Below are 288,358 nucleotides of genomic sequence, written 5' to 3' on the forward strand. Positions count from 1 at the left end.
AACAGCAGGAAAACAACAATAATAAAAACAAAGAAAAAAATAAGATTACACACAGGCAGCGGCGGTGCCAGGATTAATCATCTATGGGTGCTGAGGAGGTGCGGAAAGAAATTTAGGGGGTGCGATACTGAAAGTAAAACATGAAACACACATGCAACTTTTCAAAACTGGGGGAGATGGGGGGGGGGGCAAGGACAGTTTACTTTCCCTTGGTAGATAAGGTTTAGCATAGTGCGGGGCAAAAATAGCAAAAAGCGGGGGGCAACTGCACCCTAATCGCCGCCACTGATTAACATAAATTACTGACTGAAATGAAATTGTATGTGTGAAATGTAATTACTAGGGAACGGAACTTTAGGTAAATAAATGTTTTTTCTGCGATAAGATAGAGACCCTCATTTTTGCAAAAAATTGTGATCATAGGCTTATATGTCAAGACAGCAAATTTTATTTTACTTAAAAACACATATTTTTCAGTTTTCCGTATGCAAATACATATGTTGCGAATTTTCATTTTAAATACATAAAATCGCTCATTGACTTTAGCTACCTCAAAATCCTCGAAGGAAAAATGTTTATTCTCCGCACCTCTTTCATATCGAGAGTGCTAGGTTTGTTTTGTCTTTGAACACGCTCGCTGGCAGACTTCTGGCGCCTCGCCTATGAACCTAATGGGGGAAAATATTACCCCAACTGGATCTAACTCTCAAGTGCTAATGTGTAAATGTACAGAAATTGTTTGGGAAAACCCACGGTTTTCAAACTGTGTGACAAATTCCACGTGTTTTGCAAGGTGAAGTAGAGGAAGAGGAAGCTTTGGAAAACTTCAGCGTTGGTGGCATTTCGTGCTTTAAATCTGCAAGAATTGTTTTTGTGACGTGGATCGATCTTTCTCACAATATAAGATGTTTCTTTAGAGATAATCGTCACAGATTTACAATAGAGAATGTGGAAAAACTATGGTGATCCACTGCAACTCTTCCAAGAAATAGCTCACTAAGAGGTAAGCATTTAGAAACTGATTTCAGGTGTTTAAAATGCATGTAATATTTTCTTCTTGTTACCAAATGGCTTTTATTTTTGTCACATATTTTCCTGTTTTTGTCACATATTTTCAACATTTATGACACATAAAGAAATAAATATTTCTGAGTTTTTTAGCACATAAAGTTCCGTTCCCTAGTAATAACTTTAGATTGACATTCATTTTCCAGGGAGGCTGTGCCCCCTTGCCCTTAAGTCTCATACTCCAAGAAAGTGGCCATACAGTGTAAACATTCAGATATACGTTGCAGTCACATTGAACTATGTAGTGAAATACAAAATGAAATTATCCTTGTCTAAAAACACAATTTTTTAACCTTTTCAATGTAACCCATGGAGATACAAAATATATAGACACTTCAGGACAAAACTCAAAGTGCACAGTGATTTCGTCTTCGTTAATATCCCTTCTACCGCACAATCCCCAACAACGAACTGTAAAGTTTCTTCGTGAACATTGGGCCTCTTCCTAACGGGTTTTGAAAAACCCTGAAATGGTACGTTTACTAGACATGTTACGTGGAACAAATACACAGAACGTATTAACAAGAAAACTACCCTTCATGTTACAACTCAGAATAAATAATTTCCCGAGCACGACTTGGTGATACCTTGAAAGCAGCTAAAATTTGTGCTCCAGTGTGAGGAAGAACAAGTAGGCGGAAAATAAACACCGTTTATCAACAATGCAAAAAAGAAAAAGGAAAAACTAACATTAAGCTGTAGGTTGTTGCATACAATAATAACGTCTTACTTCAGTACTTTCAATTCGGCGCTCAATATGACATGACATAATATGACACTCTAAGGGTTAGTGTTTTCAGTTGAACGTAGGGGGGTGCGGAAAAAATTAAGGGGCGGTCAAGCACCCCTCGCGCCGCCCCTGCACATAGGGTTACATTGTTAACAATTTTCTGAAACTGTGCTCTGACAAGAATATGTCAACATTTGGAGGCAGATTATTATATGAGCGAGTAAGCCTGTAGAAAAGAGACCGCTGTAGAAGGGAGAGCCTTGTAGTGGGATTGTGAAAGAGTTTTACATTCCCTGCCACCACACAAAAAAAAAATATCCACAGCAAAAGAAAATTATTTTTATCCCTGCCAGGGATGTTTATCCACTCAAACAAAATGGATTTGAAAGCATATATTATTTCTTAACTATGTAACAAACATCCATTAATAGTCCAGTCATCAAAGATATCTCTGTGAAAAAGTATGCAGCTTTGTGGACTGAAAAAGGACACCATTCTGCAACTGAGCCAGTGCTCGAATTGGGAGGATGGATGCTAGCCAAATCTTCGCCAAATGTATTCCCCCAGCTGTCTCATTGTCACCATGTAAAACCACCTAAAGGCGCGATCAAACATTCCCCCATCAAATATTTTCCACTTTAGGCGCTAAACTGAACAACTCATCGAGGCGAGACAACAGTAGGCTGTTTTTCACTTAAGTTTGGGTTTTCCGAGAATGTAAACACATACTGTTTCCAAATTACGTTTGAATGTCATAAGTAGGTTAGAACCAATGTTCTAAGAACCGCCACGCAATAATTTAATCCCCGCGACAGGGTAAGTTTGCAGCAACTTTTTGCATATATAATATGAACAGCTCGGTGGTTGAGGCAAGACTGGCGCGGGAGATGCAGAGTGTCGTTCTCACGCGGATTAATACATAAAACCTGCTGCAAACTTAACCTGTCGCGGGGCTTAGTTTAATGGTTGGTAACATACACAAAATTTGCATACCCCCCCAAAAAAAAAAACGAATTGAAATCACAAATACACCCCTAAGCGGGCCCCCAAAGCAGAAAACTTGATTCGCACAGTGGGGCTGACTACTGAAAAGATGTACCCCCTCCCCTTTACGAAAATCCTGGACACATCACTGAACCCAAACCCCTTCATATTTAGTGGCTAGACCTCCTCGATATATTCGTAGTTTGTTGAATGCAATTTTCCTTTCAGGGGAGGAATTAATTCCAGAATTCTGGAAAGAAAATCCGCCAGGGGTTTATCTAGAATTTTCCATCATCTAGAGTAAGTTCGTATGTAGGATGGTGTAGGAGGGAATTTAGCCTTTGTGGAAAATTATGAGCGGTGGCAGGGGATGTGTGGATAAGTGACTGAACTCCTCCACAAATAATGACTGTACCGCTGTATTTATAGGGAAAAAATGCCTTAAAATAAAAAATTACCTTCACCCAACTCTGCGAATGTATGGAATGAGCATCTAGCTACAAGGTTTTCAAATATTTTCAATATTTCGTCTAGGGAACGTAATTTAAGGTGCAAAATTATGGTCGGGAAAGCGAAAAAGAGGTTCTGAAAATGTTTTCAATGTGCTGATAAAATACCTTTATTCAGGTCTAAACCAGTTACATTACCATTCTTTATTCAACACTGTAGCAAATAACATAATTAGTAAACAGCTACATATAATTTATATTATACCATTTTATAGTTCTTTTTCTGCTATACAAAATGAGACTATAGGATTTTATGTAGCTGATCAAGAAGAGTAAAAATCATTTATTTTTCTAACCAACATTTTAACAAAACATGAAAGAAGAGGAAGAGGAAAGAAACAGGTGCTGAAGCATCAAAGAGGGGTGAAAATGGGGATAAATGTGCTAATCTCACAAAAAGGTGCAACAAAGTGTGTTCATTTTACTTGATTTCATGTCCTAAAATACATATCTCAAACGATCGGTATAAAAAAACAACTATATTTATCCGTTCCCTAATAATAAACTACTCTAAGACCTACAAAATGAATGTTTTTCCAGCTCTCTCTATCTAATTTAGAAGATATCGAACAAGTTAATAAAATGCTGTATTTGGAATGACAAGCTGGTGATCGAAGTAAAAATTTCTAGGTGTGTGAGGGGGTGCTTGTAAGATTCAGCATAGTGACAATGAAGCATGTGGAGGATAGTGTCCCTCGCCCACTTGGACCACTGTTGAAAGCAATTACGAGTTAAAAATTAAAGAACAGAAAGAAAACACACAGCATGTTGTTTTGTGGGAGGGGGTGATTTTTTACCATTGCACATTTTTAATACAATTGTTCATTACAGGCTATCTTGACATCAATAGATGACAGATTGAGGGGCCTTGATGCTCTATATTCAGTTCGACTGGCACCACGATGGGAAATGAGCCTAGATCAACTGGGTCGCAGACTGGAATCCACAGAAACAAAACTTGGACGAATAGAAGCATTGCTTGAGTTACGCCTGGACAAACTTGCCGAAGTAGGTACAAATAAATTTCTGCATCACTATTTCTGCATCTATATAGATGCAGAAACCTCAAAAGTGAATACAGCAGTACATAATTGGAATACATAGAAAATAATTATGGGGCATTCCACGAAAAGTGATCATACACCATGTAACAAAATGATTTAATCAGAACATTATTAGTGTTTTTAATTGCATTAAAGTTTAAATGTTTGTGAATGCATATAATTAGCATATTTCACCAATGAAAATTATTAGCTTCTGTAGCCAATATGCTTCACAGACAAAGGAAGTCAAATTTTCCTATATTTTTAAAGCGTCACACACGTAACACATTATCATTAATGCTTTTCATGCATTCAGGCTAGGTTATCATACTCAAGTTCAATTCATTTGTTAGCAGGCACCACAAAATACTTCACAATTCTATGAAATCAGTTCACTTGAATATTTTAATCCAATCACACGTCTATAATCTTACATTTTGTGTGTAAAATGTCACACGCATAAGGCTGGAATGCCCCTTATTGGAAAATATTGTGAAGATCAAGTTGAACAAATACGACATTAATGGTAAAAATGGCTTTCTTATTCCTCCTGTCAGAACAAGAGCAAAAAAAAAAAATCAAGGTTTGTCTTTAAAATGGTCTAATCACTCTGTTAGGTCAACTTACTCAAACGAGTCAAGCATTTCTATTAGTAGAATTTCCAGATTGCAAAGCTAATGAGAAACGTTAATTTTCAAAATTGTGGTTGCATCTTTAGAACTCTGGATGCACGTTGCATTTTTAGAATTTCTGGGGAGAAATTTAAAAAAAAAAGTTACAATAAAATTAAAATAAATGATAAGGAAAATGTACTAATTCATACCGAAAGAGAGATATCTCAAAATCAAGTAGTTAGATTCTGTGCACATAACAGAAAACCGTTACTTTTGGCAGTAAATCGTTACTTTTGGAAGAATAGTAACAGAAAACCATTACTTTTGGCAGTAAACCATTACTTTTGGAAGCATAGTAACAGAAAACCATTACATTTGGCAGTAAGCAGTTACTTTTGGAAGCATAATAACAGAAAACTGTTACTTTTGGCATATACACTCAAAAGCAATATGAGTATTTTTTTTAAACCATTCTATTTTAGCTACTAAGATATAAAGGCAGAAACAATCACTTTAATACTTTCTTTTTCAGTAATAAACTGAATGCACCTTACCTTTATCTATCATTAATTTTTCTGGTTTTGAAGTAAAAGTTTGATAAAGAAACCACACAGGATCTACAAAAACAGTTTTCTCACATTGTAGAAATCACAGCTCAATAAGTACATATTATAATGCCATGCATACATGCAAGAAGAGCACTTTTTTTTTTTTTGTTACCAATGAACACAAGAAATGAAGAGCTAGTGGGTTAATAAATTAGTTCCTATGGGATTTTATGTGTTTTTCTTGTGCTGCTACATGTGTATATAAGAGAATATGTCTGCAGGAAATTTAGATAAATCTTAGCCTTTAACAGATAAGGCATGCTCTTTCATGAGCTAGAAAGACAAGAAAGAAGGGCAACAACTTCATGATATAAGATTTTCTGTCCCGATCATATAATTAATATAATCATCCAGTTTTGCACCCTCCTTATGGGCAAAAGAAATTCAATTTCAAAATGTAATTTAATCGCAGTTATATTCTGTACTGAATTGCTTTTCTAGGCGATCAATGGGAGGCAAATGAAAGAAGATTTTTCAAAAGACCAGTTAAATCACAAAATAGAGTCCCTGTATGAACGTATGAATTACAGAATGAGCTACATGGAAACGAGGATGGAACTTGGATCTGCAAAAATGAACACAAAGATTGAAACTTCCACTTCAGAAATACAGGTAAAGTATGCTCGAACAGGCAAAATGAGCGGTATATGGCCGAAGCTCAGTAGTACATGTAGAACTGTAATTTGTCTGTGGTAGTACACCCTCAAATATGGATTGTGAGGTGAAAGACACAGTGACGTTAAAACTTAAGTGAACATTGTCACAGTCTCCATGTAAAAATGTAGTTTAGTCTCTCTTACCAACATGTGAAAATCAAATAGATGATTATGCGCTGAAACTTCCAGGATGGATATTTTATATACAGTTTGTAAAGAAAAATTGCGACACTTGCACGAACACGGTTTACAAATGATATATTAACCAGAATGAAGGCTGACACGAATTTTTGATCACAGTACAATGCATATTGTCAATGGCCATTACAATCTCCTCATTTACACCACAATTTGAAACAAATAAACATGTGATATTGAATTTGTATGCATTGTATATGTAGTTACGCATGTAGTCAACAATAATACAATGATATGGTGTAATTTAAAAATTGCAAATAAACATTAAAACATCAACTGAAAATCATCAGGAGTGATTTGCTTGTAATACACACGGTAAACCAACATTTGGTTTACCAACAGATACAAAACAGTTCACTAGTATTTGGTAGCCCTCCTCCCTCCCTCCTGGCTCCCTTCAACGCAGCCAATGTCGAGGCATGCTTGCAACAAGATTACGGCAAACTTCAACCTCGATTTCATGAAACCAAACCCTGACGATCTGTGCTATGAGTTTCACCCTACTCGAAAATGTCTTGTTGCACAGTTTTCTACTCATAATGGCCCACAGATTTTTAATGGGAATCACATCAGGGGAATTAGGTGGCCAACGAAGTCTCGGAATATCCATGTCCTTGAACCACTGATTAACCATTCGTGAATGATGACATGATGGAGTGTCATCCTGGTAGATAAAGTAGTCCATATTTGACCCAGAAAAGTGATCTCTGGCTTTACCAGTACCTTGTGCTGTAGAATATGTAGATATTTTCGAGAATCAACTGATCCTTCACATATCTCAATCCTTCCGACACCTTTAGCTGTAAAGCAAGCCCATACCATTACTCCCCCAGAGAATTTCTGTCTCAGAAATACAATCATTTTGAAGTTCCTCGCCCTTTCTTAACCACAACTTCACACCTGCATCGTTTCCTAGAATTCTAAATTTCTTTTCATCTGAGAAAATCACGTCTTTCCAGTCATCCTCAGCCCAGCTTGCATATCGGCTCACAAACTCATGTCTTGCTGTCCTGTGGGCCTGTGTCAGCTGCGGCTTCTTACGCGGTTTTATTTGGTAATACTCATTTCTCGCAATTGAGACACTACACTGGTATGACTGAGATCAATTCTAAGGTCCGTTCGCAGAACAGACGCAATTTGGCAGGAACTCAGTCCTCGATTCTTCAATGCTGTTGTTTTCTTTTGCGATCTGCCATAGGTGATGTTTTCTTTCTTCTGCCGCAAAGTTGTCGGAGAGACGATTTGTGATATTCATTCTCTGCCTGCTGGTGAATGATGAATTTTAGTATTCCACCAATCTGTCTCAGGGATTTGCTTACGAGGAGAAATGTCACATTTTTTTACCCATTTTGGCTCATTCACAGTGTCCAGACAGCAATAATACTATCACGCAACACTGTTGAAACAATACGCAGTCACTGCACAAACAATAAAAAGTCACCACACGGTCAGTTAAAGCCGATAAGAAAGGCTCATCACACAGACTTCTTACGCTTTCACAGCACCTGCTTTCTAAGAAACTGAATGGTTGTACGATTTCAGCACCATCTGGAGGGTGTATTAACAATACAGAAACAAGTGACTAGCAGCGCTCATGGGCAAAGACGTTCCATAAAACCCAATAGTATTCTGCCTTCATCTGCTTTTTATATACTGGTGTTACATACTGATATTCATGAAAACTGCTGTGCGGATGATGTGTAGCTATTATTTTTTTTACAAACTGTATATGTATCTACGATTATTGTCACATTAAAATGATATTCCATTGTAAACACATGCTCTAGTATGGGAGATTCGAATGAGTGCAAGTGAGCGGAAATTATTCCATGTAGTACTCTAATGTATAAGATCAATCCACAACATAATATGAAAGTCTGCCTTCACTAAAATATCTTCCTACAGCATGTACTGTAAAGAACCTGTCTTAGTTGACCAGGAACCATGTCTGATGTTTTGCCAGTTTTGCATAGACATCTTCAGGAGACTGAGGAATTACACATGGATGTCGAAAGGACACACAACATGACATCCTGATGATGTCCCCATAAATTTTGTACTTCCCCAATACTCTACGACAACTATAAATCATCCCTTCTTTAAAACTCTTACTTACTCCCTACAAATCTCTATCCTGAGTAACAGCTTCTGAATATAATTATTACTAACTATCCTCCCCTTTGTGTATTGGAGAGAGAAACCAGAGCAATCTGATCCCTGAAGAAAATTCACTGTACGGTGCTGCTTCCAAACATCAAACAGACTAACTATGTTGAAAGCTGGGGGAAAAGTTCGTTCTTCGCATATGCAATTAATTCAAGCAGTTTACATTATTACATATAGCTGTTCACATTGCTGACTAATTCTAATGTTATGAAAGAGCATGGGTTACATACTACACTCCGCCGCAAAAAAGAATCACCCCCTAGTGATAAAATCTAATATTTTGTTTCAAGCAGTATGTTTTATTTTTTTGTATTATTTTGACCACTGTACATACTGTACATAATTTTAATATTTTCTGATATTTTAATGAAGAAATCAACAAAGAAAGCAGTTAGTTGATTAAATTGTTAAGCTTTATGGACTTTATTGCCTTCCACAATTGATTAGTTATTTCTTGAAAAATGTTATATACTCTAAATTTGCAATAAAAAATATAACAAAGAATTAACGTAATTTGGATCACAATAGTAATAATAATAATGTGTAAAAATGTACGAAAATGTAAGAACTCCCTCCTTCATCTGCATAGTATGTACTTTAAAATATCACACACTAACTGTTGTAAATATTACATTGTTGAAGTAAATCCACACATGAAGAAATAATGCTCGAAAGAAATTTTTTTACACTTTATTACTAGGGGCGATTCTTTTTTTTCCGCGGAGTGTACTATGTTAATTTTTCTATTACATGGTATTGTTTGAAGTATGCATCTCTATCATATTATAATTATTATTGTTTGAACTATTAATATAAATAATTTGCCATGACTTCCATGGTTCATCTTGCTTTATAGTTTCATTTGTCACTTGTATTAGTTATAATTATTATAGTTCCACAAAATCTGGTAATTAACTTAGAGATAGTAAAAAAATTCATATTTGTTAAATTTAAACAATGTTTAAATCGAGATTTTGATATGGCAGATCAAGATATGGTTGAAAACCATGTTTGTAAAACAGACCTCAAAGATTGAGCAATGATCACAAGTCTTAAACCTTGTAATCTACTAATGTACTCATGAATTTCAAATTATCCAAAACACTCTCCAAGTATGTAGAAAATGTTTTGGTTTTCTTTATTTCTTTCAAAAGTCATTATTTCTCTTGTAGTTTACAGCATTTACAAGCACATAAACACAATTTATGTTGTAATGTTTCAGAACACATGCTCCCTTTATCAGTCATTATTTTTAGTTTGATTAATGATAAAGTTATATACAACAAAAATTATGTTTATATGCTTGAAACAGCCATAAACTACAAGGGAAATAATTCAAGCACTACGTACATAAAAGAAAAAATAAAATTATTATATGATTTGAAATATATTTGCTATTTATAGTTTGACGGCAATCATTTTCCCCTTGTGCCTGGTAACAAGTGATTCTTTTAAACTAGATTCCACGATGCAACAGCCCTTCATGGACTAAGATCTGCCAAGCAACTTTAGCATCACCAAAAGTGAGAGGCTAAGAGGGAACTTTCTGACTGTGTGGTGAATGGGGGAAAAGCAACATATCAACAACCAAACACAATATTTGGATAGAATATTAGAAACAAACTTATTTATCAGTCATCATCATCGTTCGCCGTTTCCTGACTCAACAGTAATGTTTACATTGTGTAATAAGTTACAGATATTTTTTCTTCGAACTGCAATAAGTGAGATTTCAGCAGTCATCTTGTGGATTCATTTAATTTTTAAAAGAATTGACACTGGGCACGATATTTACCGTATTTGCCGGCATATAAGAAATTTTTGAGGAAAATGCTTTATCACTGAATAATATAATAAATTTACAGTATTTCAAATATAAAGTAATATACAGGTCTACTTTCAACAAATAACTTATGTATTGAAACTAGGAAAGAATGCATTTGGTAAATATGGTAATTTCTTCTCTTGTTTCAAACTGATGACTATGAATACATCATCAGTAAAGAGTTAGGTTATTTTTATGCCTCATACAACAGTAACTTGACAACCATTTTCATTTTAGTCCAGCATAGAATCTTTGTCGAAAGCAGTAGGAAGAATAACTGACAAACAGACAGCAATGGGGAGCAACTTGGATCACATGGAAGAGGCCATGAACGAGCACACATCCACTTCAAGTGAAAAGATTACAGAGTTATCTGAAAGGATACAAGAACTGGAAAGTGAAGTACTTGAAGTGGCTACAGGAGTTGATGAAATTAAATCGCAAATGAAAGATGTTGAAGAAAAGAGTGACCAAATTATAGCACAAACTAATACCAGCCTTGAATCTATGCAACACGTGTTAACACAATATCAGCATCAACTTGAAAATATAACTCGAATTGGAAAAATCAACGACTTCACCAATGTTCAAATGAAACTTCAGAAAATAGAGGTATGACATGTTTTCTATTAACTTTTTCATCGTTTATTTACTTAACATGCTTGGTCACTGAGCCAGCTATTGTTATTATCAGGGAATGGATTTATATGTAAATGCATATTTATGTCTGAAGTTGAAATCAGCTATTTTTTGTATTATCCTTGCGCATTATGGCATGTAGACTCGAAAAATTCAGCTTTTTTAAAGAGATTGTTTGCATATATTAGGTTTTGGTTCATATTTTACATATTTTAGTTATTTTTACATATTATTTCAATATTTAAGGACATTTCTCAACATATGCTCCATATTCGCACAATAACTACAAGTTCCCGTGTGACCGAAAGAGATGGGTGAATTTCTTGCGAATAACTGACAAAGTCCAAAGTGACGTTAAACAAACATAAGGTTACCTTTTTATATACCCTCCAATTGTGTTAATTCCAAGTTTTCTGTCATCTGAATATATATATACAATTTTACACCTCCCAACTGTTTGCTTTTGCTTTTGTAAAACACTTGAAATTCTTCTTTATTTACAATTGTCAACAATAGAGAATGAGGCACAAGCATCGGCTCCTGGTTGTTACAAACGTAATTTTGCCAATGTTGGAAGAGTCACAAGTCGAGCAGCCCATTGCTAACCTCACCCTCACTACTAGTTGCAACGATTTTCTGGCACACGTAAGGCATTCACTTCTCATCTGTTTTCACTTCAAGACAATCATGGTACGGAAATAGTTGTATTTTATGTAACTCGTGTAGTGGCTTACATTATTAAAAGGTAAATTTTTACAATTTTAACTCCATATTTTGGTGAAAATAACTTAGCACATTTTTACTACAAATAAATCCATTCCATGGTCATTATATCAATATACCGTATTTACGTGTGTATAATGTGCGTGCGTGTATAGAACATGCCCTCGTTTTTTAAGTTAATGTACATCTATTCACGCTTGTTTGTATTAATTATAAAAACGATTGTTTGTATTAATTATAAAAACGATTGTTTGTATTAATTATAAAAACAATTGTTTGTATTAATTATAAAAAATTACAGCATCACTACATAAGATTTTCACGAAGCATCTGCAGAATTTTGTCCACGGGTTTACTCTTCACATAACATGTATGTTATAGCATGGTAGCGCAAGTTGCCTGTGCACCATGAGGCTCCCAAGGTAGAGAGATGTGAGAGTTAAATACGCTTCATGAGGCCCTAGGTTAAATACAACTCATGTGGGAGTTAACATGTTTAACTATATATTTGCATGGGATGAAATTTACACATTTACTAATACTCATATTTGTGCATTTGCTATCTTTATTCATGTTCATGGGGATGAAGAATAACTTATCACTTTTTATAATTTATCATTTTTTTTCACTTTCTCATTGTTTTTATTTTTCCAGGAAATTTTGGGGCAGGATTTTGATACTGAAGCTTCTTCAATGGAAGTTCAAACTCAGCTGCAGCAACTGTCTGATGGAATGCAACAGCTTCAAGAGACAGTAGAAAACCTAAATTCAAGTTTTGCACTTGACTGTACACGCTGCTCCAAAAACCCTCAAAATGATGGAATTTCAAGGAATAGTAACACATGTCTTAAACATGACTTCAACGATCATGTTAAAAATCTCACTAATGTCATAAGTGACTCAATGAAAAATAATCAAGAAAAGCTAATGGCAGGATTCAATAGTGAATCTAGAAACTTTGGGAATAAGGCAAGTTAATTCTATACATATATTTAATAGGAATTACGCTATGACCAATTCTGCTCATACCAGTACCAATACAGAGATATTTTAGCAATTTAATATAACAATCAATTAATATAACAAATTAGCGATGGAGCAATATGAAATTTTGGCCAATACCAATAAAGTACCAATATAAAATTTACTGATACTGAAAACCGATATTCTACCAATCTGATATAAAATTCCAAATCGTTCTTGAAGAACTTTAATGATTCATTGACCTCCTTAATAAATGTATGTTACAAATGAACCAAGCCTTTGCAATGCAAAAGAAGCTGCATATTTTTTAAAAGTACGGAATGGAGACTATTATGTTTATATCAATAAAAATAATAACAAAGTGGCACAATATTGCACTAAATTGTAAGATGGTTGTTGATTAGATTGGTAAAATTATAGGTACAGTAAAACCTCGTTAATCCGGTCCCCAATAAGCTGGACTTCGCTTAATCCAGACAGGCAGGGAAAAAAAAGCAGAATGCAAAGTTTTAAATGTGGCTAGAAGTCAAGAAGAGAACTTCCCAAAGAAAAGGCAGTCAACCACTGATGAAATTCTGTTTCCCGCAGACTTTGTACTGTACTGTACAGTGTATTTAGGTCTATGCCCTTTAAATACACCATAATAAACATTTTTTGTTGCTATAAATGGAGTTTTTATGCACTTTCTACTGTTCTTTTAGGTTATTTCAGTTAATCCAGACTTTCGTTAAACCGGTCAACTTATCCCCACCATTAGTCCGGATTAACGAGGTTTTACTGTAATTTTACCGATAAACTGATATGCCTATATCAGCCAATACCGATACGGTACAGATTAATCTGTCCCACCCCTCAAGCAAATATAATATTGGAACATAATCCTGTCACTCTATCTTGAACTCAGCTACAAATATTCATTTACGTGTGATTACAATAACAAAATAACCCGTGGTGCAACAGCCCATGAGGGCCAGGGCCTACATACTAGCTGCCGGCCTCACTCCCACCTGCTGAGGTGGGAGATCATACAACGAGTTACAGGGTGACGTGTGGTCAGCACAACAAACCCCTAGTCATTGCTGTAGGTTTCCATGACCAGGTTATGCTACTCACTCGTAACTCCCCAATTTCCTCACTATGGTGGGTGGCAACCGGTCTCATACGCAAGCTGAAATCCCAGGAGAAAGTTGTTACATCCCCCCCCCCCCCTCAGAAGACTCGAACCTGCACATGTCCCGTAACCGAAGCCCAAAGCATAATGCCTTGGACTGCACGGCCATGGTGTAGGACTACATGTGTTCAATGTTCAGGCAATTATCATAATTAAACAGACACCAATACCAAGAAATGATATCTGTCTTATCTTTATATTTGAGCTATTTTATGTTACTTATCTACCATATGAGTTAATTAGCGTTCCAACGTGTTCTCTCTGTTCAGGGAACACAACTAGAATGATGGCGTTTCAAGCATGCAAGTGTTCATGGGAGCACTCACGTGACCAGAGCGCTGCCAGCCATTGGCTGCGGTCCCCGAATCAGATGGAGGCAACTGGCCGCATCTGCTCTATTTAAATCTGTCTGAGTGTACATTACATCAAATTTACAATGTTTGTATACAACATGTGATGAGGATAAATAATGAGATGAGTGATGAAACAAATTTGAACAAATTGAATGAATCAATACACCCAGGGTTTGAACCTCGGGTTATCGGTCTTTGTAGAGGTTTCTCTAGCATAAAAATAAATATCAACTGATGCACTCTGGTGCTGATTTTGCAATTTATCTTAGTTTACTCTTATTTTAAACATTGTTATCATCATATATCTACAAAATATTCTGTTGAAAGAAATTAATGAAAAAAATTATTATGACATTATTGGTGCATTGAACAATGTTGAAATGACTGCATTAAATGAGGAATTCACTGCTTGTAACAAAAATGTAGGTGATGTTTTCTAATTTGATTTAATATGTAAATGAATTTGCTCCATGCTCAAGTGACATCTTTAGTTATGATTGGTTAATCTTTCCCTTGGGTCACTGAACAAAAAAGCCTGAACAAAAAAGCAGTCATCCATCTGATACATCTCAAGCCTTGTATTTTGCATTTTCATCAGATATGAAGCAAGACTATAACTTTGGTGCTTCATCCAACTTTCAATTTCATGGTTATATTTATTAGTTGTATTTATTAGTTATATTATTCATTCTAGGTCACCAACATGTACAATGATCTATGGAAAAGATCTCAAAACTTGGAAGTTCTTGTAAAGGAAATACTAATCATTTCAAACTCTACAAGATACGAAATACAAGAAAGTATACACTCTCTAATGCAGACTGAGCACAATTTTGGGCCCCCAACTGATGGTAAGTACTACTTTGCTACTAGGAAGGTAGGTAACATATTTACGTGTTGTGCAAGTTACTCACTGTATAATATAATCTATACAAAATTTGTACAAAATAGTCTTACTTACGTGAGTGAGTATAGAATTTCGAAACTACGTTTCGGGGTTCAATTGCCCCCTTCTTCAGGTTCTTTTTCTTCTAGGCACAAATCATTTTATGCTGCGTCAAGAGTGTTAAAAGGATTCTAACACTCTTGACGCAGTCGAACCCTGAAATGTAGTTTTGAAATTCTATAGTCACTCACGTAAGTAAGACTATTTTGTACAAATTTTGTATAGATTATAAGGAAGGTAGGTAGACGCAAATATATAAGATTCCTTATAACAGTTTGGTTTCTAGTGTTTATTATGCTGCCTGTCAATTATGTTGTACTTGAGTACTTTGTGCACATTTTTTTTACTAAAAATGTGATAGAAATGTAGTGTGTATTTCTTAAATGAATATAGAAAAAGCTTATATGCTCCGTAGATATGCAACGCATGATCCTCAATCACTGCCCTGATAGAGGGTGAGAGGGCCTGTCATGCATGTTGTTGAAAAGAAAATAAAACATAAAAAAAAATGTTATCTACATTATAATTCGCATATGAAATTAAATGCCATATTTACTCATGTATAATGTGACTTTTTCCAAAATTTTTGTCCCCAAAAACTGTGGTGCATATTAATATTATGCACGGAATAATTTGGACAGCCAACATGAAACCACACATGTTTTCAATATGTCACTGCATATAACACGTATATATATCAACAGGTGCAAATACAAATTACCAGGTTGGATTTTCAGTAATAATAATTTTTTAAAAAAACACTATAAACGTTAAATGGCCATTTCCCATAATTTTTCACTTCAGAACAGAACGTTTTGCACATCAAGAAAACTGCGCCATTCTGGCAGAATTGGAGCATGCACTTCCTGTCACATGGGATGTATATCAGCGGTATTTGTCAGGCAAGAAATAATAGAAAATAACTTCCCGAGCACTGCAAATACATTACATAATTTTGATCTTGCTTTCTTCTACTACAGAATAAACAAGGTGGTTACAGAAGTGAAAGCTTTGAGATGCTATACACGACGGAGGGAGAGGGGGTTGGTGACTCATTGTATACACAAGACTATATTCTCCTCTTGGTCCACATAGCAACAACTTTAAGAGCTACAATTAAGAAAGCCATTTCTTGTACTGCATATTTATACGAGATATAATTATTAGTCGCTTCTCCCCATCAAAAACTAGGGTCCGCATTATACACACATAGATATGGTAATCATCCTTAAAAAGTGTTCTGGTTTACAAATGTCATGGAAGTGATAGCCATGCTAGGGATTGGAAAGAGGAAAGGGCTGCTCCTTAACGTGTGATGCAATCGAGAGAACTTTTCAAGAACAGTTTTTGGAACAAGGAAAGTGCATTTTTATATATGCAAGAATCTTGGACTGAACACATGAAATGTGCCAACTGATGGTACTGGAAGATAAATTTGTGGAAGAAACATTCTCATTTTCTATCTCAAATCAGAGAAACTGACCAATGTCCCTTTTATGTTGAAAAGTCATCTGACACTAGTTTAAAAAAAACTGTGAATGATATGTTATTGTATGAATTGGTTGTTATGAAACACAGTGAAAAAGCTCCTTCTGCGAAAGCCACTAGCTGGTGGTAGATAGCATCGACTAAAAAAATTGGTTTCCCAATTTTCTTCCTTCAAAATCCAAGTGTCTCTATTATTGATAAAGTACTGAATTGTTTATATTTTTCGACCTAATTTACATTTATGAGAATTTATGAAACTGGCATTTCTTTATGTACAAATTTGTATATTTATTTAGTTCTACTACTGTTGTACACTTCATAGATTATAATGATCACTGACAGTCCTTAAGACTGGAAATTCTTAGGTGGTGGAGTGTTTTAGTTTGGGTGTTGGGACAGACATGGGGATGCTTCCATGGCTCAAAACAGTGAACAATGCACAGATTCTTGCCAGCATGTACCTACCATTTCAATCCCTAAATGCACACCCATGAAATTAGGTGGGTGGCAGAAGTTCACACTGTTGCCACGTCAGAGCAAAGCCCTGTGTGTTCAGAAGGTTAAGGGGATGAAAGATCACGTTGTAGAGTTGGTCTTTGTAATACATGTGATACAAACTGACAGTATTTGCTCGAAAGGTCAAAGGAAAAAAGTGCCCCAGAGAGAGGTCTGTCTGATGCTTGAACAAGGCAATGCAGCTCAGATAATGTTGCCACACAGTGCACGGGAACCAGCTTTTTTTGTCGCACTGCTGCTTAGCTATTTCCATGTGTGGCACCACACAATTCTGCCAAGCCGGCTATTTTCGCGGCCGTGCATTTAGTAACATGTCAGTAAGATGTTACTTCCATTTCTATTTCGATATCCTCAAATACTTTAAGCACTAATTTAGTACCATCCACATTATGATGATGGCACTACATAGTGTTGACAATATCTGAGGACATTAAAATGTGTGCTGTGTATATATATTTCTTCTTGTTATGATGATGCTCATTGTGGTGCGAATGTATTTGTTCATACAAGAGTAGATAATCTTCCTCCGCACAATTCCCAAACCATTTTCTTTAGATATAATGAGATATTACAGTGTAATGTTTTATGAACATTTATTTCAAAAGGTTAAAAGTTCAGCTATCACAAAGAACTTAAATTCAGTTTTGCTTCTAAGCAATTCTTATTGTCAACTTGGTAGCATAATGCAGAAGTTCAAGTCTTATGTATAAGGCTCGGAAGTTGATGAAAAATCATATTTTTTTCTGAGCCTCGAAAACAATGCTAAACCTGATACCAGTCAGTTTCCTTTAGGTTAAAACCAGAAAACATTGTTTTTATTTCGATTTTTTTTTTTTTTGTATTTTTTGGCCTTTTTTGCTTTTAGGTCACTTTTCAGTACATTTTACCAGTTTCGTTGCATTTTTCTTCATTTTTGGGATTTATTTGTCTCCTCCTCCATTTAGTGAATTTTATATGCATTTCCTAGCATAACCTACATATTTCAATTTCCTTACATGTTTTTTTTTATCAAGTTCGTCATTAATCGAAAATACGGCCAATGGAAGCACAATATTATTTTTAACTGAAATGTTTGGCAATGGATTAAATTGGATTAAATAATAATTTAGGTAAATTTATTCTTCCTCCAGGAAATTTAAAATACTTTGTACGAAGTCTACTTTGAGGTTCCTTTGACAATTAATCACAACATAAAATACAATTATAACCTGATGCATGCAAAACACAACAGTATTTTTAGATGCTGACTGACTACTGTAACGTGCAAGGCCCACTCTGAAAGGAAGTGAATGACTTATACAGAAGATCCTTGCAGTGTATTTAACGTAACCTTGAAGTAAAAGTTAAGAAAACTACATTAGCACTTAACTGCCCCTCCCTTTTTGCTTTAGTAGTTGAAAACCACCAAACATCGGGTTTTATCGAATTATTCAACTACTATTTTGTAATTTGTGAAAAAATCAAGCTTTCAATCTAGCAGCAAATATTATTTTTAAGTCAGTTTTTGCCATTTTAGGTCATTTTTAAATAATTTTAAGATCATTTATTGAGATTTTTGGTGATCAACTTCCGAGACCTACTTATCGATAATCTGAAGTTTTACGATTTAGGACATAAATGAAAGAAGAGTTAATATCTTTAACCAGAGTATTGCAGTTATGTAATGATGAATTAGGATTGCCTACTACCTGCTAAAAATTTCAAAATATATATATTTATTTTTCTCTTAATTTGCAGTTTCCATAGAACTCTCTTTAGATGCACTTGCAGGATTAATACAGAAGAAACTCACAGACCTGAGTCAACGTTTGGATTCCAGCTTTCAAATGATCACCCTCGCACAAAATCTCTTCCTTGAGAGTTGCCATCGCATTCAGTTAGGAGAACCTCAAATGGAAGCCAGGCTTTCCCTTGTCTTAGAAAAATTGCTCGACATCATAACCAACAGGTAAGGCAATGTTTGTTATGGTGATTATATGTTATTTTTTTATTAATTTCTTGCTGGACAAATGTTTGGAAAAAAAAAGGAAACGCATGCCTCTTGAATATGTCATCCCACATTTTTGGCATAAAAACCATAACAATACAAGTAATACATAAATAAGAACTAGCAAACACTGGTCTAAAAGACGCATTAAACAATGGCGATAAAAAATAATAAAATAGACAAATAAGTCTAAATTTGGATAAAGTCTCAAATAATATGGAACAATTAAATAATACTAGGGATCGGCCGATTTGAAATTTTGGCCGATACTGATAAAAGTACAGATATAAAAATTTACTTATACCAATAACCGATATTTACTGATCCGATATAAAATTTCAAATGGTCCATGAAGAACCTGAATGCTTCATTGGCCTCCTTAATAAATGTTTGTTTCCAGGTGACTGCAGTGCGAAAGAAGTTGCCTATTTAGAAAAGTAGGGCATGGAGATTATCCAAGGACCCTTTCGAAAATTCTGGGCACGCCTTTGTTAGTCATGGTTGCATGTGCGAAATCATCCACGACAAGCTTCAGATAATTTATCTCTGTTCTACCTTGGTGCACACTGCCAGCAGAGCTGCCATGTTTACTTTGTTACAAAAGAAAGAAAAATGGAGCAATTAAGATCAAACCTCGGCCACGTAACCACAAGAGTACCACCTTTCAGCGTGCGAGCGCTGAAGGTCTGTGACCAACCTAAAAAAATGTATGGTAAAAGTGTTGATAATTTTTTTACTTCCCCTCGTACGTACTAGCACCAAGATTTCTGAAATCTCAGAAAACATGCAAACTACATGCTTCCCCTTAATTTAAATTACCGGCACTGCACCCATACCAAGGTTTGAACTGTGGTGGTAGATCTATACACATATATAGGCTGCCTTAGGTCATCAACATTGAATACAGCCCAGCCTTTTGCACACACTTTTGAATTTTACTCTCAAACTGAAATAAACATTGAACCTACAACAATGAGTATTTTTATTAAATCGCGACATTGAGGATGAATGATAAAATGATGAATAGAAGAGTGAAAAAGCCTTACTCGGGATTTGAGCCCAGGAATCCTGACTTGTAGTACACTATACTTATAAATTGATAATATTTTTGTACACAGTGGGCAGAAAAACCTGATGTAAATATTCATGTGCTAGCATTGCAGCCATATGTATGCCATTATTATTGAAAACAATTATGATTTACATTAACATTAAGTGCTGAAAATAACATCTTGCAAATGGGTTTCAACAATGAAAGCATGGGGCATTGCATTCCACAGCTTCATGTTGACTGAAATGGCAGCTAGTGAGGAGTGGAATCGCCACCACCTACACTTCCATGACCCCACCTTGCGATGCAATAACAAAACAACAATCAGCAATTTTTTTCTTCCCCAGAAAAGAGAAGCTTCACTCCAGCACTGTGTGGACCAAAATGGGTGCCATTGGTAAGATGTTATTTTCCACACTGTAAATCACTTCATTTTTCAATAATAATGGCATACATATGGTTGTAAGGCTAGCACATGAATAAAGACAAACTCTTTTTATTCACTGTATTATATCATTTTGAAAATCATCAGTTTCCCTACCCCACCCTGTACTATAGCTTATAATTACTTACAACTTGTGTTTCATGTACATTTAAAATAACACAATTTAATCATAAAAAAATCAGTTTAATGAGAAATATTTTTCTCTTTGCAGAAGTACCACCACTGATAAGCATGTTGAAGTTTTTCAAGAAATATTAAAATCTCACAACGAGCACGTCATACAAAATATTAAGAATTTAAGTACTCTAGTTTCGAGAGATAATCAGCTAAATACAACAAGTCTTATGAATGACACAGCATATGCAACAAGTCTTCTGAATTTGCAAGAAAAAATTTTGGACCACTGGAGAGAAAAAGGTGAGGAGATATTGTCCACATTGGCTAAAGTAGAGAATAAGGTATCTTATTTATCAGAAAGAGGAGGTCAAGAATGCACTACAAGCAGAGAAATAGCAGATGAAGTTATGGCACGTCTACAACAAGAGTTCTTGTATCCATCTATGGAGCCTACTAATTCATCTATGGCAGGTGTACATCCAAACAATATTGCTGCTGTCATTCATAACATAGGAGATAACAGAACAAAGCCAACTTTGACCATAATATCATCCAAGATATCGGACGCTCCTTACACGTCACCTGACTTGGATCAAATAATGGATGTTCACGACAACTCAGATAAGTTTCCGTTTGATGAGGAAACTTTTATTATAAACTCCTCCACAGATGTCGATAGTCGAAATAACACTGTGGCTTTACCTGAACAACTTCAACATGCCCAACTGGAAAGTAACTTATCAGAAAAACACTTTGAACTGCACAGCAGGGTAAGTTTGCCGGCATCAAGTGCAGCACACACTAAACCGCAAGACATACACAAGCAATCAGAAGCACATTTATTAGGGCATGTGAGCACTAAAGAAGAATCGTCAAATGAGAGGAATACACAAATCATATTCCATGTTTCAAATGGGACACAAAATGCATATTTACAACCAATGAAATCTGGCACTTCTAACGATAACAATGCACAGAGTTCAACAACCAAAGACGAAACACGTGACATAGATACACGCATACTGCAATCCGAAGTAGAAACTACCAACCATAAAAATCCTACCAAAACTAGCAATAACATGGATACAGTAATTCCATTACCTAGACCTAATCCTGCCGATGTGGAAAGCGAATTAAAAACAGTACCCCCGGTACTGCACAATGAATTTCGTAATGCTGAGAAAGCAAATTTACCAAGTGTTTCTTTTGTAAATAACATTTCAGTATCACAAAGTGCCACCATAAACAACACCAGTCACATTTCATCCAAATCGTTTGAAAATACAACTGATATACGTAACAATACACTACTTATAAATAGATTACTAGAAAAAGAAACTGACAGAAAGGATCCCGAAGCACATCAAGCGAACATTGATGCAATCCTTGATTCTCTTTTAGAGGTTTTCCCAAATTCAAGCATAAACAACACATTCCAAACTTTGTGGAAGAGACTGCAAGTTATGAATAATAATAAGGACACACCGGCAACCAATCATGAGGAAGATACTTTAACAGATGATGACATTGAAACAGATACTTCCGAAAATGATTCACAGCATCTGCATAATACCAAAACCAGTGTTTCGCCACCAAATTTGGCAGAAGTTCCAGATAGCGAAGAAATTGAAAACACTAACATATCACCTAAACAGCTAAACAATGAAAGTGAACACATGCAACAATATATAAGTAAACTGGAAGCTCTTGCAGCAGAATTAGGTCATAACAGGAATTCAATGACACCGCAAGAGGATAATTTCGAAGATGTAAACGAAACGCTTGCTGCTATTTTCAATAAACAAACATGATTGAACATGAAGCAGTGTGTAAATCAAAATTGAAAAGCCAAAGAGTTACATTCATACTATTCATGTACATTTCCATCCAGTATTTGTAATAATGCCTTTCATAAGAAAATTAAATATATATATAAGATCATAGAATTCTCTTTTGTACATTTCCCAATATTTTCCTTGATTAAGTTGCCCTCTGTGACTAGTGGTTGGTATAAAGCCCTTCAAAGTCATGAATCTTGAGTGTGAATTCCAAGTAATGCATGGGTGTTTTTGTGTTAACCCTTTCACCTCTGCTGTCAGTTCATCTTTGTCATGCTTATCCTTAAGATAGATTCAAAAGTGATAGAAGTAACTGAAATACAAAATTCTTGGTTGCATCACAAAATATTCAAAATTTATATGAATCGAATATATTAAACATCAAGCAATGGTGCCCCAGGGCTTGGTTGCCAATAAAATGTATTGCAGGCACTGAACCCCTGAAAGGTTTCACATCTCAAGGGAAACAGTGACAGTTTTGCACCAGTAGAAGAGTGTATGAATTTCTCTTAGTGTTGCAAGTGGAAGCGGTTTGTTAAAAATCAACTTACGACTAATCAAATGGGAGTTTCGACTTTTCCAACTACCAAGAAATTGTTCAACGTATCCTTTCTCCATCAGGGTGGCTACAAACAAGCAAAAATGAAATTCCCTGACTTTTCCCGGTTTTCCAGGACAAAATTTACATTTTTCCCTGACAATTACAAACTAAACTAAAACGATGTTTTTGCAAATGGAAATAATAAACTCATACAGATCCAGGTATGGATTTGTCAAGTACCAATATTATCTTCTATGAAATTGACTTAATTTCTCTATTCTCTATGATTTGAATTCAAACTGCAAAATAGTGAATTTGGAAAATTATTACAATTCACAAGCTAGGGAAGGATTACAGAATTTTGTTGTACGCAGTAAGTTTAAAATAAAATACTTGATTATTTTTAAAGTTACGACTAAATGAGATAAGAGTGAAGAGTGAATGATTAAGAAATACAATTTGTAATTTATCAGTCTCCTTATCCATTCTCGGTATTATATGTTGATATTTCCACTGAAGTTTGTAAGCCTCTGCTTGCAAGAACCATGAGTGTGGACTTAATTTTCAATGCATAAAGCTACTTCTCTCTTCTCTGTAAAGCAAACAACTTAACTCTTTCATATAAGTGAAACAATTGAATCGAAAAAAATAAAGTGTCATATTTCCTTACATTATCAATGGTATTTCTGCTTCAGTACAGTATATCCAAGTGAAGTACTGTGAAATTGACAACATGCAGTTATACCATTAATGCTGACGAAAAGGGTATGTAGGTATTAGAAATTTAACGCAAGGAATTTATAGAATTGCATTGTATAGGTACCTGATTTAGCTAACCACACATTAAAACACTAATAATAAAAGCTTCTGAAAGTTCATATACGAGGGGCATCCTGAAAAAAGCTCCAATGGTGCCTATATGCAGCACTAGTGGTCGGAGAGGGACACACACACATGCAGGCAGGAAGAAGTGGCATTTAGCTGTAAATGGTAATAGTCGTAATGCAGCCGTTTTAGGAAAGTTCTAGGTTAAAGATTGCAGCTCTCATACAGTCTCCACAGACTGCGATGTAACCTACATTGCACGCTCGGAATTTGGCACAGAGCCACCAGCAATTGTGTGAGGTGTGCAGACCGGACGTCGTGAACGATAGTATGGTCAGACGATGTTGCAGACAATTCACGGAAGGCCAATCGAATGTGCACAACCCCATACAGCACAACACAGGCCCTTTGCATCACTTCAGGTGAGAGATCTTGGACCACTCCCTGTACAGCCTGCCCTTTAATGTACCAACTTTCATCTCATGGTTTAACTGAAGAGGTTTCTGGCAGGGCAAGAATTTGACAGCTACACTGCGGTAGAGATAGTTCCAGTCTTTGTTTGTCAGACACATATACCATGGGCATACAAAATTTAGTGACATGCTACGACAAATGCCAGAAGAACGGTGGTGATTATGCCGAAAATTAAGTTACGACTCACTGTTACTAATGCAATAAATTACTACTGATATTTTTGTTTTATTTATGCCTAATCGGTAGGGACCTTGATATTTTGTAGTTTTTTTCTAAATTGGTGTATTTTCTTATTTTTTAGTTTTTACTATACGGTGTTATTTTTCCCAAATTCACATTTTCATTTTAGCGCATTTTCTGGCAAATATCTGAAATTATACCTTGACGGTGTTTTTAAACTACTGTTTCACATGGCCTACACTTCTTCATGAGAGTTTGATATGTTGAAAGTTGTTTTGGGAAAGTTATTTTCTATACCACTTTTTTTTAATTTTAAGGTAAGGATTTTAGATAATGGAATTTCCCCCGTATATACTGAAGGGTGCATAATGACCATAAGTGGCGACGCACCAAAAAAAAATTAATCAATCAATCTCACGTGACAGGTACCGATATATTATAGCACCAAAAATTGGCATTATCTTTTTTTGACTTGTTAGTGTTATGTTTCCCAAAATTCACGTTTTTGTTTTAGAACATTTATCTGTTAAATATACCGAGAGAGAGAGAGAGAGAGAGAGAGAGAGAGAGAGAGAGAGAGAGAGAGAGAGAGAGAGAGAGAAACTTAATACTTCATTGTGCTTTTAAATTATTATTTTAAATTGTAGGTCACATGGTCTACGTATTTTCGTGACAGTTTGATATGTTGGAACTGGTTTTTGAGGAAGTAAAAGTAAAGTGCTCCCCTGCACTTTTCCATGAAGGTGTATAGGGGTGTGGAGTTAGGGTCCCACACTTTCTTGATCACGGCTGAAGGTGACTAGTGATGTGATCAGCACCACACTCCTGGCTACCTTTATCCCTCAAAGTTTCCTCAAGGTACCAGCTTCATATTATGCTGGCGCCGGAGCAGTTTGAATATGTGGAAAACATCCCGGTTCTCCCCTGCAGGGGATCGCATATTAGTCAGATGCCCTAACGACTGAGCTCCATTATTACTCGCTTGACAAATGCCGATGGTGCACACTTAGCTTGGTAATTCAAAACATATCTTCTGTGACAAATACGAAGATGTGGCTCCCATGTGACGGTAGATATGCACTCGATCTCCTGTTAGAACCCTGCCACTTTGCTCTGTGACGCAAATGGTTTTGATAGAAGTTGAAAAAATTGTGGGAAATACATGATTTAATGTGTCTATCAGAATTATTCCATGTATGTATAACTCTACAATTTACTCTTGAGTAAAATGTTGGAAAACTTGCATGTTCTATGTACATAAACATGGCCTAGAAAAGATAAGAATGTTGGATTTCATGGAATTTTTAATTTTTTTAGGACATTTCTTTTTAAAAAAATCGTTAAAAATGCCAACAATTCGCATTTTATGCCAAATTCGCATTATTTCGATATTTCGAAGGGGCGAAAAATGTGTCCTGACATCACTGCACATTCCTAAACATAACTTCGCAGCAATTACCATTTTTCACGGTTTTGGCGTTTGCGAAAAATCAACGTCCCTACTAATTGGAAATTACTTTCTGGCCACCCCTCATATAAATCAGTAGATGGAAAGTGAAAATTTAGCAGGGCTGGTAGAGAAAAGTCAATCCTTGAAGAAAGTGATTTGCTTTTATGACTGAATGAATCGAGTAAATATGATATTAAAATATTTACGTATTTATTATTAGTATTTTGTTTCATAATATTGGATATTACCCTTACCCTGTGGGAGATTAATGACCATCTCTCACGAGTTTAAACAGACAGGACAGAGAGTGGCGTTAATTTCAATGCAATACTAGTGTTACAGTAAATTTGAGGTTGGGAGCATGCTCTTGTCAATTTTTATAACGTTCACCAATGCAGTTTATGTTTCACTTTTTCGTGATAGTATACAATATATATCCCCTTTGGTTGAATTCTTCTTGATATCTAAGAATAGTGCAATGTCATTGTAAACGAATGTTAACTTGTGCAAAACCAGTAATACGTCAGGATGATGAAAGAAGACCTACATAAGCACTGCTACATTAAATAAGGTGAAGTGAGCCAGAAGAGTTATAAAATTCCAGCAGCATATTTGCAGTCCATGCAATTTCTGTCGCATGTTGTAGTGAGATACTTTGTCAGGTGGCGATATTCAACAAAAATCGTATGTATCAATGGAACCTATTTGTTTCCATGTTCCTTCAGTTTGCCAAACAAAATGCTTTACTACGTGACAAGTCCCCTTACTACTCCCATATGGACAAGAAAAAATGATAATTCAATGCATTTTGCACGTAATATTTAGAGGCTTAACCTTTACTCCCCCAATGATATCATATGTTATCATCAGAGTAAGGTCATACTGGCCTGATGATACCATATGGTATAATGGTGCTGATTACGAAATGAATGTGCTTTTTGGACGTTCATACTCTTATGTTTGGGTGGAAACTCTGACACAGGTCTGGAGCAAGCCTGGGAAATTCATATTGATGACCAACCTCCCCCCTCTCAGCAACATATCCATGCCACATTTCCGAACAGAGTTTCACATTTTGGCTCATTATTCAATTTGTATGACACCCAGGAACATGAAATATGTTTCAATCTCTTTGGAAACGACCATTCTTTGAAGAGAATACTAAGGTTTGCGCCTTTTCACTAAAATAGCGGGAGAAGAGGGGGCAAACCTAAGATTTTTATGTTTTTTTCATTGAAATTCGGTGGTCGTGCCCTCAAAACCCCCTTCCTCCGTTCGGCGATCTGAATTGTACACGGTTGCATGCTATGATGTTTTAGCCGAAAAACAAAACTTATCTGAAGTAGATTGCTCCCATAGTGCCAGAGTTATAACAATTTTCTGAGCAATATGCAAATTATCTATTTTAGTAAAAAAACAGTGTTTCACATTTTGGCTTATGGCACCCAAGAACATGAAACATGTTTCATTCTCTTTGGAAACGTCCATTCTTTGAAGAGAATACTAAGGTTTGCGCCTTATACCCAAAATAGCGGGAGATTTTTGTTTTTTCTATTGAAATTCGGGGGTCGCGACCCCCAAACCCCCTTCCTCGGTTCGGCGTTCTGAATTGTACACGGTTGCATGCTATGATGTTTTATCTGCAAAACAAAACTTATCCGAAGTAGATTGCTCCCATAGTACCCGAGTTATAACAATTTTCCTCCAAAAATGCAAATTACATATTTTTCATTTTAAAAAAATCACATTTTGGCTTATTATTCAACTTGTATGGCACCCACGAACATGAAACATGTTTCATTCTCTTGATAAATGTCCATTCTTTGAAAAGAATACTAAAGTTTGCGCCTTCTCCCCAAAATAGTGGGAGAAGAGGGGGGCAAACTTCAGATTTTTTTTTCTATTGAAATTCGGGGGTCGAGCCCCCCAAACCCCCTTCCTCGGTTCTGAATTGTACACGGTTGCATGCGCTTATGTTTTAGCTGCAAAACAAAACTTATCCGAAGTAGATTGCTCCCATAGTGCCCGAGTTATAACAATTTTCTGTTCCCGTGCAGAGTTCCATAACGATATCTTTAAATAAAAAAATATTAAAAAAGTCAATGAAGACAAAATTCCCTGACATTTCCCTGACTTTTTTTGACACCTCAAATTCCCTGACTTTTCCCGGTTTTCCAGGTTTTCCAGGTCTGTCGCCACCCTGTCCATGCATGTACTTCTCTAAGCCACTGCATGTTTGATATTCCCTTGAGAACAAATAAAAATAATGCTCTTGTAAGCATAATGTATGTCTCCACAACTTCTCTCTGCAGCAGTGTTGCCAAGCCTGATGCACATAAAAGAGCTAAATTTCACTACACATGGAGTTAAAACTGTCGTTCAAGGAGCTGGATTTTCGAAGGCTTGATAAAGTGCCTCCTAGGGTAATGTTAGGTGTCAAGTGGGGGCACTGTTATTACAATTATCTTTAACGTGATGACAATTTATTCTTAGTTTTCACCGTATAGATCTGGGAGCATCAAACATCTCAATAATACACCGATGGTCGTATGAAATTGAAATAATCTATTCCCGGATAACAATATTATGTCATCCACAAATCAACCACGCGCTATAAAAAAGTAGCTGGGGAGGTAAGAGGGGTGGGGGGTGGTGACACAGCCAATATAACAATATATGTATAATGTAAATTGTATAAATATGTGAGTCGGCGCCAGTGATGGCACCATAGTGGGGGCAGGGGGGAGGCAGGTGCCCCAGTTCACAGCCAAACGAGTACCTCGCTCCAAAGGAGGTAAGTTGTCAACAGTGCTCGCGGCCGCAGCAGAGGGGAGAGGCTCACAGAAACCCTCCCTCATACCTTAAAGTTCCAAAAATAGTGTCACCAGGACCTCATATTTATTTGACAGCTAATGTGGGGTTTCTATATTTCATAAGTGAAAATCCAGGACTCCACTGACCAGAAGGCTGTTGGGAAGGGGCGATGGGTTTGCTGGACCTGACAAAGTAGTATGTATGTACGCTGAAGTTATTACGGATGGTTTCCTTAACATATTATTCACACTTCTTATTAAATGGAAATTCACTTCGAAGTGTGTCACTAAACTGGTGCTTCCTTTTCGGTGCCATAATGAACTAAGCTGCTGTCTCACACTGTGGAAACTTTTATTTGAAAACTGTGTAGTGAACAGATAGGCCCCCAGACACTGACTGCTTACAGTAAGCAGCTTATTATACAATGAAAAATAATCTTTACTGAAATTCAATACTACAAACAGGGAACGGATTTATTTGTAAATACATATTTTCATATGATGCTAAAATCAATGTCGTTTTGTATTACCTTTGCGAATTGTGGTACGTATGCTCCAAAAATGCTATAATATTTTCCACATTTTTACGTATGATTTCCATATTATTCAAATATTTCCAAACATATATTCCATATTCATGCTATTATTACATTTATCCTTCTTGAGTTAAATACCAAAGGCTTATCATTAATCTGCATTCTTTTCATTTCGTACTCTCTGTTCATTTCATATCCTGACATTACGCAATGCATTTGTTATTGGGTCATTCCATATAAAATCACCTAAAGGAGGTTGTTCAAAAGTTCATTTTCACATTGTACCCATCCTGCACCATGGCCATGCAGTGTAAGGTGTCATGATTTGGGCTCCGGGTATAGGATGCACGTAGGTTCTAGTCTCCTTGGGAAAGCATAACAACTTTTCTCCTGAGATTTCGGCCTGTGTATGGGAGCGGCTGCCACCCACCATTAAGAGAAAATTAGGGAGCTATGAGAGAGTAGCGTAACTCAGTCAAAGGAACCTACATAAATAACTGGGGGTTTGCAGTGCTGACCACACGTCATCCCGTAGCTGGTTGGATATCTCCCAACTCGGCAGGTGAGAGAGGGGTCGGCAGTCAGTAGGTTAGGCCCTGACCCTCACAGGCTGTTTCGCCACAGGTTATTAATGTTATTTTTTTATGTTTTTGAATTGTGTGAGGTGCATTTTGCTACCATGTTTTGATGCGAAATAAACTGCAAAATGTGAAATAAACTCTTAAACACAAAATTTAGAAAATAGGAATTGTAGCTTTCATGACGAAGTGATTCGAACAAGTGTTATCAGATTACCAGCCAGGTTAAGTCGATGTTGGCTTCCAATGTTTCGAGTGACAACACCGACTATTTCTTGGCTGGTAAACCAAGAACACTTGTTGGAACAAAATTTAGGGTTCATTTACAGACATTTGAATTATCCTGTGAGCTATGCAAATCAAGGAAAATTGATTAATCCTGCTGAAAATATTTGAGAAACAAAAATGGACTCCTTTACACAGGAATAAACTTAGTACTCTGATAATTATATAAATGTGCTATTACAAGCGAAATATTAATTTTGTGCAATAAGTATAGATTTTACATCAAATTTAGGATTTTATCCACCATTGTAACAAGGAAATACCATTTTATACTGCTTTTGATCCCGAAATATGCCCAGTCTTGTACCGAAATCTTGATCTCTTATTTACCATAAATGTGTGGCTCTAGTAAGAACTATTTTCAGAAATCTGTAAATTGTTTCTTCTCAACATCTGAAGTATGCTTGTATGTTTCCCAGATAAAAAAATGTAGCTGCTTTCAAAAAAACTCGTACAAGATCCTTCACTGAACAGTAATATCAATCTCCGAGTTTATATTTACAACACTTGAAGATCTCCTTTGCAAAACGAGACAACTGTTTCAAAACTTCTAAACTATCTTGAAAGAGATAACACATCATAAGTAATGACATTTCACCATTAGGTTGTATAACCCACAGAATTCTGCTCGATCTCTAGATCCATAAGATTTGTCATTGCTTCGTGCATGCAAAAACTCTACAAGAACAGGAATGTCTGACACCACAATTGAAATTAATGACTTAAAATTAGGAATGGGACAGATTAATCGGTACTCTGTTGGTATTGGCCGATATAGACATATTGGTGTATCAGTAAATTACTGATTATTGTACCCATTCAATATATATCTATAAATATCTTATAACTTGTCTCGCACCGTGACTGTGCGGTCTAAGGCATCGTGCTTTGGACTCTGGATACGGGACGTGCACAGGTTCGAGTCCTGGGGGAAGCTAACAATTTTTATCCTGAGATTTCAGCCTGTGCATGGCACCGGTAGCCATCCACCATCATGAGGAGTATGAGAAGCTACGAATGAGTAGCGTAATCCAGTCTACAAGAGTAGAAAGTCTGACACCACAGTTGAAATGAGGCCATGATATAAAATACAAAGATTCTGGTTAAACTTCAAGAACAAACGCAACACAGAGCTCTATTTAAGCAGGACAACTAGTTCTTATTCAATCTGACTTTAAGAAACCTTGTATGAGCCCTGAATATTCGCTGCACCATCTGACGCAAATCCAATTAGTTACTTTTTTTTAATATTTCCTCCGAAATACCATCCATACAATAGTGATCTTATGAACCATAAAACTGAAAACATTTTCTTTTTCCAAAACCTCTGCACCCAACGACAATGTAAACAAGTAAACAATGGACTATTTACAAATAGAACTTTAGATGTGTAGTCAGATACATTTGTTTTTAAGGTTAATATACTGTTTTCCGAATGATTTTTCAACTGTGTTAGTTCCATACTTAAGAAATAGTATACTGTATGCTTTCAATTCCCTTTTCTTTGAGGGGGATGTAAGAACATCCCTGGCAGGGATAAAAATAATTGTCTTTTGCCAGGGATAATTTTTTTGTGGGGGGAAATTATAGGGTCAAAAGGCTATTCATGTGTGATTAGGACATGGACCACAATACATCCATGTATTTAGCGCTGTACAATAAAACAGTTATATGCAATAAATGTATCTCTTAATATTATATTTTACTCTCGGAATATAAAATAAAACTTGTTTACAACATATTCAAACTCTCTATTACTTCATTTTATTTCTGCATGATGTAGATTTTCCTTTTGTCAGTGTTGCAATGTATAAACTGAAATGTCCAGAATTTTGTAACACTACCCCTGCCCATGCCTTCTGAAAGTATTTGTGATTCAAATTATCTGATGTGTAATCTGGTGCGATTTGTGGAAACTAATGTATGTAGGACATTATGCCGTGTTGAAGTCATTCAAAACAGGAGGAAGATGCAAAAATGTACCATCTACTGTTCAGTTTTTGACTGTAAATAATTGTATGGGTCATAACAGATGACAAATTTTCATGTGTTTCCACCCCTCGGAATCAACAAAGTGAAATTTGTAAATAAATCAGAGGAAACGGGCTTGATTGACAGATAATACTGAAATGCAGCAAGAAAACCATGTTTACAAGAGTCCGCTCACTTCATTTTTTGAAAGAAGATTGTACTTCATAAATAAAAGTTTCTCTTTCTTTCGAAAAGTCATGAAGTGTAATGCAACCAGATAAATAATGTATTATGTATGAGATGTGGAACAAAGGCAAGTTGATTAAGTGCAAAGATCAAAATAGTTTGAGAATGAAATAATGTCTTAATTGTAACCAGAAAGAGGAAAGAGATATATTAATACTGCTGTTTCATTCAGAAAAATGTCCTTTTTCACTGCAGATAGCCTGCTCATGAAACTCTAATGTATTATTATTTATAATATGAAACGGCAATGATATATTTGCATATCTTTTTTCCAACTTTGAAAGTACGGGCAATTTTATTCTTTTCCTTCTTTTCCAAATCATCTCCAAGAGCCCCAGTTATTATAACATGAGGTGCAGATGATACAGCACTGCTTTGGTAGACCAGTGCATAAATATTATTTACATCTATGTTTCTTGTGTTCTTCTTTCTTTTTGCCAATCATAATTAAATACATTGCCATCAGCACAGCTTCACCTTTGTCATAGTTCATGGAATTCACATCGCATTTGCAATATTTACAAATATCACGTAATTCACCATGTCCACATGCAACTACTAACTGAGAGTAAACAGAGGATGTATCTTACAGGCATTGGCCATATTGGAAGTGGTAATATTAATCGCAAATCCTTTGGAACTGTAAAAAAAGTTACAAAAAAATAGCATGCATTCCTTACTGGAAGTCTTAGTTTAACCTTTAGTGGACCGAGGCTTGTGTGCCTGGAAAGTCTGCAGACCTTTTCAAGAGCGCTGCAAAGTTCAAAACAAACTGTAGCTCTAGAACTAATTGTCGTAAAGAGATGGAAACAGTTTTGTTTTCTTTCTTAAAAACAGTGGAGTGGAGTTAAAATATCTACATTATGCCTCCCAATAATTGGTGTTAAAGGAAAAAGAAAATTGCTTTTTTTTTTTTTTTAAATGGCATACACAATAAACCAAAGTTAACGAAAAATATAGTATATAGCAGTTGTGCATTCCTACAATTATGCAACGATTCATTGAAAACAGACTGATACTTCTTGACTAAAAAAATAATGTATAAGAGCAGCAGTGTTGCCAGCAGATGAAACAATATCTGGAATTTTGCTTACAGCATCGGACCTATGGATGCTGAATGAACCAAATTTAGAGGGAAGCACAAAAAAAAGACTGCTATTTGAGGATATGTGATGGTCCTGTTCCAATTTTTAAAAAATGGAAATTACGGCATTCAAAAATTTTGTGTAATTTCCAAAAATTTTTAAATTTGGGCCTTTACCCCCGGACCTTAATTGTGGCATGTTGCTTAAAGTATTCCTCTTTACTTTTTATTGCATGTACAATTTAAATTTTTCCAAACAATGCCAGAGCTGAGGAGTTATAGCCCTTTATTTTCAATTTGTTCCATAGTAATAAAATGGAATCAAAGGACTTTATCAAACAGCACTTGTTAATAATAGTAATAACGGCCATACTGTTTTGTAATTCGAATATGTAATACCTTGAGGGATATACTAATGCACAAAAAGACAGAAATGAAATACCGTGAATAGTTTTTTTAAGAAATGGCTTGTTAGTTATGCCACGTGATCATGGCAAATTTCGAAAATTGGGCCTTTGCTTCCATGTCCCCCCTAGACCCGTAATTGTCACACATTGCTTAAAGTGTTGTTTTGTTATTACATGTATTTTTTTTTCAAAGAAATGCAGTATAGCGATTTTTATAAATCTATCCCATAATATTGCAGGAGTAACAAAAGACTCTCAAGCTCTGCTTGATAATAATAGTAACAATGGATATATTATTTTGTAATTCAAATATGTCGTACCTTCATATGTATACTAATGAACGAAGAAGACAGAACTGAAATATTGTGTGTAGTTTTCAAGAAATGGTGCCTTAATTGCTGCCTCACGGTGCTGGTACACATTTGTACCAGCCGGCCGCTGAAGGTTACACTTCATACTGTTTGTTACAAATTGATTATACTTCAGCAATTTCTTCACATTATTTTTTCTGCTTTTAACATTACAAAGTATCCACGAAGTAAAAATGTAACTGTGCTGAATGGTGTCAAACTTCAATATGTGGCCTACTAATAAGAGATCCAGTGATGACAACTCGAAATATTATGCAATCATGTGGATAGATATAGTCAAATTGTCCTTCACTATGGTGGACAATCTGCAAATTTTGTGGGATCAGACACAGAATAAGAAATGTGATAAGACTTACCTCCACCTTTGCACTATTTTGGAAGATGGTTTGTGCTTTGTGAGTCAACTGGGCGAAGCATGAGCTAAGGGTTGCCATTTTCTGACGAGCAGTGTACAGAAGATCAGAATCCTCTGCATCCAAATCAGCTTTAAAAGGAATACACATGCATTATTCACCATTTCTTACAATGCCTCATTACATCATTATCAGGAAGATTAAGAAAAGTCATATCAAAATGTAACTACAGTACAAAGTCATTATTCATTAGAGATAATATAATGATCATCAAGGAACGGATTTATATGTAGTAAAAATGTGCTAAATACAGGGTGGGCACAAAGTCATATGTAAATACATATTTAGATATTTTCACCAAAATATGGAGTTATATGAGGCTCAGTCAATAAATAACGAGGCAGAGGATATTACACCAAAACTATGGTAGTTAGAAATGGGTCTGGACCCAAAATGGAGGTGCAGGTGTGACGAAACTGATTTGTGCACGTTTTCCCGCTAGATGGTGTTACGTGTCTGGCAAGGTAAGTGCAAAGGCTGCTAACCAAGCAGTGGCCGTGTCCAGTCAGATTCCCCTCCACCAAAAAAGTTCTAGACCCTGCACACTAGTGCTGGTCACCGGCAAGGTGATGCTTTCGTTCTTCTTCGATCACAAGAGACCGCTTCTTGTCGACTTCCTAGAGCATGGAACTACAGTCAATGAGCAGCGGTATTGTGAAACGTTAACGTAGCTCAGGAAGGCAATCAAATCGAATCGTCCTGGTCACTTTTCTCGTGATGTTGTCCTATTGCACAACAACGCTAAGGCAAAGGAATGTCTGAAAAAAATCAAGTGGGAAGTCCTGAGCCAACACCCCTTACCCTGTAATCCAAATCTGTTGCTGTGTGACTTCCACATCTTCGGTGAGCTCAAAAAAAGCACTGCGAGGACAACGGTTTCAATCGGACGATGGCATCAAGGAGTATGTGCGCAATTGGTTCCAACAGCAGCCAAAGAAGTTCTACGAGCATGCCATTTTGTGACTGGTGTCTCAATGGGATAAATGCCTAAACAGTGGCAGACAATACTTCTGAGGTTTGTTACATAAGTACTGTGAAATATCCTCTGCCTCGTTATTTATTGACTGAGCCTAATATATGGACTTAAACTTGTAAAAAATCAACTTTTTAATAATATAAGGCACTACATTCGTAACTCTTGAGTTGTTTAAAAACAATTGATTGTGCTTCTCTCGGCATTGTAACTATTACCATGACTGTCTTGAAGAGAAACAGAAGCGAATCCTGTAAATGTGCCACAAAATTGTTGCTTCTGTGCTGCTGTCGGGTGCACAACTACTAGCAAGGGTGGGGTTAGGAATGGGCTGCTCCACTTGGGACTCTCTTCCAACGTTGCCAAAATAACGTTTGTAATAACTAGGAGCTGATACATAAGACCTTGTTCTCTATCCTTGACAAAAATTGTAAAGATAAGGTACTGATCAAAATTTCATATCGGCCCATCCCTAATGTACAGGCATGGAAATTATTCACTTGCGTATGTATGTATGTATGTATGTATGATGTTTGTGTGTGTGTGTGTGTCACATGCTCTGTCAGAATGATGTGATCACATTCAGGATGTGATCAACTAGATAATAGACTTCATACTATGGGAATGAGAGATGCGCTAATAGATAATTCAGGTGCTCACATTTTTCGCGAAGCTGTTTTATGTAATTTTCTATTAACGAATTCCAACGAGAATGGTGGCAGTGGCTACCGAAATTAATAGAAAATTACTTAAAACAGCTTCGCGAAAAATGTGAGTACCTGAATTAGATAATAGACATTAAAAAAAAATCTGCACTGATGTATTAACTGTAGTTTAAGAAATATGCCCAATTTATCAGAATTTATTGTTGGGCACACATGGAGTCACACTGATATATTGACAACACATAGAGGATTTATCTGTCGATGCATCCAACATTAAACTTACATACTTTTCATTTTGCAGTTTGCTGATTTATTCTTTTCTAAGTACTCAAGTAAAAAGTGGGATGAACGAAGAGTAAGAAATTGTTACTGATTCCATGGAATGTGCACGATGTTGATATAAAAATATTATTTGCTAACTTACGCTGTACTTCAATTTGAACTTAGAATCTTCAAAATTTCGTACATAGAAATTAAAAAATACCAACAATACAGAAAAATATCAGTCGTCGGGCTGATTCTTCGAGCCCTGGCAATAACATCCAGTTTAGTTTCTGATGCCTAATACTGTCCTCTGCCACATGTTAGTGCAGTACGTGCTAGTTTCTGAAATATTCATACTTTGGAATAATCCAATAAAAATAGTCTTAATTCTGCTCTGATATGTGGCAGAGGACAGTTACTGAAAACTGCCAACTCATCATTTACAAATTGTTTTTTGTACTATGCAGCATTTGGTATTGCAGGAATGGAAATTGTTGCATTTCTTCCTCAGGTATCTGCAACTTCCACTTGCCTATCTGTACTATTTATGTACTTCTGTACCATTCTTGAATATTCAACTCACTGCAAACGGTAAGTTAATAAAAAAAAAATGTTTCTTTTGTGCTAAGCATGCACTCTGTCATCTCTGCCAATCATACAAAGCCACAATAATGTCTTACGAACACAGAAACTTATTGGTTTGCATCATCACCACAAAGGATGTGAACATTGTGAACAACCATAAACTGTCTGGTTTGAAAAATGGAACAACACAGCACCAATAATAGAAAACAATGTTCATTCTTCTACGAATACACTAGAAGTCACCTGCCGTCTACTATTTACTTTCTGAGCATCCAAATTCTTTTGTGTTGTTGATTTTTAGTAATTTTAAGTCACTTTTCTATGCTTGTATTAATACAATAATAAGGAATGATGATGACTAGATGCAATTGACTGAGCAGTAATCTTCTTGTATGGTTTCGAAATGTGAAAAATTTCACAAATTCCGTCTACACAATCTGTGCTCAAGATTACAAAAGGCTGACATTAAAACATTTACAAAACTGTATTTCCACACTTACTCCAATCCACATATCTGAGTTTATGTCACTGCTGCTCAATAATAAATATGTTCACTGGGGAAAGTGTTACCCAAGATGCATTTTTTATGTCAAAAGCTGCATTATTAGCATGAAATACAAAGGTTACTACAAAAGTTTCGGTAAAACCGTCAAAGCCGGGAATCGAATATCTTCAAATTTACAGGAGAAAGTACTTACGGAATTGAGTTTCTGTGTAATTATGGAAGGTCATAGAAGGTCGCATTTTTCAATGTATTTGGCTGCTAATTCATGTATTTTTCTATAATAATGTCAGTCCGATGCACGAAAGCTGTTGCTTGCATTTCCATCCATGTACTTGAACCGGATGTTGCAAGCATCTGATGAAGTAATCCCCGGTAAGTGTTTCCAAACACACAATTTTTTCACTATATTCCCCAACCTAATGCGATGTTTTAAAGATTGTGGGTGCCCCAGTTCCTATTGGTTCAACAGGAAGGCATCACTCAATATCAAAGGAAGATACTGATACAGTTGAACAAATTGTTAGTTCATTGAATTGCTAATTTCAGTTCTAAGCACAGTGCACAGAAATGGTATGCTTTGGAACCTGTAATATGTTTTGGAACTTGCACATATATTTTGGAAGTTTTAATTTGTTTTGAAAGCTGTGTCTGTTACTTGTCTTTATGAAGAATTAAAATGCCATGTCAAATAAGACTAGATTTTCATTTCATAAGACCAATATGTCAGAAAGTGGTGATGGAAACTGGTTTAATGCATGGCACAATTTTCAATTGTTTATAAAACCTGTTAAACTCAAAAGTGGAAGTTCTCCTTCTCAGAGAATATACTACTGTATGGTACTGATCAACAGTAAAAAAATCAAAATTTTTGGGATTGGCATTTTTGAAAAAAATATTATTTTCGATTTTTCAAAAAAAAAATCAGAAGGCAACAGCAAGAAAACTTGGACACATATTTCCAAACGGAGGTCATCATTTTAATTAGAAACTTATTCTCTTTCAAATACAAAAAACAGCAACAAAATATCTTGAACCGTTCCAGAGATAGAGCATTTTAATATTTTGCCAAAAATCGCATGTGAGAAATGACACCCGAGGTCAGTGACGTGCACTGAGGAGTAGCTAGTCTAGCAGAGATAGATCAATCAATCTCAAATCTCTAATTATTTTCAAATCACAATATTTATTGTTTTGTTCAAGCCACAGTTCATATGCAGCACCTTTTTTTTCACGCGCTTCTCGTCCCTCGGTGCGTTCAGCGGCCTAGCTCGCTCTTTCTCCGCCTCACATTTCCAGGTAGAAACGGGTTTTCGAAGGGAAAGGGAAGATTTCTGCCTGTACCTCTCTTGGCCCCTCGCCCCCCGCTTCCATGGTTGAAAGCCCGTGGTTTCAGGTCCTCCAGTCTATCTCCTATAGGACAGATAGGGGATTGGGTTCCCTTCGATTCCTTTGTAAATTCTCTAAAGAACTAAGGGGAAATTTTTCTGCAGTACTTATGATCTCTGTATTTACACTACTTTTTACACGTTGTACAATATGTATGTATAATATGGGATGTACTTTTATTATTTATGCAATTGGAATGTCTTATGTGCAGACAAAAATGTTATGCTTTTTTTTAATATGGAATATATAATAATTAAATAACAAATATTTGCTCACGCTCTCTCTTGCTCTCGTTTTAGTAGTGTTTTATTTAAATATACTAATCTCTTGGCCTCCAATAAAAAAAATAGATAAGCTAAACAATCATAAATACGGATGTATTTATTTGAGCAAGTGAACGCGCGTTCTAATTCTTGTTGTTGGTTTGGTTTATTTTACTTTTCTACCACATTTGGTTATCGCGTAAATGAGGATGAGTGATGATATGATGAACAGACCTCACAAAGAACAATTCAGGCCGGAATTCGTGACGAGCCAGCATTCTTGTTCTTATGTGTTGTACTCTGCCTGCAGTGAATAATGAAAAAATTAGAAATGAAAAATGTATCCCAGAACTCAAAAAGCCAAATGAATATCATTGAAGAAAGTAGAAAAAAAGGTTTGTTTAAGGGTGTGTTTTGTTACCCATCGCTTTTTCTAACTGTATAGATTTAATCGGAATAAGTAGCTAAGAGCTTGGAAAGTCGTGAGGGACAATCATAGACAGAGAATTCTAGGCTCCTGATTTCACAGTGCCCTGCAGATGCACTGGGAGGAAATTATTTGTATTTTCTTCTCTCTTCCATCGCTTTACCTAATTTCTGCTATGACCAGAGCTAGGAATTTTAGGTGCAAAAATTTGCCAATAAGGGTGCAAAAAAGGTGCCAATTTTTGTACAAAAAAGGTGCTAAAATAGGTGCTAATTTTCAGATGTAAAATTTAGTGTGAGCAGTGCATACATACGTATATGATTCAACTTGTCCGGATAAACACATAAGAGTATTCTCTGGTTTTAAATCGTTTAATATAACTAAGCAAAGAAAATTCTCTGATACATTAGAAAGCGACATAAAGGAAAACATGCTACTTTTTACTTGCTTAGAATTAGTCATCTCGAAATCTGTTAAAATAGATTACATTCAAAATTTCTATGTTCCTCTGAGTGAGGCTATATCTGCGGTCACTAAGCAGATACTTGTAAGTTGAAAAAGAACGTTCGAAGTCAACAGACACAAGTGATGCGTATTTTGTTTTCAACTGGTAATCCACATCCTTGTTGGTTGCGACTTCTTGAACATCAGGGTTTTTGGCTAAACTTTGTTCTAACTTCCTTTCCCGGCCCCTTGCAGCTCTCGTTGCACATCCATCAAAACAGCCCACTGTGCTTCCTTTTCAGGACACTGCTCCTCCAGTTTTGTGATTGCAGTAGTAAGGAAAGGAAAACCACAATATAGAGTTCATCTTGTAATTCCTGTTTAAGTGCAAGTTTTTTGGCTTTTTCTACAGCTGAGGAATCACTAGGCAAAGCATCTAAAAATTTCGATATTGTATGGAAATGATTGCAAATAAACACTGCAGCTTTTAACCATGTACCCCATCTAGCGAGGATGGGAGAGGGTGGTAGTGGAAGTTTCGTAATTTCTACGCAGGGTGGCTACAAACAAGCAGAAATAAAATTCCCTGACTTTTCCAGGACAAAATTTACATTTTTCCCTGACAATTACAAACTAAACTAAATCGATCTTTTTTGCAAATGGAAATAATAAACTCATGCTAAGTACCAATATTATCTTATATTAAATTGACTTAATTTCTCTATTCTCTATGATTTCAATTCATACTGCAAAATAGTGAAAATTATTACAATTCACAAGCTAAGGAAGGATTTTGGAATTTTGTCATACGCAGTAAGTTTAAAATAAAATACTTGATTATTTTTAAAGTTACTACTAAATGAGATAAGAGTGATTGATTAAGAAATACAATTTGTAATTTATCAGTCTCCTTATACATTCTCTGTATTATATGTTGATATTTCCACTGAGGTTTGGAACCCTCTGCTTGCAAAAACTATGAGTGCGGACTCATTTTTCAATACATAAAGCTACTTCTCTCTTCTCTGAAAGCAAACAACTTAACTCTTGCATATAAGTGAAACAACTGAATCGAACAAAAGAAAGTGTCATATTTCCTTACATTATCGATGGGACTTCTGCTTCAGTACAGTATATCCAAGTGAAGTGCTGTGAAACTGACAACATGCAGTTATACCATTAATGCTGACGAAAAGGGTATGTAAGTATTAGAAATTTAACGCAAGGAATTTATAGAATTGCATTGTATAGGTACCTGATTTAGCTAACCAACACATTAAAACAGGAACACTCTAATAATAAAAGCTTCTGAAAGTTCATATACGAGGGGCATCCTGAAAAAGCTCCAATGGTGCCTATACGCAACACTAGTGGTCGGAGAGCGACACCCACACATACAGGCAGGAAGAAGTGGCATGTAGCTGTAATCTGGTACAGTTGCAATATAGCCGGTTTAAGACGGTTCTAGGTTAAAGATTGCAGCTCTCATTAAGTCTTTCACCGACTGCGATGTAGCCTACATTGCACGCTCAGAATTTGGCACTGAGCAATCGTGTGAGTTGTGCAGACCGGACGTCGTGCGTGATAGTATGGTCAGACGATGGTGCAGACAATTCACGGAAGGCCAATCGAATGTGCACAACCCCATAGAGCTGAGTACACACGGGCCCTTTGCATCACTTCAGGTGAGAGATCTTAGACCACTCCCTGTACAGCCCTGGCCTTGAATGTACCTACTTTCAACTCTTTGTTTAACTGAAGAGGTTTCTGGCAAGGCAACGATTTGACAGCTACATTGCGGTAGAGAGAGTTCCAGTCTTTGCTGTCAGACACATATACCATGGGCATACAAAATTTAGTGCCATGCTGCGACACTTGCCAGAACAACGGTGGTGATTATGCCGAAAATTTTTCCCAAAATTTACATTTTCATTTTAGCGCATTTTCTGGCAAATATCTGAAATTATACCTTCATGGTGTTTTTAAACTACTGTTTCAAATTGTAAGTCACATGGCTTATGCCTCTTCGCGAGAGTTTGATATCTTGAAAGTTATTTTGGGAAAGTTATTTTCCATACACCTTTATTAATTTTAAGGTAAGGATTTTAGATAATGGAATTTTGGTGTGGAGTTAGAGCCCCACACTTTCTTGATCACGGCTGAAGGTGGGGTAATGTGATCAGCACCACACTCCTGGCTACCTTTATCCCTCAAAGTTTCCTCAAGGAACCAGCTTCATATGATGCTGGGTGGGCGCCGGATCAGTTTGAATAGGTGGAAAACATCCCGGTTCTCCCCCGCAGAGGATCGACCCCGGGTCTCTCACATAGTAGTCAGATGCCCTAACGACTGAGCTCCATTATTACTCACTCGACAAATGCCGATAGTGCGCACTTAGCTTGGTAATTCAAAACATATCTCGTGCGACAAATTCGAAGATGTGGCTCCCGTGTGACGGTAGATACACACTCGATCTCCTGTTGAACCCTGCCACTTTGCTCTGTGATGCAAATGGTTTAGATAGAAGTTGAAAAAATCGTGGGAAATAAATTATTTAATGTGGCTGTCGGAATTATTCCACGTACGTATAACTCTATAGTTTACTCTTGAGTAAAATGTTGGAAAACTTACATGTTCTATGTACACAAACATGGCCTAGAAAAGACAAGGGTGTTAGATTTCATGGAATTTTTCATTGTTTTAGGACATTTCTTTAAAAAAAATCGCTAAAAATTCCTATAATTCGCATTATTTCGATATTTCGAATGGGCGAAAAATGTGTCCAGACATTACTGCACATTCCTAAACATAATTTCGCAGCAATTACCATTTTTCACGGTTTTGGAGTTTGCAAAAAATCAATGTACCTACTAATTGGAAATTACTTTCTGGCCACCCCTCGTATAAATCAGTAGATGGAAAGTGAAAATTTAGCAGGGCTGGCAGAGAAAAGTCAATTCTTGAAGGAAGTGATGATTGAATAATTCGAGTAAATATGATATTAAAATATTTCCGTATTTATTATTAGTATTTTATTTCATAATATTGGACATTAACTTCACTCAGTGAGAGATTTAAGACCATCTCTCACGAGATTAAACAGACAACACAGAGAGTGGCGTTAATTTCATTGCAATACTAGTGTTGCAGTAAATTTGAGGTTGGGAGCATGCACTTGCCAATTTTTAAAACGTTCACCAATGCAGATTTATGTTTCACTTTTTCGTGATAGTATTTAATATATATCCCGTTTGGTTGGATTCTTCTTGATATCTAAGAATATTGCAATGTCATTGTAAACGTATGTTAACTTGTGCGAAACCAGTAATATGTCAGGATGATAAAAGAAAGCCTTCGCAAGCACTGCTACATTCAATAAGGTGAAGTGAGCCAGAAGAGTAATAAAATTCCAGCAGCATATTTTCAGTCTAAAGCTCTTCTTGTTTATGCATGCGATTTTTGTTGTATGTTTCAGTCCATTCAATTTCTGTTGCATGTTGTAGTGAGATACTTTGTCGGGTGGCGATATTCGACAAAAAATCGTATGTATCAATGGAACATATTTGTTTCCATGTTCCTTCAGTTTGCCCAACAAAATGCCTTACTACGATGTCCGACAACTATCGGACGGTGCCACACGCTCTTATCCCCTCCATCTGTCGACAGGCCCCCTTACTATTCCCATACGGACAAGAAAAAATGATAATTCAATGCATTTTCCACATAATATTTCGAGGCTTAACCTTTACTCCTCCGATGATACCAACCATATGGTATCATCAGAGTAAGGTCGTACTGGCCCGATGATACCATATGGTATCATGGTGCTGACTACGAAATGAATGTGCTTTTCGGACCTTTATACTCTTATGTTTGTGTGGAAACTCGGACACAGGTCTGGAGCAAGCCTGGGAAATTCATATCGATGACCAACCCCCCCCCCCCCCCTCTGCAACATATCCATGCCACATTTCCGAACAGAGTTTCTTTCACATTTTGGCTCATTATTCAACTTGTATGGCACCAAAGAACATGAAACATGTTTCATTCATTTGAGAAATATTCATTCTTTGAAAAGAATACTAAAGTTCACACCTTCTTCCCAAATAGCGGGAGAAGAGGGGGTAAACTCCAAATTTTTATGGTTTTTTTTTTCCTTGAAATTCGGTAGTCGCTCCCCCCAAACCCCCTTTCCTCGGTTCGGCGATCTGAATTGTACACGGTTGCATGCTATGATGTTTTATCTGCAAAACAAAAATCCGAAGTAGATTGCTCCCTTAGTGCCAGAGTTATAACAATTTTCCTCCAAAAATGCAATTACCTATTTTTTGTAAAATAAAAAAAAGGCTTCTTATTCAACTTGTATGGCACCCAAGAACATGAAACATGTTTCAATCTCTTTGGAAACGTTCATTCTTTGAAGAGAATACTAAGGTTTGAGCCTTCTTCCCAAAATAGTGGGAGAAGAGGATGTAAACTCCAGATTTATATGTTGTTTTTTCATTGAAATTCGGTGGTCGCGCCCCCAAACCCCCCCTTCTTCGGTTCGGTGTTCTGAATTGTAAACGGTTGCATGCTATGATGTTTTAGCTGAAAACCAAAACTTATCCGAAGTAGATTGCTCCCATAGTACCCGAGTTATAAAAGTTTTCCTCCAAACATGCAAATTACCTATTTTTCGTAAAAGAAGAAAAATCACATTTTGGCATATTATTCAACTTGTATGGCACCAATGAACATGAAACGTGTTTCATTCTCTTGAGAAATGTCCATTCTTTGAAAAGAATACTAAAGTTCGCACCTTCTTCCCAAATAGCGGGAGAAAAGGGGGTAAACTCCAGATTTTTATGTTTTTTTCATTGAAATTCGGTAGTCGCTCCCCCCAAACCCCCTTTCCTCGGTTCGGCGTTTTGAATTGTACACCGTTGCATGCTCTGATGTTTTAGCTGCAAAACAAAACTTATCCGAAGTAGATTGATCCCTTAGTGCCCGAGTTATAACAATTTTCCTCCAAAAATGCAAATAGTTATTTTTCGTAAAAAAAAAAAATCACATTTTGGCTTATTATTCAACTTGTATGTCACCCAAGAACATAAAACATGTTTCATTCTCTTGAGAAGTGTCCATTCTTTAAAAAGAATACTAAAGTTTGCGCCTTCTCCCCAAAATAGCGGGAGAAGAGGGGGCAAACTCCAGATTTTTTTTCCATTGAAATTCGGGGGACGTGCTCCCTAAGCCCCCTTCCTCGGTCCGGTGTTGTAAATTGTAGACCGTTGCATGCACTGATGTTTTAGCTGCAAAACAAAAGTTATCCTAAGTAGATTGCTCCCATAGTGCCAGAGTTATAACAATTTTCGTCAAAAGAGTGTTCGAAGTCAATGATGACAAAATTCCCTGAGATTTCCCTGACTTTTTTTGACACCTCAAATTCCCTGACTTTTCCCGGTTTTCCAGGTTTTCCAGGTCTGTCGCCACCCTGCTACGTACTTCTGTATTCTAAAAGGAGCCTTTTTCAGTATTTTCTTAATGCTAGAAACAAATTCGTTCACATATGTATATTCATCTTTAAGAGCTTCACAAACTCAATGCAAAGCATGAACAATGCAGGTCACATGTTTTAAGTTAGGATACATATTCTTCAGATTAGAAAATGCAGCTAACATGTAAGATACTTAGTCTGTAAGAACTAACCACACTCTATCATATTTTACTCCCTCCGGCCACAATACAAAACATGTATCATTGAAACTTTGCATTACACTTGCATTATCTATTTTGCCTAGAAAAGCATGGGTTTCACTTGATGTCCATTGAGAGGTAAAAAAAAAGGTAAAGTGTTCCCCTGTGCATAGCACCATGCCATGAAGGCGTATAGGGGGTGTGGGGGTAACGCCCCACACTTTCTTGATCCGGTCGTGAGTGGGGGTGATGTGATCAGCACCACGCCCCTGACCGCCTTTACCCCCCAGGGTTTCCCCCAGGTACCCATGTTATTTGACGCTGGGTGGACCCCGGGGCCGCTTCCACCGTTAGAAAAGTTCCCGGATTTGAACCGGCCGGGGATCAAACCCGGACCTTGAGCATGGCAGTCAGACGCGTTACCGACTGAGCCACCTCCATTGAGAGGTGCTACTAAAATGTTCAAAACGTACCTGTTTTGCCTATCTGTGGTTTCATCTAGTATGAAATAGACTGGATGGTCAGCTACTACTTGCCTGATCTGCGAGATTCTAGCTTCATAAAGAGGTTGAAGGTAAGATTTCCTTAAGGTGCTCTCATCTGGAACTGACTTCCCAGTATATTTTTGCAAATATGATTTCATGACTGGATTGTTAAGTTTAGAAAGAGGTATTCCACACGCTATAAATGTCGTTGCTGTCTCACTGAAAAATTCATTTGTATTTCTGGAACTCGAAGATGCAAGCGCCTCACCAATGAATTGCTGTCGCTTCCCACCTTTACCATCTCGTAGTTCTTTATTCCTGACGTGCTTCCCACTTTGTAGATTCTGCACAACCCGAGTGCGTTGGTGTTTATCATCAACAGCAATAGAAATATCACACACATCACACCTCAGAACAGATCCATCACTCTAAATGCCGTCACCACTAAACTGTTTAACAATGTCCTGTAGTTTCCCAACATTTACTTTATGTTTTGGCATGGTGAACAAGCAAACCCGATGCATCAATCAGTCGATCACAAACTGCAGTTACCTTGCTCGCTGAGACGGGAGAAGGAAACTAAAACAAAACAGCTTTCCTACAACAATTTGTAAACAATACAGCATAGGACAAAAAGAGCACAACTTCTAGCAATTGTAACGCGTCATTGTTGGCACTGTTTAAAGTCTGCGCGCTTACTACATTAACGTCCAAGAACTGAAGAAAGCCGATTCATTGTTGTGCGGTAAACAAGAATCGCGTGCCAAGAAGCCGTGCCTCGAATGTGGATGGGGTTAAACAGCGCGCGAGTTGTATTAAAAAAGATGATAAAGATGCAAAAAGGGCGAAAAGGTGCAAAAGGTTCTGAGATTGTGAAAAAGGTGGAAAAGGTTCTGAGATTGTGAAAAAGGTGCAAAAAGGTGCAACCGAAACACCATGAGTAGAGTTCAATACATGCTTATTTTGGTGATGAGTCACTTTTTTACCCATTTTCACACAAAAAAATTTAAGGTGCAGCACCTAAAATTCCTAGCTCTGGCTATGACGATGAACGTTGAATAAATTAAACGGGTGAAGAGTGGTTGCAAAGAAACACTCATGCAAAGGCCAGGGCTCGAGTCCGGAACCTTCAGTAATGAGATCGTGAGATAGGGAAATTAGGGAAATCAAGCAATGCAATTTTTTTGAAAAAACGTTAATCATATATAAAGATGATATTTCAAAAATTCAATTGAAAATTACTACTCAGGAAAAATGCAGTTTGCTTTACCGATACCCACGTATCCGAATGGTTAGCGCCTTCCTCACATGTTTGTTGTCGGCCGACCTCCGTGGGGAGTGCAAGTGGTCCCGGATCTGTACCCGATGGAGGTATATAGTGGTTCGGATCCCACGTTAAACTATAGGTCTAGTTCCGATTAGCTTTTCTGTGTATAAAATGGACTTAAAACGTCAAATCAACCATCAAATCAACAACCGTGGGGGTGTGGTTACCACAGCGTGCTACAAAGCCCGTTGGGCACGCCACTCATTGCTACCTCAAGTGTCGACGTCACCGCACGTCACTGCCCGAGGTGCTATCTTTGGCGACCTGTATCTCGGGCCAGGAATTTTTTTGGACAAAAAAAAAAATACGGGTTTCTTACTTTGTCCTGACTTTTAACATATGTTTCATTCAATAACATCTGAGACTATGAAGGTAATCCTCCTGCCTGAATTGATATGGACTATGCCTGAGGCTTTTATCAGTCACATAGTTACACATATTATTTTGCATCTTCTGATCCTATTGCAGTCCCAGAATGATTTTTTTTATATGTTTTAGAGTATGGCATGAGGGACCAAATATATTTTTTTCACGATTTTTGGTGATGACGTGTTTTGAGATATTCATGGTCAAAAGTCAAGGTCACATGACAAAGTTGTATTTTTATCCAAAGGTAAGCTTCTTATATGTCACTGGAAAGCTAGTTCAATTTCTTGTACAATAAGCTTTATTTGAGCTTCCTAGGCAAAATAGGGATGGAATTATAGTACATTTAGTACAGCTAAGCGGGCTCAAAAAGGGCAATTTGTGGTAACTTTGACCTTGAATAATTTAACAATGACAAGATGCACGAGACTCAAAATTTTCATAGTTACTAAGTTCCATACATAGTTTCAACCCCTGAATTTCATGAAAATCGGAGATGGTCAGGTTGTGAGCTGTGTGGATTTCATATGGAATTACTCAAAAGGAACTTGGGCTGTTTTGTTAAGTTTGCAGAGTTTTGAATTGGAAGAAATATGAGGACTGGCAGGCCACTGACTCAACATGTGCAAGATGATATAGCTCTTGGGGAAAAGATAATGATGGAGGAACTTCAAAAAGCCTATGGATACTCACAAGCCAACCCAGAGTCTGGATTGTCAGCAATATCAACTATTTTGTACACACTTCCAAGAATAACAATTTTTCAAGATGGGTGCTCTGTGGCTTGACAAATAATGTAGGCTACATACAAAACAGAGGCAAATACAATTTCCACATCGTACATAGAATGTACTGACATGCTGTATCTCCTTAAATTAACACAATTAAAAATAACCAGGGGTCGCCAAGGTGGGCCTTGAAAAAAAAACATTTTAAAACCCAGTGGTATTTTCATAAACTTTGGTATTTCAATGATTTCTGAAATGAAGGAATGTCATAGAGGTGTATACTAATGAAGACTGCATTTTAGATTCCTAGAATGCGATCACAACTGTCATTATAACTTGAGATTAATTTCGCTACTACCTAAAATGCGCAACACTTGTAATACAGCCATTCTTTTGTAACGGACGTGACACGTACACAACGTAAAAGTATTAAAAAATACACTAATTAAGATTTGTATCCATTTTAATTATTGAGAAAGGTTGTACTCACTGAAATGTACAGTCACAAAAATTGTCATGCCAAATACTTAACTGTATTTGATTTTATCTGATATGAAAGAGGTGTAACGGACGTGACGTGTAAAACACCCTGTAATGAACATAGGGTTGGGTTTTCCATAGTTTCTGTTAATTGGACAGACAAATTAACTGGTAAATATTTGTTATAGTAATGTTAATATATGCTCTTTTAAGACTATAAAGTATGACCTGTTAAAAGTTTTGATGTCTTATTGAAAAATGTTTAACTTTGTAACGGACGTGACAACGGATTTGTAACGGACGTGACAAAAAAGTGCATCATTTATAATGACAGTTTTTATTTGAAAAAAACACTAATATTATGTAATACAACCTTGTACATAATAATAATATAGTTATACATAGTTGCAAAAGTTTAATACTACAATTCTAGTGAATTAACATTAATTAACATAAAAGAAACAGGTCTGGGAAAGAGATTAGGCTACATTCTGCTAGTTATGGACTAATTCTGATTTAATAAGCAGGTTGAGTAACAAAAAAGACATTACACCTTTGTGGACACTAGGTCTATAGACTATTTATGTTTTTCTCAGCACAGGTCGTAAATTATCACTTTTCTAAAATCTTAATTCTGCTTGAAAATTGGTACATAATTCTGTCTCCAACTTTCTTTATTTGTGGTTCAGGCAGTATTTTGATTATATCCTTGAAAAGGATAATTTTGTCACCTTCATCACTGATTTTGAAAACTTTGCCTCGATTGTCATATGTTTTTAAGAAAGTTACATTAACATCACCATCTTTCACATTGCTTTGGCAAACAGCCACATAGCGACATTCATTTTTTTTTATGACTAGTGAGTTTGACCAGCACATAAACTCCTGGAAAGATTTTATCATGAGAAAAAGAATCACTGTATTGTAAAATAGTCAGATTAGTTTCATTGTCATACTCCATTTCATTGTCCAAGTCATTATTTCCAAAGCTTTCTTCACTGTCAGATTCGTCACTGTATACATCACTGTATCTTCAACGGTTTGGCAGTTTTTTACTACTTTTTTCACACTCATCAGGCTTCAAAATATACACTTTTGTCATCAGGTCACCACTAGTTTTACCAATGAGGATGTTTTTGTTGTCATATGCCTGGAAATGGTGCATTGAATTGATAACAGTTATTTCAACCTTCTTAGTAGGACTGTTAGGTAATGCATTTTTTATTCTCTTTACTGCTTTGCCATTTGTTCTTGGACTTTTGTATGAACCGAGCTCACTCTGACCACCATTTTGATTCACCTTCTTTCTTGCTCTATACAACCGCTGTCGTTCTTTATCTTTCTGCCTTTTTTCAGCTAACAGTTTTTTATCTTTGGTCAATTCATTTTTTCCTTCTCTCTTACTTTCCTCTTCCTCAATTTATCTTTCTCCAAATAAGCCTTCCATTGCTCTTGATTCTTTTTTCTCTCTTCTATACATTTAGCCATTCTTGTCTTGTTGGGAGTGGGAGCCATAATCTGAAACAAAACAATAAATTTAGAGCCAAATAACCTAAAAATAAATTTAGGGTCAAATAACCTAAAAGTAACATTTAACATAAACATTTGTTGCAATGTTGAACATTTATATTATTGTCATGCCTTTGCTAATAAGTTTCTGTTAGAATTGTGAATAAACATGTTGAAGTTGGTCAGCTCCAGCTGGTTTTGTTTCAAATAGATTTTAAACATAATAAAAGGTTGTTTTATTATCAAATCATGTTAAAAATAGGTACTATTGCTTTTCATTAACAGTTTAATACCATTTTGAAGTATGTGGAAAGTTTTATTTCTTTGTAGCATAATGAAATCTGAAGCTCTGCTATTAGTTGCACATGGTGTTTTTATCTGAGTGTTGTTAATTCAGCCTCATTAGTTCTTGTATCCTTATTTATTAAACAACTTATAGTTTTGAGTATATAATTTCATTTTAATTTATAGAAATATTTTTTTAGGTTAGGTAGGCCTACCTATTTTATGAGACATTTTAGTCCTATCTTCTATGGTCTGAAAACTGAATTAAATCTTATCTCCCAACAACAAATAAATTTTGAATTACATAAATAAAGAAAAAATAGTTCTACTGTTACAGAAATATGAAAATCAGGCCAGAAATATGGACCCTGCTCTAAAAGTAATTAAATGAGAGGAAAATAAATATGAAAAACAAGCAAGAAATATAGTATTTTTTCTTGTCACGTCCGTTACACTAAAGTTTGTCACGTCCGTTACAGGATTTTCACAGGTAATGCTATTTTATACAAAACAGAAAACACTAGAAATCAATAAACAATGCACATAACCCCACTTCTACCAAGAGTCACTTACATCACATTATTAGGGTTGGTGTGATATAAACTTATTCATGTTTTTTGTAACGGACGTGATATTTGTTCTTCCCCTTCTTAATAAACAAATAAACAGCTTAATACTTACATAAATCAATAACTCTTGAGTGTAAACAATACTCCAGACATCAATATTTCTTCATATAACTGAGAACAGCAGCTCACTGGATGATTTGATTATGTTCAGCTGTTTACAAAGCAGCTGATTTTAACTAACAACTGATCACATCTCAGTGTTCCAACTTCAATGTAAGGAAATGTGATGAAAAATAAAATTAAATAAGAAATAAATGCTTGAAATAGTTATTCTAGATTATTTGCTGCTTAGCTATGCAGTTTATATGATATTTTAAACAGTTTTCAATTTTCACTATGAGGTGTATGTTATAAAAGAATGGCTGAATATTGAAATGAAGTAGAACAAAATATCAGAGCTCAGTACACCAATACAAACGTTTAATCTTTATTAAGAAATGGTAAATGTTCGATCTAGCACAAACAAATTCCTTCATTTTTACAGGAGAAAGTACTTATCAAATTGAGTTTCTACAGATTGTTTAAAGATCGTGGATGTAATTTTTTCCATTCTGCAATCTATTTGACTGCAAATTCATGTTGTAGTATCTTTCAGATGCACAATTTCCGTTGATGTTATTAGCTTCCTTTACGTGAACCGAATGTTGCACCTGTCAGTGTTTCCAACCATGATGTTGTTTTGTAACAAGATGAAAAAAATTAAATACGACCCCAAATTGTAACTATGTTTTCCTAACCAACTGAACCTAACCTAAACTTCCGTGAATGGTTTGTGGGGCATTTTTAGGTTAAGACCCCAAATTTTTACTATGTTTGCCTAACGTAACCTAACCTAACCTTACTATGACTGGTTTCTGGGGCTATGTGTGAATGGTTTTTGGGGCTATCCGTGAATGGTTTGTGGGGCATTTTTCACTTAAGAAGGTTGGAAACACTGCATACCCACTCATGATCCACAACGCGTCAAGCTGTGCCCGCCATATTGTGTCTTACCGAAGCAAAAAAAGAAAGAACAATAAATACTCGTAATGTGAAAAATTGAAGTTATTTTCTTGACAAAAGCAAAATAACACCTTAAAGAATCTTTTGCAATGCATAATCGGTAAGTATGAATGTCAAAAATGACGAAATAAACAAGTCAAAGGTGTTTGTGCGAGATCGAACATTTAATGAATTACATAGGCCTGTATTAAGGTGTAGATTCTGCAGGTACTTTAGACAAATATCAATTCAAACATACAAACTTGCTATCCACAGAGGCAACCAAGAAATCGTAAGAGAATAAAGGATAAAAATTAAACATTATTATGGTGTAGCAGTTTGTTGTGGTCTGCTAGTTGGTGTGCCAGGTGGCGAAGTCCAGTGGGTAGGTTAGGCAGCAATTACAAATGTGAATTATATTACATGTATTCACATTTGATTTACAAAAGCTCGACAAAAAACAATTAAACCCACCTGGGCCCAGGTGGGTTGGGTTTTTCCAAACCCTGGAAATAACCCCAAATTTATTCCAATCAAACTAAATCTTCAAGCAATTTCACATCAACGTAGGATTTAGTACCAAATTTGAAATCTCATTCTCATTCATAGTTTTGAAGTAATTCTTATCAATAGCATGTAAATACTAAGGGACAAAATGTATAGGAGACAGAAATGCTCACATAGGGCCGAAAGCCTTGAATCTGACAGTAATGAAACACAATAATTCCCTGCTGAATGGGAATGTTCTTAGTCTTATGGAATAGTACAGGACACTGTAGACAAAAACAAATCAGAAATCGAACTTTGCTTTGAGTTCACTTTATGCTCAGATAAATTAATTGAAACTGGACCTACAGTTTCAAAGGGGTCCAAATTACTGTACAATGTGACCCATTAAGGATCGAAACCATAACTTTTTTATTGCAAGGCAACAAGATTACCAGCATATCAACAGAAAAGCCTGACCCTGCACTAAAAATTTGAGTAATGAGATGCCCCAGATAATCATGCTTAAAGCAGGAGGGAAATTAGTGCAGTCTTAGAAGCACTAATAATCAGAATATTTTCTGTCATAAAATTAACAGCAATACAATATCAGTGGAATGTCCTTCACCGTATACATTCAGCATTTTCTCCTACACAGAACATAATACATTCATATCACGTACATATTTCGTTAAATGTCTGTTATATCAGAGACACATTTCTTCATTTTTACACAAGAAACTACTTACGGAAATTAGTTTCTTTAACATTTTGAAAGTTCGTGGAGGTATTTTCTCACCGTAGAATTCTGCACAACAAGAAATAAGCACTTTTGATATAATAAACTTGCATTTTGTGCAAAGCGACAACATTATGGCGTTGTTTCCATTATGTACCTGCAGATGGCGCGAGCATCGAAAGTCATGCGGTTTCGCCAGTGTTTCCAAACGTGCCTTTTTTTAAGAGAATTTTGTTTTAACTATGCTTACCTAACTTTGCCAGAAATGGTCCATGGGGCTATTGTGAATGGTTTTTGGGGCTATCCGTCAATGGTTTGTGATGACATAATGAACACGAAAGTAGGTATTTTTCGGTTAAGAAGCTTGGAAACACTGCATACCCACTCCAAATCGACAAAACACAAGCATGACACGCGATGATCCACAGCTGTGCGTGCCATATTGTATGTTCCACAATGGAAGAAAGGAACCAAAAGAATTACTCGTAATGTGAAAAATCGAGTTATTTTCATGTAAAAAGCATAATGGCACCTTCATACAGCATAATGGCACCTTCAACTATGTTCCGCAATACACAATTGGTAAGTACGAACCATCCGAAACACAAAATATCCGATTTTAATGTGTCTCCGATATAACAGACATTTACCGAAATATCTCACCGACACACAATTGCCATTGGTTTCCTATGTGAACAGGATGCTCCATACGTTTGATGACGTAACCCCGTCATTGTTTCCAAACCCCCCTTTTTGTTTAACTATGCTTGCCTAACCTAACCTAACCTTATCGGAAATGGTTCGTGGTGCTACCCATGCATAATGTGCACACGTGACGAACACGATAGTAGGTATATTTCGGTGAATAAGATTGGAAACACTGCATACCGACAACGGTACTTAGTCAATGTGTGCCTGCCATATTGTGTGTTATGGAAGCGGAAAAAGGAATAACAAAAACGACTATGTGAATAATTGTGTTTGTGTAAAAAGCATAATGGCACCTTGAACTATGTTCTGCAATTGGTACGAACCATGCGAAACACAAAATATCCGATTTTAATGTGTCTCCAATATAACGAACTGTTACCATACCGATATTTCTCTTGCAAAATAAATGATTTCCCGGTCAAATAGATTCCACGATGAAAGAAAATACCTCTACGAACGTTAGAAACCTTAGAGAAACTCATTTCCGTAAGTAGTTTCTTGTGTAAAAATATAGAAATGTGTCTCCGATATAAGGAACTGTTACCCAAATGGGCGTCCCGAGAACATTTCCGGGATACCGGGACATTTCTTTAAGAAAGGGGACAATCCCCTATATACGGGACGTCTGGCAACCCTAAGTTTGCATAATATTTCGGGTAATTTCTATACCTATGGATAGTTATGATCAATAAATTATCCGATCATTTCCTGGTTCCTATCTAGTGTGCATTCCTATCTAGTAAAATGCATTTTCAATGCATATTATCATTTCGTGATTTGTATAGTTTCCCTGTAGCAATTAGTAGTACGAGGCACGAAATCTATTTACAAAATTAATAAACTTTCGTTTTCATGCACTCTTGTTGATAGTAAAAGTATTTTAGTAAAAGTGAGATATGCATCCTTCGCCTTACCTATAAAGCTCATATAATTATCATGAATCAACTGACAATTGCATTTGTCCTGAATCATTACACACAGATAAAACTATAAGCGCACGTTTCTATCTTAAACTGGATTTTTCCAAACTGTTCAATTCATAATTGAGACTCATTCATCTAGTTGTATTCACGCCGGTTGCAGTCTTCGATATATTTACCTTACGATATTAACAAACATACTAAGCACAAACTTACGAAATAGTAACCCTATTGCAAATAGTCATTAGATCTGATTATAAATGCATACCAAGTAGCATGTCCAAGTCCACAAAAGCTTTATCAAATTCTTTTTCTAAAATGTCTAACCAACGGAAACTCAGACCCGTAGCAGCCATGTTTACTGTCAACAGCTGACGTGTGAGCAGACATCCCAGAGACCTTTATTTGTGAACAAACGACAAGCGCGCTGCAAATGTAGATGCAAGTGTATAAAACATCAAAGGACATTGAATATACTATACTAGACTAAGAGAGGAGTTTCACTTCAAAAATTAAACAAGGTACATCTAACGTTATAATTGACCAGTCCTCGCCGTCGGAATTAAATAGGCAAAACGAAAAAAAAATATCCAAACTCGAAAAGGGTTATTATCATATTGGACTTAAATTTCTCAAAAATATAAATCATCATAATTATTGTGCCCCATTTTCCTACCAATATTGACATAGAGTCCAGCACAGTTAATTCTGCCGTGCGATGCGCGAAACAACTAAAGAAGCAGTGTTGCTAATGGAGCAGATAGAAAAATCGCTGCAGTGCTCCGATGCACAGCTGTTACGTACAACAATAAAATTAGAGAATTCAGGTCTATCTAACGTTGAGTTTTAAACGTCATGCATTATACCAGGACTAGGATTAATATGTACTAACAAGTGGCTTTGTATGTAGCTACATATATATGAACTAAAAATTCGCAAAATATGAACTAACACATAAGTAAAATTACCAAAAATGCTGCAAAGAAGACTTCTTCATACGATTCCTTATTTGAGTGATTTCAAACAAAATAAAAAAAATATATACGTATATATTATTTTTCATTGCATTAATGCACTGGTGGCGTTCTAACTTTTCACTCCCAAAACCCGTATACACTGGTATGGAACTGCAACGGCAGATAATAACATGCCAACGTGTTAAACCGCTACAATTGCACCATAACACTCCTCCTCAAACAGTATTATTATTTCCTCTCTGAGATCTGCGACAGTCGGTTGCCTTTGTTGTACATTTACAAAGGATGCCGGCTTCGACAACAATAACAAGTACATATACTGCTTCTTCTTCTTCTTCTTCTTCATGCCCCTCACCGCTGTACATATACTGCCACTAGACGATAAGCTGCGCGGCTTTTTCTTTTGTTATGAACCAGGGCCGGCGCTAGTCATTTTGCCTCCCTGGGAGGTGGCGGCAGATGCCGCTCTATTTCGACCCCCCCCCCCCCGGTCATTAAGCAGCAACGGAAAATTGAAAATCAATATATTCCTAACTAAAACATCAAAATATAAAATAAATAATAAGACTTCTTATGCTATTTCAATACTATTCAGCGCAAAAGAATATCTCGCTCGATCACAGTTTTCAATAGGCTTATTCTTTTCTTCTCTTCAAATTTTGCCGCTCGGTTCGCCCTCCCCTTCCGCCGGCCCTGCTATGAACTTGGTCACCCATCAAAGCATGGCAATTTTAACACAGAAAACAATATGTATCGCATTAAGCAGCAAAAATGACAGCCTCCTCTATGCAATTTCTACAAGAACACCTGCCGGAGCCAGAGTTGAATTGCTTAGAATTTCCCGAGCTTGGCTATGCAAGGTTTTTGATTTCAACTTCGACAGAACTGGAGGCATTATGGAATTTAACGTTCATTAGCAAACACACACTTTTACATACACACACGCACACAACGTCAAACCGGTCAAATACTTAGTATAAAATAAAAATATGGTGCTTCCAATCCAACAAAACTCACCGCCACGTTACCTGCCTTTCCCTTCCGTAACAGCGAGCTGGAGCGCTATTCAATTGTTTTCAATGATGTTTGCGCGAGTGTGTCCAGGAATGGAATGACAATATGGCAACAATAGCGAAGGTTTTCGAGCAGGGTAGAACACGTGATGCTAAGAGAGAGGGAGACGAAACGAAAATTCGTTTCTACGCAACGGCAAATTTACGTGTGTGGCACTTTTTTTTTTTCTACCCATGAACATGGGTTAACGGAAATAAAGAATTTATTATTATTATTATTATTATTATTATAAGAAATGTTTTTTGAGCAGCCATGCGCCTTTGATTGATTGATTTGCTTTAATTTATTTCGCTTTTTGTGCCACTTTTAGCTGATTTACAAAGATGGGGATGGGTGATGATATTGATGATTGGATACTCACAAACATGCATGCCTATGCCGGTCTTCGAACCCGGGACCCCTGGCGTCGTAGCGCGATGTGCTAAACACTCCGCCACGGGGCCGGCTTGCTTTTGACAAAAACTTCCTGGTTGGGTCCATGCACGCAAGCACACACACACACACAGACAAGCGAGGAATTTTAAGAAATTTTTCTTTGATAACAATAAGCAAGTGTAAGAAAGGTCTTCAGATCAAATTACGAGTACGGTATGAATGTTTTATAACTTCTCCTAATCAGTTACATGAGTTCGTTAGCCATCTTTATTGTCGCAAATAGTTTGAAAACCAGAAAAGTTATGTGAAATGGCAAAAATGTAATTTATTTGATTTGGTTCATTTTACTTCGCTTTTCTGCCACTTTTGGCTAATCACGAAGATGAGGATGAGTGATGATATGATGAAATTTATGAAGGGACACTCACAAAGAACACTCCTGCCCGGGCAGGGATTCGAACCCAGGATCCATGGCGTCGTAGCGCGCTGTGATAACCAGTCCGCCACGGAGGTCGGCAAAATAGTAAATTGAAACAGCGAGAAAATTGATAAGAGGTTTTGTCTAATTTGCCCCTTGTACAGTTTTTCAGTTGAACATTTTCAGTTGAACATTTTCAGTTGAGCAGTTCACTGTTTGGCTTGTTGGCGCATTTAGTTGGAAGTTACACAAGTGTCGTGATGGACGTGCATTCCGAGCAGAGAATTGACATTAAGTTTTGTGTTAAACTGGGAAACCCCTATTGAAACATGGAATATGATACAGCAAGCATTTGGTGACAAGGCATTATCGAGAAGCCGTATCTTTAAATGGCACAAAAGGTTTCGGAAGGGCAGAGATTCAGTTCAAGATGATCCAAAGACAATGTTGATCCCATTTTTTCATGCTAAAGGTTTGGTGCACCATGAATATCTGCCTGAAGGACAAACGATAAACAAAAACCTTTATATTGCCGTCCTGAAACATTTGCGTCAAGCAATTCTGCGGCGCCGTCCTGATTTGTGGGCATCTGGGCAGTGGTTCTTATTGCACGACAATGCAAGACCACATACTGCTTTATCAGTCCAGGAATATCTGGCCAAGCATCGTATCTCTGCTCTACCACATCCCCCATATTTACCCGACCAGTTACCGTGTGATTATTTTTTGTCTCCCCGTGTGCAAACACCGCTGAAAGGGAAGCGTCATGAAGATATTGGTAGCAATCCAAACGGTTTTGTGACAGATGTGCTGAGAAGCATCCTAGATGAAGCTTTCCCTGCTTGCTTCCATGACCTCCAGAAACGGTGGCAGCTGTGTATAGATAGCCGAGGGGACTATTTTGACAAAACCTAGGACCAATAGTTCCTAAGTTGAATAAATTATTTTTTACGAGCTCAGTCCTGGAACTTTTCTGACAAAGGTTGTATATATTCTCCTGCCCACCACCACGCATATACATATTTCAGACTATGTTGCTCATCCAAATGTATTGATCAACTCTCGTAATTGCGAGCAAAAGATTATTGTATTCATAGATAGTAGAACTAAAACGAAAAAGATATGTTTTCTTCTGTTTTTACATTATTATAATTACATTCCTTAATGGAGATAAAGAAACTGTTTCCAATGATTCGTCCACACACAAAATACTTACTTTTCATTTCTTACTTACTTTAAGTCATGTGAATTTGCATGCTATTATACATAAATAATGTGTAAATTTTATGTAAATCAGTGGCATATCCAGAAAATTTGACCTGGTTTACCCCAACAATGCCTATTTATTTTATGTAATTCATTATACACCCCTTTATCTAGATGAGTTAGATATAATAGCTTTTACAACATCAATGCAGATTTCGTCGTTGTAATCAAAGGGTCCCGGATTTATTCCCGGTGGAGACACACAGTGGTTCGATCCCACTTTAAACTGTAGGACCAGTCCTGATTAGCCTTACTGTGCATCAAGCGGACTTAAAACACCAAATCAATCAATCAATGCAGATTTGCAAGTAAAACAAAAACAAGAGTCCGACAACTTCAAAATTTCCTCAATATCTGTATTTTTTTATAACATTTCCATTTGCAGTGAAAATTTGACCTGGATTCCCCTTCATGTAGCAACACCGTCTATGCCAAGCGCGGCAAATAAACAGAAAGGAACAATTACACAACACACACACAAGCTGGAGGTTCAAGGACAGTTTACATTTTCTTGGAAGACAAGGCTTAGCATTAAGGGAGGGGGCAAAAAGTGGTTGGGAAGCAAATTACCGTACATTCTACGCCCCTCTAATCGCTACAACTGCGCATTAGACTATCTACGTATATAGCGTGCATATACATACCAGCAGGCTGGTATTTATAGGGGGAATGGGGGATTTTCCCCCCTCTGGGTACTTGTATCCCCCCTCTGCTTGATAAATTTTATCCATGGGGGGAAATTTATATGGGATAAAGTCATTATCTCATACTGAAAATTTCTTAAATACCACACTGCATACCAGTCACGTATCTAGAAATATATTTCGGGGGGCCAAACCAAATGTCTCAAATAATAATAATAATAATAATGTTTAAATTAAAATAATTATAATTAATTTAATTTAAAATACTTATACTTAATAATAGTATTCATTACAATATTCAAATTAATTAATACTATGTTTTTATTATGTCCTCCTCCGTAGTCGAGCGGGTTAAGGCGTTCACTCGTCTTGAGATCGTTCGCTGCGGGACGGCGTAGGTTCGAATCCGGCTCTGGTCGGAATTTATTCGGCCTACGTATAGGGCCGGTGGCAACCCACCATCGTGAGGAAATTGGGAAGCTCCGAGTGAGTGAGCGTAACCCGGTCGAGAAGACCTACAGTAAACCGCTGGGGGTTCGTCGGGCTGATCACCCGTCCCCCTTTACTGGTCTAAGAACTCCACGCTCCAACAAGGTGACGGCGGAACAGTGTGGGAGGGAGACCAGCAGTCGGTAGGTAAGCCAAGGCCCTTCAAGGTGCTGTAGAGCTGTGGGTTATTATTATTATATATGTTTTTATTATAAGTAGTAATTGATCTTGCATAAATCATCTTCTTTGGTACTGTCATTCAAAGTTGTACGATCCTAATATAATCCTTGCCTAGGGCCTCCCGATGGTGCAGTGGTAGCGTCATCGCCTTGTAATCAAGGGGCCCCGGGTTCGATACCCGGTGGAGGCACAAGTGGTTCGGATTCCACTTTAAACAGTAGGTCCAGTCCCGATTAGCCTTACTGTGCATAAAGTGGACTTAAAACAACAAATCAATCCAATCCAATAATCCTTGCCTTCCAAATTAGTTCGGTGGAAATAAATAACCCTCGATTAAAGAAGTACATTTTTAATTTTTTAATTTTAGTTATTTCATAATTTTCATTCTTTAATTTTACTACTTAGAAAGTCTTTTGGGGATTCCGTACCCCCTGGACCTCCTCATAAATACGTCATTGATACATACATATATATTTAGACACACGCACGCATACCAATACCCAAACACACAAAAAATCATACAATCACAAACAAGTTGAGTTAGCGAGGGTTAGGGGAGCATGAGCCCCATAAAACCGACTACTAAGTATTACGAAAAAGGAAAACTTATCTTTATATCCTAACGAATAGTTAGAGCATCATACAATAGAATCCAATCCTGGGGCTGTCCATTAATACAAATAAAAAGTTTATCATAAATAGACTAATCGGTATATTAGAAGTTGAAATGTGCACGTAAATTGAATCCGAGCAGTGGCGGCGATTAGGAGGGGCGAGGGGGGACAGTTGCCCCTCATTTTTCACCACTTTTGCCCCCGCACTATGCTAAACTTTATCTACAAAGGGAGATAAACTGTTTTTGCCCCCTCCAGTTTTGGCACCTTGCCCCCCTGGTTTTGGAACTATAATGTTAGTATACGAATAACATTACTGCATGCTAGTAAGTGCAGTAGTGGTGATTCCAGTTTTCAATTTTTGCTCTCTTCTCCCCTCCATCTCCCCACCCCGCTCTTGCAGCATTGATTACGGGGGTGTTATATAAATCTAGTTTCATAAAGTAAAATATTTTTGTACTTCGCTAAGACACGGATCCCTGAGTCTACCACGGACCCTTCTTGCTATGAAGGGAGACTCTGTAAGCTCTGTTTATCTTTTTGTTTTATTGTTCTATTATTATTATTGTTTACTTTCGGTTTTAAAATGGCTTGTGCCATTGTAGTTGAAATTACACGAAATAAATAGACTCTTGCACCACTACAGATATTGTACTAGTTAAGTAGATCACATTGCAAAATCTTTTGTGCCTTGTTATGATTGTATAATTAATTTATTGGTTAAATAACACCTATAACTCGACAAATATAAAAAAAACGCCCCTCCCCTCTCCCCCAATGCGTCTTGGCGACAGATTCTCCAACATCGCCTTGAAGTACCCGGTAGAGTCAAATGGCACAGTGGTTCGCATCCAAATTTAAACTGTAGGTCCAGTTCCAATTAGCTTCTCTATGCATAAAGTGGACTTTAAACAACTATTCAAACAAACGAACAGAGTTCCCAACAGAGAAATAAACTTGTAAAATTTTATTGTATGCCTATTTAATCTTCTTGTCAGAGGCGGGGCAAGTAACAGGATAAATGTACCAATAATAATAATAATAATAATAAAGCTAATAATAATAGTGTTATTATTATAACATTATTATTATTCTGGTTATTGTTATTATTGATTTGCTTTATTTTACTTCGCTTCTTGTGCCACTTTTGACTAATTTGCGAAGATTGGGATGAGTGATGATATGGTGAAATTGATGAATAAACACTCGCAAACATCCATGCCCAAGCTGGGATTCGAACCCGGCACCAACATTATTATTATTATTATTATTAGTAGTAGTAGTAGTAGTAGTAGTAGTAGTAGTAGTAGTAGTAGTAGTAGTAGTAGTAGAAGTAGTAGTAGTAGTATCAAAGACGTTATTACCCTCGTAAATTGTGCAAAAAGGGGTAAAATTGGTGCTAGAGCATTTGTGTTCGAACAACGATTTGAATTACTTTTCAACACGTTCAATTTCACATTAATAATGGAAAACAAGCACACAAACTACTTTTGAAAGAAAAGAAATGCTTGATAAATGCATTCCAAATATAATTCTTTCTTACATTAACATTTATAACTTTCATGCACGATATGTTTCACACATATGCAATATGGAGCGACGTGGACACTAATTAAATTGTGTACGTATTGAAAGTTTCTTAAATAATATTGTATACAACATATATTACATATTACAAAACCAATTCTTCCATCTCACAATACCAACAGCAAAAATTACATAAATTTTCAACCGGCCCCCGTGGCGGAGTGGTTAGATTCTCGTGCTACGACGTCACGGGTCCCGGGTTCGAATGCTGGCCTGGGTATGGATGTTTGTGAGTGTCCATTCATCAATTTCATCACATCATCACTCATCCCCATCTTCGGAAATTGGCCAAAAGTGGCACAAAACGCGGAGTAAAATAAAGCAAATCAATCAATCAATACATAAATTGTCTCAAATGAGCACGCTCCCCTTTACTCAAAACAATTGTTCATGCACTTAAAACCAAATCAATTAAGACAAGTCTTATTTCTCTGTCTAGTAAATCACAATGCATTATAGAGAACAATGGCAAAATGCGAGCGAAGCGAGCAAGAAATTTTTGGGGTCGAAGTATTTTCCAGGTTTAAATATATTGATTTAATAAGGCGCAAATAATTTCAAGGGACGCCAATGCATTCTCTCTTTTACAAGTTTTGTGCCTCCCCGATGGTGTAGTGGTAACATCGTCGCCTTGTGATCAAGGGGTGATGGTTTCGATACGCGGTGGAGGCACAGTTGTTCGGATCCCAAATTAAACTGTAGGTTCAGTCCCGATTAGCCTTCTCTGTTCGCAAAGTGAACTTACAACTACAAATCAATGAATATTACAACTTATTTTCATTTAGAGCATTTGGCACCCAGGCCGACTCCCGCCGCCCCCTAGCTACAATTCTGAACTTGATAAGACTAAGAAAAGCAGGGATTGCGAGCGAAGCGAACACGAAAATTTTTTGAAAAGTATTTTTATTTGCATAAAATTTGAAGTTCTGGGCGGTAATTGCCCCCTGCAGGTACATTTGGCCGTCACTGTTTGCCCCCCTTAGAACTCATTTCGGTCCAAGGGTGGGGGGGCAATGCCCCCTGCCCCCTATGGTTGCGCCACTGTGACATATTTACCTCCAAGTCTGGTCAAATAAGGACAAACTACATTAGAAGTGACAAAAATAGATGTTAAAACAAACAAAAATAAACGTTACATGAACCAACTAAACTCCATAGGCTAACCCATTTTTTTTGTAACGAAAGAAAGAACATAGAATTGATTAAATGTAATAGCAATAATAAAAATAACAGCAACATAACATACTTTCAGTATTTCTTAGGTTCTTTGACTAGTTTTCACTTATGGACGAAACTTGGGGTTTAACTTTGGGGGTGCAGAATCGAAAAGTTCTTCATCCCATAAAAATAGAGTCCTGGACTATTTTGCAAACTGTTTCATTTGCGAACTCCAAAAATTATTCTGTATTTCTCTTCTCCTGAGCAGAGGTGGTCATTTTCGTTCAACCTCCCTCACCCTCACCCTCACGGCTCGGCTTCGCCCTCACCCTCACACGCCCTCACCCTCACGATTTGCCTATCGCCCTCACCCTCACACGCCCTCACCCTCACGGCTCGGCTTCGCCCTCACCCTCACACGCCCTCACCCTCACAATTTGCGTTTCGCCCTCACCCTCACACACCCTCACCCTCACGACTCACCAGTCGCCCTCACCCTCACACGCCCTCACCCTCACGGCTCGGCTTCGCCCTCACCCTCACACGCCCTCACCCTCACGATTTGCCTATCGCCCTCACCCTCACACGCCCTCACCCTCACAGCTCGGCTTCGCCCTCACCCTCACATGCCCTCACCCTCACGATTTGCCTTTCGCCCTCACCCTCACACGCCCTCACCCTCACGACTAGCCTTTCGCCCTCACCCTCACACGCCCTCACCCTCACGACTTGCCTCTCGTCCTCACCCTCACACGCCCTCACCCTCACGGCTCACAAGTCGCCCTCACCCTCACACGCCCTCACCCTCACCATTTGCCTTTCGCCCTCGCCCTCACACGCCCTCACCCTCACAACTCTCCTTTCGCCCTCACCCTCACACGCCCTCACCCTCACGGATCGATCTCGCCCTCACCCTCACACACCCTCACCCTCACAAGTCTTCGGAGGGTGAGGGTGAGGGTGAGGTCTGCCCTCATGAGGGTTGCCCTCCGTAGAGAGTTAGCGATATTTGAAGAAATGACTGGTTCCTTTACCACGTGCATTTCATACATTGAAATGACACGAAATTGTTAACTCATTCATGTGAAGAAAGTTAATAATAATAATAATAATAATAATAGATTTTCTTTATTAAGCAATAAGGTTTAACAATGAGTATCATTTTGGACTAAGATTATTTGAGTTATATATTGCATAATTAATTTACATCAAGTATAATTATTATTTTTAATATATTTATTATTTTAACTATACGCTGTCACAAAAATCGTGTCATATACAGTATTGTGGGTGGGCCACTGACAGTAGCGTTCACTTTATAAACACCTTATCAATGGAAGATGCTACTGCTCCGTCTTTATTTATTGTTGTTTATCACACTATAACAATGATAATATACAAGCATCTGAGTTGTATCAATTCATTCTCTGCCCAGAGATGTTGTACTCGATCTCACTACGTCACAATTACCGGAATTCCATAGATGAGAAAGACTTGCCCCGCAGGCGTTCAAAGCCCCTACCCCCACCCTCTTGTCTGCAAGGACAGTTTGGATTTGGAAAACAACATTCCATTCACTGATCTTCTTGGAAACCGTGATGGAAATCTGCACCGCGAACAGGAGTATTTAGAGTAGCTTGAAGTCAGCTTGGAAATGGAAATATGTTCACTAAATAGAACGTAGAAGCTTTTAAAAGGGGGAAATATATTGACGAGGCATAAATTTCGTGGTTATGAAGACAGAACAATCAAAGTACAATAGTACTGTGCTACAATTTTGAATATGTCAGTCAATTTCAAAAATTATTTTTCATTGATTCGTGAATCGCTGATTGTATCGTGTCGTGGTTAAATAAACTTTCCTTTGTCAAACAGACTAGTGCCCACGCTGTCGTTTTGACAGTGGCGCAACTACAGGGGAGCAGGGAGGCATTGCCCCCCAAACCTTCGACGGAAGTCAATTCTAAGGGAGCAAACGTTGACGGCCAAGGGCATTTCCAGGGGGCACATAGGAGCAATTGCCCCCCCATTGATTTCAAATATTGTGCAAATAAAAATACATTTCGTAAAATTTTCTTGCACGCTTCGCTCGCACTGTCTGGTTTTCTCAATCTCGTCAAGTTCAGAGCCGTAGTTAGGGGGCGGCGGGAGTCGGCCATGGACGCTGAGCGATCTAAATTTTTAAAAAAAGCTATAAAAGAGAGAATGCCATTGCGCCCCGTGAAATTATTTGCGTCATATTAAATCAATATTCTTTTCAGTTTGGAAAAATTGGATCTAAAAATTTTCATATACGCTTTTCTCGCAATACAATTGTTTTCTGTAATGTAATATATTTAGGCAATATACATCTGTTGTACATATATGTATTGAATAAATTTTGAATTTGTACACAATTTAGTGGCAGCATGTTGCATATGTATTTTCTTATTTTATGTCGCTCCATGTTGCATATGTGTTCAACATATGATGTACATGAAAGTTATACATGTCATGTGTACGAAAAGAATTATAATCAGAATGCATTTATCGTGCATTTTCTGCCATTCAAAAATACAGTTTGTGTGATTGTTTTCCATTATTAGCTAATGTGAAATTGAACGTGTTGAAAAGATATTTCAAATAGTTTGACCAAGCAAATACTTTAGCACCGACTTCTACCCCCTTTTTGCGTAATTTAAGAGGATGATAACGTTTTGATGCTGCTGCTACTACTACTGCTACTACTACTACTACTACTACTACTACTACTACTACTAATAATAATAATAATAATAATAATAGAGTAGAGGCGGCGAATGTGGAATGGTCGGCAAAAGTGGAATACCGTGATATTTACAACTACATACGTCTACCATCTATCGGGGTAGTTTAGAACCATCAGACAGTATGTGCAGATGGCAGCACTGAAGCAACCCCCGCCATCCACTGTGAATGTTTGCTGACAGAGCACAAAAAGCGGTTTTGGAGGGAGCGGACTTTTTTTCGTTACCGTCGTTTTGTACACACAAAGCAAACACAAGGTAAGATTTCTGCAAGTGTTCTATGTGACATTGTTCACCAATGTCGTAGCTAAATAAGCATTGTCAATTAGGTGTCCTGGAAGTTTCCGTTATTATCTAACTTAAGATTAAAAAAGAAAAGTAGTTAGCAGGTAATGTGGAATACGTGAGGGTGGTTAATGTGGAATACTATTCCACATTACCCTACCTTTTTCAGGCCTTGATACAATTTGTTAAAATCACATTTTTATAGTTTTATGACTTCCTGCATGCAGTTATAAGGTACAGCTAAATGGCAGAGAATGTTTATCATGTTGTGGGGGGTTCAAGACACCCTCAAAATTTCTGCAACTTGTTAATGAGAACATTTTTGGCAAATATTCCCTCGACATTGATCTTATTATGCGGCAGCCATTCCTTCTTCAGCCCTTATTACTGTTCTTATTACGAAATTAGATTTTCCTAAACCCTTGCAGAAAGAAAATTGAAATTGTACCCATGTTAAGATAGAATAATTACCGTAAATGTATTATGACAAAAAATCCTATATTTCATCTGCATATTTAATGCTCAAAATGGTCTCTTTATATTTTGCAGATTCACAGATCCTCCCAGAATGCCGAAAGGAGGAGTACAGCAGAAGAAGTGGGACCCAGAGAAAATGACGCAGGCAGTGACAGCAGTCAGGCAAAAAGAAATGGGATTTCTGCGTGCCAGCAAAACATATGATGTTCCACGGACCACATTATTTCGATTAGTTAGAGAACATTCTGACAAAACTGCAGATGACGCTGCAAGAATACGTGTAGGTCGAAAGCCAATCTTCTCTCCAGCCATGGAAAATGATCTTGTCAGTTATGTCTTAGAAATGGAATCTCGTTACTATGGACTCACAAAACGTGACATTTGTTCAGTTGCTTATCAATTAGCTGTTCGAAATAATGTGAAGCATCCATTCTCTGTGGTAAGAGAATGTGCTGGTAAAGACTGGTTTAGATTGTTTATGCAAAGACATAAAGATGTAGTGACTCTTCGAAATCCCACTGGAACCTCATTTGCGAGAGTAAATGGCTTCAGTCGCGAAAACGTGGCTAAATTTTTCAACAACTTGGAAGATGCCTACAAGAAGTTCAATTTCCCCCCTGACCGTGTGTATAACGTAGATGAGCGTGTACTTACTGTGGTGCAAACCAAACAGGACAAAATCATTGCATTAAAGAGGAAAAGACAGGTGGGTACTCTGACATCCGCTGAGCGAGGATCACTAATAACTGTAGTAACATGTATGAGTGCGGGTGGTTCATTTGGCCCTCCCATGTTAATTTTTCCAAGGAAAAATGAAAATGTTCAACTGATGAAATATGCACCTTTAGGTTCCATCGCAGCGTACCATCCCTCAGGCTGGATTCAACTCTCAATATTCACTAACTGGTTTCGTCACTTCATCAGTAAAGTGAAGCCAAGCAAAGATGACCCAGTACTCCTCATACTTGATGGCCACTACAGCCACACCAGGAATATTGAGGTTATTGACCTAGCTCGGGAAGAATCCGTTGTTATAATTTCTTTGCCACCACACTCGACACATAAGCTACAACCTCTTGATAGAACATTCTTGGGCCCTCTGAAGAGATATTACAACGAGGAGTTGAGATTGTTTCTCCGTAACCATGGGAGAAGAGCAACTCATTTTGACGTAGGAGAACTCTTTTCCAGAGCTTACCTGCGTGCTCAGTTGGGCGAGATTGCTGTTAATGGATTCAAATGCACAGGGATTTATCCCCTGAATCCAAACGTTTTTAGGGACAGTGATTTCATTGGAGCTACCAACACAGCCAGTAATGACGTCTCTCTACCTCCTGATAGTGTTAATCCACAACCATCCACATCTTCGCCAACTGAAAATCCCACACCGCCTGTACAGGAAACAACTTCACCAAGTGAAAAGTCTACAAATGCTGTCTACACTCGCCGATCAACTCAACCCAACCATGCAGTAACACCATGGGATATATCTCCGGTTCCAACTACAAGTAATGCACAATCCAAGAGGGGAAGCAGAACCACTTCGTCAACTGTACTCACAGGAACACCTTATAAACATTCTCTACAACACTCTCTTCATGAATCAGAAAAGAAGAAGTCAAAGAAAAGCAACTCGTGCAAGAGAGGTATCTTCAAAGAATCAGATCAGTGTGAAGGGAAAGGAAAAGATGAAATGGCAAAATCCAGAACGAAGCGTGGCAAGAAGCAGGAAGACATTGCACGTACAACAAGTGAATCGACCATTGAAAGTGATGGAATCACCTCTGATCATTGTAGTGTGATTGGTGAAAGTGTAGGTCCGAGGAACCCAGACACTGAGTGCTTGTTCTGTGGAGAGAATTGGTCGACTGATGTTCCAGGCAGTAAGTGGATCCAGTGTATATTGTGTGAATTCTGGGCCCATGAGCTCTGTAGTGCATCAGAGGGAGATGTGTTTATTTGCGATTTTTGCAAGTAAATTTGTAGTTTTTCATTTAACTGCATAACGAATGTCGAATTAACATAAATGAACAGAACAATAAGGCTAAGTGTCAAAGTTGTGTAATCTCTAATTATGAGGGTAATGTGGAATACTGTATTCCACATTACCCCCACTTTCATTTTGTTGACATTTCGCACTTTATTCACTAATGTTTTTTTCTTCAAAAGCACATTAATTATTTCAAATATTCTGAGTGTTTTTATGAAAAAGGAATGTGTATTGTATTTTTCTGTTGAAGTTTCATATCAAAATGTGCATAAATAAAGTAATTATAGTTCAAAACAAAAACGGTATTCCACATTTGCCGCCTCTACTCTAATAATGTCATTTTTTACTACTACTACAACTATTGGTACTTTTACCCTGGTACTTGCCCCCCCCCCCCCCCCCACCGACAAAATTCGTTGTTGCACCTCTGCGTTTTGGAATCCAAGGATTCCACTTTTAGTTGGTGGACAATTTAGTACTTCTCCCATTGTAATTGTAGGTGCAGTAGATATTAGCTTATTTGAGCATATAGTTTACGTCTAACAAACTACATCCCTTGATAAAGAATATAAAATATTACTACCTTGTTGATGGGCAATGTACATTGCTTCTTTTTCTTCTTATTTTGAACCGCCCCCTGATGCGGAGTGGTTAGCACATCGCGTTACGACGCAAGGGGTCCCGGGTTCGACTGTCGGCTTGTGCATGGATGTTTGTGAGTCACCATTCATTAATTTCATCATATCATCTCATCACGCATCCCATCTTCGCAATTAGCCAAAATTGGCACAAAAGCGGAGTACAATAAAGCAAATCAATCAATCAATCAATTCGTATTTTGGTTTCTTCACGTTCCAATTATACTTCTCTAGAATAGCAACGATAAAGATACATGAATAAGGAATAGGCGAGGGAACACAAAGAAAAACCCATATCTGGGCACATGAAACTTTTCATTTCATTTTCTCTCCCCAAAAAACTATTTCACTTCATTTTTTTTTCGGAAGAAATCCGTCATAATACACGGTCAGTGTTTCGATTAATAAATAATCACATGATAATCACATGCGTTTAACAGAGTGGGTTATAGCAAAGATACTACGAATATCATATGCTACTGCTGCCTACACCCCATGTAATTCGTCTCGATTTTAAGAGAACACAACGTTGCAATTACCAAACATTTAGTTTAGTTTATTTTCCGTCAAGAAAATTTGTTGATTGAACCTCTACCAGGTAAATGGAAATCTGATCGTAATTATATGATTGCTGTTCTTTTAACGAATGTGGTTACAGTAACGTCATTGTCAATAGGGGAAACAGTCGAGTACTCGCTTGCTCCTACCTGTTTGCATATGAGGCATCGATACTGAATGGGAATTATTAAATTATTTCTTTCCCATTCTCAATTCCTTTGCCTCTGTCTACATATCTATACATAATGTGAACACTGAGAAATATTTGACGGCATATATTTCACAAGACCTGGGTAGTATGAGGGGATAGCAACAACAAGTAAATTAAAAAAGAGGAACATAGATAAGAAGAGGAATAAAAAGGACTGATGTGGGGTGAGAGGGCAATATGTTAAGAGAAACAAGTATGTTGTAAAAGAATGCATGCAAATACACACACACACACACACACACACACACACACACACACACACACACACACACATATATATATATATATATATATATATATATATATATATATATATATATATAAGAAATGTAACTGATACTATAATTGAGGAAATATTTAATTAATTAATTGTCAAGTGCCAAAAAAACAATAGGAAAGTTAAAGAAATATACGATTGGCATGCAGACACTGCGCTGTTTTGTTTCACAATGTCGAAAACATTGGCAGACTACTTTTAGAGTTCTATCTTTATTCATCACATCAATCAACAACTTCTAATATTTTTTACGCTTGCCAGATCTTATCCACGACATCTGACAAAAACCGAATTTTTCGTACCCTTGGTTTGCGACATAGTGGATACATATGTTCTTTAAAACTAAACTTGGTACTGTAAGACACACCAGGATCCGTTATTTTTTATCCTCTTGTTACTTTGCTTTCCTCCCGTTTGACAGTGAAAGTTTTTATGTTTTATGTATGCGTCAGATATTTGGCCTCGAAACCACTGGAATATTGCTAAGTTCTCATTTTTATTTAAAACACAATCGATTTATGATAAAATTACATTACTTGATTATTAAGGGATAAATATTGAGAAATATGCATGTGTGAAGACAATACAATAAAATTGGTAGTTATCATTCCATGGACATAATTGAAGGGAAATTGGAAAGATCAAACTCCACTTTTCAGTTTCTAAACCGAGCCCGGAAAACAGTAGATATTAATGTGTACGTGTATAATGTCTAACAATGAGGGTGCAAATTGAAAAGCACTAAAAGCCCTCAAATAGGCAGACAAATGGGCACAAAAATAAATAAAAAATAAGCACTTCAAAAAACACCCTAAAATCAAAAGACAGATTAATATTTATTTCCCACATGGGAAAAATATGTAATTTTATGTAATGGCCTTATTTAAAACTATCAGCTGGTTACGTGATTTTCGGCTACTCCGAAAACGTATCCAGGACAGGGTTTGTTTTTCTACCTATCACTTTTAAAAAAAAGAGGACGAGCAGTGCTCGAAGTGAGGGGGCATGGTTTCCCCGAGTTAGCAACATTTTCACAGATCATCCCCCCGCTGCCACACTGTTATCATGTCACCACATTAAAGTTAAACTAGGTCGGTATTGCTGCTACAACCGTTTTCCATCTTCTTCTTCTAAGAGAACTACTCCGCGGCGGAGTAGTTAGCACTGCGCGCTACGATGGCACAGGTCTCGGGTTGGAATCCTGGCCTGGATAGGTGTTCTTTGTGAGTGTCCCTTCTTCAGTTTTAAAGTATCATCACTAGGGTGCGGATTTTTGCTTATTTGCCTTCTTTATTCCTTTGCAGAAAAACATAGGCTTTAATGTTTAAAGTTCGTTTCATGGTGTTTATAGTCCGAAAACGCATTTAGTGCGTATAAATGCCTATTTTGAGGGTTAGTGTCTATTTTGCTTAATCGTGCCTAAACATGCCTATTCTGCCTTTTTTGATAACTTCAGCTTGTTTTATGCGTCTTTGGGTTTCCCTACATTGAAGAAGGTTAGCCATTGGTTACATTGAACTAACTGAAACATGGTATTCGCCAAATTTGAACCCACTACTTCTTTTTTTCCACCTGAAATTCTCTAGTGTCAACCAGTACTCATCTTCTTTGTTGAGCGTGTGATAGGAGATAGGCAGTTACGTGTGGAGATATCGTGTTCATATGTTTAAAAATGCCAAAGCACAAGGCAGCCAGAAGTGTATTAATCAAAAATGGATTGATGCAGAAGGTTGTTTTACGGTTGAAAACTTGATTTTTGTTATTTAGCGCCGCTTTTCTCCACGTTTGGCTAATCGCATCGATGAGGATGAGCGATATGATGAAACTGATGAAGAGACACTCAGAAGCAGTGGCGTGCACAAGGGGGGCTTGATGGGGGTTATAACCCCCTTTCGCAAAGTATTCCTAAAAAAAAGAACGTCAAAGGTAGGAAAATATGACAAAATGAGGGCTGACTACAAAGAAAAAATATACATAACCTCTCCCTTTCGAAAATCCTGAGCACGACACTGCTCACAAGGAACACCCATGCACAGGCCGGGATTCCAACCCGGGACCCCTGAGTTGTAGCCTTGTTGTACTAACAACTCCGCCACGGAGGTCGTCCCCACACGGAAAAGTAATTTTCTGTCAAGCTTGTATGAAGCAGACATCTTTAACTGTTAAATTACTTCCAAATAAACAATTTCTTTCACATGGGAAATATCACATGTACCTAGGTACTACATATGTATAGTTTTATGTATTGCACTTGTTCAAAACTCTGAGCTGCTCACGCATAAATTCCCACTCCTCAGAAAAGATTTTTCTACCTCTCGCGTTGTTTGGGAACAAGGATAAATGGTGAACAATGCACACTGTGACGAGCCTTCAGCTTACATTACCTCAGTTCTAAATGTAACAATACTATGTTATGTGACAAACTTCGTTTAGTGGCTTTGTGTTGAATATGGAGAATTACACTAATAGCGTGTCTTGGCGCTAGTTGCGAGGATGCCATCCGCTCGCATGCCGACTCACTTCGAGCACTGACACTAAGTCAAACGATATTATTTATTCTAAAATGTTATGCGCATACACAGATGAACAGCTCATCTACTCGTGCAAAAAGTGCAAGTAAAATACATTCAAATAAATAAATTAACCAGGTTGTGTTATCCTAGCTTCCATGCAAATGATCATTTCATTCAAACTATTGTCAATTCTTTGTGAAATATATGTGCGCAATTAGTACAGTGGGTAACAGAAATTCATTTCTCCGGAGAAATTTTAATCGGAACATCCTTTAAAATATTTTTTGTTAAAATGGTGCAAATCCTTTTTTTCATCACTTCAGAACAATTATTCACGTAACAATCGTTAGCTCAAGTTATTTCTGCGAGAATTACTTTAACTGACGATTCTCTGAAATTTGTGAATTGTTAGCACACTTTTATATGTAAACTGGAATGCTAATACAGTATGCATGTGCATTGGAAGTAAAAAATGCCTATTTTAATGTATTTTTATTTTAGTTGCCTATTTTAGAGTCCTTTTAAGTGCCTATTTGCATCATTTTGGTGTCTATTGCCTGCCTATTTCAGAGGTTTTTAGTGGCTATAAATCCGTACCCTGATCATCACACATCCTCATCTTCGAGACCATCCAAGAAAATTTAAGTAAAATAAACAAAATTAATCAATGGAAATTCGTACATTAGGCTAAAACTTAATGAAGAAGTTTTCAGGTTTAGTTCTGCTCCGTCCAGTGTGTCCGATATTGAGCTACATATGCAAGTTATACTTCTTGTAAATATATCTGCAAAAATATACCAATATATTAAATTTTAATTTCAAACTGTGAAATGCGAGAAATTTCTCAATTTTCAAGTAAAATCATAATAATTGTATTTGCCACTTTTATTCTCACCATTTTTATCGTTGCCATTTTATCCGCTTGCCATTTTCAATTTGCCACTTTTTCCGTTGCCACTATTACCTTTGCCATTTTTACGTAAATTCCACCAGTTTCATGCCCAATTGTTTCCAAGTTATGAAAAAAAATTGCACCCTTAAAATAAATTGTGGATGTTCCCAATAAAATGTATCTGAAGAAATGAACTTGGGTTACTCATTGCGCTGATTGCGCACATTACACCAATACGTGAGCTGTTAATTTGTATGGCATTACATTTTAGAATAAATAGCATCGTTTGACTTATGCAACACAAAGGCACTACACTAAGTTTTTCACATAACTTAGCATTGTTTCATTCAGAACTGAGGCAATGTAAGAGGGTTTATCTCGGTGTGCATTGTTCACCATTTATTCTTGTTTCCTAATAACGCGATAGGTAGAAAAACATTTTCAGAGGAGCCTAAAATCACGTAACAGAGAACCTGAGTTTTGAACAAGGATATTTTGTAAAACTATATAGGTATGTGTATGTGGGATAGAATATTTATTTGTATAGTAATTTAACACAAGCTTGACAGAAAATTACTTTTCTGTCAGTGGGGCCGATATCCGTGGGGAAGTGGATAGCACAGCAGGGGTGTCAGGTTCGAATCCTGGCCTGGGCATGGATGTTCTTTGCGAGTGTTCCTTCATAAATGTCATCATGTCTTCCCTCATCCGAATCCTCGCGATTAGCCAAAAGTGGAAGAAAAGCGATGCTGAATAACAAAAATCAAATTTTCCGTCGGTGGTTAAACAAACTTTTGCAGAAATCCATTTTTAAATCAATACACATCTGGCAGTCTTGTGCTTTTGGCATTTTCAAAAATATGAACATGATATCTCCACAGATAACTGTCTACTTCCTTTCACACACACACACAACAAAGCAAATGGGTACGGATTGACTGCTACAAGATTTCAGGTGGAAAAAAGAAAGGGTAGTTAGGCGGTAGGTGTCGTTATGTCCACGGTGATGACTGATGAGTCACCAACAGGTTGTCCAGTGTGCTTACCCCGATTGAGGCTTTGTCAGTTCAACGTCAACGAAGGCTTCCATTCAACATAGGGAAAGCCAAAGGCGCATAACAAAGCTGAAATAAGCAAAAATGGCAGAATAGGCATTTTAGGCATGATTAAGCAAAATAGGCACTCACCTAATAGGCATTTATAGGCAATATAAAAATGCGTTTTTGGACTAGAAACACCATGAAACGAAATAAAAATATTAAAGCCTATGTTTTACTACGAAAGAATGAAAAAGGCAAATACGTAAAAAATCCGCAAGCTATTGATATGTAAACATCTAAGTTGTGGGATCACTTCATCCTCTGCACAAATATGTTGAACTTGATCTCACTACGTGACAATTACTAGAATTCCATGGAAAAGGAAGACTTGCCCCGCAGGTGTTCAAAACCCCTACCTCCACCCCATCCTTTGTTGTAAGAGGGACAGATTCGATTTGAAGAAAGACATTCATTCTTGGAAACCATGATGGTAATCTCACAGAAGGAACAGGAACATTTACTATAGCTTGGTGAATGAAGAGTTTTGAAGACAGAGTGGACATGGAAATATAATGTACTGGGTGGAAGTTTTTGAAAAGAGAAAATGAATGAGACAGAACAACAATCAAAGTACAAGTACAATAGTACTGTGTTATAATTTTAAATATGTCAGTCAATTTCTACAATTATTTTCCATGGTTAATTGTATCGTGGGGTTCCCTATGGTTAACTCCCATATAATGTAGTGCCCACGCTTTCGCTTTGAAATCCAAGGATCTCGGGAATCCACTACTAGCAGACACACAATTTGCTTACCCCACTGGCGTACGCGGAGGAGGGGGAATGGGAATAAGGGGCTACAACCCCTCCCCGAAATGTCTTGACAATAAGAAAATCTAAAGAAGTTGGGAAAACTTCCCTTTAAATTACCCTCCAGCAACCATTTTTTTCTTTGAGTTACTTCTGAAACGAAAGTTTAAAATAATTATTGGAGCTCCTATGTCATGAAAAAGGAAATACAACAGCGAGGCAGTGGCGGCGATTAGAGGGCGAGGGGGCAATTGCAACCCAAATTTTCTTGATATCAAACCAGAATTGCCAATAATGTTATTAATATCTTGATTACTATTTGTATTCTAATTTAAATAAATAGTGCGCTTTCATGTGCTAACGAATGCCTAAAAGATAGTACAATTTTGTTGCTGAAAAATATTTTTTTGATTTGTGGCGATTTTATCATGATATCAAGCCAGAATCGCCACAATAAACTCATTAATATCTTGATTAATATTTGTGTGCTTATAAAAATACATAGTGTGCATTCATGTGCTAACTATGTGCAAACGTATGAGATATAATTTCATAATTTATTAATATGTGGCGATTTCCACTTGACATAATTTTTTCCACCGCCTCACCACTCACCATCACCAGTTCCAGGTAGAAACGAAACGGCCTTGTCATTGTGAAGGACTTTTAATTCAATGGAAGCGTCACACTGTAAATTGTTCGCATGAACCATTCATAATGCGCAGCTCTTCTTAAAATCGTGTGCAATGGCATGCGAACTTCTCTCCCTAGACATTTCTTTGATCTCGATGCGTTACCGATGCGCTAAACAAATTTTAATACATTTTTCTAACACCTCGAAAAGGAGCAAATTGGTACAAGAATTCAGTCATAACCTTTTACTGGTTAAAGATACGTCGAAAAAACCTTCACCATTGCATTTCTCGTGAAATTCTAGCCTGATTTGATATATAATATCACCCCCTTCCCATTTAAAATTCTGAAGTTGAATTCAAGATGGCTGACATCAAGATGGCCGTCGACCACACGGGTGGCGTCAATGTGGTTCCTTCTTGGCCTGATAACGATTGGTCATCACCATTTCCATGTTGCGCGCTGCAGTGGCCTTGTACCGGGGGTGTTAAGTGACTTTTTGAGCCACCCTGTACAATTAAATTCAACACATTTTTGTACTTAATACATCATTTGTATTTATTCTTTTACAAACAAAATACAGTTCCACCAGAAGGGAATTTTGCAGCACATTTTACTTGCCCTATTTGAGAAATGTTACACCTTTATGCCCATTCGGTTAACCTGCTCATTGTCTCTCCTACTAAATAATATAATTCTAATAATTTGGATAATGGCCTCTCTTGGCTCACCAGAACATGTGCACTTAGAAGATCAAAATCAAATCTTTCTTATTCTATAATTTGATGCACATACACAGATAAACAGGTCATATAATCGTACAAAAATAAAATAATGCAAATGCTTTCAATTAATCAGGTTATGTTATCTTAGCTTTCATGCAAATGAGAATATGATTAAAATTATAATCCATTGTCAATGAAACATTTGTGCGCAATTAGCGCAATAGGTAACACTAGTTCATTTCTTCCCAGAAATGTTAATTGGAACACCATTTAAAATATTTTTTTTTGGTTAAAAGGATGCAAATTGCTTTTCATCCCTTTTTGTGCGTACAATTGAACACAAAATTGCATGTAGTCCAGTTTCGCCTAATCCCCTTTGCCTAACTGCTTATCGGCACAGTACGCGTATAATGTGATTTATGAAATTTAACGGTCTCTCCACAGGCCGAAATGCCTGTTTTTTCCTGCTGCATTTATTGAAAAAAATTGTCTTAATATATGTACATTTAGAAACTTTTTCGTTTTACCTACTTTATACCCTACTGCCTATATCTTTACTTTTTACGCCTGTTTTTTTAATTTTCAATGACATTTTTAGAATGTGTTTTTAAAAAATTGTACATAACTTAGTTTTCTTTCTAAAACATTATTTATTAGCACATTACGATGTTGCCAGTTGCCAGAAACAATTACAAAGCTGGGAAAAAGAGGTGAAACTCTTATCCATTAAAGTCTTGGAGGAATCGGTGCAGCTACTAATTGAAGTGTCAGGAGAAAAAGTTAGCTGTTGCAGAAAAGTGCAAAGGTGTAATGAGTAAAAATGTAGAACTGGAAAACTTGAAAACGATTTGTGATATTCTTAAACGAGAAAAAACATTTTATTCACGATATGAATCCAGTTCTTACAATAGCCTATTTCATGGGTGGTCAAATGAGATCATTCTCGTTATGAAAATCATTCTTTCTGACAGACGGCTATCAATGAATGTTCAAGAAAGCAAAAAACATAAAAATACTAGTGGTTGTGTGTAATCAAGGCAACAAATGAAAGTAAATATGTTGTTTACTAGTTGATTTTAAAATGAAATTATAGAGATAAATTATTTGGAACTTTCCCACTTTATTTTTGTTTATTGTGCCTATTTTTTAATTTGGTGCCTATTTTCCACATTATAAATGCCTTTTTGTCTGCCTATTCTAACCAAAATAAATGCCCGAACTCCGGTGCAAGTTATGAAAATCATTCTTAGTTATCCTTGATATCACACACCTGGTTAGGTTAGATAAAACAAGAACAAGCAGAACATTAAGCGTCAATGAAGCAGCTTAGAGTTTCTAATCCGACTAAAGTCAGAGATTGAAGGGGGTCGAGTGGAGGATTGTTATTGCCTACTAAAAGATCGACCAAGAAATGGAGTCCTATTTTCCTTTATCTTATAGAAAATATAACAAACACCCCCGGCTGCTGGATTGTGTGACAATGCTCCTTTTTCGGAGCAACACCTGACTATTTGGCATGAGCATATGTTGGGAATTGTTTGGTGTTTACTTGGATCAAAATTTCCCTCATTCCCCCTTCCGACCGGTTTAGGCGGTTAGGCGAAATGGGATGCCATCCGAAATTGGGGTATTTGTTCAAATTGGCCAAATGGTTAGTGCAAGTTCTTTATATCAGAATTACTTTAATTCACAATTCCCTGCGAAGATGAATTATAATTAATACCAGTGGCGTGTCCAGGATTTTCGCAGTAATTTCTATCATTTACTGCCTTTCACTTTTTTAAAGTAATACCGGAGCAAAGGGTAGGGATTATGAACCCCACCGATCCTCTCTTGGCACGCCACTGATTAATACATTTCTGGCTGTCATATCCCTTGTCATTTTGAAACACATGATACCTCCTCATACAACCACATTTTTTCACAGGCTCAACAAAGCAAATGAGTACTGATTGATTCCCACAAATCTTTCAGGGGAAAAAAAGAAGGGGAGAGCTGGCGTCGTTACGGCCACATATATGATGAGTCACTAACAGGTTGTCCAGTTTGCTTACCCCGATTGAGGCTTTCAGGCAGTTCAACGTCAACGAACGCTTACATTCAACATAGGGAAAGCCAAAGGCGCATAACAAAGCTGAAATAAGCAAAAATGGCAGAATAGGCATTTTAGGGACGATTAAGCAAAATAGGCACTCACCTAATAGGCATTTATAGGCAATATAAAAATGCGCTTTTGGACTAGAAACACAATGAAACGAATTAAAAATATTAAAGCCTATTTCTTACTAGACCCGGTGGAGGAGGCACATTGTAGTTCGGATCCAACTTTAAACAAGAGGTGGTCATTTTCGTTCAATCTCCCTCACCTTCATGCCTCGCCCTCACACGCCTTCACCCTCACGGCTCGCCCTCACCCTCACATGCCCTCACGACTCGCCTTTCACCCTCACGGATTTTCCTTGCCCTCGCCCTCGCCCTCACCCTCACACGCCCTCACCCTCACAACTCGCCTTTCGCCCTCACACACCCTCACCCTCACGACTCGACTTCATCCTCACCCTCACACGCCCTCACCCTCACGGATTGACATGGCCCTCACCCTCACACGCCCTCACCCTCACGACTCGCCTTTCGCCCTCACCCTCACATGCCCTCACCCTCACGGATTGACATGGCCCTCACCCTCACACGCCCTCACCCTCACGACTAGCCTTTCGCCCTCACCCTCACGCACCCTCACCCTCACGGATTGACATGGCCCTCACCCTCACACGCCCTCACCCTCACGATTTGCCTTTCGCCCTCACCCTCACGACTCACACGCCCTCACCCTCACGACTCACCAGTCGCCCTCACCCTCACACGCCCTCACCCTCACGACTCACCAGTCGCCCTCACCCTCACACGCCCTCACCCTCACGGCTCGGCTTCGCCCTCACCCTCACACGCCCTCACCCTCCCGACTCACCAGTCGCCCTCACCCTCACACGCCCTCACCCTCACGGCTCGGCTTCGCCCTCACCCTCACACGCCCTCACCCTCACGGGTCGATCTCGCCCTCACCCTCACACACCCTCACCCTCACAAGTCTTCGGAGGGTGAGGGTGAGGTCTGCCCTCATGAGGGTCGCCCTCCGGAGGGTGACCACCTCTGCTCCTGAGGTCCCAGGAGGTTACGAAACTACCCTTAACTTGCAAATGTAAATAAACCTGAAAATTGTGGGCAAGTTACGCAGCATATTCAACAGCGTTTTGGATGTATAGGTGAATTGAAGAGCAAATGTCTGTAGGAAAGTTAACTTATTATTATAGCTATCGAGTCCACACTCGACTAAAGTGCTTTACCAGAGTTCAACGATGCAACGAAGCACCGCTAGTGTAGTGGTATCATGCAAGATTCCCATTCTTGCGACCCGGGTTCGATTCCCGGGCGGTGCACGCCAAATTTTTTTTTCGGCTCAATGTTTTTAGAATTATGTTGTTCACACTTATTACAAATACATTTTGCCCATATTTTACAAGTATTTAACTTAAAATAAAACGATTGAAATACCTACTATTTCATTCATTTTCATCGTTGTCTTAATCACCTGGAACAATTTTCCTGTCTTGTTTTCGGCTTCAAATACTAATAGAAATATGCTTGAAAAGTGTTGTGAACAGTTAATCCTTTGTAGAACACTGAAAATTATTACGTACCACATTAAATCAAGGTACAATATAATTTGGCATATTTTAATGTTTACGATATTAACAATGCAAAGATTCTCTTGGGCTATCAACCAGGTGAGTTGTGGAAAACATTTGGAATCTTTTCTCCAACTCACCTGGTCGATAGCCCGAAAGAATCTTTTCATCATTCGATGCCAGGAAAGCTTCAGGACAATATACTGTATTAATTTTTATTAATCATATTGCAATTAAAAAATTGAATGAAGGTGCTGTGTAACAATGCAAAAAATATATACTAGGACTTATCGTGATGCAGCCTGTTTTCTAACATTGTATTGTGGAACATTATGTAGGATAAAATTGTTGTGTTATCATAGGAATCTTTTTAGGTAAAACTAGAACATATTTCTATAATTTGAACTTGTAAGTTTTCAACTTCAATGTGTTGCAAAGGTTCTCGTAATGTGAAATACTTTAAAACGGCAATCTAAAAGTCTAAAAAATATACGTGATCTCACACTTTGCAGCACGTCTTCTTATCATAATCATTGTGCACAGTCTAGTCATATAAATGCTTTATTTGGAATAAAAAAGAAATCACTCAGTACTATAACCACACCACATATTATTCGATATTCATCTTGAGGACGTGGAACCGAAATCAAGCTTTCACTCATTTCCTAAGTTTTTTTATGAAACCGAAGACCTCTTCTGATGTCCAATGATTGCAGAGAACTTCTGTGCTGAAGAATTTATTTAAGAATTCCAGAGATGCATTATTATTTGAAAATGATCTCATCTTGCTAAAATCGTTCCTTCGCTAAGACATTTAATAGCAGAAACCGATAGAAATGAAAAACTAAATATGCTGACCAAGGCAGTAATTTATTTTATTAAAAACATAAACTAAAACGTAACGTTTCAACCTTCTAGCAAGGTCTTCATCAGACTCTGTATCAAGTACAAAAGTAACAAGATACACAAAAAGGGCATTATCATGGAAACAAGGCTTAATGGTGTTACGATAGAAATGTTACCAAATATATGTTGTCATCTTGAATGAAAATCACCCGTGATCCGCTGTTAATGTATTATCTTGCGGCTCAGACGGGTACATGAACCCGTTTGTGCTATTAATACAGCAGTAGTGGAGTGTAACAGTGATGAGTTATGGAATTTCAAAAAAAATACCTTCGTGTAAAATCTGGTGAAGATAGGAATGATAAAATTAAGCATTTGTATAAATACGTCTTAGATTCCATAAATATTGACAATATCTCTCAAGATTGTGTTCAGAAGATTCGTATGGATGTGTCGCGGTTATGAAGCAAATTACGAGTATTTTTTAAAACTTGAAAAGTGACACCGTATGGTAAATACATTTCTTTAAAATAGTTCCTTTTGGATTGGAGAGAATGAAGTGTTTTTGTTTGATTTTGCATCTATTCCTTTGCACTGTGAAAACCAGAGATGTCCGTTTTGATGAGAAGTAAAAAAGTGTAAAACTGAATTTTCCCGGAAAAATACGTCCAAGGTACTGACATTCAGAGTTCATTTAAAGAAAGAAGGAGAAGGAAAGGCATCGAAACTAGTGAATAAATATTACTTAATGCCTTGAAATACACTAATTTATCTTGTTTTTATTGATTGATTTGTTTTATTTTACTTTGGTTTATTTTTCTGCCACTTTTGTCTAATCGCGAAGATGAGGCTGAGGGATGATAAGATGCTAGCTTTTGACTGAAAATTCACAAGGTAATATTGAACAGCATTAAATTAATTTTGATATAAATATGTAAAGTTCATAAAATAATTCGAGAATTGTTTCCGATAATTACGGGAGTGAGCAACATTCATTATATATTATTAATTATTTTTGGATAATTTTCCCTATAATGAGGTTATTTCACAACGAAAATAACAGGCTCGGGTTAATGTTTTATCTCATTTTAAGCGTATTAGTACCAAAATGATCGCCTATTTATTTTCAACTGTTTTAAAATGAAAGTCCGCTTCCTTGGAGACAAATAGCATTTCATACGAATACAAAGAACGTTAACAGTGCCGGCATTAATATGTTGTATCGGATTGTTTTCAAATTGTGACGATGTAATGCCTTTGTAAAAAGGTGTCATTGTAAGAAAATTGCCACTTTAGTGTCTCCATTACAATACAAGCGGGTAAAGCAACAAAATTTAAACGTTCCCACTTGCCTCGCAGAAGATGAGTAGACGAACATCAAGTGGAGAAAATACAACTGATGGTAAGCGAATACTTTATTGAATTTAATAAATGTTTACATTTATGATACTAGTTTTAGTATGTAAGAAAAACGTCATTTCACACGTCAATAATAAAAACTTAATTTATTACAACCTAATTTGTTCATGAAGTAAGCATTTGCGTAGTACCAAAATTATTGACTACCAGCAATTAAAGGTGTTTGTAATAATATTAATAATAATATTAATAATAATTTCCATACATCTGCGATGGGGAAAAATTAAATAATTTTAAGATTGATTAACTCAAAGAGAGTATGTAATTTAAGATATATCGTTGCAGAATCGGTTCAAAACACCATTGTTAATATTAAAAAATGATAGAATAATATCTAATGTTATCGTATTGTAATCAAGAGACCATGCGTTCGAAAATTTGAAATGCAGGGCAAATATCAATTGTTTGAATTCCACTTTAAATGCGAGTCCAGCCGGTATTAGCCATAAAATGTTCACAAAATGTACTTAAAACTGACCAAGAATACTTTCTCATATGTTTGAACACTTGCTTTTCCTTGCAAAACATCTCTGATGTAGGGAAATCAATTGCTGTTGAAGATAAATTTCTAACCAATAGTATCAAGCTTTTTAGATAATAATCATAAATTAGCACAATAGATATGACTGAAGCAAATGATGGTAAATTATTGTACATTCATATATATTATATAATATGTATTACATATAAATATATATATTATATCCTATAATATAATATAAATAATTTTAAAATTATAAGATCATCTCTTGGCATGGAAATATGATGTATCACAGACATTAATGCCATTGTATTAAAGGCATTACAAGAAGGAGTAAAACAAGTAGTTAATTTTTATAGCTTCGTGTTGTTTTCATTTTCAGTAAATTTCATGCATTCTTCCTTTCACATATGCATGAGAATCATGCACAATAACGCAAAGCATAACCTACATAGTCTACATATATGCACATTCACACCTAGGTGTGTGTTCATTCTTACATAGTCATCAAGTACGCATATATACGTAGGTATTATACTCAAGAAATAATTCAGCGCACATTTTTTCGTCAAGGAAAATGTCACTACGTGCTATTTCATAATCATTAACCACACAATACTAAAAAACAATAAGAAAATTATTATACTTAAGAATTTTCAATGCCTCACATATTATATTCCTCTAATGTAAAGAGTCAAAGTTTGAAAAAATGCATTTTCAGTCAGAAACTATTTAGTTTTACATTACATGAACATGAAAACTTTACTACAAAGGAATTTTTAAAACACGAATCAAATTTTTGGAAAACTGACTTACTTTTATCCTTGAAAAGTAACAAACTTAAAAATCTGGTTCGATATTTTCTTCTACTTAAGATAACGGAATTTCATTAAATCAAATGCAATTAGAAGTACAAAACAATTAAATGTTCTAGCTAAACTTTTATCTTCACAGGCGAAATTCGAAAAGCGTTAATTGAAAACTAACCACTACAGTTTCATAGCTCATTGCTAAAAGCTACATTTGTATCAAGCAAAACGTTTTCTAATATTTTGTATACGTAAGACACGTACACACAAAAATTGGGCTTATTCTTTCATGTTGATAGCTTTTTCTCACAAAAATGTCACGTGCGGTTGAAGAAGGCAACCTAGGCCTACTTGTATATTTTGACCTTTCGAGCTTCCATCCGAGAAAGCCAGTGTTGGTGCTAGTTACTGTTTTTTGTCAGTGATCATTTTGCAATTACTCCTATGATTTGTAACAAATATACGTATGTATGTGGCGAAAGCAGTGAGGTGATCATAAATTTATTATCTTGATTTATTATATATACGTCGCTATCCTTCCACTTTTGACTAATCGCGACAAAAAAGATAAATGGTGAATAATTGAAATGATGGAAGGAACAATAACAAACACTCATGAACTAAAAACAAAACACAAAATTCCACTTCCCGGTCAGGTAGAAGACTGAGCGGAAAATATAGCACTAACTGCTAACTTCTTAGTAGCCAGTGCTAGATTTTACATATCTTTATTACATCTGATGTTTATTATTATTTTTGTAAAAGGGAAGCGTGTTCACAGTTCCATCAACTCACCACTGTGCGCGATACTGTATGAATATTTTAAACTAAGTTGTTTCTTTATTCACTTTCAATAGGATGCAAATATTTTTGAAATGTAAATCACTGGCACGGAATATTCTAATATTAATACACTACACAGAATCCTTCTTCTTCCTTTTATTTAATCGGCGGTAAGAAGCAAGGAGACTACTAAGTTTAATACGTGAACATTTGAATCCCATGTGTCTTCATCATAAGTCTAAACGCACGACCATGAAATTAGGCGGGTGGCAGAAGTTTGCGCTGTTGCCACGTGGGAGCACAACCCCGTGTATTAGGGGGTTTTAAGAGAATGAAAGATCTAGTTGTACAGTTGTCTTTGTAATGTGATACAAACTGACAGTATTTGCTCGAGATGTTAGGAATGACACAAAAGTGCCCCGGAGAGAGATCAGTCAGACGCTCGAACTAGGCAACGCAGCCCGGTTGACGTTGCCACACAGAGCGCAGGAACCAGCGACTTTCGTCCCGCTCTCGCTTTGCTTTTCCCATATGTGGCACCAGCGCAATTCTTCCCAGGCGCCTATTTTCATGGCCGTGCGTTTAGTCAGTATTTCCGTATATGAATCAGACGAGCAGTTGGAGACAGGTTTATCAACTTGGAGAAGAGCATCAAACCTAACCTACTTAAGTAAATATCAGAGTAGGTTAAGCAGTCTTGTAAGTAGGATAGGTTTGGAGCTCTTAGCGTAGAGTGCACAGCTGACATAAAACACCTGACGTTAGAACAGCCAATGTTGATATTCCGTCTCTAAGCTGGTTTCTTCTTTCTCGTTCAGCTCTCTTACATAGTTTTTTATTCTTTCTTCGAATTAATCGTGATGATAAGGATGAATGGTGAGACAAACGTGTCCATGTCTTAACCAAGGTTCGAACCTGGGACCCTGGTTTCAGCCTTTACGTTGACCACTCCGCCACGTAACAAGGCTCTCCAGGTTGCTAAAGATGTCTAGTTGCTCATAGGAACTACCTATTGCACCACAAACATATCTGTCAGTTGTGTTTTCCTAGCACCATATTAATTCACAGTTGCAACGCACAGAAGTACTTCCAGAATTTTCAACCTAGGGAAGGGATGCTGTAAAAGTAAAGGGCTGTGAATCTTAATTTATCACTAGACCTCGGATGTTTTATGTTCCTAAAATAGGCTCTAATCGACTGTGCAGGCAGTAGAGGCGATTGGGTACCAAAACTGGAAAGGGGGAGGGGAAAGGACAGTTTACTTTCTCTTAGTAGACAAGTATAGGCGCCGACTCCATGGGGCTTGGGCGGGCTCGAGCCCCCCAATGTTAATGATGTTGGGTCAGAGCCCCTCAAATAATTTTGCTTAAGAGGATCTAATGTATTATTTTGCTTCTCTTGTAAAGTTTAATCTGAATTGAGCAACATGAACTTAACTTTAAATACACATTTGAAATGTTCTAGACCATCAACTTGGGGGGGGGGGGGGTTATGACCGGAGACAGCAAAGCACATGACTCATTACTATATACTAAGTATATAATTATGAGTATTGTTAACATTTTTACTAAAAAGAGTTTCAAAATAACGAGGTGATATGACAATTATACCAGTGTGTTGTTTAGTGAATTCCGAACAATTTGAGGTCGTAAACACGACTTTCAGGCAATATTGATATGTACGATATTTAGTTATCTTCGAAATCTCTTCCTCTAGTCCAAAGAATAAGGGGAAAATAATTTTAAAGTCTTTGAGTTTATTTAACACTGGCTTGCAGTAAAGTACGCAAGGAAAGCTTATGAAAGATCTGTATTGCGAAAGCGGGAACGGCTATGATCAAATGCATTATTGCTAAAGCACAGCGTGCTATGTGTTTTTTTTTATTATTGCAAAATTAAATTTAAGAAGTAAAATATTGTAGCAAGAACAAAAAAGTAAAACTATTTTCCTGCGATTTGTGTTAGCATTTATGTAAATAATTAAGTAAAACTGTTAAATATTGTAAATATTCGTTATTTTTATGGATACGTCAACACTAAGGTTATTTGCACCTGTCACATGTCCTTTCTTTACAAGTCTGTTGCGGACATTAACCCTCCGTAACCCGCGCGGCGGCACTGAGTGCCGCCCTTTCTAATATTTTGAATTATTCTCCTTATCAGTGCAAGGATGGTCTGGAAAGCACTAGGAAACTTATCTGCACTATTCCCAGGAAAACATAGAGGTGTTCGAACTTTTTTTCTGGTGTTTTTCAGTTGTTGACATGCCTCAAAAGTGACCGGTCCCCCTTAAGCGGCACTCAGTACTGCGCGAGGAACGTTTCCTATCTTAAATCATAACACTCCAGCCATGAATTTGGCGGATATAAGAAAAATGAAACGACGGTACGTTGTTCGGAATGCAAATTAATTGTATGCAGAAACCATTGCAGTACCCATGCGAAATGTCGGAGTTGTCAAAATGTATTGGAAAGTGACAATATTGGTTCCGTTTTATTTGAGTGTGTATATCTCCTTTCATTTATATCTTGTAAAACAAGAAGAAACATATTGAGATTTGAAATTGTAATATTTTGTAAGTATCTTCGAGTTGTATTTTACTCATTTGATTGCTTTTTCAGCGAGTCAGCAAGATTTTGACTGAGAATTTTGGAACAAATTGTTCCTTTCTAAGCCCATATAAGTTGTATGATTTCAATTCGTTTTGAAAAATATGTTGAACGTTTTTGAAAACTACGTTGAAAATTTTGTGAATGATGAGTTCATTTTTTAGTTCCTTTATTATATGACAAAATTTTAATTACGCCTATTTTGGGAATAATATTTTGGTGCATTTGCTTCAAGAGTGTACGTCTGTGTCAATTCCTCTAATGTTTTTAGTTTATATAGTTTTAGTTTAGCTAATAAAAATGTCCGCGCGCGGGACATTTGTGCTACTATGAGGACGCGGATGACGGAGGGTTAAAACACACCCATGCGGTCGCCGGGACTCGTACCCGAGACCTCCAGATCAAAGCGAGTTGAGTTGAACACCCAACACGCTCGGCTACCGAGGGCGGCATAAAACTGTTAGGTTGGCCTCTTAATGTAAATACATAGCCTACATTTCAATAAAAATGTTAATTGTTATCTAAAAAAGCAAATGAGCAGACACAAAAGACATAAAAAGACTTTGAAACATTTTCTAAACGTTTTTCATGTTACATTTCATTTGCATGAGGAATATAATAGCTGCTTAAAAACTGCTATACGAAGACGTAATTTTTATTTTTAAAAAAGGGAGGGAGTGAGTCATTCATTCATTTATTTCAGTGATCAGAGCCCCCCAATAATTTTGACAAGTCGGCGCCCCTGTAGACAAGGCATAGCATTAAGAGTCCATACATAGGGATAAAAATAGGAGGGAACTGCCCAATCTAATCGCCGCCACTTTGTGCAAGTAACAGTGGCGTCAGACATTTTATTTTGTTTAGAGCTTTAAATAACATTATAGACTTAGAGGGATGGAAATCAACAGTAAACATGTTTCAAACACACCATTCATTGAATTGTTTAGTCACCAACCCAAGTAAATAGCACTGAGATATAAAAATCCTGTAAAACTTTAAAAATATATATATATAAACCTAAAAAAATGGTTTAATTTAGGCACATAAACCTAAAATAGGTTCAACAAGCAAAATGGGTAATTTTAGGCACTATGAAACTACGTCAGTTGCTGCATTTTTAAATGAAACTCTGACATAACTTGTTATTTCTTCTTTACCTGCAAAGGAAAACAATAGGTTCAAAACCTAAAATCTGAGGTCTAATTATCACCGAAATAATCATAAACTAGCCCTTGTGACAGGGGCGTAACGAGACTCATGGGGCAGACTACTCAAGTGCTCCCCCCCCCACCTAGTTACTGCTATTATAATAGCTGGATCTACGAATACAAAATATGTGTAATTTTAGCATATGGGGTTTAAGCAAATGTAATTTTCTTTTTTATGATTAAATTATTTATTTTTTATTCGTGTTCAGACGAATAGCATAAAATAACTAATAAAATAGATACTGCAAAATACATTCATTACTCATTACAAATTAAGATTAAATGCTTACATTATATATTAATTTACTATCATTTCCCCAAAAGCATCGGTTACTTTCGTAAACTTGATTTCTTGGCTATGTCATTTTAAGTTGAAAGTGAAGCCAAATCGCATAGACGTTCCCTACTCATAGTACTGCGTATATAGGTTTTTATAATTTTAAATTTAGAAATCGATCTCTGCTTTTGCTACTGTGGAGGAACACTAAGGTACAGTCACCGGCAATAAACATGTGACACGTAGATCCTGAAATACTGGGTTTATTGCAATGCGTTATGTGTGTCGCCTAACTCCACGGCGATAACAGAACTTCCTACTAAAAAGTTGCACTTGAGGTCGCTTGATTGCCGTATAATTGAACAACACATGTAACGTATTACAAGGATGCCAGTATTTCAGGATCTTGGTATCCCATTGTATTGCCGGTGACTACATGAAACAAAGCGTGTACACATCAGGAATAATGGAAGTCAATGAACTATATTGTATCACAAGGATACAAGCTCTTTCACATCACCATGTCCTCTATCTAGGGTTTGAAAAACTTATTATATTTGTGACTGAAGTAAAGGTTTGGAAATGTTTTAGCATTTTTTATCTGTAGATCTTGACCAAAGGAAGGCTGTATCAGTTTATGTATACCTACAACTCCTTTCGTGCCGTTAACAATTGTCCAGTTGTGTGCAAATTGTGTCTTCATCGGGTAAAATATTGATACGTTGAATCAGCTCTCTAGGTTTGCAAGTCTTTGGACAGAGTTCGTCAAAGTACTTTTTTATTACTTTGTCAGAGAATTCGCTTGAATGCATGCACAACTTCTCATCTTCCTGTCCGTCGTGTTGGATTAAGTGTTTTGAGAGTTGGGTTCGGCTTATTTCTTGTTCAAGATTTTAACTCTTGTCATCGCAGAAAACTGTAATAATAATAAAAATATATAAACATTCTGAACTTCCGGTTACCTTCTGAAGTATTAAGAACCAAATTTAAACCATCCGAAACCATCAGCTCTGAACCTCACACGTCATTATATCTGCCTGCAGCGGGCCAGTCTAACAAGAAAAAAAAATCATTACAGTCTTATGGCCCTTCACCTCAAGACCTCCCCGGCTGCCCCTGCCTAGTTACGCCCCTGCCTTGTGATTGTGAATAATTTTAGAGGGTGTGGTGAAAATATTGGAGGGATATATATGGTGTGGATCGGGTGAGTGGAAAAATGAATGTCAACGCATTTAGCAGGAAAAAATATCCTTTCTGCTAACAATATCCCGCAATTGTTCAACTTCAGACATTGTTTATTGCAAGGTCAACAATACGTACTTTCAAGACGCAGCGGTAAAATCCAGAAAATTATATATGCGCATAAAAACTGAAATAATGACTACAATAAAAATACATTTCTTCTAACATGTAAAAGATATTGCAGATTAACTAATTACCATGTCATCACTAATTTAGCACTTGACAAATTGTTAGTATCCGAACACAACCAACTTCAATATTCCGGAATGTATTCATATGCTTTCCTGTATTTTCGCTCTCTTGGAAAGTTTATGCGTTGTTCTTACTTTTGTTTCTTTAAGACGGCGGGTGAGAATCACTGCCGACTGATTCTGAACTCATTTCTACAAATAAGCATAACACATATGAAAAATTAAGAATCGCACGACACAGTAACCGTCTATCTTTTTGGTGTGGAATGCCGAACCACGACCTTTGCAGTGCCGAAAATAAATCAGTTTCCTTGGAGGGGGGACTCTTTTGTTCTGTCCATTGTAGACGTTCATGTTTACATTCGGTGCGGCAAAGCCATCAAAGGTATTGCAGTCTTGAGAATGCCACTTTCTTGACACCAGTATTATTGTGATTGTTGTTGCTGTTATTATTGTAAGAACTTCATTGTTGACGTGTTTTGAAGTTGGCGACAATTTCTGTGGAATGCAATTGCAACGTTTTAGAATTTCAATTTTTAACTTTCATATAACAGTTCAATGTAGGGTATTTTTTTTAGAGTGATAGAACTTTGAATTGAAATAAAACACACAAAAAAATAAGTTTGAGGCCAATTGTGTTTTTATTTGAAAGATAACTTTCTGACATTTACATTTTGAAAATAATTTCCGGCATATGTCCACCACGACTAGCTGTGATGAACCGGATTCGATCAGTCCAATTTGAACCACTTTTTCAACTAATTGGGGACGTATGTCGTTAATAACACGAGTTATGTTGGCTTCCAAATCGTCAATTGTTGCTGGTTTATCAGCATAAACCAGAGACTTTAGATATCCCAAGGAAAATAATCCAGTGACGTTAGGTCACATGATCTTCGGAGGCCAATTCACCGACAGCACCGATATTTCCGAAGTGCTCTATACGTTTGACGAACAGAACATTGATTTTGGAAATATATTTCCACAATTTGTAAACGTTGTTGCGGCGTCAGTCTTTCCATGATCATTTGACAATGCTCACTGATATGAAATGACAAAACAACATGTCATCAAAACAAAACAAATGACAGCTATCCCTATCGAAAGTTCTATCACCGTTAAAAAAACACCCTTTAGGTTAGACATTGTACACATTTTTACTCATTTATTTAAAATTTCTCAAGGACCGTTCATTTAGCGTACGGACCAATGTTTCGACCGCATGTCCGTACATGGCATGAAATTACCGTACGGTTGGCAACGGTTGGGAGTCCCCGGTTGTTATAAGGTATTTTCTACTCTTACGGCGGGCGCTCTATATACTGGCAAAGGAAGTGGGGAGCGGGGAATACTCAGCAGACCAACCAGACAACAGCGGTGGCACCGAGAGTTACGACGTCGCGGAGAGGAACTACTACGTACACCTCGTTCTACAGGCTGCTGCATTTCTTATCGTGCTGAATTGGTTGCTTCCCAGCTCCCCACTTCCCTTGCCAGCATGAGGGCCGACCGCCGTAAGACTGGAAAAGAACCATAGAAGGGTGCGATGGAATACAATCAGTGACGTACAAAAACCGGTCTTTAAGTTCTTGAAAAAATTGCTTAATTTCTGTTTTGGAAGCTTGTTTTAATAGTTTGCACAATATATAATCAGCAATTACAAATATGTTAAAGCTAAATGTACAGAAATATACGAAAAAAAAATAGTTTAGCGCATGAAGAATACGCCAACGATCAGCTTATCACTTATGTTCCTGATAGGCCAAAAGTAGCACAAAAGCGAAGTAAATGAAACCAAATCAATCAAGGGTATGTATACAGGGTGTCCGAAAAGTCCCATACTACAGGAAAAATGGTAAACTATGTTTTGTTCTTTCGTTGCTGGGGAGATCGGCTGGATACCATTTTTCCGGAACACTCGATTGGTCGCAGAAGACCTGTTGAATTGCCCCCACCCTCGCCAGATTTAAATTCGTTGGACTGAAATCTAAGGGTATCTGAAATCCAGGGTGTACAGTTCGAAGATTAGTGATCTGGTCCAACTCCCCACCAGAACGCCGAGAATTCAGTGGTGAACATTGTGAAAACAGAAGAGATTTGCTGTCTTCACTATTTAAAGTCCATTTTGTGCATAGACAGACTAATTGCAACGGGGTCAATTTGGGGTCCGAACAACTGAAATGTGTCCCCACGGGATACTACCATAGGCGCCGACTCCATGGGGCTTGGGGGGCTCGAGCCCCCCCAATGTTAACGACGTGGGGGCAGAGCCCCCCAAATAATTTTGAATAAGAGGATCCAATGTATTATTTTGCTTCTCTTGTAAAGTTTACTCTGAATTCGGCCACATGAACGTAACTTTAAATACACATTTGAAATGTTCTAGACCATCAACTTTGGGGGGGCTGAGACCGCTAAATCATCAACTTTTGGGGGGGCTATGACCAGATACAGCAAAACACATGACTTATTACTATATACTAAGTATATAATTGTGAGTATTTTAACATTTTTACTAAAAGAGTGTCAAAAGAAGATGTGCATGAACTAGGAGAGTGGATGGGACGTTCGGGCTACAAATGGCTCTTACATGACATTCAGAACGAGATCATTGATATATAAGGGAGATCTGTCTTGCGCTTCATGGTAGCAGATATTAAAAGTCGGGAATATTTTGCTATTATGGCAAAACGTGTGACATATCCATCCGTGAACAATTGACATTCTGATTCGAACTGTAAATAAAAAGTTTAATATTTTTGAGGAATCCATGGCCCTCTGGAAACACTGAGGCCAAAACTTAAAAAAGGGAGGGAGGGAGTCATTCATTAATTTATTTCAGTGATCAGAGCCCCCCCAATAATGTTGACAAGTCGGCGCTTCTGGATACTACCCTATTGTTGAAGGAAGTCAAAACATGAATTCGTGAACCCACAGGCCCCTTATGTATCAGGGATAGTATTAAAATCTGTATGAATTAGTGAGCGCATTAGAATTCAGTGACGAAGCCAAATGAGGGGCGCAGGTTCAGTGCCGGATCTGCAAACCTTGCCCCCCCCCGCAAAATATTACCAAAGGCCCCCTCTACCTACGTACCTTCACACACACACACATACACACTCCTATATATAGGTATATTACACATACATATATCTTAATGTCATGTTGACGAAATCACATACAAGGACCTACAGGGTGATTCAAAAGTCCCTTAACACCCACTATGAAAAGTAAAGGAATTAGGTTAGGTAAAGTTCGTCATGATAGAAACAGGTTAGGCTAGAGGAAACCACATTGGTGTGTTCCAAGCAGAAGTCCGCCATATTGGTGGCCACTATATTGAATTGAATTCAAAAAATTTAAATGGGAAGGGGGTCATGTGATATGTATGATATATATGACACTGTTTTCTCACACCTGAAAAATGATACATTTGTTACAATCATGCAGTCGTAACTTTTTCCTGATTTAAGATAGGTGGAAGAAACCTTCACCACTGCATTTCTCATGGAATTGTAGCCTGATTTGATTCTAGTCTGACTGCCAACGGGGGAACCGGGGTGGGTGATTTAAGGTCTGATTTTTTCCGACTTTGTCCGTGCATCGAAAATATGTGGAGCCCTACCTCCACATACCCTAAATGTGCATTCATGGCTGTATGCACACGGAACTTTAACTTTACATTTACCTGTGTATATTGCATTCGTTTCTGTACCCCTAATTAACTACGTTTACCTTTTACATACGCGAACCCTCTACTAAAGTGCGCATCAAATCTCCTGTATATGGCCTTGAACGGCTGAACAGCACCAGCGAATCACAGACGTGCGGCGTTGCCGTGCTCTCCTTGACAAGGCGTTTCGCTCAACCACGCTGTCTCTTTACTGTGTGAGATTTCGACATGGCACCGCTGCAGTGCACTGCTATTGGCTATCGCCATATGCAGGAGATTTGACGCGCACTTTATGTCAATGGCTGAGCCCCCCCCTAAAATTTTTACTTGTTTCCGGGCCCTCCGCACTGCGGGGTTTTACGGCTTGTAGATTGGCACTGTGCGGGTCCCAACGTTGACCATTCCACCACCCTTGCCACCCCCAGCAAATAAAGAAGAAGTAAATGCTCCTTTCACACAAAATGCACTTTTGCTATATTAACCATAGCATTCCCATGCCCTTATCTACAAGTACAACGCAGTTTCCCAAGGGAAGGGGTGTGGACAGCTCCATCAATCCCTACATCTTTTTGTATAATGTTCTTAAATATTAAACAAAGATCCCTTTATAATACTGCTTTTGTGACTTACAAGTTCACATTAATATTTTGCTTCATTGCTAGATTATTTAACCATAATGTCCATTTATGTAAACAATTGATTGACTTGATGTTTTAAGTCCACTCTATGCACAGTAAGGGTAATCGAGACTGGACCTACAGTTCAAAGTGGGATCCGAACCACTATGTGCCTCCACCGGGTATCGAATGCGTAACCCCTACTACTGCGCCATCGGTGAGGCCCCATTTATGTAAACAAGTGTATTTTAGTAAAAAAAAATACTTTCTTTTAAATTTCACATAGATTATGAACATAGACATTGGAAGAAATGAAAAATTGATACTACTTTATTAAACTTTAATATCCCCTATAGTAATGTTCCCTTGGCATGTAACTCTAATTGTGTCAACTTCGTAGATACATACAATTTGCCTATCAGGAAACGTACCACTAATTGTCCCAAAGAATAGGCTCCTAAAGCCCACAAAAAATACGATATATATTATAACATTTTTATATCATTTTTCGGAATTTTTCTCATGAAAATATGAAAAGCATCATTAAGAACAATTACAAATTTTGCCACGAATTGAGTGTCAACAAAAGTCAGCTTTATAGCCAAAAACATTATATGTGGGCTCTAGGATTTGGGATTTCTAGTTAAATATGATTGTCCCCCCCAAAAATATTCATGCCCTTCTCTGCACCCCCGCATTTTTTTTCTGGCTTGTAGGTAGTATCTTCCTTTTGCACAATCAAAATGTTACTGTTCAAAAATTGAGTTGGTTTGTTTTAAGTCAACTTTATGCACAGTAAGGGTAATCGGGACTGGACCTACAGTTTAAAGTGGGATCCAAGCCACTATGTGCCTCCACCAGGTATCGAATCTGGGACCCCCTTGATTATAAGGTGACGACGCTTCCACTGCGCCATCGGGGAGGCATACTGTTCAAAAATATGTGAATGTTTACTGAAATGGATATTCCATTTAATATTAAAAAAATGGACATTTAAACCCTTTACACGAGTCATAACACCGTGTCTCGACTATACCTGGCAAGTGTGTTCTTTCATAGTGAAACAATAAGATGAAATGTAAACATTTTTTAGCTTAGACTCGTTGTATAGGAAATATGTCCCCCACCCTCTTCGTGAAGGAGGGAAGAAGAGAAAAAAATGACCGAGGTTACCAACAATGCAATGGCTACCAAAACAAGCGCGTGCTGAAGCTGATCCGCCTGGTAAAGACAATTGAACGTTGAGTTTAAACCATTGACTCGTTCGACTCGAAATAAGACGGGTGCTGAGATTTTGGAAGTATATGTCGTCAGTTCTGTGCGTGTGTTCGTGTGATGGCGTGGTTAACAAGCATTCCGTTCGAGAATTTCTATGTTCCATCGAATATAAGATTTAGAAGACGTGGATCCAAGATGGTAGCGGGTAAGTAAAAGGAGTGCAAATAACGCAGTTATTTGTCATCATAAATGGTAACAATTGTCACTGAGTGATTTCTATCAACATTTTTAAATAAAATGCGTGAATGATATATTTCTGTCTCGTGTGAGTGCATGTGCGTGTCTCTATGATTGTGTGCAAACCAGTTGTCTTGAACTCGAATCGCGATTAAGATTGTTTTAGGGTTACTCTTCTCGGATAGGATAATCAGGACTGGACTTTAAAGTTTTAAGTAGGATCTGAATGTGCTTCCGTCGGGAATCTAACAATTGACCCTACATTACATTGCTGATACACTTTTGGGAGACTCGAAATTTATTATAATAATTGTTATTGTTCATTTTTGTTTTCTTGTTTATTCCTGCCTGGCGAAACTAACAATTAACTTAACATAAGACTTCAGTACACCTGGTTTTGGGCCTGCTCGGTAAAAAATCCCCTTGTTGCACAAAGAAAAATTTACGAATAGAACTAGAAACAAATAATCCTTGAAAGTAGTGGGTTACACTTTAAAAAGAAAGGTTTGTCACCCCAATCTTGAAATAAGTCTCTGACCCGCTCATCTTTAATAATTTTTACAAAAATATTATTGGGCTGTCAATACGTATTTGAGTGCTGTGTTAAGTCCACTTTATGCACAGATAGCCTAATTGGAACTGGACCTACAGTTTAGAGTGGAATCCGAACCAGTATATATCTCCGCCGGTTCGAACCCGCGGCCCCTTTATTACAAGGCGACGACGTTACCACCGCCATCGGGGGGGGGGGGGTAGCTATCATTGTAGGCATATACAAAGATGGATCAGAAAGTAAGGTGAATTTTCGATTTATTGAAAAACGTGCATAGAAAAAAAATATGAAACTGTAGTATGTTTGACACATGGTATCACACTAAAATTTGACATAGGAACCACTGCGGTCCAAACATTTATTCCAACGTGTCACCAAATCATCCATGCCCATTTCAAAGAAATGTTTCTCCAGGTTCCCTAACCAGGTAACCGTAGCCTGTTGTGCCTCTTCCAGTGTATCGAAACGCCGCCCACGGAGGTGTTTCTTTAGGAGGCCAAACAAATGGTAGTCGGAAGGAGGTAAATTCGGGCAATACGGAGGATGGTCCAGAATTTCCCAGTTGAAACCCATGATGTGTGTACGGGTCCGTTGGGCTGAATGTGGTCGTGCGTTATCGTGCAATAACAACACCCTCTTTCGTAGTGCCCCCTTTTCGTTTCTGACGTATGGCTGCTTTCAACCTGTCCATGGTTTGGCAGTATGTGTCCGCATTAATGGTCGTACCCTTTTCCAGAAATTCAACATGAATAACACCTTGGCGGTCCCAAAATACAGTAGCCAGTGTTTTCTTGGCAGATGTTTCCATGTCATACTCTGGCGTTTTGATTCAGGTGTCCATAGAGATATTGGAGTTTCATCGCCCGTTATGATGCGATGAAGGAATGAATTTCACCGCGCACATCCTCCTTGGAGTAATGTTCAAGTCGTTGCACCATCTTTGAATTGCTCTAGGTACCAGACGGTTTGACGTAGAAGGCTGTAATTGCCGTTTGACTTGCATCACCTTGGTATCTGACACATACAAAAAAATTAATTAGCTACACAAAATACTCTAGGTTTTACAGACAAATTCAGCTTATTTTGATACACCTTTTTATATTACCTTACCGCATAGAGTATTCGGTGTTAACTTTGGATCTTCTGAGACTTTTTATTTATTTTCATATGAAACGCTGGACTCCCCTTGGCCCTTGCAAACAAAATCGTTCTGCCATCGCTACTGCTACGATTCATTTCTCTCGGTTTCATTTTTGCATGATGGCTTAAAAATTTTGTAAAGAGATTTCAGCAAAATTTGGTGCCGGTATCTGTCACGTGTCACTAATTTGATTAAAGTATTAGTAGCCCGTGTGCAGGTATCTTTAGTCAGAAAGAAGTGGGAGCGAAAATTTGTGGACACATATTTAGGAAATTTTCACGCACAGGTTTACCGTCATTTTACTGTATCTTGCTGATGGTTTGATTATTGTAGAACAAAGTGACACTCTTGTATCTTAAATTAAAATATGTAACCGCTCTGGTCGGGAAGTTGTAGGATAAGGGGCACCAGAAGTGACATGTTTATTTTTTTGTATTAGTTATCTTTTTTCGCTTTTCTACCTTTTGGTAACATAACCCTGAATTTTTTGAACGGAAAGGGAGGGGGTCAGCTAATGCAAACAAAGGCGTATTTAGGGGGGTCCATGAAATTCCGAAACCACCCGAAAGACTATCTGTTCAAAATTTTGTTTATGAACAAAATACTTGTTTACTGAAGTTGATTTATTTTACCAGAACTTTCATAAAGATAAGGATAAGATTGTGATATGTCGTGTGTTGACAGTACCTCCGAAAATGTGTGCCTGCCGTTACATTAATTATAGGAATTCCGCATGGCCCCTCCTTTGTGACAATCAGTATTTGTAGGCGTGCTAAGGGGTGATCTCAGTGCATTCTGGAAACTGCATTAGTGAAGACTCACGAAGCTTTGGTGCCAGGTTACGTACTTTGCCTGGAACCACACCTCAGAGAATAATCATTTGTTGTGCCATTTTACACATCAAATGATTATTCAACTCAACAACCGCCATTTAAAACAAGGCATTAATAAATAAATAAAACAAAGTTATATTGGACTTATGCCCAGCATACATTATAAGTACATAAGATACATTTTTAATATACATTTTACACAGAAAGTTTAAAAACGCTCTTAAATACAATTTTATATATAAGAACGAAGGAGAAAAGTAAATGAATATATTTTTTTGTATATAAACACAAAAGAAGGAGGGTTTATATTAACTACATTAACTCATTCAGTATCAAATTATTATTCTTAATTTTGTTCTCTTTGCCCTTTGCAAAAGGGCTCACCTCTGTTACAATCGGGTTATTTTAATTGCCTGCTGAGAACTAGGTATTTGTGCAGTGGCGCAACCACAGGGGGTGCATGGCCCCCCCAACCTTGGACCGAAATGAGTTTTAGGGGGGGGGCAAACATTGACGGCCAAGTATACCTGCAGGGGGCAATTACCGCCCACAACTTCAAATTTTAAATTTTATGCAAATAAAAATACTTTTCATAAAATTTTCTTGCTCGCTTCGCTCGCAGTGCCTCTTTTTCTTAGTCTTACAAGTTCATAACCGCAGCTAGGGGGCGGCGGAAGACGGCCCTGGCGCCGTATGATATAAATGAAAATAAATTGTAAGATTGATTAATGTGTGGTTTTAAGTCTACTTTACGCACAGAAAAGCTAATCGGGACTGGACCTACAGTTTAAATTCGAATTCGATCAACTGTGCCATGTGCCTCCGCCGGGTAGCGACCCGGGATCCCTTGAACACAAGGTGACGATGTTACCACTACACTATCGGGGAGGCACAACACTTGTAAAAGAGAGAATGCATTGGCGTCGCGTGAAATAATTTGCGCCCTATTAAATCAATATTGATTTCAGTCTGCAAAAAATTTGGACCCCAAGATTTTCTTGCTCGCTTCGCTCACAATTTATCATTCTTCTCTGTAATGTAAATTACCAGACAGAGAAATAAGACTTGTCTTAATTGATTTTGTTTTAAGTACATGAACAATTGTTTTGAGGAGAGGGAGCGTGCACATTTGAGAGACAATTTATGTATTGATTGATTGATTTGCTTTATTTTACTTCGCATTTGGTACCACTTTTGGCTAATTTACGAAGATGGGGATGAGTGATGATGTGATGAAATTGATGAATTGACACTCACAAACATCCATACCCAGGCCAGGATTCGAACCCGGGATCCCTGGCGTCGTAGCGCGATGTGCTAACCACTCTGCCATGGGGCCGGCTGACAATTTATGTAATTTTTGCTGTTGGTTTATTGTGAGATGGATGAATTAGTTGTGTAATGTATTTTAGTGGCCACGTCCCTCCATGTTGCATATATGTGAAACATATCGTGCATGAAAGTTATACATGTTAATGTAAAAAAGAATTATAGTTGGAATGGATTTATCAAGCATTTTCTGCTTTTCAAGGAACGTATTGAAAAAATAATTCAAGTAGTTTGTTCGAACACAAATGCTTTAGCACCAACTTCTACCCCTCTTTGCATAATTTACAAGGGTAATATAATCTTTGATACTGCTACTACTACTACTAATTATAATAATAATAATAATGTTGGTCCCAGGTTCGAATCCCAGCTTGGACATGGATGTTTGCGAGTGTTCATTCATCAATTTCACCATATCTGCACTCATCTCCATCCTCGCAAATTAGCCAAAAGTGGCACAATAAGCAAAGTAAAATTAAGCAAATTAATTATAACAATAACAAGAACAATAATAATGTTATAATAATACCATTATTATTATTAAAATAACAATAATGATTATTATTCAAATTATTATTATTATGATTATTATTATTATTGGTACGTTTCTCCTGGTACTGCCCCCCCCCCAGACAAAAATTCGTGGTTGCGCCTCTGATCGTGTGAAGGGTACAAATTGCTGAAGCATCCACACTACATTTTTAAGAAGTAGTATGTAATAAGAACTCAATAAGTTATTTATTTGCATTTTCGAATATGTAGCTTGATGCTTATATTTTTAAAATGTCTCATGTTTACTTTCATTGTTCCCACGTTGGCAACACGGGCATCGGAAAGGAATGGGAAGGGTATCCGTCCCTCAAATAATACAGAAGCGTGTGTTATGCTTTTTACATATAAAATTGAATTTGAATATGCTTGCGACGACTATACCATTACGGCATCGAGAAGGCCCTTTTACATATTAAAGTTTGGATGATTTGATACTGGTATATTATGCAATATGTCCACAATAATTGAGAAGTAAATAACGCTTGCGACTGGTAACATGTGATAAAATAATTCCAACACGAAAGGACCGTGTGCAAATGAAGAAACATTTTGGTTTGGGGGGATGTCTACTTATTGGCGTATTTGTGATTCCATTTCAGGGGGCAGGCTTTTTGGGTATGCAAATTTGTATATGTTACCAGTCAGTAATCTAAACTATTGTCTTGCGGTTGTAAGTACCTTAGAACAGCGGTTCAAGCCCAAGCATTAAATCTTATGATAACATTTACACGTTCTTTAGAAATACCTAGTGGGGCATTCCACGAAAAGTGGTCCTACTCCATGAAAATTAAGAAATGAATTAATCTGGATTTTTTTTTTAATTGCATGAAGGTTTAGATGTTTGTGAATGCATATAATTGACACGTTTCACCAATAAAAGCTACTAGCATCTGGAGCTTATATGGTTCACAGACAATTGAAGTCAAAATTTGCTACATTTTTAAAGCGTCACACACGTAATGCACTTTTGTGAATGCTTATCATGTATTCAGCCTATGCCATCAAACTCGTTTTCTTCATTTGTTAGCAGACACCACAAAGTACTTCACGATTCCATGAAATCAGTTCATTGTGAATATTTTAATACAATCTCATGTCTAGATGTCTAGAACCTTACATTTTGTGTGTGAAATGTCACACACGTAACGATGGAATGCCCAGAGTATGTTTACATTCTAAGAAAGCCCAAGGTCTCACACAAGAAGAGCTATTGAAGTAGTAACACTGTAAAACTTGACGAAATTTCTATTGCTCGTTCAACTCAATGACAGTGTACGACGAGAAATGCGATCTATCTCTAACGAATAAAGCTGACGAATCAATCAGTCCTTTATTTTCGACCTAAAGCTGACGAAATCAACTCTACTTGTCATGGCAGCCGGTTTTTGTAGTTTATTTAACAGTGGACATAGCAAAGCCGGTAGTCTGAAAGCTTTTTGTAAAACCTTCACCCGACGACAATGCCAACAAGTAAACGATGGCACCGGCCCCCGGCTACGACGCCAGCGGTCCCTCGTCCGAATTCCGGCCTGGGCATGAATGTTTGTGAGTGACCATTCATCACATCACTCATCCTCATCTTCGCAAATTAGCTAAAAGTGGCACAAAAAACGAAGTAAAATAAAGCAATTCAATAAATCAAAAAACAATGGCCTATTTAAAAATATAACTTGAGATGCAATTGATTTTTGTGTTACATATCCCGAATGATTGTTACGAGCCACAGTTAAGAAATCGTATGCTACGTATTTGCTTTCAGTCCAGCAGGGACAGAAAAATATTTTTTTTTTGTAGAGGATAAAATGTTTTGTAGGGGGAAATTCCCGATATCCCCCCCGTTAATTCGCACACTGCGGATAGATTCTCTTAGTTATTCCGACCAGTGATGTACCCGGAATTTTTTTTCTTAGGGTACTGCGAAGGTTCTTATAGAAAGTTTGGTCAAGTTTTTCAAAAGAAGATAAATTTAAGCACAAGAATTTTTTTATAAATTGGAGTACCGACAATTTGTTATTATTCTTAATCATAAACAAGAACTTAATCTGTTACAACTGTAATATCATTTCTGTGATCATATTAAATAGCTTAATGAAACGAAAAACTTACATTAAATAATGAATACATTTAATTATTTCACGAATTTCATGTAAATTTTTCTAGTTTTTGTTTTGGTTCGTGTGAATTTTAATTCAAATTTCGGAAATTCTCAGATAATAAGTGTTACACACTTATCGGTAATCGGTTTTTCAACTTGCTGTTTGAGGAACTGCAATGAAGTTTCCTTCATTACCATTCCAATGCCATCAGTTCAGGGTTCGAATCCTGAATCCATACATTTTCTTGCGCGTGTGTGTGTGTGTGTGCGAGCGCTCACGAGTGTCCCTTCATGAAGTACATATAGCCATTATTTATCTTCAGGGTCAAGATCATTCTAAAGCAAGAAAAGTGGCGTAAAATATGAAAAGTCTTAACACTGATCCATGCAATGCATTTATGAATCCGATCTCAAAAATATTATCGTACAGACTTACCCTATAAAAAATCTAGTGTATCGAAATGTTCGATATGAAATATAATTTCTAATTACTGGACGTATTTCCCATTATTCACAATTTTTATCTAATTCATTGCAGCACAAGATATATCAGCTTACAAACTATAAACAATATATATCCGCATTATCATACTGCATGTCAACAAACGATAATCTGCAAAAAAAAGGGTGATTGTTGATGTTATCATATCACGTACCTAATTTATGTTGAAACTAATATCTTTCTCACTACGTTAACAAGCATAAATGTTATTATTGAATATTAGCTCTGGCTATTAGTTGCACTCCCGGGTCAGATGATCTTTCAAAGTGTGGATTCGGACAATATGAGCAAAATTTAGCAAAGCATCAGTTCATGTTACTCACGATTAGGCCATTTGAGAGCGGAATTACAGTTTGAAGTGGAACTGAACACTGAAATATGCCTCACGTTTATGATATGTGACCTAGGTGACCCACTGATTACAAGGCCTTGATTAGTCTATAATTGCATACTTTCTTGGCAACTGGCCTGAAACTTATTGAGGAAGAAAAAAGTCGGTCATTGCTAACAGCAGCCTCTCTACGAACGTTTTTTTAGTCGGGGGTGATGGGGAAGTTCGTGTGCAATATTGGCAATATTGAAATACAAATTAGCAATTCATGGTAGCGAAGTTCTCTGTGGTCCCCCAGTAGTACATTATATGGGGTTATTAGTCCAAAAATCATCCAGAATACTATAATGTTAACTTACTAACTCCCTAGCTTTCTTAAACCCGAAGGTTTATGGCTGCAGCAACACAGGCCTACAATCTGACCCTATCCTGGGCAAGATCAATTCAATCTTTTCCATCCTTACCGATTTCCTTTAGGTCCATCTCAACGTTATCCCTCCATGTTCGTCTTGGCCTTCCTACAGGTCTCTTACCATCAGGTTTCCCAACAAGGATCCTGTAAACTCTTCTTTCCTCTCCCATTGTCAATTTTCTTGTATTTGTAGCAGAATTTTGGCGATTTTTTAAATGATAATTGCAAAATATCAGCTGCCATGTTTATTTACAGATTAATGATAATGACACTACAGTTCGACATAATTAGTATTTTGTATATTAGTCTACACAATTTTTTTTAAATTTTTGCCCATAAAAATATTGAATTTTAAATCAAGAGAAATTTAAGTGTGTTTGAAGTTTACATATTACGTTTCTTTTCGTATGAGCTTCATCACATCAGTACATATATTTCATTCATTTTTCTTTCTAATGTACTTTCAACAAAAGTGATTCTTTTTTTGCCACTTTTGCCCCTGCACTATACCTTATCTGCAAAGGGAAAGTAAACTGCCCTTGCCCCCCTTTATTTTTGACACCTTGTCCCCCCAGTTTTGGAACCCAGTCGCCGCCACTGTATATGGTTGTGGTTCAGTTGTCCTCCCCTCAATTGCTCAATTTTGTTTTAGTTAAGGGAGCTTATCCCCGTATTGCGTGAGGGGCAAAAGTAGCTTGTGTGCTGACCTGCCCACACTACAGAAATCAACCAATCATTAAAATTGCAAATTGCTATTTTTTAATACCTACTTACTTCCCACCCACCCTGTAGTTTTGCATGGGGGTTCACCTGAACCCCCGTTGGCAGTTTACCTACAAACAGAACCCAAGACATGTCGATTGACACATATAGCTTTACTCCAATAACACCTTAAAGTGCATAAACTGCAAATGATGCACTTTTTGGTGTGTCATAATACACACAGTAATGCATAAAATACTACTTTTATCAGCTGGTGTTCAGAGTGATGCACTAAAATGCATCAGTTAGGAAGATCAGACAAGATCATTTCAAAGATAACAAAATTACACATTTAGCTGTGTCAATTGATGCATTAGAAGTCTAATTTTGTTTTCTTTGAGTTGATGTTGTCTGATCGGGTGCAGTCCACTAGCGCACAAAAATGTGAAAGTGTGCGCTCGTGGTATATGAAAGGTACCAGGAGCGTACAACATCCAATGCTGCGTTGCCACATCTATGATTGTGTAATGGCTGGCCTGTGTAGAGGATCATTTAATTGCATAAAAAGTCAAATATCAAGAAGTATTACACATGTTAATTATAACAAAACTTTCATGAATACAATGAATGACTTTGTTTGTAAGTACTTAAGTACTCGTAAAACGATGAAAATACTGGGATGTGGCGAATAAAACTGGTTAGGTTAGGTTAGGCAAAAACAGTTGACACAACGTGGCAACATCGCCATGGATTTTGTGCGCTCGTGGTATACATTTTTAACTACAAGCGCACGCAGCCTTTTATTTGTGCGCCCCCGGCCTACGGCCGTCTGATCTTACCAATTGATGATTTTTAGTGCATCACACGGAACACCAGCTGATAAAAGTAGTCTTCTATGCATTTCTGTGTGTATTATGACTAAGGCTCGGAAGTTGAAGACCTATAAATTGGCAAAAAATACCTATAAAAAAGACCTAAAAATATCAAAAGAAGGACCTAAAAACGGAAAAGAGGACGTATAAATGTGATCCAAATTAATTAATAACTTCAGTTTTAATTACATATTTAATGAATTAAAAAAATCAAAATTCTGGTGGTATGGAACACACAGTGCGAAAAAACTATATGAATGAAATGCATCTTCTTTCAGACATTATATATTTTTTAGATTAACATAATTTAAAAAATCATATTTGAAGAATCATATTTGGACTAACCACACTAGGGTTGGAGAAATAGGACTTCGGATCCTATTTCAGTCGTCCAAAAATGTTTTTCTCTCGTTTCAGGGGTGGTTCAAATATATTTATTTCTTTCCTTTTTTATTTCTTTACTACAGAAAGGATGTTTAAGAGGTGATGTACTGATGATGATTCGGATTGAAAATGGGCAGTTAAACCGTAGTCGAAAGAAGATGAAGTTGCAAAAAAAAAGTCGTTAAGACCTTAAAAAAGGCTAAAAAAGAACCAATAAGGCAAAAAAACGACGAAAAAGGCAAAAAAGGACAAATAAAACTCACCCTTTTCTGGCCTACAATGACCCAAAATGAACATATATTATGTTCGGCCTCGTCTTCGGACACTAGGAAAAAAAAGAATTTTTCCTCAACTTTCGAGCCCTAATTATGGCACACCAAAAAGTGCATCATTTGCAGCTTATGCACGTTAAGGTGTTATTGCAGTCAGAATATTTGTGTCAATAGATACGTTTTTGGTTCAGTGCGTAGTTTACCATACCATTAGGAAATATTTAAATATCTTGTCGTTCTAATTGCTACAGATGCCGGTGCTTCCGACGTGTACCTGGACCCACTCCTGAGTAGGCCTTTCGCAGCCCCCAGCACCTCGAAGGCGGGTGCTCGGAAGAGGCCTCCACCCGCACCAGAGCACTATGAGCTGCCCCAGCAGAAGATCCCTCGGCCGCCCAACGCCTTTATGCTGTTTGCCAATGAGTGGCGGAAGAAGCTGGCCATGCAGTTCCCGAGGGAAAGCAACAAGGAGATCAGCATCAAGTTAGTAACATTCAATATGTTTATATTAATTAATAAGGACGTGAGCTCTTTTGTTTCAACGATAACGCCGGAAATCAAGCTATGATCAGGGTTGCTTAAGGTCCAGTAACCCATAAATTCTAATGGGTTCTATTGGGTTCTTCTGCAGGACCTGTTTTCTCGCACAATTTAAATTCGGTCCAAGTTGCGTATAATTTCTTCAAAAAAAAAAAGTTCCTGGACAGTATTTAAATTGAGCCGGAGAAAAGGTTCCTGGACCGAATTGAAAAACTTTACAGATAAAAAGGTCCTTTACGGTCCAGAACCCATTTACGCTGGCTGATTTTCTCTCCTGGACCGGAATTGAATTTATTTAAAGTTCCTGGACCTTTAACAACCCTGGCTATGGGTGAAAGAGTCAAGGAATTTTGATATTACATCGAAACAGCTGGAAAAAATATGTTTCTTTATGTACTTGCTACTTTTTGGCTATGAAACAATCCACTTCTTTTTTTTAGAACCAGCTTCTTCAATACCCTGGCCATAGAATACCTTAAACAATGACTGAAAGTTCGTCGTGCTGACCACACGTCACTCCGGGTGAGTGAGTAGAATCAGGTCGGTTGATAGGCAGTTATGGATCATGATATCGGCGATATACATCTCCACGGTATATATCGTGACGATATATTGCCAACATGATATATATCGCCAAAATATCGTGGCGATGTATCGCTGACACGACATGTATCGCCAAAATATCGTGGCGATATATCGTCTAGTTGATATTGCCTGGACGATACTTTTTCAATATCGCGATATATCGTCTGGACGATATATCACCCGCGCCACGAGTTATTAATACGATTAGCTTCTTGAATACAGGTTTCCATAGTTCCCGTGCATATAGCACTGTGCCATGAAGGCACATTTAGGGGATATGGTGGCTAGAGCCCCACACATTCTCAATCTCGGCCATTTTTTTTTTGGAAGTGATGTGATTCAGCACAACGCTCCGGCCGTCTTAGTGCACAGACTTAATCAAAGAACAGTAGTCCAGGACACGATGCTGATTTTGAAAATATTTAATGGTAAACTGTGTTCTTCTCTATGGATCGGGACTGGTTCATGGGCGGAGTTTGAGCTTTTGCTTTGGGGGAGGGGGGGCAGACTCTGGGAGAAGCATACGATGTACCTGAGGGTTGTTCAATATCCCCTAGCTTATAATGGGTCCAGAGACCTTCCCCCGGAAATTAAAAAAAAAACAACTTAAAAAAACCTAGTTCTAGGCCTTTTAGATTGGAAAATGTTAAATTTCCTCACTTAACTAAAGAAACATTAATTAGTATATTGGTTGTCAGTTTTAAAAGAAGCAAACCAGTACGATTATGGCATTTTGCATTTCATTAATTTATTATTGATACAATCCTCGCATTACTTGAAAAAAGTTACAATAGTAAGCTTCAGAAATTTTAGAATAATTAAATTGAAAAGTTCTTTTGATGCCTCAGCAGTAACTGTTGACTCAACACAACGTAAATTTTACGTTTTTCTTTCTTCACATCAATCAAATCGTCTAAGATTCGCTATTGCGGCACAATTACCGCACATGCCATCATGCCAAACGTCAAGATTTGCGGTATGGCTTCATACAGTTTAAAGTGGGATCCGAACCACTATGTGCCTCCACCGCGTATCTACAAATTGTAATAGAGTGTTTTAAACTAGGCATCCGTCTGCTGAGTTCACTATGAAATCTAAATAAATAAATAACAGCTAAAAGTAGAGAATCAGCAAGTTAAAGAACCACAAAATGGTCTAGAATTGTAATTGCGTGAAAAACCTGAAAAAAGTTAGAAATTTGTTTCATCAACATGAATGGGAACACGGAGGATATAATTATGTTTTGTGAAGTTTAAGGAGCAGGAGTAGCAAATTTAGCCATTTGTCAGAATAATACCGAATTTTACAATAGTAAAGTGAAAATAGAAAGTAGAAACTGTTGTAAATAAACATGCATATAAAATATTTGCAGTAGTGAATAATATTAATCATACAGTCGAACCTCGATTTTACGTCTTTCAGGCGACCAAGGTGAAAAAACTTAAAATGCGGTTAAACTTAAAATCGAGGAAAATTTTATAACATGTTGCTATGTTGGGACCATCACGATTTAATGCTGGGAAATGTAAAATGCGGTAACGTAACATCGGGGTTTCACTGTATTTGATCGTAATCTCATTTATGTTGAATCTTAGATAGATATTATCTTAAATTTATTATCTATAATATAGTATAATTTATGTCCGGACCTACATTAACACACCGTACGAGTGTTTAATAAACCATAAGATTATAATTAGGGGTCCTGCGTAGAGAAATAAATGGAGCTCACTCTCTTTGGTGCGAGCGATTCCGGGTTCGATTCAAGGTGGGAGCATCGACATTTTCAGCGTTGGCTCAGCGTCCTGAGGAAAATCAGGGTTGGCTCTGGCGCTTGGGTGGCTGTTGACCCATTCAGTTTAGTTAAGTTTTCGACTATAAATGCTGTTATATTCGTATTGCAGATATTAGTTTTAATATTTGTTTATTCATATTAATTTATGTTTCCTTGCAGGTTGGGACATATGTGGAAGTCGATGGCGAAGGAATCCAAGGACAGATATTTTAATTTGGCCAGAGAAGTTGACGCTGAACACAAAAGAAAATATCCAGGTAAGTCTCACTGTTTCTTAGTGAAGGCCAGTGGTTCCCAAAGTGTACGCCGCGGCGCCCTGGTTCGCCGTTGCTAGGTTACAGGGGCGTCGCGAAATGTTCCAATATTTTCACTGAAATAACTCTTACTTCTTAGCCAATGATTGTTCTAAGGGCGGCTTGAAACAAAAGAGTTTGGGAATCCTTGGTGAAGGCTATGATGGACAGAATGCTAAATTTAAATACCTGCAAACCTTTCCAAAAATTAAGTAAAATTTTATTACGACATTTTCCATACTGAAAGCGTGAATTGTGTTGGTGGCGGAGCTTCAAAGAATTTAACGTGCGACACTTTGACGTGGGATATATCGAAGGTATGTGCTACGAAGGGTTTTCCCATAAGTATCGAGCCTAAGCTAGAAGGGAACAGGATGGGACCACATTAGCAACCTATTTTTCTACGTAGTCTCCTGCAGGTCCACACACTTTTGCCAACGCTTCTGCAGTGCTTTTAGCCCGGTCTCATAAAAGCTTTCCTCGAGGCTTGCAAAATAGACACCCACAGCACTAATGACGGCATCATCACACTGATAATGCACACCGCCCAAAGCTTTTTTTCAGGTTAGGGAAGAGATGAAAGTCTGATGGAGCAAGATCGGGTGAATAAGGGGGATGTTCCAACAATTCGAAACCACAATAACGGATGGTTGCCATAGCAACAAGCGATGTGTGAACACGTGCATTGTTGTGATGCAGAATCACCCCTTTAGAGAGCTTTCTCCGTCGCTTAGTCTTCAAAACACCCCGTAATTGCCTCACCAGGGAACATAATGCTCCTCGGTCATGGTGTTTCCCTTTCGGAGATGATCGACCAACAAAACACCCTTAACAGTCCCAGAAGACTGTCGTCATCACTTTCCCAGCAGAGGGACCGGACTTTGCCTTCTTTGGGGTGGGGGAGCCGGGATCTTTCCACAGTTTTGGCTCTGGTATATAGTGATGAGCCCAAGTTTCGTCAACAGTCACAAGTTGTTCAACAAATCCGTTTGGATCGGCCTGCGACAGCTCAAGATTTCGTTCTGAGTTCATGCGTCTTGTCAACTTTTGTTCACTTGTCAGAAGTTTTGGAACCGAACGTGCAGAAACCTTTTTCATCCCCAACTGGTCATTCACAATGCGCTCCACTTTTGATTTGGACATCTTCAGTTCCTCTGCAATATATTGCATAGTCACACGTCTGTCTGTAAGAATAATCTTCTGCACTTTATCTACATTTTCTTGTGTCACCATCTCCACTGGCCTGCCTGGGCGAGGGTCATCTTCCACACTCACTCTCCCCCACTCAAATTGGGCTACCCATCTCTTCACTGTGGTAGAGGATGGAGCATCCTCTCCTAAAGTTGTCACCATATCCTCATGGATTTCCTTGGGACTCAACCTCTATTTCAGCAGATACTTGATCACTGCTCGTATCTCTTTTCTCTTCATTTTTTGACGTTACGCACTTAGCACACTTCTAGTTCCTCCAAGGACGAATCGGATGGTTAGAACTGGACACCGCTTTGCATATACACTTACATAGAATTGCTATTTCAAATCCCAAATTATTTTCAGATTGAACTATGGGAACCGTATCAGGCTCAGTACTTACGGGACACCCCTCGTATATAAATATGTCTTTGTCTCAAACTGTTAGTATGAATATGCAGGGGCGGGAATGGTCAGTAATACCAACAAAAATCAATGTTTTCATCTTGATCTTTAATTTCTCAGGTTTTTAAAAGTCAGTATTTTTTATGTTGATTACTGCAATCTGTGATTTTTTTGTTATTGCTATTTCATTTTGGGGATATATGACAACTTCACACTAAAATGACAGAATTCTTTTAGTTCAAACAAGACATTCTATACATAATTTTTCCTATCCTAGCAATAACTATTATTGTGTGTGTAGCACAGTTACGAAAGCCTTTTTTGATCATTGACTCTCCATGATAGGTGAAAAAAATATAAATTTGAAGGCTAGGTTTTCTTCTCCGATTTCTATATTATTCATCACTATGTTACCAAGTCGCCTTTCGGTTACAGTAAATTAACTTTTAGAGCAAAACGAAACATATAATACGATAATGAAAACATTGTATCATTTTCATAAAGATCTTGGCTTGCTCTTCAAATAAAATGGTTAGTAATTAGTCAATATTTAGTCAGTTTTTTTTAAAACGGAACGGTAATTGTAAGTACAGACATTGCCGTTTACTGCTTAAACCCCTCCGCAAGGTGCAGGGCCGTATACAACAAGGGTTGGGTGTAGCTTTGACTAAAATTACAGGTCAGATAAAGTTCAACGGTTATCGTGAGGGTGACTTTAATTGATGCTCTTGTTCCCCAAAAGCTAACAGTTTCCCGTAAAAGCCTGAAGTCGACGCAAGTAAAGGACTGCAATTTCCTGACGAGTCTTGAGGCTGAGGTTACGACTTCGAAAGGACAGCCACAGCAGCGTTCCAGTTCCCAGTTTATGGCAGTGTTGCTTTTAAAATAAGCCATTTCTCCCCCCCCCCCCATTGTGGGGCTGTGTTGCTATTAAAATAAGCCATTTCCCTCATTGTGGGGCTGTGTTGCTATTGAAATAAGCCGTTCCCCCCCATTGTGGGGCTGTGTTGCTTTAAAATAAGCCATTTCCCTCATTGTGTGGCTGTGTTGCTATTAAAATAAGCCATTTCCCTCATTGTGTGGCAGTGTTGCTATTAAAATAACCTATTTTCCCCCATTGTGGGGCTGTGTTGCTATTAAAATAAACCATTTCCCTCATTGTGTGGCAGTGTTGCTATTAAAGTAAGCCATTTCCCTCATTGTGGGGTTGTGTTGCTATTAAAATAAGCCATTTTCCCCATTGTGGGGCCGTATTGCTATTAAAATAAGCCATTTCTCTCATTGTGGGGCTGTGTTGCTATTATAATAAACCATTTCCCTCATTGTGTGGCAGTGTATTGCGTCTAGTGAGTGTAATATCTACACGTGCCTAGTTTCTGTTGAACTAGTGTATCCTGCTACAGTCATTAAACTTTCATTACCTTTAGAGAGAGCACTTTTTACCGAACCCTGAGTGAACCATTGGTTAGTAATAAGAGCCCAGTACGGGGGCAAAAAGTTGAGAGGGGGTTACTGCCCCTCACGCCCCCCTAATCGCCGCCATGCTTTCATGATTTAAAACAAATGGCTTAAGTCTGCTTCATTCAAATATAGACAAATCAGGTGTGGACTTGTGTTTTTTAAGTGTACTAATATGTACGTACACCCAACGAGAATTGAACCAGGACCCCTTGATTATTATTAGTGGTAACTAGTAGGATATCCGAAGGCCCAGCATCACACTCTTGTTCCACCATTAAAAATAAACTGTCCGAAAAGGGATTACAAGAAAGTTCGCTTAATTTTATTTCCACTTGAGCGATAGGAATTCGATTTTCAGGTGTGTGGGAAGGCGGATGCGTCCACAAATTTTCACGTTTTTGAACTTTTCAAGTTTACGGTGCATGGACCCGAAGAGCAAAGTAATAAAGTGTAATTTTTATGATTTTGTAAATGTAACAGTTAATTAGCAAAATTGTCTCTTCCGTTATTTTTATGGAATGGAAAACTTTGCATTGTTCCCTCCCCTCAAAGCTAGGTCCCAATTTATGTCCATGGTGCCGGTCTCACACAGAAAACTAAATACATCATATCGATTGATGCACCAGAATGCATCGATTGATGGACTAAAGTGTGTTTTGTAGCTTCTTCAAAGAATCAGATTCACATTTGATGCATTTTGGTGCATTTTTGTATGTCGTGAAAGAAACACCAAAGTGCATCATTTGATTCAAGTGAAGGATTTTTTCAGTCGAGATGCACTTCAATGCATTAGTTGATGTTCCTTGATGCACCTTCCTGCATCTTTTTGGATGATGCACTTAAACGTTTGGTCTGAGGTAATGACTTTATGTAGCTCAGACGAAACCTTTAAGTGCATTATCAAAACAGATGCATTCTGGTGCATCAAAACGCATCAAGGTGCATCAAAACGCATCAGATGATGCATTAAAGTGCATCTCAACTGAAATAAATCCTCATTTGAATCAAATGATGCACTTTGGTGTTTCTTTCACGACATACAAAAATTCATCAAATGTGAATCTGATTCTTTGAAGAAGCTACAAAACACACTTTAGTGCATCATTAATCAATGCATTCCGGTGCATCAATCGATATGATGCATTTAGTTCTCTGAGTGTATAGTAGCCTGGTTGAAGTTATACCTGAGTTCACAGCCGATCTCCCTTGGACTATCTCCGTGCGACCCTCAAAGAGAGATTTCACACTGAAGCGACAAGCGACAAGGCACACGTATCGCTTTGAAGCGAACCCTTAGCAATCAATGCAACCTTTCGAACAGAAGAGACACGTGTGTCTTTTCGCTTGTCGCTTCAGTGTGAAATCTCCCAACGCATGAAAACATGCTCTTACATCCAAATGGGGTTTCATAATAAGTCACAAAGTCTCTTTCTTTTTTGCCTCTTTTCTGTTGCTTTTATACCTCTTTTCTGTTGCTTTTATACCTCTTGAGTTCAGTCGCAACGATGAGGAGGACTGATGATGAACTGACGTCACATCTATGTCTTACCCGGGATTCGAAACCAAGGACCTCTGACGCGAACCACGCTAACAGTGCTAATAGGATGGGATCAGTCGATATGGATGCAAAGAGATTAATTACAAGATATTCTACTATATTGTTACGTATCTGACTTCACAAAGTTTTCCTCAGGAACCGAATACCCCTTATCCAAATAGAAGCGGTCATGAGGAATTGAGATAATCGGAGCATGCTGCAAACTACACCATCTTCATTCACAGCTGAGATCGATAACGTGCGAAGCTGGTTTCCGTGGCTTTGCGTTTGGCGTAACGCACCGCGGGATCAGGGGTGCCAGGCACTTAGCCAGGGAGAGGGCTCAGGGGGCTGAAGCTCCCGAAATCCTACATATATATAATTCAAATAGTGTATAGTGGTAATTAATTTAACTTCATTAGCAGGAAGTGCCAAAAGCGAAAGTGTTGGAAACTCGCATGGTTCCGCACATCAGCCCGTAAGAACATGCACACTAGTGACCTCTTTACACGCCCTTTGAACTACTTAGAGGGCTACCAGCCACATTTCACGTTTACCACATTATAAAGCATGGCACATTTCACAGTTTAACGTGGAAAACGGTGTTTGAATTATTGTGGCACTTACAGCGTTTACCAATTTAAGTCTTCAATTCATCTTCAGGGCTTCTACTCCACTTTTTCCCTTTATATGGCGGCTGCTGATAAAGGATGAGCCCCCGAAATAAAATCCTGGCTACGGGCCTGAGGGTGCAAATCTTGCACAAGATTAATGTTTCTTTCTGTTCATTGTTTCACATACTTAACAGCACAGCACGATACGACGCCAGGAGTCCCGGTTTCGAATCCCGGCTTGGCAATGGATGTTCTTTGTTAGTGTTCCTTTCATCAATTCCATCATATCATCACTCATCCTCATCTTCGCGATTATCCTGAGGTGGTGGGAAAGGGATGTAAAATAAACGAAATCACTCAGTCATCCTCAACGCCACATTAAATTTGAGAGGCGAGAAAGGGACGTAGAATTACAAAGAACACAAAGAGTATGTTAAGTTATCTTGTGCTAAACTCGGAATGGATTTTTATTTTCTAAAATTGTCAGAGGTACACTAAGTTTACAGTGCAAGCGACGGTTCCTTCCCCCTGGCGTAGTGGTTAAGTTGTCGCCTCGTAATCAAGGGATCCCAGGTTCGTTACCAGGTAGAGGCCCTTATTGCTTCGGATGCCACTTTACACAGCAGGTCCAATCCCGATTAACCTATCTGTGCGTAAAGTTTGAGAAACATAAAACAATCAAGGGCACCAGCAGAAGGGGACCTGGGGGGGGCACTTGCCCTCCCTGAGATTTCTGAAAAGACTTCACATAGCCTAATTCAAATGTTGAAATTGTAGTTTGAAAACATGAGAGACAGGAAATTTAGTGCCTATGGAAATTATCCTAGTGCTGGAGATGCTTTATGAAAATTATATTAACTGGGGGAAAGCGTCACCCCCATCTTTCCCCCCCACTTCAAGCACCGCTGTCCACCTGAGAAAAAACTTGCCGGCGGCCTTGAGTATAGTTGTAGTATAAATAATAATAATGGCAATAAGCACCGGACCTGTAGTAACAACGTTTTTAATACACTCAGAGTTTCTATGTAATTATTTCACATGCGTCATTCCTAAGAACTTTAAACTAAATTAAAAATAATCCCAGTTGCGAAAGATACGTGAAATAATTGACTTAACAATTAAGTACTAAAGTTGTAGTAACATTCTTCTACAAATATAAGTACGTAGATAATCTGAAAGAAAAAAATGAACAGTGATAGTTATCGATTGCGCTTCTCGCCCTGGACTTGTCAGGTTACACACATGCTTTCCATGTTTCCTGTTATATAGTGTCAATTCCTAAGTTTTCCTCGTTAAATATCCATGTAAATGTGGTAAATTGGAGGACCGCAGTTTCTGACAAGTAAAAATGCATCTACTGCAGAGAAATAACCTTTTGTAAAACGAGGCAGGCTTCGCATGTTCGAGACTTAAAGACCTGCGACTGTCTGGCTTCACCTTTAAGTTTGCTTCACCGACTCCAAATTCGACAGTGGAGACATCTAGCCGAATGCGATAGGAATGAACGGGCCAAAAAGCGCGCGAATCGTGCTTGCCAATTTGCGAATTCGACGCGGGGAGAGCGAAATAGTTCCGATCGTGCAGGCGAGGGTGGCAGATATAGTTGGGGCGACCCCACGAGCGGTTCGTCCAGTTTTCTAACTCCGGTTGGCGGTGGTGGTGCTTGCCCGAGCTGAGGTATTGATTTGGTCCGACCCGGTATCGCTGGTAGAGACTGCCGGTTCGGCTCGATAACAGACTACGGTTCTGGCCTCCACTCTCTGCATGCATAGCGCACGACGGCACGGTTCAACGTAGACGGGCTTGAGGACAACGGAGCTGCAACTCGACTCCACTCGGCGAGAAGCTCGAGGCGACGCTTGTGTTTTGTTCTGTGATGAAAATCATGAATTGTGACTACTTGGTGCCGTACAACACTGGCGACTGTGCCCATCTTCAATTCTGTTCGAACCCGGCAGTTCCCGTGCATACAGGTACACAATTGGAGAATTCTCCATTTCTTCCAAAACACGCATGCGTAGTCCTCTAGTCAACATTACTAAATACCCAATCGTGTTTTAAAACAAGTGTTATAAATTTCGATTCACGTGTCGAAGTTTCTTGCTCGGCACGGAATAGTTTGCAACTTTTTCCCCCAGTGTCAGTCACTTTGATCGTGAACTTGAGACGAGCTGTTTTGGTTAAATTGAGGAGATGCTTTCTTTGCTCAAGCCATGTTTCCCGAAAATGTTTTAGAATGTTTTCTTTTGGCTTCCTATACTTGTTTTCTTTCTGAAGCATATGATGAACAGAATTAATTTAAAAATAAATTCGGTAGCTATATTTTTAGTATGAAAAAGGAAACTTCGCTCATTGAATATTAAATTATATGTTAGAAATTGTTCACGAGAAAACTTGACACACTTTAAGGTATATACATTTTTCTTCAACAACAATTTACAATATATATACGAAATTGCCTTAACAGAACATGTAAATATTTAAATTATTAAAATATCATAACTTAAGATTTTAATTTTGCGAAGGTGCATCGTTGTCGAAATTAACACAGTTCAAAAAAGAAGTAACGTAATCAATCAATACATACATAGTTGTTTCAGATGTTTATTTGGCGCGCTCTCTGTGACAGAGTGTTCATCGCATAGCGCTACGACACCAGAGCGGAAGGCCCGATGGCGTAGTAGTAACGTCGTCGCCTTGAAATCAAGGGATCCCGGGTTCGATACCCGGTGGAGGCACATAGTGGTTCGGATCCCACTTTAAACTGTAGATCCAGTCCCGATTAGCCTGTGTGTGCATAATGTGGACTTAAGACAATAAATAAATCAATCAAACCCGAGTAGAACACATGAATGTGTGTTTGCATCTATCATCCTGGAGTTGTAGAAAAACCACGTAAATTTAATGAATAAATAAAGACGTTCAATAACGCGCAAATCGATGAAATAACATATTTTTACGCATTTCAAAATAATTATTTGCGTACCTAATTCGTTTGGTCGGTTTTCATTAAGGCAGCTTGTGATAGAAGAATTGTCGATTTCCTGCGTGGCAATAAAAAAATCGAATGAACGAAATTTCATTCACAAAATATCCAACCACAAACATGTAATTCTGATGTTCATTGAGAAGTTACAATGTATTATATAGAATATGTTTAAAGTCATCTAATCTCCCACAAATCATGAGATTTGAGAATTTTAATACATAAATTTGGACAGGAATGCTTAAATCTAAAACATGTTTATCTGATTTTGAAAATCTCGATCTTAGGTGTAGAATGAGATTTGGATTGAAATGGAAACAGATAATGCAAAATTGAAGAAATGTAAATTTTAAAGATGAAAGTCGCCTTTTGGGTTTCTAGAATCGCTCATTATGTTTATGCATGTAAACGTACGGAATTTCTTTTTGAAGAACATAAACGTTATATCTTCATTTTTACGTTTAAGAAAAAACTTTAAAAAACATAAGTTTATCAGTTATGGCAGAGTTCGATGATCTTGTAATCAGAGACTCTATTTTATTTTTATCTTATTTCGCGTCGCTTTTGTGCCTCTTTCGGTTGAATGATGATAAGATGCATCTGCTGAAGGGACATTCATTGAAAAGCACCATTACGCCAGGATTCGAACCTGCGACCGTCAGTGGCGAGATCCTGAATCTAGCTCTCAATGCATTCGGTCCACCGTTGAGGAGACATAAATCAGAGTTAATCGTACTGGAGTTAGATTTCAGGTGCGGTCCTTTTTTGGTGACTCAAATTTCATGTAAAGTGAGCCAGATCATGTTCCAATTACCATATTGGTTACGTACGGAATTCTAAAACCTATTAATCTTATAGAAAGTTGACAAATGTTTTTTTTTTTGTGTAGTAGTCAATAGAGCATACTATCTATATTTGCTAGATTCATCTGAATTTGGACCTAATTTGGTAACTGCAACTAAATAACGAGATATCAGAAAGTAACCAGCGCGTATTTAGTACACCTGCATTTATTTATTTATTTATTACGTGTTGTTTATCATGGCGAAGTTAAGACTTCGTAGCCTTTTCTACCACTTAACCATATTTACATCGACATTTCAATATACGAAAATTAGAAAATAATCTATAGCATTGAAATTGAAAGCGAAAGAGAAAAATTGAAAATAAAGGAATACAAAATATAAAAATACAAAGAAAAATTATATACAGGAATAAAAGTCTCCTCTATACTCACACGCATACAACAAATCACACACACACACACACACATACGCTTACATATGCATGACAAATCTGGAATTTGGAATATTAAGTGTAATAAGTGGTTTCATTGTTTTTCTGCACTTAATTGTATTCAATTTGTCCCTAGCGTATAATATTGCACTAATGTGCTAATTATTTGTGACCAGTAAAAAAGGTTTTAATTGTATCTTAAAGAAGTGTGCATACAAGATGCATTTGATCGCGAACGCTGAGAATAATAATGAACTTAGCCTACGATTCAAAGATTCTACGTAATCACAATTTACAATTCTGTCTCATTACTATTGCTTCGAAATTCTCATCTTGTACAAGCTTAAATCATACCTGGAAAGGATTGGACATTATTTCTTGTCATTCTTATTCTTCTCACATAAAATTAATGAACAACAATGCTCTTAACGCGCTCCCAGATTGACTGTTGGTTTCCTCTCCCCCTGACCAATTGTCCTAAATGAGATGATAGGTACATGAAAAAGTGTAGTATTAATGCCTTGCCTGCAGTATGCAATAATAGTGGTCACTCTTTAATACTTAATATTATACGATCATACGACATGGTGTTCATAAGTCATACGTAAAAGACACTGGAACACACACACAACAAAAAACTGATTTGGTTGATTTAACAAATACGTGTTGTTAAGCTAGTTGGTAACTAATAAAATTAGAATTATTTAGTAAACTTGTTGATTTTTAACTACAGTAACTCTTTCGTTCTGTATAAGCACATGTGGACGATTACTAAAAAGCATTTAGTACTGGCGAATAATCATTTGTTTGTTGACTGCTTAAACAAATGTGCGGTTGCTAGAAACTTCTTTGATTGTTCCAAACTTTTACCTCCGTGAAGAGTTAACAGTATTTTCGGCTGAAAATAGGTTTTGAAAATGGGGTGCTGAAGGGGCTGTCCAAGCACCCCTTCGCACCCCCCTCCCTGGCGCCGCCCCTGCTTACGGTGAATGCGTGGTACGTTCCTGGTAGGATTGATTCACTTTCAATGTCTGGTGGACTAAGAAAGAACTGCAAGAAATTGAGAGAGAGAGAGAGAGAGCAGAAATGTTTACACAAGGATAGAGGCTTGACTCTACTGAGATATTGACCTAAGCAGTGAACAACCTCTTGCTTGTGGACGAAAGTAAAATAAACAATTTTTCCTTGAGAAGCAATATTTTACCTCGGTCGATTTCTGACGTATAATCATTTTTCAATACGAATCTTTCATACAAACACGCAAAGTAAACATTGTTTTTGTTACGAACGTAATAAAAACAAACGAGAGAGTGAATTAAAATGTTCCTCTTTCTGTATTAAGTTTGTGTAGCTTTGTGGAAAATCTACACGTCCTTGCCGACGCATAGACTGTACTACAGGATCGATTCCGTTATAGAGGGCGTTGATATGCAAAACAATGATCCAGTTTCGCGCCAAAAGTGACTACTCTTAACCGGTAGCGTTCTTCAAGTTGCATGACTTTGCTTTAAATTACGTGAAATTAGTATATTTTACACATCTCTGTCGTATCTATTTCCACTAGAAAACAGGGTTTGTGAAACGTTGTCTTGAATATTGACCAAACTTAACTTCGAAATGACAAGTGATGCGTGCATGGCACTGAAATATTTTCTTTTGAAATAGTTCTCGATTTAATCTCAATGAATTATTTGCCCTGCGTGTGACGTCAGAAACAAATGAACGTTGAAGGAAGTGTTAATTTTGAAATTCTCTGAAAGTGAAAAACGGGTTTCTTTGTTGAAAAAAAAGAAAGTGTTATAAACGCATTACTTTTCGTTGTTACGTAGGTGTTCTAGCAGGCAAAGGACCTTATCAGAACTATTTTGAATGTTGTTAGTGTGTAAGTTTACAGATCAATGTTTGTAGACTTCCAAGAAATAATAATTGGCCAGACCTGGCAATAGTGAACCACAATTTGAAGAGACATGATTCAAAGGGAAAGGGTAGCCGTTCTGCGAGTTAGGTTTCTAATATTAAAATAATATTTTTCACTCTTCCCTTTCTTTGTAATGTTAAACTATATCAAGATCTGTGATTCATCTCACTAAACTGCATTTTGATTGTAGATATTATAATAAAAATAATAATCATTGTGCACTATGTTGAAATGCAATACTGTAGGTATTACAAATTAATTGCCTACACAGAAATTATATCCTAAAACTACCACTGCATTCTGAGCTTACATTTTCTTACATTCAGTTATGCCAAACGTACGTCGCATATTCGGAAATATACATGCAAAAGGAACAACACTGTATAAGGGACGTTCATAAAGTAAAAATTGTTGCTTCTTATTTGCAAGCTTGTTTCAAGAACTTGTACTGTGGGGAAGCCATTGATCCTTAAGCTATCGGATTGGTACACATTCCATAACGTAATGCTGACAAAAAGACTGCAGCTTCTCCACGACGACGCTCCCCTCCCATTCTGCTCAGGAGACCGTGGCTCATGCAGCCACATTTGGTTTCGATATTCTCCTTCACCCTCCGTATTTCCCGGACCTCGCACCCAGCGAATTCTTCCTCTTTGCAGAAATAAAGAAGCCCCTATGTGGAAAGCATTTCGATGACGACGATAACGTCATTTTTGCGGTGAATGTCTTCCTGAACAGCCAGACACAGGACTTCTGCAACAACGGCATCAGCAAGTTGGTAAATCGATGGGAGAAGTGTGTCACTCTGGATGGAGTTTATGTGAAGAAAGACTGATTCATTCACAAAAACTCGTGTGCTTTACTGTATTTTTTCTTGGCAATAATTACTACTTTATGAACGTCCCTCGTACACGTTAATAGCATCTTTAAAACGTAATATAAATACAAATAACTTTTTTCATGCGTGGAGGTAGAATTCCACAAATTCTCGATTTTAGCTATAATGTAGGGGATGCGATCAGTACCACACTCCTGTCGCTTTTACATCCTAGGGTTTTCCCCAGGTACTCATTTATGAAAGGCTGATTGAGCTCAAAAGGTACCTACCGATTATGAAAAAAACTGAAAAATTGCAACCCGAGATTACTCAGTCTCCCAAGTGGGAATAAGACTTTCTTCTCGTTGGATTTCCAATGCCGATGGCTAAGCGTCTGTTAAGTGTAAAGTAACTCAACACCCGATTGGAATTTCTTTAAATAGAAATCTACAAAATGAAGTAGCAGAACATTTTGAGGGTACCTGTTCCGGTTTCAACTCCAACGCACGTAACTTTTTCCTAAAATCACAAAATGTTTTGTCCTCAATACCTGTTGCTAAAGTGTTCGTTACTATTGACTATTCAAAAGAGAAATAAAATAATATTCCTCTTCCTTAAAGGATTTCAAATTGTGTGGCTCGGTGTGCGGACTATTCAGGTGCAGATTTGCATACGCATATATGTTTTATCTTTCTTAAATTATTGGAGACTTTCTTGTTCATAACAACTTTCCACAACTGACAGCTGAGCATATCTCTTCATTTTCAACTGAAAACTTAGGGCCTCCCCGATGGCGCAGTTGTAACGTCTTCGCCTTGTAATCAAGAGGTCCCGGGTTCGATACCCGGTGGAGGCACAAGTGGTTCGGATCCCACTTTAAACTGTAGGTCCAGTCCCGATTAGCCTTACTGTGCATAAAGTGGACTTCAAATCAAATAAAAAATCAACTGAAAACTTGATTTTGGTCCTTCTTAGAAGTTGTTGAATCGTATAAAAGCTATTTCTACCTCAAAGGAAGTAAACAAACAATGTGTCAAACAAATTTCATATTTCAATTAGATTTACATTCTTCTTTCACGAAATTGTGTAAATAATTGTTCGACAAAACTAGGATTCCTTTTTGTGGTTGGATGATGATGAAGGTAGCATTAACTCAATAAGATAAAAATAAATAACTTCGTCTCATACCCTTAGGTATGGGGGGATCTTTTGGGAATGTAGCTCACTAATCATCATTCATCTTTGATGATAAAGCACTCTCTGCTCGTGGTGAGCTTGGTGGTAAGGCGCTAGAGGTACTAAATTTACACACTTGAATGGCAACACATGACACTTGAGTTTCACATCCCTAAAGACTGGATCAGCATGGCTAATGAAAGAATATACCTGTCTCTGTACTCCAACTGAAGATCTGCTGGGAGTGGTTATGCTTATGACTGTACGTAGAGTCTGACTTGCGACTAGCGTTAACACGCTCTCCCTAGAACCTCCTCCTCTCTCTCTATTCAATCGTAACTTGCTCCTCAATAACTGAATTCGAACTGACCTCGAACTCCCTGCCCCCCAGACATTTATTGCAATTCAATTAACTAAACAAATGCACAGTGAGGCCTGCAGCCTCTTCCTGGATTTCGTCCGTTTACATGTTTATACCGCTGATGACCAGGAAGAGCTTCAGTGCTGTCTGACACTGCATTCCTGTGATGTTTCTGAATATTTCCTGATTGGAAAACGATGGTTGAATGGCTGGAAGTTGGAGTTCGTTGTCCATAATAATTCAAAGATACTACGGATCGTTACGACTTGTTTTAAAAAATAAGAATGATGCTTTCGAATAAAGTGTTAATTACGTTAAAGACTATTTTATATTACTAGGGGGAAAAAGGTAAGCAAACGGAAACAGATGTTTATTAACTTTAAAACTAAAATTGATTATAGGGGTGTAAGGGGCGATCTCTTCCAAAGGCACCAAAATTTCAACCTCACTTCCACGTTGACTGAATTTTGCAGGCTAACAAGGGTCTGACGTCTGGATCAATGGCTACTAAAATCCTCTATGGGATTTTTTCTGTGTTGTCCATGTGTTTGTGATTGTCCCTTCATCTTAATACCATTCATCCTCATCTTCCAATTATCCAAAACTGGCAGAAATTTAGTTGTTTTTTTTGTCGCCTACGTTTTAACTCTACTCGTGACGCTTTCGTCAAAACAAACTGCCCTTAGATGACTGAGAACACGAGCCATCTACTTACGAGATATTGTTCTAGAATTGTGATGTAGAGGTGGAACCAGGAGCGTATATTCTAGGCTAGCTACGCTATCTGCAAAGCCTGAAGTATAGAGAATAAAATACATGAGAAAAATCTATCAGAAATTGTAAACAAAATTATTCATATCAGTGAGATGATGATGGTGATTCTGGAGTTGGCAACCTGATTTCTTATGAGTTGGCAACCTGGTTTCCTATGAGTTGGCAACCTAATTGCTTATGAGTTTTAAACCTGATTTCTTGTGAGTTGGCAACCTAATTGCTTATGAGTTGGCAACCTGATTTCTTATGAGTTGGCAACCTGATTTCTTAGGAGTTGGTAAACTTATTTCTATTCAAAGCCTTGGACCACGTGACATAGTGACATAGCCCAGACTTCAGTATACGCCACTGGGAGGAACAGTTATGCAGGATTGGATATAAGGGGATTCGGTTTTATATACTCTCAGAGAATGTATGCAGGTATGGACAATGTAATAGAAAAGAAAGAGCAAGACAACGACAACGGGGAGGAAGGAAGTCCCGAGGATAAACCAAGCAAGCTTGTAAACCTCCTCAGCCAATCATTCCATTGATGTAAGAGCATATGGAGAGCACCCCGAGTCCCCAGACCAACTTTTGCTGCTTCTGAAGCGTTCTTTACATTGCGTACCATGGATACTATATCTTTTATTTCACCGATGGTTCTTAGAATGACCGAGAGTTCCATCGAAAGGGCGCACAGTCAGTCGATTCTTGAAGATGGGAACTTCAGAAACGCTCTAATCAATGCTGATAGGCCCTGGTATGTCATGTCGTCACCGAGTTTGAACAGAGGGTTGGTATAAATAGGGAACGGATTTTTTTTTAAAAAAAATAGCTGTTTTCATACCGATCGTTTCAGATATGTAAAATGAACACACTTTGTTACTTTCATGCTTCAGCACTTTTCTCCTTCCTTTTCTCTCATGTTTTGGTAAAAAATTGAACAGAAATATTAATTATTGTTCGTGAGAAGCTACCTAAAATCCTATAGTCTCATTTTGTAGAGCAGAACGAGAGCTATAAAATTATATAATACATGGTGGCTCAAAAAGTCACTTAACACCCTCGGTACAAGACCACTGCAGCGCGCAACGTGGAAATGGTGATGACCAATCGTTGCCAGGCCAAGGGGAAACCACATTGACGCCACCCGCGCGGTCGGCGGCCATCTTGATGTCCGCCATCTTGAATTCAACTTCAGAATTTTAAATGGGAAGGGGGTGATATGATATATCAAATCAGGCTAGAATATCACGAGAAATGTAATGGTGAAGGTGCTTTAAACCTATATTTAATCAGGAAAAGTTATTACTGCATGATTGTAACAAATGTATAATTTTCCAGGTGTGAGAAAACATTTAAAAGTTTTGAGTTGAATTCAATATGGCGGACGTCCGCTTGGAACAAATCAATGTGGTTCCACCTAACACTAACCTATTTCTATCATGACAAATTGTACCCAATTGGAACTCCTTTACTTTTTATAGGTGGTGTTAAGGGTCTTTTGAATCACCCTGTAGGCCGTTGTATGTGACTTTGTCAACATGAGATCAAGAATTACACACATACACATACATTATATATGTGTATGTGTGTGTAAAGGTAGGTAGATAGAGGGGGCCTTTGATAATATTTTGCGGGGGGGCAAGATTTGTAGATCCGGTACTGCACACACCTTCTCTCACACACAGACATACATACACACAGACAGATATACAGAAATACAAAGAGAGACAGAGACAGAGAAAAGGAGACAGAGAGAGAGAGAGACAGACAGACAGACAGAGATAGATAGATAGAGACAGAGAGAGAAACCTGCACCACCTAAGTCGTTTTTGAAAATTCCTCTCATTTTGAAGAACTGCTACTACAGCTGTTAAGAATTCCTTCTAGAGCATTCAAGTGTGTTTTCGTGCGGTTTTCTTTCCTAGTAATCTATACTCTGTTCCAGGAGTCTGTGTAGCAAGCCAACGCAAACAAGTCCTCTACGCAAGGAGTGACCCGGGAGGACTCGATCAATGAGCGTGGGAGAAGGAAGGTATGGGAGGCAACGCGACTGCAGCTACCAGCTGTATCAGTAGTGCGTACTGCCACTCGCTTTCTCCCTTTCTCTACCGTTATGCGCGGCATTGCTCCTGGGACGGAAGATAGATATGTGTGCTAGTTTTGTGGCACTGTAAGTTTATTTTATATCACCGATGAAGATCACGAGTTTTTCTCTTGAAAATATACAAGGCATTCCCCACTAGATTGACCCATGACACTGTACGTATAAGAAAAAAATGGTAAGGTAATTATAGAGATGAAACATATTCATTACTACTCTATTGATAACAGCAGATATAAATGCATAGGTGTAACAATGATTGTTTGATTGAATTAGGTTGTTTCACTTCGCTTTTCTGCCGCTGATGGATAATCGCGACGGTAAGGATAAATGATATTTTGATAAAATCGATGAACACAAAAAAAACGATACCCAGGCCTGGATTCGAATGATGATTCGGGATCCCCTGGTGTCGTAGCGCGCTGTGATAACCACTTCGCCACGGAGTCGGCTACATCGATAACATTATCAATTGAATGGCTCGGGTGTAAAATATGGTAAGTTACATTTTGGTCATTTTCGAGTTAATTAAGAAAAAGGGGTTGTTATAAACTATACTGTAGATAAATTGTTTTCGTGTTGTGTTTACCAAATTCACAAGGCTTCACTGAGTCCAATGCAAATTGTATGACATGGCAATTTCACTCGAAAGTTGAAGGATGGTACATTTTACTTTGTAACTCAATGATGACCAAAATGTCACTTCCCATGTTTTACACCCGAGCTCTTCAATTTTTTTACTGATCCGACATAAGTAACATTAGTATATTTGTATTTCGTGCAAAATACTGCCATTTTGTTATCATTTTTACGAATATAAACATACAATCTATATGCATTACTTCCGTGAAGCAAATGTCTAAATACGCAGCTTCTTGTCCAGTACATAATTAAGAATGTTAAAGGACGATTCATGTTTTTCTAATAACATTTGCAACTTTATGCCGAGTCGATAAAACATCTGTACCGGTAAACTGAATATCGATACTTCAGCTGCATGCAAAAATTTCACACAGGTCTGCCTCTAATAATAACGTTCTTAATTGTACAAGCACTACATAATCTTAAATGTTTACTAAACACATTTTATTATCGATTTACACGATAAATTCTTACCTTCGTTGAATAACATTTGAATAGCCATCCTATAGCGCTCCAATGTAAAGCTTAGGGCAAACAAGTGACGAACTAATTTCTTTAGGGACACAATTGGGGTGGCGCCGCCACCGGTAAAGTTTGGAAATGGAGAGCCCCATTGAATTTTTCCCTAGTAGCATAGGCGCCGACTCCATGGAGCTTGCGGGGGGCTCGAGTCCCCCCAATGTTATCGATGTGGGGGCAGAGCCCCCAAAATAATTTTGCTTAAGAGAATCTAATGTATTATTTTGCTTCTCTTGCAAAGTTTACTCTGAATTGTGCCACATGAACTTAACTTTAAATACACATTTGAAATGTTCTAGACCATCAACTTTGGGGGGGGGGGGGGCTGAGACCGCTAAACCATCAACTTTGGGGAGGGCTATGACCAGGGACAGCAAAACACATGACTTTTTACTATATATTAAGTATATAATTATGAGTATTGTTAACATTTTTACTAAAAAGAGTTTCAAAAGAAGATGTATACATGAACTAGGGTAGTGGATGGGACGTTCGGGCTACAAATGGCTCTCACATGACATTCAGAACGAGATCATTGATATATTAGGGAGATCTGTTTTGCGCTCCGTGGTAGCAGATATTAAAAGTCGGGAATATTTTGCTAATATGGTTGACGAAACTTGTGACATATCCATCCGTGAACAATTGACATTTTGAATTCGAACTGTAAATGAAAGTTTTAATATTTGTGAGGAATTCATGGGCATTTACAAGATTCCGAACACTGAGGCCAAAACTTAAAAAAGGGAGGGAGTGAGTCATTAATTTATTTCAGTGATCAGAGCCTCCCCCCCAATAATTTTGACAAGTCGGCGCCCCTGCCTAGTAATATCTTATGTGTAGGAGGAAGTGGTGTTCATCACCCTCCGTTCCTCTCTCCTTTCCAAAGTTACTCTCGGGAACCAATTTAGAATAAGTTGAAATTGACCTACAAGTAAATTGATCTTAACAGACGTAATTCTGACAATACGTAACTTCTTTGAATACTTTTTTCTTATGCGACTTCCGTCGAGTTTATTGCTACCTCTGAATTTATCTCTGTTGCTATGGTTACGGATTAGTAAGAGAGTGAGAGAGACAGAAAGAATAAATCAATACCTTTTCTTAATGCACGTTTTTCTGGTCGTGATTGCTTCATTTAATCCTGTTATAGAGCAAGCAATTTAGGGTCACAATGCCATTCGTTAGGTCCCTTACATTAAAAGAAGAACATAAATTAAGAGTATTTGAAAATAAAATCCTTAGAAAAATATTTGTGTACCTAAAAAGGATGGGGAGGTAGGTGAGTGGAGAAGGTTACAAAATTGAGAACTGCATAATTTGTATTCTAGTCCAGATATTATTAGAATAATTAAATCAAGTAGACTTACAGGATTCTTGTTGGGAAACCTGATGGTAAGAGACCTGTAGGAAGGGCAAGACGAAGATGGAGGGATAACGTTGAGATGGACCTAAAGGATGGAAAAGATTGAATTGATCTTGTACAGGATAGGCTTGTGGTGTTGCAGCCATAAACCTTTGGGTTTAAGAATGTTAGAGAGTTCGTTAGTTAGACATTCGTTAGGTTCCCAGCTGTACTGGTCACCTTGTATTCTCCGGTGGAGGCACATAGCACAGTGGTTCGGATTCCACTTTAAACTTTAGACCCAGTCTCGATTAGCCCATCTGAGCATAAATGGACTTAAAGCTAACTTTACAAACGTTGTTTTACAAACTATTTCTGTTTTATTGAGGACAAGGGAAAGTCTATTTGGGCTTAGTGCGGATCCGAGGCTGGATCTGCCGTGTTAAATCCGATCACCCAAAACAAACCCCGTGACGCAAACAGTCCTTTAAGCTCCCCATAGGCGCATGGCGTTCGTCGTCCCGTCCCTCTCGTCGAGAAGTTGTTCTTACTCGACTTCGTATTGGACACAGCCGCCTAACTCATGGTTACTTGCTGCAAGGGCTGGACCCTCCAATGTGTCGTGTTTGTAACGTTATTTTAAGTATTTGGCAGGCATATTCTTGTTGAATGTGACGATCTTGCTTTCCTCTGGCAGGCTTTTAATCTTCCCAACTGTTTGTTATCCCTGTTGGGAGATGACGACAGTGTTTTATGAAATGTTTTTAGCTTTTAGAGAAGACCTGGTCTCTTCCACTGACCATGAGGATGCTCTTAGTTTATTCTTACCTTTTTAATGTGTTGTGTTCGTCTTGTGCATCCCAAAATTTTAATTCATTCGTTCATTCAGCATTACTGTCATTTTCTACTCTAAATTACGCCATGAACGTTGGCGCACCCTGTATACTATAAAGAGAGAAATGCAATTAAGACAATGTAGAAAACCTGATGCTCTTTGGAGGGGAGTGGCGTCAAGGTCATGTAGTAGAAGTGGAAGGTTCGTGAAACCACATCTCGAGAAGTATAAACTACTTTCTGTGTATGAGTAAGAGTGCAACCAGCACAAAATCTTTAATGTCGCCCAGACGTGTAATATCAGGGTTATTGAGAATGTTAGAAATAAAGGTTAAACTACCCTCTGTGCAATGCTCCGTACCCTGAAGAAGGGCTTTACACATTCTGGAAGTCTACCATAGTTGGAGGTAATGTGATCAGCATCATTCTCCGAATGTTAGAGATATTATACCTTACAATTGTTTGAAGTTTTTATGAAAGTGTAACAAAATGTGTAGAAATGAATATACTATGTCATAAATTACAGGTAACTTCACGCAATGTTTTTCTCAATGTTTAATTTAATCTTTTCGTTAGTGCATTTGTGGGCTTACGGCTCTACAGGCCTCCTTCGGTACGACCTTGCATTCTATGTCTTCCATTATATCTTAGTCTTTGTCTCTTCATCTCTCTCTCTCTCTCTCTCTCTCTCTCTCTTACTCTTCTGTTGTCTGTTACTGGACAAACGTGTCCTCCTCTGGCATTCTAGAATAGGGCACAGGACGTCGGCGTATTCACATTTTTTTAAATATTATATTGTCATATTATTTTAATGCAAAACAACCCAATGAAGACATCAAGAAACTGTTCTGGACATCCAGAATAGCTATAAAAAAGCCGATATGAATTCACCCAGTAACAACTACGAAATATGATAACCTTAACTACAAACCAAAATGATAAGGAAATTATTAATATTATTAAATTACATGCTCACTATTCACTAATTGTACATTATTTATTAAATTAACTAATCATCCAGCACTTAATACCGTTCTGGTCTCCAGAATGGGTAAATTAAACACTAAACAATATACTCTTAACAATAATGTATATCTTGCATTTAATTTTTATTAATTTTGTGGTATATTATAAATAATTGGATAAATAAGAGATAAAAAAGACGGGAAACCGGTAATTTTAGAGAAACTGACGTCCTCGATTATTTAAAGGTAGAATGGCACTAAGTTCATACCATCGAATGTATGCGGATGGAGGGGGGTTTCTGGTCCCCCTATTTTCTGTTCCTTGTGTCTCTCTTTCATTCAATGATCTATCTTTCTTAACTTTCTCTTTTTACCTTCGACTCATGTGTCTACTCTCTCTCTCTCTTCATCTATTGCTATCTTTGTTTTCTTTATTTTTCTTCTTGTATGTCTTCCCCGTTTCATCCCTCCTCTCTTTCTCGCCTTTCTCATCTTCACTTTATTTTCTATATTTTCTCATTAATTAATTTCTCTCTCTCTTTCTGTGTGTGTCTCTTCCCTTTCTTTGATTCTCCATTTTTATCCACTTCTTTCTCTTGTGTATGTGTGCCACGTGTTCTTCTAGTTCTACAATAAACGATTTGTCGCGTTAAGACTATTCCACCCAATGCCCAACCGGAGGCGCATTTTCTTTTTCCAGTCAACTTGTGAATGCGGTTTCATGTCTTGCTCTCTGATTGGCTGTTGGACAGTTACGGTGCTGTTATTGTGAGAATGTCTTGTTTGCGCTGTACGTTAGGTTAGGTTAGGTGTGGCCACCAACTCTGAATGAAGTTTTCTCGTGGGTTTAACCTCGGTCACTTACGTTTCTTTTTTGTATTTTTATTATTTAACGTCGCTTTATGCCCCTTTCGGCTAATCACGACGATGAAAATGGATGGTTATGACTAGGGCTAGGATAATTATGCATTTTGCATATTGCATATGCAAATGCATATTTAAGGATTTTTAACTAAAAATGCATATTTCATATGCAGGTGCATATTTGTATGAAAATAAGTTGATGTGCATATTTTTGTACCCACAACCAACACGGAGCATATATATTGTATTTATTTTTCTTCTCGCTTCTCTTCTCTTTTCTTTTTCTTTTATCTGTCTTTCTTCTTTCAACAACTTCAAACAAGCATCAAAATTATAGAAGACGTCAAAGAGCTCCTCGCACAAGTTGAAGATCTTGTGTATGTTCAGAAATTGGATGCAGTATTGAAAACGAAAAGTGGGTTTGCAACAATGGTGAAAGTTTGCAAAATTCTGCATACAAATGGACGAAGTGTGAAGATGATCTGGAACTTGATGTGTCTGACTTTGTTGCCCTAAAATACAGTCCATTTGTATCTTGCGAAGTGGAACATGTGTTTTCTGAATATAAGACTCTTCTAGCTGAAAACAGGAGGAGTTTCAAGTTCGAAAATTTGTTATCAAATGCATTCATGATCTCGATCTGTCATGTATTGTATTTAATTTAACGCAGATCCATATTTATTGAAAAAAATATGTGTAGCGAATGAGCATTCAGAAGAATAATGCATATTCATTGCCTGGCATGTAATCTTTCATAGTTTGTAATATACGGGGTTTTAAAGTGCATATTTTACACTTTTTAGTGCATATTTGCATGCATATTTTGCGTTTTCTTAGTGCATAACTATCCGAGTCCTAGTTATGACATTGCAAACCCTGACCACACCATACCGTCGGTCCTACTATTTACTTAATTAACCCTTCATTCTCGATGTCCAGCATCTTCCTCTTTTCAGTTAACCGAATGGTAGAAATAAGCGGCATTCGGTCGACCGAATCAAAGACAATGCTTTAAGACAAAAGATAAATCTTTGCTTATAATCGAATCGATTGGAAAAGGATAAGACCACGAATACCTGCATAGCAACGCAAAGATTTGTGAGGAGAAATTGTCCTTCATTTTTTCCCCTTCGTTTGATTTGATCGATGGAATATGAAATTGTGGGTGCGTCAGCACTTGGGCTATATTGTACCCGTCACATTATACGGGCTCCAGCCCCTTACCACAACTAAAATATAAGTAATACAAGATAACTATAATGTCGAGGGACTCAAATATTGTTACCTGGGTTAAAGCTGAGGCTGTAAAGGGGCCACTCAGCACAAATAAGGACAACACACACACACACCCATACGAGAATTATACTGGCCATGTGTCCAAACGCGCGAGCCTCCTTAGTCTACAAAATGCAGTCCAGGGTGTACTACATGGAAGTGAGGTTGACAATTGGGTGTACTACGTGAAAGGTCCAAACCTTACACCCCTTTTTTTCTCTGTTTTACACAATGTGAAGTTGGAGAATTGTAAGAGAAACGCCACCATGACAGTGAATTAGTGCAGTCGCTTCTTTCATTTATATTCTCAACGCTGATGAATGTTTGCCTCACCTCGTTTCTGCTATTCGAAAATTTTACTCCCTCATGATTCCCCCGCTCACTTCTTTATTTGTTCCTTACTCGCAGTATCTTTGTATATACAGAGGAGTGCTGTGGAACTCATTTATACTCACTTCGTATATCTTTCTACTTTAATTTCTTATTTTCCTTGTTTCCCATGCCTTTGTATTTACCTCAGGGACTGGAACTTGTTTACATTATGCTGTTCCCACTTTTCTTCTTTCTCCTTTGTTCATCGTTTTCTTGTTGCATTTCTCCTTTCGTTCCTTCCACTAATGTATTCGTTTCTTTGCGGCCCCCGTGGCAGAGAGGTTAGCACATCGCGCTACGACGCCAGGGGTGCGGGGTTCGAATCCCGGCGTTGGCATGGGTGTTTGTGAGTGCGAATTCATCAATTTCATCATATCATCACTCATCCCCATCTTCGCAATTAGCCGAAAGTGGCAGAAAAGCGCAGGAAAATAAATCAAATCAATCAATCTTCGTTTCTTTATATTTTTGGCAATTCACACTCTCAGCCAGGGGCGGCTTCTCGGAAGGGGCACCAAACTGGGATGTCCTCCTGGAGAAGCACCGAAACCTTAATTTTGATGACATAAGTGTAGCTATTTGTTTCACAAGAGTTGTTACAAACCAGATATTTCAATAACAGATGGAAAGAAAGGAGATTCGAAAATGAAACATAGATGGCAGCACAAGGTGAGAGACTATAAATAAATTGTTGGAGAATAAGTTTCGGTTTAGTGAATGTAGATATATGATAAGAATATGTAGAAAAGATGAAAAGATGTATAGAATATAGATAATACGTAGATGAAATGGATAATAGAAGTGTTCTTCATCATTCAACAAGTTAAAGCGTAAAGTCAATTGTTAGGCACGCATAAAGAAGTATTCAATGAAGTAAAACTTTCGGTACTCCATAAGCGAAGTCCAACTGCTCATTCTTATCATCCTTTCAAAGAAGAAATTTGTGAACTTGCTGCTGCTTAACATTAAATATACATTGCAATTATGTAGCAATTTAAGCTAAGAGATTGCTGTTGTTTTGATATTACTATGCAGGTATTATATAAATGCATACTTACAATAAATGTATTCCTTAATAGTAATACTTAGAGTATTTAAAAATAATGCTATTATTTTTCTTATTTAAAACAGTAAATATGTAACATGGACAAGGTTTTATTGGGAGTGGAAAGTGGGGGGTGGGGGGGGGGCAATAATCGGGGTGAAAGTTTTATCTTGCCCTTAGCGATTTGTTTGATATACTACTCCATCCTATGCCTGCCAATGTGGTTTTCCCCGTCTATTGCATCCCATGGAAAGCGCACAAGACTACAGAATAATGGTAAATGAATGTAGCTATGGACAGTTTGCATGTGGACTAGTTAACTCTTCTCACTTAGTGCGGTGGAAGTTAGTTTCTTTGTACAGCACCTTTGCAATACATACAATTCAACTTTTGTTATTAGATTGTGTTTACATTAATATTGTTTCGTTCAGTCTTTCATTTATCATATTGAAGGTGAGGCATTTCATAATAAGGTAAAGTTCGCCGTGCAGATAACACCGTGCCGTGAAGGCACATTTAGGGAATGTGGGGGTAGTGCACCACACATTCTCCATTTTGGAGGTGATGTGATCAGCATCATCCTTCGGTCGCTTTAACCCTAAAGGTTTGTCCCCAGGTACCAATTGGTTTGAGCTCCAGAGCCGCTTTATGCGGGGACAAGGCCGGAATAATTCCGACCTTGGATCACCCACCCAGGGAATCGAATCCGGGTCTTCCGCGTGGCAGTCAGACGGCTACACCGAATAGACCACCGCGGCTCTAGTAGTTACAGTAGAAAATCTATATTAAATATTCTAGGAAAAGGCCATTTTTGAAGTATTTTCATGCAGAAATGATGTGGATGTTGGAATCCTGCACTTTCTTGTTGCAGTTTTTCGGTTCTGTTTGGTAGATATTAATGTTATAATTAAGTTTATGAATATTGCTAAATTCGTTGACAGTGTTTATGCGTTTCCATTCTCGAAATCTTGCATTGCGCTAAAACGAAGTGAAAACGAGTGGTGGTGGATAATTTGCTGTTACCGCCGGCGCACGTATAATTTGCAAAGGCCCATCTCGGCCATAAATGGTTGTGCTGAGATCGGCACAGCCGTCTGTATTTTCCCAGGATGACTTTCCAGGTTCCAGCTTGAAACAAAGGTGGGTGATCTCTGTACGAGAAAATCCCACACCGATGGAATTCGAATCGTTCCAGACGATCACAATCTGAGTAACGTGTTTCAAGAATTGCCGATGTTAAAACTCTAAAACAGGCTTGCACTGTTGAACGCATTGCATAAAGGTTTGGCAAGGTAATTTACTCGCTACGCTTTTCACGTAAATTACGCGTAATTTACTAGTAATTTACTTCGCGAAGAAAACCAGTTTTTTTTTTTTTTTACGCAGATGTAAAAGAACTAATTTTCTTTTGTAAATTAGTAACATAAAAACTGTTTTAATTATATTACAGTTTAAACTTTAATTTTCTTACTCTATTTCAGCACAAAATCATTATTTTCTGAAGATTGTGTATACAGCCACCTCACGCCCTCTCCCTCACTAACAGATTTTTAAAAATAGAACTGTTCTTTTACATATTTTTAAAACTTCAGAAGCCTGTTGATATTTACGTGTTGTACAGTGGTATCCATGAGTATTACCGTGCAAATTGTCCATCACCATGTTCGTGCACTTTATTTGACCCAATAAAAGCTTCAAGAATTAAAAGAAAACTCAAAACAAGCTGTTGACAACTTCTGAAACGCACACATAAAACTCCATCGCTTAAAAACATATAGGATGTATGAGAAAAATTAATGAAATTAGTCATGGACAATTTGCACGGTAATACTCATAGATCCCACTGGACTAGTACTTGTATTTATAACGTAACATAATGATGAACGACTATTAATTTGGATTGGATTTCAAAGTTTTAGTAACAGCTTCAAATTCCTTTTTCATGCGTATTATACACTTGCATAGGATAATTATGATATGAATGTGAATATGGCGGTTTATACAATTCCAACACAAGAGCACATACAGATGCGGAAGGAAAGTTTTTAAAGTTTTTTTTTTCTCCCACTGCTATATATAGCAGTAACCTTAGAAACCTTGTTTCCGTTTCATTTTTATGTTTTATTCTAGTTTTGTTTACGTACGTTATGTTTTACACGTATTTTTTACGTGTTTTTTACCCGTAATTTACATGTCATGTAGGAAACTTTCTTTTACGCGTAATTGCACAACTCTAACTGTATACAAGCGAGTTCTGAAACCTAACAAGCTTTCAGAATCGCATTATAGTATTTACAAAGCATTTTGAGTGTGGAAATGTTACTATGAACGGAACTTTTCTGTTCCAACACGACGAAGAGATTCAGACTGAAAAGATTTGCTTCTGCGCGTGTCAGGTGGAACGGGTGAATTTGGGAGTACAAATTCATTCGACTAATCTTCCAAATGCGGGATGATGATGTTGTATACGAATTAACGGAGAATTCCGACCAAACGTGCCGCATGCTTGTAGGTGGTGTTCCTTCGTGTTACGAGCGCCCTGCGAGCTCCGCGTGGGGCGACTGGTCGATATCCTCCAATAGGCTATTGATCAAGCATTCTCCTCCTCTACTGCCATACCAGGCTTCAAGTCCGTGGAACAACTACTTTGGCGCTACGGTTGAATTTACATTTCGCACAACCAGTCTTGGAGGAACTGTAACTCCAAGAAATAGACACAGACGTTTAATCTTCGTGTGTACAGTCAGCGGCAAAAAAATGGGACAGCTAGATCCTGAAATACTCCCTTCCCTGCTAGGTGTTGTGCGTGTTGCCTAACTACGGCGATAAGTGGATTTTAATAGCAAATGTTCAATGGCAACTTCTACCATCGCCGTAGAGATAGGCAACACACATAACGCCTTGCTGGTAAGCTGGTATTTCAGGATCTAAGTGTCCCATTTGTATTGCTGCTGACTGTACATTTGTTGCGGCGGCGCAACCTTAGCACCGATGTCCCCCGATGAGAGTCCAGGTCTCACCATGAGTGTTCTTCGTATGAGTGTCCCTTCATCATTTCCATGTAATCATCACTCATACTCTGTTTGACTATTTGATTTAGATAATTTTACGTCGCTTTTCTGCCATGCCCCTCCCCCTCACCTGTGGTTACGCCACTGCTCTTCGATAACAATATGCACGTGCAAGAAAGGTCTTCAGATGAAATTCCGAGTACGGTGTAAATGTTGATCAGTGGCGGCGATTAGGAGAGGTGTGGGGGGAGGTTACCCCCACTTTTAAACCTCCTTTGCCCCTACCCACTGTGCCTTGTGTACTAATAGAAAGTAAACTGTCCTTGTCCCCCCAGTTTTACAACCCAATCACCGCCTCTGATGTACAAGATAACTGTCCCTCATAATTCCCATGAGTTCGTTATCCATTTTTATTGTCGTTTTTCAAAAACCAGAAACGTGATGTGAAATGGCCAAAATGTAATTTAATTGATCGGGTTCATTTTACTTTGCTTTTCTGCCACTTTTGGCTAATCGCGACGATAAGGATGAGTGATGATATGATGAAATTGATAAAGGGACACTCACAATGAACACTCGTGCCCAGGCACTATGATAATGCTTTATGAAAATTCCCTTAACTGGGGAAAAGCATCAGCCCATCTTTCCCCCAGTTTAAACACTGCTTAAAAGTTTCTCTCGGGTAGTGACAGTTAGTTGCTCGGGGGAAAAAAATACCTATGGCTTGTAGCTGTTTTTCAAGTAACGAGTTATTTCCGAAGGCGGGAAAATAGTTATCAAAACACGTTAAATACGTGTAATTAACCCATAAATAATTAATTAGCCGCATATTTGAGCATTTTTTGGAAAGTGAAAGTTTAATATTCTTTCAATTCTGATTTGCTCAAATCTCGAACGAGACGAGAAAATCGGACAATAAATCTCGGTGTCAGTTTCTCCTCGTTTCTTTCAATTTCGAGTATTTTACGTTGCTTTTATACCACTTGGGTGAATCGCGGCGGCGAAGATGAACTGATGAAAAGGATGAAGAGACAAACGCAACGATAGAGTTGATGCTGGAACGTCTGACTTCGTAGCGTGGCAGGATTGATTGATTGAGTTGGTGTTTTAAGTCCACTTTATGCACAGTAAGGCTAATCGGGACTGGACCTACAGTTTAAAGTGGGATCCGAACCACTATGTGCCTCCACTGGGCTATCGTGGCAGGAGACGAAAAAAACTTTCAGAGGGGAATTCACCCATAATTTATTCTACACTTAACAAAACTCGTACTATATACAGTCATTATGCTCAAGCATGTTCGTATGTGTTTTATAGAAAAACTCAATATGCTGACCAAGGTAGAAATTTATTTTATTATAAAACATAAACTAAACGTAACGTTTCAACCTTCTAGCAAGGTCTTCTTCAGACTATGTACCAAGTACAAATGTAACAAGATACAAGAATAGGACGGTATATATACACAAAAATACTCCCCAGACTATTAGAAAGTTGTTCTGGACCATTCTAGCAGATGGCTTTCCCTGAAAGTGAATGTGGTTTGACTCTTTATCTCACGCTCTATTTCCTTCATTCTTCTTCCTTCTTCTCTCCTCTTTCTCTCTTGTCCTTTCCACTCTTTCTACACCTTATTCCATTCTTTGTTTATCATCAATCCCCCATTCCAGTTCATTGTGTCTTCTTCACCTTTCTTCTCCATTTCCTTGGTCAGCATATTGAGTTTTTCATATCATGGAAACAAGGCTTAATGGTGTTATAATTGGACATTTTCCGGGGTTGTTTTTATAGGTTAAATTTCCTACATAAATTGATTAAACATGACTGTCAGTGTTCCGAGCTATTACAAACTATAACCTTTAATGTAGATCTGATTTGCTTTATTTTACTTCGTTCTTGTGCCACATTTGGATAATTTGCGACGATGGGGATGAATGATGAAATTGATGAATGGACACTCACAAACATCCATGTCCATGCCGGGATTCGAACCCGGGACCCCTGGCGCCGTAGCGCGATGTACTAACCACTCCGCCACGGGGAGCGGCTGCAAGACAGCGAAAATTATTCTACACACAGAGATCAAAAGTCAACGTTCATAGGTTTTCACCTGCAGTGCGAATGCGGAGAACAGTGAACGAACTATTAAAAACTGTAGAATTTGACATATTCACAGATTCATTTAGTCCAGTGAAGAAAAAATACATCAACAAGTGCATAAATTATTGTAAGTATTGTGCATATAGATGTTCATTTTATATTATTTTTTCTTTTTTCCATGCATAGTGTATTATGTTCAATTGGGAGATGTATCCTGTGCTGAAATAATAAATAATAATAATAATATGCTGATCGCTGGGGAGGGAGGTGTAACGTGCTACAAATCCAGAGATCCAAGGTTCAAACTCTTCTCAACAGGTTATTAAAACTCCTTATCTAACAACACGGGGAGTTTGGAGAAAGGGAATTTTCAGTCTGAATCAAGCAAGAGGTAGGGCCTCTCCGATGACGCAGTGGTAGCGTCGGCGCCTTGTAATCAAGGGGTCCCGGGTTCGATACCCGGTGGAGGCACATAGTGGCTCGGGTCTCACTTTAAAACTGTAGGTCTTAGTCCCGATTAGCCTTTCTGTGCACAAAGTGGACTTGAAACAACAATTCAATTGAAACCAAGAAAGAGGCCGACCAGAAGTGATAGTGCAGGGCTCCTGGGTGGGCTTGGATTCCAAGATTAAACCTTGTTTTGCACAAGTTTCAGGAGTTCCTAAAATTTGAACATTCTGGCTCGATTGTTCCAAGGAAGAGTTCTCCCGTTGTATTCTTGTAAAGCTTGAATAAGTACGAGTTGGCGTTCAGAAATCGTATGACAGATCTCACTTCACATTTGGCGGGATTTTGTATTACGGCAGCCATTTCACCTTACTGCTACTCGCACGTACGCAACCCCACTCTGATGATTCTATCTCTGTTGCAAGCACAGAATACTAGGGCATGCTCAACTTCATCAGTGTTGCCAACCCCCCGCGTAAAAAATTATCGGCCCTTTTTTTTTTACATGCGCCTCGTAATTGAAAACGAGTTGCCGATTTCTGTTTCCGATCCGAACTTGAATTAATCCAACATGCTGACCACTTCGCCACGAATGCCGGCATTTTTGTCTCGTATTTCAATGCCACAGAGGTACCATTCCCAAAACAATCATTGACAACGAAGTCCGAAGCTCTGCAGAGTAAGGCAGTCACAACCTTTCAGAAGTAGTCGTTTCCAGGGTTCACCAGCATGGAGAGACATATGTAAAGGGTCTCTTATGTCCCAGCTGTTTTAGTCAAACGAGGCTCTGGCGACTAGATCCACTGTGGCGTTTCTCTTCTGCTGTGCTGAATGCCCCTTTTACAACCCAAGCCTTAAGCGAAGACATCGTAAGAAGTTGTTAATCCTCAGATATTGCTCTCTGATGGCACTTTCAGTCCGGGGTTTACTTTGATGTGATGTCACTGAAGAGTGGCGACTGCTCACTGCTGGGTGATGCCCAACAGGAGGGTTGAAAATGTTTAGGGACCTTGATTTTTTTATGTATTTTTAAAATAGTTGTTACTTTGTTTTACTAGTCTTTTTACATTTCCGTTTTATTTTTTTCCGAAATTACAGTTTTATTTTAGCACACTTTGTCTCTCTCTCTCTCTCTCTCTCTCTCTCTCTCTCTCTCTCTCTCTCTGTGTATGTGTGTGTGTCTCACCTTCTCTCTCTCTCTAAATTATTTTTGAGGGAATTATTTTGCATTTTTTCTCGCGCCACAAATACCGATGTTACGGCTCACCGTTTGACAGTAGGTGCACACTCGATCTCCCGTTAGAGCGAAGCCACTTTGCTCGGTGATGCAAAACGTTCAGATAGAAGATGAGAAATTGTTGCAAACATCCATTTACAGGTAATTCCATGCAGCTGCTTGAATTATTCCATGTATAACACGCAGCATAGTTGAAAGGGAGTAAACTTTTGTAACACGTGCAGTTTATACACATTAAAAAATGGTACATTTTATGTTTTTAAGCCTAAAAGACAAGAATGTTGTGTTTTAGGCTTATGACTTTGTTTTTAGGTGCATAATGTGTTGAAAAGCGTGAAAAAGGGCACGAAGGGTATTTGATGCGAACTTAGCGTAATTTCACGGTTTTGAATGCATGAAAATATGTTTGGAACATGTCACAATTTCGGTGTTATCGCGTTTGCGAAAACTAAAGGTCCCTAAAAATATCTATCTGTTCTACAATTTAGTCAACATATGGTTGGACCCGAACACTAAAAAAGAAACAAACCTTGACCAATCGGAACACCTCAAATATCTCAAGGAAATACCCCAATAATCCACCATTTGAAAAAATAATATCGGCCACTTTGGAATTTTTACATGCTCTCATGAAAGCCGCCGCCGCAGCATCCAAACTATTACATTGAGGCACATACTCGACTTTTTGTCGAATGATGCCATTTAAATACATATTTAGTGTAAACTTTGAATTAAGCGTTCTTAATTTGGAAAGGAAAATTACGGACATTTTGGTTTTTGTGAGGGGTTCAAGCGGTAGGTTTCCCCCCCCCCAAAAAAAAGGGTTTTGTAGTCCCGCGAAAACTTGAAGAGACCAGTTGCCATTATCTATGCGAACAGAAAGCAGAGACGTGCGAGATAAAACTCTGTGCAAAGCCACTCAATGGAAATCGTTGTGTTCATGCAGAAAAATACTCGCTTTGAAAACTGTTTACGCGCCATGTCACTTTCCTGTTAAAGAAAACTTGGCATGTAACACCGGTCCCTGTAATAGTCCAGAATTGGTTCAAACCTTATTCGAATAGCCAACTACTTGCCTTTAGTTTCTGAGTCGGCAGCCTTTTCCCCCCACATGAAATGTTATATTTGAGTGGAAGTAGTAGCTCCTCCACAATGTACCATACTCAGTAGTGAGTTGTTCATGAGGGTTTTAACTCTCTTCTTTGTTTCATGAAAATAGTTTAAAATTTAGCACTCTCTATGCTATATGTGGGATGTAAATTTATAAGTGGCAAAACTGTGGCCATGCCCCCCCCCCTCCCTCTAAGTACGAAATATCTTAATGTAAAGTCATAAAAAGCTACGAAAATAACACCAAGTTGTTTTTTTCTTAGATTTTGCAAGTACTTCGATTTCGCCCTTGTGTAATGAATGCTTTGTTGTTGAGACAAGCAGACTTCACAAGTCTGCAGTCTACAATATTGGGTAGTTTTAGTTTTATAACTATTGTTATAATACAAGGCTACCATACGTCACGATTTAGTCGGGACAGTTCATTCTTTTTAATCCCTGTCTCGACTATTTTCGAACTGTAGTCGTGATGTAAAAATGTATCCTTCTAATGGTTAGCTCACATTTTATACATGTCCGTTATTTTTAAAATCATTGCTAACATGTATCATTTAATTTATAAATATATCGTTTTTTAAACATGCAATTGTCATTGCTGTTCAGTGGTCCTGGTATAAGAAAATTAAAGGAAATTTGAAAACATTGTTAATTTCCGGGACACAGTACTATTGAAATACTTCTGAGAATTGAATGTAAATAATAAGCACTAAGCTGCACACCGTGTGACAGCCTTTGTATGTGAGCAGCTGTGTTAGTGAGTGGGTGTTGTTCATCTCTCAGTTGACTTTTTCCGTTATTGTGAATCATGATATTGCAACTCTACACTTGAATCTTTAGCTTTAGTTGCAATATTACTACAGCACATCTGATATCTAGTGACATCGAATTCTCCAATAGCATTTCGCCGACCACCGTGGCTGAGTGGTTAGAGAGCTACGACTTCAGGGTTCAAATCCCGGCCTGAACATGGATGTTCTTTGTAAGTTTTGCTTCATCAATTTCATCATATCATCACAATTAACCAAAAGTGGAACAAAAACGACGTAAAATAACCTAATCCAATTTCGGATCTTCTCTTTGTTTTATATTTTCGGATCTGGCTCCCCCCTAAAAAATCCTGGGTACGGACCTGGTTCCAGTGATTCGAACTCCACTGCACGTTAAGGACATATTTAGCGTAGGTATGTAGAAAAGGGAGTTCAAACTAAAAAAAGAAGTTAGGTGCTCCCCTCTGCTTTGCACCATGCCATGAAGGCGTATAAAGGATGTTGAGTTAGTGCCCCACACTTTCTTGATCACGGCCGAAGGTGGGGGTGATGTGATCAGCACCACGCCCCTGGCCACCTTTACACCCCAGAGTTCCTTCCAGATACCCACTTCATACGACGCTGGCTGTACAGGTGGGAAAAAAACCCAGTTCTCCCCCGCCGGGATCGAGCCCGGATCTCTCGCATAGTAGTCGCACGCCCTAAGAACTTTTTTTTGTATGAAAAGGAAAGCCCTTAAGCGGAAGCTTCCCCATCACACTTCATTCATTTACATCACATCTTTACTCAATTCTATGTATCATTTCTTTCAAGAGAGACAACACAAACATCCTTATCCGAGCCGGGATCCAAACCCGGGACCCCTGGCGTCGTAGCACGCTGTGCTAACCACTCCGCCACGACTGATCTACCACAACTTACTAACGGTTATATATATATATATATATATATATATATATATATATATATAAGTAGAACAGGAATCCTAAACATGAAGTCCTTGGGTGAGAGCTTACTCCACTTTATTCCCCGATTTCCACGTTTATAATTCTGGAAAATAAAAAAAGGAGAAAGTTTTTCTGCATCTTGGGTCCAGAAAGTTCCGTAAACTGTCTCCGGAGAGACGTTAACAAACTCCCAACTCGAAGGGGGGAAGAGGAAATTAATAAAAGGTCATGAAAATGAGTTGAAGATGAAGGAAAGTCAGGTAGCAACTCTCGCTGGTTGACACGACTTTGGTTCGTCGTAAATTTAAAAAGGAGAGAAAGAGGAAGATGTGCAAGAAGTCATTTCACTTTTTCGAAATTTTCCACATCGCGGCCCACTGAATATCAACTAGGAAATCCCTCGCAGTTCTATAGAACAAAAGTGTCTTGACATTTTCCTTATATCGCTAAAGAATGGTTTTCAGGGTGGGATAAGACACACTGCTGTTTTCCAGCAAGATGGTGCCCATTTCCATTTTGCCAGAATAGTTCGGGACTACCTCGCTGACTCTCCCGATAGATAAATCGGCCGTGGGTCACCAAGACTTTAGAGCGGATTTCTTTCCAGACCTGACTCCGCTAGACTTTTCTGTCTGGGGTTTCATTAAGTCTAGGGTGTACCAAGTAAAGATGAACACCATAAGAGACTGACACAGCGAATAGCTGCAGCAACAGGGGATCACGCCAGCTATGTCGGAGCATGTGTTCCGGTCTACGCAAGAGAGGTGGTTGCTATGCCTAGACTTACAGGGCCACCACGTTGAAATGTTCTGAATTTGTCTTCTATTCCAGAGTACTTTTCAGTAATAATGCCAATTTTGTCAATAAAATGTTTTTTGATTAAAATGCCACCAGACTTTTGAATCACCCTGTATATGGCTTTTGTTACTTCGGCCAGAAGTGACGTGGGGAGACCAGGATTCGATCCATGGTTTAAAATGACTCAGAAGCCCTCCTCTTTATAATAGCTATGCGATATCGTTTCGTCGATATCGAATTTCAATATCGATATCGAATCGATGTGTATGGAGTATCGAAAACATCGACGTCGATGTTGCATATGCTAACTGCATGCTTCCAAGTGATCTACACATGCGACACTAGCGCCTCTACTGTCAGGTCAGAGGTTCAAATATGACGATGGGGTCAGAAATGAAGAAAAGGAGAAGCAATACAATAGTAAATATCCTCGCCAATTTATTTCCAGTTCAACGTTGCTAACTCTGAATAGGCACAATTTTGTTCTTTTGAGTTCAAGAAATCATATCATAAATTTAGCACTATTTCCCATTCCTCTGTACAATAACAGAACCATTTGATCACAGAAGTATGAAAACGAACGAAGAGGACATAAAGAGGAAGATGGAAGACCGGAGGTAAACGGCACACAGCACTGCGTACAGAGAGGGGACAGGGTACATCTATCATTACGAAGTGCTTTCCCACTCATTTGAAGAAGCTCGTGGTTTTCGCACAGTACCAATACAGGGCTGGACGGACGGAACGAGAAATTAAGTTTGTACAGAGGGCAGATTAACAAATGGAGGGTACAAGTTAAAAGAGAGAGAGTGTGTGTGACAAAGGGAAATGTGTTTTAAACATAAAGAAGCACGCTGCAAGCAAATTTTAGGCTGTATTTTATGTGGACAGGATGTTTTCTTTTTATGTCTAAGGTGTGTAAAAATTTGTTTCAGATCACTGATCGAAGTCTGGACTTCTTATGTTCTCTTCTACAGCGTCATTGTTCTCATAGGTAGTATTGACAAAGATTTGTAATTTGATTATTTCACGTCGCTTTTCTGCATATGTTAAGCCAGTGAACGGTGATCAGTCAAAATAGATGAAAGAACGAGCGCCGAGGACTCAAATTCAGAATCTTGGAGACGACGCGAAAGTTGTCCAAGCATTTGTGAAAGTTTTTGGTGGTGGAAGTTAGGTCAGGCGCGTCGCCTGATAATGTTCGCATGAACACGTGAATACTCATACACACACATACACACACACACACACACACACACACACACACACATAATATATTTATTCGAAAAAATATTTTGTTTGATGTACGAGTATACACACAATTTACTCTGAGACTACTTCTTTCACATCTGATAACTTTTGTAGATAGTTGGTAACACTGACTCCCACGGTGTTCAACGTAGGGCTTTGCACACAATTGGTGTGCGTGTTGCATAAGACTGACAGCTAAGGGCTATTGACCATTATACCCGGAAAATATTCACTTCCCTGTGCGAACAGTGAGGCAATCGGCAATACTTCTTTCATTCGACACCAGAGTGCAGTATATGCAAGGCATGTCTAGCTCTAGGGGGACTCGAAAAGGCCTGCGCTACATAGTTGCAAACTTTAGTGACAAGTCGCTAAACCTGGCTGATTTTAAGCAAATGAAAGCGCATGTCTAGTGTGTGTTCTTTAGCCACTTATTCCGGCAAATCAGCAAGTGGTCTTGTTCGCAATAGATAAATTTAAATAGTTTGGACCACCCATTACTAATTATAAATGTAATTAAAAGGGTGTTAGTTGTAGAAAAAACTTGTATTACTTCAATTGAAGATAAAGTTACAAGGGAGAGGAGTAAATCTGCATTCAGTATAAGGATTTATTGTGAACACCCGTATGTGAACCTCACGCGATGCCACTGAGTTAGGTTAGCAGTTTCTCTCTCTCCTTCTCTCTCTCTCTCTCTATCCCCCCCTCTTTCTGTGCGCGCGCGATAGATTGTCTGCATACAGAGCTCGAAATGCATAATCAAATCAGGTAGATGTACTTTTTGTGCACCATTTAACGCAGCTAAATATGTAATTTTGGTTTCTCTGGAAATGATGGTGTCTGATCTTCTCAATTGATGCATATGAGTGCATCAAACGTAACAGTAGATGACAAAAATACCCTATGACACATTTCTCTATGTATTTTGATGCACTAAAAGTGCATTTTTAGCTGTTTTACACTTTAACGAACTACTGAAGTTAACATATTTGTGTCGACCGACAGATTTCGTGTCCTCCGTGTAGTAATAAGTAATAAAATGTATTACATGTGTTATTATAACACCATTAAGCCTTGTTTCCATGCTATGAAAAACTAAATATGCTGATCAAGGCAGAAATGTATTTTATTTTAAAACATAAATTAAACGTAACGTTTCAACCTTCTAGAAGGTCTTCTTCAGACTCTGTTTCAAGTACGAATGAAACAAGGTACAAAACAGGAAGATATATATACACAAAAATCACTCCCCTCCAGACACAAGATTATTAGAAAGTTGTTTCTGGAACATTCCAGCAGGTGGCCTTCCCTTGTCAACTGTACTTTCAGCTGACAGGCGATTTGGTTGGACTCTTTATCTCACGCTCTTTTTCCCTTCTTTCTTCATTCCTCTTCCTTCTTCTCTCCTCTTTCGCTCTTGTCCTTTCCACTCTTTCTAACACCTCCTTCCATTCCTATCTGCTTAGCCTGTTTCTCTTGTGTGTTTAAATATAGCATTTCTCTCTCTCTCTCTCTCTCTCTCTCTCTCTCTCTCTCTCTCTCTCTCTCTCTCACTCTCTCTCTCTCTCTCAAGTCGTACATCATCCCTATGTTGTTTCGACCTGTCTTTCAGCCTCTTTTTAGTTTCTCCTATGTACAAACTTTGACATTACACTTCACTTCGTAGATAATCCCTTCCTCTTCCTCCTCTCTGTTTTCCTTATTCTTGTTTGCATTCTTCGCTATTCTTAAGATGTTTGTATCTGGAGGGGAGTGATTTTTGTGTATTTTTGTATATATATATAACCTTGCTAGAAGGTTGAAACGTTACGTTTAGTTTATGTTTTAAAATAAAATAAATTTCAGCATATTGAGTTGTGTTCTCAAGGCATGCAGATTGAAAACCTTTGAACATCCTGGCTATTGCAGCCTAATGAATTGAGGTGGGCCCTAATGTAGATCATGGGTCTGGTCGCGATTAGCCCATCTGTGCATGAAGTGAACCAAAACCAAAAACTGAAACAAAATTTTCTATGTGTATGTGTGGAGGGAGAGAGAGAGAGAGAGAGAGAGAGAGAGAGAGAGAGAGAGAGAGAGAGAGAGAGAGAGAGAGAGAGAGAGAGAGAGAGGTTTACATTTCTTCTTCCACTCGTATTTTTCCAGCGGGTAAGTCAGTAAGTAGGTCACAAACTATTATTAAAAATAATACTAAGTGAGATACTGGCTTGAAAACTGTTTTTATTTTGCAAAAGAATCTCGCTTTATCATTCCCCAAAATCCTGTTGCATAGAAATCTTTGGGCTGCTGTTGCAGTCACAGTCGCACCTCACGTTCAACATCTTCATCATCCGCGAACCGTTTCCCGCCACCATGCGCACACTTTTCGGAAATTCAAACGATACGATCAAGCATCATGCTGTAGGCTAAACAATGAGAACACCCTATTGCGGTTGCTACGTTGTCTATCCCTATTCGCCTGTCAGCTGGAATCATCTCCTCCACCCGTACACTACTAACTAAATATCATCAAGCTGGATTGTGCTGCCACCTAATGACACCTTTAGAAACTACTCACTACTATTATCAGCCATCCCACATCAGTCTCTATTTACTGACTTCCCCTCGTATATTCTAATCCATCGACAAAAATACCTTCATAGCACCTGTGGCGAAAATACAGCGTGTCCCAAAATGATTATCGAGGTTTCAAGTAGTTGGTATATTGCAACAGACGAAGGTGAATGTTTATATTGTAAACAAGAATGGCTGCGGAAGTTTGCTATCCTATCATTTCCATCCCATCAGTCACAGCGGCGTAGGTGTATTACAAGATGGCGACTCCCGTGCAGAAGACCTTTTGTGCCATTGAATTTGCAAGGTAGGGCGTAAGGTAACGTCGTCGCCTTGTAATCAAAGGGTCCCGGGTTCGATACTCGGTGGAGGCACATGGCACACTGGTTCGGATCCCACTTTAAACTGTAGGGCCAGTCCCGATTAGCCTTCCTGTGCATAAAGTGTACTTAAGACAACAAATCAATGAATCAATCAATTACATTTGCAAGGTGTGGTTCTGCTGTTTCAGTTCAGCGATTTGGAAGTGATCCTCTTGTCACATAACAACATTCGTCGATGGTTTAATAAGTTTCAAACAACTTTTTAAGTTTCAATTTATCACTCGAGCTATCCTGACACGTGTTTGGAAGCATTGCACTACCGGAAGGATGTGTGCCGTGTCACGAATGGTCCACTGTGTAAACTTGTTGAGTTGTTGTTTACTCCCATGTAAGCTTTGTCCTTGTACCCTACATATAAGGGAAATTAGACGACTATGAAACCATGATAATCATCTTGGGACACGCTGTACATAGACGTGGCTCGGCGCTATTCCTCCCGACTCTTTCAATTAACCTTGAATAACTTTTAATAGGTATATTTTGCTTTCAAGAATAACATTAATGTGTGGACGTTTCCACAATGTTACACATATCTTATCTTTAATTTAAAAAGGACTTGTTATCCTTTGAACGAGTTTGTTGAACAGATATATTTTAGTGATGAATTCTCTTGGTCTTTGTAGTTCTCATTTAAGACCTGATGGTAGGAGAACTTTGCCAAAAATAGCATAAACTTAGTAAATGAAATGTGTGTTTCAAGTTCATTTTTGAGGCTAGCAAGCGCTGCGAAAAAATTAAACCAGAAAAGAAGCATATATCAACATTGCCTCCATCGCTGATGTTGATTTTGTGGTACGGGCTGTAAGTGTGGAGTCCTCTTTGTTATTCTTACCCGACGGTAGACTTGAAGTGGACACAGTCGAAAGCGGAATAAAGAAGACCCCCCCCCCCCCCACAAGACACTTTTCCCTCACAAAGACTTTCACGGGTTCTAAAATTCTGTTCTTTCGTTTTTGAGAGTGGCATTAAAGCGGCTTATTTTCCAAATTCTTTTTTAATATATTTTTACCGAACCTGCACGGGTCGTATTGTAGGGAGTATCCCAAACTTTTGGATTGAAATAGTTATCACTACGATTATCAACTCTACACCAAGTCTGTGCACGACTATCCTAATCCCTTTAAAGTACATGCACTAAACTATCACTGTAGTACAAACACTCAGCTACCCAGAAAAATATTCAATGTCAAACCAATTTACGTCTTGCTTTATTACAACGTACCCTAGAGATGGATCTGATTAGTCTCCAATGTTTGGTCCTTTTCATGGAACGCAGATCACAACTTGACTGAAGACGCCTAGGTCTTGCTTTGGTTGAGAGCGTTGCTAGTCTAGAATTGTCGGAGATTCCTCAAGTGTAGGCAAACTTCGAAAAAGTTCTATAAATTGAAGGGCTTAACTAGAAGGGCCTATCCCACTCAACAGCGGAAAGTAAGTTTAGTACTGAAGTTGGAAGTTGATGCCATCTATTATCGCGTGTGTAAACTGCAACGTTGTGGGGCATGTAGAATAAACTTTCTTATGTTGTAATATGTGGTTAGATATTGGTCTACTTGGCCTCCCCAATGGCGCAGTGGTAGCGTCCTCGTCTTGTAATCATGGGTCCCTGGTTCGATACCTAGTGAAGGCATATATCGGACCCCACTTTAAACTGTAAGTCCAGTCCCAATTAGCCTTACTGTGCCTTACTGTGCATATGGACTTAAAACACCAATTCAATCGATCAATATTGGTCTAGTTGATTTCTGAGCATAAGAAGTATTTTTAATTTGACTGTTACCCTTTTTACAGAAATGTGGGATACCCTTCTAGTGCTAACACCTTCAATGTGTAACCTTTTGATGGTTAAGTCCTTTCAAGTGGCTTTCAATTGGGCGAAATGCGGTCATCCAAGAATGAATTATATAATAGCTACATTAAGCATATTAATTTTCTCCTGTGTTATTAGCAGTTCTGACTGAAAATAAATTCTGAGGAGGCAACACTGTCATAAAATATTTTTACTTATAAATAAAGTATATATATTCGATACATTTAATTATTGTTCAGGTATTTGTTCTTGCATCGTGGATGACAAGTGAAAGATCCCAGTTGGTTAATATGATTACTTAATTGATTCCTTGTATTATCAGTCCATGTATGATTGTGTGTGTGCTAATTATATGAGTTCTATTTATATTTGTTTTATTTTTATTTTTGTTGTTTAGCCTCCTTTTTTGCCACAGCAATGCCAATTAAAACTTTAATATTTACAGTATATTTTACAACAAATACCATGAATGTACATAATATAGGGTGTTCGTAATTAATGTGTAAAGTTGTAAAGATAATTTGCGATCTGCATGCTATCGTAGTTGAAACATTGGACAATCCTTCGAAAGACTGACCACAAACGTAAGGTTTATTTATAAGATGTTGGCTCTTCCACAGAAACTTACGCACTCCTTTCCCATTCCAGATTATGTGTACAACCCGAAAGAAGCCAGGATACGGAAGGCCATGCGGGAGCAGGCGGCCAGGGAGAGGAACCACTTGCCACGTAGCCACTTGCCTCCGGGGGCCCCCGCCCTGTCCCTCCCGAAGGTGTCACCCCAGTGGAAGCCCTTCACTTCGCGGCAGCAGCAGAAGCAGGGAATGTTGTCCCCCAGGGTGAGTACCGTTGCTTTTGCTTTTGGGATGTTGGAATAACCGCGAAAGAGATTAAGCATGAAACGTAACACAGGATTAAACGCGAAAGGAACAACAGCGAAATGGATTAATCGCGAAACTAGAATTGAACACCGGAATAAGAGCGAAGGAACAACAGCGAAACCGATTAATCCCGAAAATTAAATTGAACACCGGAATAGAAACGAAAGGAACAACAGCAAAACGGATTAACCAGGAAACTAGAATTGAACACCGAAAAAAGAGCGAAGGAACAACAGCGAAATAGATTATTCGCAAAACTAGAATTGAACACCGGAATAAGAGTGAAAGGAACAACAGCGAAACTGATTAATCACGAAATTAGAATTGAACACCGGAATAAGATCGAAAGGAACAACAGCGAAAGGGATTAATCACGAAATTAGAATACTAGAATTGAACACCGGAATACCAGCGAGAGGAAGAACAGAGAAATGGATTAGTCGCAAAACTAGAATTGAACACCGGAAAAAGAGTGAAAGGAACAACAGCGAAACTGATTAACCACGAAACTAGAATTGAACACCGGAATAATAGCCAAGCGAAAGGAACAACAGCGAAACTGATTAACCACGAAACTAGAATTGAGCACCGGAATAAGAGCGAAAGGAACAAAGGTGAAATGGATTAATCGCGAAACTAGAATTGAACACCGGAATAAGAGCGAAAGGAACAAAGGTGAAATGGATTAATCGCGAAACTAGAATTGAACACCGGAATAAGAGCGAGAGGAACAACAGCGAAATGGATTAATCGCAAAACTAGAATTGAAGGCCGAAAAAAAGAGCGAAAGGAATAACAGCGAAACTGCTTAACCACGGAACTAGAATTGAACACCGAAATAATAGCGAAAGGAACAAAAGCGAAACTAGAATTGAACACCGGAATAAGAGCGAGAGGAACAACATCGAAATGGATTAATCAGGAAACTAGAATTGAACACCGGAATAATAGCGAAAGGAACAACAGCGAAATAGATTAATCGCGAAACTAGAATTGAACACCGGAATAAGAGCGAAAGGAACAACAGTGGTGACCCATGCTTTCCATGCCCTTCGTGTCTAGGCGGTGTTCCGATCTCTGTGCACCACCCCCGAGGAGCTGGGCGTGGTTTCTGCTTGCGTTGCACCGTCGAAAATATAATTACCCATCCAATGGTAATGGATGGCGTCGTTTGCTGCATCAGGAGGAATTTGTTCTAGGGTCTTAGTTGTTAATGTTAACTTACAGCTTCGTCGGGTGTGTCTAGAAAGTTCTGGAACTGGTGACTGGTCTCTGTCGGAAGCATTCATTGTCTTAGCTCAGTTTGTTTGTCAGCGTTGTGCTTCGCCGACCAAACGTCTCCTGGTACAGCAGTTCATCGCAAAATCTCAATATTTTTTATATTTCTGCTAATTTCCAATAATGACGACGGCGAGGATGATGATGAAATTGATGAAGGACACTCACACTCAGGCCATGACTCGAACCCAGAAATTTCGGTGGCGAGATCGAAGGTTTACCACTTAACACGCTCACCACACGCCGGCTGCAAACTTGCAATAAAAATAACGATAATAATCCTATGATATAGGAAATATTTAAGTGTTAAGTTCTTCCAAGTTGCCTATCTTTTAGTGGCCTGTGGTCAGGGGAACGACTCTCCATATCTCCTTTTCGGATATGTTGCTAGTATAATCCGGAGGTCGCAGATTCAAATCCCATCTCTGGCCTTCTTGTTGCAATTTTCCGTGTTTTTACTCAGATATTCAGGCGAACGCTGTGAAGTAACCTTCAATGAAGGCCATGGAGACTTTGTCTTTTTTCTTTATCCCTTACCTTCTGTAGTTCTTTACCTTCTGGTAGCGATTATCTGGTACGAGTAACTGACGTTTTTTAAATTGACTAAACAATTTAAGCTCCTCATATTATAAGAAAAACTCCAAAAATCCTGGACAGTATCAGCCTTAAGGTAGGAGCGTTAACAACTAGGTCACCATTATTATTATTATTAATAATAATAATAATAATATTTTTTACGCATACAATTAAAATTATACATGTAAAAGTTAAGACAATTTCAATAGTGTTCCTGTCTTTTTACAAGTTTCCAAGCATGTGAAAACTTGAAAAATGAAACAGTTTTATGAGAATTTGCAGGTCGAGATATTTAGAATCTACGACCTTATCATGCTATTAATGGTGTCCATAAGTTTAGATGAATTCCACGCTGATTTCCCCTTAATGGTGACAAGGATTTATGTTGAAGAAACAGATTGACAACGTCATAAATATCACTGATGTTGTGTGTTCTGAGAAGAACGTTGCACGTTACTTGACACGGGTGGAACTAGGTAACGTCTCTTGCTGCACGACCATGCTCCTCCCCATAACGCAGCAATTTGACAGAAAACGTTCGAGTCTCCAGGGAAGAGCGTAACAACTTTTCTACTGAGATTTCGACCTGTGTATGGAACCGGTTGGGGAGGAAATTACATTGTGAGGAAATTACAGAGCTACGAATGAGCTACGATGACTGGGGGGTTCGTCGTGCAGACCACATGTCGCCTCGTAACTGGCTGGATGAAGGACTGCAATTGGTAGGTAAGGCCTGGCCCTCACGGGCTGTTGCGCCATGGGTTACCAGTGCGTTCTATAATATCTGAATTAGAAAATATCGAAATTCGAAACATTGTTTTTGTCTAACCCCCTATAAGAACAAAATATATCTTTGTAGCCTCATTGGCCGAGCGGTCAACAAGGATATCGACATTAATTGATTCGGTTCGAATCCCGGATTGCGTATGATTGTCCTGTCACCGGCTTCATTTAATCATCATTCATCCGTTGTCGCGAGTTGCTAAGCATGATAGAAAGTGACGCTCTGACGCTAACAACAAAATTGCAAATATAACCAGGTTTTCTATACTCTATCCCGGGAATCTGTGGAGCAAGGCTGCGCATAGAGACAGGCAAGGCTAAGTGAAGCAGTACACGCTGCTGCGAAGGCTGGTAACTGCAGCCGATTTCCCCCTCCACGCAATCCCGTTCCCTCTCGCGTGTTCATTGGTGGAGTCGTCTCGCGTCATCACTTACGCAGAGGCTTGTTTTCGTTCGCTCCAGAGATACCATGGACAGAGTATACGTGCGTTCAATGATCAGAAGCAAAAGTGTGTTGTACAGTCACAGACACTTTTGGATTGTAACGACTCCATTTACTTCCATCGGGATCGTTGCAACCCATAAGTGTCCATGACTGTACATATAAGCAAAGTCCAATTAGTGCGTCTCGAGTTATTATCTGTCAGTCGAGAAAATACAGCCGACTTGTGCTCATGACTCTAGAATAATTTGCCTGCACTTAACTTACAGTAAGTATACTGATCTCGGGTCCAACTGGCGGCTGACCTACTATTTGCTACATAGCTCCATTTGTCCACCAATCGTCTTCGGAGGCGTAAAAGCTGTAGGGGTAACATCGCTCTCCCGTTACAACGTTGCCAAGCGTACGTCTGTTTTTGTCAGTTGTTTCTATTGGCTTGTTTATGCTGCGTTTGGGGTTTTTGTGTACTAATTTTCCATGCTTTGTGTACTATTGTACAACTTTTATCCAGTAACAGCGTTGATCAACTCTATTTCCCCCCGTTTTAGAGTACATTTGGCAACATGCTGTGTATCCCACGCTGATTTGTCGATGCCTCGTGACACGAAAATACCCGATGCCAGTCGAGGAGAATTCAACTGATCGCTGATTCGTTGTTTCCCAGCCGCCAGTTGGAATGTAATCAGTTTTATAGCTCTTGTCTACTCTTACGGTGGGCCATACATGCTGCCAAGGGAAGTGGGGAGCGGGGATTTCGCCGCAGACCTACCAGACAACAGCGGTGGCGCCGAGAGTTACGGCGTCGCGGGAGGATGTGCTGCGCGCACCTCGTTCTACAGGCTGCTGCGTTTCTTATCGAGCTGGATTGACACTTCCCCGCTTCCCTTGCCTGCATGTAGGGCGCCCGGCAGAGGCGTGCGCAGACCCTCTGATTAGAGGAGGGGAAAAGCTTTCATGAAAGTTCAGTCGGGAAAGAAAAACCTAATTTTATCTCCCTGTTTAAGTTTTATTGCATCAATGGGTGTGGGCATATATACACACCCCATATATATACATAGATACATAATCAATTCATCTGCCCCATAACAAACCAACAGGAAAAATCATATAAATTGTCTCTCAAATGTGCGCACTCCTTTTCCTCCAAACACTTGTTCATGCATTTAAGAAAAATCCATTTAGCAGCAGAAATTCTCTCCCTGCTAATTTACAATGCATTACAGAAAACAAATTGCGAGCGAAGCGAGCAAGAAATTTTTTAGATCCAAATTTTTGCAAAATGAAAACAATATTAATTTAATATGGTGTCAAAATTTTCATGGAGCGCCATGGCATTCTCTTTTCCAATTATTTCATTTAGATCGTTCGGCGTCCAGGACCAACTCGCGCCAACCCCTAGCTACGGCTCTGAACTTGATAAGGCTGCAAGGAAAGCAGACATTGCGAGCGAAGCCAGAAAGAAAATTTTACGAAACTTATTTTTTTTGTATAAAATTTGAAATCAATTGGAGCTCTGTAGCCACCCCTGCAGGTACTCTTGGCCGTCTGGAAGAAATAATGCAAGTAAGACGTGAAAACAAATTCCATCTTGAGTATCCTTTTGTCCTGCTACTCTTAGATTCTGCTAGTCTTGCTTTCCTTTACTTCCATGTTTGCCCCCCTAAAATTGATTTCCGTCCAAGGATGGGGGCCAATGCCAATATCCTAATTTCTAGGTGAAAATATAATAATATAGGGGCATGGATGTCTGGAAGGGAGGCAAGGATGGCCACATCTCCCCTTAGAAACCGAATGTCAACCTAGAAGTACATTTTCACACGTATAATTTGATTTCAGTCATAATAATTTACATTAATTATTATAATGGCTACAGGAATGCGATAATATCAAATTCAACAGGTGTTTCTTGAGGGGCAACACTATTGTCAGGGTAATATGCCCCATGGAAAAATACCTTGCTTGTCCCTCAGTGGAAAAAATCTGCGGGGGTGCATTTGCCCCCCCCCCCCTTGCCCCTTCTGTATACGCATATGGCGCCCAGCATTAAGGCTAGACAAGAGCTAAAATGCGGACTTGGCTCCTCCCTGCAGCGTTGCAACATATTTTTGCGAGGGAGCAGTGTGCCATGCCGATGGTTTTGTTCGGAGGGCGGCGCTCACGCGGTGACGTACGGCAACGGTGGAATGATCGACGCCCACGCCAGCAAATCAGAGAAAAGCAGAGTCGCGCTGCAGCTTGAACGACTAGAACAAGTCGGGACACGCAAGAATACAACATTTTTCTCTCTTGGATGTCTTTGGAACGAGCGCGAGGGAGCTGCAATTGGCTTTAGGAGAACAACTCCTTAATTACGGTGGAAAACATCCAAGTGGCATGTTTACCCAGAAAACATTTCTTCATCCCCCGCACGTGCATCACAAGTGACCCTCTTTTTCCTTATAATTTCCCTTTCATCCACCCTGCAAGGTCGCTTCAAACAGCAGGTTATTAGTCTGAACATGTAATTAAAGTCGGCTTTTCCCGTACGCTACGAAAACACTAATGAATGGGTAACATTGCAGCTTGCAAAGTTACAGCACATGAAAAATGCTAAATTTTTAGTCATAAACATTGTACAGTGGCGTCGCTCCAAAAGCAAGGGGGCACACGTTCCGCAGCCTACTTCTCTGCCCCCTCACCTACTGAACCCTCAAATAGATCAGAATAAATCGAAGTTCTACTCATATTAAAGAAGTTTAAATATTATATATTAAATGTGCTTGTACTCATAAAATACCCTCCTCCCAGCGAATGTTATTTTATTACTCTGATCGGTGACCTGCAGAATGTGTTTCGTGGTTGCCATCTTGACACTTGGAAGGAAGAGTGGAAACAAGCTTCACGCTATGAAGCCGGCCATATGTTAGGTGCATGGCGTTCCTCGTCCCGTCCCTCCCGTCGAGAAGACCTTCTTCTTACTCGACTCTGTATTGGACATAGCCGTTTAACATAGGGTTACTTGCTGCAAGGGCTGGACCTTCCGATGTGTCGTGTTTGTTATGTCGTTTTACGCATTCTCCATATTCTTGTTGAATGTGCCAATTTTGTTTTCAGCTGTTTGTCATCCCTGTTTGGCGATGACGAGTGTTTTATCAAATGTTATTAGCTTCTTGCAAAGAGCTGGTCTTTTGCACTGTTTGTGAGGAAGCTTTTAGTTTGTTTGTTGTGTTTCTCTTGTGCAGGTCCCTTTACACCCTTGCACTTCTAAGTTTTCTCAAGGGGCTTTTTACACCCCTTGTTTTGAATTTTTAAGTAAGAATTTATGTAAGGGGATATTTCCCCATTGTACATTTAAGAGTGAAAATGGCCTAATGTGCCGACACACTCAACAATTTTAATCCAATTAATAAATTTGATCGGTAATTGTTATATAATTAAACTTCCGTGTGAAGTTTTTAAAACATAAAACATGAAAGCTTGATTTTACATTCCTAACAATAATTTTACTAACTGCAGAATTAAAGAAGTACGTTGCATGCTACTCGTTCAAATACCAGATTGGTAAATGTTTCACAAAGTTGAATTCATGATCGATATCTACTATCGATTAATCAGCTTGTTCATGTGTAAGAGTCATGAACTACATAAAGGATGGGAGTCGTTTTAATTGTAAGATTTTTCTTCAAGATTATAAATATGAAACAAACAAAATGCTTTCATGTTGCAAGTTGCAGTTTGCTACGTTTTATTTGTTGTAATTTTCGAGGACTTGGTTGTGCAACTTTAAGAGCTAAGTTTTTAATTTTGCTGTATCATATATTTCAACTTTTACTCGATTTTAAGAGGGAAACTTACGCGTGTTTAGCGTGCGAGGCTTTATGAATAAGACAATTAAGTTGTGTTGTTTTACAAGGATTGATTTTTAAAATCTTTTACACAATTCTTACCTAAAGAAATGTGACTAACGTCCTTACCTCGCCAGGGAAGGGGGACGTAGTGATTAAGCATCCCTTGTTTAAGCTTCGCATCCACCTTTCATGTTAGTGATAATAATAATAATAATGAATCATTATGAAATTTTATGTTACACGTTGTGTTATACTGAAGTGCTTCGATTCTTGGCAGGGATTGGCATATTGAAACTGTACAGTGGGATCCATGAGTATTACCGTGCAAATTGTCCATCACTTAGTTCGTGCACTTTATTTGACCCAATAACAGCTTCAAGAATTAAAAGAAAACTCAAAACAAGCTGTTGACAACTTCTGCACCAGCATACATAAGAAATCATCGCTTAAAAACACACAGGATGTGAGAGAAAAATTAATGAAAATAGTCATGGACAATTTGCACGGTAATACTCATGGATCTCACTGTACGACCAGTCCAAATTCGTCTCTAGGTAATGCAACCAGTGTTCTTGAACTACTGTTTAAAAAGCAATATATTTCAAAACCGTCATGTACGATATTTTCCGATGTAAATTAGTTATAAAATTGCAAATATTATCATTTTATCTCAATATGCTATTTGTCTTCATATTCTCAATTATTTGGTTGTATGAGGATACATTAATATGATGTGTGCTAAGCAGTAAGAAACTGTTATGAATTTGCAGGTAACAACAAACGAAAACTTAAAACCAGAAGTAATGTAATATAATGTAGATTTTTCACTGATAAAAATAATTATATGCTACATAGTAAGTGGTAGACATAGCACCTTCTCAAAGTACAGTGTGAGGGCCTTCCCGATGGCTCAGTGGTAACGTCGTCGCCTTGTAATCAAGGGGTCCCTAGTTCGATACCAGATGGAGGCACATTGCACAGTGATTCAGATCACACTTTAAACTGTAGGTCCAGTCCCGATTAGCCTTTCTGTGCATAAAGTGGACTTAAAACAACAATTCCAAAGTACATTATACATTATAACTACTGAATAAGATAACAAAATGTACAAAATTAGTAAAAATAACGATACATTTGACATTATTTACCTTACATTAATATATTTTATAGCCTCAGATAAATGGGTACCTGGGGACAACCCTGGGGGTAAAGGCAGGCGGAGAGCGTGGTGCTGATTACGTGGTGCACATCAGCTCCAAAATGGCCGAGATCGAGAATGTGTGGGGCCCTAACCCCACATCCCTAAATGTGCCTTCATTGCATGTTGCCATATGCACGGGGAACCTTTAGGTTGCTTTATAGCTCAATTAAACCACATATTATATCCTATTTTAAAATAGCAGCTATTAATTTAAATCTTACATAATCGTAGTACTTATCGTGTCTACAGTGCATAATTGTAAAATTGTAGGGTAATAATAGCCTGTATAAAAATTAAGCTTCCATTCCGTACTGTTATTAATACTAATATTCTAACTATTATCCACTTTGTACAAAAAACATAAATATATTAATGCTAGTATAGCAACCGCCTATCGTCTACATCATAATTAACATAGATTGTGTAAATTAGTAAAAACTTTCATTGACTCGCCAGCCAAACTACAGCCTGTAAACTTCGAGAAAGCGTTGGTGGCTGTTATGTGAGATTGAAATTTGAGCTTTTGCAGTGAGAGCTGTTAAATGAGCCGGAGGAAAAAAAATCCCTTTCGGTTTCTTCAAACGCTCAGCCCAGACGCCGGGGTGGGAAGCGAAAGTGTTGAATAGAACCGCTCCAGTGCGTTAACCTGTAGGGTCAAAGGAAACAAAACTTTTAAATGAAAAACTCATTTCTCTCTCTCTCTCTCTCTCACTCTCTCTTTGCACCTCGTGTTCCGATCGCTCCCTTCCCTTTCAATTCCTCTTAGCCTTTTTTCCCAGCCTCCGGTTTTTCACGCTGGATTTTAGAAATTGTTTCCACAAGGACATTCGGAAAGGTGCTGATTTAATTTCCCTTATTGCCCGAAGTACGATCCATAGGTCAGTCTAAAGGTCGCGAGGCCAGGTGGCGCGACAAGGGCTTTCTCTCGCTGGGATAAGTCATCGAGAACACCCTTCGCGGGGGGAGGGTGTGGTGAGAAATCCACTCTTATGACATGGGCGTATCGAAAGTTGTTTTTTTCCGGAGGGCAAACAAATCTTTCATTCTAGGTGGACAACAGCGATTTTTCTAGGAAGGGGCAAACAATATTTTCTCAGGGAAGGTGAGAATATTTGAAAATAGAATAACTTTTATTTTAAAATAGAAATTGTAGCTTTTCTGGCGACGTGATTCGAACAAGTGTTCTCGGGTTTCGTTCTACGAAAAGTTTTTGCTGGTTGGTGGTGACCACCACATATCAAGTACTGCTCATCCTCTTCACAAAAAGGTAAATGGAAAAATTAATTGGACATGATTAGTAAGTAGCGTATCAGGATTTTATTTTGAGGGGAGCTGAACCTGAAGCCTATTATACTTACAAAGGTGAAGGTAAAGTTCCCCGTGCACATAGCACCGTGCCATGAAGGCACATTTAGGGGATGGGTAGGGCCCTACACATTCTCGATCTAGGAAATTTCGCAGGTGATGTGATCAGCACCACGCTCCGGCCGCTTTTACCCCCCCGTACCCGTTGATTTGAGGCTGGGTGAACCTCAGAGCCGCTTTAGGCGGGGACAAGGCCTGAAAAATTCTGACAGAAAACGTAAGTAAACATTTTGAAGTACAAATGAATTTGCGGGTCTCTCGATGGCGTTGTGGCAACATTGCACTGTGACTTGAATCCCACCTTAAACTCTAGGTCCAGTCCCGATTAACCTTCCTGTGCATAAAGTGGACTTAAAACCTAAGCTCAGACAAATGAATTTGCCCCCTCCCCGTGTATGTATGTATTTCAAGCCTCAGAAAGCCATTGATAGTATTTGACCACGGAAGACATGCTAGCTTGAGTGGACGAATCCAAACTTAAGAGGGGGTGTAGGTAGAAATATGCACAGCATTATAATTGTGCACATTCCGTTGCTTATTATCGCTCGCGTTTTCAATGTTTGAAATTGTGACGGCTGTTTCAGCTCGTGGAAATGGAAGAAACTTGATTTTTCCCGAACTTGCTTCCCCATTTTCGTTCCGCTCGCAGCCGCCACCTATTTCGATACTGAACTCGTCCAGTTCGCGCATGCCCACTTGCGTCGATGGTCGCGTCTAACCTAACCGTTTCCTCTTTAGCTTCACGTTTCTCCTTTTATTAAGGCCAGAAAATGCAGAGGACAAGAGCTGGCTGGTGGATGCCTCCGAACGAAGCAGTCCTACTCTTCTGGGATTCTGGGACAGGATATAGTACTTCACAATTTTTCAGCTTGTTTAGGTCTTGCTCGAGTAGAATGTTGAAGTGAGCGTGATGCGCTTATGAAAACGATAAACCATGAAGAAAAGTCTGTTCCTGCGGGAGGACTACGATTGACTCTGGTGAGAATCGAAACACATTAAGCGTTTGGTGAGCGAGAAGAGGAATCAGGGAAGACTCCGACGCTCCAAGATGAAGAAGAGGATTGAGCGGGGGGCGGGGGCAAATTGGTGAAAAAAGTACTCGATATGGTAAAGTGTAAAATGAAAAAGAATAGTTGATGCAGAAACCAATTTTCTGCATTGAAACTGCAGCAAGTAAAATTTCTGAACCACCGAACCAGATGTCGATAGAAGCCCTCTACCTGGCCACAATGATCTAATCATTGTGTTTGTTGTCTGATCTGTTTCATTAATTCGCTGTTAATATAGATAGATAGACGAGAGACGCACCTTTAAAGAGAAATGTAGTTGATTTTTAATTTTACTATATTTTTGCTTCTTAGGTGGTGACTGCAGTGAGGCTGTAAAATGCATAAAGAGCTTATTATGCAAAATTGTTGCTGTAGTCATGTGATTGGTTGTGTTTTTTGTTTTGTCTTGTTTTTGTGTTTTGTGTGTGTTCGTTATGTCTTTGTCGCGCTTCAATCACGTCTCACTTGGTGTCTGGTGTTCAATGTCATGCATGTCTTTTATGACACAGATGGTTTGAGAGTTTGTTGACACTATACAGGCAGACAGGTTACAGCATACGTCGGTTCAACAGGATAGTGCTGCAGCCCATATCGCCAAGAACGTAATGTCATATTTGGTACACTGTTTTCATGGGCAAGTAATCTCTCAGGGATTGTGGGCAGCTTGCTCTCCAGATTTATCACCACTCGACTTTCCTTGTGGGGTTACCTCAAGGAGGCTGCCTACGATTTCCACACTATTCCGGAATTGCTAGCAAATATTCAACTGTGTTGATGCAATTTAACAGCAACAGTTAAGAAGAGTCTTATAAAACATGAGGGCCTCCCCGATGGCGCAGTGGTATCGTCGTCGGCTTGTAATCAAGGGGTCCCGGTTTCGATACCCAGTGGAGGCACATAGGGGTTCGGATACCACTTTAAACTGTAGGTCCAGTCCCGATTAGCCTTACTGTGCATAACGTGGACTTCAAATACCAAATTAATCAATTATAAAACATGATTCACCGTATTCACTTGCGTGGATCTCACAAAGGCGAACACTTCGAGCACTTATTGTAAATATTGTACAGGGACATTCCTGAACTTCAATTTTTAAAATTAAATGCAATGCTGTAACTTTATCCTATCTTGTGAGCTTGTCTATATGTATATACTTATACATATATATACCTAATTAAGTTAGAAGGAAGAAGGTATTTTCATATTGTTCGTTTATTTTAACTTTTTTATTTACTTTGGTTTTCTATTGTGTCCCACGCCTGACACCAAAAAACAAATAATTTCTCCTTTAACTGTTGCATTTCCCCCTCAACTTCACTAGGATATTCAAAGACCAATTACGTTATCTCTTTGTCTTAAATAATTTATTTTTCATCATTTTACAATTCACAGAAATTAAAATAAATTTGTTATTAAGTAAAGAGGCAGTGTTTTATCTGTCGCACCCGTGACACGCAATTGTTCACTTGTAGCTATAAATCTGGGAAAGTACTTTAAGGGTAGTTATGTTTAATCAGCAGTGTATAAGTTTCATATTTCATTGCATAGAAACTGTAAGAAATATGTTGCTTGACTATCAGTACAATAGTTATTTTAATATCAAAAATGTAGTCAGCGTCCCATCCGTGGAAATGGGATACCTCTACAATAAGTCGTTTCCCCATAAGGTTGCATCTCTTCTTGAACACCCTGTATCAGAACTTTACCTACTGCTACTCGTGAGTGTACCGATCGTCTAAAGGCGGAAGTGCCCATACACGGGGTCGAATCCCGCTAAAAATATCTACCCGCTCCCCTCCTCTCCCCGCCGAGCCACCGCTGCTATCGTCAAAGTCGATACGTTGCCTCACATGCTGCATAATTAGGACACTCTACCTTGCTTTCTTTTCCCCTTAGTTTCCAGCGTTCAAGTTACACCCTGTGCGCGGTAAGATGATACGCAAGCAGACATTGGGGGACGTTTTTTTAATGCAGTGTTTGCCTAATCGGTAATTGCTGAAGTTTATAGGGCGACCTTTCAATGTTGCCACGTCGCTTAGTGTCACGCTCGACTCTCTGATGCACCGGTAGGTGGCGTCGTGTTATCTGCGAGAGGCGTTTCCACTTCCCTTCCCTCTCACGAACTAATGAATCTACACATTATACACACAGACTGATCGAAACACTGACTGAAAGATAATCGACAAAGAAGTTGCCAGATTTTTTTAAAAAAAATCTGAGCTATGCCATGAAACCGGGATGGATGGAGAGGGATATCATATTTCAGAAAATTGATTTGTCTTTTGTAACAGTACATGCGTAACCAACACAGCCAAACTGTGGTATAGTTGTTTACCAAAATGATGAAGGCATATGGGGTGATGTGGAGGTACAGCTCCATATCTTCTTGGTCTCGGCATAAGTTAGGATGATGTGATATATCAACAAATTAGAGGTTCAAAAATGTTGTAAGGCCTCCGGTTGGGATCTCTTCTAGTGTTTAAATGTAACTCGTTGGGGGTGAAGCATTCACTGCGCATGCGCGAACAACAAACTGAAGCGACACGATGCACGGTACTGAGAAAACGGCCCAGTCAGAGCGACACACAAGCGACAACCGACATGTGGAGCTTGTCCCTAGGCAAACACGAGAAAGACTTCACTGAGGATCGAGTTACGACCGATGAGAAGATTTTAACTCAACTTAATATGTGGAGGCCTCACCTCCACATATTATTATTTATGACAGAGAGAAGGTAATTGACCTCTGAATATTCTAGTGAAGTTGAGGGAGAAATGTAACAGTAAAATGAGAAATTAATTGCTTTTGGTGTCAGGGGTGGGACACAATAGAAAACACAAGTAAATAAAAAAGTTAAAATAAAAGAAACAATATGTAAAATACTTTCTAACTTAATTATGTATAATACTTGGATTTTTATGCAAATGACAATTTTAGATAGTTCACTCATAAGATAGGATAAAGTTACAGCATTGCATTTAATTTTAAAAATTGAAGTTCAAGGACACTTTAACATGGAATATCCCATATATTATTATCTAATATTGTCACTTCTTTAATTTCTTAGTTCTATTGTCTGTAAGGTGAACCCGTACGCCATCCTGAAAGACTAAAAATAAGAAACGATATGAACCAAATTAAGAACAAAATTTTGAATATCAAATGTCATATATAGATATTTCATATCGAAACCATATTTCCCGTTCCCATGGCCAATTCCGATCGCTAAATTGAATATTTGTGACCCCACTTTCGGAATAGATTTAGGTGATATTATATTTGAATAAGAGTTTATTGACAAAGTTGATGACCTTCTATCTTCAAAAATATCATGTACACACTTCAATATTTCTGATTTCTTCTTCTGATTCTGTTTAAGAAAAATTAATGCACAATTCATGTATAAAACTGGCAAAACATACATAAATTGTGCTCGTGTAAAAATAGTACATATACCTAGAGAGACGTGCTTTCCAAAGGAAACTATGCTTAGCTAAATTGCTAGATTTTTAGCATCATGACACTTTGTTTATTTAGTGTATAAAAATAACTGAACGTGATACTAAAATCCATATGAAAAATTAATAAACCAACACGGCAAAATGAATTTAACCTATATTCTATTTTAACCTTACTATTATATATTGCAGGCAATTGAAAGACAAACATAATAAGTTAAGAAATAATGTACGAAGATTTTCTCCTCTGGAAAACAGAGGAGAAAGTATAGAAAATATAAGTTATTGAAAAGACCTTTGACATCTGAACTAACATTATAAAATTTTCTGTCGGTTTTGTGTAATTGGTTGCTGTAAGAATCCGTAAGAATTCCGTACAGGTACAGTCAGCCGCAATAAAAATGGGACACATAGATCCTGAAATATTGGCATCCTCGCATTGCATTATGTATGCTACCTAACTCCATGGCGATGGCAGAACTTTCTATTGAAGACTTGTTAGTTGAGTTCGGTCATCGCCGTAGATATAGGCAACACACACAACGACACACAGGAAGCGAGTATTTCATGGTATATCTGCGAGGTATTCAGTGGTAAATTTATATTTAATAATAATAACTAAAGGATTTTGCATTATCAGTGTCTTGGCTCAACTAACACATAACCTCAATGCGTGGCTATCGGCGTACCTATGGTCGCATAGGATAGCTTGCACCCCGAACTGCCACACCAAGATGTATGTACAACATCAAGGAGTTCTTTTTTAGTTTAAATTCTGTCGACAATCTGCGGCGAATGTTAATTTCTCATGCGAAATCCTCGCTTTTGTACTTTTTTCAAGATCACAGATCAAACACAGATGAATCACTTGCTAATTACAAAAATATGCTACAAACAAAAGTGACATCTACGTAGGTTTCTATCCCAATTTATATAAGACATATTTTTTAAACCATTACAGAAATATACTCGTAGAATTACACAAATATAAATTAATGCAATTAATATTAAACTAGAGATACATATGAGAATAAGGTACAATTTAACACAAAATATATGCTTTCTCTCTCAAAACTGGTATACCAGTAACATATTTTCAGTGGTTGATATCACACAAAATACGGATCACATCAAGGTGTTACATTTTTATTGCTGGTGGCCGTACATCCTTACTTAAAGCAGCCAAAAATAGCGCGACCTGCAATGTTTATTATGCCCACGGCCGTAATTATGGGAAAATATTGGGAAGGGTTCAGCTTTCGGTAGTCCGAGGATAGTAAAATTAAAATTCTTGTATTATAACTAATAACTATTGATCATGGATGTTATTCACTAATGGTATGTTAGTAATTACACTATTATTGAATTTAAACAATTTTGAATTAATATTTCTAAACATCTCACTGTGCATATAGACGTTCACTAATTATATTAACAATTACAATATTTTTCATTATGTACATTGAGATTTTTATTTGCGTTTTGGATAGTTTTTTGAAAAGTTTGCTATTTTACAGTTTACTTTGAACGTAATGGATACCGTTAAAGTTATTCTGAAGATATGAATAAAATAAAATTATTCACCATTCATTATAAGTTATATTTTTAAAATAATTTCAGATGTTACAGTGATTTGATCAACTGTTTATGCGATTATTCCATTAATGCAAAATGGTTATCAAAGCAATGGGAAGGGTTTGTACCCGTTGAACCCTCCCCTTATATACGGCCATGATTATGCTTAATGTTTTACAAAGAAGCAGAAATCAGCGTTTACATTCCAGTTCCTTCGCAAACTTCAGACAGCTTTGAACAGCGATCGGTACTTTTTCTTTCTCGATTTCGCCTTCATTCAGTCGTCAGGGCGACGCTGAAATTGGAACATGGGACGCAACAGGTTAATTTTTGCAAGGAATGTCAAAGCGTTCCTGTTTTCAATATTTCAAAAAAAGCAGAACGTGAAAGGGAACAAACTTATCCCTTTCAAGTTTTTGGCCGAGTTTTCACACGACAATTCTCCGTGCGGGCGAAACGTAGCTTTGGCAACGTGGCAGAGCAAGTCAACGCACTTGGTCTCACAACGTAACTGTTGCCATGGAGACCATTTCCATGACAACAGACTGCTGGACGATCCTTACCAGCACCACGTGTTACTGTGCTTCAGTTCCCCAGGAGCTTGTAGGCGCTCAAGTCTTTTCGGTGACCGCTTCTGAAACTTGGCTGTTCCCACGGAATTCGAAATCGTAAGAACAGATCCTTCACAAACAACGTGACTAAGGTCAAAATTCCGAACGGACAACTGTTGCTGCAATAAAACTTGGAGAGAGATTCCCTCAAACTTATCACAGGCGTCCGCAAGAAAGGGAGGATGTCGAGAGAAATTGCCTTTCCTTTCTTTTCATATCGGGTTTTTACCTCTTGGGTTAATCGCGACGACGAGAAAGATTAATTTCGTATTTTTATTTTTTAAGTCGCTAATCTGTCTCTTTAGGCTGATCGCGACTAAGATGATGAATGATGATTAAATGAAATAGAGGAAGAGATAACTAAATATGTAAATAAATAAGTAAACTAAAGCTTTTCTTACAAACCGAAATGAATTGTTAGGTAATAGTCAAAATTTAATTATTGACAACAACTCGTTTGAACCAGTTTCCAAATTCAAGTACTGTTCTTAAAAGTAATACTAACAAATGAAAAAGAGGAGTATATTTCAAGTAAACAATACCTTTGTTGTATTTTTTTCAAAAATTTCCTAATTTGTATTGACACTTCACCACAAGCACCATGCAAGTTATTCACAGTTTTATTCACAACTTCTATCTGATCCTCTAGTGGTACTCCTGAGTGTTCCAAAGCAATATGGCAGTAGGAAGAAGTCCATTTCCCCCCATCATTTTTCAGGAAATAAACTGGGGCATATAATTGTAAACAAATTCAACAACTTGAGTGAACGAGGGAGTAAGGACTAATCCACTTCGAAAATGGCTGCATATTCTTTGAAAAGAAGAAAATATGCTGAATACGAACGAAATCTATGCTCTATCACATAGAAATGACCAAATATGTCTTAAAAATGCATCTGTATAATTAGTTTCTTCATAATATGAATTTCTATATATTTAGGGAACACATCACCCTTACCAAAAAAAATATGCTACGTCATCAAAATCCTAGTTCTAGTTATTACCCTCACGAATATGCCTACGCCAGTTACAATCATGTTTTCCTATTGCGTAGTTGTCTTTTTTTCCCTCCAGAATTGGTTTCCTCCACAGTTTCACTGTGTTACTAGCAAAGCAAAGATCTTTTTACTTTCTGTGAATATAAACTAACGAATTGGATTGGACTCAGGGAACTTTTGGAGGCCGATTATCCTGTGATAATCAAGTAATGAGTTAGGTTCAGTCCTGGTCCTCTGCATTCTACAATCGAAGTTGCTCCAGTTTTGCAGCAGGAAAGGACACTCCTAGATTACCTCTTTTTTAACTCTTTCCTCCATAAGGCCTCCCTGATGGGGCAGTAATCAAGGAGTCCCGGGTTCGGTACCCGGTGGAGGCACATAGTGGTTCAGATCCCACTTTAAACTGTAGGTCCAGTCCCGATTAGCCTTGCTGTGCATAAAGTTGACTTAAAACAACAAATCAATCAATCAATCAAAAATAAATCTTTATTGGGAGCCTGAACTGCATTATGCAGACTAACGAGGCTCTGGCGTTTGGACGCATGGCTAGTTTAATCCTGTATGACGGTTGTGTTCTGTGCCTTCTGATCGTCCCTTCATCTTATCACCTTTCATCCTCATCTTCGTAATTAGCCAAAACTGACAGAAACGCGAAGTAACCAATCATTGCTAGCCTGTCTGCAAAGAACCTCTGTTAGTTATGGAACCCACTCAACGGCGTTATAGGTTGGGTTGCATAACGTCAAGGATGGGGGTGAGAATCGACACGGTGAGAGAAGGTTTGTTCATTGGCTAATCAGAACTGGATCTTCAAATTAACCCTAGATTAACTGTGCCTTACCTGAGGATGGAGGAGGGACAACCTCACAGACGCACACATTTTTTTGATCACTAAATTTCAGGAAACAATTTTGTTATTGAATCACTGCTTCTTTGTTCATTTATATGTGCAGATATTTATTAATTATAATAATTACAAAAATTACCATCATTAATAAAAATAATAACCAATGAGTGTCACATACATATTTTACCATTCAGTAAAACTCAAGAAACATAATAATTTTTCATTAATTTTTTTTGTTTATAGAGGTGCAGTTGTTTATTAATTTTAATAATTGCAAAAATTACCATGATTACCAACCAATTGTACACTGTCACTGGCATGAGTGTCTCGAATGATACGCATTCAAAGACGGCGCCTGATAAGCCCACCTAGTGCATTTTGCTTCCTATTTACCTTACATTTACGTTTTTATGAACAAAAGTAATACAGAAATATTGTGAATACCTTAGGGAACAATGTCATTTATTTTCAATTTTTCACAGTTGAAAAATCGAAAAAATAGAGGTGATGGACCTGATAGCCTTCCTCGGGTAAGCTAGGGTTAAAATTGAATTCCTCTATTACAGGATGACAGCTTTATTAAGGAGGCCCTTAGTGTACGGGGTACTTTCCTACTATATAACAAATTGCTATTCTAAAAAGGGATTCGCGGGTATTAATCAGATCAACATTTTCTTAAAATTTCCCATCCTGAAAATTTTCTGGTCTTCTCGATGAATGGCTAATTTTTTCAGTTCCGAACGTCGGGATTATAAAAAAGTCACCTCCTAATCCCGTCCGACTAAAACTTTTCAGTCCCGCACATCACCAATTACGCCAATCAATTTGATTCTAATGTATCTTATGAAAACGTTCTTTTGTTATTTTGTTGGACATAGCAATTAATGGAGGGCCTCCCCGATGGTGCAGTGGTATCGTCGTCGCCTTGTAATGAAGGGGTCCCGGGTTCGATACTCGGTGGAGGCACATAGTGGTTCGGACCCCACTTTAAACTGTAGGTCCAGTCCCGATTAGCCTTACTGTGCATAAAGTGGACTTAAAACACGAACTCAATCAATCAATGGCTATTAATTGCTTGCGCTGTCAGCCTGTAAATAACAGAAAACAATATTATTTGCAATGAAGTATCGCTACAACTTCACCATTCGAATTACATGAACTTTTCCAAGTTATCTCAGGGGGTCAAGTGCACCCTCTGTCCCCGCCCTTTCAAGCACCCTGTATTCACGCCGTCCCTCCTCTCGAGTACAGATAAAGGGGAGACGCTTAACGTTTGTTTACGCTGTGGGCGTAACGAATTTTAAACTGTTAACATTACCCAAAAAAGCGGGATGCAGCGTATGAACTTTTCCTTCCGCAGCGCTGCGCATGCGCGTTGACGGGCGAAACGTCATTGGTCCCGTTCGGATGCATCGACTTCATTCGGCTCAGAGATGCCAACCCTAGCATAATGATGCTAAACCTAGAACAATTTGAGCTTCGTTGGCACCTAGCACCCTGTGTTTGCATAATGGGAAAATCTAGTAGCATAATTTGCAAACTTGCTTCTCTGGAAGGGAGAAAATTACTTCAAAGAACAATAATTTCAGAAATTAAAAATAAAATACTACTTCCGGTCCAATCACACCCTCTTCTTTTGGTCTCTTCTTTTTTCTCCCCAGTTTATCTCGCGAGGAACATTTCATGGCAAGAAATCGGTAGAAAGTTGTGGGGCGCAAATAAAACTAATGCAGCTTTGTATTCGACGAATCGTCTCAAACTTTCTCTAGCTCAATGTTGAGCTCATCTCGGAAAGTAGATGCATAACTTAAAATTACAATCATCCAAAAAATAATAATAATAATAAATTACTATTACTAATTATCGATAATAGCAATAATTTATAATTATTATAATAAATGAAAAAGGCCGGACCCTGTGGTCGCGTGGTTAGCACATCGCACTGTGACGCCAAGGGTACCGGGTTCGAATCCCGCTCGGGCTTGGTTGTTTGTGAATGTCCATTCATCAATTTCATCATTTCATCACTCATCCCCATCTTCGCAAATTAGCCAAGATGCACAAAACGCGAAGTAAAATAAACTAAATCAACCAACCAATCAATAAATGAAAAGGAACAATTTTGTACCGAAGATTTTATATTTCCAAATAGTTAGTGAATACTTTTTGAATAATATATCTTATAAAAATTCCCAGAGGAATATCTCAATTGAAATATATCTCAAAAAGGTCAGATGGTTAATAACTGAAATTGTGGAAAGCTACAATGTGAATTTGTGATGATGTATAAGATTGTAGGTGATCTTGTATTATTTTATAATTATATATTCAATTTTGTAATTTTGTATCTCCTATTTTCACACAGTGATGTACATGGTTGTCAAATCGTGCTCATGACTTAAATAAATATTGTTATTTTTGTCATATATCCTAGCACAATTTATCAACATTTAGGATAATTTCACAGATTAAACACTTCTTTTTATAATCGGGAGGTTGGCAACGCTGATTTCGGCTACCGGATGCAGAGTTTGAAGAACTCACCTTGGCGACTGAATTAAGGAAGCCTCGACGTCGGAAACAATTTGCTTCCCGAAAACTCGATTACTGCTCGGGATTTGACAAGGTGGAATTACCTCCAGCGTCTCTTCGCCGTCGATAATATTTCCTTATTTCAGACAGCGTTCCCGCGCGGACCTCTCCGAAAACGAAAAAAATCCATGCTGCTAAAGGCACTGCGATCGGCGACTGGTGGAACTTGAAAAACATTAAGCATGTTCAGAAGCCATTGGCGTAGACAGCCATGGGCTCACCGGGCTCGGGGCCTCCCGAAATTTAACAAAATTACACTGCAGTCAGGCACGTATCTAGAAATATATTTTAGTGGAGGAGGGGAGAGTCCGAACGAAGTGTCTAATAATAATAATAATAATAATAATAATAATAATAATAATAATATCTATTTATTTAAATGATGAGCACGGTTGGACAACCAGGTACATCACTATGTAAAAATTGATCATACAGAATTACAGAATTGGATACATAGTTATAAGTAGTTATAAAATAAAACAGTGGATCCTACAATCTTATACATCAACATAAATTCAAATTATAGGTTTCAACAAGATCAGCTACTAAACCTCTTGCCTTGTTTAGGCATGTGAGAATTGAGATATACCTATGGGAATATCTGGGAATTTTATAAGATATATTATTCAAAAAGTATTCACTATCTATTTGGAAAGTTAAAATCTTCTAAAAAAAATATTCTTTTCATTTTTCTTCTTTCTTCTAACTTAAACATATTCAATTGCGTTAACCATTCAGAATAATGTTGTTCGTAGTAGTTCTTCTTAAACTTTGTCCATAATAACCTGATAAAAAGTTTTTGAACAGATCCGTTTATTGAAGGTGATCTGTGGCTGTGAGAAACCATAATTCATTAGCATATTCAAGAATTGGACGAACTATCGTTTTATAGAGGTATATTCAGGTATCTTCTTCTTGAAAAACTTTCCATGAGAAAAATATGTAACCAAGCATCTTCTTGGCTCTTTTGCAAATTTCTGAAATGTGCTAATGAATATGAGAGAGGAGTCTATTAATATTCCTAAGTCTTTATGGCTGTCACACACTTGAATTTTATTTTGATAAATATAATAGTTGGAGACTATGCAATGACCTTTTTTGTACATCTTAAAACTTTACACTTTTTCAAGTTAATTTCCAGTTCATTAATCTTGCACCAATATGTCATTCTATCGAGATCAGCCTGAAGTTGAGCGACATAATTATTTGTTAAAATACTCTTAAAAATGTGTATATCATCTGCATGTGCTAGATTTAAAACATAGAGTAACATTATTGATAAAACAGCAAATAGAATAATAACATACTTGATTATTTAAACATTATATTATATTATATGCATATGTATAATTATAACATTAATTAAATATGTAAATTAATTAATATTATATTATTATTACATGAATAGGTAAAAAGACAGCATAATATTCGAGATATAACAGCACGTATTCATTTTCTAGCTTACGTGTAGTTAAGATCGGCTAAATTTGTATAAAGGCAACTGGCTAGGCTAGGAAATTAATGTCAAAGGCTAGTTAGTTGAATATTTAATGAAAAAATGGTACATTCAGTAGACGAAAAGTATAGTTCTTGACTAATATTTTATGCATATTATTATAAGCAGTAATGTGCACAAATTAACCTTCAGAATCGTATCCCAATATAATCCTTGCCTTCCAGTAAGTTCGGTGGAAATGAATAACCATCGATTATACAACAATCGCTAAAAAGGTATTTTTCATTATTTAATTTTATTACTTGGTAAATCTTTCGGGGGGTCCGGAACCCCTGGACCCCCCTCCTAAATACGTCCTTGACTGCACTTCTTGGATAAACAAAAGTAGCAAATATTTGACTACAGATTTCGTGATGATTGGAAAACAACAACTGTTGACGGTTGACTGTCGCTTGTTTTCATGATCTGCAAGGGAATGTACCCTTAACCATTCTCAGATTTTTGTATTGTATTCCCTACATTTATGGACTTAACTCCTCGCATTCGAAATAACACAAAAACCTTAATATTTGCCCAAAATTGATTATAAGTAAGGACATGAAGTTTTCGTTTTCTCGTATTTTTCCCTAAATTTCGATGTTATTTTTTACTGCAATTGGAGTTATTTTTCGCGGTTTAGGGCAAAATTCGGTGCTATTAATTTAAAGTCGGTTATGCATTTTTACTGTTCCTTCTGCGCTTAAGATTTTCACATTGTTTTAGTTCTGGAAAGTTGATACAAATTTTAGTTTTAATGACGGCTTACCTTTTTTAAAAATAACCAAATTTCTTCCATTTAGAAACCTATTTAATCTCATCAGCCACTAAATATGAAATGTTTATTGAATGATAACCAAATCTTTCAACTCAATCATACACATCACATTTCCCTAACAATGCCAAAAAAAAATCCTTAAAATATGATTTTGTGTACACACACTTACATGCCCCTCCCCAGAAACACAACAGGTGCTTCTCCCTAGAAATTTTCCTGTTCCTAGGAAACTTCCCTTCTTGGAAGATCCCCTCAGCGAATTATATTTCAGAACGAGGTTAAACACTGTGTAGCCTGTCTGCGCCAAACTGCAATAAATGAAGCGTGACAATCTCTTTTGAGTTTAACTATCATAGGATAGCCTGACGGTAGGAGACTAGCACGTGGAGGGTGACGGATATGCTTTATTTTACTTCGCTTTTCTGCCACTTTGGGCTAATCGCGAAGATATGGATCAATGGTGATAGGATAAAGGGACAATCACAAACGTACGACACAGAACTCGTGAAGAGGATTATCCAGGCGCCAGAGCCTCGTTAGTGTACTACGTGGAAGAGACGTTGAAATTTGGACTCCTTAGAAAGGGTCACGCCTTGTATTAAACACATTTTGTAATTCATACTAAGTGGCGAAATAATGCATCTGTAGCATTTTAATGTGTTTTTTGTTTTTCTCACAAATTGTACATTTTGCCCATTTTGTGTGAAAAACTGCGAAAATCGAAAACTTTTTTCTACGTGAGTTTCATAAGTTCGATAAAATTCTGGTAAGAATTAATGAAATTCGAATGGTGAAATTATAGAGATATTTTATAACAAAAAGTATTGTTTTCTGTGACTTACAGGCCGTAAGTTACATCAATTATTTTGTTATTATTACTATTATTTTTGAAGTAGCATCTAACTATAAAAAACAGCTTTTTGTCCTACATGAATTAATGTTAAGTATACAGTTACACAAATTGTATATAGATATAAACATATGTAAATTACAAATATATGTAATTTTTAAAAAAATAAGTAGTAGTAGTAATAGTAATGTAATAATAATAACAAAAATAAAAACAACAATAATAGCAGCAGTAATAATAATAATAAGTTTCTGTGACTGTGCCCCCCCTTGCGGGCGCCCTTGGGCAAAAGTAATATTTTACGAATACAGTAATCACAGTTGATATAGATAATGACAGATATATCGCAAGTTGTTGGTTCAGTACCAATTTACACCTACAATTTTCCTACACGCGCAATCAAAGCTTAGGTCCCATCGGGAAGAATATTCTAGCTACAGCGCCAACCTCAGCCATGAGGACTCCACAGCAGTACGTTTTTCTGCTTGCTTTCTCTCGCCGACCTGAAGTCTGTTACACTTTTTTCCTGTTGAGGTTTATACCAAATACAAATATTCGATCTTCCTGATCCAATAAAATGCATTTGAGGTCTTTGAAGTTTGTTTTTAAGTCTACTTTATGCACAGATAGGCTAATCGGGACTGGACTTACAGTTTAAAGTGGGATCGGAACCACTATGTGCCTTCACCGAGAATCGAAAGCGGAACCTCTTAATTCTAAGGCGACGACGCTACCACTACGCCATTTGGGCGTTTGTGCTGGTATTGAGAATGTAACATCTGCAATGCCGTCGAATATATGGAAAGTAATTGAATACAGATTGAACGTCTGTCGCGTCACTAAAAGTGCGCCTGTCGATGTGTATTAGGTAGTATAAAGCAATATAAGTTACTGTATTAGTAGAAAAAAACTGAGGAAATAATTTAAGTTAATTGTTTTATTACACTTTTAAACCGGACACCCTGTATTATTTATATTAGAAGAAACTTGGAAGTTGATATATTTAATTAATGCACTAAGACCTACAACAGGCCAAAATATTGTTGCAAGGCTTGACATATTGACTAATTATGAGCAGAAATTTTGAGTACACCTCTAGATAATTTAGCTTAATTTTATAATGTTTTTAGCTAAAGTGAGCTGGCAAATAAATTTATTTGTTTCAAATCAGCTATCCTGTAACATATGCACTATGTTTTTTTGTAACTAACTAACTCTCTAGCCTTCTGAAACACGAGGATTAATGGCTGCAGCAACACAAGCCTTCCATCTGTCCCTATGCTAGGCATCATCAATCCAATCTTTCCCATCTTTACCGATTTCCTTTAGGTCCATCTCAACGTTATCCTCCATCTTCGTCTTGGCCTTCCCACAGGTCTCTTACCATCAGGTTTCCCAACAAGAATCCTGTAAACTCTTCTTTCCTCTCTCATTCGTGCCACATGGCCTGCGCACATAAGTCATCATGATTTAATTATTCTAATAATATCCGGACATGAAATTATGCAGTTCTAAATTATGTAACCTTCTCCACTCACCTGTCTTCTCATCCCTTTTAGGTCCAAATATTTCCTAAGGGTTTGATTTTGTGACTGATAAGAACTAGGGCTCGGAAGTTGATGACCTAAAATTTTCAAAAAATGACGTAAAGAATTTTGTTAAAATTCTTTGAAAGATGGCCTATTTTTTTTAAATGACCTAAATTAATTTTCGCTTTGATAATGAAAGTTTGATTTTTTCATAATTTACAAGAGTGTAGTTGAACAATTCGATAAAACCCGTTGTTTTGTGGTTTAAACTACTGAATGAAAGGTAAGGAAATAAGTACTAATATACTTTGCTTTATTTTTCTTCAAAGTTACATAAAATACACCACAACGTTTTCTGTATAAGTCATTCCACGATACAGTAATCGCCCAGCATCTGGAAATACGGTTGTTTCCCGTACATCAGATTATATTCTTTCAAATATTGTGACTAATTTTACTTTAAAACCACAGATTAAAGCGATAATAGAGGTTATTAAGGGAACCTCAAAGTAGGCTTCACTCAAAGTATTTTAAGTTTGCTGAAAGAAAAATAAATTTTCCACAATAAATCATTTAATGCATTGCCAAACATTGCAGTTTAAATAACATTGTGCATTTCCATTGACCATATTTTCGATTCATGGCGAATTTGCTAAAACGACCACGTCAGGATATTTAAATACATAAATTATGCTAGCAAATACATTTAAAATTCACGGAACAAGAAAGGAGGAGAAAAGTAAGCCTACCAAATTAAGAATAATGCAATAATACGACAAAAATACTAAAAAATGACCTAAAAGCCGAAATAATGTTTTCTGGTTCTAACTGAAGGGAAACAAACAGATTTGAAGTTTAGCATTGTTTTCAAGGCTCAGAAAAAAAAAACCATGATTTGTCATCAATTTCCGAGACCTAGTGATAACGAATTGTCCACGGTTGTTGTGTTATATAAAAAAAACAAACGGTTACTCTTGCTCTCTCTCTCCCTCTCCTCTAAAGTGCACTATATGGAAATCAGTTCTCAGCGTTTACTGTCCAATCTGGACGAGAGTTTTTACAGGATTGGATGGGGACCGAACAGCTCAAACGTACATGTTTATGTTTCGACCAGCCCTCAGGCAGATAAACGGCGGCATTTTCAAAAAAATTGATCCAGTGTTTATTTAAGAACACGGACATAACTTGGAGCTAACTCGGATCGATACAGATTTCTGTTTCCTTCATTCGACCTCAGCTCTTGCTAATAGTTTGGGGTTTCAGATTTTGAGGTTCGTATTAGCTCTTAATCTCCTCTAACTGCTAAATGAATTGAAAGCATCTTAATTTCATGGTGCGACGTGGCATCGAACATTTCGTTGATATTATCAGAAGCAAAGATTTATGGCCGTCCCTATCAGCCTCTGTCCATAAACAACAGATGAGTCGATATAATTTGAACCAAAACCGATTCCTAGATGCTAAATACCAGTTACTGCCGATATAGATTCGTAAATACTTTTGCAGATCTGAAATGATTCCAAATGCTTGATTGTAAATATATCTCTACCAGGAATCAAACCAAAGAATGATATAGAGAAGCAATAGGATGAGACTTGGCGCAGAAAGACTATCTTGTTCATGATTTCTTTAAATTTAGCTATTTAGCGTCGCTTTTGTGTTACTTTTGGCTGATCGCTACCATGAGGATGAGTGATGATATGAAATTGATGAATGGAGACTCACAAGGAACACCCATGTTCACACCGGGATTCGCTCTGCTAAACACTCCGTTATGGAAGTCGTCTCTTTTTCTAAACCCCATTCTTGTTCTCGGCTCGAAACATTTGAAACAGAAGAGACTTTTTAAATAAAACTAATATAATTCTATACGAATCGTTAGAATTCGTTTATACACGAATATGATTATTGGTACATGATTCGATTAATTTCGACCAACCACTATTGTCGTTAACGAAGAATTTGTTTGCCCCGAGAGGAGACGGAGATTTGTCCCGCATCAGTACTAACTTTAATCTTATGATTACAATATTATCTGCATGGTTTCTTCTAGTCTTAAGTAAATTCTTGTATTAACTAAGTTCATGTTATTGTAGCTCTGTAAACAAGAACAGACACACGGAGAGAGGAACAGAGGAAGACGTGATTGCCTAGTCATAGTCGAATCCATTTTTTTAAAATCCGAACCCACAAAAATCCTATTAATGAGCTGAATGGTCACATATCAGAATATACAAAACACATTGTGGGTGGGATACATTCTAAAAGCATATGCACATGTCATCAGATATCAGTTTGCAACTACAGTCGATAGCTAGTGTGATATAGTCGATAATTTGAGAGACAAAACTCAAGAATGGCCATGCGAGTGTAAACATGGCAACATTGTCCTAACACATCTTGACCTACATTCAGAATGGAAGCGAATGTCCCCTCCTCACGCTTGTCGATATGCAGCCAATGTTTCCTATTCGGAATAATCACCGAACTCGAACGTACTTTCAGTCTTCATGTCGAGTGTTATCGTGGGTGTACGCATTCAAGCTCCACTGCATGCAGAATCGGTAGCTCGCGCAAAGCTACACGTGGACCGCTGAAAGATTCAATAAAACAAGAACGCACAGCCCGGAACACGTGGCGCCGCGAGACTGAAACCTTTGTAAAGTTATCATCCTTTAAAGTCGAGTTCTTGCATTGCCTGAAAGTTGAAACAGCACCGAATGGAAACACGAGTACGTAATTTGGTATCAGGCTTTTGGAAGACGTGTTTGAGCAAGTCAAATATTTACTTTTTCATGAAACATTATTTGCATTCAGGTGAATGCAAGACACGTACTTTGTAATATTTCAAGTCTTGTGACAGAACACACATAACTCATTCATGTACATATTATTAGAATTTAGTAAACATAAATAACGTTAATGCTCAACTTACATACATGTCTGGAATATCTTCTGAATCAAGCAACAGGTTTACGAACAATTGAATGCTGATATTCAGGTATGGCAAATTTACAAATCAAATATTCATGCACATCTAACGTGAGGCTTGTTTACAAGACAGTGTAGCAAAGACCTTCTTTATGAAAATCATAATGCTCGATCGTACTTTCTAGCACCATTGGGTCTAAAAAAATCCACTTCCGGTATAACATTACGAGTAACAAATGTGCGTTATAAGAGTTAACATCATCTTGCAGGTTACTTTCAGAATACACTCAATGGCTGCGTTGGCAACATTAACATAAGTGCAAACACAAAAATTGAATTTCAGTGCATCGACTATTAATTACTAGCCGTGACATCTTAACGAGACTCCTATCGATCCTGAGAGAGTGGCGATCTGGCAACACTGGACGCCGCTGCCAGCGCACCTTCGAAAGGCTAGATCGGAGAAACCATCCGTTGCATCTTGCAGGAGGCTTATTGTTCGTTTTACCCATCCATAACGCCAAGTTACTGCCGAAGTAAGAATCACATTGTTTGCTTGATTGTGTCGCTTGCGGTTACAGCTCCCCGAATACTCATGTTTCACTTCTATTCCCTTCAGGAATATTTTTCTTTCCCTTTTTTTTTCTTTTCTGCTGGTAGCGTAGCGTGAAAACTTCTTCGTATCCTACATATTTTATATCCGTTGCACAAAGTTTCCAACGTCTCTTTGTTGTTGGAAGGTTATGTGCAATCAAAAGTTTATACTTCCGTAATAGTATCGTAAAATCTGTAGAAAGTTTGACTAACGTTTAAAAGATCGCTTTCAAATTACTATTTAGCTCATTGACAAAACAAGGACTTTCATGACTTCATTTAATTTAATGAATTCATATTTCTTCCATTTCGGTATTTCTATTTTAAAGTTATAATTAATAACAGTAAAGTTGGTAATAAACTATGAAAAACGTAACATATCTCATAACAACGCTATTGTCAGCATTAAAGTCATTGGGCAAGAGAATAGCTGACATTTTTCAGTTTATTCCGAGTTCATTTTATGCACATGTATGCCAATGGGAACTGGACATACAGTTTAAAGTTGGATGCGAACCACTGTGCAATTGAACCCAGGACCCCTTGATTACTAGGCATAGGAAAGCCAAACTGACATTTGATTTACTTATTACCTAAGATATAAAAATGAGACGAGAGCTAGTAAGTTTGTTCATTATGTTTGGAATGCTTTTGAAGCATAGATAGATGTATTTGTGCTACCGTCAATTGTGTGTGAAAAGTACAGAGAAAACATGTCGCCTTGGTGACCGACACGATATTGGCTTAGGCATGTGTGTTAATTCATCACTTCTAATCATAGTCACGATTTTTACATAGGTGAAACTCTTCTAATTATACCATTCTAGTTTATTTTTCATTGTATAAAGTCTACTCTGATTAATAGTGAAAACTCTCATTGTGACTTCCAAAAATTTCAGCAATTCAAGCACGCTTTCAAAACAATCCTCAGTGGCGGACACACATTCTCAACATTCTTGGTTGATACAAGTGGAAAGTCATTAGCTTTGACCATCTTCTCCCCTTCCCGTTCAGACCGCCTGTTGACTATGCAACCCACATTACGCCACAACGTTTTACAAACGTGAAACCACAGATAAACGTAGTATAGGCAGATGTGGAATTCAGGGAGCAATTTGTGATGCACCCCCCCTCCCCCCTGATTGTTACGTAGAACTTTCTGAAACACTTGAAAGTCCCTACAACCACTTTGGCATTTTGGGGGCCTGTGAGGCCCCTATTTATTTCTGTTAGCAGAGGGACAGAAATTATAACCGAAAATACATACACATATGCATAATAATATAGCAATTACGGATACATTATGTATTAAATTATTTTTGTTAATAAAGAGAATAAAACACACATGTTACACGTTAATTTAAAGTAATTATTCTCATTTCAATTATATGTTATTGATGAAAAACCTGGTATGATATAAACATAAAACTGAACATACATAATGAAATAACAATTTTAAAAAATTGTAAGACTAACTTCACAGTGCGAACGAATATCAGGCGAAGATGTCAGAAAGTTTTAATATTACACAGGAAATCAACACACAAAACATTACCTTTTGATAACACATCGGGCCTCATAAACCTCCATTACTTTTAATGGTTTACTCTATATCTTCATATTAAATATAGTATATTTATTATAATTTGATGAGTGTTGCTTTTAGATAGAAGTAAAAACAAAAAAGGCCCACTTATAGTTAATACGTGCAATATGTTCTACTAGTCTTAGCTTATATACGAGTAGATGATATATGATATGACTTATTTCATCCTGTTGACCATTGTACAATGGTTGTTTTCCACGCATGCTATTGAACATGTCAGTACACTATATTACAGTTAACAATTCTTTTCAAATAGGTACAAGCATATGTGTGTGTTAAGATATTATACATGGCATTAAAATATAATGATTACATTCTAATTGGATTGATTTTGGATTCTTGGAGTTCTCCTTGTTTTCGCTAATATTAGTGCAGGATATGTTTACATTAATTTACATGCAATTAATAGATAAAATCAATGCATACATCCAAATCCTAGGAGTTAATTAAGGGTGTAGCAATTTACAGTTTATTGTCAGGTACTCTTTTACAGAATAAAATCAATGCTATAGTAAGTATTTTTACAAGCTTTTTATACTAGGTAGCTGACTGCATTGTTTTTAAGTCACTTGGGAGGTTATTGAAACAGCGAACAACTGTGTATTTTCGTCCTTTCTCATAGATTAAAGTAACTGTAAAAATAATTTAGTAACTGTAATAGAGTTACTTTTTGAACAGATTAACTGTGCACTCAATTACTTTTAAAAAGGACTTTCCAAAAATTGTTAATGTGCTTAGTTATGCGCAAGAATCGCAAGGAACGTTAATTTTGAAACTTTTCTTTCAGATGTTAGCAGAGCAGAGACAAATGGAAGACACGAAAGCTGCCATCCGAGAACAGGTCGAGCACGGAATGTTGTATGAGCCGTACATGGATGGTGGGATGCTTCCGTACCCAATGGCGGGCCCAATGGGCTTTGGGGGCCACTCAGGAACAGGAGACTTTTCTCTACTAGCAGACATTGATAATCATCCTCACTGGTATCCGTACCTTCAAGTAAGTTTTTCATTTGGGGACGCTAAAGTTTTGCTGTTAAAATTCCAGTTTGTAATATAATACAGTGCCTTTTCGGTCGCCCGTGGAGCGGCAGCTAGCGCGCCGGGCAGTGAGAGCGTGTCAGTCGACAAACTGGATGCAACATCCGCGTAACTGGAACCGCTAGTTATGCAATAAAGTAAGCTCGTACAATTACATTAACAGTTCCGATTAAAATGAGCACGTACCTTGTTACAAGATATGTTGGAAATGTTTGCGCAATCGTCATGTCTTGTTTCTTGGGTAAGGCGACGGGGGGATTTTTTAGGAGTATGTTCCAATCGTGCTCCAACATTGTCTAGTTTCTCCTCAATAAGCACGTTTTACCCTTCGCTTCTTATCAGGAACCCTGTTTCCCTAAATGTGTTCACAAGTTTTCGAATACTGTCTCTGTGTGGAACAGGAACATCTGGGAATTCTCCTGAAAACCCCTTCTAATTTCCCTACAAGAATTCGTTATGACGTAAGAGTCGTACATAAAAATTAGTTGTTTTAAATTTTTAGGTCTAGCGTGGCATTAATAGACTGCAGAAAAGCACCAGTAATACGTAAACTAAAACAAAACAATCTAAAACACTTGTTAACACCTTAACACTTCACAAACACGTACAAACTGAACACCAGCTGTCTGGATACTGAAGCACTGACGCGTCCAATGACAAGTTCAGCGTAAAGCCGTGGGTCTAAATGCCGGCAGACGCATTCTCACTGCTCACTGTCGGGCGCGTTAGCCACCGCTGCACGGGCGACTTGACCGTGAAAAACACTGTACGTACAATCGATGTTACACTTCCAGTGGCGGGTTAACGACCTTCTCTCATAGAGTGTGGCCCGCTAGGTTCATTGAAGATTTGTTGTTAACTTTTAGAAGTAGTTTTAAATATGATCGCTTCATTTTAGAAGTCGGTTCAAGGGGTGATCGCTTAATTTTAGAAGCAGTTTATAAGAGTGATCTCTTCATTTTAGAATTTGTTGCAGAGGCTGATGGCCTGACTTTAATAGTAGTTTCTAAGGGCAGTTGCTTCATTTTAGAAGTCATTTCTAAGGGTGATGGTCTAATATTAGAAGTAGTTTCTAAGGATGATCTCGCGATTTAGAAGCCGTTTCTAAGGATGATCACTTTGGTTTAGAATCTAAGGTGATCACTTGATTTTAGGCGTCAGGGAGAGGTGATTTTTACTCTGATACTGATTCAGGATTTATAATAAATTTTAGACATCGATGGGCTAACGTTAGATGCCAATATGGGAAGCAAACGATCACTATTTACTCATTGCCAATTAAGAACTTAATTTTACTTTTAGGAGATCCCTCCGCCCTGTCTTAGGTTATCACTAAAAAGCTTTATGTCTAATTTATGCCCAGACCGGCTGATGAGAACTGGATCTACAATTTAAAGTGCGATCAGAAATAACTGTGCTGTGTCTCCAATAGGGATCGAACCTGGGACTCCTTGATTACAAAGCATCTTGGGATCTTCATACTGTCCTTTGGAAAATAGTTTAGTTTAGTTTAGTTTATTTGCATCCAAGGACTATCGTGTGAACAAATAACAGTACATGGTAATATAGGACATGTCAATACATTACAATACAATACGAATAGATCTTACACATACAAATACAAAATACATAGCCAAAAATTGTAAAAATTGAGTCTTACTCGGATATTATATCCAAATCACGAGAAAAAAGCATAACATGAGGAGATATAAAACAGTACAGCATACTAGGTGACACTAATTATCCAGGTTCCTTTTGTTATTTAAATTTATAAGAAGAATATGTGATAATAAGAATATGTGAAAATAAGAACTTTCAAGTCAAAAACTGAAGAATGAAGGATATTTCTACTGGGGCAGAAGTCCAATAGCTCTAGCTCTTCCTCAAATATGCATTCAATGCTAACAGAAGCAAAAAAAACGGAATTTGTGGATTTAAGTTATTGTTACATATGTGTGTGTGTGTGTAATGGTGTGTATGTATGTGTAACTGCCATGTAGGATACTTAGTAAAGCTGGAATAAACGAAACTTTAGGCACCTGTCATGTCTGTAAACCATCTATATCTGAGGAACTGCTACAGCCAGTTCTGTCTGTCAGCGAGAGAAACCAGGTAACATCATGTGGTCGTTCCATATCTCATATATCAATAAAGTTGACTGGACTTTGCAAATACTGGTCACACGTTCTATGAACAGTTTCCATCGTATACTGATTTTTTAAAGATATCTATCTCATGGGGAGGAAATTGTCCTCTCCATTCACCTTAGTTGAAAACTTGAGAAGTGAAAACTTGCTAAGACATCTTCATGAACAACAAATGCCATCTTGAATGTGCAACAATCACAATGCTCCTATGGTGGGAGATGAAAAAAGAAAGTCTACACCTTGGTATAACATGCAGATGGAACTCCACCCATGCAAAAGCAGCGCGAACAAGTTTTAAATCTTGGTTTAACATTATATGTTTGTTATTAATAGTAACTGCTGCTTATAGTTTCAAACGGTTGGCTTGATGCCTAAACACACACTCACACATGTTATTGAAAAATGTTGTTCACCCGTGTGTCCACAGTCAAAGTTCGTAGTGTTCCAAGGGGACACTCTGTGTGTATGTAAATTGTTTTCTCAAATCTAAAGTTTTTGGGGCTGCTGCATTCTGTAGTCTTGGAGTGACATGGCCACCCTGTAATAATGTAAATAATTAATAAATATTCTTGAACTCAATTGAATAATCATTCACAAATCATGATTTTTAGTATCGCATCGACTCCACGTTCCTTCTATTTCAGGCACCTACCCCTGGGCCTTCATATATGAGTCATCCAATGATGAGGCGGCCTGAGATGAATAAAATGCCAGTGCCCAATTGGCCACCGCAGTATCCTGACATAGGAAGGATGCGGAATTCACCACAAGGTACATAGATTATCTACATAGCTCTTATTACAACTTTGAGAGTATATTCATGGATCATGTTTGGTTATTTAAATGACACATGAAGAAACTAATGAAACAGCAACTGTGCCTATCTGTTACAAGAGTCAAATGAAAATCTTAAAAGTCCAATAAAAATTGCTGGGCATACTGCATACAGCTCAAATTTACATGAGGTATGAACTGTTATTTACAAAACAACCTCGAGGCTGCAACACTAATCAAGTGAGTTTCAAAACGCCATTTTTGTTATTTTAAAGATGGCGTCTCCTCTACACACTTATACCAGTGAAGAAGAGTGGTTTCTTGCCCTCTGTCAGCCTAAAACTTACAGAAATTTATTGGCAAATGAAAATTCAATATCTCTGTGCATGCTTACCACACCAGAAGTTTACCTATGGAGCAGAAAGTTCTACAATGGCCTCAGTTCGCAGGTAGATGGGTGGACAGGCCTTCGCAGTGGCTCATAAGTGACTTGAACCCCAAATACTTATTCTTCTTAAGGTATACAGACACTAACTCAAAGTTGAAAATATATGTAGATCAGCGATAGGTCTGTGCTAAAATGCAGCAAATTTGTGCAACCCTACATACAGAAATCTACTAGATAAGAAAAAAACAAATTAAGGGTTTCATTTGACTCTCCCTTGTATGATGCTGCCATAATTTCATGGAAGATTTATCTATATGTAGTTACTATGTTTTAATTTACATAAATATGAATATTAATATTAGGGCTGAGCTAACAACACTCTGAACTGATAATGATACTGCTGCTGACACCCTTACTGATACCAATACAATACATGAAAATTGTAACAATTCGCAACAGTTCAGAATATTTATAAATTTTAGTATAAACATTTTCCACTGGGACACTACCACAGCAATGTACCCAAGTTTTGTTTTAAAATATTCCTAATCACACAAGATATACCAGGTGTCCGAGAAGCCTTTGTATGAAAACAAAAACTAACTGTATTCGCTATATGCAACATAGACATGAAAAAATGGTACCAAAATGTTTCAATTTCTATTCAAGTTTTTTTTTTGTTTCATGTTCCTGTAACGTTGCAGTAGTGTAGCAGTGCCAGTGTCCAGCAAACCGGAAATGTATACAAATCAGGAAAAAGCTGAATATGTACTGTGGTTTCACGAGAGCAGGTCACAAAAAACAGTGTAGAGAGAGTTTCAAACATTGTACGGTAAGGTGCCGCCCGATGGTAGGAGCATTAAGTCGTGGTATGACAAGTTCAAGACCACAGGATCTGTTGCTGATGCACCGAGAAGTGGCCGACCAACAACCTCAGACGAAAGGGTGGAAGATGTCAGAGTGGCTTTTGTGCGCAGTTCGAAGAAATCCGTGCGTACGGCCCCACGTGAATTACAGATGCCAAAAAGGTTCTGTTCATCATGTGTTACACAAACGTTTACTGTTTCGTGCATACAAAGTGCAAATCCTGCAGGCTTTGTTGCCCAATGACGGCAAACGTCAGTTTAACTTTGCGGTGAAAATGTTATCACGCATTGACGCTGATAATGACTATCTGGAACATGGTGCTTTTTCAGACGAGGCGGTCTTTCATGTCAGTGGTTTAGTGAATAGACACAACATCTGGGGTAAAAGAGTCCCTTCATGAGGTGAGGGAGTCGACCATGGGCAGCCCGAAGTTGAATGTTTGGTGCGTGCTGCTGCATGACAGAATAATCGGACCATTCTTTTTCTGTGAGGACACCGTAACATCTGGAGTGTATCTCGACATGTTGCAATTGTTTGCTGTTCCTTAATTGCTAGAATACCACCCAGATGTTATCTTTCAACAAGACGGTGCACCGCCACATTAGAGTCTGGAGGTTTGTTCTTACCTTGATCAGACATTTCCTGGAAAATGGATTGGTCGAGATGGACCGACAGCGTGGCCTGCACGATCTCCAGACATAACCCCTTTAGATTTTTTTCTATGGGGTTATGTGAAAGACAATGTCTACAGAACTCGTGTATCCGATCTTGCAACTCTGCAACAACGGATAACCCAAGTCATTACATCAATCCCTCCTGTGATGTTGGCTAATGTATGGCAAGAAGTTGAATTTCAACTAGATGTACACCGTGCTACCAAGGGTGCTCACGTGGAGATTTATTTATTTATTTCCTATTGCCAGTAAAACTTGAATAGTTTCCGAACATTTTGGTACCATTTTTTCATGTCTATATTGCATATAGCGGATACAGTTAATTTTTGTTTTCATACAAAGGTCTTCTCGGACACCCGTTAGTAATCTTATCATAAAATCCATTTTTCCAATGTTGTCGTAAAAGTGGTGAAAATTATGCATAATATCAGTTTTTTTTGGGAAGGGTGAGGCATTTCTGCAGACTGTGTAGAACGATGAAATTCCAACCAATACTTTTTCTATAAATCGGGTCAGCCATAATTAATATATTTTCTTTCTTCCTAGCAGGTAATAAAAATTCCTGTATCTATTTGCAAAAGAAATTTAGATTCTTCAATGCAGTAACCGACGTGCTTCTTATCTGTGCACATATAATGCAGAGCAGTATGAGATGCTCCAGTTCTCTCTTATTTTTTTTTTCTCCTGGAGAATCACAGTAATCCAGGAGAAGCAAATCTGAAGCTTATGTATACGGTTTGTGACAGATTCCAAGAATTGCTTAGTAGCAGCAGCTGTGAAGCTTCCAAACTCTTATATCAAATAGGTACAATGGATAATCTTGAGGGTTTAAAACATGGGTAGTTAAAGCATGGCACTAGCACCATCCATGACCAAAATTTGAACATTTGGAGTTTACAATGTAGAAAATGAGAACTCATTGAATTACAAATTATGCAGCTATATGCCTACTAGGAGTCAGTTTTATTTCTTCATTCCCTCGGAATGAAGTCCTAATTTCATTTAATTACAAAATAAAATGATTCGTGGTCATATAATCATCAGTAATGATAATACAGAGCATGGCCGTATTTAGAGGGGGGTTTCTAGGGTCCAAACCCCACCCCCCCCGAAACTTCTGACATGTTGCATTAATGGATGTTCAGAAACCAAAATCTGTAACAAATTTTCAATTTTTTTTTCGAAGCATCACAAAAATACAAGGAGACAATGTTGAAACGATCGAGCTACAATTTTCATACATTTGGAATTCTGAAAGTTGAGTGAAACAGGATTTATTCTCGGAATCGCAGCCCACCGGCGACTCCTCCATTATCACTTCTGCTGTCATCTTTCCAGTGTTGTTCCTGCGTCACAAGGAATATAGACTGAAGATTCCCTTATGATTGTCCCAAAATTCCCTTTCCAGCTTTTAAATTCCCCGTCCGATAAAGTCGAAAATAAATCCCCCTTGATAGGAATTCAAACCTAGTACCTCCAGATTCGTAGCGCATTACGTTCGCTATTGAGGTTACAATCCATGCACCAGGCTAAGCTTTTAAAGAGAATAACTGGTTCCACACTTTTCAAAATTCCAAAAATTTAATTTTAAAGTCAAACAACAAAAACTTTATGACTAAAATTTCCATCTAACTTTTAAAGTTTTTTCTTGAAGGTATCTAAAGTTTAATGACGAAGTAAAATAATTGTGCATTACAGTACACACTGTATGAAACGTAAAAAAAACAAAAAGAAACTTATGCTGGATATTCACTCATCTGCTGGATTGAGTAAGCCCCCTCAAGGATATAACAATAATATAATAATAATAATTATTAGTATTATTATTATGGAATAAAATTGTTTTATTATTATGAAATTTTAATTATTATTGTACAATTATTATTATTATTTCTATTATTCAAATTTCTGGCGACGCCCTGGGAATAATTATGAATGAACCCCCCCCCCCCCCGAAAATTTTTCCTACCTACGGCCATGATACAGAGTGATCCATTGAAGTGTAGACTGCTACGTCTACAATCAAGGTGCTCGCGGCCGTATGTTGGCACTACAGACTGTCCGTGCATCAAGCACGCAAGTTTCCGTAACAAGTTTAAAGAGTGATTTTTTTACTTAACAATTTATGAAAGAAGGTGCTGAAACTGGCCGTCTTCATTGTCCACACATTTTTGACATTTCTTGTATAATCAGATATGGTTACTCCAACAATTCAAGATAACCTTTTGTTGTAAATGATAGTGACAAATTAGCTTACTTGCTTGATTTGGTTTATTTTACTTCGCTTTTCTGTAACTTTTGGCTAATCGTGAAGATGAGGATGAGTAATGACACGATAAAATTGATGAAGGAACATTCACAAAGAACACCCGTACCCAGGCTGGGATTTGAACCTGGTACCCCTGGACTGTGCTGACTACTTGACCATGGAGGTCAGCTAACAAATTAGCACCTACTCTTCTGCTAGAGTTGTAAAAATATGGAAGTTTTTTTCCTCACAGAATGTATTTAATTATAAGTGTAGCTTAGCATCTTGGACAGGAGCATAACCAACAGGCTCTGCAATCTTCTGAAACCTTCAGTTGTGTGCCCCTACTTGTTAAAAAAAACAATCCTTTTCTGAAATATAATTCATGCCAACATTATATTAAGTATGAAAACTACATACATGCAATTGGAATCTATTTAAAAAAGAATTGGTGCAAAGGTTAATAATGCAAAACACAAACTATATAAAATTTTATATTACAATTATAGCTATATGAAAACACTCATGTTACTACAAAAATTACGATTTTGTTCAATGCCCATTAACAGTCTTCTGCAAATCCATGTATTAGTTCGCTCAAGTCTTGTTTTCAAGCCTGTAAGGTGGCTTAATAGCATAATGCCATTCAATCTCAATCTTGTCACTGAACTTTTCAAATAATTTTTAATAAATTTTGGTATCAAAAACATCTGACGAATGCACCACAGGTAGGGTCAAATACAGGATATAAGCCATGGATACAGGAATGCTACTAGCAAGCATTTTGCTTTTCATCTAGGGGGAATTCTGAGGATGATAAATGCTCTATAGTTTCTTGTTGTAAAACGTTTTATGAAAAATGATTACTCTGATACTAGAAAAAAATATTTAAAAAAGTAGCAATAAAACTGAGTCATGACTTCTGCATTCCTCACCCCCTCCTCCGTGCACCATGCGTGTTGTTGGGTGTTATTTACACCCATAATCTTGTAGTAGTCCTGCGCCATGGCCATGCGGTCTAAGGCACCAGGCTTTGGGCTCAGTCTATGGGACGCATGCTGGTTCAAGTCTCCTGGGGGATGCATACCAACTCTTTTCTTGTAAGATTTCGGCCAGTGTATGGGATCGGTGGCCACCCACCACCGTGAGGAAATTGGGGAGCTATGAACGAGTAGTAGTGTAACGCCGTCATGGAAACCTATGACTGGGGGTTCGTCATGCTCACCACACAGTAACTGGTCGGATGATTGCCTATTGAGGTATGTGGGAGTGAGACTGGCAGTCGGTAAGTAGGTCCTATTGCACCATGGTTTTAATCCTGTAGTAAGTTTGTAAGCTGAAAATTAACTCGCACAGTATGTTACAGAGCAGACCGTAGAGTTTTGACTAGAGCTGAGCCCAGCGGCGGCGCCAGGATTATTCATCTAGGGGTGCTGAGGGGGTGCGGAAAGAAATTTAGGGGGTGCGATTCTGAAAATAAGGAAAACATTAAACACACATGCAACCTTTCAAAACTGGGCGAGCAAGGTGCCAAAATGGGGGGGGGGGCAAGGACAGTTTACTTTCCCTTGGTAAATAAGGCTAAGCATAGTGCAGGGGCAAAAATAGCAAAAAATGGGGGGCAACTGCATCCCTAATCGCCGCCACTGATTAACATAAATTCCTGACTGAAATTAAAATATATGTGAAATATATAACTTTAGATTGACATTAATTTTCCAGGGATGCTGCCCCCCTCCCCCTGGACGTCCATGATGATATGTATTAAGTCTTCTACTCCAATAAAGTGGTCATGCAGTGTAAACATTCAGATACACGTTGCAGTCATATTGAACTATGTAGTGAAATACAAAATAAAATCATCCTGCCCTTAAAAACACAATTTTTGAACCTTTTCAATGTAACCAATGGAGGTACAAAATACATAGTCCATTATACCTTCCATCTGCCACAAGACAAAATGCAAAAAGCACAGCAACTGTGTCATCTTTAAAATGCCTTCTGCTGCACTATCCCCAACAACCAACTGCAAATTTCTTCGTGAACATTGGGCCTCTTCATAATAGTTTTTGAAAAAGCTTGAAATGGCACCTTTACTAGACATGTTACGTGAAACAAATACATAGAATGTATTAAGAAGAAAACTACCCTTCATGTTACAACTTGCATTAAATAATTTCCCGATCACGACCTGGTGATACCTTAAAAGCAGCTGAATCTTTTGCTCCAGTGTAAGGAAGAATAAGGTGCAAGGCGGAAAACAAACAGTTTATCAACAATGCAAAAAAGAGAAAAACATAACTCACATTAAGCTATAGGCAATTATCAAAAACGATGAATGGACCACTTGGAGAAACAAAAGAAGAAAACATTCATAACAATGTTAACAAAATAAAAAAAAAAACGAGTGCTGATCTTTACAGAGGCTGCCGCCAGTACAGAACAGTATCGGCACCTCTGTATGCCTGTTGCATACATGCTATAATGTTTGTTCTAAATACTGGAAGCATGACTAAAAATAACCAATTACACAACCACAATACAAGGGGGAAAGATGATTATTACCAGAACCAACACAGACTCAATATCTCAAAACAATCATCAATGAATGCCGGAAAAATATTCTACAACCAGCTGCCTCATGACATAAAACTGATATCTCCAAAAGATAAACAAATACAAACAATAAAAAAATATTTGACAGAGAGAGCTCTCTACAGTATCAGAGAATTCATGGAACAAGACAATACAAGGCCAATGTACTAAAAAATATGTATTTTAATTGTATTCTTATTTCAATTATGCAACAATGATAATGTGTTTTTATTTTTATTGTAGTGTAATGAAGTGTATTTTTAAATTTTTACTTTGGTGTAGTGATGTAATGTACTACACAATGTTTCTTCTTTTTTGTTATGATGTACTTAACTAATTATGATTTCATTATGTATCTTGACGTTTTCCATGCCCTTTTAATCAAGGGTCAACGGAAGAAAATAAAATTCAAAATTCAAATTCAAAATAATGGTCTTACGTGCTCAATATGATGACATGACATAATATTACATATTAATGTTAGTGTTTTCAATTGAACATAGGGGGTGCTGAAATGGGTGACGAAGAAAATTAAGGGGCATACAAGCATTCTCTCGCGGCCCCCTGGCGCCACCCTTGGCTGAGCCGATACCACTTTGAAACGATACCTATACTGATGCCAATACTCTTACCGATTTCCACCAATACCAATACTGATACATGAAAATTGTAATAATTAAAATTTGTTCAAAATATTGTTCAATCTTGGTGTGTAATTATTCTTCTCCAATTATATGCATCAATTAACCAAGAAACTTACTTTAGAATATTCAAGAATTACACCAGAATATTAAAATAGGTGCTATGTAATAAGAAAATTACCATTTTGCTGCAAGATAAAAATAAAGTTTGAATTTTTCATAATTTCCAGGATAATTAGATTCCGGGAAAGTGTTGCGTGACATTTTTGCAGAGCCAGTGAAAGACCAATATGACAGAAAAGTATTGGTTGGTATCAGTAGATGAATTCCAACTGATACTTTCCGATACTGATACATCGGTATCGGTTCATCCCTAGTCTCACCTAATTATGTGGGATTCAAGAATACATTAAAGTGTAATATTCATATTGACTCTTTCTTGCAGCATCGCCCTATCCCATCCGGCACCCAATGCCCAACCAGTATCCAAACAGCCTTGGAATGCAGCCACAAGGTCAGGATCCATCCATGATGGCCCAGAGTCACCAATTCGCCATGTTTCCCTCGCCAGGAGTGGCTAGGGTAGAAAGCACACCAATGCCTGCAACAACAATCAAGGATGAGGTATCATTTTGAATGCTTGACAAACAACAATGCTTTGTGTAATGATAAATTTAAAAATTAATGTAATAGAGAAATTTTCAAATTAGTGATATAGGGACATTCCATGAAAAGTGATCCTTCTCCATGTACAAAACAAAGTGAATTAATATGGAATTTTTTATTGTTTTTAATTGCATTAAAATTTAGATGTTTGTGAATGCATGCAATTTACACATGTCAGCAATAGAAGTTACTAGCATCTGCAGCATATATGCTTCACAGACAAATGAAGTCAAAATTTGCTACATTTTTAAAGCATCACACATGTAATGCACTTTTGTTAATGCTTATCCTGCATTCAGGATACTCAAGTTTTTCATTTGTTAGAAGACACCACAAAGTACCTCATGATTCTATGAAATCTGTTCATTATGAATATTTTAATCCAATCACATATTTAGAACCTTACATTTTGTGTGTGAAATGTCACATACGTAATGCTGGGATGTCCATACAGGAGAATAAAATTAGAACAATATAGATAAATGGTACAGCATAATGCTGGTATATTTTAGGGATATATTTCCACATGAAACTTCCACATACACAACAATATTTTCATGACACCTGTATAAATTGTTACCAATTTTTAATTTATGGTCACTTTGGTGCTACTATACCTTTACCTTACAGTATAATCAGACAACGTACTCCTGCAATTATAACAACTGAACTTATTTATATAATTTATGCCTGGTAAAAGTATAGAGTCCGGCAATATATATCTACCACTTTCAAAGGTTAATATTCCCTACATCCACGCAGTAGGGATGAAACTGAGCATGATAGGTAAGAGCACAAGGGATGCCATTTCTGTAGCAGTGAAGCGTTGGACCCCTGAACACCCTGCTTTTGTGGTAGAAGCAAGCGTACTTCAAAAGTAATCATTCTATGCTAACTCTGAAGCATATATTTCGACAGCAGTTTAACACTGGAAGACAGGGAAGAGTACCAGAACGACACACGATGTGGAGGCCTGTAGTTTATTTTCAACAAAACAGGGCAACTACACATACCGCTTGAGAAACAATGGCAATATTACATAATGTGCTTGCAGGCAGAATCGTCTCACTTGTCCGGAACATAGTGTGGCCTCCAAGATCACCCCATCTGTCTACCTCCGAATTTTTTCTCTGCGGGTGGGTACCTCGACAGTCGAGTTTTTGAACACATATCCCTAGCTTAGAGACCCTGAAGAGAAGATTTAGGGAAGAAGTCCATAAAAAAATCCACCTGCAATGCTGGTGTCTGTAATGGATAATTTTGTTTCTTGATTCCAAGAGTGTACAATAGGTGTCTATCTACCTGATGAGATTTTAAAAAAAAATTAAAGGTAGTGAACAGTGTTTTGTAATTGTGTTACAAATGGTATTATATATTAACTATTAATTACCCCTATCTTGTTTTACATTAGCTGTATTGTTTCACTATAGGAAATATACTAAAATAGTAGATATATTTTGCCAGACCCGATACTAAAATAATGCTTTGAGGTTTGTGGAAGGTTTCAGATGATAAAACAATTATGAGTACAAATAGAAATTCATGTTTGCATACGCAAAACAGTTTGAATTTATAATTAAGACTTAACAATCGATATGGCTATCCCACTTATGACAATGCTACTGAAGTGTATATTATTAATTTTGCAATCATTAAATACTGTTGTGTTGTTAACATGATACCAAAAATTGCCACAATACATAACTTATTTTAGTTCTGTAGATATTTTTGGGAGCAAAGCAGATGCTCAACCTTGTCGGCTGAATAAAAAATATTATTACAGTTATTATCGATCATTTAGAGGTAAACAGGTCTTTCTACATAGTTATTAACAAAATCAACAATTTTAATATTATTGTGTGTATATATAATTTAAAGATGTGGCTTGCAGATATAATACGGACATTACTGTAGTATTTCAAAATGACGGCCCCCAGCATCGATGCAGTTCTGTGACATCCAACATCCCTGTAATTGTCCTGACAATATCACATGCAGAAACGATTCTTGCCAGCAGGTCCTCTTCACTCTCTGCCTGTGTCTTGTAGACAACACTTTGACATGACCCCACAGGAAAAAAATAGACTGGGGTCAGATCTGGTAAATGAGCTGGCCAAGAAACAGAACCTCATCATCCTATCCACCTTTGAGGCTGGTGGATAGAGTACTACGATACTCTGTAGTAACGTCCGTATTAAATCTACAAGTGGCATCTTTCAGTTGTCTTATCCCACTAGTTTCGGCTTATAACTTTTTAATGGCGTGTTTCTGGACCAGGGTTCCTTATCTCATATTGTTACTGGGAATCAGTCTCCATCCACCTGACAGTTTGAATCAAGGTCACAGAAGCACCTTGTGCGTGTCCATTCCATTGTCACGGGTGGGACCCGTGGACTACATTTTTTATATTAAAATAACTATTCTACTGATAGTCAAGCAACATATTTCTTACAGTTTCTGTGAAATGTAATATGAAACTTAATACTGTTGATTAAACATCTACCCTTAAAATGCTTTCCCGGATGTGTTTCTATAAGTGAACATTTTTTATGTCACGGGCAGGACAGACAAAACACTGCCTCTATATATAATAAGAAAGTTATTTTATTTTCTGAGAATTGTCAAATGATAAAAAACAAATAATTTAAGACAAGGAGAGAAGGTAATGTACCTTTGAATATTCTAGTGGAGTTGAAGGGAAAATGTAACAGTTGAAGGAGAAATTAATTGTTTTTTGGTGTCACGGGTGGGACACAATAGAAAACACAAAAAGTAAATATACGAATAATGTGTAAAATACCTTCTACTTTTCAGCGAACTGATGAAGCAGACCTTCTTGATTTGGTTACAAGCAACTCGTCAGAACCATCCAACATTCCATCAACTGTTCCTAATTCATTGTCAACAAGCATGAATGGCATGCAGACGCAAATGATGTCTGCCTTGGGGTCGGAAAACAGTGGGCATTCAAGTTCACAGTCCAACGTACAGGATTGTTTGTCAGTGCCAACCGCAAGCATGACGTCAAATGCACACACGAACAACACATCTACGACCCCATCCACTAGTAGTAGCAGTGAAACCACCAATTCTAACACCCTTCCATTGCCAGCATTCCAACAAGCTTTTGGTTCAACGGAAATCGGGAGATTTGCCCACGAGGGATTCTTCAACCAGGTGAGTAGAGTACCAAACCATTTTAACCAACTCAACCAACCTGCCTGGGGATACAAGTGTGAATATTCTCTTGGATACTAGGTTTATTTTTAGAAAAAAATACAATATCATTTATATGGATGTATTTTTTTTATGTCTTCCGTGTAATAATCAAAGCTTTGTGTTGTTTGACCCTGGTAACAGAAGTGCCAATATGAATACTAGTCAAAAGATTACAGCCGAGTAGATTTGTCTAGATGAACGGATTATTTTGCCTATGAATTAATCTAACAGCATGGAGAGCTCTTGTCTATTGAATACTGCAAAAAGTAATCAATTTTTTTATAAAATTATCAAACTTTATGTGGGCTGTAAAGTTAAAAGTGGCAACACTGTCAGGATAAAGGTATAAGACCATGCATGTGCTATAAGGCAGTGAGGATTGTCAGTTGGGGCATATGTCGATGTGTGGAGTACCAAAAGTGGTCGGTGCAGCGAGTCCTGTTGTGTACGAGCACCATATTGTGTACTGTCCTAAAACATATTTGCAAAGGTAGAACAGCAATTTTGGATCCAGGTGGCCTGTGGCAAAACTGCACGAGAATGTGCATGAAGCCTGTAGCAACAAAACCTTCTAAAAGGAAATATTGTTACAAATTTTGAAAGAAAGATGCCATCAGTAATGAAAAAGGGTATCACACTGCAAAATATATTGTTTCCAGAACAATAAAAAAATAGAAAATAATAATTGTCTTCGAGTTGTGAAATTATTCTTGTCATGCAGTGTGGGTACATCAGTAGAATTAAGACAGCACGTCCTCAATTTTTGCTATACTCCATTTTCACTTAAATATTGTGATTCACCAATAGGAAAAATTAACTTTTTATAAATAAAATTACAGAAAGTTCAAGTACAATGCTGTGAATATGTTTCAAGTAAAAAATTAAAAACAATCTCCATGCTGCTGGTTATACTAAACACAATGAGCATTAGTTCTTTTAATAACAAGGGCAAACCTATGATAAACATTGTTCAAAGTTCGATATCTTCCAAATAGCATAATTCGCACTATCAGCATAATTGCTTTTGCTCTCTCATCAATGCTCGTTTAGCCTGAAAAGAAAAAGTTGTTCTCTCACATTTTCCAGTGAAGAGAATAAAATTATTTGCTATGAGCAGGTAAAGACAGATTTTCAAATTTATAAAATTATACCTGTAACATTTATGAAACTATACTTGAGTAGTGGTAAGAATTATGTCCTGAATGGTAACTGAAGGAAGCCAGGGACCAAACTAGAAAGTAGTTGTTTAGTTCAGGAAATTGTAGCTGTAGTAATTGTTTTTGTCAAGCCCTATTGTAAGTAACCCTTACTTAGTTTCTAAAACAAGTCTGAGTCTGTCCCCTCCCTTCCGAATCATGTGAACATTCACTGGGAATGTTTTTCTGTATTTTTAAAGTCAAATTATGCATGTTTTTGCATTTCTTTGAAGGAAATCAGGAGAGAACTGAATTACTGAAAGAGCTATGCCCACATACATCTTGAAATTATAAAACAACTATGTTTGATAATGGTTATTTTATTCAGTTCTAAACACCAACACATTACTTAATGCTCTCATCATGATTGGAAAGTCTTAGATACTCTATACACAGACAGTTGCACTGTGCGTTCATTTTGGCACGGGGCTGAGATAGCGTGCGACGGTGAGGCAAGGCACAGATGCCAGGAATTTTGATCCATAAGAGCCTGCTTATTTTTACACACATATCTTTAGCATGCAGACTAGAGTACTACATTGGACCACTTTCGCTCGCTCAAACTCGATCGAATCTCCCACGCTCGAACGAGATTTGCTCGAATATATAGAACATCAAATATCATTTCAATGTGACAATAATCCTACAAATATGTGTGTAAAATTAGTGCTAGTAGTTTCAGTCCATAATCATCTATTCATTTTCATATATCGCTGTGTATTGGTAAGATAGGCTACATTACATTTTAACATGGAGATTATGACTACGTTCACTTTATTTTCAATTTCACTGCATCTTTCACTTCACGAAGTATATTTGAAGGCCCACTACCACAGACAAATTACAGTTGTACATGAACTGCTGGGCTTCGAATGCACACCGATCGTTTGAATGTTCGAGCGTTATTCGCTCGAGCGAAGAAACTGTCGATTCCGTAAGCCAACTAGTGTCATCCATGCCTACTATTAGACGATGAAGCAAAAAAGCCTCGATGCAGCACTCTAATGCAGTCAATTATAATTATATTCATTTATATAATCAATGAAGATATTATTATTTTAGATGCTTTGAAACAATTAAAATTCGGATTTAGGAAGCAATTTTCTTCTGGGTATTTTTTTTATCCAGCATGCATCCTGCTGGGTTAACAATGACAAGAAAACAACTTGCAAACATCAATCAAAATTTCATCAAAATATGCCTGGAATGTGTGAATGCAGTTGCCCACCACTTTGAAAAACTCTTATAACACAGTTTAGTACTCGTTATAAAATATAAATATACTTGTCCGCATGCTAAAGATATGTGCGTAAAAATAAGCGGGACATTACAGATTGAAAATGCCGGCATCTGCACCATCTGCAGTCACATGCTATCTCGACCTGGAGCCAAAACGAACGCACTGTACATTTAACTTTACAGTACAGCTAAATTACAAGCATGAACTAACCAAAAAATATACTTTATGTGAATATAAACTTATTTTTCAACCTTACTTAAAAGGGTGGAACATTCACACTCCCTGTCATTAGAGATTAGAGTGTTTTTAACATTCTTGCAAGAATAGAAGCACCATCAATATTGACAAACACCATCCCTTCAAAGAAATCAAGCTCGCATAATTAAAGACTAGTCTAGTCACCTATGGGGATAAGAGTCTAATGGCTACTAACTAAGGGTTAACGTATTTTTTTTAATAATCAGTATGCAAATTTAATATGCTATATCACTGTTTTAGTATAAATAATTAATCTGTAAATAGTTTAGACATTTTTTTTCAAATACAAAATCTACATTAACCACTTTCTTCATCTCTTTCATATGCTAAGAAAATAACAAACTCCTTCCACATGTCTTGCACAAAGATATCATTGCAACATATTTGTAGTAATATCTGAAAAATTCTTGTAACCTCTTGCTTTTTTATGAATTCTTTTGAGTTCCTCCGTTATACTGTACAACAAGGAGATAATGTATATAATATTTTGTTATGTTTCTATTATTGGTATGAGCAAAAGACTGTTTCTCAGAATGACACATGAGAATATTTCATTAACACTAATATGGACGTTCAACTTATTCCTTTTATATAAATAGATTTTTAAGGAATAGTAAATAGTATTTGTAAATTGTTCAGTCGGATTCATCAAATATGGAATGTGAGTGACATATTTGAGGTTGTTATTATTAATTTTCTTCCATAACGTTTCATGACAAATAATGTCAAATCATTATTACAGTTGGAAGAAGGATTACTTGTATCACATCAAAATCCAAAACAGTCTTGAGAAAGGAATTGTGTTACATTTCTTTTTTTAAAAAAGGATATATTAGATTCTCAGCATGTGTTCTGAGGGTGTGAATCAGTCTCCCAACATAAATGAAAACTGAAGTTCTTCCACATACTTGAAGTTGCTTTCTAAAATCTTATTTTTTAGAATTATAATGATCTTTCCTTGTTGTAAATGTACTCGGTACATATAGCCACTGAAGGCAATTTATACTTTAAATCAAAAAGAAAAAGTTCTTACCTTGAAGGGGGAGAAGAGAAAATAGATGAAAACACATCTGTATACAACTATACAAGCCATTGACTTTTGAATATATTTATACAAATCTTAACAAAATAATTTGTAGAGATTTATTTGCAGAGAGGAATAAATAGTTATGTGTTAACATGTTGAAGCTGCCAGTTCCTTTGAGAATATTATATTAGATTATACATAATGGGAGAAATCAAGAAATTTATATTATATATATAAATATATGTATAAAAGCCAGCAGATATGTGATACTGTCCACAACCCTAGTTATAGGATCCTGTTACATAAATTTATATAGAAATATCCTTTTATTGGAGTGCCTTAAATACACATGTCTATAGTTAGAGACTGGTTAAATGCTGGCTGTCAGTGACTTGTAAAAAGACTGCAAAACATATGATTATATAGTTTATTTTCTGGACGATGTGTACATGAGTGAGTAAATGTATGCACGTAGGCTTCTCAGGGTTGTTTTGAACAAGGTTTTTCACAAATAACTTCATCGCTAACCCTCAGTATGAACAAGGTACTGAGCATAAAAAGTATCAATACTTATTTTTCTCATTTTTGAGGACAGAAACTATGCATTCAAACCTACATCTATATCATTTTTAAAAATGACACTTCTCTAAGAACTGATTCATCCATACCACTTTAAAGTACTGTAAAATGGCAGAAATGTAATGTTTGTTGCAAATGCTCTTACATATTTTCTTTCTTTGGTGACATTCAAATGTTAAAAATAGAATAGTTGTTCGATGATATTGTACAATTAATACAGTAGAAAAATGAGAACATTGAATTCAATGTATGAAGTGCTCAAGTTAAGAAAATCTCCATAAAGTTAGGCAGAGTGGTTAGCACATTGCAAAGGGTCCCAGCATGGGAATGGGTGATCTTTGTGAATGTCACTTCATTAATTTCATCATATCATCACCCATCTTCATCTTTGTAATTAGCCAAAAGTTGAAATGTGAAGTAAAATAAACCAAATCAATCATACAATCCCCTTCCCACAGTTAAGATAATTTGCATAAGCACTTCTTTAATTTTCTTCACGTTAATACATACAAGCAATCCCCCTCAGCTAGGAATTTCCACTTCAAGCACTGAACATATCGGTACGAAAATTGACAAAAGATTGGACCCAGATTTTAAATTGGAACCATTTGTATGTAACAAATCAGTTTTCTTTATTAAATTATAAATATGAGTACAGTAACATTAAGAAATAAAACAGTAAGAAATGTAAAAATCAGCTCACATTCCAAACTTAATACAAATATAGTATGGCAAATATGTTTCTCATTAACATTGGGAAATTTTTGTGTCAGTTCAATATTTTTATAAAAACAAATTGCCATAACATGTGAATTGGTATAAATTTATCAGAACAACCCTGAGTAAAGCAAAACAATAGGTAAAATATACATATTTATATATGTATATCATTATGTATCACATAGATATATATTAGCTACTTGTGTTGCCTGTACTGAATAGTAAGTTGTAATGAGTAACATATGTTAATGTGTATCATGGAAAAATGTTAGTCGCCAATTATTTCTATTTCCTCATGTTCGAGAAAGTAGAACATTTCTTCACTCAAAACTAAATGTGGTTCTTTTGACACTATTTCTAACTATACATTTAGCCATTTTCTTACTTCAGTTAATAAGTAGAATTATGTCTAGCTAAAGTAATCTGTTTATGCATAACTTGATTTTTTTTTAAAGTTGTATAATCAAAAGTCCCTAATTGTAGAGAAAAGTATATGTAAATAAAATGTGAAAATTAATATACAACTATTAAGAGATTGAAACAATTGTCTGTTAGCTTTTGAAATATTATAACAATGTTAAATAGAGACAAGTAGAATTTCTACTTTAAATGTAAATATGATGGGACATAAAAAATTGAATGTTAACCAAGATATTTTGAGGTTATTATAAGTTAACCTGTATAGTTAATTCAATTGTTTGTATTTATCTAAACAATTGCTGATTCACAAGAAACTTAATTATTGTACCAGTTGCTTTTCCTGCCTAGAGGCACTGTAACAAATGCATTAGCAGAATATCACATTACTAGAAAGTTACTAGAACTGTCAAAACTCCATACAAAGTTCTTGTATAAGCATAATTCAAGTAATTGATAGAATTGGGGCTAAGGCAGGACCGTAGCTAGAATTGATCTCCGGGGGAGGCTTGGTAAAGCAAGTTCATTTTTCAAAAGTGTAACAGTATTAAATGGAGGTCAACTGCTACTGGCGTCATCCCTTACTACACACTCCGTAAGGAATGTGGATGATGACGTCAAAGTCACAGATTTTTTTTCTAAACCAAAGGCCCTAACAGGGGCAGCAAAGGTACAGATAAAGAAGCTCCCCTATGAAAGAACGTTCTAAAGTCTAGAGAATCTTCTAAATAAGTTGCTGAAACTTAGACTTTGACCCAGAAACAAGATGAACGATTGTAACAGCTGATGCTCATGTTCTGTGAATGTATCCCTCACCACGTTGTGAGCAAAATAATATCTGCTGTCTACATTTTCACTCTTCAGTACTAACAAATTATACAAAATGGTTGTTTTTTTTAGTTTTTTTTTTTACTTAATGTCTAGGAGGTTAGCCCTCTCTGGCCCTTGCCTGGCTATGGGACTTGGGCAAAGGTGGTAATTCTCAAATACAGAACAGTGTTACTTGCATGGAAATTTCAAGTTTTTTTGTTGCAACAAAATAAAATTACAAAATAATAAATACTTTTTAGTTTCCATTTTGTATATATGTTCATCCTCCCTTTTCAAATAACAGAGATAATTATTCTATTCTATTTAATCTCTAAACTGAACTCTGCTGGTGTATGGTCACTGTTGTTACCTAACTTTCTAGACTGCAGTCCAGTTCTTCCTTTCAAGAAGTTTCCCCATTGTCCTCAGGATGCTGGGTCAACAATGAAAAATTATGGAACTTCCATCAAGGATTGAACCTGAGGCTGTTTCCTCCAAAGCCAAAAATTAGGGCTTAGTCGATACCAATGCCGATGTATCAGTATCGGAAAGTATTAGTTGCAATTTATTTACTGATACCAGCCAATACTTTTCCGCCATTTTGGTATTTTACGGACTCCACAAAAAAATCGTGCGACACTTTTGTGGAGTTTAATTATCTTGGGAACTATGCAAAATTCGAACTTCTTACAAATTTTGCACCAATTCTGCATGAAAAGATGGATTTTGTGATAAAATACCATGTACAGTAAAACCTTGTTAATCCGGATCCCGATAAGCCAGACTTCACTTATTCCGGACAGGAAGAAAAAAAAACAAAAAGGAAAAACAATGCAAGGTTTTGAATGTGGCTAGAAGTCAACAAGAGAACTTCCCAAAAGACAGTGAACCACTGATGAAATTCTGTTTCCTGCAGACTTTGTACTGTACTGTATAGTGTATTTAGGCCTATGCCCTTTAAATACACCATAATAAATGTGTTTTGTCGCTATAAACGGAGTTTTAATACACTTTTTACTGTTCTTTTAGGTTATTTCAGTTAATCCGGACTTTCATTAAACCGTTGAACTTATCCCCCCATTAGTCCGGATTAACAAGGTTTTACTGTTTTTTAATATTCTGATGTAATCTGAAATATTTTAAAGCAAAATGGGAATTGGTATCAGTAGGAATCGGTATCAGTATCGGTTGAAAGTGGTATCGACTCAGCCGTAGCAAAAATGTTAAACGATTTGCCTACGTAGGAGATCAAATTCACATTCCATTCATTGAAAATTTAAGAAATCATGGTAAGGAAAAGACAATGCAATTTTTGTGTTTTGAAAATGAAATAGTTACTTGTGAATCCTGCAATATAATAATGCCAGATAAAACATATGGTTAACACAAGGCATCACCAAAAGTTTATTAGATATCAAATATGGATATTAATTTAGAGTGTGCTATAAAAGGTGTCTGTATGGTGAAATTATTATTTACTTGACGTGTGAACAAAATTCTTGTATGTCTGTTGGCTGTTCTGTATTAGAGCTAGTATTGTTATCATCAAGAGTAGGAGAGAGTATTATTTGCCAATCTTTATCCCTGAGTATGATTTCTTATGACAAAAATTAATTTTTTGTGATGCTACATCAATGACCATTAAATATGTGCCATTACTTTTAATGTATTTGTGTTTGCAATGTAGCAAAACAAAGCCTCTGTGTTGCTTACTTGAGGTCTGCATTTTACCTTCAAAAGACCATCTCTAGCAAAAGATATTTTCTTTCTGAAATGCAGAGTATGACACACTTTTTTTTTTTATTAATTATGAATAAAATTAATTTCTCAAGTTAGCACAAAAAAAGTAAAGGGTGACGAAGAAAGTCATAATCTATCTATATAATGCTCCACCAGGTATCTAAACAATTTTCTCTGCTAAATATGCTTTTAAAGGTGAGTTTTCATGAAAAAGGACTTGTGAAAGTTAAAACATATTGAAATTTGTTAAAAAGATTTATACTCTGTCAATATGTACACAGTTATTTATCATTAATATTCATAGATCATGTTAGATGCTAGTTTATGGACAAAATTATATATAAAATTCGAAAATTTGATTGTATTTAATAGTATATATTTCAAATTGAAAATTCATTTTTAGAGTAATTTTTCTGAAAATTGCTCAATATTCTTTTTAAAAAAATTTGCTTTTTTTTGCTACAATCAAACTGTATAAAATTATTTTGATTTTGTGTATAAATTCAGTAGTCGACTTTTCCAGAAATTTAAAAAGAAATTATGCAAACACAATAAAATATATGAATATAAAATTCTGTCAATATAAGCATCTAACAACATTGTCTTCGACAAGTAAGATTATGGTATAACCCCATTGAAATTTAAGCAAGTAATTTAATTCTCAATAGTATTTGTCATACTTGCAAGCATATGAATTAACTACTGCAATACACTCTGTAAAGAAAAAAATAGCGACACTTGCACGGATATGGTTTTCACAATATTATGAAGTGAATTAAAACAATAAGAAAAGCAGGATTTGTCCACCAGCTGTATTTGTGAAGGAGTGTTCTCGAATGCATTAGTAAACTGTAGAACGAGCAGGGGTGATGAAGCGTTGCAAGGGAGTGGATAGGAGGGAGTGTGAGAGGCAGGAGGCATCGTCGGTTGTGTTCTTTCGATGGAAAACCTCTCGTCATATGATGCCTCTCTCATTCCCTCCTATCATCGCAGAAGAAATGGGAGGTGGTTTTGATAAAAACAATGACATTTATCCAACACCCAAAGTTCTTTTCTATTTTTATTTATTTTTTTATGTTTCAATGCAAGAGGCTCCCTCTGTTGCTACTCTGTTGCTTTTGAGGTGCATTGTGCAGGTGGGAAGTTCGCATCGCACGAAGCACTCATCGGCCTCCATGCAACAGAGTAGCACCAGAGGGAGCCTCTTGCATTGAAACATAAAAAATAAATGAAACTAGAAAAGAACTGGGGGTGTTGGTTAACGAATCTTGTGAACACCATATCCGAGCAAGTGTCGCTATTTTTTTCACAGATAATTAATATTAAGTTACTGAAATGTTAGTGAAATTATATTCCAGGTTTGATACAATGGTTTTTCACCTAACATTTCAATAAGTTTACACGATTTCGCCATTTATCAGAAAAACAACAAACATTATATTAAAACAGATTTTAAAATTTAAAATTTCTGGAAGAGTTGAATAATAATTGGATATTTAATTTAATTTTTCATTATTCATTTGATTACACATTGTATTATGTGACTTCTATTATTGTTCTTTAAATATCAGTGTCAGTATACCAGAGATTTTAATAAATGGATAATTTAAAGAAACATTAAAAATATCAGTTTGGAAGTTTTTACTTCCAAATAAAAATAGAAAAATTTACTTCTATAAAGACCATATCATGTTTTATTTTTGAAAATATTCAAGTTGAAGTATATTAAATATTTAGGATTCTAATAGGAATATGTTATCCCAAGAACTGGGTATGGTTATAAAAATTTAAATATATATAGGCATATAAGCACTACTACATTCTCATTTTTTATGTCTTCTGCATACACAGTAATTGTTCAAGTACTATATTTATTAATTTAGAACTATGTGTTATATTTGCTAATATTTATCAGTTGATTGCCTCGTGTAAGAAAAGTACTTTATGAATATCGGATAGGCCACAATTAAGTTAAATTTTAGAGAATCATCAATGATGCATTAAAATTAACTATAAAAATCTATTCTATAACGGTTACTGTTCATCATTCTATTAGAGAGAATTTTAAGGACCACTGCCAAGTTCTTTGGATATATGTAGGGGGAAAAATCTTTTAAACTATTCTAACATCTTTTGAGATAAAATCATGTTGTGGTATGAATGATGAATAACTGTTGAAGTATGGTATTTTTGTATACTTAAAAACAAGACACTAATGCCATGTTGAAAGATAAAAATGTAAACAGTCATATCTCTGTAAACAATCCTATTTATTGCCATGTGTATATATACACACAAACATACATACATACATTCTACATACATATATATATATATATATAAAAGCTTGCTTAAATAATAACATGTATATTTGTTTAACCCTTATCTTCCCATTTACAAGAACAGGTTTAAAGTGTGAAATATTGGAAGAAATGATGATATATAAATATGGCTGACTATAATTTGTTCAAGTGATGACATTTAAACAGAAGAACAAAAAGTGGTTCATGTTGACAATGATATTTTTGCGATGAACTTTTTTTTTAAAAAAAGAAGTTATTTCTGATGTGAGCACCATATATTCTATTTACTTAATCACTTAATTGAAATTGGCTCATCATACTACCATATTGAAAACAGAATCCATCGAAGTATAATACATGAAAAGGCATATTTTGTTTGTGCAGTCTCAATTCTTGTGCCGTTCCCATTCATGCAAAGTATCATCACCAAGTAAAATACAGTGAAACCTTTTTTTATGTTTTTCAGGGTAGATGAAAAAACCTAAAATGTGTGAATATGAAAAATTCTGGAAAATTTTATAATATTTTGATTTGTTGGAATTATGAAGATTGAATGTAAGGAAAATATAAAATCCAGGAACGTAAGATCGAGGTTCCACTGTATTTAGACCTGTCAGTGATTGTTCCTAGTCCCACCTCTCCATCATAAACAGAACATGGGAATCTATAGTACAGAATTTTGAATAATCTGACATAAACTACATAGTGGTGTGGACACATGTGCAGCAGTCCACACCACAGACATATTAGTGAATACCATATGCGTGGCTGTGAATTTCCAGAAATAGAGCTCTTTTCTTCTCCCAATACCTAACACTATAATTGAGATAATTCATAGTTGTATTTGTTTTTACATTTGGAAATATGGAAATCAATCTATGGATTTTGAATGGTTTCATGGTAACATTGCGATGGTTTTGAAAAACTGCCCCTTAGGTCTAAAATTGTATTTTAATTGCATTACAATGCTTTGTGGGTTTTATAAGCTAACCTATAATGATGCACATACCATTTTGAGCAAAATATTAGTTTACACAACCAAGATTTGCAGAAAGGTCTTCTTGTGCAATTTTGAATTAAGAGATAAATATTTTATGTAATTATTCAGTGTTCAAAGTTTAGTACCCATAAATTATTTGCGTTAGTATTTATTGAATGAAAATATTTCCAAATGTTCAAAAAGATCATTTTTGTAGCCACTTAAGTTTTATTTACAAGAAAATTAAACATATTTTCAGGAAGTTGTAAAAAGTACTGGACTGATCAAAGGAGTATCAACAGATATCATCAGTTGATCAACATTCAGCAAATGTGTGATCTATTCTAAGTGCAGTAGTCCACAGACATATGGATTAGTTGGGAGAACACCACATGTCAAAAATTGCCCACTGAATAAAGATTATTATTATTATTATTATTATTATTAGGTTGTTGCACATGAATTGTCGGATTTGGTAGTTAAATTTCAAGCAACAGTAACTCTGTGTAAAGGAACTTTCATTAATCAAAATAGACACTATTAAATGTTATATATTTATCCCAAACAAGATAATAACACATTAATGCCACTTTCATAGAAGTTCAATGTTCTGGACTGAAGAAACTCGTCAAAAGCGTTTTTGACAGCTGCTTCATTGACGATCCTTTTTCCTGTCAAATAGTGGTCTAAATGCTTAAAAAAGTGGTAGTCGGTTGGCAAGAGATCTGGCGAGTATGGTGGGTGCAAAGAGTTATAGTGAAAGCTGTGTAGATTTTGCACTGTTGTTCTTGCCACATGGGGCCTCGTGTTGACTTGAAGCACTAAAACTTAATTTCTGTAGCTGCTTAACTCATAATTTGTTATGCACAATTTTTTCCAGTTGGGTGCAGTACTTCTGAGCATTCATTGTTTCACCAGTTTTCAAGAACGAATAATGAATAATGGAACAGGGATGTCCCTATGAAATGCAAGAAAGTACTATATAACACATACTACGTGCTAATAATTACGTATAGAGCAGAGACATGGACAATGACAGAGACGAAAGATGCAGGCAGTGGAGATGAAATTTTTAATGAAGGGAAGACTAGAAGGGATAGAATAAGGAATGAGGAGATTCGACAGACAATGGGGGTGGTGAAGCTTCAGGGCAGAATAGATCAAGATCAAGCACAGATGAGATTGTTCGGACAAATGAAGGGGATGGATGCAGAAAGGCTGCCAGTAAGAGCTTTGTTTGTTTGTTTGATTTGGGGTTTAAAGCCCACTTTATGCATAGTAAGGCTAATCGGGACTGGACCTACAGTTTAAAGTGGGATCCGAACCACTATGTGCCTCCACCGGGTATCAAACCCAGGACCCCTTGATTACAAGGTGACAATGCCAGCATGACCATCGGGGAGTCCCAGCTTACAATGCACAAGGAGTGGGAATAATGCTAAAGGGGAGACCAAGATTTGGTGGAAAGAGCAAATAGTGGAGAGTGTTAGGAGAAGAGGACAAGATTGGAATACCGTGGAAACAGAGGAGTGAAGAAAGATGCAGAAAAAATGAAGACTTGACTTCTATGCTGACCCAGCCAGAGGCAGGAAATGGCAAAGGGTAATGATGACTAGCAGCACACCACCAATCAGTCACCATTATCTTCCTCAGATGAAGCATCTGTTTCGGGATGTGTTTGGGGCTTCACCAGCTTCTAGCCATGGTGCAGAGCAGTGACGATTATTGTTTACTATTCATTTTTCACCACATGATGTCACTACTCTGTGCAGAAACAGGACGTTTTGATTCCAGGAGAGCAGAGAAAGGCAGACTTCCAGGTGACGCATCATGTGCTATGGGGAACCCACTTATCCAGACCAGCTTCATGACTTTTCCAAGTTCTTGCAAATACCAGGAAACTGTGAAATAATGTACACCCAATGTTCCTGTCATGTAACTTACAGTGTAGCGAGAGTCAGACTTCACTAGTGCTCACAGTTTGTTACTCTGAAATCTGACATTTCATGTGCAATTACTATTATGGTATTAGATCAGCGTTTGTTTCTCTTGGTTGTATATTATCCAGAATTAACTCTATGGATTGATGAGACTACAGATTTCTGCACAAGTACGTAACATGAAAAATAAAAATCTCAAAGCAAAGCTTAAGTCTTCTACCAGTATGTTTATGAATGAGTAATATAAGTGACTTTTACATTTACTTTATTGGTTTTTCTGGCACATGTTATCTTTAGTAACGGTTTCAAAAATTAATCAAATGAGTCAACAAGAATGATAAGTCTGATGGCTTGTGGCATAAGGTTCAGACATCATAACAGGGTGTTTCTGTCTACAATCTTTTTCAGCAGGGCTGAGTGGCACAAATTAGAGCTAAGATCAGCTTATGTATAAACATAAGTATGTTAAAAATTAACTAATGACATTATCCTTAGACATCTTGACCCATATCAAAATGCAAGCACCATTGTCCATTGTGTTCAGTTATGTGACTTTTTTTACATCTGTTTACGACAACTGTGCTGCTTGGAATTCCGTATTGGGTTGTGTGGATGAGTTGACTTCTGGCCAGGTTTACATCACTAGAACACAAGCAATTAACCCAACCTTTGTAGTTCCAATTAGTTACCATGCTAGATTCATGTGGTCAAAGCCTTGACAATTTTGATTGGTTCTGCTCGGGAAAGGTACCATTAATGCTTATCAATCTCAACTGACTTCAATTATTCTTTGCATTACCTAAATCATTCCATATGTGGATAATTCATTTCTGAAGAAACCACCCAACTTTCTCAGTCATTATGAACACAAGCATTCTAGCAAACTTGTTAGCGATCAAGTGAGCTAGGATTTTCACGACTTAGGATTATTTTTTTTTTGTAAGGGTAATGTGTTCCATGAATATATAGAATTCATTTTATGAAAAAACTAATTAAATTAAGGTGCTTTTTAAGGACATACTTAGGGCCTCCTCATGGCATAGTGAGGCTTGCCTTGTAATCAAGGGGTCCCAGGTTCAATACCTGGTGAAGGCACATTGGTTCGTGCTTATTTTTAAAAATTTAGGTCATTTATTTCACATACTTTGGTGATTTTTAGACCATAAAAATCCTAGACCTTGTGGTCAATCTGTGAGGGAAAGCAAAATTTCATGGATGCCTACAAAGGCCTACAATCATATGCCTATTGCAACATGCCCAAGCAAAGTCTTATGTCAGAACTACTTCAGCTATATCAAGAAAAAATACCAACTTTATTTCTTTTAATTCTAAAATCCCCTAGAAGATGGCATTTCTAGATATTCTTGCATTCTAGCTTCTTGAATCATGGTAGTTTAAATTGATTGAGTTGATGTTTTAAGTCCACTTTATGCACAGTAAGGCTAATCGGGACTGAACCTACAGTTTAAAGTGGGATCCGAACCACTATTGCCTCCACTGGGTATCAAACCTGGGACCCCTTGAATACAAGGCGACGACGCTACCACTGCACCATCGGGGAGGCCCATGATAGTTTCATGACCTTGATGATTGTCATAGATTTATGGAAACAAGAAGAAATTTGATACAGGAAAAATAAAAGCTCAGATGACAAGTTAACCAACTAGCAAGCATAAATCTCCAAGGATATCCACAATGTCAGACCAGATCCATGGATATTATGGATATAAATTGGACATCCATTTCTGGATATCCATTTGATATGCAATTCTATTAATCATAGGACCTCTTGATTGAGTGATTGATTGATTTGATGTTTAAAGTCCACTTTATGCACAGTAAGGATAATCGGGACTGGACCTACAGTTTTAAAGTGGGATCCGAACCACTTGTGCCTCCACTGGGTATCGAACCCGGGACCCCTTGATTACAAGGCGACGACGCGAACACTGCGCCATCAGGGAGGCCCTATAGGACCTCTTGATTCTGGATATGTACGGGATCTCTGCTTCTGGATATGCATTGCATCTTTGATACTGATACATGGAAAGTGGATGTGCAGTTTATAGTAGGGGCCACACTACTGAATTCTGGCACCATATCTATGCTTTGCACATTATTTTATAAATATTTATAAAATAAGGGCTGCAGTGGTCTAGTCAGTAGGGCATTTGACTGCCTCGTGGGTCCCCCAGGTTTGATTTCCTAGGGTGGGTGATCTAAGCTCAGAATTTTTTCTAGCTTTGTTCCCTGCATAGAGCGGCTCTTGGGCTCACCCAGCCTCAAATCAATGAGTACCTGGGAGGTAAAGTTGGCCAGAGTGTGGTGCTGTTCACATCACTTCCAAAATGGCTAAGATTGAGAATGTGTGGGGCCCTACCCCCCCCCCCCCCAAATCCCTTAAATGTAACTTCATGGCACGGTGTTATATGTTCAAGGAACATTACCTTATTTATAAATATACTACATCATTGACAATGTATGGGAATTAATTATGAAACAATATTTTAAATATTTGATCTCTATATTGTAATGTTTGCTTCAATTAATTATGGATTCTGTGGAGGACGAGCAAATTGCGAAAATATCTCCAACTGCTACAATGGATGTAAGTTGGTCTTTTTTTCTACAGAGCATGTGAAGTGAATTGTAACCATTTTTTTGTGCTGGGTGTTTCCTTTATGTTATGGTTTCTTATGCTTTAATCTCACGTAAATTGCACCATATTTATACTACTGCATGTGCTGTTCTATTTTTTCTTTTCGGAAAATGTTTCATTTTTATTTTGTAAAGGTGCATGATTTGCTTCCAGTGTTCATTTTTATGATGCAAGAGTGTAATTATGATGGATGAGTCAGTTCTAATTTTCTGTTACTGTAATGGCACACCTTTGTTATTTTTTACTCTTTTACTAGCAGAGAGAAAGGCACAATTTTAAACTCTATGGACCTTATTAGTGGTGAAGTCACAGCAGACGACTGATCATGATTTGAGTCCAAACAAAAGGGACACGTGCTTTTCCATCACACGAAGTAGCTTTAAGTATTGTGACCACAGTTAAGAAACGAAATAGTGATGTGTATTGTACATCCATGTAAAGATGAGATTTCGGAGAATTCGTCGATATATTACACGTACCTTACAGAGCACAAGGCAAAGAATAACTGGAGTAAGGAAATCATGTATTTTTACAGAAAATCCAGCCATTCCATTTTCGAACACAGACGAACCTCATCCGAGCCAGACCAAGTACACCTTCAGTGATGCTGGCGATAAGAATTCTGGGAGTTCTGCATGCTCACATGACTGCAGCACTGCCACCTATTGGCTACCATTTCAGATCAGAAGCTGGTAGGAGCATTTGCTTTACTCGATTTCCTAATTAATTTATTCTTTTCGTTCTCCTCTGTAAGGTATGTGCAATATATTGATGTATTCTCCAAAATCTTATCTTTAAATTGATGTGCAATATGCATCACAATTATGTTTCATAACTATTGTCAGAATTCTTAAAGCTACCCCTTCTGATGGAAAATTCGATGCTTTTGAATAGGCTAACATCAAGCGACCACTTCGTTTGCACTAAACTTTGAAGTATGATGTCACACTAATATCGTCCATTCCACAGTGATGGATTTAACACTCTCTGTAACCAACAAGTGTAATAATGATTAAATGCATTAATTACTTAAAAGCAGTTTGGTGTATTTAGAATGTTCTTCATTACTGATTCTATCATTACCGTTTAAAATAGATTGAACTTTTGTGTTGAAAAATTTTCAGTTCCTGATCTCTCTTTCCAGACGTGGAAGAACTGCTTTGACGAGCATTTTATTCCCCTTTGGTTTAAATATTCAGTTTTATGCATAACCAAAAAGCATGGGAAAAAGATGTGCATTTTAAGTTCAGGCTTTCATTCTTGCTTTTGTATTGCATGCATGCATTTCTGTAAGGACCTGCAATCTAATCGCTTGCTTTTATATTTTTCAGTTGCTGGACAAAAAGAAAAGCGACACAAGCTCGCAACAGCAGTCATATAACCAAAGTCACATGTCAGCAACTTTAACCTTCTCTTCACCGAAGACGACAAATTTCGGAGACAACAATTACCCTCCGACATGGTCGCATATGTACTATTTCTCCCCTGGAGGCAAAGGGAACGGTCCACCAACTTACCCTTGCTTCGGATCACCACTCTCTTACCAGTCATGGCAAAAAGGATTGTCTCCGTACCTTGCGAACACGTCCTCACCATCCGTACCGATGTCTCTCGGTAGCCATTACCCACTGACTCTAATTGAATGCCCAAATCTTCCTTTAGGAGAACAAGACACTATTCTCGTCGGCTTGCCAGGTTTAGATATAGAAGAAGGCCACGATGCGGAAAACGTTCTCACGCTCAACGGTCAGGTGATCCTGACGAGCGACGGACAAACTGGAGATGATGTCGGAATCGACTTAATAAATCTCCACTCAGCGGATGAATCCAGACAAAGTGAACAAGAAGAAAATATTCTGTTAGAAGAAAATCATGAGGATGATTCACAAGTTGATGTCGGTAGCATGCTGCAAGATACCTCAACAATTGCCACTACAACAATCATAAAAATCAGCTCTGAAGTCAATGAGGAGGAGGAGGAACTTTTAAGCTTGTGATCTCACATGTTTCAAGTTACTACGGCAACATAACTTAACCAAATTCAAGGCATGTGAACCTTGCATGTAAACTACTATGTGAATATTTTTGCTTCTTTTATGTATAAATATCTTTGTTACAAAGGGAAGGGATTGAATTATGTTGAATATGCTTCATTATGTTATATAATCTTTGTTATGAGCAAATTTCCTTGGTTGTGACTAGTATGGTATAATGCAAGAAATTAAAAAGATTACTAGGGTACTATCACGATTATACTGTAATGAATCGCAAAGCATTTAAAATTTTCTATGTGTCATTAAGAGTGCAAGTTGACATATAACGGAATGAGACACATATTTGTGTGAAAAACATTTACATTTTTACATTGAGATTTTGAAAAATATCATAGAGCTAGGTTTATTTGACTAACAAATGAATAATCCTTGCTAGTGTGAAATGTTGTCATTTTTGCATTTATTCATAATCTTATATCATAAAAGAATAAAGAAGAAATTAACCTGCATGCTACTCAAGCTTTGGGGAAATATCTAAGTATCATGTTGTTGCTTTTCAATAGCATAGGTGAGTTTGTGTAACTACGATCTGAATGGATATGAAAAGCACTTTTGACAATGAAAATGTTGAAAAAATTGTTGTTTATTATTATCAGGTGTTATACATGAGTCGAAACATCCAGGTAAGTGCAATCGTGAAGTTTACGAGGATGTATTCTTGTAGCATGGATACGTGATGAGAATAAAACCTAATTCATAATGAATATATTGTATGATTCAGATAAAGAAATGCCAACTGTATATACAGAGTGTATCAAAAAGATTGTCAGAGTTTGGAAGTTGTTAATGGTTGCATACATGCAGTATAGAAGTACAAGAAAGTTAGATGATAATTTGTTTATTAAGAATTATAATGAATCCACTGAGACTATCAACACTATTTTTCTAGTGGGGGGGGGGACATAAGCCCCCTAGCACAAACACATAACTCAGTGGTGGCTCCTGATATAGTCAAACCAAGATATTTCTGCCACGATCAGTGCAGCAGAACGGGAGAACCAGTGTTGCTAATCTGCTCGATAGAAAAATCGCTACAGTGCACCGAGGCACAGCTGTTAGAGAACTCAGCTCTATCTAACGTTGAGTTTTAAACGCCATGCATTATAACCAGGGCTGGGATTAATATGTCCTAAGAAGTGGCTTTATATGTACATACATATGGACTAAAACCGCTAAATGTGGACTAATCCTTGCGTAAAATTACCCAAAATGATGCAAAGAAGACTTCTTCATAGTGATTTCAAATAAAATTAAACAATTTATTATTTTTCCATTGCATTAATGAACTTGGTGGCATTTTAACTGTTCACTCCCAATAAGCCCGTCCACACTGTTACTGGAACTGCAACATGTGATGCACGACTGACACTATCACTGGTTTGAGAACTAATATCACTGTTCTACACACGTTTTGTAACAGAAATGAGAGTACCCAGTCTTTACTAATATGAGGATGCTGAATACGGAAGTGTTTAAAGTGGAGGAAACAGAGTTATGCTTTCCCCAAGTTAAGAGAATTATCATAAAGCATCACCAGCAGTAAGTTAATTTGAATCTGTCTTTCACGGCTTCTCTCAACTATGTTTTCACGCTTTAATTTCAAAATTTGAATTGTATTAATTCTTCCCAAGTGGCCCCCCTGGCCTCCTTTTGCGGGCGCTCTTAATATATTTATTAAGTTATGCCCACATGCTATTTTCCTTTCTGTAACAGAAAAAACTGAAAATTTGTAGAACAGTGTAACTTGCAAACGTGTTAAACAGCAAAAATTGGACCACAAACACTCCTCCTTAAACAGTATTAATGCCTCTCTGTGATGGCCAACAGTCAGCTGCCTTTGTTGTACATTTACATACGATGCCGGCTTCTGCAACAAGAATAAGAAGTACTTGTACATATATTGCCACCAGACGATAAGCCAGCCGCATGGCTTTTTCTTTTGTTATGAACTTGTCAACCATCAAAACATGCCAATTTTAACACACACACAAAAAAAAAACAGCAAAAATAACAGCTTCCATGATACACTTCCTACAAGAACACTTGCCGGTGCCGGAGTCGAGGGTTGAATACTCATGCATCCACATAATTTATTTCTTTTGAGCAATTCTAAAGTGATGAAATATGAACAATAGTACTGGAGGCATTACGGAATTTAACGTTCACTAACCAAACACATGAACTTTCACTTACACGCAATACATGCACACAATGTCAAACCAGTCAAATACTTAAAATAAAAATATGGTGTTTACAATCCAACAAAACTCACCGTCATTTTGCCTTTCTCCTTCCGTAACAGAAATAGTGCTTCATATTTACATTTGGCAACACTAGTCACTAGCTAGCCAATGAACATGCACTGCATAAAAGAAGCAACCACTACGCCGTGCTATATTGCCACATTACCGTCCCTGCCGATCGGTGTGAACAGCGAGCTGGAGCACTATTCAATTGTTTTCAATGATCTTTGCGCGAGTGTGTCCAGGAATGGAATGACAATATGGCAACAATGGCGTAGGTTGGCAAGCAGGGTATAACACGTGATGCTAAGAAACGAAAATTGATATCTGCGCAACGGCAGAGATAGCTGCATCGGGCTCTAAAAAATAATTAGTGGTTCTGCAAACATGGGGAATGACAGATAATTCCCCCTATATTGTTTCTCCTAGTAGCTTTTATATTTTTAGCCTTAGGGATTTTATATACACGTACGTACGTGTGCGTGTGTGTATGCACATGCACACTCACACCCCCACACATGCTACAAAATAATTCTGTGTAATTTTCCCCATATAAATAATACAAGTAAGTATTCTGGCTATAAAGTTAAGATCAGATAGAAGTGAGGAGCCCCAGTGGTCTAGTTGGTATGGCATCTGACTGCCATGTGGGAGACCCGGGTTCAATTCCAAGTGTGGGGGATCTAATGTCGGAATCTTTCCAGTTTTGCCCCCACATAAACTGGTTCTGGGGCTCACCCAGCCTCAAATCACTGTGTACCTGGGGGCAAACCCTGGGGGGTAAAGGTGGTCAGACTATGGTGATGATCATATCACCTCCAAAAATGACCGAGATCGAGAATGTGTGGGGCCCTATCCCCACATCCCCTGAATGTGACTTCATGGCATGGTGCTATATGCACGTAAAACTTTACCTTTATAAGTGATGGATGAAACATAGCATCTGAATAAATTGAAAATTTCATGTAAATTTGCTTTATCTTTCGTAAAGAAACTCCAACCACAAATAAAGTGGGAACACGATCACACATTACTTACAATTCTGCTCATGCAGCACAAGCAAAAAATATACATTTACACAATATGCATTTTCATCAATACATTCACAGAAGTGGCAAGCAAAATTCTTCTCTGGGAGACAAAAAAAAAGTAAAGTGCTCCCCTGTGCATAGCACCATGCCATGAAGGCGTATAGGGGGTGTGGGGGTAACGCCCCACACTTTCTTGATCCGGTCGTGAGTGGGGGTGATGTGATCAGCATCACGCACCTGACCGCCTTTACCCCCCAGGGTTTCCCCCAGGTACCCATGTTATTCGACGCTGGGTGGGTGCCGGGGCTGCTTCCATCGTTAGAAAAGTTCCCGGATTTGAACTGGCCGGGGATCGAACCCGGGACCTTTAGCATGGTAGTCAGATGTGTTACCGACTGAGCCACCACGGCCAAAACAGACCCTTTTATTGCCCTAATAGCAGCTTCTGATTTTCTGTGCTTTTCTTTATTGTTTTTTGTGAATTTCTCTGAATGAAGCTGGTACAAGCAGGCGGATGATAATGCGACATCTTTCTTAATCAGCAATGTCAATGGAAAATGTTACTCTAACCTGCAGATCTAATGGAACTTTATGGATCAGGTGAAAAGCATAAATCGCAGAATAAAATTGCAGATGAAGGTTCAATCGACACTGAGAAGGGGGCTTAGTGGCCTGATTCATGCTAGGACATCTACCCTGCTGACAATTTTTTCTTCTGTTTTCAGTAGATCTATAGGTGCTTTGAAAGATCTACTGGGTTCAGATTTTCTAACAGATATAAATAAAAATTGTTAACAAGGAAAAATGAAATGTAATATTTACAGCCACCATCTTAAGCTAAATACGTTCCATACATATTAAATATAATACTGAAGAAAACATTTTTACTTGTAGTTTCTCTACTGTACTGTTTCAGTAGATCAATAGGTGTTTTGAAACATCTACTGTGTTTAGATTTTCAAGTAGCTATAAAAACAAATTGTAAATTAGGAGGAATGAAAAGTTATATTTACAGCAAACATGCTGAGTTAGGTAACAGGCAGAAAACACTAAAGAATGTGTTAACTTCAGCACAAAGGATTTTCCAGTTATTGCAGAGGTAACGTGGGGTGAGACAGAGAAAAGTAGGTGGAGCTTAGGTGGACAGCATGCAAGTTGGGGAGACGAGAGTTGGTTTTGGGGTGGCGACAGTGGGTTTGGTTTTGAAAGACAGTCGATCTTTATTATGAAAGGTGAACATCGGTTTTAAAGTTTGTTCGCAGTGAGTGTGTGTGTGTGTGTGTGTGAGTTAACTTTGAAACTCTTATTGATCATCTCTTCAAGAACGAGACAGGTAATATGCTTTTCTCTTAAGCCAACATTGCCAATGCAGATTTTAGGTCATTATAACCTGAAAATATGTGAGTTGCCATTCATTTAAAAGGTTGTGTAGATTAAGTTTATTTAGGTACCTCTGCTAAATGAAGGATGCAGCTAAGTGAGTGCTTATGAGCTACTGCTTCCCCCCAATGGTAAGATCCCAGAACCTGTAAGGTCCTTTAGAAACTGTAGAGGTTCTTTACGACAGTAAAGTTCTTTACGTGGTGGAGTACGTTTTGGGCTTCTTATCAATTTTTTCGGAAATGCAATGAGACAAGATTGGTCTTGTACGCACACGATGATACAAGATCTCATTTATTTCATCTCGAAATGAATGAACATTGCGAAGTTTGGCATATTTCTTAAATATCTGTACGCAATGTCATGACAATTAGTGTAAATTTTCCCCCACAATCTGGCTTTTCTTTTGACAAACGGGAATGATGAAAATGTGTGAAAATAGAAATAAATAATAGCAGCAACCCCTTTAACATCAGGAACTTTATTATTTATTCAAAATTTCACTAATTAGTGTTTTGTGCACTATCAACGATAAGTAATGTTATTACAAATTGCATACATTGGTACCCTCTAAATTCACATTGGTGACGCGACATTTTATTTCATCATTAGCAGCGAAGAAGGGATTGTTAATCATGTGAGATGTTCAGTTTAGATGTCAGTGACTAATTAAATGCAACATTGGATAGATTGGTAGAATTGGCAGAGAATACAGTTTCGAGGATACTAATCCACCTGCGTCCTCCACCCCAATACAGCGTAGCCCTGTAGTCACCTGTAGCCAAGCTAAGCTTTTACCTGTTAGTACCTTAGTTCAAGCCCCGCCCAGAAAAATGATATACACAGGTTTTGTTAAGCAGTTTCTGTTGGAAGGAATACGATTCTTCTGTCTGTTTTCAGGATAGACATAATTTAAACAACCAGTGACTGTGCACAAAGGAGATGTATGCGCAGCAAATGTAGTGGGTTGTACGATAACAGTTTCCACCTTCCCGAATGCTGACTTAATTTATATAAATGGCAGAATTTGTGGTACACAGCGGAGATTTCTCCTTGACAGTAGTAGTCAAATAAGTGTAATTGGAGATATAGGAGTTCCTGCACATGCACCAAGATTTAAAATTAATACAGTTGTTCAGGGAGTCACAAATGGGCAACTGAAAATAAATGAAATTGTAATTTTGACCTTTTCTCTCAACGGACATTCCTTTAGACATCCATTTAGATTTGTTCCAAATTTTTCAAATGGCATTATTTTGGGGAATGATTTTTTTAAACCACAAGACAAATCTTGATTTTGAATCAAATAAATTTGTTTTAACATGTTTTGGCATGGCCCCCAGAAACAGAATATATCAGGAAAATGGTAAACCTTTTGCTGTTTCCGTGAGACACCTTTTAGAACCAGAATTTATAGCACCTAAGCAGATTACAGTAAAACCTAGATCTCATTTATGTATTCCAGTGAAACTAGTTAATACTGAAAATAAGGCCATGAATCTTTTTGGAACCGGAGCTACAGTTTCAAAATAAAAGTGGTTTATTAGTCCCTCGGGCTATTCTCAATTCAGATTCCCACCTGATTTGGATAACCAATCCACTTATGCATAAGATTGTCATTAAAAAAGGGACGAGACTGGGAAAAGCCAAATTTTGGCATCCCCTTTGCATGAGTCAAAGCTCTAGCAAGGGCACAAGTGAAAGTACTCAAAATGCACAGGTTAATATAGCAGAAGAAACAAAACAGCCCATTGGCATGCAGCCCGACGTCACTACTCTTGACATATATCCTGAATTGCAACCTGAGAAGGAACAATTGTTACAGTTATTGCACAAATATAGACACGTTTTTTCTTGGTCAGAGAATGATATGGGGAGAGCGACAAATTACGTACACAAAATTAGGCTTAAGGATTATTCAGATTTTCATTTACCACCTTATCAGGTACCGATTCATCTCCGAGAGGAGCTTCATAATCAGGGTGACACTTCGTTAAAGCAAGGCGTAATCCGTCCGAGTACCTCACCCTTTAATTCACATGTATTTTTAGTTTGCAAACAGAATGGTAATTATAGATTAGTACAGGTCATGAGATTTTTAAATGCACGTACTGTATTCGATGCACTTTCCTTAAATAATCTCCAGGAAACACTCCACAATATGGGAGGAAAGCGGTACTATAGTTCTTGAAATTTGAAAAACGGATTTTCGCAAATACAGCTATCGGAACAGTCAAAACACTACACAACTTTTAAAATTCCGGGTAAAGGTCATTTTGAAATGCAGTATGCTGTACAGGGACATGTCACAAGTCCAGCTGCCATGACTCAATGTATTTTTCATCGTATATGGATGACCTCTTTTGCTACTCAGATAAATTCTCTCTGATATGTTAACTACCCTCGAACAGCTATTTCAGTGCCTCATTGCTGCAGGATTATGCCTCCTAAAATGTCATTTTGGCTATTTCCAAATAGTTGCCCTTGGGCACAGGGTAGGGAAGTTCGGATTTTGTATTTCTGATAAAATCATAAATTCAATCAACACCTTTAAAGTTCCAACAACTACAAAGCAGGTTCAGAGTTTCTTAGTACTTTGTTCTTAAGTTCGAAAATACATAAAATCATTTTCAGAGTTGGCTGAACCACTACAGAGATTGATTGGTAAAAACAAGAAATTTGCGTGGACCGATGACCAACAAATGGCTTTTGATAAGTTACAACAAGCATTAATTGCAGCCACAGTTCTGTTACCATTCCATCCGGACAAAGAAACGCATCTGTATACCGATGCGAGTACAAAAGCGGTTTCTGAAATATTAATGCAGCCTAATGCCCAGAATGAATTCCAACTAGCCGAACGTTAAAATAACATGAAAAGAAGTTAGGGATTATCGAATTGGAGCTTACAGCGATCTTATATGATTTCAAGAGCTTTAGGCTCTACATGTTCGGCAGGTAGTTCGATCTTTTCACTGATAATCGAGCTATTACTTCCATTCACACATCACACCATTTTTTTTGCAAAATTGCTTCGCTGGAGTTCCATCCTGGAGTAATACAACTATACTGTATCACACTGTAGATGTAATCAGAATATAGCAGATCCGTTGTCAAGAGAGACTGGAAATTTGCCAGAAGATGACGAGCCAGAGTTACCAGAACCACACATTTTATTGTTGCAGGACCACACTGTGGACATAGCCTCACACCAGCATGCAGATTCATTTTTTTGATATTATTAAATTTTTGGAAAGCCCAGATGACGAAAATGTGGACATTTCACCCGCCCTTCAAAGGCAAGCATGCTATTATACGATGGAAAATGGTTTGTTAGATAGGCAACATAAAATGGAAATTGGATCAAAGAAACTTCTATGTATTCCCAAATCTTTGCAAAAAACGGTTGTTGAACCTATTCATTGTTTACCTGTAGGTGGCCCTCATTTCGGCTTTACTAAGACGTATCATGATGCTCTTTCTAGAATTTATTTCCCTTTCATGAAGAATCACATACAAAAAATGGTTAGAGAATGTATTGTATGTCAACAGCATAAAAAAAACCATGGGTCTCCCATATGGTGAGCTTTAAACCTTCCCACCACAAAAGCCTTTACAGAGAATTGCAATAAATTTTAGTTGTCCATATCCCGCTAGTGGCATTTTGCGCCACACATATATTTTAGCGTGCACGGATTTTACAACCCGTTTTCTCATTGGTAACGCAGTGTCTGATGTTTCAGCTGTTTGGATGTTCGATAGAGATAACTTCTGACCGAGGAAGCAGTTTCACATCTAAGTTATTCCAGGAATTAAATTCTAGAATGGGCATACAGCTCAAATTTGTGCCCACTCTCAATCGTAACAGAATTGGGTTGACAAAATGTATCCATGGGATAATACAACAGATACTTAAGAGGTTCGTATCTAGCTCGCACAGCAACTGGTCAGAATATCTACAACCGGCGAGTACAAGTAACACTGAATAGAATATTTCACTTCTAGTTCTTCTACTGAACATGTCAAGTAAATACGAGTAGGTGGTTCGATTCCCGGTAGAGGCACATAGTGGTTCGGCTCCCACTTTAAACTGTAGGTCCAGTCCCGATTAGCCTTACTGTGCATAAAGTGGACTTAAAACACCAACTCAATCCAATCCAATATACAGTGGTTTACTGAAGGTTTCATTGGTTGATTGATTTGGTGTTTTAAGTCCACTTTATGCACAGTAAGGCTAATCAGGACTGGACCTACAGTTTAAAGTGGGAGCCGAACCACTATGTGCCTACACCCAGTATTGAACCTGGGACCCTTTGATGACAAGGCAACAATGCTACCACTATGCCATTGGGGAGGCCCAATCTACTGAAGGTGTTCAATAATAAACTATTTAGTTTCAGTAGATTTCTGAGACACACAGTAGAGTACGATTGATAACAGTAGATTGTATCTACTGTAAACAGTATAAATTACCAGCAGGGTACTGTCAGAAAAAATTATAGATTCTCGAGTTTAGACTGCAATTAAAATGCAACCAGTAGACCTACATAAAAATGAGTTACATCAACATTAAGCTTATTCAATTCTGTGTTAATCTACGCTAACCATTTTTATAAATAATTTTAGTACAGTGCTGGCAGAAAAGTTTTAAACACAATTCTTACTTTCAGATTTTTAAAATTTGTCAAAAAAACAAAAACGTTCTTATCAATTTTGCAAAAAATTTTGTTAGTATTGGGTAGCCCTACAAATACAATATTGGTCTTGTTTTGAAGCTCCTTGCATCTGTTTTTAAAATCCATTACCATATTCACATTGCGAAACCGATTTTATACACATTTTTATTCAACGGAGTGAAGATGTACATGAAACGTCAACACGGTACACACTGACTCAGTGACACCCCACAGTTTCTACAGTTCAACGGACATTGCTGTGTGCAGAATTGAATGAGGTACATTTTGATGTAACTCGTTTTGTGTGGGCCTATTGGTTAATTTTTAATTGGAGTCCAAACTCTAGTATCTATAATTTTTAATCCGACAGTAATACTCATCTTGAAACTTCTGTTGATACATACATTTATCTTAATCTGTGGAATGCAAAGTTGGTAAAATTTCTTATAAAATATAAACTTTGGCAGTTCAGCAGCTCTGTAGTCATTATAGAGCCACTCGATCATACTGATGAAAGCTGATACTGTAAAGTAGCACTCAGCCCACAGATGAACAAAGGACAACACAACATGCAACCCCAGAAGGTATTATACTAGCTGTGGGTCCAGGCACAGGAGCCTCAAGATGCAGTTTCCAGCTGTAGTACGTGAATAAAGTGACTTCTGGGTATCTTTGAATTGGATTGATTTGGTGTTTTAAGTCCACTTTATGCACAGTAAGGGTAATTGGGACTGGACCTACAGTTTAAAGTGGGATCCGAACCACTGTGTGCCTCCACCGGGTATCAAACCCAGGACCCCTTGATTACAAGGCAACGATGCTACCACTGCACCATCGGAGAGGCCTGGGAACCTTTGAAGATTATCCCCTTGCACCCTCAGATAAAAATGAGAAACTAAACAAAACAAGAATCAAATTGCTAATACTGAAGGAGCAGATGAGGATGATACGTAGGGTGAGATGAAGATGAGGATGAATGCCATTCATGCTACTATGCCTCTTAGCATGGCAAGGTGAACCTACATTGAGAGAAGGGGGTGCAGATATATGTAACAATATGAGTTTATAAAACATACCCCACAAAAAAGTAAAAAAAGTAGTGCTCCGTACCATGCCATGAAGGCATATAGGGGGTGGGGAGTTGGGGCTTCACACTTTCTTGATCATGGTCAAAGTTGGGTGTAATGTGATCAGCCCCCACACCCCTGGCTGCCTTTAGCCCCCAGTTTCCTACAGGTACTCACTTTATACAATGCTGGGTGGGCGGTGCAGCTGCTTAAACAGGTGGAAAAAATCAAAGTTCTTCCCCACCGGGGATCGAACTTGGGTATCTCGCATGGTAGTCGGACACACAACAACTGAGCTACCGCAACATACCCCATAAGCAGGCCAAAATTTAAATCTAGGCCTAGTAGCCTTGGATCTACAGCCATATGAATTAGGGGCACCAAAATTGCCAAATCCCAATCTGATCGAGATACAACTCAGTGGAAGCCATAAAAAGAAAAAAAAATAGAACTTGAAAAATAAAAAATCCTTTTCTCAAATATAGCCTGCTTCGCTATCTGAAATATGTAATTTTATATATTGGATATCGACATATTAAATATAATAATTATATAATAATAACGATATACATAATAATTATATATATCGGATATCGACATATTAAATATCGAAATATCGCACAGCCCTACATCCCAGACCACCCCAAAGCAAAAAGCTTAATTCGCACACTTCCTGGGGGTAACTCTGGAGGGTAAAAGCAGCCAAAGTATGGTGCTGATCACATCACCTTCAAAAAATGGTCAACATCCTGAATGTGTGTGGGCCTACTTCCACATCTTTCTACGTGCCTTTGTGGCATGGCGCAACAAACCCAGGAAACTTTACCTTTAACCTTTGAGGTAAAATTGCAATAGTACTTTATATACTTCATGTACAGGGTGGTCACAAAGTGGGTGTAAACCCCTCCCCCTTTGTTTTGGATACTACAGTGGTTGTTGTTGTTGTTATAGCGATGTGATCACGTACCTGAAAGTTCAATTGTTCAGGACATTGGTATGGAGACCATCAAGATCGTAGCACAGCTGAATTCTGCTGTCATGTAATGCCAGATGTTTTCCAGAGATATTCCGGTGTCACGTCCTATCAGCATCAGAGAGTGACAAGGGCGGTACAGCTTGCACTTTAAATCAAGTTTCATGTGTTTCATCATGGTCGAACGACTGCAAATCAACAATTAAACATACTTTCCGACGAAAACCCAGGGGCACGCCCACTTTGTGGTCACCCTGTATAAGTTCATATTATGATTCAACGTAAAAATGTGTTATGTAATATTGAACAAATGCATGACATTAAACATTGCATGTTATCTGAAGCTAACATAGACTCAAGATGACAGGCTCATATGTGTCTTCAGTGTAAACATCATTGAGCAATCTTGATATTTTCATACAATATGAAAGACTTGTGATGTCTGCAATTTTACCCTGCGATTGGAATTTTCTATTTCTGCTACAGCTTGTCAGATATTCTTAAGAATCATTGTTGAAAATGTGATGCTGAATGTAACTGCAGTACTTTTTGTCAGTGTACTAAAATACATGCTTGAGTTGCGAGTTATGATTTACAAATATATTTTGCATCATAGGTGAAGGAACTATAGGTTCCGAGAATACAAGTTTGTTTTAAGTCCAGTTTAGGCTAATATAGGCTAATCGGGACTGGGCCTACAGTTTAAAGTGAGATCTGAACTACTGTGCAATGTGGATCCCTCAGGGATCAAACCCGGGACCTTTTCATTACAAGGGAACAGCAAGCAGATACGAAACATGAAGCATCTCTTGGAAAATAACATTGGGGGAAAAGTTGGGAACATCCACCTGAACTACACTGATGAAAGACAGTTAAGTAATTTAAATATATTTGTCAGTAAGATAATAACTGGATAATTATACAAAAGATTCTCATATTTAAGAAAATAGTTCCACTGATACGGGTTCCATTCCGACATAACTTTATACTTGCAACAAAACAGTTATTTAATTTGTAATACATAGACAAAATAATACATACATTAATAGGTATGGACTTGATCGGTTGTGCGGAAGGAGAAATGAAGCTCAAGAGCAAGTCGAGGGAGATTGGAACAAGGTGCAGAGTGTGTGGAATCAGTGATACCAGTGTTTCACACCCTACTATTTTAACCCTGCATTTATGGTGATTCATTGTTAATCGTGCTATACAGTGGCGAGAATGGCTGAATGCAGTTTTGCCAGAGTGTTATTTTTGGCATCATCCAAAGGAAATAGCGCTTCAAAGTCAAGCAAGTTGTCTTAAATAGATATTCCTCCTTACAGCAACAAGATGAAAATAAAACAGGGCGTGAGATGACGAAAATAACGCCGGTACTGACAGGTGTCAGCGAACATTCCATTTATGCAATGAAGAATGTTGCATTTATTTCTTATTGTTTTTTAATGTGTAATATGAAAACACCACCATGCAAGAAGAGGCCCTTGCCGTTCAAGAATGGTGGTGTTTAATGATTTCTCTTCATGACTGTTTCGGAAAAAAAGTGCACGAGGTTTATCATCACCTCAATGAACTTTCAACTGTCACAGCTAACTGAGAGTGTTGTCAATGTGTGCACGAACTGTGTCTCGGGTGTTGAATGATTTGGGGTTCGAGTTTAGGAGGAGGAAACAATTGTTTGTTGTTTGGCGACACAAGAATCTCCGCGGGATTAAAAGATATTGCCCTGAGAAGAAAAATGTTTATTATTTGGACAAAACGTGAGTCAATGTGGGGCATGCATTGAATAAAGCGTGGGAAGATAGCACCATGCAAAACCACAGCCAGGATTTCATTAAAGGGTTGAGTACTGGGTTGAAGCAACCAACGGGAAGGGGGGAGGATTATTTTTCGCACACTGGCAGCAATGAAGGCTTGTTGAAGATGCATGTTTACTGTTACATGCAAAGAAAGGGAAGGGTGAAAGAAAGAATTAGAGAGACCAAGATTTGAATCCTGGTTTAGTGAAGGGACTCATAAATTGAAACCAAACAGAGTAATAGGAGCAGACAATACACTACATTTTATATATCACCAATACGAAATGAATGCTTTTTTTTGGTGGTATAAACTTGAAGTGTGTGTCTGATGCATTGTGAACAAAGCAACCAAGTTTTCCATAAATTTATTTATTTCTAAACCAAAAACAATAACTCACCGTCACCATAAAATTCAAGAGGGGCCTGTCGTTTACTTTTACATTTTTTTCTTTTTTTTTTTTTGCATGCTTGACACATTTATTTATTTATTTATTTATTTAATTGAAACACAACAGGCGCATGCCCAATTACAGTGTTCAATATGGGATGACACCATTACATAAACAAGAACATAACTAAGAAAATTAACAAGAAATATGAATGACGCAATATACATTTTACGTTTAAAAACAATTGTGAGAAGAAATTAATTATTAGATTATAGAAGCAAAGGGAACACAGAGACAATACAATAATAAATGAAGCTAAACTGTTGGATATAACCTTACAAGCTGAATGAAAACCAAAATTCAATGAACAAAACAAAACAAAACATACAGAAATTCAGCGATTAGATCTTATGTTACAATTACATTTAAATAGGTCTACGCTTGGATTATTCTTAGAAACTGAATTAAATAACTTGCACATTCTCCTCATGGGTTCAGCTTCGGTCATTTTGGTTCTTCCAAGGGGGATTTGAAAGAGATCAGTTCTGGGCCTTAACATACAGTTTGACACATAAAAATTTAAATTCGACAACAGATTAAAAGAATCTATTTTACCATTGATAAGCTTGGAGAGAAAAGTTATTTGACTTGTTTGCCTCCTTTCGTCGAGTGACGGAATATTAAAGATTTCGCGTAATATGTTGCTAGGAGTGAGTTTTGGATATGTACCATCAAGTTTAAATAGTAGATATCTGAGAAATTTATTTTGAAGCTTTTCTAATTTTTCGATATCTTTCTTGAATTGCAAGTTCCAAACAAGAGAAGCATATTCGAGTTTAGATCTGACGAGCGTATAATATAGCAAGAGAAACGTTTCCTTTTTTCTAAATTGATGACCCATTCTCATTATGAATCCCAAATTTCTGTGAGCTTCGCTTAAAATGCGGGAAATATGTGATTGGAATGTTAACTTTTGGTCAAAAGTGACCCCTAGGTCGGTAACTATATTCTCACTTTGTACTAACACATTAGAAATAGTGTATGAATGTTGAATAGGGTGTCTGTTGTGGGTGAATGATACAAGTTTACATTTCTTTAGGTTTAGGCTGACTTTATTAATTTCACACCACTGAAGCAAGTTATTCAGCTCTTCATGTAATATTGTACAGTCATCAGCGTTTTCGATATTTTTGTATATTTTAACATCATCAGCAAAGATTAATGTCTCACATTTTGTGAGTAGTTCTGGCAAATCGTTTATAAAAATTAAATATAGCAAGGGACCAAGGTTCGACCCCTGTGGAACTCCCGAACTGGCCACGAATTCGGTTGATCTGCAGCCTTGATACACGACATATTGTCGGCGGTTCTGCAGATAGGAAGAAAGAAGGGTAATAAGTGGAGGAGAAAGGCTATTGTTGGCAAATTTCTGTATTAATATATCGTGGTGAACTGTATCAAATGCCTTTGAAAAGTCTGTATATAAAACGTCAACTTGCCCTTTATTAGCTATACTGGGTGCAATGTAGCTTGTCAGTTCGACAAGATTGGTTACGGTTGAGCGTTTTTGGACAAATCCGTGCTGTTTGGGGGAAAGAATGGGTTTAATATGAAAATATATATGTTTGTATATTATCTGCTCGAAGAGTTTTGCTGGTACTGACAATTTTGCAATAGGCCTGTAGTTACATATGTCAGCCTTATCAGTGGCTTTGGGAATCGGACAGATTTCTGTTGTTTTCCATATTGCTGGAAATCTCGAAGTTCTGACAGCCAAGTTGAAAAGGGTGTGAAGAGGGTACTTAAGAATTTCCGAACATCCTTTAATTACATAAGGGGGGATTGAATCAGGGCCGGTGGATTTTTTAGGTTTCAGTTTTTTAATGGCTTCCTCAATTTCATTTAGTGATATTTCAGAGATATTTAAGATACTAGGAAGTGAGTTCATGTTTACATTAGGATGCGGATCTTTGTAGATAGATGGTTCTTTGGAATATACGGATTCAAAATACTTTGCAAAGAGATCTTGGATACTTTCATTATCGTCAATGGTTTTATCATTATACTTAGTTGGCTGCACGGGTGGATTTTTTCTTTGATTTTTAATGAAGGACCAAAACTGGTTAGTATCGTGAGCAAGATTGATTTCTGAAGTTTCAATATAGTTTTGGTAAGCTTTACTGATCTCCCATTTTAATTTCGTTCTTAAAGTTTTATACTTAATTTCGTGATGTGTTACATTTCCCATTCTTTGTTTCCATTTTTTGTGGTGACGTGATTTTGCTTTCAGATTTTTAATAATTTCCCGCGTGAACCAACATGGGTAAGATTTTTTTACAGAGGAGCGAGAGCGTGGAACACATTCATTAAAAATGCTTTCGATTATTTCATAAAATTTATCAACGGCAATATCTACGTCTTCGCATTCTTTTATTTGGTCCCAGTCAGCTAATTCGAGTTTCCGATACAAATTAATGAAATCTGCTTTCTTGAAATTATATCGTTGGATGTTTGGATTTAAAGCTCTTTGTTTAGGCATGGTTTGTGTTAAAGTTATTCCTAGAGCCGGATGGTGTTTATCTTCGCTTACCAGAGGCTCTTGGCGAAATATTTTAGTATTTTCAATATTTGTTAAGACTAGGTCGAGAGTTCTACTATTGGCGTTCTGGATGGAATTTTTGCTTTTGAGGTCGTTGAAATCGAGGAAATATTTCAGTTCCCGACATTGTGCGCCTAACGTGAGCAACTCAGTGTTAGAATTTTTAATTTCAGGGATGTTTAAATCACCTGCAATGACCAACGGGCTCCCCAGAGGATAATGTGCAGTTATATGACTAAAGAAGTTCTCGTATACGTCCACGGGAGATGCAGATTGAATATACACTACACACATGTAACAATCGCGACCAGATTCTGTTTTAAACTTTGTAATTAAACTGCCAATGCTTTGTTCGTGTAAAAGAGCATCGACCATTACAGGATTAAATTTTCTCTTTATGGCGATGAGGACACCGCCACCTAGTGTTTTGCCAGTTTCTAACGTGTTGCGATCTGACCTGAACACGCTATATCTATCGTCGAGTAGTTCGGAATCTGAAACTGAAGAATTTAGCCACGTTTCCGTGCACAAGACCACGTCGTAATTGTTACTCAATACACTTAAAAAGAACTGTTTGGTTTTTGATCGAACTCCTCTCAGATTCTGATAAATTATGTTCATGCTAATTATGTTTTTTTCATTGTCGCACAGAGTTTTGGAAGGGTCAGTTCTAGCAAGATTGATTGACGTCTCCACAAAAGCAGGGACACGAACAGGTGAAATAAACTTCTTACCTGACAAGTTGCGCTGGGCGTGGCTACCTTGACATCCTCAAAGAGCTCGGAGACCGCTACCTCTTGCCCACTTGTTCCCCTTCCATCCTGCATTCCTAGATTTCCTGGACGAACGAGGGGTGAGGGTTCTTGACCTCCGCTTTCACTTTGCTCCAGGCGGGGACCAACACTTTGGGCATCAGAAGGGTTGCCAGGATCAGCTTGCAGATCGCGCAGGGAATATCTTATGTTGTCGACCACAAGATGGCGATAACTAATGTACGCACGGTGACCAGCGTTCCGGGCTCGGTGCATATGCTCGAGTAATCCTTGGCGTTCTTTGCGAGTGGAATAACAGTAGTCTTGGTCCAGAAATATCTTCGTTCCTTTCAGTTTGTTGCGGCATCCAATAACTTTTTCTTTTTCCTTGTATCGCAAAAAGCGACAGACGATGGGACGAGGACCTCGGTTACTGTTTGTGTTGATCCGATGCGCTCTCTGGATGGAATCCTCTTGCAGATCGATGTTTAATTTGTCCTTAATTATCGTTCGCACTTTCGTCTCCGTCTGGCTCCAGTCTTCTCCCGAGTCCCCTTCTTCAACACCGTATAACACCAAGTTATCGCGTCGGCTTCTGTCTTCTTGGTCGTCCAGTCTTTGTTTCAGCCAGTTATTTTGTTGAGACAGTTCCTCCACACGTTTCGTAAGGGAGCCAACATCTCTCTGCAGAACGTCCACTCTAGTGACGAGGGTTTTGAGTGAGGTGCCGAATTGCCGAACTTCGGAAACTAAGGAGTCGTTCGAAGCCTTGAGTTCTTGCAGCATTGCTTTGATCTATCCCATTTCATCACTGGGCCCAGGATTTTGTTCCACACCACCTATCACTAGTAGCACTAAAATCACTAAACCATATGCACAATAACATTGCTTCGATTCAGAGCTACATTCCAAAGTCCTTTAAAAATTGTATGGTTCAGAAGACAAAAAGAAGCAAAATACATTTCAGTTGACATGCATGTACGTACGAGTTTTGATGGGTTGTGCGATTGGCAATACTGTGGCTTTTCTCCTTGTGTGCAATATGAACAGCTCGGTGGTTGAGACAAGACTGGCACGGAAGATTCTGAGCACCATTCTCACACAGATTAATACATAAAACTTGATGTGAACTTAACCTGTCGCGGGGCTTAAAAAGTTATGTGAAAATTGCTAATTAACCTGAATGCAAATCTGGGCCATTAGCATTCCATGCTGATGCTCTATCACTGAGCCACCAATCCAAGGTCCAATCCACAATTTCCACAACTTAGATACCTATTAAGGTTTTGGTGTAAATATAGTAGAAACCCAATTTATATTACCAGATTTTACATTTTCCCACACTTTACCAGTGGGATATTCCCCCATGTTGTCTGGTTTACTGCCAGTAAACCAATATTTTTCTTATAATAGAAATTGCAGCAAAATTTGAAGTGGCGGACTTCTGTTCCTGTTTTACTTGCATGCCTGCCTGCATTGGTGCTTTTTTTCTATTATATCTAATTAATACATAATAAATATTATTAACCCATGTCGCAACAGGCCATGAGGGCCAGTGCTTCCCTACCGACTGATGGCCTCACTCATACCAGAGGTGGGAGATCATCCAGAAAGGTACAGGGTGATATGTGATCAGCACGACAAACTTCCAGTCATTGTAGCTTTTCTATGACCAGGTTATGCTACTCATTCGAAGCTCCCCAATTTCCTCACAATGGTGGGTGGCGACCGGTCCCATACACTGGATGAAATCTCAGGAGAAAACTTCTTACCCTTCTTCCAGGAGAACCTGCAAGCATCCAGTAGTCGGAGACCAAGGCATGACTCCATAGACCGTATTGCCACAGTGCGGGACATATAATAAGAATTGTTATGTAAACCAGGTAAAATTTTCAGTGTGTGCCACTGCACTTTACCTTCTTGGTCCCAATAAGATAATGTGTTAAAAAAAAATCCTGGATTTTCCCACAGTTTACGTTTTTTTAGTTTCAACCCTCTACAAAACATGGTTCCACTATTATGTTACTCAAATAAAATATACTATGCATCATTACTCAAGAATCTGTATGGAATTTTCCAAATATTATTTACAAATTTTCAAAATGAATTTAAACACTTTCATGTGTAAGGTAAACTGTTTAATGAATATATAGCGAAGTTTTGTATTATATGGATATTTTATGAATTACACAGTATACAATTAACACAAGCAAAAAAATAGTAGGAATTACAAAAATAAGCTCTACAAAAGAAGTCAACATTGGCACTTTTTCTTTCACCATAATTAATGCTATGCAATAATTTTATTTTACAAACACAATTGTTTTCTTTCATATTCTGTATCTCCAATAGCTCCATATGTTAATTTCTGAATAGCATTGGCAATAATTCCAGTGATTGTCCATGATTTTTCTAGTAATAAATATACATCTTATGTACACATATAACATACGATATAAATTTAATCACAATTCATAAAAATTACATGAAATGAGATCAGTAAGGTACCACGCATACCTATTACACTGCTTGCATTGGCTTTATAGAATCATATTTAACATATTTCACATTGACACTCTTTGGCATAATATATATAATGTGAAATCAATGTAGGATCCATTCTATATACTTCTCTCATTCCATTTGAAAATAAATGCTCAGATAGGTTATAAGAACGATTCTAGCATTTCATAGAGAGAGTATATTATTTGGAACATTTTAAGGTATGTGACATCATGCATAATCAATAAACTGTCAAGATACAGGGTGCGACAACTGAACCTGATAAAAAAAACTCTTTCGTGCAACGAAGTCAATTTAATACATGTTGTACTACATCTCCAAAGATTTTAGGAAAATAGCATGAGGTGGCAGTTTCACGCAGTTTCTTGACAAGGATAGTTCATTTTTTAAATGACTCCTCAAAACAGAGACTGGAACTCGTTAGATGTTCTCAGGAGTGTGGACCTTCTCACGACCTTACGATGTTCAAAAGGTGTTCCTTTTATTGTTGATGCAGTCTCCTTGAAGTTTCTTTCCCACAGTAAAATGGTGTTCCAACTGGGAACATGCAGATTACGGTGAATGTTAAAGTGCCGGCAGAAGGCATGCTGCGTTGCCACCACACATTCATTAAGATAAAAGCTCAACCACAAAAGCACAGTATTGTGCCGACCACTGCTCCATGCTGACTGACATGCTTTGAGATAAAGAAAAGCTGAATGTTGTTACTTCACGCAACTTCTGTTCAGTAATGATTTAAAAACCGTCAGATTCAGTTGCCACGCTTCACAGGTGTGCTATTCAACAAATAAACTGTTCCTGTCAAGAAACTGCAACTCATGTTATTTTCCTAAAATGCTTTGAGATGTAGTACAACATGTATTATTAAACTGACTTTGTTGCATGAAAGAGCTTTGTTTTTATTTGTAATAAAAAACTGCCAGGTTCAGTTGCTGCACACTGTATTTCGGAATTGAAAATCTGTATAGTTTAGGAGAATGTGCGAGAAGCATAATTTACTTTTGGCACAATATATGCACTTCCTTTGTAGAAAGAAGAATAGCAGAGATACATCTTCCTTTATGAAGTAGTCTGCATTGTGATTTATTTATTGCAATATCGAAACTTTATGAAGAAAATGAGAGGCCATTATAAATCAGATCCAGACTAAAAGTTGTCAGTTTAGTGAATCTTGCCTGCTTTATTCAAGCTTAGATCCCTATGAAAAACATTTGTGTCACAGAGCATCAACATGTTAAATAAACTAACAAAATATAATATATTCTGAAAACAACAAAATAAAGATGGAAAGCTTAGTAATAACAATACCTCTAACTCAATACTCTGCTTGCAATATACAGGCAGGGACACTTTGATCACAGAAATAATGCATTCTCCATTAATTATATTGAGAGGATGGCTTCCGGCAATTCAAAATGTCATTACAACTTTTCCAACCTTTACTTCTGAGAGATTTTTTGCAGCTTCTACAACTCCATCAAAAGAAACTGTGTGGTGTATGTTTGGCCTAGAAAGGGTGTAAAAAATGCAAATTACTGTGAAAATATACAGGTAAAGTAGCATTATTACATGAAAGATCACTCACATCAAGTCAAGCTGAACGTGCACACATATGATCCATACAGCATCTTAAGCAAATGCAATGAGAAAAGAAGGAAATCCTTAAGACAGAATGAATGTGTATTAGTGTAGTGAAAAATAATCAAAATGTTGGATTCTGAAATGTCCTAGTTGTGGTTAATATTCAGTATGCCTTAGTTTAAATCTTCCACCTGGACTTTTACATTCCAAGTAACCAACTTTGGGCCAACTATAATGAAAATGATTGGCCAAAGGTAAGAACATATTGTTGGAAAACAGTAATTCTTGCATGGTTCCAACATTGGGTCAACGTGTGGTTTTCACACTGAGCCAAAGTACTGAAAACTAAAGGATAGATAGGTTTCTGTTCTGATATATATAATTTATTGTGAGGCCAAATATAAACTTTAGTACAAATTATTTGTGTGAAATAAAAAAAATACACAGCGCTTTCTCATTCATATGGTATCATTGTTTTCAAGGCACCATACCCTCAAGTGGTAGCACAATACACTTTCTAAAGTTTACTTAGATTTCCACCTTTCATGGAATTTAGTCTGCACATAACATTATTTATTTTACATGTATGGATCTCGAACCACCTTCACAAGATTACCTGCAACAATGTTCTTTTCGAATCAGGAGGAATGCTAACATGCAATGTTAATTGGACATTATCTATTGTCTACTGCTTATAACTATCCTTATTCTAACACTACATTTCAAGAGAGAACTTCTCTCGTCTCCAGGTGAAATTTATTCTACCACACACCTCTGATCTTACTACAAATCCTGTTCTCCAACCAAGTACTCCACTGTGCCCCCCAGAATTCTGGACTATGTTTTGCTCTATTTATGCTACTATTTCTAATATTTGAGGAGAGGGACGATATTTGCTTGACTTATAGGGCTTTGGACAATTGCTTTGAAGGCTGCTTCTTTGCTTTTCCTTGGTTTCCAATTGGGTTCTTTGTGTAGCAATTTACATTGCTCCACTGAATTCTAAGTGATCCACTCCATGCATGTTTGGCTATTTTTGACCTATCTGTTTTGCCTTTGCATGTGTTGTGCTTATGTTCCTCTATCCTTTTCTGTACAGGGCTTCCTGATTGTCCTATGTAAGCTCCCTGCATTCACATAGTATGTTGTATGTGCAGTTTTTGCTAGCTTGTATGGGATTCTCTGGTTTGGTATTTGATAGTATGCTCCTTAGTGTCTTCTTACTGCTGAATGATGTCCTAAGTTGGAATTTTGAACCAATTCTACTTATCTTTTCTGATAACCCACGGATGTATGGTATGCATACAGTGCCTTTTGAGTCATCTTTTTATCTTGCTGCTTGTCTGCTTGGCTATGGATGGCTATTTTAGTTAATTGAGTTGCTGTTTTAAGTCCACTTTATGCACAGTAAGGCTAATCGGTATAGGCACATATTTTTGGTAAATAAAAAAGGAAAATTTTGGTACAAAAACAGAGTCAATTCCGGGTTCAAAAGCGGTAAATTCGCTGTTATAGCAGTGAAAAAGCGGTATATAAAATGACATTTTGGTTTTAAAAATGTGAATATAATCCAAAACTTGATTCAAAAACTGCACTATTACACAAAATAAACATATCCCTTGTAATAGCACATTAAATCATTACCAGAATATTAAGTTTATTCCTGTACAAAGGGGTCCATTTTTGCTTCTCAAATGTTTGCAGCAGAATTAATAAATTTCCCGTGAATTGCATAACTCACAGGATAATTGTGACTTCAGAAAGTGTCACGACGGTAAATTTCGTGTTTAAGAGTCTATTTCGCACTTTGCAGTTTATTTCGCATCATTTCGTGACAAAACAGGGTAGGAAAATGCACCTCACGCCTTTCAGAAACATGAAAAATTAGCATTACAATGAGTTATTTCACATTTCGTGTTTTCGTCAAAAACGAAATATGCATGCCTCTACTAATCGGGACTGTACCCTCAGTTTAAACTGGGATCCAAACCACTATGGGACTCCACTGGAAATCGAAGCTGGGACCCCTTGATCACAAAGTGACAACGCTACCACTGTGCCATTGGGTAAGACAGTCTTTTAGTTAATGTTGGTTTAAAGCACTAGACAATGTATAATATCCAATTAACAGGTTTATGTGTATGCTGATGACATACTAGTTCTAATAGCACACAATGTGAATAACCTAAAAGAAATTGGTATTGGTATAAAAATTTGTAAAATCATGTAGATTAAGATGGATGGGACATATTGAGAGAATGCAAGAAAAAGAGGAAGACCACGAAACTGCTGACTAGATGAAGTGGAGAGTGATCGCCAGATAAGAAGAATGTCCAATTATCATTAACATTCAGAGAATTATCAGGAGGAATGCTGACTAACAAGGATTTCAAATATTATAAATTATGTCAGCAATTTACATGTCCAGCACAAAAAGGAATAATGGAAGTAGGTGTCAAAATTATTTTCCAAGAAAACGTAATTAAAATTAGCCCTTAGATATCTGCTCGTCTCTTTTGGGTCCATCAGCCATGACTCTAAGATTCTTCTTCTTCTTCAGAACAACTCATCTTTCATTTCAGTTTTCTTTTTTTGTTTGTATACATATGGAGGTATGACACACTCCAATGCAATATGAGTATTATGGGTTTGTTGAAAATTCTTTTCTACAAGTATGATGATAAACATCATCGAATGAGAACAGTTTGTCATTCAGAATTGAAAGGCAACATGCTTTCACAGAAAGTAACATTGTGACATCCTGTCTTCATACAAACACAATTAGATTTGGTTAGATCCCACTGAATCACCAATTTAATATATTCAGGTAAAATTTCATTTTCTTCTTCTATATGTTCTAGCTACACTTGTTAGGAGGGGGGATGAAAATATTTTGCTTCCCTCAAAGGCATGGTCTTTCCCTGAGGGGTAAAAAACAACTACTTCAACTCTGTAAGAATAGTTTTCCTTCTATTATTATTATTTGGACATCACTGGACATCTGAAAAGTGCATGCTTGGAAACTTCTCACTCACTAACAATATTTCATATCAGATTTCATAACATTTTCACAAAGGTAATGTTCACTGTTTTGGTATGTACCTTCATTTCCTCAAGCTTTCACCACATGTGACTTAGATTTAGGTTAAAACATGATAATAGGGTTTAAAGATAGTTAGAAGTTAAAACTAATGTAGCTGCTCCCTTAATTTTAACTTCCGTCTACCTTTTTAACCATTTATCTAGTCTACTAAAGTCAAGATGCCACATGATATGGTGAAAGTAAGGATGTGAATGTATGTACCAAAATAGTGAACATTACCTGCGAATGGATGCCTTCATGCATGTTGCAGCAGGACACAGGCACATGTATTGATGCATCGGCTTTATTTCACTTTGCACGCTAGTGAAGGAGCAGGACTATTATAAATATCGACAGTATGCCTGCATCCAGTTTATTCACCCTCAGTGCAATAAAATCGGCGTGACATTATGTACTATTGCCTATAGAATGGATATAATGAATGAGAACAAGTTTTCGAGCAGTCGGCGCCATTTTGATTCACCAGCCACACCAGCTCCGGACATTAAAATCTGCTGGTGCAAAAACTTGTTCATAACTTTAGCAAGGTGGGGTGGTGTATTAACTGATTGATTTGTTGTTTTAAGTCTACTTTAAGCACAGTAAGGCTAATTGGGACTGGACCTACAGTTTAAAGTGGGATCCAAACCACTATGTGCCTCCACCCAGGACCCCTTAATTACAAGGTGACGACGCTACCACTCTGCCATCGGGGAGGCCCCCAGAGGCCAGTGTACAATGATGACATCATGGTTAAACCTGATGAAAGCTGTGATGGACACCTGTTAAATATGGAATGCCCAAGCATGCATCAGCAGTGAACCAGCCTGTGCACTGGTGTATTCTGGAATGTGCCCATACATAAAAGAAAAATTTTGTTATACACTTGCAGATTTGGTACATTTTATTTGTTTCTTGCAAAGACTTTCATGGTGGAATCTGACTTTCAAATCATGTGATGTGCATTGATCTCAAGGTGTAGAATACATATGCCATTTACATGAAATGTCCTCAGTAGTAGCATATAATAAAACTCCATAATTTTCCAATTGACAAAGGTCAAGGTGTAATTTCAAGGGGAAAAATAAAACACTTTCCTACCTTATGGTTTTCGTGGCAACTTTTTCCATGATGTCCATAAGTATATGCTGGTAACGACCTTGCTGAGCCGAAGACAACATCCATGCTTGTTCAAAAAGGAAGCCAACGGTGGCACATCGAAGGAACAGCAGCCGTGAGTTTGGAGGGTCCAACTGAGAACAAAAATAATCAAGAAGAAATTAATCACAAAAGAACACACCATGAAGTCACAAAAATTACATACTGAACACACAATACTATTTATTATTTTTTATAAAAACTATAATTAACAAATTTTAACATACATTAATTGAACTAAGCTCTGTTATGCAATAGCCCTTTGAGAACCAGGTGTCTGCCAGACAGTTGATCTCCACTGTAAACTGGCTTTCTGCATTGGAGTCTGCTACTATTTTGTTTCAAGCAGCTTACTGATTGTCCTCATTTACAGACATTTCTTTCATGAAAGTAGAGCATGTAACTCACTTTTGGTAAAAACTTAAATGTCTGTTCCTTAACAATGTAGTCTGCAAACTCTGTGATTTATCGACATACCTCAATACCCTCACATATTCATATAATAATGGCTATACTAAGGTCCCTTGACCTCTAGTTTCCCCTGCTCTTCAAGGTCTGGTCATAACAGGCCTTTTCTCCAGCCCCATATTTACCACTCCGGCAGGGTTTCTGTAACGTCATCAAGATGAAACTTCTCAAAGTGTCTGCTATTTCCAGCACTGTAAAGCATGCAATGCTCTTGTTTTTAAAGGAAAAAACACACACTGAAGATAATCACATTACAACTTACAAATTTACCCATGGTTAGTGCCAGGCCTGTAACTAGGGGGAAAAGGGGGCTATGCCCCCTCCCATCGAGGCATGAAATATTTTACTGTGAACCTATAAAAATAACGTGGACAACTGTTCAGATTTTACAAGAATTTTGATTTTCATCTTTCATAAATGAATGGGTTGTTTCTGGAGAGAGAGGCAGACTCCAGAAGTCTGCATACATATGCATGCATGCATATTTGCATACATATTTTGGTCCTTTTTAGTGTCCTTTTATCAGATAGTCATAAGCTCAAAAGTACAAGAACTTCAAACTCCTATTCATATTTGGGAAATGAGAGACACAGTAGTAGATAAATACAGAGAAACTGGTACTCACTTTCTCTGTAAATTTTAGTGGCTACAGCCCCATCCTTGTTGGAATTTGTTGCATTGTTGCTTGGCGTGCTTCTATTGTTTTTAGTTCTCTGCCTGCCACTAGGTGCACTGATGTCAACTGTCAGTCTGCTATACATGTCAAGCACACAGCCCACACACACATATAGATGCCAAAATCAATTGCAAATCAATGCAATTTCCGCATGAGATAAACATTGAGAGCAGACAGGCACACTTGGATTCCTTGCAGTTAATGCCGGGCAATAGCAGATGACACGGATGCAGACGGACAGTTGACAACAGCGCACCTAGCGGTAGCCAGAGAACAAAAAACAATAGAAGCATGCCAAGCAACAGCGCAACAAGTTCCAACGAGGATGGTGGCAGTGGCCACTGAAATTAATAGAACTACGAAAAAAACAGTTTTGCAGAGAAAGTGAGTACCAGTTTCTCTGAATTCAAACTCCTACATCTGGATTAAGAAAAGTGCATCCTTGAGCGGAGGGAATTTTATAACATTTATTCTTTAAATTAGATAACCAGAAATTGCATATTAAAGTCAATAAAGTATAGTGCAGACTTATGAGATTTATCATATTCTTGTCCTTGAGAAATTGCATATTGGCTCAAGTGTATTAATTACCTGGAGATTTGCCTTAGAAGTAATCCACTTGCCTCCAACAGCTAAACATGAAATTATATCATGTTTTGAAGGCAACAAACTACAGAAAGTGTCCTTCTTCTCTGAATATATATTTAAATTCTGAAATAAAAGAAGACATTTATAATTTGTAAGCTGCGATCATACCCATCCTGTTTATGTATCAAGCAATATATGGGTTGCATTATTCTACAATTTTACTTCAACAACAACAACAGCAACAAAAAATTCTGATACGCAGAATTTTCAGCGAAAAATGCAGGCTCAACCAGGACTCAAACCCGTGTCTCTGGCATTCTGTGATATTGCTCTACCACTGAGCTACCAAGCCAGCCTGGCTTTGCCTGATTTTTCGCTGCTGCTGTTTTACCTGTGTCGAATCTTCTCTGCAAGTACTACTGCAATGAGATCTGTTGCCTTTGAAACAGTGTAGAGTTCAACATTGCCTGGTTCCTAATTCCACACAGGTTAAGCAGCAGCAGCAAAATATCAGGCAAAGCTTGGTAGCTCAGTGTTAGAGCAATGGCACGGTATGCCAGAGTCCTGGCTTCGAGGCCTGGTCGAGCCTGCATTTTTGACTGAAAATTCTATGTAGTACATCTCCTGTGTGTGTGCCTAATTGAATTAAAAAGTTCTGATGTTTTGCACAGACATTAACAGAAAAACCATGAATGAACCACATTACTGATTTTTTTTTACTGTTCACATAATCCTAATATTTCTTACTGATCCAGTCCACTTACATGGAGCAAAAGGATGTGTGTAATAATGCAGGGTAATAGGGTAAGGTAGAATATTGCTATGCATACTGGACAGATATTTCACATAGTAGTAATATGTTCGACCACCACTATTGAAATTCCTTTTTAAAAAAGGGAGTCAAGTTTAGGGTTACCAGACATCATCTATTTCCTGGACATGTCCTACATTCTAGTTTTATGTCCAGCATCCGGGACCAATTTTAAAAATATCACAAATGTCCTACATTTTGAGCATCACATAATTTGAATTAAGAAAATATGTGTTATAGTAGAACAAAGATATTACAGGAAAACATCATGCAAGATACAAGTCTATGGACTTCACTCTGAAAGTCAATAGTGAAATTTACCTGAGCGGAATTTCTTGCTTTGAGATTTATACCGATGAAACTAATCATGGGAAATTAATCATGGACCATAGACAATGTTTCCGATTCTTATTCATTCAGTATTTTAAATGTGAAATAGGAGTTATATGTAAGAAAGTTATTGAACTAAAAACAACCCTGAATGAAATTTATGGAACCATTTGTAGTTATGTTTCATATAATGTTAATTGCCGATTATATTTTGCCATTCCAGGTGATAATGAAAAGGTTGAAAGATTATTTTCAATAATGGATTGATGAGAGAAATACATTTATGAGAGAGTCTGTAAAAAGTGTGTTACTGATTCAGTATAATTTCAAAGAATCTGACTATTCAAGTTTCATAAGTATATGAGGGAGGTTCCGAAAGTTCATGGATTGCCAACACTGCGCCGATTCTGTGTAAGCCAAGGCTGTGATTGTTGCACGTGTAGATAGCCTGTGGTGTGTTTTGTTAATGTATGAGTGAACCAATGCGCAGCTGTTGTTTGTTTGCTCGATATAAAATTCGAACTGCAGAGTGTATTACAAAGGTGGATGAGAATGATACACCGATAATTACCAGACAAAGGATCGCTATTGAATTTTGTGTGAAGTTACGCAAAAGTGGACACGAAACATTTGAGATGATCGAAGAAGCTTACAGTAACCAAGCAATGGGCAGATCGGTCATACAGAAGCATTTTAAGGAAGGTAAACCCAATGTGCATGACAAGGCGGAAAGTGGGCATCCATCAACATCAGTGAACGTTGAGAACATTGCGAAAGCAGAGACATTATTGAAAGAAGATAGACGTTTATCGATTTGTGAATTGGCAGCTAAACTGAATGCTGGTGTAGCAAGATGTCACGAAGGGAGCAATTTTCAAAAAGAGACACAAAAAAAGACGTGAACTGCTTCATGATGGTTGGTTTCTCCTACAGGATAACGCTAAGCCACATGTGGCACAACAAGCTCTGGCAACTTTGGAGAAAATTTGTGGGAAGTCTCTAGACCATCCTCCATACAGCCCAGACCTCGCACTCTGCTATTTCTTAGCGTTTCCAACACCTAAGAATGAGTTACGCGGAAGGAAGTTTAGCACGGACCAGGAAGTGAAAGCTGTCACATCCACTACCTTACACCAACTCTCAGAAAATGGTCTGCAACATGTGTTTGAGAAGCTAGTGCATCACTGGAATCGGTGTATAGAGTGTGAAGGGTGCTATTTACAAAAGGAAACTCACTCCAACCCTCGTACTGACTCTGACTCCGAATAGTAATCTCAGTCCACGAACTTTCGGAACAACCCTCGTATTTTGATTAAACTTTAATTTCAAGAAAAACTGGCTCCTCTCAGAAGTACGACTGAAATCCATTTAGTATAAGAAGTGTATTGTTTAGTATTGATTACAAATTTGGAAATTTTACATTTAAGAAATCATTATTTTTAAACTGAAAATGTTTCTATTTTACATTATTTGCTAACATGTTCTAATAATGTGTATTATTTACTTTGGATGATTTGTGTCCTACATTTTGACTTTGTCCTACATTTTGGGACATGATGTCGTACTTCTCCCTGATATCTCAGGGAGCACAAATGCCCACCCCCTCCTGGCACCCCTCTGCAGGTGACCTTGAGTCAGTGGGTTACTATCTCAATAACCTTATAGATGATTGCCAATAGATTCCCATAAAAAATAGGTTTCCATCAATTTAAACTTCATACACAGTATTTCTTTTAACCTATATGCTTGTAATTGAACAATAAATGCATTCTAAATTTTAAAATCAAACTAGACGGGGTCTAAAATTATATAATCAGTTGAACAGACTAATAAGATTGTTCCTGTAATTTCGATGGTTTTCCAGTTGGTTTGTCAAGGGACTGTGATGCTTAGATTTAATCCGTTTTTTGCAAACTTTTCTGCATCAAAGCAGTGCTCAAAGTGAGGGGGATGTAGATGGATGATATCCCTCCAGCTAGCAATATTTTCGCAAGGCATCCCCCAACTAGTCCTAAGGCTCGACCTAACATCCCTCCAGTTAGCAATTTCCACTTCAAGTGCTGCATCAAAGCAATGCACTGGAGGTCCATTTATTGGAAGAAAAAGCAGCTTTGAAAGTGTCGTAACTTCTAAATTATTTCTCTGGTCAGTTAATGTTAGATTCTTGGCACTTAACAATCAGCTGTAGATATTAGTAGTTTCAGTTGAATTCACATGTTCTTTGGGTGCGGTAGGAATGTGTTTTGGATTCTTATTGAATACTTGAAAATCTGTAACTAGTTTGTTAAAATTGCTACAATTTGCATTAAACGTCACCTTATCATATAAGCAAGGGAGTGACATGTCACTTTAAAACACACATTTACACTTATCTGAAGGCCATGTATCTACATTTAATATGGCTACATCTGAAAATAAATCTAAGTCCTTAAAATGGCTATTCACATTGTCCAGCAAATATTGAAAAACATCCCATTGACTGTATATATTTTCCACTAACAGCTGGACTATCATCCTCATTTGTGCTGAATCAATCATTTTCATTGTTTGAAAAGTTTTTGTAGCCATGCCAGTTTCTTACTTTGCTTAAAGAACTGAAGAACGTTGATTTTGAATATACAGGGTGTTTTTCTGGTCTTGATTCAACCTGTCAGGGTGGATGTAGACGCACCATTAAAAAGTTATAAGCCAAAACTAGTTGGGGCTGCGTATGACAGTGGAAGACAACAGCTGAAAGATGTAGCATCAGCTGACAATTGGGTGCCAAGCTGAGGGGCACCCCTCTTGGCAAGAATCCTTGCTGCCTGTGGTATCCTCAGAACGCCTCCAGGGATATTAGAGCGGATGTGACAGAGCTTCTTGTGATGCTGTCATTTTGAACAACTGTCCTCCTCCGTAGTGGAGCGGGTTAAGGCGTTCACTCGTCTTGAGATCGTTCGCTGCGGGACGGCGTAGGTTCGAATCCGGCTCTGGTTGGAATTTATTCGGCCTACGTATAGGGCCGGTGGCAACCCACCATCGTGAGGAAATTGGGGAGCTCCGAGTGAGTGAGCGTAATCCGGTCGAGACGACCTACTATAACGGCTGGGGATACGTCGGGCCGACCCCCCAACTATTCCAATACTGGTTGAAGATCTCCACGCTTAGAGGTGACGAAGGAAAGTGTGGGAGGGAGACCGGCAGTCGGTAGGTAAGCCAAGGCCCTTCATGGGCTGTCGCGCTAAGGATTATTATTATTATTATTATTGAACAACTACTGTAACATTTCGTCATAGAGTGCTACGATACACTGTAGTAATGTCGATATTAAATCTACAAGCCACATCTCCGAGTTGTTAATCCACTGCAATAGGCAGCCCCAAAGAGTTTCGGCTCATTACTCTTTAATGGTGCATTTCCAGACTGGGTTTCCTTATCTCATATTGGTTCTTGGGTCAGTCTACATCCACCCTGACAGTTTGATTCAAGATCACGGAACACAACACCCAGTGCAATGATAGTAGTTCCAATGCTTGTAGAGCCTCATAAAGTGCAGCTAATTCCATGATAAATGTCAGTCAAATGTTTTTTTTCCAATCCTTCAATCTTAGACTTCTCACCAGACAAGTGCTCAAAAGAGCATTAGAGGACAAAGCAAACTGTGGTGTTTGCTTATAATGGGTATATTTTAAAAGCTCCACCACATTCTCCTCGTGAAATTAACAAGGAGTTTTGCGTCAGTGTGTTCCTGCCACTCGGCTCTAGACGTCGAACAAAGTAAATTAGGCAATGCTGTTTCCCCTAGCGGGAGAACCTTGTAACTCAAGGGAGAAAGCCATGGCTACGGGCGAGGTTTTCTCCCGAGAGAATAGTAGTTGCATCCGAGGCATTTGTACGATAAGGAGCTTCCTTCTCCTTCCGTGATCAGATCCACATCGACACACGAATTTGACTGTGCCGTTTGACTGATGGCTGGACATGGAATAACTAGGTATACTAATTTAACTCATTTCGGTTTGAGTTAGAGTTAATTGACGGTCATTTTTAGTTCATTATGATTTTCAGGAATAGTTTTGAATTATCCATTTTGTGCACTGAATCTTAGTTTGTTTATTCCATGCCAAGCACAGTACAGTTAAAAATTCGTCAGCTTGATTTTTGAGAATATCGTTGATAAAATAACGTAAAGTTTCCGATCACCTAAACCATGCAAATGCCATTGTATTTATTTAATGTGTGTGTTCGTCGTCATAATTTTTAACGGTATGTATGGTTAAAGGGAATTACTTATTACTCATGTGGGTTTTAGTACGTTCTGTGGACAACTATATTTATGAAGAGATATTTGTCAGTTGTTGGGAAACAGTTGCTAGTTGTACGGGGAATAGTTTGTTAAAATAAATGTCCACAAAATTGAAGTTCGACGTTTCTAATTGATCTTATTTTGTTAATTAAGCATTCCATCTTGTTTTGGTACATGTTGAGAGTGGTTCAGTTTTCGTGGCTAGACGACCACGAACACGGAAACCAATATCTAATCACGATGACTAAATAAAACGGGAAGTATACAGTATGGTGGGGATTGGGTGCTCAAGATCCACGTTAATTTCTGAGTCAGCATAAGGGGCCCAAAATTTGTTATATCTGTGGTCATAGCTTGGCATGAATGATGATTTTACCACAGAGGTAATAAATGGTGGACTCAAGTAAAAAGAGAAAAGGGTTGCGGGTTTTGAATATTCTTACAGATCTAGTTTTTGATAATTAACCTTTTTTTTTTTTTTTTTGCTCTAATTTTGGCCCATGCTGATGTGAAGTGGTCGTGGACTTAGTGGTATAAGAAAACCTATTTAGTATTTTTTTTGCTTCCAAAATTTTACCACTATATTCGAATGACGCGACCACGTCACAAAACCAACATATGTTGAAACCATGGCCCAGTTTTAGTATTTCACTGAAAAGTTATTGCGAAATATCCTCTAGAAGTATCAGACTTTCGGGGCTTTAAGAAAGTCCCGAATACATAGCATCTAAAAGAGACTGGATATGGTACACATCCATCATAAATTGCTTAACAATATATTGTATTTTTTTTTACATATAGCTACAGAGCAATAAAATTAACTGAACTGAACTGGAAATCTAGAAGTATGATATATTTAGAGGCATGCATATTTCAATTTTGACGAAAGCACAAAATGTAAAATAACATGCTGTAATGTTAACTTTTCATGTTTTTGAAAGGGGTGAGGTGAATTTTTCTACCCTGTTTTGCCACGAAATGATGCAAAATGAACTACAAAATGTGAAATAGACTCAAACATGAAATTTAGAGATTATTTACCAATGTGACACTTTCTGAAGTTTGAATTATCCTGTGAGTTATGGAAAATTGATTAATTCTGCTGTAAATATTTGAGAAGGAAAAATGGACCCCTTGATACAGGAATAAAGTTAATACTATGGTATCCACATAAATGTGCTATGTTTATTTTGTGTAATAAGTTCAGTTTTTAAATCAAATTTAGGATTATATTCACAATTTTAAAACCAAATTTTCATTTTATAAACAACCTTTGATCAGATTTTTCACCACTATAACACTGAAATTTTATTTATATTTATTTGCCATTGTTGAACCTGAAATTGACTCTGTCCTTGTACTGAAATTTTGATTCTTTATTTACCAAAAATATGTACCTCTAGATATATTTAATAATATACGTAGTTTACACATCCAGTGGGTGGGAAATAATTATCTCTGGTTGGGGTGTGTCGTTCATAACCAGAGGGGAAGAATCCTCCATCCCACAAAAAATCACTCATGTAAAATAATCTTATATTTTTTAACAAAATAGAAATCTCCATGCATTTTATTTCAAACAATAATGATAAATTAATTCACACCTGAGGGTACTGGCATACTCCTTGATCCACTACGATGTCAACACCTAAATTCCCAGTTTCAAGCATACACACTGACTTCAAGCTTGAATTCTTCTCGTTAGTTTCAATTATTTGAGCTAGAAATACAAAATAAAAGAGTCAGTTGCCAATTATATTTCAATATTGGTAGACAAAGCAACACCACCAACAAAACATAAGAAAGAAGGGACATTCTCTTCTAATAAGAAAAATGCCACTGTGCGAAAAAATCACTAACAAACTCGTGCTTAAATAATATAATTACTTAAATGTTTCCAATATTATAACCAACAAAAAAAATTAAAACAAATACAAAATCAAGTTATGTGAATCATATTTTACTAAAATATATACGTGTGTGAATGTACACACTTACGAATTTTTATTTTTTCTGTATTTATAGATATTACATACATATTATTTTATGCGATTCATAAATTTTACTTGCAAGTTTCTTTAACTTTCTACTAATAAATTAGATAATCAAATAGATCAGAGGAACATAAATTATAATTTGATTTGATTTGAATTTAAAATTTTGGGAGCGTCAGCACTTAGGTTATTTTGCTCCCGTCACATTATACGGGGGCCAGCCCCTTACCATTACAAATAACAACTCTAACGTTGCATAACTAAAAAAATTAAAATGTTCTGACTTCTGTTAAAAGCTGAGGCTGTAAAGGGGCACTCAGCACACATAAGGACAAAAGAACAGGACAATACAAACAATTATACTGGCCATGGGGCCAGTCGCCAGAGCCTCGTTAGTCTTCGGTCCAGGGTGCACTAACGTGGAAGTGAGGTTGACATTTGGGTGTACTATGTGGAAGGTCACCCCTTACACCCCAAATAAATTATAAGAGAAGGAATCTACAAGTATACTCTGTGTGCATTTGGACCACAAATAAATACTAATTCATCATTACACAGTTTATGAATGGACTCCAAGTAACTGAGTGCATGAGGCCACTTCTTTTCTTTTTTCTTCCTTTTTTCACAAGCACACTGAGGTTAATATGGAATATGTGACATAGAAGTTTGACATGAAGTAATACGTGACACAATTAGTAGTAGAAATTGGTTACCTAATTCCACATCCAGACTTTGCAGATAGAGCTTCTCATCCAGGGATGAGGAAGTGGTGATGACTTTTGCTCCCCAGTGATGAGCCAGTTGCACACACAAGCTGCCAAACGAGGATGCTCCATTCAAAACTACAACTGTACAAATAAATCACAAGTAGTCAATCTCAAGCAGTAAGATGAAACAGAAGCTTTAAATAATTAACTAACTAACTCTCTAGCATTCTTGAATCCGAAGGTTCATGGCTGCAGCAACACAGGCCTTCCATCTGTCCCTATCCTGAGTATGATCCATCTACTCTTTTCCATCCCTACCAATTTCATTTAGGTCCATCTCAACATTATCCCTCCATTTTCATCTTGGTCTTCCTATTGGTCTCTTACCATCAGGTTTCCCAACAAGAATCCTGAAAACTCTTCTTTTCTCTCCCATTCGTGCCACATGGCCTGCCCACCTAAGTCTTCTTGACTTAATTATTCTAATAATATCCGGACATGAATACAAATTATGTAACCTTCTCCACTCACCTGTCTCCTCATCCCTTTTAGGTCCAAAGATTTTCCTAAGGATCTTATTTTCAAATACTCTCAATTTATGTTCCTATTTCAATGTAAGGGACCAAGTTTCGCATCCATATAATATTACAGGCAAAATTACTGTTTTGTATATTTTAATATACTTTATAGCTTTAAATATGAAAAAACATTCTAATCGCTGACATCATATGCTTTTCATTTCTTCATGCAATTCTTACAGCAAAGTAATACAGTTTCATTTATTCATGATAGAACTCTGAAAGGTAGTTGCCACCAAATTTCAAATTTCTTATGTTCAAAGTTTTGACAGCACAGATCTTAATTTTTTCAACTTTTCATTGAAAATAACAATTACACATTGTGATCAAGGAGATGCAACCTTATGGGGAAATGATTTATTGTACAATATTTATAATAAGGGCTGAAAGTGGTCGCCATTGTAAGATTCACACAAGTAAATATGGCGAATCATGTTTCTAAAGTCTTTTTCTTCATGTTTGCTGTGAAATTGCATCAACACAGCTTTGAATATTTGCTTGCAATTCCAGAATAGTGTGGTGATGTGTTACGTAGGCAGCATCCTTGAGGTAACCCCACAACAAAAAGTCGGGTGCTGATAAATCTGGAGATTGAGCTCAGAGATTACTTGTCCATGAAAACAGTGTACCAAATACCAAAACAGTGTCCAGTGTATTGGCTATAGCACTATTCTGTTTGAAACCACGTATGTGTAAGCTGTCTGCCTGCATAGCGTCAACAAACTCTCACACCATCAGTAATGTGTAACCCATGCATCCTCAATTATGCAACAACTTCATTCACACCTAAAACATGATTGAAGTGCATCAAAGACATAATAAACAAACACAAAAACACAGCCAATCACATGTCTACAGCAACAATTTTGCCTAATCAGCTGTTTATGCAGTTTACAGCCTCATTTAATGCAGTTTTCACTGTTACTCACCATCTAAGGAGCAAAAATATACTAAAAATAGTAATCAACTACATTTCCCCATAATGTTGCAACTCTTTTTGATCACCTTGTATATAGAAAGTAAATTAAATTACCAGAATCTCCAGAGCACATCCTACCAAGGTAATGAAGTGCTGTGTATGCTTTCACAGCATCGCCAATACAGCCAGCTGCATCCACAAAACTAACCACCTCAGGCTTTAATACTGAAAAGAGAAATAATATGGTACATTCAATGGTTAAAGAAAAACAATTTTTAGATTCAGATGGCGCTTCAAATTTTAAAAAGGAAAATGTATTTTTATTAAGGCTTCTTGTACATCAGTATAAAAATGCTAATAAAATGGTTGATCAAATTTACTAAGAATATCAGTTTCGTACATGAAAGATTTATTATAAAATACAAGAGCATGGCTGTGAGTTAATAGTGCTGGTAAGGGGTAAAATTTCCTCTGAATATTGAAAATGATAAAAAAATGAAAAATTAATTTTGGGGTATAATTCAAAATACTGTACTGATGAAATGTGAAAAACTGGCTCAAGACTAACACTTTGCAATGTGAGAATACTGATTACCTATGTCTGTAAATCGAAAAAGATAAATTTTCCTGCTTTTGGCAAATACCCACATGATACCATTAACACGTTCCCTGCCAGGGTAGTTTCACCAATTTTTCCTCCTGCGCCAAAATGGTTATTGGCCTTCATTTCGCAAATTCAAATATTTCTGTTTCATTCCTGTAAAAAATAGAACAGCCAAAACACTTTTATGTGTGCTCGACTCCCCATGCCTTGTCCGTCATCCTTTATGCTCATCATTCTTACACTTGTAACCAAGGGCACGCTGAAACAGCAAAGTCAAACCACATGTTTCGGTCATAATGACCAACATGATGTGATTGTGTGTGCCAGTTTTGGTCATTATCAACCAACCTGGCAGAGAACATGTTAACCTACAATAGTTTTGTGGTCCTGAGTTCAAAAACAACATCAGTTTTTGTGCGTTATGTACAGTTATGGTAAAAGTTTGAAAATATGTAGGAACACCAAAGCTTTGTTAGCATCAAAGGGCTTCCAGACTGAAGTGACAAGCAGTATGCAACACACTTTGCTTGGGAATGAATTAATCAACACCAACATTTCACACTGCTGCAGCATAACATGCAACACAAGCTTACGTTTCATTAGTGAAATCCTCAAGCAAAATGTGCCACGTGTCACTTTTTGCTTCAGTGTCAAATCCCATTTAAGCAGGAACATACCCAGGATTTTTTTTTTTTTAGGAGGATGGGCCAGATTTGAAAATGCTTAACAAAAAGAAGATCCGAAATAATATTGGATTGTTTGCATTAGGTTAATTTTAGGGTTTAGCTGATACTGATACCATCAGTATCGGTTGGAATTTATTTACCAATACTTTCCGATACTTTTCCGACATTTGGTGTTTCATGGGGTCTGCAAAAATGCCACGCAATATGATATGATATGATATATACTTTCGCGGAGAATCATTATTCTGGAAGTTATGCAAAATTTAAAGTTTCATTTATTTTGTACCACTTTCGTGAGAAAAAAAAATTGTGATAACACATGTAATTTAATATTCTAATGTAATTCTTGAACATTTTGATGCAAAAAATTTGGTAAGTTGATGCATATAATAAGAGTGAAATACTTACACACTAATAGTAATCAACATTTGAACAACTTTTAATTATTACAATTTTCAAACATCTGTATAAGTGGGAGTTTGTGAGAGGTATCGGCATTAGTATCGGTATCAGTTCAAAGTGGTATCGGCTCAGCCCTAGTTATATTATCTTGGCTTTTCTACCACTTTTGGCTAATCGCGACGATGATGATGTGTGATGGTATATGCTGTGCTAAGCACTCCGCCACAACGATCAGCAAAATGCTGTTGGAGTTATAGATGTGACCACCAATGCTATTTTATTATTGCAGTTAGATCTCAACGTACAATTATAAAGTTGCAATAGTATGGTCCGAAGTAACAGAAAAAATTATCTGACCAACCCGACAATCAGCAAAACAATCACTTACAGAGAAGGGCTGTCACATGGCATACACCTTGGTGCTTGCTTTTTACATTCAATTCTCAGAAGCATTCGAATAGTACTGTATTCTGAAAATTAACAATGTTTTGAAATGTCCATTATTTTTATTCTTCTTGTAGTCTACGGTTGATACAAGCATAAAAACACAGTTTTTCGTTGTGACGTTTCAGGAGAACACACGCTCCCTTCATGTTCATATTCATGAGCATGTGTTCTCCTGAAACGTCACAATGAAAAACTGTGTTTTTATGCTTGTAACAACTGTAGACTACAAGAGAAATAATTCTACAATGCAAGCAATGAGTACATACAAGATAAATTCCCTATTTTTCTTACACCAGGACCACTGAACAGCCATGATAATTCCAAGTTATAAAAATAATATCTTTATAAATTAAATGCTACATGTTAGATCTGATTATTCAAATAAAGAGTATGTCTAAATGTGACTTAACAGGAAAAGAAAATAAAAAAACTTATTTTCTTATCACAACTGCAGCTTGAAAAAAGTCAGGACAGGAATTAAAAAGAATGGATTGTCCCGACTAAAAAATGATTTCCAGTAACGTCACATATGGTTATAAAACTAAAATTACATAGCAAATAGATTTCTAAAGCCTTTTTTTAAAAAAAGGAAAAGTCAATGATATTTTTATAGGTTTTTATGGGTTCACATGAAAATAGTTTATAGTTTGAGGGGGGCATGGCCCCCATGCCTCTCCACTGGGTATGGGCCTGCCCTTAGGTGTTTGACTGGAAATAGTTGATAGATCAAATTCATACGCTGATGATGGATGACAATATCTCTCCACTACAATGAATGAAAGCGAGGAAGATGCATAGAAAAAAATGCGAGGAAAGTTCTTGATAACATGAAGGACGTCTTATACAAAGAATTCCAAGGGACTTGTTGGTAAAGTTCAAAGTGCTTGGTTCTAACATGAATTGGAAGTTTTATTTTTTGATTACATATCTTATTATATCACTGTGATTTTAAGGGTCTCAGTGGTGTGCAAAGTTGAAGGTTCCACCAGAACCTGAAAGAAGTTGAATGCCATGATCACTTGTGCTGGAATGTACGTATGAGGCTAATTACTGCTAGTCCATTTCATCCAGTACTTGAAGTGAACAATTTATTGAGGGAATGCTCTAGCCTTGGTGGGGGAAGAGGGGGTGCTTTACTTACAATTTCCCAGCTGGAAGATATCATACTCTTCAAGTAACGATTACATGTCACAATCATACCAGAGAACATATGACATACTTGTACACTTCGCAACATCTTATTTGACCGCCTCGAAAGAATTCTAAGTCCCGAAATCGTAAACTTAGCAACATTGCACTTCAGCTCCAGGTGAGAGTAGCCAACTTTGAGTAGGTCCTTCCACTAGACGAAAAATGCTGCGGTGATAGGTTTTCAATTTAACACTTTCCATGAACTTAGAAACTATAAACCACTATTATAATACACAATCAAACAGAAATAATAAATTGGAAAAAGAACCTTGAAGGATATTTACGATTCTGCTTGCTCGACTTGAAATTTGGGGTGGGGGGGGTGGGGGGGTTGAAACACTGAATAGAGTTTTTCTCCACCTGGATGAAATTGCCATCAAGTTTGTGCAGAAAGAAGCAAATTTGTGAGGAGTTTATGCGACATTTTATTTACAATACCTTGCATAATAACGAACAGTTCTCAAAAACATATATTTTACACGACTTGTCGAGAAAATGTGCTTGAACACAGGAAGGTGGGAGTCTTCATAACGTCAACTTGTTTTTAAGGGTATAACATCATTAAGTTAACGTAGAGCAGTTGGTTAGGCGCTGCTATCCTTATTTTTCAACAAGCGTGAAAGGTCGCTGGTTCAAATCCCACCCTCTCCTCTTTTTTTTTTGTTTGCTGAACAGATACCGTTGATATTAGAATATTTAAAAAATGAATCCGATGCACACTTGAGGGACGTCCCTTCTGCGCATATTTCCCCTTAGAAGTTGGAGATTTCCAGGATTTAAAGTTAAAACTTTTCTTTTTAGTTATTATTCATATGTTGTGTTAACACACACATCATGATTAATTCACAAATCACATATATGTATTCAGGATGCAAAATGTAATGTTATTTAAGATATGTATTGTTTGTTCTTCACTGACACCTAAAATATTGATTATTTGATTTCGATATACTAAAATTAGAGATACAGTTATGTTAAGTAGTGATGTAGTGCAGTACTGTAACGAAGGAAAGCGTTTAATGAGTTCAAATTGCTAAGATTGGTAACTTTATGTCCGTTCCTTCGTATTGACTGTTGTCAAACCCCTCACCACCATCTTCCCATGCATCTAAAACTAATAGTAAATCACTAATTAACATAAATAAATGGTTATTGCGACGGAGGCCGATTCAACAAGAAACTACTAATAAGTATTTGTATAGTGACAAACAAAAAATTCAAAACCTCATAATGATCGTTAATTCCTCACTGCTTTGTAACTAAAATGTTTGTCTTCTTTGAACAGAAAGTACGAGTATCAGATATAACAAACTTTCCCCACTACCTTTGCAATATTTGAAACCACCATTACAGACTTAGCTCTATGTAACTTGATTCTGCACATTCCACGTGGCATGTGACTTCCTCCTCTCATCGAAATAACTTTCTCTTACTATTTCCTTTCCTCTTGTGAAATACAGAGACCAATGTTAACTTCTTAGCACGGTGGATAAACTTTACACCCAACGATATACTCCTGAAAAAAAATACTGCCTAGGTGGAGAATCGAACCTACGACCTCTTCTCCAGGTAGCTCATGTTAAAATTTTGCTACCAGTTTGAAGAAACCAATTCACACATAATGTCATATCTATAATTTCCTCATGGCAATTTTCATGAGAAAACGAGTTCAGATAAAATCGAGAAATGCTGAAAGGGAAAAATGATGAACATGTCTATTGGCATTTTGTCATATTTTGTAAATTGTGTAAAAATTCCGTGTTTTGAACATCAATCGTTTAGTTACGAAGTATTTTGTTGTTTCTTTAAAGTAGGAACAGGAGAGCGAAAAGGAGTCATTTGAATCAGACCCCGTTTGACAAGAAACTTCAGCTTTTTTCCAAAGACTGTATGAAAAGAGAGAGGAACGTATGAAATATAAAATATGCGTGAAATTAAAACGATGGAAACCTTGAAAGATAATACTATCGAACTTCAAACTATGAAAAACATATTTTCGTGGTGGAAAAGTCCAAGTCATTTTCGAAATATGAACTTATCTTTATTATGAAGTTGAGATATGGGACGATACGATCCCCCTCAGCAAGAAAATTTTAAGTAAGCTACCTCCAACTTTTTTAATGGTCATAATTACTAATTAGGGTCCGGAAGTTGATGAAAAATCAACTTTTTTCTGACTCTTAAAAACAATGCTAAACCTGATATCATGTCAGTTTCCCTTCAGTTAGAGCCGGAAAACACTTTGTATTTTACATTTTTTTTTTTTTGCATTTTTCGGCCTTTTTTGGCTTTTAGTCTATTTGTCAGTATTTTTAACAGTTTTTGTTGCATTTTTACTTATTTTTCAGGTTTATTTTTCTCCTCCCCTGTTGTTTCGTGCATTTTAAATGCATTTACTAGTAAAACTTACATATTTAGATTTCTTGACATGGTCCTTTTAGCAAAATTACCATGAATAGAAAATACGGTCAATGGAAAAGCATAATATTATTCTTAACTGAAATGTTTGGCAATGGATTAAAATACTTTGGGTGAAGATCTACTTTGAGGTTCTTTTTCTGGACCCTATTATCGCTTTAATCTGTAGTTTTAAAGTAAAATTAGTCTCAATATTAAATGCAATTACACTCTGGTATACGCGAAGCAGAACTGTATTTTCGGATGCTGGCCGACTACAGTATCATAGAAGGCCCACTCTGAAAGGAGATGAATTGGTTGATTTGGTGTTTTAAGTCAATTTTATGCATAGTAAGGCTAATCGAGACTGGTCCTACAGTTTAAAGTGGAATCCGAACCGAGTGCATAAAATAACGTGAATCGTATGGTGTAGGGGGACAGTTTGCTTATGGAATGGAAGGTCATGGGTTCAAACCTACTTCTTTGCAAAATATTTTTCGGGAAGTAAACTGCTTTGGACGAGAATGCTTATCTACGTTTCTTGGATATTTCCGTTGATATTTATGCGATTTATGTCCAGCATTTCCGGATGCAGAAAGTTGGCATGTAAGTTCTTAATATGTGTTAACTTATAACAGCTGAATGAAAGGAAAAGTATTTCCTAAAATCCTGCCAATCACTGAAAGATTAAAAACAATAGTAGAAGCATTACTTGAGGCATGCACAGTGGCGACGATTATGGAGTGCGGAGGGGCAGATGACCCAGCACTATGCTAAACATTATCTACCAAGGGAAAGGAACTGTCCTTGCCCCCCCCCTCCCCCACCTTGCCCCATCAGTTTTGAAATCCAATCGCCGCCACTGAGCATGCATCGCATAAATATTTTCAGTAATATCATATAATATTATATTACGTTATTAGAACACTTCGTACTTGGTAAATAAAAAGGAAAAAATAATAAGGAAAGGGTGGGATTTGAACCTACGATGTTTCGATCTTGACGAAAACAGTAAAAAACGAAAGTGCTTTTATCTAACCAACTACTCCAGAAGATTGCTAATAGAAAGCTCAGTAAAACACGTTAATCTCAGTTGAAGCAACATTGTGCCGGAGTTTCGAACCATTTTTCGCCAAGAACCAAGGAAAAGACACATTTTGGAGAATCGTTTGGTGTTGTGCAAGATATCTTTACTAAACATTTTGCATAAAATCATCATAAATTTGCCATCTTGCATTCAAATGTGACCGCAATTCTTTCCAGGTGGATGAGAACATGTTCAGTGTTTCACAATGCACATACACTTTCCTATTTTCAAATTCAGAACGAAGAATCTTGAAATATTTTCAACATTCGTATTTCCACTTAACATTTTTTTGTCTACTCATATATTTTATTACTGCTTTAGGGTATCTTTACTTTATGGAATGTGAAAGAATGAAAAAAAAATCACGAGTGGTTTCATTCAGGAAGAAGAAATGTTGCAAAGTTGGCTACTCTTAGTTGGCTCTGAAGCACTATGCTGCCAAATTTACGAATTCCGGACTTTGAAATTTTTCAGGGCGGTCAAATAAGATGTTGCAAAGTGTACCTATGAGTGTACAGTCATGAAAAAACCTACTTCCCCCATAAAGCTTTTTTCTTTGGCTAACACAGAAAGTGTGCATGTCGTATAATTAAACACATTAAATATATAATTTCAAATAAAATATTGTTATTAAAAAATTGACAAATGGGAAAATAACAGTTTTAAATAAACTGACGTGATGTGCAAAAATTGAATAAATTTTTGATGACAGAATATTGAAATTAATAAATTTTAAATAATAATATTGAAGTTTACAATGCAGAAAAAAAAACTTTCATCTGCAGAATACTGTAATTGTTTGATTAGCTTACCAGTTTACATGGAGGAACTGCAGAGAACAGATCACACACAAAAAAAGTTTTCATTAGAATTCCACAACAGTAAAATTTAAGGTTGAGCTGAACCTCTCAAAAAAGTGCTATGATATTCCAAACTATAACAAATTACAATGTTTAAAATAATTTCTAGAACTTCAAGGTGAATATTTGTGTTATTTGCTTTCACTGTTGTCTAGAAGTTGGTAATAGAAAATCAGGTTGAGCCATCACAAACTATTATAGATCCCTAGACAACAACAAAAACAAATCACATCAAGGTGCACTTAAATTATCTACAAAGAATTATAAACAGATGCAATTCTTCAGCATTTTGTACAGGTGTGTTAAAACCTATATCACAAACTATTGCATTGTGGATTCGAGCAGCCATGATTGATGCCAGTCCTTGTAAGCATATGGAATTCAAGCGGGCAGGAGCAGATACTAACACAGGAACAAATTTCAAACAAATATGGAGTAGGTGCAAAGAATACTATGTGATGGATATTTCCTTGCAAACGACGAATAACATTGGGCACAACCATGGGGGCTGTGTGCATCGTGATGCCACATGAAACCCACCAACATGATAGAGGTTCTTCAGAATAAGAAAAAAGTTTGAAAAGGCTTTAGCTGACACTGATAAAAGCTGATGAGAAACCTAAAGGGCTTTATCAATTCTAAAAGATTTTACATCAAACTATTGAAAATATATTAGACTACAAATTTAGTCAATTATGACACAATTGAATGTGTCTGTCTGACATTGAAACAATAAACTTTAAATTGAAAAAAACAATTGTATCTGCAAAATTTCACCTCAGAAAGAACTCTATACTCACAAAGCACAATATAAGTTACACATACTTACCAACATCAAATTCGTGAAGCATGACATATTCAGAACAGCCTGATTGGTCATAATCCAATGGAATTATACCTTTAAAAAAACAAGGGTTGTTAAAATTTTTTTCAAAGAAACAAAACACATGAAAATCCAAAAACTTATGACATAAGAACTGAATCAGTACATACTAACATTTTAGCGTGGTAATCTTTAAACCTACTGTATCTTTAAACCTACTGTAACTAAACTTTGTGGAAGAAACTTCAGACCAGTGTTTGAAGACCAGGGAATTTCTCACCCCTTCTAGATTTTTCCTCCAATGGCATGGCACAGTGGTAGCGTCGTCACCTTGTAATCAAGGGGTCCCAGGTTCGGTACCCAATGGAGGCACATAGTTGTTCTGATCCCACTTTAAAATGTAGATCCAGTCCTGATTAGCATTTCTGTGCATAAAGTGGACTTAAACAAAAACTCAAAAATATTTTTCCTCAGTTTCTATACTTGTTATTTTGTCAAAATAGTCAAACTGTGAGATACACAAAATAGTATTTTTAATAAAAAATTGTCTGTTTAAAAATACAAGTAGATAAAAAGATTGCACTTGTGCATGGTATTTTTCCCTCAATTTCTCTAAACATTTCTGAAGTATCCTCTTCGCATTTCGATCTTTGACCAATTTGAACACTGCTTGGAGCAGTTGTGATATTTGCTATCTTACCTTTAAAACATGATAAGCAATATTGCAATTGTGAATTACTTTATTTGTAATCTTGCTTTACGGTTCAAAAAATAGGGACATTATGCAAAAAATTGAAAGTAGCATCAAAATATTGTACTTCATTAAAGGAGTTAAATATGGCATAACTTCACAAAGTAAATCACTAAACTCACCTACAACTTCATCCCCTTTCCTTAAGGTTGTAACATCAGAGCCCACTGCACGTATTATACCAGCAACATCCTGTCCAACTGCAAATCGTATCTTTCCAGCCTTTCTGAACAGCTCTTTGAGGGATCGCTCATCTTGAGAACTGAGGGCGCAAGCTTTCACCTGAACCAGGACACTGTTTCGTTCTAAAGTTGGTACTGGGTCCTAAGAGGATGAGATGTCGTTAAATAATATTACTGATATCAATTTCATACAAATACACAACAGACAAGGAAAACATATCTAAACGAATGACCATGAAATTAGGTGGGTGGTAGGAGTTAGTGCTGTTGCCATGTCGGAGCACAATCCCATGTGTTCGGAGATTTAAGAGAATGAAAGATCTCGTTGTACAGTTGGCCTCTGTAATCCATGTGATAGAAACTGACAATATTTGCTTGAAAGGCCAGGGATGACACAAAAGTGCCCCGGAGAGAGGTCGGTCTGATGCTCGAACTAGGGAACGCAGCCCGGTTGACGTTGCCACATGGTGTGAGGGAACCAGCAACTTTTGTCCCGCTTTCGCTTTGCTTTTTCCGTGTGTGGCACCAGCAGAATTCTGCCCACCCGCCTATCTTCATGGCCGTGTTTAGTTAAATAAACTTTGGTTCCAAGTATACATTTTACATGTGATATTTAGGGGTATATGAAAGGTTACTGTCCCACAAGACATTCTCCCTCCCACACTCTTGCTGGTGGTGCTACTGTTGAGTTGTATCCATTTTTCTTGAGGGATATGCAAGGATTTTAGTGTGGTGTGTAGAGGTAAATTTAACTTCAAAATGACAACAGACTAGGCCTGTGAAAAAAGTTGCAAAATATTTGTGGGATGGTATAATATGTGTGGATGCTTTCTGCTTCAATATGATCTTCAAATCCTATATCCTGTCCTTAAAATGCAATAGGACAGTCCTCCCCCACCCCTATCTGTGCCTTCATGCTTTGTCCATCACTTTGTGCGCCTCCTTCAAGATATCGACGAGAACCCCGATTTTATTGGTGCGTGTGCAAAATTTGTGTCAGTGTCATCACTTAAAACGACTCCCACAAAAGATTGGCAATAGCGCAAGCGCTCTTAAGTATAGTCGACTTACAGTCTCGTCACCAAAGAGCTCCAGTTTCAAGCCCATTCCTGGGAATTAGGAATGCCCGAGATTATTTTTACAATCTCTTCCCTCACACATATTATGTAAATATACACATACATAAATAATTAAACCACACTTATGTATGTGTGTGTAATATTAATAATAATAATAATAATAATAATAATATATTATGGGTTAAAACAAGTAGATGCATTTATTTCCACGGCTCTTTAATTTTGCCTTACAATATGCTGTTAGGAAGGTAAAAGAAACTAAAGAAGGACTAAAATTAAATGGTGTGATTAATTTGTTAGCATATGCAGATGATATAGACTTATTAGGAGATGACATAAATACAATTAAGAATAATGCTAAAGTATTTTTCAAAGCAGCTAAAGAGATAGGTTTGGAAGTTAGTAAAGAGAAAAGTAAATATATGCTTACAGGCCGAAACCAAGTGTTAGCTAATAATCAAAATCTAATTATTTATAACAACTCGTTTCAACCAGTTTCCAAATTCAAGTATTTAGGAGTAATACTTTATACTAACAAGTGAAAATGATATTAAAGAGAAAATAAAAAGCAGGCTTAATTCATGAAATTCATATTACTTTTCTTTTCATAAACTTTTATCTTTTCGTATAATATCTAAGAAAGTAAATGTTAAAATATACAAAACAGCAAATTTTTCCTGTAGTATTATATGGATGTGAAACTTGGTCCCTTACATTAAAAGAGGAATATAAATTAAGAGTATTTGAAAATAAAATCTTTATAAAAATATTTGAACCTAAAAGGGATGAGGAGACAGGTGAGTGGAGAAGATTACATATTTTAGAACTAAATAATTTGTATTCATGTCCAGATATTATTGGAATGATTAAATCAAGAAGACTTAGGTGGGCATGCCATGTGGCACGAATTGACACGAATTGAAGAGGATAGAAGAGTTTACAGGATTCTTGTGTGGAAGGGCAAGACGAAGATGAAGGGATAACGTTGAGATGGATATAAAGGAAACTAGTAAGAATGAAAAAGAGTCTATGAATCTTGCTCAGGATAGGGACAGATGGAAGGCTTGTGTTGCTGCAACCATAAACCTTCGGGTTTAAGAAGGCTAGAGAGTTGGTTAGTTATATTATAGTATAGTAGCTGATTACCCAGCATTGCCCAGGTATTTATTTATCAAAATCTTATATTAGACAGGAAAATAATGAATTCTAACTATTGTGTAAAATGTAACTAATTTTAAACGTGATCGTGAATTAGCTTAGCGACTCCGAAAACTATGGATTGGACACTAATTTAGGTCATTTGCGGCATTTTATTTTTCACCCCCTCTCACTCCCCATGCTGAAAGGTGATGAACTTGGAGTTGAACCGCATTGGGAGTGTCACGAAAACTGTAGATTCCATTCGCAAGACAGCGTGAATCTTAGACAACCCAAGAAACACTATCGTTGTGCGGATTGCATAGAGTCACGGATGTCTGTTTGTGAGCAATTTAATATCGGTTGTTCTCGATTATTTTTACATGTCACCCCATTCCCACCCAACTCCTAGGGGTGCCAAGGTGTCTTACCCCCAAAAATATTATTTCCAGATTGCAAGTGATACGTGTACCAAGTTTGGTTGAAATTGTTCCAGGCGTTCGAGAGTTATGCCCGAACAAACATACATACATACACACACATATCCATTTTTTATATATATAGAAGATAGATACATAGATTGTGGGATATTATATTACATACTCATTTCTGACAATTTACCAACCAATGAAGGTTTATCTAATGATGTTTAGTAAAAAATAATAATAATAAAAAAAAACACCCCCTTTTCAACACAAGGATTTCCTTGACCACCAACGAAATCTAGCGGCGTGTAGAGAACATCAAAGAAACTATTTTTCATGATAACCTTTTAGTAGTACAGGCCTCTTTTCGGCTCTACCAGCCCTCGACATCCTATTTTATCGGGTGTGTATGTAGCCATGCACTACAGATTCATCGTTGCCACTTGCACGTTCATTTACCAATTATGAAAATATTTTCTCAAATTTGCATCAAACTAAAGAAAAGTCGAAACAATGTCATTTTTTTAACACGGCTGGGAAGGGTTCCTCTCCGGTTCCCCTCTGGTTCCGATGACCCTGATGAGAATAAGAGTTTCTGTCCGAGTGAACCTTCATCAGTTTTAAATCGTCGCGATTATACAGAAGTGGCACAGAAGGGACGTAAAATGTTAATACGCGTACATACAAATGTTATCCATCTTTTGGGGTCTCCGTAGTGACATACATTACTTTTCTTTCGAAATTAACGTCGTCTACCTGTAAAGACTGATCGCGACAATGAGAACAGTTGATGATTTGAATAATCTGATGAACGGATATCATGTTCAGCCAGAGACTCGAACTCGGAACCTTAGGTGACGAGATGTGAACCCAGGATGAGAAATCTCAGGGGGAGGGGGCCAGTGGGGAATTTCCCCCACCAACGATTTTGTCCTAAAACTCCCCCCCCCCCCTACGAAACTTTCCCGGGGGGAGAGTTTTTGTTCTAACAACAAAGAAAACTATTAGTTTTGAAGTCGAATATAATTTACTGGAATAATATCGAGAACACATACAAAGAACGAACAACAAAGAGCCTCATCTCTAAGGACATTGAACCAAGCAATCCCAAGAACACAGAAATTAGTCTGACTTGTTATTTCTTCTCCACTTGTCATCGCCTTTCCTCAGCTACCGAACAGTATATAAATATATAAATAAAACATATTTAGATGTGAATTTTATATCGAATACTATTATCTTCTTAATGTCTCTTAATTTTTGCCCCGCACCTTATTCACGCAAATCTGTTCATAGCATTCGTAGTATATTAAAATCTTCAATTTGCAATCGAATTTTGAATGAAGGACAGTCCTCATAACTATTTTATAATATAATTATTTAATAGCTGACATATATTTAATGACATGTGTGTGTGTGTGTGTGTGTGTGTGTGTGTGTGTGTTTGTGTGCCTGCCTCTGCACCAATCTGCAGTGATTTCGCACCCTATGTGAATCGACCACTCAACGCGTTCGGCCTCTGAAGGGACGATATTTCAAGAACTCTAGACGTGATGGCATATGGTCAACACTTTCCTCTCTCCCCTACCTCTCATAATCCAGCATATTCCTTCTTTTATTCACAAATCGCTTTTTCTGCTAAGCATGATGCACCAAAACATCAAAGCGAAACGCAGCTGAATTAAATATTCACAGATCGCAAGCCGCAAAGAAAAAGCAATGCGGTAAACATGGCGACTGGTGGCGAAACTCATGTGGCATTCTGCCCATTTCTCTCTCTGCAGAATTCGCTCTCTACTCCTTCAACAGCATCCGCATAACTCCTGCGATCCAGCCGCAAGAACGCAACTCGCCTGCCTGAACTTCGTTGATAACGCGAATCTGATATCGACTGCACATACACGCCCATCCTCACATATGCTGTTTGCTGTTTGTCTTCGCCAATACAAAAGAGCTGTACCAACCACGTCATTCTTGCTCATTCACACCGCCCTTAGTTTACATCCAATACCGATAGGACACGGATTTTTACGTTTTTCTTCTTTCTTTGTGTATTTGTGTCAGTTTGTTTCTTCAGTACAAACTCTGAACATTGTACAAGTAATTATAACGGCGCACGCTTTTAGAAGGAACATGAGTTCGGCCAATACCCAGCCAGTGCTACTGCGCTGTTGCCAAACTAACTGCTAGCGCAAGGGAAGGACAGAAAATTCGCGATGTGTCCATTATTTTGATAATGCATGCACAGTATATATGAGTACAGTGAAATAATATAGTGAATATTTCTACACAGGATTATAATATCATATCACTGTAGCATATACGAGAAACCCATACCTAAAAGAAGCTTGAAGGTATTTATTCATCACCGCTCTCGTCGTCTTCCTCGGTCTCCGTGTCACTGATTTCACTCATTCCCGAGTCACTCCCCTGGAGGTTAATGATTAGATTTTGCACCCTTGGTGCCTGTACTACTGGTGCTAGGTTTTGAGAGTGACATTATTTAAAATAAAAAGAACACACGGAACATACACTATCGCAAGAAAGGGCTGTATTTAATCTTTTCACAAACTGTTCTTTGTGGCGCAGGAGTGATTGATAAGCGAATAATTTTACACCGGCCTTGCTACGAAAACGCTGAACTCACACTGACCCAGACTTTCAATGTTCGAGAACTCTCAGAACAATGAAGGGTCATTGTTTATATCGAGGCGAATTTAACACCCACAGTTTTCCCTAGACACAACAACTCAGCTGCGTCAACACGGTGGCAACGAAAAAAAACAGGCTGAAGGAAATGAAAGGTGTTGTTGCCCTTGTTTCTTCAAGGAACGATAACTCCGGCTGTAGGCGACGGAAATTCATAGGATTTGGACAGTCAGGTTCAAAGTGTCTTTCCCCATCTTATGATGAACCTTAAAGTGACGTCTTTTATGAAAACTTCTTGCGCGCAAGAAAAATCCAGAACACGGCTTTTAACTTCCGCGCCGCAGTCTCCTAACTGTACAACGTTGCACTCCTGCAATTGGTTGATCGCCACGCACACCCTCTTTGTTGCCCCACCCGATATCGCTTCTAAAAGCGTGCGTCGTTATAGAATAGAATAGAACAGTGGTTCCCAAAGTGTGCGTCGCGAAACCCTGGAGCGCTGTGAGTTGGCTTACACGGGCGCCGCGAAATGGTACAATATTTTCACTGAATGCCACTTACTTGTTAGTCTAATTTTAGTACTTTTTACATATAAAATGTTTCTGAATTTGAAATGTGTGTTTATTTCTTAAATTAAGGCAAGCAACCTAACCACACTAACTGAGCGTTGCAAGTGTTAGATAGGCCTACATTCTGACTTGGGCGCCGCGGAAAAATCTTGAAACACTAAGGGCGCCGTGAAACGAAAAAGTTTGGAAACCACTAGAATAGAATAATAGAATAGAATCGCCTTTATTGAGAGGGCTTTTCGGCCTCGCGGGCCGCTCTTACAACAAACCCTTGTCAAATACATATCAGAGTTGACACTTTACACTTTCTGGAAATCATTATTATAGTAGAAAAGAAGAAAAAAAACATTTATACTTATAACTAGGGAGACAAATTTAAGGTAAATAAAAACTGAGGAGAGCGGTAAATAAAATGTTAGATCAGCGATATATACCAGCGGTGGAAAAAAAATGGCACACACTTTTTCATTATGAGAGGAAACAACATACAAAAGAGCTATAAATTGATAAAGTACTTCATTTTTATAACCTGTACACATACACAAGTAATTAGCTGTCCCACCAAAACGAAAACATCAACACAAAATCACTTCATTTCTAAATTGCATATCTCAAGTGATTTATTCATTGTATGCGTTTAAAGGATATCCTTGCTGTCCAACAAATAAAATAATCACTAATGCACATACACAAACACATGTTGAAAATCACATGATGATAAACAAAATTCATTCATGACTGAACACAAATTACACCATTGTTTCCCTTGATGTGCGGGAACAGGCTAATCTTATCGCTGCTACAGCTAGCAAATTCAATGAAACTGGAAGTTGAGTAGACATTCGGGAGAAGAAAGGAATGCAGCTTGACAGGGAGTGAAGTTTTCGAACTGAGATTATGTGCATGGGAAATCCCAATTTGCAGCGTCTTCCTGATGTGATCGAAGATAAAACGTTCTTCAGCTGCAAGTGGTAGGAAACCTCGATTGCCGGTTTTTGCGTGTTTTCTACTTAATTTGATGATATTTCACGGTTATTTCGCGAAAAAACGTCCATTTCGTGGAAAAGCACACATTTCGCATTACTTCGCGAATAAAACTCATGCATATTTCATCATTGGGGGTGTAGTTACGTGAAGAATGTTCAAAATTTCATCTTTTTCTCACATTTCGCGATTTCGCGCATCAGCGAAAATTCAATGTCCCTACTTATAATGTAAACAATTAATATACTGAAGATACAGAGTTAAATCTAAAACCACAATTAGAATACACTTATTACAGAGATAAAACAAAAACTAAGACCAATATCTCATTCCTGTTCATTACAGGAAAGACAAAGCCAGGCACTATTGTTTGGACAGTCTTTGAAAGTAACTCGTTACTTTTGAAATTAATAACTCTAACTTCTAAGTTACATTTTTCAAGTAAGTAGTAACGAAACCACCCTGGTGCTTTCATTCGTTCTTCCGAATTAGGAAGTTTCACTCCATGTAGTATTTTTATAATTAAAGTTTTAGAGACACTACAAACAAATACGTGTTTACCAGAACAGATTTTTTTTCGTAAACGCTACCATTTTTTTGATTGTTTGTTTCTTACCAAGAAGCTTAACCAAATTTGTTTATTCAAACAAAGCAGTTTCTTCTGTCTCCGCCCCCAAACGACTTGTTTCACAATACCTATCAACTTCTTATAATTCGTGACATATCTACTGGATTATTACACCAGCGATCTATCCACACATACCCGAAATTTTCTGCGATGTCTCCATAAAATCGTTCGCAAAAGTCTAATTTGCGGTTATTTTCTTGCTATATCCAAGGTTATACTCCACAATAAAAATAGTACTTAAACCGCCTCCCGAGATTGAAAAAATTGTATTAACGCTTGATCTATCCCCCAAACTACTTATTTATACTCGTACAGCATTTCACAATAGATTAGTCTAATGTTAATATCAGGAAGGGGCAAGCGGTGATATGCCCACACATGCATCTGAAACTAACCATATGTCCGTTAACAGAGTAACAGCAGATCCCACTCTCTTGGTGTCTAAAATTTAGCGAGCAGGTGAGAGGGGAGAAAAGGGGATCCTTTGATCCCCCTGCCTCCACGAACATATTTAGCGGGGGGATCGGGAACCCCCCTCCCCGAAATTAAATATGCCAAATTAAATAATGAAAATATACGATGTTTAACATTTGTTGTATAATCGAGGGATATTTATTTTCACCGAACTTATTTGAAGGCAGTAAATATTTAGTTTTTATAATTGCTTTGTTAACATGAATTTGATGTGTGTCTGTGTAGACAAAAGCTAACGTATTACAATGACTCCCTTGTTGCATAATCATTTTATTGGGGGAGACTTGAGACAAAACTATCCTACCGCACTGGGAAGGACATATTTAAGGGCGAGGCCAAAGGGTCCGGACCCCCCCCCCCCTTCGCTCCCAAAGGCTTACCAAGTACTAAAATTAAATAATGAAAATATACTTGTTTAACATTAGCTGTATAATCGAGGTTTATTTGTTTAAGCCGAACTTTGAATGGCAGTACCAAAGATATTAAGCTGAAATTTATTTTTTTGTCAAACGAATCTAACATACTTTCTTCTTATTTAATAAATATTCAAGATTTTATCTATTTGGCACTGATTTCCTTGTCAGGATAGTTGCTTTCATACAAATTTTGGCGATCTTAACTACACGTACGCTACATAATGAATACATGATTTTGTATCTCCATTCTTATGCGGTCTTTTTACCTATTCATATAATAGCAATACAATATTAATTTATATATTTTCATTAATATTATTTTAATTGAAAATAAATATAACAATTATTTTAATATAAACATTTATATTATTATTATTTCTGAGACACTTAGTTCGGACCCCCCCCCCCCCAAATGAATTTCTAACTACGTGTCTGACGCTACAAACGCATCTTCCAACTTTAATTAATTCAAGTACACAGTGTCATAAATTTGGCCGATTTTGTGATACCATAATCTGAGATGGAAATGTCCCAAGGATTGTGAAATTTCTGTCGATTACACACTGTGAATATACATTTGGAATAGCCCTAGTACTATACTGCCATGTTGCGGGAAAAAGCGTTAATCGGAGAAAATGGCTGCCTTAACAACACATTGAATGCATTTAAGGCAGGGTTGTTAGAGGTCCAGAAACCCATAAATTCTAATGGGTTCTATTGGGTTCCGTTGCAGGACCGGAACCTTTTTTCTCGCACAATTTAAATTCGGTCCAAGATGCGTATGGTATCATTAAAAAACGTTCCTGGACCGTATTTAAATTTATCCTGAAAAAAGGTCCCTGGATCGAATTGAAAAATTTAATCATAAAATGGTTCTTCACGGCCTAGAACCCATTTACACTAGCTGATTTTCTCTTCCGTAAGGGAATTGAATGTATTTACAATTCCTAGAAATTAACAACCCTGAGGTTATTAAGGATCCAGAAATCCATACATTCTAATGGGTTCTATTTGGTTCCGTAACAAGACGGGCTTTCTCGCACAATTTGAATGCCTTCCAAGTTGCGTATTGTTTCATTGAGAAAGGTTCCTGGACCGTATATACATTCAGCCTGATGGAAAGGTTCCTGGACCGTATTTAAATTCATCTGGTAAAAATGTTCCTGGACCGAATTGAAATATTTTACAGATAAAAAGGTTCTTTACGGTCCAGAACCCATTTACGCTTACTGGTTTTCTCTCCTGGACCGGATTTGAATTTATTTAAAATTCCTGGACCTTTAACAACCCTGATTTAAGGTCTGAGGGAAACTTCAAATATTCCTCTTTCAAATTATGCAAATATCATGTATTTCTGTTTATTATTCGTGAAAATATAGCCAAACAAAATCGCTCAATAATTTTTTGAACACCCGTTTAGGCCAAGTTAGGTAACAAGTGTGTCACAAAGTAAGTTTATTTTCGTTACATCTTGCTCTTACTTCCCTCACCATTATAATAAAAAGGGGGGAGGGGTTGCAAGAAGTGGTCTTTCCAGAAGACATTTTCACTTCACATACAGCGTGCTTCAAAATGGGTTGAACGATAAGAAACCGTTCCAGGAGCGATAAAACTTTATCAACAATTAAAGTTCTATGTAAATACTTTCGACCATATCCTCGAGTTTTGTTTGCAATGGTCGTAGTAGTTTCAAATTAGGTGGCAGAGTGATAAGTTCCAAGATGGCTGCCTGTGGTGCTGAGAAAGCTTTTTGCTTCCTACAGTTTCACGTTTGTCGGTCTGTTGTTAGCGTGAGTTTCGTACAAAATTTCGTAAAGAACCACCATCCAAGAACTCCATACGTAAGTGGTATGATAAATTCAAGACAACGGGATGCATTTGCAAAGGAATGTCGTCCGGTAGACCGTCCACGTCTGAGGCAGATGTCGAGAGAGTTCGAGCTAGTTTTCAACGCAGCCCCCAAAAGTCTACAAGGAAAGTGAGTCAAGAGCTAACAATGCCTCGAGCAACTGTTTGGCGCGTAGTGCGTACGCGTTTAAAGATGTATCCCTATCGAGTGCAGTTGTTACAACAATTAACACCTAATGATCACACGTCCCTCAAAAAATTTTGTGAGCCATTTCTAAAGTTATGCAGTGGTGATGATGATTTTATTGACAAACTTTGTTTCAGTGATGAGGCTACGTTCCATGTGACAGGAAGAGTGAACAAGCAAAATGTTCGCATCTGGGGGACTGAGAATCCTCGTCAAATCGTTGAAGTCGTGCGTGATTCCCCGAAGACTAATGTGTTTTGCGCCATTTCATCTACCAAAGTGTACGGTCCGTACTTCTTTCACGAAGAAACTGTGACTGGACAAACATTCCTACACATGCTTACTACAAATTACCTTAATAACAGACTGCCAGACCGCTGGATTCGGCGATCTACTCAAAATGATCAACAGTTACTACGTTGGCCACCAAGATCCCCGGATTTAACCCCCTGTGATTTTTTTTCTGTGGGGACATCTAAAAGACATTGTGTACAAACCTCCTCTACCCGCAGAGGTCAATGAACTGAAAGAGCGCATTACTGCTGCAGTGCAAACTGTTGATGCAGACATGTTGAAACGGGTCTGGGCGGAATTGAATTACCGAATTGATGTATGCAGGGTAACAAAGGGGGCTCACATAGAACATTTGTGAGATACTATGTTCAAAATTTTATCAAAAAAACTTGGGACAGTTTTAGGAATTACATGTAAAATTTAAAGCAATTTGGACGAAAAATTAAATATATGTAAGGAGTAGAAATCGTTCACATCATTTTGAAGCAGCCCGTATAGTACGAGACTATTGAGTAGAGGCATGCAAATTTCGTTTTTGACGAAAACACGAAATATGAAATAACATGCTGTAATGTTCATTTTTCATGTTTCTGAAAGGTGTGAGGTGCATTTTCCTACCGTTTTGTCACGATAATGCGAAATCCTACTCTTAAATACGAAATTTACCGTTTATATACCGACGCGACACTTTCTGAAGTCTGAAGTATCCTGTGAGTTATGCAATTTACGCAAAATTGATTAATTCTGCTGTAAATATTTGAGAAGCAAAAATGGACCGCTTTACACAGGAATAAACTTAATACTCTGGTAACTACATAAATGTGCTTTAGAAAGGATAAGTTTATTTTGTGTAGTAAGTGCAGTTTTTAAATCAAATTTAGGATTATATACACAATTTTAAAACCAAAATGTCATCTTATATAGCACTTTTGATGTGATTATTCATCGCTACAACACCGACATTTTATTTTATTTGCCGCTTTTGAACCCGAAATAGACTGTTTTTGTACCGAAATTTTGCTTTTGTATTTACCAAATATATGTGTTGGGTTGGGTTGAGTTGGTGTTTTAAGTCCACTTTATGCACAGTAAGGCTAATCGGGACTGGACCTACAGTTTAAAGTGGGATCCGAACCACTTGTGCCTCCACCGGGTATCGAACCCGGGACCCCTTGATTACAAGGCGGCGACGCTACCACTGCGCCATCGGGGAGGCCCTCCAAATATATGTGCCTCTACTAATGAGGTTATGACGTCTGGACTCTCAGCCATTTTAATCACCTGTGGGGCCTGTGTTATGTCCTGTCCAATAAGATGAAATCAGTTATATTTTGTATTATCTTTGCGCATCATGGCACGTAGACTCGAAAATTTCAGTTTTTATTTTCCAAATTATTAGGTTTCGGCTCATATTTTGGTTATTTTTACATATTATTTCCATATTTCACAACATTTCTCAACATATACTACATATTCGCGCAATAATTACATGTCTCCGTGTGACCGGAAGAGTTGGGTGTATTTCTTGGGAATAACTGACAAATTTGAAATACACTCCCATTACTTCTTGTAATATTGAACGCAGTTTTAGTCAATATAAATCCATCATAAGAGACAAAAAAAGAATGAAATTGACGTTCGAACAATTACAACAAAATTTTGTTATTCATCATTTTGGAAACAGAAAATGAAAACACGTCTTGTGTTGTTTAACAATTAATGTCAATGTAAGCGTACTGCATTTTATGTACCCCGTGTACTGTCTTATATTATTAAAAAGGTAATTTTTTACAATTTTTAGTCCATATTTAACTCCATATTTTGGTGAAAATAACTAAATATGTATATACATATTTAGCACATTTTTACTACATAAGTAAGTACTTACTGTCAAGAAAAAATAGCACCATAAATAATTTTAAAATGTTTTGGATTCATATCTCTCTATCTTTCCTGCGCAACTTGAAATCGATTGTTTGAAGCATTCATCTGGTATCAGAGTGTCGTGTAGTGTTATTCTTTTGTTTGTTTAATTTTGGAAACTTTTGATAGAGGGCTCTGCAATCATTTCTGTGTTATTGGCGGGAGTCAGTAATACAATTTATACTAGTGGGGCTTTTGGCATGTTCTATGTTGCAAACGGTGTTTATTACAGAAAGTTTGGTTACGATATCATTATTTTGAAGTGTTCTGGCAGTTTTCTCGAAAAACATGGGTAGAAAATGTTACATTTCCCCACGTAAACAATAATTGTTTTTGTGCGTATACGTTCCACATGCAATATTTGATTTTGTTATGAATTCTGCGAAGTGTTCCATATAAACTTAACCGTGGCTTAAATAATAAATATATATTGTATTTTATTTAATTATTAGGAAAATAAATCGTCAAGTCAAATCATAAAAACAACTGAGAATACCGGAACAAAATGCTGAACTAAAAATAATGTGATGCTATTTTTTCTTTACAAAGTGTATAAATCCGTTCCCTCGCCATCATACATTCTAATCGTCGCGATTAGCCAAAATGGAAGAAAAACGACGTACAGAAACGAAATTAATCTATCCAGTTTAAAAAAAGCGTACGTTCCAACTTTAGAGAGAAAACAACAGCGATGCGTGCAGTACATATCCCATAATGATTCCCCAGACTACTTTGATATAAAAATATCACTGAACCAGCCAAATCCCTGATAATGCAAAAGGCTGTAGGATACGCCCAAGACAGGGCGTGGCTCACACGCAAATAGCACGCAAGGTTGTTTTGCTCCACACGAAAAGAGCTCCCGAAAATTGCAAATTAATCCCTTAGCACGTTTTCTTGATGTAATAACAGAAGTTTGTAATGCTATAATACCCCACAGAAGCGCAATAACCTCTTTCGAACTAATTATACAAATTCGTTCACCCAAATATTCCGCTTTCGGGTAATGCTTACAATATTGAATGACACTGAGGAGTAGAAATATAAGAAAAATACTTAATGATGATAATTTACATGATAAATGTCCATAGAAAATGTTCTCAAGGATTTGACTGATTACGTTTATTTTATGCCCGAATCCCATGAGGCTAGATCTCCTGCTGGATTTCCCAGTTGGACTTGGACTAAGCCGCGCGTCAGGCTAAGTTTGCAGCAGGTTTTATGTATCAATCCGCGCGAGAACTGAGCTCAGAATCTTCCGTGCCAGTCTTTCCTCAACCGCCGAGATGCTTACATCGCAGACACTGAGAAAATCCACAGTATTGCCAACCGCACAACACATCAAAACCCCGCATGCATGTCAAGTGGAATGTATTTTTGCTTCTCTTTGTCTCCTGAAACATAAAATTTTAAAAGTACTTTCTGCGCATATATTATTTAATAAATATGTCATTACTTAATATAAGAGCGAAATAACTTCTAAACATGAGAGCATGTGTGTATATTTCGAGCACGCAAAACGAAAAATAAACGGAGATAAAAGTAAACAACAATAGGCCCCTCTTGAATTTAATGACAAATTATTGTTTTTGGTTTAGAAAGAAATACATTTATGAAAAACGTGGTTGCTTCGTCCGCAATACATCCGTCCCTGTAAGACACACGCAATTCAAGTTATACCACCAAAAAAGCCTGATTTGATATTGGTGATATACAGGGTGATTCAAAAGTCGCGCGACATAGAACAACTCCGTTATTTGTGCAGATACCGAAAAAACGATAGAGGGCATAAGTGTAGGAAATACGTTGTTGGAAATCATGAGCGTAATTGTTGCGACAGCACATGGACCATTTATTAGTCTTGTTATTAGTTATTGCTGCACAGAAAAATTCAACATTACGGTCATGATTTAAAACGTATTTTCCAACAATTTTGTTCTTGTTTCCTGCACACAATGAAAATAATACAAATGCAACATCACGGTCATGATTTCAAACATATGTCCAACAATTTTGCCCTCTATCGTTTTTTCGGTATCTGCACAAATAACGGAGTTGTCCTATGTCGCGCGACTTTTGAATCACCCTGTATACAATCAGGTGCATTGTCTGCTGCTATTACTCTGGTTTCAATTTATGAATCACTTCACTAAACCAGGATTCAAATCTTGGTCTGTCCATTTCTTGCTGATAATCACCCTTTCTTTACGCGGAACAGTAAATATGCGCCTTCAACAAAGCTTTCATTGCCGAGAGTGGGTGAAACAACAAATCTCCCCCTTCCCCTCATTGTCGGTTTCTTCAGCCCTGGCGGTGGTTTTGCATGGTGGTATCCTTCCATGTTTTATTCCCCCTTTCCCCATTCTCCAAGTTGAAGGACGTCTCGTCCAAATAATAAACATGTTTCTTCTCACTGCAATATCTTTTAATACCGCGGGTATTCTTTTGTCGTCAAACAACAAACAATCGTTTCCTCTTGCTTGCTAAACTCAAACCGCAAATCATTCAAGACCCGTGATTCAATTCGTGAGCACATTCACCTCACGACCTGTTTTACTTTGATATTGTTGCCGCAAGGCGGATTATGCATTTAAAACAACTTGCTTGACTTTGAAGAGCATTTCCCTTCGGATTAAGCCCAAAATAACTTTCGGGTAAAACCGTACGCTGAACAGGAGATTCAGCCATTCTCGCCGCTCTACAATAAACATCTCACACGATACTAGTTACCATACTTATCGGTATGCGTTTGTTACCACAAGACATTGCGCACAGCAGACAAGCTAAAAAGATGGACAAGAACATTATAGGATAATAGCTACTGATGTTATTAAAAATACAAAGATTGATTGATTGATTTGGTATTTTAAGTCCACTGTATGCACAGTAAAATTAAGTAGGACTGGACCTTCCACTCTGCAACACACAGGCATATCAGTCGTCGTTTTCATATTTTGCTGCAAAAATATGGAGTGCCCTACCTAAGACCATGTCGAGCATATCTAAAATAGAATCTTTCCGAAATGAAGTAAAGAATTTTATTTTGGCAGAGCAGAGATTGTGTTCAAATACTATGATGTAACTTGTATGTTTATGTTATGTATTTTGTCTACATATTTTTATTTATATTTATTTTTATGTAGTTGTCTTTTCACAATTTTTGTATCATTTTATTCATACATTTGTTACAATTACTTTATCAATAGATTTTGTAACTAAATCATACAGTTTATTGTACACTGTATTAATACTGTAATAACTAGAGCCCGGAAGTTCAGGCATTTATTTTCGTTAAAATAGGCAAAAAAAGGCATTTATAATGTGGAAAATAGGCACTAAAAATGAAAAAAAGGCACATTTGGAAGTCGCTTACTTTTATCTATAATTTCTGGCAACATGTTAAAATCTACATTGGGAAGAGCATTTCAATTTTCTCCGTCTTGATTGCACATAACTACAAGGTGTTTTTTTAATTACTCAACATTCATTGTTAGTAGTCTGTCAGAGAGAATGTTTTTCATAATAGAAAATGATATTTCTACTTCGACAGAAGTTATTGGAGCATACATAAAACAAGCTAATGTAGCTGGACGCATTTCGGTAACAGCATTTTCACCTTTTAGAATATCACAAATTGTTTTCAATTGTTTCAAGTCCTCATTTGCACTCACTACCCGCTTGCACTTTTCCGCAACAGCTGAACCCTTTTCTCCTGGCACTTCCATCATCTGCTGCATAGATTCCTCGTACATTTTCATGGATCCTACAAGGTGTTTTTTTTTAAGTTCTGTAATTGTAATTGTCTCTGGGAATGCACCATAATGTGCAAAAATAAACTTGAATAGCACAGGAGTTTTTTCACTTCACGAATTGAAGCCGCTTCATTTTCTGGAAGAGCATCTGTCACCTCACTGATTTTTTCAAGGTTGTTAGCATAATATATAGCTGCTGATATCCAGGTTCCCCATCTGGTCAAGACTGGTTGCGGAGGTAAACTAAGCTCAGATGCAACTTCCTTAAATTTTCGGGTTCGAGAGGGAGATTTCAGATTGTGTTCGAAATCAACCTGTCCACTTCAGCAGTCAATCATGCACAAGGAAATGTTAACCGAAAGGCAATATCCTAACTGAGCATGAAATACATTTTTCTCACACTTTTCTCCTTCAGCAATGTTGAAACATGCATGAGTTCAATATTACTTAAATAAGGCGAAAATTATTCACATAATAAACGAAAGAAACATAAATGCCAACAACGTTTTTTGGGAGAAAAATAATTTATATACACATTTTTTTTTAAAAAAATGGTCAAATTTAATTGAAAAAGGCAAAAAAAGGCATTATAATTAAAAATAGGCAGTGGGGTCCCAAATAGGCAAAATGAAAAGGCTTCTAAAACATTCGAAACAACATGAGAAACGTATATCCGGAAAAATTTTATCAATATATGCAGTAGATAAAAAGAGGCATTTTGCAATACTTCCGGGCTCTAGTAATAACATAAGAAATGTAAATTTAAATGTAATCGATGACACGGGTTAGGCGGCAGAACAGCCTCAGGCTGAACCTCGCCCACGCAAATAAAGAATTTGAATTTGACCTACTATGTGCCTCCACCGGGTATCGAACCCGGGCCCCCTTGATTACAAGGCAACGACGCTACCACTGCGCCATCGGAAAAGTATGAACTAGAAACTGGCTCTAAAGAGAATACGGTAATCAAAGCGAACTCAACAAGCTTTTTAATGAACTCGGGTATGGATTTTCATACGTGAGATTCGCAGGATTCATTCATAAATATACAATTTATAGATTTTGTTCAACTAAATATGTCAAACAATTAACACACTTGTAATAATAACAATAATAATAATAATAATAATAATAATAATGATTTTCATTGTTGGCTAATCACATCTGTCGCGTACAAATTTCATCGCTTTGCATAAATACCTAAATATTAATTAATTGAACACGATTGTACATCATCTCTTTTACTTTGTCTTTTATCGAGAAGCGAACAAAAACAACCAACACTCGGAAACCACAGACAAAAAACTCTCATTTACCAAACTCACAGATTATCTTCTCATGGGCAAACTTTGCTCTGATTGGCTGTTCCACAGAATCTAGCAGAGAAAGCCAGTTGCAATTAGAACACGGTCTAGTCATCAAAACCAATCAAGCAGCCGGCATGGTGGCCATGATTTCCAGCCATGTACAGTCCAGCACCAATTAGAGCATTCGCTGGTTTTCCAGTTCCATGTGATTCGGCCTTTACTTCGCTTTTTCTGCCACTTTTGGCTAGTCGCGAAGATGAAAATGACTGATGATGTGATAAAATTGATAAGCAGACACTCACAAAGCCCACGCCCAGCCCGGGGTTCGAAACGGGACCCCTGGCGTCGTAGCGTTGTCAAAGAAAAATATGGGAATTCCAGGAGAAAAGGAAAAAAAAGAGGTCTTCTGTGGAGAGATGTTCGCAGACGGGCAAAAGGTTTATAACTCGCTGACATACGCCCTCTGTTAAACCACTTTACCACTGTTAAAGGAGTCATGATTGATTTTCTTAGTTAGTGCATGAAGCGGTAGCCATCTTGGATTTATGACGTCACACAGGCCTTCTGCCACAATTGCGGGTAAAACACCTGGTAGTACACGATTGTGTACCACACTAGCAACGTATTACCGGTAGTCATATATTCCCTTCATTCAAAAACCCACAGGATTACAAATGCCCCTGGACTACATTGAAAAATTGCCAAAACTTATTCCAATATGAAATGCCTATTCCTCATTCATTGGAACTGTGTCAAAATGTTGTATGGCCTGGTTGATATTTCTTACATTTTCAAATGTGAATGAAAAATGTGGCAAACAGTAATTGAAAAGACATGTCCAGGGTCTGCATTGTAGGCAGTAGAAAATTGTGACAAGCTCTTGTATTCAAATATGCACAAATTGTTGGTGATCTTGGCTACACTGCCTGTTTCATCTTCAACACCTGAGAGGATGTGTTTAACATTAAGGAGGTTGAAATAATGTTCTCGCAATTCAACGGGAGATCCTCGACTAATGGACCCTTCACTGTTAAGTGTGCATACATACGAATATTAAAATAACACCGATGATGTTATTTTCAATTTTGTAGCAAAGAAGAAAAGACTAATTGTAATTCTTTTTTAAAGATAAGCTGGGATTAGCTTTTTCAAAGCATTTTCTGTAGAAAAGTTAGAAGTTCGTAGATAGACTTAATTTAATACATGTGTGACCTTTTATGTGGTGGCAGAGTGAATTTTGATAGACAGATCATACCTAGGAACGCTATACGTCCCGGATTTTCAGGGACAATCCCGTAATGGTATTATCATTTGTCGCGGTGTTCCGAATAGTTTCTTCGGGATGTATAAATGTCCTGAAATCGGGTGGTAAAGAAGAAATGATTAAGACTATACTTTCCTGAACTTTATTTATATTTTACAATTTTACGTAAAATTGGACGTAATTTTAAAATGCTCATTTTACAAAACAATCTAACTCTACATTGAACCATTCCCTCTCCATAATACAAGAGTTAACGAGATACAGACGGTACTGCAAAAATCTTTGACATCATGGCGCCGCCTTCTGATAGCAGTGTTGAATTTCAGTTACGATTCTCTTCCATTGCATAGTAACCTTCTTACTATGAAGAGTCAGTGCTTGAGTGCCTATCTGTTCAGTCCGCAGTTTTCAAATCAAGTTCCCACACAATGTGGGATGTAAATGACAATTATGTTGTACATACATACAACTTTATCGGGTCCAGCCCCCCCCCCCCCCCGCTTCCTAACAAGCTACCGGTCAGTAGTGTCCCGGATTTTCACTTATGAAATATAGGAACCCTAATGGAACCGGGGATCCCCCCCCCCCACAAAAAATATATCCCCGGCAAAATGAAAGTATTTATATTCCTGCGAGGGATGTTTTCATCCCCTTCAAAGAAAATTAAATTGAAAACATACAGTATGCCATTTCGTAACTATGCAAAAAACACAATTGAAAAATCATTCGTGTCCATTAATGGTCTAGCCATCAAACATTTCCCTGCCAAAAAGTATGCAGCCTTCTGGATTAAATAAGGACACCATTCTGCAACTGACCAACCGCACTGAGTCGAGGCAACAGTAGGATGTTTTCAACTTACGTTTTCGTGGCATAGTGCTGATATTTTACATGTATTAAAATGTTCACAAGAAGCTTGTAAGTAAGTTAGATGGACGGTACGTTTGAACTTAGTAATAGAAAATTGGTCAGGTTTTCGGTGTTAATAGTTCGACAATTCTCTTCATGTACGAGTTTGGGTTTTCTAAAAATGTAAATTAGAAGTGTTTCTAAATTAAGCTTAAATGTTATAATATTTAATGACCTAGGTTATTCTAAGTACTAAGGACTTAGAACCGTAAGGCAATAGTTTAGATTATGGACTAGCAACATATACAAATGCGGATACCTAAGAAAACCTACCTTCCGAAATGAAGTCACAAATACTCCAATGAGTGGGAATCCCCTCAAAGCAAAAGGCTTAATTCGCACATTGGTATGTAGCGACATGTAACAAAAGATACACTGTCGTCGTTATATGACGAGAATTCTTACCTGGGCTACAGCGCCTTGAATAACGTAGTGTGGAAAACGACCCAAGAAACTGGTTCCCCAGACGATGACAACATAGATGGCAGTGCGATCCGTACAGGTGCTAATTTTGTTATGAAAGTAATGCGGCTTAGTTAGTTTTTGGAATATATTGTGTAGATTTGTGTTGAAAGGCGGTAAGTGAATTGATGGAAACAGTTATATGTATTTGTGGAGTGACTTGCAGTCACAAATTGGCATTAATTTACACAGAAAAATAACATAAATACGTTTTATGTGCAACGCAACTGGAGCAGCAACATCGCAATGTGAGGCTGGACGTCGAACGTTGGATTGTGTACACAAGTTTATTTTTGTATGCTAATAAAATTTATCTTTTTGTTTGGGAACACTAAATATACAAATACTCTTTTCTTTACTTGAACGATACCCACTAAACAACCAGGCACAAAACAGTGGCGATCATAAAACGAAACGAAACGAAAAGTGTCATATTTCACGCTTGCGAGTTTTTGGGCGGTAAGTTAGACAACACGCGAGTGGATGTAAAGCAGATCTTTGAAAAATAAACTAGTATTTTCTGTGTGAATTTCCATAAATATAAAGTTTGTGACAATATTAATGAACCTTTCAGGATAATGCATACACAATATTAATTCTCGCAGCAATTGTCACATTACGAGTTACGAGTAACAATCCATACCTATGTTTTCTTCCGTATTTGTTAATAAAAACTCAAGGACAGGTCATGATCGACGGTTCAAAATGTTCTTTAATATTTTCGCGACTACTGTACCAAATATCATAACAATTTTCTGATACGAAGAAATGTTACAAGGAAAAGAATCAGACGTTGCAGCAAAAACTCCATTTACTTCTATTATAAGTAGACGAAATTATACATTGCATTACGTCTACATTATATGTAGACGTAGATGCATGCACCTGTACCGACACCAGCGCCTCTAGTGGTATCATTTCTGAGTGGAACCTGCAAGAGAGGCCAAAACCGTCCATTTTCCACACTACATTATTCAAGGTACTGTACTTGGGCAAAATGTGGCATGTTCTATTCTTTTGTGTGTTTGAGAAAGAACAACACAGGTGATGCCATCTACAGCAGTTTCTTGCAAACATTACATTACTGTAATACATGCTAGGATATTTAAAGTGAGAGTCATCATTGTGGCAGGGCAAAATATAGTAACCGTTAGCATTGGACACATTCCTGCAATATTCGATCGGATCAGAATGTTGGTTCAGTTATATAACATCCTTTGTTCCTGAGCTGAAGGGAAGTCGAGTCCATCGATCGGTATCTGTACAGGATAAATATCACATTTCCTGAGCCCATGCCTTCTGAGGCTATCTGCTATCATCGATCGCCTTTCGCCTTTGTGTAGAGAGCTGCGCTCAAGCACACAAGATAACCTAACTTTTTTTCTTACGGCGCTTTCGAGAGTTGTAATCATTTTCAGGATTTGGAGGTGGATGAAAAGTTATAATTCTTTCGTCTGCGCCTTCAATACAGATTTCCTTCTGCTATAACCAGAAAACATTGTTTTCGTCTTGCATTTTTCGTCTTGTTGGTCATCTCTCAGAATTTTGGAAGGTATTCATTACATTGTAAAAATAGCCTTTTCACAGTTTCAACTGCATATTGGTCCTTCACGGTCGATTTTCGCTTCCGGCGTTTCAGTGGACCATAATCCTCAAGACAACCTGCAGACTTCTATCCGGAAATTCCGTGCATCGGTTCCGCACGTTCCCCTGTATTAAGCGTTACAGAATTTGATGTCAATAGAAGCAGACGACAGAAGTTCTGTTGTCGGATTTCTCCGTGTTTCCACGCGTCTCAGTGCGCGAGTTTTTTTAGGTAGAGCCCAGCACATATATTTCTGCCGTGCGATGCGCGACACAACTCAAGAAGCAGTGTTGCTAATGGAGCAGATAGAAAAATCGCTGGAGTGCGCTGATGTACAGCTGTTACATACAAGAAAATTAGAGAATTTAGGTCTATCTAACGTTGAGTTTTAAACGTCATGCATTATACCAGGACTAGGATTATTAATATGTACTAACAAGTGGCTTTGTATGTAGCTACATACATATGGACTAAAAATTCTCAAAATATAGACTAACACATACGTAAAATTACCAAAAATGCTGCAAAGAAGACTTCTTCATAGTGATTCCTTATTTGAGTGATTTCAAACAAAATAAACACTTCATTAGTTTCCATTGCATTAATGCACTGGTGGCGTTCTAACTGTTTACTCCCAAAACTAGTCTACACTGGTACGGAACTGCAACGACAGATAATACACGATCGACACTACCACTGCTTTGAGAACTAATCATAGGCGCCGACTACATGGGGCTTGGAGGGGGGGCTCGAGCCCCCCAATGCCCCCCAATGGTAATGATGTTGGGGCAGAGCCCCTCAAATAATTTTGCTTAAGAGGATCTAATGTATTATTTTGCTTCTCTTGTAAAATTTACTCTGAATTGTGCCACATGAACTTAACTTTAAATACACATTTGAAATGTTCTAGACCATCAAATTTGGGGGGCTGAGACCGCTAAACAATCAACTTTGGGGGGGGGGGCTATGAACGGAGACAGCAAAACACATCACTTATTACTATATACTAAGTATATAATTATGAGTATTGTTAACATTTTTACTAAAAAGAGTTTCAAAATAACGAGGTGATATGACAATTATGCCAGTATGTTGTTTAGTGAATTCTGAACAATTTGAGGTCGTAAACACGACTTTCAGGCAATATTGATATGTACGATATTTAGTTATCCTCGAAATCTCTTCCTCTAGTCCAAAGAATAAGGGGAAAATAATTCTAAAGTCTTTGAGTTTATTTAACACTGGCTTGCAGTAAAGTACGCAAGGAAACCTTATGAAAAGTCTGTACTGCGAAAGCGGGAACGGCTATGATCAAAGGCATTATTGCTAAAGCACGGCGTGCTATGTGTTTATTTATTATTGCAAGATTAAATTTAAAAAGTAAAATATTGTAGCAAGAACAAAAAAGTAAAACCATTTGCCTGGGATTTGTGTTAGCATTTATGTAAATAATTAAATAAAACTGTTAAATATTGTAAATATTCGCTATTTTTATGGGTACGTCAACACTAAGGTTCCTTGCACCCGTCACATGTCCTTTCTTTACAAGTCTGTTGCGGACATTAAAACATACCCATGCCCTCGCCGGGACTCGAACCCGAGACCTCCGGATCAAAGCGAGTTGAGCCGACCACCCAACACGCTCGGCTACCGAGGCAGGCATAAAACTGTTATGTTGGCCTCTTAATGTAAATACATAGCCTACTTTTAAATAAAAATTGTAATTGTTGTCTAAAAAACAAATGAGCAGACACACGTTTTTCATGTTACATTTCATTTGCATGAGGAATATAATAGCTGCTTAAAACTGCTATACGTAGACGTAATTTTTATTTTTAAAAAAGGGAGGCAGGGAGTCATTTATTCATTTATTTCAGTGATCAGAGCCACCAATAATTTTGACAAGTCGGCGCCCCTGGAACTAATAACATGCGAACGTGTTAAACCGCGACAATTGGACCACAACACTCCTCCTCAAGCAGTATTATTGCCTCTCTGTGATCGGCGACAGTCGGTTGCCTTTGTTGTACTTTTACAAACGATGCCGGCGTCCACAACAATAACAAGTACATATACTGCCACTTTTTTTTTTCAAAGCATGGCAATTTTAACACAAAACAATATGCATCGCATTAAGCAGCAAAAATGACAGCCTCATCTATGCAATTTCTACAAGAACACGTGCCGGAGCCAAGAGTTGAAATGCTCATGGAGCCACATAATTTATTTCTTTTGAACAATTCCAAAATTATGGAATATGAACAATTTGTGAATTTTTCGAGCTTGGCTATGCAAGGTTTTGATTTCAACTTTCACAGAACTGGAGGCATTATGGAATTTAACGTTCATTAACAAACACACACTTTCACATACACACACGCAATTAACGCACACAACGTCAAACCGGTCAAATACTTAGTATGAAATAAAAATATGGTGCTTCGAATCCAACAAAACTCACCGTCACTTTAACTGCCTTTCTCCTTCAGTGACAGAAATAGTGCTTCATTATTACAGTTGGCAACACTAGTTACTAGCTAGCCAATGAACATGCACTGCATAAGCAACCACTACGCCGTGCTATATTGCCACATTACCGTCCCTGCCGAACGGTGTGAACCGCGAGCCGGAGCGCTATTCAATTGTTTTCAATTATGTTTGCGCGAGTGTGTCCAGGAATGAAATGACAATATGGCAACAATGGCGAAGGTTGGCGCTCTTTTCAGTTCTTACGGCGGGCGCTCTAGAAGCTGGCAGGGGAAGTGGGCAGCAGGGAAGCGACCAATCCAGCGCGATAAGAAACGTAGCGGCCAGTAGAACGAGGTTCACGTAGTGCTTTTTCCGGCCGCTTCGTGTCTCTCGGCGCCACTGCTGTTGTCTGGTTGGTCTGTTGCGTAATCTCCGCTCCCCACTTCCCTTGGCAGAACTAGGACCGGCCGCCGTAAGAACTGAAAAGAGCTATAGTACTGAGTAAAATGTCGGTAACATTGCATAAAAATGCAACGAAAAGGACAACTCTAGTTCACCTGTGTTTATTTACTTGAACCAGCTACATGGAATCAGTTTGTTTTCGTATTTATTAGTGGTTCGGATTCTGCTTGAAATATTTATATCCAGTAAGTAACCCATGTTTCCCGCCCGGGATGGGAAAAAGTGGTCATGACGGACGACCTTGAGTAGAGATTAACTGAAAATTCGAAGACTCAGCCAGTATCTTCTATGTTTCCTTTTAACGTTTGTTCAAGCGCAGTAATTTGAAATGATGAGTTGTTCAAAAAGAGTAATTTCACTTCTTGCTTTAACAATTTGGGATATGCAGGCCTCAGTGACGGAGTGGCTAGCACAATGCATTACGATGCTAGGGGTCTCGGATTCAAATCTCGGCCTTGGCATGACTGATCTTAACGGCTAGCCAAATATAGCAGAAAAACGAAGTAAAATAAACCAAATAAATCAATCAATTTCAGATACTTTGATATATCATTAACATGTTTTAACCAAGGAGTGTTTTTTTCTGACAGTACGCAAAACCTACTACCGGCAACTTTTCTCATGAATAGGATAACAATTAACAGTTTGTGTTAATGAATTAAATATAAATAATCAAGTACAAGCGTGCAATTATCAACATGAATTTAACTTTGAATGTTATCATTTTTATCGTCACTTATCAACACCTTTTAGCAAGTATGATCAAAAATACCAGTTCAATCTATTTGTACTAAAAGTCGCAGAGAAATGCGATATATGAACCTACCTGAAAATAAATGTTTGCCCCACCGCTCTGTCCTGTTTGTTTTGTTCATTAATGTTGGCACGATTTATTCTCGCCACGACGGCGTATTCTAATCAACAATCGGAAAATTCTGTGCTGTGAATTGCACTTTTGTTTTCTTTTTTTTTTTGGCGGAAATTTAAAATTGCCATATCTCCGTTCCGTTCCTAATTGAGCATGGTTGATAGCTCGTTGGACTCGGAATGAAGTCCTCTTTCCGATTCTACAATACAAAATGGGAGTTTCCATTCAAAACTTCACAGTTGCGGGGGCGGGGTGGGGAATAAAGTGTGATATCATTGAATAGCTTTCTTTCACTTATTAAACACGCATTTTTTCGTTTTCCGATTCCATGTGTATTTCTCACGATATGTGACCGTTCCGGGACTTTTGGCCCCCCGGTATATACGTATATGTATATGTACGTGTGTGTGTGTGTGTTTGTGTAAGCGCATAAGATTGCAATGATACTATATATCGTTAAAAATGTACCCTTGCAAGAATGCATTGTATTTAGTATTTGTACAATTTTAATTCCATGAAAATGATATTGTATTGCTTACGAAAATGTTAAAAATTATGTAACATTGACGAAACCATGATTTATTGGAATACCTAAAGGT

At 37.5% G+C, this 288,358-nt stretch overlaps 4 protein-coding genes and 1 non-coding gene across 6 annotated transcripts in view; 3 read left to right on the forward strand and 2 right to left on the reverse strand.

The window, feature by feature from the left end:
* The window catches only part of LOC146002620 (uncharacterized), a 55,209-nt gene extending 32,454 nt beyond the window's left edge, over positions 1-22,755 (forward strand). The window contains exons 3-9 of the mRNA XM_083140583.1: positions 4,123-4,299; positions 5,998-6,168; positions 10,639-11,013; positions 12,418-12,732; positions 14,966-15,122; positions 18,959-19,169; positions 20,916-22,755. Of these exons, the coding sequence (XP_082996709.1) occupies positions 4,123-4,299; positions 5,998-6,168; positions 10,639-11,013; positions 12,418-12,732; positions 14,966-15,122; positions 18,959-19,169; positions 20,916-22,632 (3,123 nt within the window). The 3' untranslated portion in view covers positions 22,633-22,755. The remainder of the gene's footprint in view (positions 1-4,122; positions 4,300-5,997; positions 6,169-10,638; positions 11,014-12,417; positions 12,733-14,965; positions 15,123-18,958; positions 19,170-20,915) is intronic.
* Positions 1-56,059, reverse strand: part of LOC146002542 (Golgi-associated PDZ and coiled-coil motif-containing protein-like) — a 136,291-nt gene extending 80,232 nt beyond the window's left edge. The window contains exons 1-2 of the mRNA XM_083140463.1: positions 55,939-56,059; positions 34,777-34,904 (exon numbers count right to left, since the gene is read on the reverse strand). Coding sequence (XP_082996589.1) covers positions 34,777-34,904; positions 55,939-56,026 — 216 coding nt within the window. The 5' untranslated portion in view covers positions 56,027-56,059. The remainder of the gene's footprint in view (positions 1-34,776; positions 34,905-55,938) is intronic.
* Positions 56,060-81,632: 25,573 nt separating this feature from the next.
* TRNAG-CCC (transfer RNA glycine (anticodon CCC)) lies at positions 81,633-81,703 on the forward strand. Its single transcript has one exon. It is a non-coding gene; the product is annotated as a tRNA-Gly (tRNA).
* Positions 81,704-83,975: 2,272 nt separating this feature from the next.
* LOC146002024 (uncharacterized) lies at positions 83,976-216,706 on the forward strand. 2 transcript variants are annotated; one of them, XM_083139732.1, is made up of 9 exons: positions 83,976-84,200; positions 107,791-108,022; positions 110,619-110,716; positions 152,238-152,428; positions 183,641-183,850; positions 186,683-186,809; positions 194,671-194,849; positions 197,706-198,068; positions 215,310-216,706. In XM_083139732.1, the coding sequence occupies exons 1-9, from the start codon at positions 84,161-84,163 to the stop codon at positions 215,973-215,975; spliced, it is 2,106 nt and encodes a 701-aa protein (XP_082995858.1). In that variant the 5' UTR covers positions 83,976-84,160; the 3' UTR covers positions 215,976-216,706. The 2 variants fall into 2 exon arrangements, with proteins under 2 accessions (XP_082995858.1, XP_082995859.1); XM_083139733.1 differs by lacking the exons at positions 83,976-84,200; positions 107,791-108,022; positions 110,619-110,716 and adding an exon at positions 117,746-117,933.
* Positions 216,707-235,079: 18,373 nt separating this feature from the next.
* The window catches only part of LOC146002543 (ferry endosomal RAB5 effector complex subunit 4-like), a 184,481-nt gene continuing 131,202 nt past the window's right edge, over positions 235,080-288,358 (reverse strand). The window contains exons 2-9 of the mRNA XM_083140464.1: positions 262,009-262,210; positions 261,142-261,210; positions 252,753-252,863; positions 251,148-251,282; positions 250,045-250,160; positions 243,021-243,140; positions 241,229-241,380; positions 235,080-236,971 (exon numbers count right to left, since the gene is read on the reverse strand). Coding sequence (XP_082996590.1) covers positions 236,875-236,971; positions 241,229-241,380; positions 243,021-243,140; positions 250,045-250,160; positions 251,148-251,282; positions 252,753-252,863; positions 261,142-261,210; positions 262,009-262,210 — 1,002 coding nt within the window. The 3' untranslated portion in view covers positions 235,080-236,874. The remainder of the gene's footprint in view (positions 236,972-241,228; positions 241,381-243,020; positions 243,141-250,044; positions 250,161-251,147; positions 251,283-252,752; positions 252,864-261,141; positions 261,211-262,008; positions 262,211-288,358) is intronic.

This window comes from Lepisma saccharinum, chromosome 18 (genome assembly GCF_977018435.1).
Source record: "Lepisma saccharinum chromosome 18, izLepSacc3.1, whole genome shotgun sequence".
Taxonomy (NCBI): Eukaryota; Metazoa; Arthropoda; class Insecta; order Zygentoma; family Lepismatidae; genus Lepisma; species Lepisma saccharinum.

What these genes read in the sequence shown, in the direction of transcription:
- LOC146002024 (XM_083139732.1), top strand. Translation starts at nt 84,161, where the DNA reads ATGAGTAGACGAACATCAAGTGGAGAAAATACAACTGATG. An exon ending in TGGAGAAAATACAACTGATG is followed by an intron (nt 84,201 to 107,790) that starts GTAAGCGAATAC and finishes TAATTGCTACAG; the next exon opens with ATGCCGGTGCTTCCGACGTG. An exon ending in AGGGAATGTTGTCCCCCAGG is followed by an intron (nt 152,429 to 183,640) that starts GTGAGTACCGTT and finishes CTTTTCTTTCAG; the next exon opens with ATGTTAGCAGAGCAGAGACA.